The 221,294-nt window shown below is 42.8% G+C and overlaps 3 protein-coding genes and 1 long non-coding RNA gene across 10 annotated transcripts; 3 read left to right on the top strand and 1 right to left on the bottom strand.

The window, feature by feature from the left end:
• Positions 1-11,851: 11,851 nt before the first annotated feature.
• EXD2 (exonuclease 3'-5' domain containing 2) lies at positions 11,852-110,252 on the bottom strand. 4 transcript variants are annotated; one of them, XM_036311107.1, is made up of 10 exons: positions 74,380-74,738; positions 68,024-68,463; positions 46,591-46,847; positions 30,594-30,720; positions 26,373-26,704; positions 25,058-25,164; positions 24,673-24,808; positions 23,253-23,609; positions 19,255-19,489; positions 11,852-12,833 (listed from the first exon to the last, which is right to left on the bottom strand). In XM_036311107.1, exons 2-9 carry the CDS (start codon positions 68,414-68,416, stop codon positions 19,273-19,275), a joined length of 1,926 nt encoding a protein of 641 aa, XP_036167000.1. In that variant the 5' UTR covers positions 68,417-68,463; positions 74,380-74,738; the 3' UTR covers positions 11,852-12,833; positions 19,255-19,272. The 4 variants fall into 4 exon arrangements, with proteins under 4 accessions (XP_036167000.1, XP_036166998.1, XP_036166999.1 ...); XM_036311105.1 differs by lacking the exon at positions 11,852-12,833 and adding an exon at positions 109,946-110,251 and having other exon boundaries at positions 15,980-19,489; positions 74,380-74,598; XM_036311106.1 differs by lacking the exons at positions 11,852-12,833; positions 74,380-74,738 and adding an exon at positions 109,946-110,252 and having other exon boundaries at positions 15,980-19,489.
• LOC118657157 (E3 ubiquitin-protein ligase RNF4-like) lies at positions 38,470-41,098 on the top strand. Its single transcript, XM_036311109.1, has one exon. It carries the CDS (start codon positions 38,706-38,708, stop codon positions 39,276-39,278), a length of 573 nt encoding a protein of 190 aa, XP_036167002.1. The 5' UTR covers positions 38,470-38,705; the 3' UTR covers positions 39,279-41,098.
• On the top strand, positions 73,993-74,975 carry LOC118657173. The gene is made up of 2 exons (XR_004967905.1): positions 73,993-74,103; positions 74,340-74,975. It is a non-coding gene; the product is annotated as an uncharacterized LOC118657173 (long non-coding RNA).
• A 353-nt stretch (positions 110,253-110,605) lies between the features above and the next one.
• Positions 110,606-216,933, top strand: DCAF5 (DDB1 and CUL4 associated factor 5). Of its 4 annotated transcripts, none has more exons than XM_036311075.1 (9): positions 110,610-110,888; positions 139,258-139,401; positions 142,640-142,676; positions 144,077-144,216; positions 146,073-146,202; positions 164,129-164,342; positions 184,643-184,709; positions 206,758-206,885; positions 213,195-216,933. In XM_036311075.1, exons 1-9 carry the CDS (start codon positions 110,675-110,677, stop codon positions 214,956-214,958), a joined length of 2,838 nt encoding a protein of 945 aa, XP_036166968.1. In that variant the 5' UTR covers positions 110,610-110,674; the 3' UTR covers positions 214,959-216,933. The 4 variants fall into 4 exon arrangements, with proteins under 4 accessions (XP_036166972.1, XP_036166968.1, XP_036166977.1 ...); XM_036311084.1 differs by having other exon boundaries at positions 110,616-110,709; XM_036311095.1 differs by lacking the exon at positions 110,610-110,888 and adding an exon at positions 124,063-124,139.
• The last annotated feature ends 4,361 nt before the right edge of the window (positions 216,934-221,294 follow it).

Genomic DNA, 221,294 nt, shown 5'->3' with positions numbered 1-221,294 from the left:
TTTGGGCAAAGTACAAAACGCGGTGGTGAGAAACACAGACACAGAAATCCCTGAGATTCTGCCCCAGCCCTGGCGCCACAGAGAATCCCGCGTGAACTCCTTTCACTCCGGCAGAAGGCAGGGGGGCTAACTTGGTTCTAGGAGGCCGGCACAGCTGGAAGACACAGAGCAGACACTAAATGAATACATATTAACTAAACAAACCAAATGGCGATCACGGAGGAAGATGCAATGTATTGCCAGGTTAGGGAAGGCTTCTCACAGAAGGTGAATAAATCTTTGAATAAATTCTTAAGAGGCAGGGAAGGAGGAGGGCAGGGAAGGGTATGGGCTGCATGAGTAGCCAGAGAAAAGGTTCTGAGGAGGGAAGTATTTAATGGGCTCCAGGCAAAGAGCTGCCTGGCATCGCTGGGATCCAGGATGCTGGGAAGGTCTTGATGGAAGTTGAGACTGGCCAGGTTGGGCAAGTCTGGACTCAGGAGGTCCTTGAATGCCGGGGAGTTTGCTTCCTGCTGGTGCTGCTGGGCAGTAGTTGATCTGAAGGCCCACAAAGGGTCCTTCTAAATCAGGGGTGGGGAACGTCCAGCCTGTGGCCCTATAAGGCCCAAGAAATCATTTGGTCTGGCCCTGCCATGTGGGAAACAGTTTATTACCTTCACTATCTGATAAGCATAGATAGAGACCCCCCCCACCCCCCCAAGGCTGGGTGCCTTTGAAGCCCTAGCAAAGGTTGGAGCTAGGCACCACCTCTGTTTGTCTAGACAGTGGTGGCTGAAACTACTCCCCCATTTATTATTATGTAAATCTTTGCTGATGAGCTAGTCTGCCTGTTGCAGGGGGTCACCTGCCTAAGGGCTATGCTATGGGTGTATCCCAGATCAATAAAAGCATGGTGAGGCCTGAGCACGGGAGGAAGTCCTTCCCCTTGAGTTGGACTTGCCCGCCTGGTCCCCCAATATTCCCAAATTATCTCTTGTCTTTTCGTTTTCATTTGTGTGTGGCTCTGCTTCCAGTTCCTGAACCCCTGTGCCAAATGAAGCCACCTCAGGAATCAGACAAACGGTGGGGGTCACAGCTCATGCCTTACTCCAGCCGCCCCCATCATCACCACTCATTTCCCCATCTCTCCAGCACTCAGGACTGTTTGCAGGAATCATGGGGCAGACCCAGAGGTCATGCCCTCGGTGGGCAGCCAGGGAGTCCTTGCTCCTTAGGAATCAGGCCCCATAGGCATCTCCAGACAAGAAAGTGTAAGGGAACTGCCCTCCTGCCGTCTCCACTTCACACAGGCTTTCCATCAGCCAGGTTGTCACTGGCTGCTCCCCTCATCCCAGCCTGGTCTATGCATGTCCAGTCGCTTTTGGTCTTGAGAAAACTAGGTGAGAAGATGTGGGATCCCAACTCATCGGATTAACCCCCAGTGAAAGGCTCCAAACTCAGCCCTAGGCATGGGGGCGAAGCTGGACCATACCAAGCTGAAGTCAGCTAGTGGGGTGTCTGATGGCCCCAGAAGGGGGGCTCTATGAGGAGAGAGAAGGAAGGAGGAGCTGGAATTTGGCAAAATTTGGAATTTCTACAAGTCTCACCCCTTACTCCCCAGGGCTCCGTGGTGAGGATGCTACACATCTGCACCAAATTGTCACTCCCTGGCAGCTCTGTCCCAAAGAGAAGCCTTCCCCATTCTCCCCGCAACCCTCACCAGAAAACCCCACAGGAGCCGTGGCCTCTCTGGACGGTGTTAGACTTCACAGCCAACCCTTCCTTAGATGGACACAGTCAACTCTCCTGGGGCCCGGGGCAAGGGGGCAGGTAATTACCATGCTCATGTGACCACGGAAATTTGACACAGAGGTTGAGTGATGGGCCTCAAGCCACTGGAAGAGATGGGCACGAGCAGCTGCTACCTTGGCTGCAGCCCATGGTCTTTCTTCCAGAGTCTAATCCCAAACAGGCACAGAGCTGAGCCTCGGCGTCCCTGATACGGATTTCCGTGTTCAGAGATGATGGCGAGCACTGCTTCCTCTCCCGTCCTAGGAATGGATTCCAGCAGAACCATAGAATCAAAGCGACACCCAAGAGACAGTGTTGCCTAACATTCGTTGAACCTCGAAAAACAACAAGCGTGATAATAATAGCGGCATTTCACTGAGCACATAGCAGGTGCCAGCTGCTGTGCGGCATCTCACACACAGTATCTGTCACACACCCACACCCGCAGGCAGGACGCGGAGGCTCCGTGAGGCTCTCGACTGCCAAGTCCTACAGCAGGTAAGTGGTGGGGCTGGGTCTCAGTCCACTTTCCCTGCCAGTGTCTGGGCACTAGTGCAGGGCTTCTGAGGCCACTGGGCAGGCTGCAGGGAGATCAGAAGTGCTGTTTGCAGGGACCCCACTTCTCCTTCTGGGCCTCCACTTCCCTCTCTGTAAAAGGAGGATGGCTCTAAGACAGCGGTTCTCAACCTGTGGGTCGCGACCCCTTTGGGGTTCGAACGACCCTTTCACAGGGGTCGCCTAAGACCATCGCAAAACACATATATAATTACATGTTGTTTTTGTGATTAATCACTATGCTTTAATTATGTTCAATTTGTAACAATGAGAATACATCCTCCATATCAGATATGTACATTACGATTCATAACAGTAGCAAAATTACAGTTATGAAGTAGCAACGAAAATAATTTTATGGTTGGGGGTCACCGCAACATGAGGAGCTGTATTAAAGGGTCGCGGCATTAGGAAGGTTGAGAACCACTGGTCTAAGAGATGACCTCTAAGATCCCTCCGATTACACTATTTTGGGCTTCCAGTTCCTAAGGCATATTCTCCATTGTGGCTTTACTCTTGGGCATGGCCTCCTTCTAACACTGCTTACGCCAGCACTCAGGTAAGCTGGACAAAGTGCCATGTGTCCCTGGCACTCCCAGAGGCCCCAGGGAACTCTGCCCGTGTATTTGATGCGGGATTTGGGTGGTGGGTGGATAGCAGAAAGGAGAAAGCGTATACCTCAGTGTAAGGCCCTAGCTCTGGAGTTTGAGAAACTGAACTGAAATGCTGGCTCTGTCACATATTAGGAGAGTGACTTGAGCAAATTCTTAACTCCTCTTAGCCTCAGTTTCCTCAACTGTAAAATGGGGCATGACAGCTCTTAACTTGCAGCATTGCTGGGAAAAGTAGGATGAAATAAAGCATGCAAAACCCAGTGCCTGGTAACCGGCCCAGTCCCCTGGAGGCCCCCTCTCACAGGTGCTGCTGCTGGCTGCTGGGTGAGGGGGACTCCTGAAGGGCTGCCAGGGCACACACACAGGATTGCTGGCCTGTGCTGAGAAAGAGTACAGGCCCCAGGCAGGCCTCTCAGCCACACCCAAGGTCCATCAAGGACAATCGCCTGCCCTGCATTTGGATGGCTGCCTCTTCCAGTCTCTGCTGCATAGACTGGAGGGAGGGCTGAAGAGTTTGGGGGGCGGGGGGGGGGTTGGTGTGCAAGGCCCCACCCTTTGCTGGTGTCTGTTCTTGATGGCATACCCATTGCCTTGAGACCCTAGGCCAGCTCAGAAGCCTCTTGTCCCGTCTGCAGCTGCAGTGGAGGCCCGGGAGCTGGATGAGGGGAACAGCTTAGACCCCCATGCCTGCTCTAAGCAGGAAAGGAGGCAGGGAGGGTGGACAGGATGTATGTTACCATGCAACAGGCACTGTGCTGATACACGGTCTCTGAATACTCCCTAAGAGCCTGTGAGGCAGGTGTGAGCATTTCCTCATCACAGAGAGAGACTGGTGCCTGCAGAGGTCAGGCAGCCACCAAGTGGTGCCGCTGCTCCCCACGGACAGGTGTCCGCATTTAATGCGCAGTGTGTCTAAGGAACAGTTATTTATAAGTTAAGTTTACATAAACTGTGATAGATGGGGGAGGAGACCTGGCTCTGTGTAAGGAGCTCAAAGAGTCTACTTATTAGTCATCATACTATTTGTCTGATAACCATGGCTTTTCATATCAGTTTCTGCTACTGTACTGTCAGCTCCTTGCAGGGCAGGGGTTCTGATATGTTTTGATTACTGCTGTCTTCTCTACGCTTAGAACACTGCTTGGCATGTAGTGGTACATAGTACATGCACATTAAGTATTTGTTGATAGAAGTAAAGAGGGGAGACAGAGGTCGGGAAAAGGGTAGGGTAGCTCTGTGAAACATGCACCTCTCTTTTTTAAAAATATATTTTTACTAGAGGCCCAGTGCACAAAATTTGTGCACAGGTAGGGTCTCTAGGCCTAGCTGGCAATCAGGACCTCTGGCTGCCCCCTGGTGGTCAGCACATGCCTTAGCGAATGATTGAACTCCTGGTCTCCAGGTCGAACTCCCGAGGGGACAGCTTGCATATTAGCCTTATATATATACTAGAGGCCTGATGCATGAAAATTTGTGCAAGAGTAGGCCTTCCCTCTGGCACCCGGGGCCTGGGCTTCCCTCCTCCGGCTGCCAGCAGGCACCCAGGATCCGGGCTGCTTCCCTCCTCTGGCCACTGGCAAGCACCGAGGACCCGGACTGGCTTCCCTCAGGCCGCCCGCAGGCACCCGGGGCCTGGGCTGGCTTCCTTCTGGCCCTGGCTTCATCAGGAAGGACATCCAGAATGACATCCGGAAAATGTCCAGTCTAATTAGCATATTACCTTTTTATTATTATAGATATAGATAGATTGATTTCAGAAAGGAAGGGAGAGGGAGATAGATAGAAACATCAATGATGAGAGAGAATCATTGATTCAGCTGCCTCCTGCATACCCCCTACTGGGGATGGATCCCACAACCCGGGCATGTGCCCAGACTGGGAACTGAGCCATGACCTCCTGGTTCATAGATTGATGTTCAACCACTGAGCCACACCGGCCAGGTCATGAACTTCTCTCTTAAGTCAAGCACTTGAGAGTCCAGTGCAGGGATGGAGCCCAGAGAAAAGGAGGATGTACCTAGGCTCAGCGTGGGCCAGTGTAGTGAGTAACCCAGGTCCCCTAGCAGTGCTTCCTCGGAAGCAGCAGGCTCCCTCCCCCAACCATTGGCCTGAGGCCAAACCCTGCTGCCCCAGGATGAGGGGGTGGGAAAGTCCTCTCTAGTCCCATCAGAAGTCAGGGAAGGAATGACCGATTTGGTGGATAACTGCAGAAACCATGAACGTTATTACCGATCATGAAATAACCCAGCTGTTGCATTTAGGAATAATAGGATTGCAGAGTCTGAGGGTTAATTAGAAATGTGTCAAGTGTTTTTTTTCTTAACAGCAAGGAATTCCTACAAAGGGGAAATGCATAAATACTGAAGCCATCTGGTCAGCAGAATTGGTCTGGAGGCAGAGCACTGTCCAAGCTCCAAGTCCTTCCTGCCCGCCCCACGCGCCCCCCCCTCCCCCTTACCACCGCCTTCTTCTTGGTCCCTTCCCCTCCTCCACAACCTCTGCAGAGCGAATGGCAGAGGTCCTCAGGTCCCTGTGGCCCACAGTGTGAGGCCAGTGCCTGTCACATGCCTGAACTCCCTGGAATGGGAGTTCCTTTGAGCAGGACCCTGCAGCTTTTGTGTATCGCCAGTTCCTCTTTAGGCATCACGGCAGCACTCGCTAAATATTTGTGCAACAAGCAAATGAACGAATAAATACCTAAGGCAGTAGGCTGCTGCTTCTCCCCATTCTGTCCCATGGAAATGCTACGTCGACTGTACAGCCAATGCCTGTTTGCCCATCGGGGTGGTATTTACAAGTCCTTTCCTTTCCACTCCTTCTTGTACACCTACTATGTCAGGCACTTCTAGGTTCCAGGGCTATAAAAATGAACGAAGACTGGCATACCTCAATGTGGGGTTGGGGGGACCAGAAGAGATAAACCAAAGAATTTATATGCTTATATGCATGGCCCATGGCACAGGGTAGGGAAGACCTGGGGGGGGGGGGGAGGTAGCGGCTGGGATTAGGGGGGAAAGGGAGAGGGAATGGGAGATATCTGTAATACTATCAACAATAAAAAATAGCCCTGGCTGGTTTGGCTCAGTGGATAGAGCGTAGGCCTGCAGACTCAAGGGTCCCAGGTTCAATTCCAGTCAAGGGCATGTACCTTGATTGCGGGCACGTCCCCAGTGGGGAGTGTGCAGGAGACAGCTGATCGATGTTTCTCTCATCGATGTTTCTGGCTCTCTGTCCCTCTCCCTTCCTCTCTGTGGAAAATCAATAAAATATATTTTAAAAAACAATAAAAAATATATTTTACAAAGTGAACAAAACCTGATCCCAGCTTCTGAGGAGCCCAGTAACTGATAATGGGGAAATATAGATAAGTAGTCAAGATCATATAATAAGAGTTTCGTGGAAGCCCAAAGGGGGCTTCTTCACAGGGAAGAAGTCATCTGAGAGCTGAGTCGTAAAGGATAAAAAGGGGGGCAAGATGTGGAAGGGAATTCTGGGAAGAGGAAGAGGCAAACAAAGGAACTAAGATGTGGAAGTGTACGGGAGTCAGGAATGGTGAATGGTCTGGCGTGGATGGTGTCGGGTGGTGATGGTAATGAGGTTAGAGAGGCAGGTGTGGACCAGTTAACTGGCATCTGCTATGCCTCTGTAAGAAGTTTGGACTTATTCTGGTAAGCCATGGAGAACCATCCAAGATTTTGAAACAGGAAATGACATAATCAGTTATAAGTTTTCATGAGGAGGCTGAAAACTAGTGGCAGGGGATCACAGTGATATTGCAATTCTGTGGGCCCGGATTAGTGCGAGAACACCGGAGCTGAAGAGGAAGAAGGTGGACGCAAAGAATTTGATGATCAGTGGGAGGTGACGGTGAGAAAAAGGATTTGAGAAGAACATGTAAATGTCCTGTGTAGGAGTCAAGTGCTTTGGTGTAGGGTAATCATGAACTGACATGGGGAACACAGGAGGAGGTGCGATTCCGGAGGCATGTTCAACTGAACTTGAGCCCTCTGTGGTCCATTCAGGAAGGCAGCTGTAAGTCCAGGTCTGGTGCTCAGAAAGAGGAGTGGAAGAGGCCAGTCAGGTAGAGCTAAGGAAACCAGAATACAATTGGGGAAGGACATTGCTGGTGGCTGCCCGTGTACCCAGCACCTAGGCACGGGGGAAAGGCCATGTGCATCAGAGATCAGGACGTCTGGATCTCTCATGAGAAGATGCAGAGAACTGAGATTTTTTTTTTTTTTTTTGGTCCTGCCTCCATCAGATGCCCTGATTCAAGGCCCTGAACCAGGCTCTTAAGAATATTCATTTCTTTATCAAGGACCTCATCATCTTGTACAAAGAGAGGCTAGATGATAAGATCAGAGAGAATATGAACTGAAAGACCCATGGACCTGGTCCTGTGTTTTCTTCAGTCTAACAGTATTAGTATAAATGATACTTCCATTTTTCTTGAGAAACGGGGAAGCAGAAATGAAGAGACTGTTCCCAGTATTGGTATATATTTTGAAGCTCTCAGCAAGGCTGAAAATATCCATCGATACATTTTGAAGTGTAATTTCTACTCCCTTACCAGCTGAAATAATTGAACAGGAAGAAAAAGCTGTTAATGCAGGAGGCGTGTAACATTAGATCCACACTGCCTGGAAACTTACCATTGCAACGCAATTGAGGGCTTTCACAGCCAGTGTTTACAGTCATACATGCCCCCTCTCCCTGAGCCACCCTCTGAGGCCATCAAAAGGCCCATCAATCTGGCTTGGACACTGAAACCATTCACAGTGTCTGGAGCTGATGTCAAAGCAGAGAGAATATTTTAGAAAACCATCCTGCCGTTTGTCAGTGTGTAAATCTTGGGGTGTTTCCTCTGGTAGGTGGTATAAAAGGTTGGGGCTGTCAGTGCTCATGGAGCCAGTAGTGGCGATCTCTGCGGTGGCATGGCCACGCACATCCTCCCCTCTCCCTTCGCATCCCGCGGTGTCCATGCACAGGTTGTCCTCTTATTCTAGTCTAGGGTGGCACTTCTCCCTCCAGCCCAACAAAAACTTGCCTGCCTCTGCCTGCATAGTAGATCCGAAGGATGCAAGTTCTTTAGCATGGGGGCGGGGGGGCGGGGGGCATGTGCCGCCTCTAGACAGAAAATAGACTGTACGGACTTTCATCTTTTCTGTCAATGCCTCTGTGCGTGTGTGCGTGTGTGTGTGTGTGTAGGTGTGCTGTTTTCCAATTGAAATTTGACTTCAGGTTTTCCCTGGAATTTGACTTCAGGTTTTTCCAGGAATTACTGATTTCTTTCCCTATATTTATGTCCAGTGATAAAAATGTCTAAATCCATGTCCAATCGTTTATCTTTCCTTCCATTTCTGAATCACGTTTCTATAAAGGCCAGTATCTAAATATGGAGCATTTAGTGTGTTCTTGGGCAAGGGGGGGTGATCAGAAGGTGGGACTCCTGGGTGTGAGTCCCAGGCATGCCACTCGCTAGACGGTGACACTAGGAAGTCACCTGGACCTCTTTCTTGTGTTTAAAATGAAATCTTTGGTACAAAAGGGCTTGGAAAGTGCTTTCTAGTGCTAGCATTTTAGGATTCTATTTATTTATTTTAATATTTTAAACCATTCCCTGCCGCAGCAAGAATTATTGGCAATAAACTGAGCACAATTTTCTTTATTATCATTTGGCCCCCCTGCATATATTACATACCCTACATATACACCCCAAAATTTAAAAATATTCCATTGGATCCGTCTGAAAACATCTGGATTACAGAATACCTAAAAAGGAGAAATTAGAACAGTGTACAAGAAATTGGCACGTCCAGGGATCCTCCGAGAAGGAAAACTTGAGAACAGGAGTGGGAGACTTTTCACTGTACATTCTGTACCTTTTGAATTTTTTACCACATGCATTTATTACCCCTCCCATTAATTTATTTTAAGCAAGGGAAGAATTTTCCTGTTTCTTCTTCCATAGGCCTTTCTGAAGCTCAGTTCCTGGGGGAGAGGAGCCCACGGTGGGGCTGGCATCACAAGCTGGAAGCTGCCCCTCAGCCCAGGCCCTGCCTAAGACCAACTCCAGCCAGTGGCCAGCAGCCTGCTCCCCCGCTGCCCCAGGCACCGGAGGGGACCTGTGGCTGCACACAATTGCTGGCTGCCCTTGCCACTGACACTCCTCTGGGCTGTCAAGCTGGTACAGGGACTCCATTCAAGGTGTGCCAGTGAGGGGCTGGCTCCCCTGGCTCCAGCAGCCAGATGGGCAAAGGAGCCCAGGAGTTCAGCCCAGGAGTTCAGCAAAGGGAGACGTGCATGCAGCCTGATTCTCCAGATCTCGCCATTCCTTCTCAAAGACAGGCTGCCTTTTGTTTTGTTTTTTGCTAATATAACATGAGGACAGGAACATGAAAAAAAAAAACACCAAAAAACAACATACAGAAAAACAGCAAAAGGGCCAGAGGTGAGTGGGGAGAAAGGGTCATGAAGGCTCCCTTTCCTCCTGGCCCCACCCCATGCCACTTGCCTCCACCTGGCAGAGCCGGGCACAGCATTGCAGGGCCCCCTCCCCTAGTTTCATCCCTACTGCCCGCTCCTCCACAGCCTTCCCGCAGGGCACCAAGCTTCCACTGGGCCTTCCTTTCCCACCTCTGTTTCTGATGATCACCTTGGGTGGGTGCAGGCCCCTCACATCTGAGTGCCCCCCTTCCCTCCACCTTTCCTCTGACTTCTGACTCCTCCTCCTCTGGCTGACCTAGTGCACTGCTCTCTGCCAGGAAACAGATGCCCCCTCTAAGGCCCATTTCCCAGACAGGAGCTGTCTCCTGCCCACCACTGGGATGGTCAAGGCAATTCCTCTACCCTCCATTCGCGTGCCTTGCACCCACCTTCTTTTCAGATATGGGTGGGTGGTCCCCCAACAGCCATGGGAGGGTGGGGGCAAGAGGACAACTGAGAGCCTTGGCAGAGTCCAGTTCGGAGCAGCAGACAGACATGCACATGGTAGAGCAGACACAGACAGACTCCACGAGATGTAACAATACAGCCAGGAGGAAAGCAGCTGCAGGGAAAGATGAAGCAGAGAGTGCACACCAATGAAGTGTCCTAAGTACTAAGACCAGAAAGGCCTGAGGAGACACCATCCAGAGAGCGGTGAGAGGGCAACCAATGTCGGTGGATGAGGTCAAAGGAGAGCAGGGGGACTTTGAGGGGCTGGAAGCCAGAGGAATGGCGCAACAGCAATCTCTCAGGAAGGGTCCCTCAGCCCCCACGCTGTTGGGCTTATTGGCTACAGCAAGCAGCATCTATTTAAAACATACCAGGCCTGTTGCCTTGTTCTGTTCCTCTGCCCAGAAAGGGCTGGAGCCAAAGGCTTAGGGAACCATTCCAGCATTAGGGCCCTGCACGGACCACAGGGCTGAGAGCAAGAAGATCCCTGCCCCATCTGGGAATCACCTGCCCCTCCACCCCCACACAAGCTGCCAGCCACTAAGCTCACAGCATATTGATCACCGTCCCAGCGGTTGCGTGTGTTAGCCACTTCCACTGGGAAAGACTCAGGGAGCTCCTTCCATCTTCAAGCTTGTCAGGAAGCAGATGCTGCTCAAATGTGACATCTGCTCTAAGGGGGGCTGAAGGGGAGCTCTCCGACCAGTGGGGATATTCTTAATGACGACTGGAGAGGCCCTGGTGATTGGATTACAGCAAGACAAAGAGGAGAGCATGAGAGGACGGCAAGGATAAAACGGCCCTAGGGGAACCATATGGAACTCGAATTGGGAAACACCACGAGCCTCCCTCCTTTCCCGGGACCTACTATGTATCTTTGGGAAGCTCAAATCTGGCGAGGGCCTGACTCCGCACCCACCTGCCATAGAGGAGAACAAAGTAGGCTGGGAGCTGGGAGCAGTGGCCAAGGAAAGCCCTTCGGCGAGCTTTGCTTCCCTCTCTGCCTGAGAAGGTGGGAATGAGGGTCCTTCCTTCCCTGGCTGTTGAGCTCATAAGCTTTGTAAAATACTGCTCTGTGTGAGATTTATGAGTGATTTATTGGTTTATGATCAAATCAAATTTTGCCTGCCAGAGAAGTCGGCTTTTCAAAATAAATTTGAGGTCAGTTCAATCCAATGTTTGAAGAGGAGGCCTGTGGGAGGTGAAAAACCATCCCGGTTCACATTGTAACTTTGGAATTTTGATTGTCTGATTTGGGTCAACGTGGGTTGAGGGTGGGACTATTTATAGATCCAGTATAGTTTGCAATCAAGCATTACCTTAAAACAAACAAAAGACTTAGCTGGTAGGTGTATGCAGGAGTGACTGCTAAAGAAATAGGAAAACAAAAAACTTGTTATTGTGGAAACTTTCAAATATATATTTAAAAAGTAGTAAGCCTAATATAAAAACTCAGCTTCAACTCGTGGCCAATTCTGTGAGAAATACGGACGTTGAGCCAGATGACAGAGAGAATGAACTTTTCAGGTCAGGACATTTGGGTTATCCTACTGAGCCTACAGGATCCAAGTTTCTGCAAAAATGCCCCAGACTAGAGCCTAGAGCAAGAAGAGAAGGGCAGAGAAACATTAGTGCTGGTTAACAACCACAGAAGAAACCTGGGACTTAATAAACAAAATAATATCTCTATATATCTCACTCTCTCGTCTCTGTCTGTCTCTGAAGGAGATACCATGCACCAGTAATAGTAACAGTGGTTGCCTTTAAGGACTGAAAGGACTAGCAAGGAGATTCCCTTTTCCTGCTACATGCTTTTGTTTTTTAATATATTTTATTGATTTCAGAGAGGAAGGGAGAGGGAGAGAGAGAAAGAGAAACATCAATGATGAGAGAATCATTGATCGGCTGCCTCCTGCACGCCCCCTCCTGAGGATTGAGCCCACAACCTGGGCATGTGCCCCTGATCAGAATCAAACCTGGGACCTTTCAGCCCACAGGCCAATGCTCTATCCACTGAGCCAAACCAGCTAGCACCCTACTACATGTTTTTAAAAGTTTTGTGCTAGGTGAATATATTACCTATTTTTTAACGTAACTTGCTAAAGACAAACATCATTAAGTTTTGCAGTAACCAAGTCCACTAGGAATGGCAAAAGGGCAAACTGCCTGCACTTGGACCACCAGATCTTCACCATATTTTGACCTGTCTTAGAGCAATTTGCTTAGCTAGATGAATGTACAACTTTCTAATTCCAAACTGTACACCATCAAGAGAGATATTTCACATAAAAAAAAAACAAAACCCAAAACAAAAACCAGCCCTCAATGGCTACATGGGTATATACATTTGTCAAAATTTCACCACACTGTACTCTTAGGATTTGTACACTTTACTGTATGTTCACTATACTACAATCCAATAAAGTATTATTAACAATCTCAGCCTTTGTGTACAAACAAGGCAAAGAATTTGGGGGGTTATTGGGTTGGCGGTTCACAGAAAGCTGTTGTTTTGGGAAAACAACACAATGAGGACGTTTTGCAAAAAGTTGCTCTTTGGAAAGCGCCACTACAGCATGTGCTTTTGGTTAAGCATTCCACGGCTGGAACGCAACTCCATGCTGAAATGCCGAGAAGATGAGGCAAAATCTTGGCCAAGGTCAAGCTCTGCTGATGGCTGAGTGGGGATGGCAGCCAACTGCTCTGCACTTGAATAACATTTAAAAAAGAAAAACTAACCCGGAGTCATCTTCTCTTCCTTTTCTGAGCCAACTTTAGCCCTGCTCGTTGTATCCAAGAACTCCGAGGAAGCCATATGGGCTGCAGCGCAGGCCTGCCCATCCTCCCGGGCCAAAGAGACAGATCTTGATTAAAAAGAAACTAAGCCAACTGACTGAGGCTCCAGTTGGCCTATGGGATATAACGAAGATGTCTGAATTTTGGATAAAGTTAGGGTCCCTGTAGGAGAGGGCGGAGAAAAACACATTAGCGTCCCTTCAGGCTCTCTGGTCACTGTTTCTGGAATAACAATCAATCTGGTAGAAAATGGGGCTCACTGGTTGTGTAGGTGATTACTGTCACAAGAGCTTCAAGTTTAGCATACTTGTCAGACATCACAGCACACCAGGACACCGCACACTCTCTGGATAGAAAATAAGCCCAAGGATGGACTGGAAATGTCTTTTCTGTCAGGTCGGAGGGAATGGATACAGAGGGAAATGTCTTTCAGCAGCTTATAAAATGCGAACTTTATAATTTGCACATGACTGTCGAGCCTGGCAAAGGTCAGCAGGACAAGTCCAAGGCGAGTCAGGGTTATACAAAACGCAGGTCCCAGACACTGCCCAGCCTCCCTGTGAGTTCATGTCTTAGAATTCATGATGGATAACAATGTGTTAACAGTGTGGGCCCCTCAAATTTTCTTAAGTAATCATGACGACATAAAAAAAGAGAATATTTTTAACTTATTGGCTTACTACTTTCCCTTTAAAGTCCCCAATTCTACCCAATTCTCTGTATACAGTATATACTTAATTTCTCCTATCCTTAAAATGAGAAGCAGTCACTCTTTTTTCTCAGTATCCTCCCATCTATAATACTTGGAAAGCTTGCCTCATTTCCATTCTGCACTTATCTCTTATTAAACCTTATAGCACTAGTAAGGTGGCTGACAATAAAGATTTCTCTTCTTTCTTTACTGTTAAATAGTGAACTGAGTAGAAATGCGAGTTCCCTAAGGCCACACACACAGCACAGCTTGGTGAGAGGAGCATTTTGATCCTAGGGGGAGCACCAGATGGAGGCAGCAGGCACTCCCCAGTCAGTGAGGCCAGGAGGACATGGTGTGGCATCCTGCTTCCCTCCCTCCCTCCTTTCCATGCACAGTCTCCGTTCCCAGGGCTGGGGGCGGGAGGAGAGTATGCAAGGAGGCAGAAGACTCACATCACCCCTGGGAAAGCGCCACATAAAGAAGCAGTGGGATGAACTACTAAGCAGTGGGATGATGCTACAGCTAAGAAGGCCCTAATAGCACATTTAATTCCAACTCCTAATTTTACTGGTAAATAAAGGAGCCCAGAAAAGTTAAGTGATTGGTCCAAAGATACCCAGCAATGGCCAGACCCAGAGCCCAGGTCACCAGCTCACCCCTCAGATCCTCCACCTCATGACAGAACTGAGTATAGAAAAGAGCAAAATATAAAGCCCATGAACTGTACTCCCATCACCACCACCAAATAAACGTGCCTCTTTTAAAACAACCCACGTCTCAATCTCCCATTTCTTTGCATCCCATTAGCTCACTAAGCTCAAATTTCTGATTCCTCCCTGGGATTTCATCGAGACCCTGACAGCCTGAGTAGTCAGGAGCCCAACTGTGCCCAGCATGATGCAGCCTGAGAAGGGAGATCTTTGCGAAGCAGGAGTAGAATATAAGTAGCCTCTTCAACTCAGGAATATTGTAGACCACACGTCATGCTTATAATAATGCCGACTCTAAACTCAGCAGCTTTTGAAGTTTACGCTGGCAGAAAGGCAACGGGCGACCCATTTAGCAAGAGAGCAAAATCTAAGAATGAATAACCAATAAGGAAGGAGGACGATGCTTTGAGTTCAGTCTGGAGTGTGTGCAATTAACCACTCCATTCAAGAGAACGATCTTCAAGGCAGTGTGCCCCACATTAGAAGAGGGACAAACCAGGATGCATGAACCAGGTCCTTGACACTCCCTGTGTGCAAATGAAGTCAGTTCTTGATTCTCCCCCAGCGATACCCATTTGTTCCCGTCACCCAGTGTCTAGGGACCTCCAATGGGTTGTCTGCAGACAGCTGATGAGTAGGAAACAACGGGCTGATGTACTTCCAACCTTCCCAAAAAATGTACTGGGATTTAAGCAAGGGCCTTGGTGCCTCAAGCAAAACTGCTCCAGGACTAGGGACAGGCAGAAGGTATTAGGCTCCAGCATGAGGAGGCAACATTGGTGCATACCTGAAAATTATAACAGTTCTAAACTAAAAATATTTGGGGGATTATGTATTATTTTTATGTTATGATCAAGAGTTAATCATAACAAGAATCATTCTTTTTTAAAAAATGTATTCTATTGATTTTTTACAGAGAGGAAGGGAGAGGTATAGAGAGTTAGAAACATTGATGAGAGAGAAACATCGATCAGCTGCCTCCTGCACACTCCCCACTAGGGACGTGCCTGCAACCAGAACCAAACCCGGGACCCTCTAGTCCGCAGGCCGAGGCTCCATCCACTGAGCCAAACCAGTCAGGGCAAGAATCATTCTTATACCTTCTCATCCAAAAAAAAACACAACCAAACAAACTAAAAAAACAAAAACAAACTGGTTCTCACTGTTTTCCTAAGGGATTAGGTACTCTAAAAATGACCCTCTGCACAACAGAAGAGACAAAAGATCAGAAAGAGGAATTCTTTAAAAATATATAATAATTAGTAAGTAGCAAACTGAGAAACTATCTCCTTTAAAAATAAAAAGTAAGCCCTAACCAGTTTGGCTCAGTGGATAGAGCGTTGGCCTGTGGACTCAGGGGTCCTGGGTTCGATTCCCGTTAGGGGCATGTGCCTTGGTTGCAGGCACATACCCAGTGGGGAATGTGCAGGAGGCAGCTCACTGATGTTTCTCTCTCATCAATGTTTCGAACTCTTTGTCCCTCTCCCTTCCTCTCTGTGGAGGATCAATAAAATATCTTTTTAAAAAATAATTAAAAAAAATAAAAAGTGATACCTCTCATGAGGATGAGACATAATGAAAAAAAAGGGGGGGGGGTAAATGAATGAGTAAAAAACTCAGAGGGGCAAGGTAAACTAAGAATTTAAATTATAGTCAAATGTTAGAGCCCGAACTAACAGGCAGAACAGGAAGCTGAACAAAAAAGCTCCTTCTGCCTGCTGGGTTCCTAAGAGTCTAAAATGAGGGATTAAAATGGCTTTATTTCAACAGAACACATTTTGTCATCTGATCTCTGTCCGTGACAGGGGTGAGAATAAGTAACTTATGTCTGCACTCTTAAGAAGCAACAAATCCCTGAATATTACACTTTGTTCACTTTCAGATAGTAAATCACCAATTGCTTGTCTAGCAGAAAAAAAAAAATCTGTTTTATTTTAAAATAAAAACTTTCATTTTATTTTTACATTTTTATTTTCAAACAAGCAGTTTTTCCAAAAACCATTGACTGCAAAGGGCAAATGAGGTGATGGAGAGCAGGACACAGAGGGAAGCAGAGAAAGGACTCTGACCGGAACATGCAGAGAGGCCCTTGCTGGGAACTGTCCTCTGACCGCTACTCACAGAGAAGCTCCGCAAATGCACTGGAACATGAGCCACAGGGTCAAAGAGAAGCAGTCCCTTAATACACATCCCTAGAGATGCTTTCAACTTGTACTCACACCAGCAATGTGAGTCCCCTCCTCACGATCCAATCTCTAGGGTTCTATTCTAATGAAATTATTAAAGACATAGGCAAAGATTTATACATAAGAAAGTTCACCACAGCGTCACTGATATTAACTAACAAAGAACCTGAAATAACCAAAATTTTTAAGTATGGGAATGGATAGCTAAAGTCAGGTAGAACCACGAGAGATCTACTTTCCAATATTGAAAGATACAGGAAATTAGTTACTTGTGATACCATGTTAAGTGAGGGGGGGGGGGGAATAGGATACCCAGCTGTATATATGTATGACTCTCAACTTGGTTTAAATACATATATTACATGCATTTTTATATACCAAAAGGAAACTCATAAATATATCAGCAAAGGTTAGCTCTGTTCCAGATGGAGGTAAGATGGATTATTTTTATTCTTTTTTCAGACTCATCTATAATAAACAAACATTACTTTTGTATCAGAAAAAAACAGTAAGTATTTATGGTATGCCTATTCTAAAATATCTCATTTAAAACATCTCATTTAAAATAGCAATTGTCAGCCTTAGGGAAAGGCTGCTAAAGTCCAAGGCTGACTATCCCTGGCCAGTGTGGCTCAGCTGGTTGGGCATCTTCCCATGGACAGAAGGGTTGCAGGTTCAATTCCCAGGCAGGGCACATGCCTGGGCTGTAGGCTTGATCCCTGGTGGGGGGTGTGCAGGAGGCAGTCGATCAATGTTTCTTTCTCTCTCTTTCCATTCCTCTCTCTCTAAAAATCTTTAAAAGTAAAGTCCAAAGTTGACTCAGTGAACAAAAGACTCAAATGTACACAGTAACTTCTGAAAAGGATGAGACACCTCGTGTGCCACAGTCTAGCTTCCTCCTCTACCATGGCTGCTGGCTCTGTTACTGGGCTTTGCAGGAAGCTCTGCTGGGGACCTCATTTCTTCTTCTCACAGCAACCACTGCACCTTACGGTAATTGGCCTGTACCTTAATTGACCTGTACGAGTCTCTTACCTCTGAGCATGAGGATCACAAGGGAAGAAAACGCAAGAGTCCTAATCCCTGTTTCAGAGGAAGTTTTTCTTATAAAGCTATCAAAATGACCCCAAATAAGGTACATGCATTTTTTAAAATCTATTTTTATTGATTTCAGAGAGGAAGGGAGAGGGAGAGAGAGATAAACATCAATGATGAGAGGGAATCACTGATCTGCTGCCTCCTGCATGCCTCCCTACTGGGAATTGAGCCCACAACCTGGGCATGTGCCATTGACCGGGATCGAACCCAGGACCCTTCAGTCCGCAGGCCGACACTCTATCCACTGAGCCAAACCGACTAGGGCTAAGGTCCATACATTTTGAAACATAAATCTTGAGTTGTGTTCAGGAACCATGTATAAAAGTCTCTTCTCAAGAAGGAATATATAACAAAATCTTTGAGTGCCACCTTGTGGCAAGTCTGACTACTGCATGACCACTTGTCCGTCTCCATGAGCTTCATGCAATATGGTCTGAGACACAGGCCCCATAATGACCTAAGGCATTGAACATATGGTCCCCACAGTGCCTGGTACTATTCATTTTTAAGGATTTCTAGCTTAGATCCCAGAAATGCCTTTTTGAGGACAAGTTGGAATGAAGGGGCAGAGGAACAACATGTAAGATGTGCATGTGTGTCTGTGGGTTGCTGTTGACCTGCCAAAGCTGCACTGTGTGTGTGTGTGTATCCATCCATGCCCACATACGATGGTACTTCCACATGGACGACTATCTCTTCCCCCAAGAATGTTTACCAACTTTATAAAGTTATGAAGAAAAAAGTTTTACAGTTACAGTCCGTAAGTTTTGTGCTTAGAAGTTTTATTTATCAGAGCAACCATCACCAACTTGGGCACAATTCCCAAGTTGATTTCATGCTTAAAGTGGTGACCTCACATTTTGAAAGAAAAAAACACCACTATTTTAAAATCTAAACACATAAGTTAATCTCAGTGTTCCAGGCATGGGGGGAGGTGGAGAGATCCTCACTGCAACCAATTGTCTCCAGGAGACAATTAAGTGCTGGAAAGAGGTCAGTACTGCAAATTGATGGAAACAGAACTCTGGAGGGACCAGATACTGATTCTGAGAAAAGATCATCTTCCGCCCAGGAAGGGATTAAGCTAAAAGCCTTGCAGTTATGGGCAGGAGGATGGTAACCAGCAGACAATGAACAGCATGAGAGGAAAAGCACAGCAACTTATCAAAGTTCCCTGGGGAGATGGTGCTGAGGCTTCTCTCTGCCACACCTGGTGGGAGGCCTGTTTCTAGAAAACGACTCCCTCTAGTGTTAGTGTGGAAGCAAGGTAAGGACATTGTCGCTTTGGTCCTTGACATGTCGAGGGGAGCAAGCTCAAGTGTGTGAAATCAACTGAAGTGATTCAGTTGGCAATGGATCCCAAACAGATGCATTGTGGGAGAGCATAAGCCAAAGAATGTGTAATTATGAGGCTGAATTGGGAAAATTCATCTGAACCCTTGATCGCCTCTCCAACCCCCCGAAGAACTTTTTCTCCCCTCCTAGCCTGACGGGATTGAAATGCTTAGCCCGTTTGAGATAACTCAATATACTGAACAGGGAAGAAATGTATTAAAAAACCTGAGAGTCCTGACAAGTCACTTCAGGGAGAATCCTTCATTTCCCATCTGCACAGGGAAAGCAGAAGAGGAAGAGTAAAATAAATCCAAGACCCTCCTTGTCCACAAAAATAAAATAAAATGGAGGGGAAAAATAGAATTTTCATTCTGCCCAACTAAAATTTAAAACCATAAGCTCCCCTTAAAACAAGAGCCATGCTCCATCCACCAGAAGCATTCTGGGATCGGTATGGGTTAGTATTCAGAGTTGTGTCACAGGCTTTGACAATTAACAACGTATTAAAACGGGAAGAGGTGACGGTTCCACCTTGGCTCCAGCTCCCCAGCTGTCCTCACCTGGGAGGAAAGCCGCTATCACGACAGCTTGATGGGAAGGTCTTCCCCGTATTTCTGGAGCAGCTTCTGATGGTTGTGGTCCACTGACCACTGCTGGGGCAGGTGCTTGGGCTGCATGGAGTCCAGGAAGTGCTGACGCCAGCGGCTCTCCAGCTGCATGAGGGAGCGCAGCCCACCCCGGCTATGGCACTGCACCACCTTCAGCCCATGAGGAATGTAGTTTTCATTGGAAATCCTGCCAAGATACAAACGTACACAGGGTCTGAGGGAAATGGGCACAGGACGGTCTCACAGACGGCCCCAAATGCTGTGGGCCACGGGGCTTCCGAAGTGTGAGGGAGGCTGCTAGACGCCTAACGGGGGCTACTTTAATGTCTATGAAACAGCCTTTCTCATATATGCCTTTTTTTTTTTTTTAAGTTTGGGCATGTTGCCCACAATTCAACGGAGAGCATTTGGGGATTCAGAGCTGAACTGGAGGGAAAACCAATGCATCGTGCTCAGCCACTTTAGAGGGCCTCCTGTCTGGCTGATGAGGGTGGAGAATGCTGGCCCTGTACGTACTCCAGGGTGCTCAGTCACCAGCTCACGCCTCTTTCAAGTTATTCATCCTGAACCATGCCCAGTGTTTATATGAGGCTGTTAAACCAGGCTGTTAACCTGTGTTCCAGTTTCTCATACAGTGTCATACCTTCAGTCCACAGGCCGACGCTCTATCCATTGAGCCAAACCACCTACGGCTACAGTGTAATACCTGAATGTAAAATGCAAGCGGAGGCATTTCTTTAGGGCCCTCCTCCTCACAAAAGGAATGCCAAATCACATCCATGTAAGTATCACATCATGAGAAGCATCACATCATGGGAAGTATCACATCTATGACAAGTATCACATCCTGAGAAGTGCTTTAGTCACAGTGAAATGCTGCGGTGGCTTGCTGTGCAGCTGGTGTTATTTTTTTTAATATATTTTATTTTATTTTGTTTGTTTGTTTGTTTTGGTGGGTTTTCTTGCTGGTGATGTTTAATAGGAAAACAAATCCCTGCCTCCTTCCCAGCTAGGCTGAGGGGCCTAAAAACCTGCTCTGAAACCAGGTGAACAGTGTTTTCACCTCCTCTGAATAAAGATCTCCTTTCTCAGGGGTTCCCTGCCCCGCAGACGCAGCTCCTCTCCCTGCGCCCACGCCCCTCTCATCCTCCTCCCAAGACCCCACCAGTCTAGCAGCATCAGTGCCTTCTGAGTATTTCTAGACATTGTACTAGTTAGCTCCCGAGCAACCCACTAACTAGTCTGTCTTTTCCCAAAACAGCTGTTCTCCTTGGTCCTAGACATCCAAGTCAGCAAGATAAATACTAGAAAGGTCTGTGGCTGAAAGGGGAAGTTTGGTGGCTTTAGGAAATACATTTGGGAATTGGTTAAAAGAGCCAGTGTCACTAATTTCTAATATGACCTTGGCAAGTTACTTAATTTTAATCTCAGGGTATCTAATATGAAATTTGGAAAACAACATGTATTCTATAACCTTAACAAGGATAAAATTCAGTAATAAATTTTTTTAAACTCTGATTTTTTTAAAATTAAGATATAATGTTAGTTACCAGTAAGAAGCCTAAATCCTGCCTCATAGGGTCTGTTAGAAGAAATAAAGCAAGTTATATAAAGGTTAGTAGCCTGCTAGATAAATATATCTATAAATATTTGTTCAATAAATATTTGCTGCTATAGTTAAAGTATTTTGGGGGTTTTTATGACAAAAACTGGGTGGGGGATTCCCTCAGCCCAGCCTGCACCCTCTCTAATTGGGGACCCCTGGGATTGGGCCTAAACCGGCAGTCAGACATCCCTCCCGAAATCTGGGACCACTGGCTCCTAACGGCTCACCTGCCTGCCTGCCTGATCGCCCCTAACCACTCTGCCTGCCTGCCTGATTGCCCCTAACTCCTTTGCCTGCTTGCCTGATGGCCCCTAACCCCTTTGCCTGCTTGCCTGATGGCCCCTAACCTTTCTGCCTGCCTGCCTCATCACACCTAACTGCTCTCCTCTGCAGACCTGATCGCCCCCAACTGCCTCTGCCTCAGCCCCAACACCATGGCTTTGTCCAGAAGGAAGCCGGATGTCCGGAAGATGGCCGGTCGACCCGGTCTAATTAGCATATTACCCTTTTATTAGTATAGATTATATAGGATAGGATTGCTTAAATGGGGGGGGGCTTTTTTAGCAGGAGGAGATGCTCTTTGCAGACAAAAATACATAATCCCTATATCTGGACTGATAGCCAGCCATATGCACTATACTGCCAAACTGGTTATTAAAAAATTGAACCGCGCCCTAGCTGGTTTGGCTCGGTGGATAGAGTGTCAGTTTGTAGACTGAAGGGTCCCAGGTTCAATTCCAGTCAAGGGCATGTACCTTGGTTGCAGGCACATCCCCAGTAGGGGGTGTGCAGGAAGCAGCTGATCAATGTTTCTCTCTCATCGATGTTCCTAACTCTCTCTCTCCCTTCCTCTCTGTAAAAAAAACAATAAAATATTTTTAAAAATTGAACCTCTTTCTTACACCTTACACCAAACAGCTGTTGCCCTTAAAGCCCCTCCTCAGCCCTCACCTTAGGTTCTGCCTTCCCAGTTCACCCAGATTAGGTTCTGATTGGTCAGTTTCTATGCCAGTCAGCATCAAAAGCTCCACCTCCTAGGCAGCCATTGGCTCTTTGCAGTTCACCCAGATTTGGTTCTGATTGGTTGGTTTCTATGCCAGTCAGCGTCAAAAACTCCACCTCCTAGGCAGCCATTGGCTCTTCTGGGAAATCCAGAACGCTGACAGCTGTCTTTCTCTCTGAGTCTATCTCTGGACCTGATTCGCAGCAGCTGCTGATCAGGCCCCACATCTCTCTTTCTCCAGGCCTTGCCAGTAGCCCCCGCGGCTGCTGATCAGGACCTGGCTCTGCCTCCAGGCCTCTCTCTAGGCCTGATCCACAGCTGCTATGGCAGCGGTGAGGTCATTAGGCATCCTGCCCGGCCCTGGGAGGCTAATGACCTCGCCATGCCTGCCTCACCCCACCCACCACTCCGCTGCCCTGGCCGCCCACCTGCCACCAGCCTTGTGGGCTGCAGAGGAGGACCAAGAGGTGCTCCATGCACTTCCTGGTGACTGGTCGTCTGTCTGGTTGTTTAGGTCCTGACGGCCCTAGGCTATTATTAGTAAAGATATTACAGGCAACCAGCATCACTAACAGGGTCTTGTGAACTTCAGTTCAATTATTTCAACCCCTAGGACTTCTGAAGAAAGTGAGTTGGGAAGCAGAACTATAGCAGGTGGCCCAGAGTTTTTATCATCTGAACTACGGACCCATTCATTTCTTAAGACCACAAACTTCTCATTGAGGAACACTGAGTTAAGGCATATGAATTCAACTATGTACTAATGGAGAAGGAGGTCTGAGAAAGTAAGGAAGGAAGGAAAGAGGAGAAAATAGTAATAGAATTCTGGCCAGCATTCCATCAGTGGCTCAGTACCCTGGAGTGCAGGTGAAACAGGAAACATGAATCCATTGTCACAATTCCCACAGACCTGAATGAGGTGAGACACAAAACCACACATACTGTATTTCATGGGCACCTTCAGTGATTTGAGGGTATTTACTGACTACTATTTTCATTTTGTGTGCTGACTTGAGAATTTACTTCTGCACTGAACATATAAAGCACAACGCTACTGCATTTCAACTTTCCTACTAATCATGAAAATAGATGTAAGTATATGACTTAAAGGGTCAAGGATAAAAGGAAAGTCTCCTATAGAAAGGAAATTCTCAAATAGATTGTTCCGTGATATTTTAAGTCATTAGATACCTGGATAATTATGAGATTATGCACTGCACCTAAATGACTAATGGCCCCTCCCCCCTCCTCCCTCCTTGGCAAGTTTTCCCACTAAGTAGTCAAGGTTAATGACACTGGATTAATCCTCACTCCTTCTCTGACCAAAACTGCCCACTGTACCTGGTCTCCAGGCTGGCAGCCTCTTGAAGCATCTCATCTGTGACCGTGTCTGTGCTATAGAACTCTCTGAGAGCTTGCAGCAGCTCCTCCTTTCGATGAGCAGGCAGGCTCTCGGCGTTGAGCAGGGCCCTGGCCCCAGAGCGCATCTGCCGGCGCTCTGGGTCCTCCAGCAGGCGCAAGCCCTCCTCAGAGCCAATGGGGGCCTGGAACTCCTTGGCCAGCTGCTGCTTCAAGTGGTTGTCATAGTAGTTGGAGATGGCATGGCAGGAGGTGCAGAGCAGCAACACGTCGTGGGAGTTGTGGTCCTTCATCTCGATGGGGAAGTGCTTCCGGTACTCGTGTGGGACCACGTTCTTCCTGAACAAGCCCACCCGAAGGCAGTGCTCATTAGCATGAGAACAGAACACACCTGTAGCTAGCATGGGGGCTGCTGGATTCTGATCTTGGCCTGAACATAACTGTGAAGCCTTGGGTACCACAACCCGACAGGGAGGACATAAAAACATACTACCTATTCCACTCGGCCCACCTACCTACCTATGCCCTAAGTTCCTTTAGTGAGAAAAGACTACCTGCTCTCAGGCTTCAGGGGAGGGTCAGGGGTAGGGGGAGGCTACTAAAAACCTTTGAGAAGGTTGTGCTCCCAGAAGGAAAAGTATCAGAGAAATGAAAAGAAATTCTAATGGCCTTTAACAGCTGGAAAACAGCTCTCAAAGCATGCAGCAGGTAACCTCTACTCCTGAAATTCTGGAAGCCAGGTAACCTGAAAAAGCCAATTTCTTTCATCTGAAGAATCTCCTTACTCTAAGATTATTTCCCTGGTTCATCAAAGTCCATCATTATTTCTTAAAAACTAAGCTCTCAAGAAAAACTCTTGGCAGCAACAACTACTGTCTCACTTTTCAAGGGCGGAGGGAAGAACGTGAGTTACCCCCCAGAAGCCCAGGAGAAAGCCTGTGTCTGGGCACCCCAGGCTCAACAGGCAGCTTCACCTTCACTAGAGAACGGCCTTCCCAGACTATTCCAGAGGGAGCCTCCGGTCATCCGGGTACTGCACCAACAGTCCCACAGGGCAGAAAGCCTGCGAGCCCCTCGGGGAGGCTTATGATGACAGAGAGAAAGGCAGCTCCTGAAGGAACTGCTCTCCATTCCTTGGTGAGCAAAAGGGAACCACTCTCTTTCTGGCAAGCTGTTACTGAGAAGAATACTGCATTCCAGAAACTCAGAACTGGGCTCAGGAGGGGTAGGGGCACCAGAGCAAGGTCAGGCCGAGTGGCAAAACTCTCAGGGAAACTGGGATCCACCCTCAGGACAGGTCTCGCAGCCAAGTGGGCAGACGCCAGCAAGGCCCCTGAGGGCTCTGCATGTGGCTACAAAGGCAATTCCCATGGAGACAGACAAGCCGGCAACCCACACTCACCGAATGTAGGAGTCTTTCTTGCCACACACTACACACAGGTTCTCTTTAACCATCAAGTAGTAGTCTCCTGGGGATTCAGGTCTTCCCGCAGGTTCAAACTGTAGCTTGACCACAAAAGGCTCTTCACTCACCAGCTCTTAGAGAAAAGAAGTCTTAGTTAGTATCTGCCTGCTCAGCTGTGCCCCAGAGAAGAACAACAACCTTAATTGTTCTCGGCTGTCTTGGCAAACATCACTGTTTCTGGGTCTTGAATAGTCCCGTCCCATGTGACTCAAGGTCTCTCTGCTTTCTTCTATCCATCCCTCTCCCTCATCTCACTCTCCACTCCTGCCAGTGCCCACACGAACCTAATTTACAGATCAAATATGACAGCTGAATCTCAAACCTCCAATGCCTTTGTCCAGGTACCACTGAGCTTTTCTTCGATCACAAGTGCACAGGGGCTGTCCGTCAGGAGCATGGAGGAAGCAGTTATCATAGAGCGGTGATTTTCTGCAGGGAAGGGAGAAAGAGGGCTAAACCTGAAAGCTAACTATTGGTCAAGGCATCAGTCATCTTCCCATGTTCTCTTCTCAGGACTATTCTCAACACCAGGCTATTCTCAACACCAGGGACAACAACAAAACTAAACATGGGAAGAAAGCATATTAATGCCTCCATCTGCATTGGGCTAGGAAACAGAAATAAAAATGAAGAGTTCATACTTCTAGTTTTCATATGCATGGATTGGGACATTAGGGACTAAGTTCTATTGTGAAAATAAGCAGGAACAGAGCACCAAGAAAACTGCCCTATGGAGTAATCACTGGATTAAACAAAGTAATTTACAAAGTAAATTAAAATGAAAGAACTTCAAGTTAAAGTAATGAGGGCCACGTGGGTTTACTTCTGGCTCAAACGCAACACTTGCTTCAATTTAATTATCCAATTCCTGAAGGCACTTTGCTACAGGGACCAGAGATTATTAGTCATCTTTCTGTAACACGGGCATTGGCTTAGAGCTGATGCCATTCTAAATAGTCAAATACCAAATGAACAAGAAATCAGATGACACATTTCTCCTGAAAAGTATGAGGCATTTCATGTTATTCATTTTCACAGCTATTCTGAAGCAAGCAGGAATAATTAATTTTACCTTCATTTATAACTGGAGAAAGTACAGGTCTAAGGTCATCAGGGTCAGTGAGAAAGCTAAGTTAAGCTCTCCTCATTTCCACCCCAACTGCCCAACAATGAAGAAGTAAAAAGGGTCCTAGCCGGTTTGGCTCAGTGGATAGAGTATCAGCCGGCAGACCAAAGGGTCCCAGGTTTGATTCCGGTCAAGGGCACATACTTTGATTGCAGGCTCCTCCCCACCCCAGGCCCTGGTCGGGGCGCATGCAGGAGGCAACCAATCGATGTGTTTCTCTCACATCGATGTTTTTCTCTGTCTTTCCCTCTCTCTTCCACTCTTCCTAAAAATCAATGGGAAAATATCCTCAGGTGAGGATTAAAAAAAAAAAAGTAAAAGGAGGAAAGTACACAAATAAATCAAAGGATAGCTCCAAATGTCCTTGAAGGGAAGGAAGAATAATAACCCATGGAGAACCTTTGCTTCCTTACCACATGCCTCCTCCTATTCCCAAGGTGAGATATCACATGTGCCTTTTGCTGGAGGCTGGGCCTCTGACACTTTACTAGACATGAAACAAGTCAATTACCTGGCAGAATAGCCCACCCCCAGGGGCTTTCTTTTATGTTTTCTGGGGTCTCTCCCTTGATGGTTGCCTGGCACCGTTACATCGACCTTAGACTTCTTATTTCCTGGTTTTTGCTGAGATTCTGTTGCTTCCCCATTAACCTCTTCTCCCAATCTGCTAATTCCTTTGCTTCGGAATGGGATGTCTACCAAATCCTGGCATTTCTCCAAAACTTTTCTCCAGCCAATGAGGTCATCATTTTCTTCTAAAGTTGGATTCCTAGAGAAAGGGTATCCAAGAAGATGGAGAAAGAGAGCCACTGAAATCTGGGCATCCCTGGCAGCATAAATTACCTGAAGAGAAAAGTCAGAGATCAGTGGAATCTAGAAGGCAAACCAGAGAGAGCAACTTCAAAGTCATCACAAAGATATAAACAATTTTCAGGTCTAATTCACGATGTATGATAACCTAGACATCTTCTTAAATTTTTATTATGAAAAACGTAAAACTATACAAAAGCAAATCAAATACTGTAATGAATCCTCATGTTCCCTATGTTTAAACGAAAATAGTTAAAATAATGACTTACTTTAAATGCTTGAAAATTCCAATCTATGTAAATCAGTGAGGTTTCTTTCTGTTTGCATAATTTTATTGTATCTGCTACCAAACCCACTGGACAGATTTTTTTTCAAATCTGGAGTAGGGTAGTTACCACAGGTATGACAACTAGTACACGAACTTCACTTTGGGGATAGTCTCATCTAGAACAGCTGAGACCAACATTCGTTAAGAGGCCTGTGTGACTGCCCTAGCTAGTTTGGCTCAGTGGATAGAGCGTTGGCCTGTGGACTGAAGGGTCCTGGGTTTGATTCGGTCAAGGGCACATGCCAGGTTGCGGGCTCAATCCCCAGAAGGGGGTGTACAGGAGGCAGCCGATCAATGATTTTCTCTCATCGTTGATGTTTCTATCTCTCTCTCCCTCTCCTTTCCTCTCTGAAATCAATAAAAATATATATTTTTTAAAAATCACAAAGCCCATTTCTGGAATTTATTTATTTAATAATGAGAAGTCATTCTCCCAAGCAACTGGTTGCAAGCAAGCTGATCATAAATAAAAGTAGTCAAAGGTATAATTAATTGCTTTTCTCAAAAAGGCTATAAAGACTTTAAGATTACTTTATTATTTTTTAAAATATATTTTTATTGATTTCAGAGAGGAAAGGAGAGGGAGATAGAAACATCAATGATGAAAGGGAATCATTGATTGGCTGCCTCCTGCACACCCCCCTGGAAATCAAGCCCCCAACCTGGGCATGTACCCTGACTGGAATCAAACCGTGACCTCCTGGTTAATAGGTCGACGCTCAACCACTGATCCACACCGGCTGGGCTAAGATTACTTTAATTCACCGTAATAACCAAGCCAGTCATGGACACGAACAACAGTGTGGTAATTGCAGTGGAGAAGAGGGTGGGTGGAGGTGGAAGAGGGTTTGGGGGGATAAATGATGATGGGGGAGGTTTAAAAATTAAATTTAAAAAGCATACACACAAAAGTAAGCCTGGTAAATGGAACTATTAGTATGGATTTTTTAAATGCTTAATAAAATTTCCACCTAGACCCAACAATCTACGTATCTATCAGCAAGTTGTCTCCCACCGGAAAAGAGTGTACTTCAATGTGAAAAGTTCAGAGTGCTTTTTAACAAATTATTTTTCAAGTGATAAAAAAAACCAAGGCACTTGCAACAAATGGTGCTGGAACAACTGGACATCCACATGCAAAAGAATAAAGTTGGACCCCTACCTCATATCACACAAAAATTAACTCAAAATGGATCATAAACCTAAGTGTAAGAGCTAAAACATAAGACTCTTAGAAGAAAACAGAGGAGCAAATGATTATGACTATGAGTTAGGTAATGATTTCTTAGATATGAAACCAAAAGTATGAATAATTTTTTTAAAAAACTGACCCCATCAAAATTAAAATCTTTTGTGCACCCTGGCTGGTTTGGCTCAGTGGATAGAGCGTTGGCCTGCGGACCAAAGGGTCCCAGGTTCGATTCTGGTCAAGGGCACATGCCTGGGTCGTGGCCTCGATCCCCACTAGGGGGCGTGCAGGAGGTGGCCATCCATGATTCTTATCAATGATGTTTCTACCTCTCTCCCTTCCTCTCCCTTCCCCTCTGAAATCAATAAAAATCTATTATAAAAAAAACAACAACAATTTTTGTGCTTCAAACAACTCCACCAAACTTAGCTGTTGGGGGAGGAGAGAGGGGAGAGTGACTGCTAATGGGTATGGTGTTTCTTTTTGGGGAGCTGAAAATGTTCTAAAATTAGATTGTGATGATGGTTGCATAACTCTGTAAATATACTAAAATTCATTTACTTGTACATTTTAAATGGGTGAATTTTATTGTATGTGAACTATGTTTCAGTAAAACTATTATACTTGATCTTAGTCAAAAGGCCGAGAGACAATTCAGTAAAACTATTATACTTTATCTTAGTCAAAAGGCCGAGAGACAATTCAGTAAAACTCTTAAGAGGAAGGAAGCAAAGAAGGAATGAATGAACAAATGAAGGCACAAAGAAGTAACTTACTCAGGGTCACAGCAAATCAGAAATGGCTGTAGAAACCAATTTCACATAATTTGATTCCTAGAACTCTCACAGGATAATATTAACCTTAAGATACTAATTATTGCTAACTCCATTAACAACATTTTGGAAGGATGAACAAGTGGTAACTGACTTGGCCACCAAGAGAAGGCTGAAACCTAGACCTATAATAGGGGGTAGAAGCCAAAAATTAAAAATCAAATTAATTTGAGCCACAAAGAATGGCAAAGCATAAGGAATGGGAGGCAGCAGTTGTCTGTGAAAGCAAGGATACACGTAGGGGTGAAAACAGAAGGATAAGGTGAAAGTCTCCATAAAGCACACTTAAACCCTAGACCTCTTTATACCACAAGGCCAATTACTCCTTCTCTAACCCAAAAGAGTAAAAGTTTGTAAAACCAAAACTAAAATGGAGTCATTTATGTCAGGGACAAAATGGAACGGGCCAAAGCAGGCACATTAAAGAAAACAAAACTTCACCCAACATAAATTGCAGGAATATTTATAGCTCTCCTCAGAAATTAGCAGAGGACACCAACCAATACCCAAACACCAAGTCTGTTCATACCATCTTTGGACTTCCTTGTTCCTGTCTCAGCTCCTGGATCCAAATAAGGAAGAAGACCACTAGACAACCAATAAGCTGAAAAAGCCAAATAACTTCCGCATTTACCATCGTCTGTGAGCAACTCAGAACTCATTGCTCCTGTAGCCTTGAATTTCCCGGCTTGCAAGTTGAAACCCTTACAATAAACTCATCTTGCCCTAACTGGGTTGGCTCAGTGGATAGAGCGTAGGCCTGCGGACTGAAGAGTCCCAGGTTTGATTCCAGTCAAGGGCATGTACCTTGGTTGGGGGAACATCCCCAGTAGGGGGTGTGCAGGAGGCAGCTGGTCGATGTTTTTCTCTCATAGATGTTTCTAACTCTCTATCCCTTTCCCTTCCTCTATGTGAAAAATCAATAAAATATATTATAAATAAATAAACTCATCTTGTTTTATTCAATGTGTAGAATTTGGCTTTTGACAAGTTTAAGTCATATAATGGCTAAATCACAGAGGATCTGGACCTAGTAAAACCAGGCATGGTGGAGGTTGGAGGCAAAATGTCACCTGAAAAAGAGGGGATTCCGGGAAAGTCTAGGTACTGAATGGTAAGACTAGCAGCACCTTTCCCTCACTCAGCCATCAGAATATAGGCTGTGGGGCTTATACCTCTTGAGCAGAAGACTAGAAGATTCATCTATGGAGAAACTGAGTAGACTGAGAGGAAAGACTTACAGTTACTGACATTTGACTGTAACTGATAATGTTATCTAATGTTTTATTATCTATAGTTACTGATAATAAAACCCACTAGTTCAAAAGCCCTGGCCATATGTGCTATGGTCTCAATCCATTTTTTTAAATGTCAAAATTAAAAATTATTTTCTGCATTTCCTAAAATTTCATTAAGCGTTATTTTAGACCAATTATCTTGGTTTCATCAGACAAGGAATCTATTTTAAGGCACTTCTGCCCAATACTTATATTTGAGGATTAGAACTTTAACAACAATTATACTTCACAACCAGTGTCTCTTCCATTCTTCAAGCACTCTGATAAGAAGTACCTGGTCCTCCGTAAGATTCTCAGCATCCCAGTTGCTGCAACGAAGTACAAGGGACTTGTCAAGGGGAAAGTTCAAAACAGTCTCAGCAAGTGATTTCAGGCTAAGCCCATTACAGAGCAAATTGTTCCTACAAAAAAATAAATAAAATCATGTATCAAAAATGGAGAAAGAAAAAGAACAGGCAAATAAAAGAAACATAAATAGCTAATAAACAGATGACAGGTATTCAATTTCACTAGACATCAAGTAAGATAAAATCATACAATTTTTTTTATTTTTATTTTTATTTTTTTAAAATATATTTTATTGATTTTTTACAGAGAGGAAGGGAGAGAGATAGTCAGAAACATCGATGAGAGAGAAACATCGATCAGCTGCCTCCCGCACATCTCCCACTGGGGATGTGCCCGCAACCCAGGTACATGCCCTTGACCGGAATCGAACCTGGGACCTTTCAGTCCGCAGGCCGACGCTCTATCCACCGAGCCAAACCGGTTTCGGCAAATCATACAATTTTTAAACTAGATTGCAAAGATTTATTTAAAATAACTATATCTAGTATTGGTGGAGCATGAAGAATCAGACAGTTTAACCTAACATTTGTGAACTTCGCATTTTTTACAACCTTTATGAAAAACAGTTTAACAATAAATAGTGATCAAAATGTTGAACATGAAAATTCTGATTCAATAATTCCATTTCTAGAAATTCAGCCTGAGGACAAATGTACATGTAATAATCTTCATTACAGCACTATTTACTGTAGCAAAGAATCGGGAACAACCTAAATGCCCATCAATGGAAGGCTGGTTAAATATCCATGCAATTAAATTATATACAGCTATTACAAATAAGAATGTGGATCGCGCTGAAACCGGTTTGGCTCAGTGGATAGAGCGTCGGCCTGCGGACTGAAAGGTCCCAGGTTCGATTCCGGTCAAGGGCATGTACCTGGGTTGCGGGCATATCCCCAGTAGGAGATGTGCAGGAGGCAGCTGATCGATGTTTCTCTCTCATCGATGTTTCTAACTCTCTATCTCTCTCCCTTCCTGTCTGTAAAAAATCAATAAAATATATATTTAAAAAAAAAAAAAGAATGTGGATCTATATTGATGTGAAAAGATGTCCATGATACATTAGTTAAGTAAAAAGAGACTGTGAAGGAAAACATATGCTATGGTCCCTTTATGTTAACATATATACTACATAATAAATGTGTGTATGTGTTTCTAGGTATGTGATCACAGAGAGAGGAAACACAAAGAGATAACTAGAAACAAATCAATCAAATGTGAGTGATATCTCTTGTTGTGAGACTTGGAATGATTATATATCTTCTTCATATTTTTCTATGTTTGAGTTGGCTACTGTTCAGGTATAACTTTTACAAATTTGAAAAAATGATAAGGCTATTTTCATCGAGGGATAGAATCTATATATATATAAAAGCCTAAGTGACCGTTATGACCGAACGACTGGAACAACCAGAACCACTGGTTGACCAGTTGCTATGATGCACACTGACCACCAGGGGGCAGACCCTCATCACAGGAGCTGCCCCCTTGTGGTCAGTGCACTTCCATAGCCAACCTCTAGCTGCCCCTCCCCCCGGCCAGCCAACCTCCCGCTGCCCCTTCCCCTGGCCGACTAGCCCCCCCCGATAGGCCTCAGTCGCCTGCCAGGCTAAGGGACCCCATCTGTGCATGAATTCATGCACTGGGCCTCTAGTATACAATAAAATTAAGTATCCTTTCTGCTCTCCAAACACTTTCTGGTTAAAATAGCTACGGGGTGATGAAAAAATTAACGTGTGCAAGAATAAGAGATTCCAAATAAGAGTTAACTGTGAAATTAAGAACATATTGGTCTACAAAAGTGAAGCTGGAGATTCCAAATGGCTGCAGAGTAAGTGAAAGCTACACTGACATGCTCCCAGGACCAAACTGGAATTATAACTAAAATACAGAAAAACCTTCTTAAATAATCCACTGAAGACTAGCTGAAGTGAATGCTGATAACCAAGGATGGAAAGTGGAGACCACATAGAAACTGGTAGTAAATGTGGAGGCACAAAAGGGCTGGCCAGGCTCCCACAGACTGAAGCTGAAGTTCTGGAGGGATATCTCAGCTGTGGGGCATTTCCACTGAAAACTCTGGGGTCTAAACCCCAAGCTGGGTTCCCCAGCCCAGAGCACCAGAACTGAGAAAGGTGCCCACATGACATCTGGCTGTGAAAAGCAGTAGGGTTTCTGTCTGTCAGGGAGAGATGGCTGGAAATGCAAGCACACTCTTAAAGGGCCAACACACAAATTTTTGTGTGCAGCCACTCACCTTGGGCTCCAGCACAGGGAGGACAGAGTGGACTGGAGCTGTGTGAGCAGAAGCCAGGGTTGGGAGTTCTGGGGTTAGAGTTCAGAAGGCAGACACCCCAAATTCCTGTGCTGAATCATTCCCTCATATAGCAGAGGACATCTTTCTCTGGCAGATCTTTAACATTCAGGCTGCTTTTGCCTGGGGGGAGGAGTGTTTTGAAATTGCCCCACCCTATTAGAAAACCCCCTGCTCCACCCTGTGGAGTTTCTGAGCCCATTAAGAGACTGAGAATAACAATCTGCATACAGGCAGAAGCAATTGACCCACCCTGTTGGAAAACCTGTCACCCCACCTGTGGCTGATAGCCTGAGGTTAATCAAGACTAAATAACAATCAGACTGTAGGCAGAAGCTGGTCTCTGGAGGCTTTAAGTCTTTGCCTGATCTAATTCTTGGCCTGGGGCTAGAAAAAGCAGACCATGGTGCACATCTTATTTCTTTCCAAAGGCACCCAGCCCTAGCAGAGGGAGCCATAAGCTGTGGATTGCTGATAGCTCCAAACAGGATGCTCAGGGCCAGTCACAAACAGCATCTGACATTGTCCTGCATTAGAGATTGGAAGTTACAGCAGATCTATCTAATGCATAAACACAAACCCAAATAGGCAGGAAAAATGGGAAGACAAGAAAACAAGCCCAAATGAAAGAACAAGAGAATTCTCCAGAAGAGCTGAATGAAATGGAGATAATAAATTTATCAGATAAGAGTTCAGAATAATGATGGCAATGATGCTTAGCAGTATGAGAAAAGATATAGTAACTATGAAAAAAGAGCAGTCAGAAATAAGAATGACATAGTATTAATAAAGAACAGACTGGAAGGAATACACAGAAGATTATGGGAAGCTGAGGATCAGATCAGTGAATTATAAGGGTAGAAAAAAATATGAGAGAACCAAAATGAAAAACAGGAAAAAAAAACTTAAGGGAGCTATGGGACAATATGAAATGTAATAATATTCTCATCATAGGAGTACCGAGAGGAAGAAAGTGAGCAAGCGATAGACTAGAGAATGTATTTGAAGAAATAATGGCAGGAAGCTCCCTAACCTGGTGAGGGAAAAAGTCACACAAGTTCAAGAGGCACAGAGAGCCCCAAGCAAGAGGAACCCAAATAGGCCCACACCCAGATACATCATAATTAAAATGCTAAAATTAAAGACAAAGAGAGACTCTTACAAGAGAAAAGCAAGCTGTTACCTACAAAGGAGTTCCCATAAGACTGTCAGCTGATTTCTCATCAGACACTCTACAGGCCAGAAGGGAATGGTGTGAAGTATTCAAGGTAATGAAAAGCCAGATTACTGTATTTAGCAAGGCTATCATTCAAATTAGATGGTGAAATAAAGAGCTTCCCAGACCAAAAAAAAAAAAAAAAGGCTAACGGGGTTTATCAACACCAAACCAGCACTGCAAGAAATGCTAAAGGGACTGCAGTATTGAGAAGAAATAAAGAGAAACATAGGCATAAAGAATTAAAATGGCAATAAATAGGTACCTATCAATAATGGATTAAATTCTCCAATCAAAAGATATGGTAGCTGAATGAATATGAAAACATTGCCGGGGTCCAACCCCAGCGGGTCCAGGGGTCCCTAAAGGTGTGGACGGAGTCGGCGAAGAAGGAATGACATGAAGACAGCGTTCAGTTGATCAGCAGCCTATCCAGGATCTCTAGCCAGGATCTTCAGCCAAGTTCTGGTCTGGATCTCCAGCGAAGTTCTGCTTAGGATCTCCAGCCAGGTTCTGTGTCCATGTTCTCTTGCTAGGTTCTCCAGCCAGGTTCTGTCCAGGGTCTCCAGCCAGGTTCAGTCACCAGGTTCTAGTCAGGTTCTCTTGCCAATTTCTGTAGTCAGGTTCAGTCCAGGATCTTTTGCCATGTTCTCTCGCTAGGTTCTGTCTCTAGGTTCTGAGGCCAGTTTCTGTCCAGGATCTTTTGCCATGTTCTCTCCAGCGAAATTCTTCTGTCTCTAGAGAACATTCTGTGTAGGTTCTGTGCCTAGGTTCCGTCTCTCCTAGTTCTGTGTTCTAAGTTCTGTATTCTAAGTTCTGTGTGTAGGTTCTGTCTTCTCTGGTTCCGTATTCTAAGTTCTGTCTCTAGCTGTCTTATTACAACTGTATTTATACCAGTTGATTCAATCCTATCAATCTCTATTACAAAGGTTAGGGCGTTTCTTATCTCCATTCCAGGGAGTAAAGATTATGTAGCTTAAGCATGATTGTTCGTAGTTAAAGTGATTAATTACCCACCTGGCACTTAGTTAAGAGGTTTTATTCCCTCCCTCACTTCTGGGGAAAATCCCTACCTGGGGAAACAACCTTTCTCAGAGAGGAGACCTTGGTTAAAACACATAGTGCCAAGAAGGTTAGCAAACATTTTAAGAACAGTATGCCATATATGCCAGGTCCCTTGAAACAGCAAGCATGGACCGGCTCCCGGCAAAACATGACCCAAGTATATGCTGTCTACAAGAGACCTACCTCAGAACAAAAGACTCACACAGGATGAGAATGAAGGGATGGGAAAAATTTTTCCCTGCAAATGGAAATGAAAAAAAAAAACCTGGGGTAGCAAAACTAATATAAGGCAAAATAGACTTCAAATGAAGGCCATCACAAGAGACAATAAAGGTCACCACATAATAATAAAGGGATCAATCCAACAAGAGGATATAACCCTGGTAAGCATATAGAGTACGTACCCAATATAGGAGCACCTAAATATATAAAAAAGCTTTTAGAGGACTTTAAGGGAGAGATTGACAGCAATACAATTATAGTAGGGGACTTTAACACCCTGCTGACTTCACTGGATAGCTCTTCCAGACAAAAAATTAACAAGGAAACAGTGACTAGATGAGTGGATAAAAAAGCTGTGATACATTTACACAATGTAAAATACATACTACACAGCTGTAAAAAAGAAAGAACTCTTACATTTGCAACAGCATAGATGGGCCTGGAAAGTATTATGCTAAGTGAAATAAGCCAGTCAGAGAATAAGTATTGCATTATCTCACTCATATGTGGAATCTAATGAACAAAATAAATTGATGAACAAACTAGATCCACAGACACAGAAGCATTGAAACAGACTGTTGAATTTCAAAGGGAAGGCAAGCGTAGGTGGGTGTGTGGGAAGAGAATAACCAAAGAACTTGTATGCATAACCCATGAACACAGACAATAGGGTGGTGAAGGCCTGAGGTGGAGAGCAGGGACAGGCTAGAAGGGGTCAATGCAGGATAAAGGGGACGTGTGTAATACTTTCAACAATAAAGATTAAAATAACAACAGACCCCACAGAAATACAAATGATTGTTAAACAATACTATGGATAACTCTACTCCAACAAATTAGACAACCTGGGGGAAATGGACATATTCCTAGAAAAATACAACATTCCAAAACTTGATCAGGAAGAATCTAAAAATCTCAACAGGCCAATAACTGTGGAAGAAATTGAAGCAGTCATCAAAAGGCTTCCAGCTAACAAAAGCCCAGGACCAGACGGCTTCACAGGGAAGTTTTATCAAACATTCAAGGAAGAACTAAAACCTATCCTCCTCAGACTACTACAAAAAATCCAAGGGAAGGAACACTTCCAAGCTCATTCTATGAAGCCAGCATCACCCTAATACCAAAACCAGGTAAAGACAACACAATGAAAGAGAATTACAGGCCAATATCCCTCATGAACACAGATGCCAAAATCCTCAACAAAATCTTAGCAAATCGGATCCAGCAGTACATCAGAAAGATCATACACCATGACCAAGTAGGATTTATCCCAGGGATGCAAGGATGGTACAATATCCGCAAATCAATAAACGTGATACATCACATAAACAAATTGAAAGAAAAAAACCACATAGTCATATCAATTGATGCAGAAAAAGCATTTGACAAAATCCAACACCCATTTTTGATAAAAACTCTCAGCAAGGTGGGAATAGAAGGATCATATCTCAACATAATAAAAGCCATATATGACAAACCCACAGCCAACATCATACTCAATGGACAAAAACTAAAACCATTTCCCCTAAGAACAGGAACAAGACAGGGATGCCCACTCTCACCACTCCTGTTCGATACAGTACTGGAAGTATTAGCCATTGCAATTAGACAAGAAGAAAAAATAAAAGGCATCCAAATTGGAAAAGAAGAAGTAAAACTGTCCTTATTTGCAGATGACATGATATTATACATAAAAAACCCTAAAGACTCCATCAAAAAACTATTAGACTTAATAAATGAATTCGGCAATGTAGCAGGATACAAAATTAACGCCAAGAAATCTATGGCATTTCTATACACCAATAGTGAACTTACAGAAAGAGAGACTAAAAAAAATCCCATTTACCATTGCACAAAAAAACAAAACAAAAAAAAACAAGATTAAAATAAAAAGTGGAACTGGATTTCTGGTTACCAAGTGTGAGACTAGAAATTTTAGAGCAGGAAGCTTGGAGGTGGAGGTTCACGTCAGTGTTACAACATGCAGGATTGCTTCAGGTACTGTAGGAAATGAAATCATATTGATGAAGAAAAGAAAGTCTTTCCTTAAAAAGCAAGCAATAAATTAATGGATTTCATCACCCACAAAAGAAGTACTGACTAAAAAATATAAAAAGGTCCAGACACACTTAGGTAAAATGCATAAGGTCTTGGTTCATTAATGGAATTGAAGGATTTGGAGGAGACATAAAACTTTCTTCTGTTTTATTAGAAATTCTAAAGGTAATAAATGCTTATTTGTAGGGAGTGGCTATAGGGTCAAGCCTTGGACTGACCTGTGGCAGAGCCACATACAAGTCCCAGCTTGGAGGGCAGAGCTCTCCTAGCACAATTAAGCTTGATCTTATAGTCCTCCCTTGTTCCTAGGTAGCTAATGGGTTATGGGAGGTGCAGCAAGTACTGCCAAAAAAAGGTTTGAGTAACGAAATAGATTTGAAACTCGAAAGAACATTGTAAACATGTTGACCACTCCCCTTGTTTTGCTTTGTGTGATCTGACTATAAAATAAAGCTTCGGCTTACAGGCTGGGTCACTGTTTCCTCATCCAGGCACAGTAATCCTACATAGCCCCAACTGTATTCTCTTTGCTGAACTCCTGGGCTCCTTTGCCCATAATTCTTAAAATCATTTCCCTCATTGAAAGGACAGTACTTAATTTTTAGTTACTTAATTCCATTTAGGTCATTAGCTGTGGGAAACCACCTATTGTCTTCACTAGCAGAGAGGTGTAGACAGAGAACCCGGAAGGCTGGTGACCTTTGAAGCCCTAGCAAAGGTCAGAGCTGTGCACCACCTCTGTTAATCCAGATAATGGTAGCTGAAGCAACCTCCCCACCTTTAATCATGTAAATCCTTATTGATAAGAATAAGTCTGTGTGTCGCTGGAACCGCCCTGCCTAAGTAAGGGATATACTATGGGTGGATCCCGAACCAAATAAAAGCTTGGTGAGGGGAGCGGAAGTGGGTCGCTGTTGAGGTGTGGCGTCGGGCTGGAGTGCCTCTCCGCAGCCTCTTCCGAAGGTGCTTCCTAGCTCGAGGGCGTTGGCGGGGCGCCTACCAGCCCAGAGCAGCCCAGGACTTGGAGGACATCTGTGTGGCCCCGAATGCCGTGGCAGCCAGAGGATGAATGAGCAGCAGGCATGAGTGGCTGAGAACGCTGGACGTCCCTGCAGGCCTTGGCTCAGTCACTTCCGTCTCTGCGGGTGCAGCTGGGAAGCACCATGAGCACGAGGAAGCGTCGAGGAGGGACAGCAAATTCCAGACAAGCCCAGAAGCGAGCTCGGGAAGCAGCCCCCACCCCGGTGATGGCCTTGGAAACAGAACCCATAGAGCTCGTAGAAAGCGCTGGAGATGAAATAGTGGACCTCACCTGTGAGTCTTTGGAGCCCGTGGTCGTCGACCTGACGCACAACGACTCTGTAGTGATCATTGATGAAAGGAGGCGGCCCAGGAGGAACACTAGGAGGCAGCGCCAGGACCACGCTGACAGCTGTGTGGTGAGCAGCGATGACGAGGAGCTGAGCAGGGACAGGGACGTGTATGTGACCACGCACACTCCCAGAAACGCCAGGGAAGAGACATCGCCGGGGCTCAGGCCCTCTGGCACGGTCAGTTGTCCGATCTGCATGGATGGATACTCAGAGATTGTGCAGAATGGGCGTGTCATTGTCTCTACAGAGTGTGGCCACGTCTTCTGCAGCCAGTGCCTCCGAGATTCCCTCGAGAATGCGAACACTTGCCCGACCTGCAGGAAGAAGATGAGCCACAAACGCTATCACCCCATTTACATCTGATGCGCTGCGAGCTGCCTCGGAGAAGGACGGACAGTGCCATCCGCGCGGGCTCATGCGTCCTTCGTGGGTTCTCTGCCTCCAATTTCCTGAGCTCAAAAGACTTTTAAACCAAGGCCTGATATGTAGACTGCTCCTTATTTCCAGCCCTCTGAGGTCCTCTCGTTACCTCCAGCTTGATGCCTCAGCCGGAGCCACAGCCCTGCCGGCCGGGTGCGGCCTGCTCCCCTGGCAGCCTGGTTCCAGGGCAGGTGAGGAGCTGAGCGCCTTCAAGTTGAGAAGCAGGTTCCAGCCTCTCCGGGACTGCACGTTTGCCAAGAAGCTCCCCCGCACAGGAGGTGTGCGCAGCTTCCCCCACAGTGTTGTTGGGGAGCCAGCCCTGGTCAGGGTGTGAGCCAGTCCACCCAGCTCCTGCGGGCATGCTACCTCACCCGGCCTCTGCCTGCACAGTGACCGAGCTGACAGCCCCGGAGGACCAACCACTGGGCTCCTTCCTGACCTTAGCAGTGACAGGCAGGGATTTCTGCAGGGCCATGCCCAGGCCTCTGAGGATGAAACGTGCAATAAAGCCCGTCCACCGCCGCCTCCTCGCAGCCCAGGAGACGCAGCACCGTGAGTGTCCCTTAGGCCCCGCCCTGTTCTGTCACCCCGTTCTCAGGAACTGACCAGGCCCCAGAATTCCCCTCCTGGCACAGGCCAGGCACGGTACACAGGGCAGGCCTGTACTCGGTGTCCGCTCCTTTCTGATAAAATCTGTCCTCGTCACCATATGCCCGCTGGTCCTCAGTCCCCGCTGCCCACGGTCTCCTCAAGTATGGACACCGGAAGGCAGTGCAGTATTTGTGGCCTTATCAGCCCATGTCCAGCTGTTGCCCAAGCCGCAGCCACCCCGTGTCTCAGAGCGTGGCCCACCTGACGAGCTGGGTCCTACCTTGGCCTTCTCACCACCCCACCAACCCACCATTTCAGAAGCTGGTCCTCTGGTCATCTGGACTGTGGCCCTCTGGAGTTCTGGTTGGCAAAGTTTGGTGGCCTCTCCTCACCAAGGGGCAGATAACACCCCCTGCCCACTCTGCAGGTGTAGGAGCCTCTGGTTTCCAGGTGGCAGCACTGCTCCTAACGCACAGGGCTGAGGGGTGACAGGAGTGCCAGCCTACCCCACCTCCCCACCCTCCCCACAGGCCTCAAGCCAGACAGCAGCCTCTGCATGTGAAGCATCAGCCGGGGGAGAGGCCCTAGCTTTGCAGCAATAACTGGCCTTCAGTTCCCTGGAAGGAGCGGGGACTTGGCACAGTTCACTTTAACGGGGCTGAAGGAGTGTCCCTCTTCTGTGTAAGTTTTATTCTTCATTCTGCCTTTGTAGCTGTTTGGCTCACTTCCAATTAGTCAGTTTGAATGAAAGGAATAATGTTCTGCTTGGAGGTGAGGAGGCAGGACATGGTTCTCACGGGGGCTGTGCCGTGTCTGCCCTCCGACTGGACGTGGTTGCCATCGCGTTTCTTCCGGGCTGCATGGGAGCGTCTCCTGTGACCTGACATTACAGCCTCCAGGAGCCAGGATGACCACGCAGCCCAAGCCCTGCTTTACATTTTAGGACAAACGATTGATCATGAAAGCTGTGCTTCTACATTAAATTGTGGGGGTGTTAAGTTTCTACTGTCAGAAACTACAAAATAGGAAAAGGTCGATATGAAAACCCCTCCTTCTCAGTGTACATAATCCAAATCTTTCTTTGTTACGTTTAAACTTTACCCATAATGTCAGTCTTTTTCGGACCCCTGCTGGTGTTACAGATGGAAATAAAACCAGGACTTTGAACCAGGAAAAAAAAAAAAAAAAAAAAAAGCTTGGTGAGGCCTGAGCACCAGTGGAAGTCCTTCCTCTTGAGTTGGACTTATCCGCCTGGCCCCCAATATTCCCAAATTATATCTTGTCTCTTCTCTTTCATTTGTGTGCGGCTCCTCTTCCAGATCCTGAACCCTGAACCATGCGGGGCCGTGGGGGGAAACATTTACCACAATTAACCTTTTTAAAATGTCATATTTGGTGCCCGGGTTGGTGTGCTCAGTTCGTTGGAGTGTCATCCCATATATCAAAAGGTCCTTTGATCCCTGGTTGGGCTCATGCAGGAGGCAACTGATTGATTTTCCTCTCACATCAATATTTTTTTCTCTCTCCATCCCTTCCTCTCTCTAAAATCTATAAAAATAAAAATAAGAATTTCATATTTGGGAAGGTTTCACATTGAATTAAAAACAAGATGCCACCTTTGCCACTTCAAAATTTCACTAGGAAAGATTCCAAAATCATACACAACAATCTCCATAATAAATAATCTTCAGTTAACATAGAATAAAAATATAAAATATGAAGAGCATGAAGAAAAGAAGAATTTTTTTAAAAGACTCCTCCCTGAAGTCAATGAAAGTAACAACTACTTATGGCAAACATCAGAAGCAACCTATAGCCAACAGTGCTAAGTATAATTCTTGCATTAAAATGTCAGATTTCTTATACTACAGTGTCAGAAAGTTTTGTTTACCACTAAGGTGCTTAATAATACAATAATCTTTACATTTTAATAAAATTTCATGAAAATTTAAAGGTCTGATAAACGCTTCACTTTTATTTCTAGAAAAGTTCCTGGTCATATGCAGCTTTGGCCAAATTCTTATTCTGACACTTGGCCATTCTGCATTTAGCCAAACTAGTTTCTATATATTCATAATGAGGACTATAATTGCATAGAAAGAGATCTGGAAAAACAAATCAATCAGATGGTGATGACAGTGACAGTAATAGTTAAAATTTACACAGCACTCTCTATATTTCAAATACTATTTCTAAGTTCTTCCCATAGTTTAACTCATTCAATACATCAGTTCTTTAAGGTGGGAACATTATTATTTCTACTTCACAGATGAGGGGACAGAGGAATGAATAGTGAGGTTCACTAACTTGCCAAAGGCCAAACAGCTGGTAAATGGCAGAGCAGAGGCTCCCATCCACACACGCTGCTCTGCTTAGCCACTTGTACACATTGCCTCTAACTACAGAGCAACAGTGGGCACATCCTGAGAGGTGGTGCCAAAGGGAGGAGGGCCCGATGAAAGGAGGCTTCTGCAATTATATTCCAAATACTTTTACAGAGTTCAACATTTTTTATAGTAAATATTTTTTTTTTAATATTTTTATTGATTTTTTACAGAGAGGAAGGGAGAGAGATAGAGAGTTAGAAACATCAATGAGAGAGAAACATCGATCAGCTGCCTCCTGCACATCCCCCACTGAAGATGTGCCCACAACTCAGGTACATGCCCTTGACCGGAATCGAACCTGGGACCCTTCAGTCCGCAGGCCGACGCTCTATCCACTGAGCCAAACCGGTTTTGGCTATAGTAAATATTTTAATATAGTACTTGAAAAAATTGATACTTATTTATGAGTTTTATTTACATAAGCCAAACTACAGAGCTAAAATAACATTTCATCCTATATAATAAAGAGCTAATATGCTAATTAGACTGAACAGCTGAACGACTGTCCGGACGACCTTCTGAATGAAGCCCAGGCTGAGAGGGCCGGCTGGGGCTGCGAGGGCTGGCCGAAGCTGTGAGCAGCTGCAAGGGCCGGCCGAGGATGCGAGGGCCAGCCGAGGCAGCCAGGGCTGCGAGGGCCGAGCCCCTTGCACGAATTTTGTGCATCAGGCCTCTAGTTTTCTAATAAAATATTATGATTAGCATAGATTTTAATCAGGCCTTTTCTTAGTTGATTAAATCCTCCAAACTTTTTTTTTAAATCTATTTTTACTGATTTTATTTTTTTAAATATATTTTATTGATTTTTTACAGAGAGGAAGGGAGAGGAATAGAGAGTTAGAAACATTGATGAGAGAGAAACATCAATCAGCTGCCTCCTACACACTCCCACTGGGGATGTGCCCGCAACCAAGGTACATGCCCTTGACCGGAATTGAACCTGGGACCCTTCAGTCCGCAGGCCGACATTCCATCCGCTGAGCCAAACCAGTTAGGCTATTTTTATTGATTTTAGAGAGGAAGGAAGAGGGAGAGAAAAATAGAAATATCAATGATGAGAGAGAATCACAGATAGGCTGCCTCCTGCATGCCATCCACTGGGGATCAAGCCCGCAACCGGAATTGAATCCTTGTGTCCTTGACTGGAATTGAACCCAGGACCCTTCAGTCTGCAGGCCGATGCTCTATCCACTGAGCAAAACCAGCTAGGGCCTCCAAACTTTAATGTCAGTTTCATTTGAGGCAAGGAGAGAGGCTGTTTCAGTCCATATTATTAAAAGGAGGACTTGTATATACATACATGAAAAGGTTATTGCAACTCAATTTCCGTAGAAGTAGACTTCTCAGTGAAAGGGATATCTCTTTTCTTCCAAGTAAAGGATTAGAGCTACCATCATTTTGGCCTACAGCAGGTTTTCCAAACTCATGCTTCAGGATGACCCCCAGTTACAATGGGAGAGGTGGGGACTCCGGCAAATTGAATAGAGCTTGTTCATCAAAAGTGGACAGGGTCACCCAGCCAATTGTTGCCACCTAGAACTATTCACCTAGTATATTCAAATCACCTAATTTTTTCAAGAGAAATCAGAAATACACATCTTCTGCATTTAAACTAAAATTTCCTAAAAATACCAAATGGGGAAAAACAAAAAAGTAATCTGCGGCCCTCATTTATCCAGTGGGGCCATTAGTTTACGTCTTGTAGCTTAGACCAGGTGTACCGGTTAATAATGCAGATTTTGTAATCAAAGAAAACATGGTAATTTCAAAAGAAACATCAAAAGAGCTTTATTCAAAGTAATGTCCATCACGAGCTACACATTTCCCCCATCTTTCAGGTAATTTGTGGATACCGTCCCAATAGAACTTTTCTTGTTTTGAGGCAAACCATTCAGAGACCCAATTTTCCACTTCTTCATACGTTTTGAAGTGCTGTTCAGAAAGTGCGTGTGTAATCTGAAGGAGCAAGGTCTGGTGACTACAGCGGGTGGGTTAATACTTCCCAGGCAAGATCTTTTAACATGTCTTTAACTGGTTTTGAAGTGTGTGATGGTGCGTTATCATGAAGCAAAATTACTTTGCCGTGTCTTCTGGCACATTCTGGTCGTTTTATGATCAAAGCATGGTTCAAATTGATTATTTGTTGTCGGGATCGATCAGTATTAACAGTTTCATCTAGTTTTAGAAGCTCATAATACACCACACCTTCCTGATCCCACCAAATGCAGAGCATTGTCTTCTTTCCAAAGCGATTTGGCCTTGTAGTCGATGTTGATGGTTGACCTGGATCAACCCATGATTTTGTGCGTTTGGGACAAACGCTCAAAATAAATCCACTTTTCATCGCCAGTCACAATTCAATGCAAAAAAGACTTTCTTTCATGCCGATGAAGCAACATTTTACTGATGACTTTTTGGTTTTCCATTTGTCTTTCGTTCAGTTGATGTGGCACCCATTTTCCTTCCTTTAAAATCTTTCCCATTGTTTGTAAACGATCAAAAATTGTTTGCTTAGCAACATTTAATCTTTCTGCAAGTTGTTTTTGAGTTTGACATGCATCTTCATCCAATAATGCTTGTAATTGTTGGTCTTCAAACTTTTTCGGTTGACCAGGACATTATTTGTCTTTCACATCAAAATCATCACTTTTAAAGCGTTTAAACCAGTGTTCACAAGTATCCTGAGATGGAGCATATTCACCATAAGCTTCCTGAAGTATTCAGCAACACTTTTCTTCAAAACAAAGTAATGAATTAAAACTTCCTGCAAATGCTCTTTTTTTGGCACGAAATTCAACATTTTTTGTTGGGGTCCAGCCCCATCAGGTCCAGGGGTTCCCAAAGGTGTGGACAGAGTCGGTGAATAATGAAGGACACGGAGGCAGCGTTCAGTCGATCAGCATAGTTAGGTTCTCTCTTTATTGTCCTGTTACATCTGTATTTATACCATTTGATCCTATAAGCATGCCTCTATAATCACATCATGGTATGTTTTGGGTAACGTTCTATAGGTCCTTGTTTCTTATCTGACCTTTGCCAAAAATCCTGTCTCTATCTAGTTCTGTTGATTTTAATCTTGTCTAGGTTAATCTCTGTGTTCCATTACAAGGACTATTCCAAGGTCACTGCTCTACTGATAGGCTACAAGGAAGTGACTGAAGGAGATTATCCTACCCAGTAAAGGTTATGTCCTCCCAGCCCCGCTGCTTGCCTTCCCTGGGACTGCCCTGTATCGGTGGATCTCCAGGGGTATAGGCTTTGGTGCTTTCCCTCGTGGGCAGACCCCTGGGGATGTGGGCCCAACAAGTCCCAAATTTATTGCCAACAGTCTTAGTCCAAGTTCTTCATTAGTAGTACATGGTATTTCTGTAACACTAGGGGGATTTACTGATTTATTCTCTTCCTTAGTCCTGTTAATCCCTAACCTGGGGAAACAACCTTTCTCGGGGAGGTGGTCCTGTTTAAAACACATAGCGCTAAGAGGGGGAAGCAAACATATGCCATATACGCCAGGTCCCTTGAAACATAAGCTGTGCAGATGTTTCTTCCCTGCAGTGACTGTGTCAAGCAGCAAGGGTGGACCAGCTTCTGGCAATTTTTAAGCGTAAAAGTATCTATGATGTTAACACCCTCAGAAAATTTGACATATGAAGTTTTGAAGCTTGCTGTCAATACAACAAAATAGCATACATATCAAATTGCATACATATCAACATATGTGTAACGCCATCTATTGAAAAAAATTTGCATTATTAACCAGTACACCTGGTAAAGACATCTTATTAATGTTTCATTTAAAAAGACCAATTCTGCCCTAGCCAGTTTGGCTCAGTGGGTACAGCATCGGCCTGCGGACTAAAGGGTCCTGGGTTTGTTTCCAGTCAAGGGCACATCCCTGGGTTGCAGGCTCGATCCCCAGTAGTGGGCTTGCAGGAGGCAACCAATCAATGATTCTCTCTCATCATTGATGTCTCTGTCTCTCTCTCCCTCTCCCTTCCTCTCTGAAATCAATAAAAATATATTTTAAAAAGATAAAAATAAAAAGGCCAATTCTAAGAAAAATAAAAAATAAAGATAAATAAAAAGATCAATTCTGGGTAACTAAACTTTTCTCAGAAGTTGGAATATTTCCTTACAAATTTAATATGCATCTCAGAAGCCTGTAGGCTTGTGACGAATTTTAGATGCTTCATTATTGAGTCTTATTAATCTATAAACTTGCTAAAATATTTGCCCCACAGCTACAAGAATCCTAGCAGCATTCATACAAACCATACCTCTGCCTCATGACTAGGTATCGGAGGTCCAGGCACCCCTTAACAAAGAGGCCATAATCCTGCAGAAGCTTGCTGGCATCTTCCGAACATCCTACTCCAACTTTTAAAATAGTGCCATCTGCCAACATGTTCAATAATGTTTTTGGTAGTGTTTTTCCTCCACAGATCAGCTTGGGCAAGCGAACCAAGACACAGAAGCCACTTGGGGAGGCCATTTGAAGAAGCGACAGAGGATTGGCTTTCCCTTCCAAATTCACCTGCAACAGAGGAAAAAAACAGGGCCACAGTTCATACCCTAGCATACCATGTTCAAGTACAACATGAAACTGTGGCAAAAGTCTAAGAGGAACATCCTTAACTTCCCAAAGGGAGCAGTTGACTAGATTTTGGTTCAAATCTAAGAATCAGCTTATGCTAATAAATGCAATGAACTTTGTAAAGCAGCAACTTAAACAAAGGATACTGAAGGCCCAAACTCCAGAGCCTGAAATACGAGCAGTCCATAAATAGTGACCAGCTGACACAGAGGCGCCCTGGGACACACACTGGCAGAGTCATGTGAAACATACTGGTTTTAAAAGGCTAATGGGGGGGAAAAAAGGCTAAGGAGCAGAGTGCCAGATGATAAACATAACTCTTTTTATTATCCAGACTCTCTTACGTTACATGCTAGTGACTTTGACTCATTTACCTTATCATCACTGCTTCAAGATCTGATGTTTAAAAAGAGGTAGGAAATACAATGCTAGTACAAATAAGTGGTACCTGTCATAATAAATACTGGTAGCACAGAATGCTTTCTCAACATTTTATGGTCACAAATATTGGTCATAAAAGAAGAAAATATATACTGGCATAAGCTAGGATCCTTATACCTTAAGAGATGAAAATAACTACATATTAACTGATCTAGTTTTAATCTTTTTTTGTTTTGCTTTGTTTTTTAACTTTATTTTTCAATTACAGTTTACATTCAATATTATTCTGTATTGCTTGCAGGTGTGTAGTTGTTTTAAGATGTTTTATTTATTTTTAGAGAGAGAGGAAGGAAGAGGGAGAGAGGGAGCAGGAGAGGGAGAGAGAGAGAGAGAGAGAGAGAGAGAGAGAGAGAGAGAGAGAGAGAAACAATGATGTGAGAGTAAAACATCAATTGGCTGCCTCCTGCAAACCCCTTACCAGGGATCGAGCCCACAACCTGTGCATGTTCCCTGACCAGGAATTGAACCAGCAATCTTTTGGTGCACAGAACAACACACAAACAACTAACCCATACTAGCCAGGGCTCAGGTGTATAGTTTTAATCTTTTTGAGGTAATAGATAAGTTGGAGAAAATGCTTACAGCTAAAGAAGCTATTCTCAGAAATATTTACATACAAAATTCACATGAATTAAAGGTTCCTTAGTATCCAATAAATTCCAATCCTCATTTTCCAAGAGAGGAAATGTAAGCCCTATGGGTAAAGCAGTTTGCTTAATCATGGAAAGAGAATGGCAAAGTCAGGACTAGAACCTAAACTTCCCTATGTCTAGAACAGCAGTTCTCAACCAGCATTGATTTTGCACATACACACCCCACCCAGGACTTTTGGCAGTATCTGGAGAAATTGCTGGTTGTCACAACTAGGGAGAGAGTGCACTGGTATCCACTAGTTAGAGGCCAGAATGCTGCTAAACACTCTACAATGTACAGGATAGTCCCTCACAACAAAGAATCATCTCCCCAAAATGTTACCAGTGGAGAACCCTGCTCTAGGCAATGCTATCCTCTTACTACTATAGTATCAGTATGTAAGGCATTGCACCAGGCGCCATTGTGGATATAAACTATATGAGATGGAACCTGCCTTAAGGATGACAACCTTTCAGGTAGAGTACTATACAGCTCACACCCTTAGAAACCGCATGGTAAATAAACAAAGGGTTACAAGTAATCAAGGGAATGATACATCATTGTTGAGATGACCACTATCACAAAAAAGCAGCAATCAGGATCACAAAGAATTGTTGTTAAAAACAAAATTCAGAGGGAGAACCAAGATGGCGGCATAGGTTAACGCCGGAGTTTGCTGCCTTGAACAACTACTTCAAAAGTGAAACTAAAAGACAGAACAGACATCACCCCGAACCACAGGAACGCTGGCTGAGTGGAAGTCCTACAACTAGGAGGAAAGAGAAACGCATACGGACACTCAGAGGAGGCGCAGTGCTGAAGTCAAGTTCTGAGGTGCGGAGTGCGCGGAGCGGGCTGGCAGCGGAGGGCACGGTTGGCGTTTTCAATCGGGAGGGAGTCACAGACTCTGAGCTCCAGATCCGGGCGAGTCTTTAGGGACCCAGACTCAAACGGGAGAAGTGGGGCTGTCTGGCTTCGGTCGGAGCGAGTGCAGCTTTCTCTCCGAGCTTTGCAGCGGGTGCTGGGACTCAGAGAGGCAGAGCCCCTGGGGACAGGACTGAGAGCCGCCATAACTGCTCTCTCTGGCCCACCCTGTTGATCCTGTGCGACCCGCCTCACCCAAGCCCTGCACAGAGGCTTTTGCCAGATAGCCTCAGGCAAAAGCCAGATTAGCACCTCCCTAGAGAACAGAAGTTCTCTCACCGCAGACACAGCTGATTCTCATAGCCACTTGGCCTGGAGGTCAAACCCTCCCTGGTATTAGCTACAACAATCAAGGTTTATAGGACTGCGCACAAAGACCACTGGGGGGGCACCAAGGAAGCATAACAAAATGCGGAGACAAAGAAACAGGACAAAATTGTCAGTGGAAGATATAGAGTTCAGAACCACACTTTTAAGGTCTCTCAAGAACTGTTTAGAAGCCGCCAATAAACTTAATGAGATCTACAAGAAAACTAATGAGACCCTCGATCTTATATTGGGGAACCAACTAGAAATTAAGCATACACGGACTGAAATAACGAATATTATACAGACTCCCTGACAGCAGACCAGAGGAGCGCAAGAATCAAGTCAATGATTTGAAATGCGAGGAAGCAAAAAACACCCAACCGGAGGGGCGGAATGAAAAAAGAATCCAAAAATGCGAGGATAGTGTAAGGAGCCTCTGGGACAGCTTCAAGCGTACCAACATCAGAATTATAGGGGTGCCAGAAGATGAGAGAGAGCAAGATATTGAAAACCTATTTGAAGAAATAATGACAGAAAACTTCCCCCACCTGGTGAAAGAAATGGACTTACAGGTCCAAGAAGCGCGGAGAACCCCAAACAAAAGGAATCCAAAGAGGACCACACCAAGACACATCATAATTAAAATGCCAAGAGCAAAAGATAAAGAGAGAATCTTAAAAACAGCAACAGAAAGAAACTCAGTTACCTACAAGGGAATACCCATACGACTGTCAGCTGATTTCTCAACAGAAACTTTGCAGGCCAGAAGGGAGTGGCAAGAAATATTCAAAGTGATGAATACCAAGAACCTACAACCAAGATTACTTTATCCAGCAAAGCTATCATTCAGAATTGAAGGTCAGATAAAGAGCTTCACAGATAAGGAAAAGCTAAAGGAGTTCATCACCACCAAACCAGGATTATATGAAATGCTGAAAGGTATCCTTTAAGAAGAGGAAGAGGAAGAAAAAGGTAAAGATACAAATTATGAACAACAAATATGCATCTATCAACAAGTGAATCTAAGAATCAAGTGAATAAATAATCTGATGAACAGAATGAACTGGTGATTATAATAGAATCAGGGACATAGAAAGGGAATGGACTCACTATTCTTGGGGGGGAAAGGGGTGTGGGGGGTGCGGGAAGAGACTGGACAAAAATCGTGCACCTATGGATGAGGACAGTGGGTGGGGAGTGAGGGCGGAGGGTGGGGCGGGAACTGGGAGGAGGGGAGTTATGGGGGGGAAAAAAGAGGAACAAATGTAATAATCTGAACAATAAAGATTTAATTAAAAAAAAAAAAAATTCAGGAGGGCCTTAGCCCTTAACTTGAACTTCAATGCTAAGTAAAACCATGGCTTATCTCATAAAAGCCTGATGATTTCCCTGCTTAGGCACCGATTTATTGATGAGGGCTATTTCCATATCCTCAAAAGAAAGCATGCCAGTTTAATCTTTAATGTGCCTATTTCTTGGGGCTCGGACAAGGTAAAAAACTACAAGAAATTGACTATGAATCCTGTTCCATAATAATTCATCTGGATGTGGCCAAATTGCCTTTTTCATTGAGTAATTCCTTTCCTCTATAATACCAGATCCTTCTATTAAAAAGCTATAAATCTCCACTTCTAATATTTAGCCTGCTAATTTGACACAATACGCACTGCAAATTCCTAATGCTGCCTCTCTTAACATCTTTTTCATCAGTCCCCCTGTCTTAAATACATTAAGTAAATAACTAGCTAGGTGGACAGATATACAAGTTCTTGTCTTTTTAATACTGTTTCTGGATTGTGCTTAAGATCCAATATATTACAATTAAAGTTTTCCTACTAAGAATCCAAATGTTTATGATTCCAGTAGGTACGCAATTTTTTAAAAATATATTTTATTGGTTTTTTACAGAGGAAGGGAGAGGGATAGAGAGCCAGAAACCTCAACGAGAGAGAAACATCGATCAGCTGCCTCCTGCACACTCCCCTCTGGGGATGTGCCTGCAACCAAAGTAACTGCCCTTGACTGGAATCGAACCTGGGACCCTTGAGTCCACAGGCTGACGCTCTATCCACTGAGCCAAACCAGTTAGGGCTAGGTACACAATTTATACTAAGTGCATAATTGGAAAAATAATGCCTCTAGCAGAGTCAATATGGCTTAATTAATAGAAGATCTAGTGTTTTTTTTAATATATTTTATTGATTTTTCACAGAGAGGAAGGGAGAGAGATAGAAAGTTAGAAACATCGATGAGAGAGAAACATCGATCAGCTGCCTCCTGCACATCTCCCACTGGGGATGTGCCCGCAACCCAGGTACGTGCTCTTGACAGGAATCGAACCTGGGACCTTTCAGTCTGCAGGCCGACGCTCTATCCATTGAGCCAAACCGGTTTCGGCAGAAGATCTAGTTTTTATTTCTCATATGTTTACCCCTTTTGCTTTCTGACATCTTCGTGTCTCGGTATCACTTATTACTCATGGAAAACAATGAAACCCTTAATGGGAAAAGACATGACATGTTTTAATTTTATTAGCATTATTTAATTCAGTGGTCTCTGACTTTTTTTTTTTTTTTTTTTTTTTTTGGTCAACTCATAAAAAATATTTGAGCTTGGCCAGTTTGGCTAGGTGGTTGAGCATCAACCTCACGGTTCAATTCCTGGTCAGGGCACCTGCTAAGATTGCAGGTTCAGTCCGCAGTAGGGGGTGTGCAGGAGGCAACCAGCTGGTTTGGCTCAGTGGATAGAGTGTTGGCCTGCAGGCTGAAGGGTCCCGGATTCAAATCTGATCAAGGGCATATGCTGGGTTGTGGGCTTGATCCCCAGTAGGGGGTGTGAAAGAGGCAGCCAATGATTCTCTCTCATCATTGAGTTTCTATCTCTCTTTCCCTCTCCCTACCGCACTGAAATCAATAAAAATATATATTAAAAAAAATTTTAAATATTTGAGCCCAGGCCGGTGGTTAGAGTGTTGGCCTGAGCACCAAAGGATTCGATTCCCCATCAAGGATACCTGGGTTTCAGGTCCGATTCCCAGCCCAAGTCGGTCGGGTGTGTGCAGGAGGCAACCAATCTTCCTTCCTTCCTTCCTTCCTTCCTTCCTTCCTTCCTTCCTTCCTTCCTTCCTTCCTTCCTCCCTTCCTCCCTCCCTCCCTCCCTCCCTCCCTCCCTCCTTTCCTTCCCTTCCTTCCTTCCTCTCTCCCCTCCCCTCCCCTCCCCTCCCCTCTTCTCTTTCTCTCTTCCCTCCCTCTCTCTCTCTCTCTCTCTCTCTCTCTCTCTCTCTCTCTCTCTCTCTCTCTCTCTGTCTTTTTCTCCCTCTCCCCACCCTCCCCTCCCTCCCTTCCACTCTTTCTGAAAATCAATACAAAAAAATATCCTCAGGTAAGGCTTTAAAAAAATAAAAAGTTTGGGACATACACAACATGTATGCCTAGGTATTTATAATTATATGCATGTAGTAATATATATACTAATGTGTTACATCATTACATATACACAAAAATAACAATTTTAAATGAATAATGGCATCAATCATTACAGACAAAATTTCTAACACTTTTTTTCCATATTTCAGTAACTCACTTAGAGAATACTGGTTTAGAATCCTCTTTCCTGAGGGCCAGTGGATAATCCATTTTAGTTTCAGGATTCTTTTTCTTTTCTTTTTTAAAATAAAGCACTGCATATTTATTGCCAAAAACATACAATTATACAAAAATAAAAAAATATCCAAACTCCACAACTCAGAAATAAGCACTGTTAACATTCTAATATTTTTTCCAGACTTCTTTCTTTGCATCTAAAAATACTTGTAGTTTTATGGATTGGTAGAATCAACATCATCAAATGTCCATACTACCCAAAGCAATCTATAGATTCAATGCAATCCCCATTAAATTACCAACGGCATATTTCACAAATCTAGAATGAACATTCCAAAAATCTGGAATAAAAAAAGACCCCGAATAGCTGCAGCAATCCTGAGAAAGAAGAACAAAGTAGGTGGGATCTCAATACCAGATATCAAACTGTATTACAAAGCCACTGTTCTTAAAACAGCTTGGTACTGGCACAAGAACAGACATATAGATCAATGGAATAGAATAGAGACCCCAGAAATTGACCCAAACCACTATGCCCAATTAATATTCGACAAAGGAGGCAAGAGCATACAATGGAGTCAAGACAGTCTCTTCAATAAATGGTGTTGAGAAAATTGGACAGATACATGCAAAAAGATGAAACTAGACCACCAACTCACACCATACACAAAAATAAACTCAAAATGGATAACAGACTTAAACATAAGACGGAAAGCCATAAAAATACTAGAGGAATCCACAGGCAGCGAAATTGCAAACATATGCCGAAGGAATTTCTTCTCTGATAATGCTCCTACGGCAATGGAAACTAAAGAGAAAATAAACAAATGGGACTACATCAAAATAAAAAGCTTTTGCACAGCAAAAGAAACCATCAACAAAACAGCAAGAAGACCCACTACATGGGAGAACATATTTGCCAATGATACCACCGATAAGGGTTTAATTTCCAACATTTACAGGGATCTCATGAAACTTAACAAAAGGAAGATAAACAATCCAATAAAAAAAATGGGCAACGGACCTAGATAGACACTTTTTGAAAGAGGACATACAGAAGGCTGAAAGACATATGAAAACATGCTCAAAGTCACTAATTATACGAGAGATGCAAATCAAAACGACAATGCGTTATCATCTCACACCTGTCAGAATGGCTATCATCAACAAATCAACAAACAACAAGTGTTGGAGAGGATGTGGAGAAAAAGGAACCCTTCTGCACTGCTGGTGGGAATGCAGACTGGTGCAGCCACTGTGGAGAACAGTATGGAGCTACCTCAAAAAACTAAAAATGGAACTCCCATTTGACCCAGTGATCCCACTACTAGGAATATATCCCAAGAAACCAGAAATGCCAATCAGAAAGGATATATGCACCCCTATGTTCATAGCAGCACAATTCACCATAGCTAAGATTTGGAAACAGCCTAAGTGCCCATCAGCAGATGAGTGGATTAGAAAACTGTGCTTTGGTAAAAAAAAAAAAAAAAGGAACTCTTGCCTTTTGCAACAGCATGGATGGAACTGGAGAGCATTATGCTAAGTGAAATAAGCCAGTCAGAGAAAGATAAATACCACATGATCTCACTCATTTGTGGATTATAGAGAACAACATAGACTGATGAAAAGGGACAGATACAAAGACTGAGAAACAGCGATCAGGGTATCAATCCCCAGAAGGAAAGTAGGGCAAGGCGGGGGTAAGGGGAAGAGATCAACCGAAGGACTTGTATACATGTATATAAGCCAAACCAATGGACATGGACAACAGGGGGATGGGAGCATGAGTGTGCGGGGCGGGGGGGGGTGGGGGAGGTTGGGGGTTAATGGGGGGGATGAGGACACATTTGTAATACCTTAACTAATAAAAAAAAATGCATTTGTTGAAGAAGAAAAAAAATACTTGTAGTTTTAACATATTTGTGATTATATACTATGGACTATTGTTTTAATTTTTATATTTTATTGTCTCTATTATGTTTTCATATATGTGATACATCAAAATGACAGAGTTGTATGTAATTTATAAAGCATAAATAATATAATGAACACCTGCAGAATTATTCTAACTTTTATGCAAAATTCTTAAAAGTCCAGAGCTGATAAATTTATAGAAAAGCCAATGATTCTTTAAGTGACCCCACGATGGCAGCAAAGAGTAAAGAAGGATTTGATACCATGTTCTGGGCTTGAACAGTAACATAATGAGCACTCCTAGTCTGTGGCATTTATATCTCAGTTGAATTTAAACCATGACTTTGAGACAGGCATGAGATTGTTCTGTTCAAGCGATATAATGAAGGCCCAATGAGGCTGGAAAGTAATGAGTAGGATGGCAAGCAACTAGGAGAAAATTTCAGATGTTGAGAGAGGCCAGAGCATATACTAGTAAGTCCTTAAGGATGTGTAAGTAATTAAGACATCTTAGTTTTACTTGAAACTATAGAAAGGTTTCAAGCAGAAGAGTGACATGATCTGATCTGCATTTTTAAAATATCACTTTGGTTACTGTATGGGGAAGGGATTGTAAGAATACAAAAGTTCAAGCAGGGTGGGCCAGTCAGGAGGCTACTGAAAAGATCCAAAAGAGAGATTCCTGAGGCTTAGACTAGGGAGGACTTAGAGGAAAATACAGAGCAGATGGATGCAAAATCTATTTTAGAGATAGCACTGCTAATACCTCCTAAATGGGAAGGGAAGTGTAATAGTTAGAAAAACAGTGGACCTCGGGCAAGCCCAAAGCTTGGGCCTACAGAAGGATGCTGTTGGGAAAATGACCTTCACTTCATTCAATATTTATTGCATCAATTATTTGTACCTGTAAATAAACAAAGAAGTCTGTAGCTAGAAGTTCCAGAAAAAATCAGGTATGAGGGGGGTAGGTGTGGGCTAGAGCAGATCTATGGGGGAAAAGGGGGGACATCTGTAATACTTTCAATAATAATAGAGATACATTTTTTAAAAATCAGGCATGAGTGAGGGACAAGAAACATTGCTGGGGTCCAACCCCAGCAGGTCCAGGGGTCCCCAGAGGTGTGGACAGAGTCAGCAAAGAAGGAATGACATGGAGACAGCGTTCAGTTGATCAGCAGCCTAGCCAGGATCTCTAGCCAAGTTCTGGTCAGGATCTCCAGCGAAGTTCTTGTTAGCATCTCCAGCCAGGTTCTGTGTCTATATTCTCTTGCTAGGTTCTCCAGCCAGGTTCTCCAGCCAGGTTCTGTAGCCATGTTCCCTCGCTAGGTTCTCCAGCCAGGTTCTGTCACCAGGTTCTAGTCAGGTTCTCTTGCCATGTTCTATCCAGGTTCTGTACCAGGTTCTGTCTCTAGGTTCTTCAGCCAGGTTCTCTCGCTAGGTTCTGTCTCTAGGTTCTGTGGCCAGTCTCTGTCCAGGATCTTTTGCCATGTTCTGTCTCTAGGTTCTGTCCCTAGGTTGTGGCCAGTTTCTGTCCAGGATCTTTTGCCATGTTCTCTCCAGCAAAGTTCTTCTGTCTCTAGGTTCTGTGTAGGTTCTGTGTCTAGGTTCTGTGTCCTGTTGTCTTGTTACATCTGTATTTATACCAGCTGATTCCAATCCTATCAATCTCTATTCCAAAGGTTAGGGCGTTTCTTATCTCCATTCCAGGGAGTAAAGATTATGTAGCTTAAGCATGGTTGTTCATAGTTAAAGTGATTAATTACCCGCCTGGCACTTAGTTAAGGGGTTTTATTCCCTCCCTAACTTCAGGGGAAAATCCCTACCTGGGGAAACAACCTTTCTCAGAGAGGTGACCTTGGTTAAAACACATAGTGCCAAGAAGGTGAGCAAACATATTAAGAACAGTATGCCATATATGCCAGGTCCCTTGAAACAACAAGGATGGATAGGCTCCCGGCAAATTCCCCCTTTTTTATTTTTTAAAAGCAGGCATTAAAAAGAAAAACCCCAAATGCTCTCTTGTATCCATTTTAAGAGTAGGATTGGTGCTTTCCGCTATTACCTGAGTCCTGATCTATCACCCCAGGGAGAGCTTGCCAATCCTGCACTTTCCAGGGGTGGAAAGGCTGCAGTGGGGTTAAGGATAAGGCTCCTTGGGCCTACCTCCTCCCATGCCTTTACATTTACCTTTCCTTCCTCAGAAAAGCATGGACATACTTCTTGTATAAAACGTTCTGTCTGACTGGGAGTAACCTTAATTCCTCTGCTAGCAAGCATATGTGTTAAAAGATCAATACAGAGTCTTATTTCTTTAGACTCAGTATGGCACATCTTCTTAATCTAAAGATCAATACAGAGTCTTCTTTCTTTGGACTCAGTATGGCACATCTTCTCAATCTAAGTTCTGTACTATCCACCTTCTTACCCTACTTATCCTCTATAGGGGGGTTGGAGTCCTATCCATCCCGAGTGTGGGGTTCTCAATGGGGGGGGGGGGGGGGCTTACCTCGGGGAATCCTGTTCCAGGGGTTCCCAAAGGTGTGGACGGAGTCGGCGAAGACTATCCACCCTCTTCCTACGGTGGAGTCCTATCCATCCCGAGAGTGGGGCTTACCTAGGGGTCCCTGTTCGGGCGCCAGATGCCGGGGTCCAACCCCAGCAGGTCCAGGGATCCCCAAAGTTGTGGACGGAGTCGGCGAAGAAGGAATGACACGGAGACAGCATTCAGTTGATCAGCAGCCTAGCCAGGATCTCTAGCCAGGATCTCCAGCGAAGTTCTGGTTCGGTTTTCTCACTAGGTTCTCCTGCCAGGTTCTCCAGGTTCTCCAGCCAGGTTCTGTAGCCATGTTCCCTCGCTAGGTTCTCCAGCCAGGTTCTGTCCAGGTTCTCCAGCCAGGTTCAGTCACCAGGTTCTAGTCAGGTTCTCTTGCCATGTTCTATCCAGGTTCTGTAGCCAGGTTCTCTCGCTAGGTTCTGTCTCTAGGTTCTGTGGCCAGTTTCTGTCCAGGATCTTTTGCCATGTTCTCTCCAGCAAAGTTCTTCTGTCTCTAGGTTCTGTGTCTAGGTTCTGTGTCCTGTTGTCTTGTTACATCTGTATTTATACCAGTTGATTCCAATCCTATCAATCTCTATTCCAAAGGTTAGGGCGTTTCTTATCTCCATTCCAGGGAGTAAAGATTATGTAGCTTAAGCATGATTGTTTGTAGTTAAAGTGATTAATTACCCGCCTGGCACTTAGTTAAGGGGTTTTATACCCTCCCTAACTTGAAGGGAAAATCCCTACCTGGGGAAACACCCTTTCTCGGAGAGGTGACCTTGGTTAAAACACATAGTGCTAAGAAGGTGAGCAAACATATTAAGAACAGTATGCCATATATGCCAGGTCCCTTGAAACAGCAAGGATGGACCGGCTCCTGGCAAAACATATTTAACATCTCCATCCCCACATCCCCAGGAGAAAGGCAAAATAATGCTTCTAAAACATGGCAGCATCCACCTGTATGGCTACAGGTGATTTAGCCATAATTGTACATCATCATAGGTAACGCAGAGGGATCTGGAAACCCATACCTCTATCTGGTAGCATGCTATGTTATTTCCTGGTTTCTATAACCATTTATTTGAATATCAGTATATTTTGCCATTAAAGAAACATAACATACTATAACTGCCTGTTTGTGTCTTGACTTTCAATTATATCACTTCTGTTGAACAACCCTTAAGGGGAGGATGTATCCCTGATTTTAATCTTAAAGGTGGAGAAGACTAGGGATAATACAGGTTTTGGAAGAAAACTAAAAAATTCTGTTAGGAACATTCTGTTAAATTTGAGATGACTATTAGACATTAAAGGGATGATGTGAAGTAGACAGGTAGCTATAAAAGGTTGGAGTTCTATGTTTCAGCATGATCAGCCCATTAATTATATTTAAAACGATAAAATTAGATGAGCTCACACAAAAAATTAAAAATAGAACTACCAGATAACCCAGCAATTCCACTTCTGGGTATTTATCCAAAGAAAATAAAAACACTAATTCAGAAAGATATTTGTATCACTATGTTCACTGTAGCATTTATTTACAACAGCCAAGATATCGAAGCAAGTAGTCTTGCTTATGATGAGTGTCTTGGTAGATGAATGTTTAAAGATATGATAAATGGCCCTGGCTGGGTGGCTCAGTTGATTGGAGTGTTATCCCGTACACCAAAAAGATTGCAGGTTCAATTCCTGCACATCCATAGGTAGCAGGTTCCATCTCTGGTCGGGGCAAATATGGGAGACAACAAATCAGTGTGTTTTTTTGTTTGTTTGTTTCTCTCTCTCTCTCTCTCTCTCTCTCTCACACACACAGAATCAACAGAAACATATCCTTGGGTGAGGATTAAAAAAGAAATAAGCCTGGCTGGCGTGGCTCAAAAGTTGAGCATCAACCTATGAACCAGGAGTTCACAGTTCAATTCCCGGTCAGGGTTGTGGGCTTGACCTCCAATGTGGGGCGTGCAGAAGGCAGCTGATCAATGATTCTCTCTCATCATCGATGTTTCTATCACTCTCTCCCTCGCCCTTCCTCTCTGAAGTCAATAAAAAATATATTTTTAAAATAAAAATAAATAAAAAAAAAAATAAACCCAGCCCTAGCTGGTTTGGCTCAGTGGATAGAGTGTTGGCCTGTGGACTCAAGGGTCCTACGCTTGATTCTGGTCAAGGGTTCATGCCCGGTTGTGGGCTTGATTCCCAGTAGGGGACGGACAGGCAAGAGACAGCCAATTGATGTTGATGCATTGATGTTTCTATCTCCCTCTCCTGCCTCTCTAAAATAAATAAAAACATATTTAAATAAATAAATATGTGATATATGTGTCATACACACACACACACACACATATATATACAATGGAATGTACTCAGTAATAAAAAAGAATGAAATCTTGCCATTTGTGACAACATGGGATGGACCTAGAGCAGCGGTTCTCAACCTGTGGGTCGCGACCCCTTTGGGGGTCGAACAGCCCTTTCACAGTGGTCACCTAAGACCATCAGAAAACACATATATAATTACATATTGTTTTTGTGATTAATTACTATGCTTTAGTTATGTTCAATTTGTAACAATGAAATTGGGGGTCACCACAACATGAGGAACTGTATTAAAAGGTCGCGGCATTAGGAAGGTTGAGAACCACTGACCTAGAGAATATTATGCCAAGTAAAATAAAGTCAGTCAGAGAAAGACAAATATTGTATGATTTCACTTCATGTGGAATTTAAACAAAAAACAAACAAAACAAAAACAGCCTCACAGATTCAGTGAACAAACTGATAGTTGCCTGAGGCAAGAAGGGGTGGGAGGATGGATGAAAAAGGTGAAGGAAAATAAGGGCACAAAATTCCAGTTATACATTAAATAAGCTACAGAGATGTGGTGTACAGCACAGAGAATATAGCCAATAATACCATAACTTTGCATGATGACACTGTCAGGTATATAAGTACTGAAGCACTGTTGTACACATAAAACTAATATAACATTGTATGCCAACTATACTTTAATTAAAAAAAAATTAAATAATCAGTTCTCCTAAACATTAGATGACATCACTTAGAAAAAGAATGTAGATTAGAGGACATACTAGTAAATTAGTGGTCCATGGACCCAACTGCTGATACACAGACATGTTTCATTTTTTTGTCTCCACGTTTAAAAACTTGTGCCAGAAGTTAAAATTAGTAGAGTTCACATTTTAAAAAATCTATATTCCAAGTTTTTCTTTAAAGAACTGAATGATCTGGCAACACTTGGCTTGAACAGTATAGCAGCTTTCCCAAGTCTTCTCAACACTGAAGCCAACTGTCATCTTCCATTTATCATTATATTTGTATACCACTGTTTTTCTAGTACAAAGAAGTATTTCTCAGGGTCCATGTCTCTCTCAAAACTAGGAAAATGAAAGATAGACCATAGAGGCCTTCTGTTTAAAGAAGAAAAAGGGAGGAAACATATTTCTTTGAAATTTAAGAATGTTCCTATGCATTCGAAATACAATCACTCTACATCGCTCATTTGCATGTCCTATCTGGAGCTTGTAGGCATCTGAGTTTGCTATCCCTGGGGTGGAGAGAGAAGAGACCAAGCCTGAGCCATCTCAGTATTTCGATGCAAGGTAGAAGAGGGATAAGAAAAGAAAAGGAGGAAAGAACAGTAAGATAGGAAATAGGAGAGTGTGAAGGTATGAAAGCTAAGAAGAGACTGTCTTGCGTAGGAATTGTGCAGATGTTTTTGAGAACTAGAATAATATGAATCCAAATAAGTGTTCACTAGATCAGAAAACAAGAAAGCCACCAACTTGACCAGTTTCAGTGGAGTATGATAGAATGTCATTAAAGTAGGGTGAAGATTAAGGTATAGCAAGAGACTAGAAGAAAAGAAATAACAGAGAAAAAGTAGAAATCAATAAAATAGAACACACACAATAACGAAGATCAACAAAGCCAGAAGTTGGTTCTTTGAAAAGACTAATAAAATAGATAAACCCATGGAAAGAGTAATCAAGAAAAAAAGAGAGAAGCACAGCCCTGACCAGTATGGCTCAGTGGATAGAGCGTCGGCCTGCGGACTGAAGGGTCCCAGGTTTGATTCTGGTCAGGGGCATGTACCTTGGTTGCGGGCACATCCCCAGTGGGAGTTGTGCAGGAGACAGCTGATAGATGTTTCTCTCTCATCGATATTTCTAGCGCTCTGTCCCTCTCCCTTCCTCTCTGTAAAAAAAAATCAATAAAATATATTTTTTTTTAAAAAAAGAGAGAAGCACAAATAAGCAAGAATGTCAAAAATGAAAAAGATGCCATCCCTACATATCCATCAGACAGGGGAGGAAAAAAACTGTTGGAGGATATTATAAACAAGTTTATGCCTGTAATTTAAAATTTTGATAAGACAGATTTAAATCAAAAATATAATTTATCAAGACAGACATGAATAAATAAAAAATATGAATAGCCTGAAACTATTTTTTAAAAAGTGTATCCATAATCCAAAAACTTCCCTTAAAAGAAAACTCCAGCCGAAACCGGTTTGGCTCAGTGGATAGAGCGTCGGCCTGCGGACTGAGAGGTCCCGGGTTCGATTCCGGTCAAGGGCATGTACCTGGGTTGCGGGCATATCCCCAGTGGGAGATGTGCAGGAGGCAGCTGATCGGTGTTTCTCTCTCATCGATGTTTCTAACTCTCTATCTCTCTCCCTTCCTCTCTGTAAAAAATCAATAAAATATATTTAAAAAAAAAAAAAAAAAAGAAAGAAAACTCCAGCCGAAACCGGTTTGGCTCGCTGGATAGAGCGTCAGCCTGCGGACTGAAGGGTCCCGGGTTCGATTCCGGTCAAGGGCATATACCTGGGTTGCGGGCATATCCCCAGTGGGAGATGTGCAGGAGGCAGCTGATCGGTGTTTCTCTCTCATCGATGTTTCTAACTCTCTATCTCTCCCCTTCCTCTCTGTAAAAAATCAATAAAATATATTAAAAAAAAAAAAGAAAACTCCAGATGGCTTCACTAGTAGATTCTAATAAAAAAATCTAAGGAAAAGAAAATGATAAAAAAAAAAAAAAAAAAAAAAACAAAGCCGAAACCGGTTTGGCTCAGTGGATAGAGCATCGGCCTGCGGACTGAAGGGTCCCGGGTTCGATTCCGGTCAAGGGCATGTGCCTGGGTTGCAGGCACATCCCCAGTGGGAGATGTGCAGGAGGCAGCTGATCGATGTTTCTCTCTCATCGATGTTTCTAACTCTCTGTCTCTCTCCCTTCCTCTCTGTAAAAAATCAATAAAATATGTTTAAAAAAAAAGAAAATGATAATCTTACATAAACTCTTCCAAAGAACACAAAAATAAGGAGCAACCCTAACTCATATGAGGCCAGCATAACTTTTTAAAAATCCTCACCCAAGGCTGTTTTTATTGATTTTAGAGAGAGAAGCAGGGGGGGGGGGCACATATTTGGGAGAGAGAAACATCAATCAGTCAGTTGCCTCCTGTAAGCGCCCTGACTGGGGATCGAACCCACAACCTAGATATGTGCCCTGACCAGGAATGGAACCTGCAACCTTTTGGTGTATGGGAAGACACTCTAAGACATGCTTAGAGAGAGGAAGTGGGGGGGGGGGGGGGAGAGAGAGAGAGAGAGAGAGAGAGAGAGAGAGAGAGAGAGAGAGATTGATCTGAAGGAGAAATATCAATTGGTTGCCTTCCGTACATGCCTGGACCGGGCCCTGCTGGGTAGCTAAATTGGTTAGACTATTATCCCGATACACCAAGGTTGAGGGTTTCATCTCCCTGGAGAGAATGAAAGAATCAACCAATGAATGCATAAATAAGCGGAACAACAAATCAATGTTTCTCTCTAAAAAACAAAAAACATCAAAAACAGTTGCAAACAATGAGCACACTCATACACTACTGAGGGTGAATTAGTTCAAACTAACTTATAAACAATTTGGTATTATCTATAAAAATTGTATATATACAAACTCTATGACCCAGGACTCCACTCACAGATAAACATGCCCAATAGTACAGAATTCAGCATTCTTTGTAAGCGTCCCAAACGGTAAACAACCCGAATGTTCATTAATGTTAGGATGGATGAATAAACAATGATATATTTGTATAATGGACTATTGTATATACGGCAATGAGTCACAGTCACACACAACATAGGTAAATCTCACAAACTAAAAGTTGAACAAAAGATACCAGACACAAAAGAATATATATTTGATTATTTCAATTATGTTAAATTTAAAAAGGCAAAATTAAATTACAGTACATGCTTGAGTAGTAAAAGTATAAAAGAAAAACAAGAAAGTAAGTACTATAAATCAGGGTAACCTTAGAGGGGAGGGAGGGAATAATGATTATAAGAGGTACAAGGGGAGATTCTGGGGTACTAGCAATTTTGTTTCTTGACCTAGTTTCTAGATACACAACTACTCTCTTTAGATAAATCATTTCGCTGTTTATTTTTGTTTCAGGTACTTTTCTTGATACTTTTTTTCACAATAAAAAAGGTTTAAAGAAAAAAGATTCGGGGAGCAAGTTAAACAGCAGATTAAACAAAGCTAAAGAAATAAAAAGGGGGAACTGTGAAAAAGACTCAAAGAAATTGTATAGAATAAATCCAGAGAGATTAAGATATATTAAATGTAAAAGTGATTACCAGACATGTAGGTTAGCATAAAAAGTTGAAAATGTAGCCTGGCCGGAGTGGTTCAGTGGTTGAGCATCAGCCCTTGAACTAAGAGGTCACAGGTTCAATTCCCAGTCAAGGCACATGTCTAGGTTGTGGGCTCGATCCCCAGTAAGGGGTGTGCAGAAGGCAGCCTATCAATGGTGTTTCTAATCTCATGAATGTTCCTATTTTTCTATCCCTATCCCTTCCTCTCTCTCTAGAAATCAATAAAACCTATTTTTTAAAAAGGTTGAGAATGTAGCTGATCAAATTCCAGCAAGAAAAAGGAAGGGAGGGGGAGAGGAAGAAGAGAAGGAAGGGGAAGAGAAGGAAGGGGAGAAGAAAATGGAGAAGAAAACAGAGTAAAGACAATCTTTAAAGAGAATTTTAAAATTGCTAAAATATATCAATCCTTGTATCACTCTGAATCCCAAGCTGGAAATTCAGAAAGAAAACACCTAGTCTCATCACAATGAATTTTTAGAACCACAAACTCAAAGAGAAGACCTTAAAAGGAGCTACAAAAAATTAGATTACCTATAAAGAATCAACATGTAGACTAGCAGTGATTTTCAATAGCAACAATAGAAGCCAGAATATAATGAAAAACCATGTTAAAAATGATGATAAACTGCCAAACTAAACTTTTAGATCCAGTGAAAATATCTTCAAGATCAAGAGCAAAATAAAGACATTTTCAAAACAATGTTTATTATCAATGAGACCTCAAAAAATGAACTTCTAAAGTATGACCTTAAAGAAAACGACCCTAAAAAAAAAGGTCTGAGGTATAAAGACAAACTAGGCCCTGGCTGACTTAAAACATTGTCGTGATACACCAAGGTTGTGGGTGTGATTCCCGGTAAGGTCACATACAAGAATCAACCAGTGAGTGCCTAAAAGTGGAACAACAAATCAATGTTTCTCTCTCTCTCTCTCTCCCTCTCTCTCTCTCTCTCTCTCTCTCAAAATCAATAATTTTTTTAAAAAGACAAACTAAAACTAAAAAAAGGTAAATTCTTTGACTGTAAAACAAGAGCAAAAACAGTAACTAAACAAACGCACCAAAGTAAATGAAAGAGAAAGGGCAACAGAAATGGAAGAAAGGTTGAACAAGGATGGATGACTTTTTAATAAAGTTTTTCAGTGGCAGCAATCGGAGAAATGCAATCACTCCTCAAGGGAGACGTGGCATCAAGCATGAAATTAATACATATCAAGAGCCAAAATGAAGTGGGTTTTGTATTATTTGCCACTTTAACTTTTCCATGCCTCTGCTATAATTAAACCCTATTATTATTATAATTATTAAAATATATTTTATTGGTTTTTTTACAGAGAGGAAGGGAGAGGGATAGAGAGCCAGAAACCTCGACGAGAGAGAAAACATCGTGCAGCTGCCTCCTGCACACCTCCGACTGGGGATGTGCCCAAAACCAAGGTACATGCCCTTGACTGGAATCGAACCTGGGACCCTTCAGTCCGCAGGCCGACGCTCTCTCCACTGAGCCAAACCAGTTAGGGCAAACCCTATTATTATTAAGTCAATGGCTGTTAGTAACTATTCACTTCAGAATACCCGGTTGTTGTCATGTTTATACTTCATTTAGTTAGAATAATCAAGGTATTTGACAAATGTTAATTTTCCTAATCTACTAAAGCTCACTGTTTACTAATGTTTTCTTCTACTGTTGGTGTAAATATTTCTAAAAGGATATCATTTCTTATATAAAACTAGAGGCCCGGTGCACAAAAATTTGTGCACTTGGGCGGTCCCTCAGCCCAGCCTTTGCCCTCTCACAGTCTGGGACCCCTCGGGGGATGTCTACCTGCCAGCTGGCAGTCAGATATCCCTCTGACAGCCCCGGAGCCCTCGGGAGATGTCCACTTGCTAGCAGGGGGCAGGCCTAAGTTGCAGTTGGACATCCTTAGCACTGCTGAGGAGGTGGGAGAGGCTCCCGCCACCACCGCTGTGCTGGCAGCCATCAGCCTGGCTTGTGGCTGAGCAGAGCTCCCCCTGTGGGAGCACACTGACCACCAGGGGGCAGCTCCTGCATTGAGCATCCACCCCCTGGTGGTCAGTGTGTGTCATAGTGACCAGTCATTCCCAGTCATTCTGCTGTTAGAGTCAATTTGCATATTATCCTTTTATTATATAGGATAGAGGCCTGGTGCACGGGTGGGGGCCTCTGAAGGGTGTCCCGGATCAGGGCGGGGGTCCCGCTGGGGTGCCTGGACAGCCTGGGTGAGGGGCTGAGGGCCGTATTTAGGCTGGCCACACCCCCTTCAGGGTGGGGGTCCCCGCTGGTGTGCCTGGCCAGCCTGGGTCAGGGACTGATGGCTGTTTTCAGGCTGGCCACGACCCCTGGCAACCCAAGCTCCCAGCCTCTGCTTTTTTTTTTCTTTTTTCAGCGCCTCCTTGAGCGGAGGACAGGGCGGGCTGGAAGCAGGTATCTGGGGTTTATCTATCTTCTATAATTGAAACTTTGTAGCCTTTATCGGAGACCAGGGCCAGCCAGGGCAGGTGGGAAGCTTGGCTTCCTCCATCGCCAGGGGCAACCCAAGCCTCCTGCTCACTCCAGCTCTGTGGCTGTCGCCATCTTAGTTAGGTTAATTTGCATACTAGCTCCTGATTGGCTGGTGGGTGTAGCAGAGTGGCAGAGTGATGGTTAATTTGCATTTTTCTCTTTTATTAGTGTAGATAAAAGTGCCTAATTCTGTCTTTCTTTTATTTTTTGATGTTTTTAGAGAGAGAAAAACATCAATTTGTTGTTCCACTTATTTATGCATTCATTGGTTGATTCTCGTATGTGCCCTGACCAGGGAATCGAGCTCACAACCTTGGTGTATCGGGATAATGCTCTTACCAACCAAGCTATCCAGCCAGGGCCTCCAATTCTTTTTGATGGCCCAAGGTCATTTGTATAAATTACTACTATTGATGATAAAAGAAATACCCTCAGTAGCTAAGGTGTAGGACCTGTGTGACTACTAAAATATCCCCACACTGTCAGGTGTTCTCTTTTTGGTCATCATTGTATTGACATCTAGTAGGCACTCCTATCAACCTTGATCTGATTTTGTGGCAAATATTCTGCTTAAAGCTTCTTTTGATTACATTTTCTGGTTCCTGGCTATATTCTAGATATCCAGAAAACAAATAACAGAGATTCTTAGTAAGGTATAACACTAAATTAGTAAGATGATACTTCTGAGTAATTTATATTTTTGTAATATCTTCTGTTTCAAGATTAAAGTTCACTCTGTGAATCAGAATGACAGAAGCATAAGTGTGCCATATTATCATCATCACAACCATGCAACAACTCCCCCAAAGTTAACAGCCATTAGAAAAAGTAACCAGATGGTGAAGAAGGCCCTTGGCCTCCAATGCTAGTTACCAGTTTTGTGGCCTTTGGTTAGTAACTAATCCTTTTTATGCCCTGATTTCCTATCTGTAAAAGTGAGGATAGTTATAGCATTTCCCTACATAGAATTATTAAGAGAATAAAATTAAACTAAATGAAATGATCAAACAAAAAGGCATATTACCTGGCTTAGAGTAAACAATATTTCAAATTACCTTTTAAAATTCTGACTTGTATAATAATTCCCATTTAATAGACTTCCTTAATGAACTTCTCCATGGCATCCTTATAAAATGCTATTAAAAATATTAATAGTAGCTAGTATTTAATGATCACTTATTATATGTTAAAATTGTGCTAAAGGCTTTATAGAGGCTATCTGAACCCTTAGAAATTCCCTGTGAGGTAGATACCATTAAATTCCAATTACAAAAAAGTACACTGGGGCTTGAACTTATTTAAGTAGCATGTCCAAGTTCACAGAACGGTAAGTGGTGAACATGGAACTCATATGGATCTGCTTGACTTCAGAATCTATGATTATGAGCATTCCCTTATCCTGAGAAGCAACTTCTGTTAAAGTCTACTTACCAGCAAGTTGAGAACAAGCTAATCTTTAATCTTATCCTTTACCTGATGACTCAAGACCTCTAGTTGGAAAAGCAGACATGATTTGTCTTATTTTTGCTTTTTAACTTACCCACTCACAGTCGATTCCAAGTACTGGAATATCTTCTAACCCACTCCTAAGCAAGGGTTCAACTTGATCCCACTCTGCCTCCTGAGACACAGTGACCACCTTTGCTTCCAGGATCCTCTCCTCCCATGAGGCTCTGGGGGCACTGGAAGGCAACTGGTCCCCTTCTGGCGGGGGCAGCTCGCTCCTGCTTGGAGCTTGCTGCTGCTGCTGCTGCTGCTGGTGCTGGTGTTGCTGCAGCTGGTGCTGCTGCTGCTGCTGCTGCTGCTGCTGCTGCCACCAGGCTCCACGGCTGCTCCTACTCCTCCGGCGCTGGATGCCTTTCCACAGGACAAATGCCCCCACTGCCGCACCAAGAAGAGTGGTCACTGTCAAAGCCACCAAGTGTCTAGACATCTTCAACTTTGCTGCTGTTTAGGAAAGCATATAACTAATCCCACAATCTGCAAAACAAATGGTAACAATAATTTTACACACAGAATTTAAGCCTATATGGAAAGACATTTCCACTAAAACTTGGGGGTTGTACCACTTACAATCCATGTGCCCACAAACTAAAAAATTGTTACAAATTTTGACATGAAACAGTTGTATTTTAATTTTTTCACTTTTTTACATTCACTACTTCATCTCTGTCTCCATTCTCTCCTAAGAAAACCCTCCTGCCCTCTACCAGTTTCCCAGGGCTCTCTTAATCATATAAATCATATAAATTAAAACAGAATAAGCTAGCCCAGCCAGCATGGCTCAGTGGTTGATTCCTGGTCAGGGCACAAGCCTGGGTTGCAGGCTCAATCTCCAGTATGGGTCATGCAGGAGGCTTCTGATCAATGATTCTTTCCCATCATTGATGTTTCTATCTCTCTCTTCCTCTCTGAAATCAATAAAAATATATTTTAAAAAATAAGAAAAAATAAAACAGAATTAAGCTATACTCTAGCTTTCACTTACTGATATGTTAGTGAATAAATTTTTGCTAATGGACCTTCTTCAAGGTGTTTGCACTTTAAACCTTCAATCTCTAACAAGAATTGAGTGGAAATTTCTGCTTCAATAAAAATCTAATCATTAGCAAGTTGGTGGGGAGATTTTTTTACTTTTCTGCAAGGTGTAGGTAGTGGGAGAATGAAGCAAATGGCTTGAGAAAACATGGATCTTCTTGCACCAGAAATCTCAGTAGTTCTCCATAGAAACAGACTCGGATATTGAGGGTAAGCTAGGGCAGTACAAAGGAACGAGGGGCCTCCAAAAGGAATAGGACAGAACCTTGAGAGAGTTCCAAGATGCTCAGGAGGAGGTTGCAAATTGAAATGTCCACAGGGTCAAGACAGGAGAATATACATAAGTAAAGCAAGCCAAGTGAAAGAAAATGGACACAGACACCCTGTTAAATAGTCACCTACTGCATAACAACATTTTGGTCAATGATGAACTGTACATACAACGGTGGTCCCACCTATACTAATAAAAGCGTAATATGCTAATTAGAATGGACATCCTTCCAGACAAAGCCAAGGTGGCGGGGGCCGAGGTAGAGGCAGTTAGGGGCGATCAGGCTGGCAGGGGAACAGTTAGGGGGCTATCAGGCCGGCAGGGGGGGCAGTTAGGGGGCAACCAGGCCAGCAGGGGGGCAGTTAGGGGGTGATCGGGTCGGCAAGCAGAGGCAGTTAGGGGCGATGAGGCAGGCAGGCAGGCAAGCAGTTAGGAGCCAGTGGTCCCAGATTGGAGAGGGTACAGGCCGGGCTGAGGGACCTTCCCCCCCCATCCCCGCACGAATTTCGTGTACTGAGCCTCTAGTAAAATTATAATTTAAAATTCCTATTGTCTAGTGCAGTGGTCAGCAAACTGGTTCACGAGCCACATGCGGCTCTTTGGCCCCTTGAGTGTGGCTCTTCCACAAAATACCACGTGCGGGCGCGCACATACAGTGCGATTGAAACTTCGTGGCCCATGCACAGAAGTCAGTATTTTGTGGAAGAGCCACACTCAAGGGGCCAAAGAGCCGCATATGGCTCAGGAGCCGCAGTTTGCCGACCACTGGTCTAGTGACACTGTTGCTGTCATAATATAGCACAATGCATGGCTCACATGTTGTGGTGACACAGGTGTAAACAAACCTGCTACACTGCCAGTTATAAAAAAGTACAGCACATACAATCACGTACAGTACATAATACTTGATAACAAAGGACTATGCTACTGGATTTTGTATTTACTACATAATACGTTTTATTGCTATTTTAGACTGTACTCTTTCTACTTATTAAAAAAAGTTTGCTATAAAACAGTGTGTCGTTATGCCAGTAGCAGCCTTATACATCTCGTGTTTACTGTGTCTCTCAATGGCCATCATTTCGTCTTGTGCTTGATTTAATCTAGTGTTGTTTTGTACAGTAACATACTGTACAGGTTTGTAATCTATGAGTAATAGGCTCTACCATATAGCATAGGTATGTAATAGGCTATACCAGTGGTTGGCAAACTCATTAGTCAACAGAGCCAAATATCAACAGTACAACGATTGAAATTTCTTTTGAGAGCCAAATTTTTTAAACTTAAACTATATCGGTAGGTACATTGTTATTAACTTAACTAGAGTACTCCTAAGGCTTAGGAAGAGCCACACTCAAGGGGCCAAAGAGGTGCATGTGGCTCGCGAGCCGCAGTTTGCCGACCACGGCTACCATTCCCTATCCGATTGGGAATGATAGCCAGAAAATACAAAATACACATGAAAAAGATTGATATATTTAAACATAAAATTTAAAGCTTTGGTTCAACAAAGATGCCACATGGCTAAAGACAAGCAACAACTTTTCTTTTTTAAAATAAGTTTCTTTTTTAAATATGTTTTTATTTAGCCCTAGCTGGTTTGGTTCAGTGGATAGAGTGTCGGCCTGCGGATGGACTGGCTGCCTCTTGCACACCCACTATTGGGGATTGAGCCCAGAATCCCAGCATGTGCCCTGACCAGGAATCGAACCAGCAATGTCCTGGTGCATGGGATGACCTCAATCAATTGAGCCACATGGACTGGGCAAGACAAGCAACTTTAAGAAGCACTACATTGGAGATGAATATTTAAAACATATATAAATGACAAAAAGATTATTATCCAGAATATATAAAAACACTACTATCCTATCTAATAAAAGAGAAACATACAAATTAGCTATCCCTCCACTATGCCCAAGCCACGCCAACCAGCCAATGAGGAGTCAGTATGCAAATTAACCCAACAAATATGGCGGGTAATTTGCATACACAGAACAGAGTGGGAGAGCTGGCAACTTGGGGGGGATGGGGCTCCCTCAGTCAGGGAAAACCCAGAGCGTGGGGAACACCAGGAATTCTGGAAATAGTAGTTTTGGTGGCAGCTCCAGGACCGGAAGCGGAAGCCCAGAGCGCAGGGAGCACCAGGAATGCTGGGAATCGTAGTTCTGGTGGCAGACGGATCTCCTAGACCAGCGGTTCTCAACCTGTGGGTCGCGATCCCTTTGGCGGTCAAACGACCCTTTCATAGGGGTCGCCTAAGACCATCCTGCATATCAGATATTTACATTACGACTCATAACAGTAGCAACATTACAGTTACGAAGTAGCAACGAAAATAATGTTATGGTTGGGTCACAACATGAGGAACTGTATTTAAAGGGCCAGAAGGTTGAGAACCACTGTCCTAGACACTAGAGCAGTGATTCTCAACCTTCCTAATGCCACGACCCTTTAATACAGTTCCTCATGTTGTGGTGACCCCCAACCATAAAATTATTTTTTTAAAAAATATATTTTATTGATTCTTTACAGAGAGGAAGGGAGAGAGATAGAGAGCCAGAAACATCGATGAGAGAGAAACATCGATCAGCTGCCTCCGGCACATCTCCCACTGGGGATATGCCCGCAACCCACGCACATGCCCTTGACCGGAATCGAACCTGGGACCCTTCAGTCCGCAGGCCGATGCTCTATCCACTGAGCTAAACCGGCTTCGGCCATAAAATTATTTTTGTTGCTACTTCATAACTGTAATGTTGCTACTGTTATGAATCCTAATGTAAATATCTGATATGCAGGATATATTTTCATTGTTACAAATTGAACATAATTAAAGCATAGTGATTAATCAGGAAAACAATATGTAATTATATATGTGTTTTCCGATGGTCTTAGACAACCCCTGTGAAAGGGTCGTTCGACCCCCAAAAGGGTCGCGACCCACAGGTTGAGAACCGCTGCACTAGAGCAAAGTGAGCCCGGAGCAAGTTACTGTTGCGGTGGGGGATGTAGGGAAAGCAAAGGTGAGAGACATAAGTAAAACCAGAGTGTCTAGGAAAAATTAAAGGGAAGATATCCTAAAACTTCCAGGAAATCTCCACCAATTGAGCAAAGAAAAAAAAAAGCCTCTATTATTCTGTGAGCAACAAACCAAACTGGGTTGGGGGTCTCGGACAATTCGCTCATATGATTGCAAAGTCAGACAGAAACTCCCGGATTGGAGAGGGCTCCCCTGAGGGCTCCCAGATTGGAGAGGGTGCAGGTCGGGCTGAGGGACCCCCCCTCTACCCCCCCCCACTCCCCCCAGTGCACGAATCTTTGTGCACCAGGCCCCTAGTATGCATATAAAAAGACAACCCAATAGAAATGAGACATTTCTCAACGAGAAAATACACCTAACCAACAATCATGAAAACGTAATTTCACGCCCTGGCCAGTGTGGCTCGGTTAGGTGTTGTTCCAAAACTTTGGTGGTTCAGTTCCCAGTCAGGCACAAGCCCAGGGTGTGGCTCAATCCCTGGTAAGGGATGTGCAAGAAGCAGCCAAATCATGTTTCGATCTGACATCAATGTCTCTCTTTCTCCTTTCCTCTCTCTCTAAACATCAATTTAAAAATATTAAAAACAACAATATAATCTCACTAGTAACTACTTGAGACATGGTCATATGGGCACACAAACACATGGAGGATTTTCTATGCAACACTGTCTTAACAGTGAAAAACTGTAAGCAATGTACGGAATCTCACATACTACGGAATCTTCACATACTAGGGAATTTACAAAGTTGAAAGAATAAGGTAGATCTCTACATAATGACAAAGAAAAAGTTCTAAGACCAATTTTTAAGCACAAAAAGTCAAGTTGCTGAGTAGGTACAATACATCATATTTGTAAAATATACATTTGTGAAAGTTTAACACAAATATATTATTTTATATGTGCAAACACCTGTCCATATATATAAAGAAAAAGAAATAGAAAAGCACACCCCAAACAGTTCTTCCTTTTGGGCAAGCGACTAAAGAAGAAAAAAATGGAAATGGAAAGACACAGGTCAAAGAGCATCTATCCTGTTTTTAAAATTTCATCAGTGTTTTACAAGACTGTATGCACGCACTACAACTAAAATAAATATAGAAGAGTAAGTGCATTAGTGCCCTGGCTGGGTGGTTCAGTGGTTACAGCATCGCTCGCCCAGACTGCCTTTTCCATCCCTGGTCAGGGAACATACAAGAGTCAACCAGTGAACGCATAAATAAGTGGACCAACAAATCTGTGTTCCTCTCTCTCTTTCTCTAAAATAAATTTTTCACAAAAGGACACTATTAAAACAAGGTCAACTTGACCAAAATTAATCCTTCCTCCTCCATATTAAACCTCCTTTCTCCCGCAATTCTGATAATGAAGAAAACCTTTCGGTGCCGTTCCTTCCGTCCTTACAACTAAAACAGGCGATATAGTTAATAAGGTGTTTAGTAAGAGAGTTCGTCTGTGTCCCATGGTACGTCAAAAGCTTATAAAGGTTTGGGTTTGTTTACGTCTTAAAGACCGGGTATCGATTTTGTAACAAATGCTCATTAACGATCTATCCCAGGGATGAGAAAAAAACAAACAGGTGGCTCCCCAGCCAGGCCCGAAGCGGCGGGCGTGGCCTGGGCGGAAAGGGGTGGTGACCGCGGGGGGCGGGGGCAGGTCCCCACGAATCGCGCGAGGGAACTGCGACTGGACGCGCGGAACACGCAGCGCCCGAGGAGTTGCCAGGGGCTGCAGATGGCGCTTCCTTTTCACTGGTCAAGAGCCATGAAGGTGTGGTGGGTGCTTCTGAAGATTGAAGGGGTGCGAGGGGTTTCCCTGCGAGGGCGTGGGAGGCCCGTGCGCTTGGTGCGAGGAAGCCGCGCCGTGGGGCGGGGAGAGGGGCAGGGCCAAGTCGCTCCGGGACGGCAGGGTCCCCGCGATGAGTCGCCCCCACACACGGTGACATCATCAGCTCCACGACCCCTCTCCTCCATCCGCGCTGGAAACCCCCTCCGCCCCTCGCACAGGCCGGGTGAAGGGCCTCGCGGGCCGCGGACCCCCGCTTACCTGTGGCCCGGATCCCACCCGCACACCTGCGGCACCTCACGCTGAGGAGCTGGAACCTCCGCAGCCACCTGCGCGCACCCACCCGGATCCACTAGGGCCGAAACCACTTCCGGTCCTGCGACGGGCTCGGGGGACGTCATCCCCGCCGGGGTGATCAAGTGGGCGGCGCCATCTTGTACGGAAGCTGCTGGGGCAGCGGTTGCCTGGCCAGTTTCTTCACTGGGGAACAAAGGGTCGGTTACAATTCGAAAAGCTTATAACGTCTCTTGAGAAACATGGTGTTTTCTTTTTGTTTCCAGGGTGAAGTTTTTTTTCTGGAACCCTCACAAATGCCATAGGGAAACATCTAATTATCATTACTAATTAGCTCCAGGAGTGTTTTTCTGCTGTATTAATTTACTTAACTGTTAAATAATGAAGGTAAATAGGAGGGACACTTGTTTAAATAATGTATTGCTCACTAGCAGTGTATTTTGTACTATAGCCATTATAATAATTTATGCCTTCTTTTGTAACAACCACAATACCTTCCGTTTATATTGAAAATAGTTCACTCAGCCAGTCTTTATCAGCAATAAAGTATGTGCTGCAGCTGGTGTGTGCCGTGTCAGAGAATGTGTAAATCAGGAGAAATGAGGTGTGCATAAACAATATAAAGTATACTAATAGCTGCCATTGGTTGCGTATGTAATCACAGTGTGCTAGGAACTTTGCATATTTTATCTCACATAATCTTCATAATAACCTAGTAAAGCAGTACTATTTTTAGTGATATTTTGCATAAAATTAAGAAGGTTTAAGTAAATTTCTCAAGGCAACAAGTGAACATTGGAGCTGGGCATCAAACCTCAGTGCGTCTGGGTGCAAAGCTTGTTGCCCTCGGCCGCTGCAGTCCGTCCCCTCCAGCACAGGAAGAAGGCTCTAAGTTCCATTAGATACTAACCATAAAGGGGAAATTTCTGGCAGATGTAGGGGATTAACTCCCTCGTTTTAAAGAGTAAATGCAAATAATTAAAACCACAATGAGACACCATTACATACCCACCAGAAAGCCTAAAATGAAAAAAACAAAACAACAAAAATGACAGTATAGATCAAGTATTGGCAAGCTTGTGGGGCAACTGGAACTGTAATATGCTGCTGAAGGGAACATAAATTGGCACAATCCCTTTGTTGAAATGTTTGGCAGTGTCAGCTAAAGCTGAATAAATGTAAGCCCTTGTCCCCACAGTTTCACTCCTAGGTATGTACTCAACAGAAAAGTGTCCATATGTTCAGTAAAAGAACATGTATAAAAAAGGTCACACTCATACTTTGTACTAATCCTAAACTGGAAACACCCAAATAGCCCTGCTGTTAGAAGTCAAAGTGGTCATTAGTCTTGGTGGAGCAATGACTGGAGGAGAACATGGGAGGTTCATGAAGTGCTGGCAGTGTTCTATTACTTAGTCTGAATGCTGGTTTACATGTATTTCAGGAGGCATATTTGTGGTCACTTTTCTGAATGCATATATACTTCAATAAAAAAATGTTGCCCTAACCGGTTTGGCTCAGTGGATAGAGCGTCGGCCTGCGGACTCAAGGGTCCCAGGTTCGATTCCGGTCAAGGCCATGTACCTTGGTTGCGGGCACATCCCCAATAGGGAGTTGTTCAGGAGGCAGCTGATTGATGTTTCTCTCTCATCTATGTTTCTAACTCTCTATCCCTCTCCCTTTCTCTCTGTAAAAAATCAATAAAATATATATACTTTTTAAAATGTTAATGCCCTGGCCGGGTGACTCAGTTGGAGCGTTGTCCCATACACCAAAAAGTTGTAGGTTCTATCCCCATTCAGGGCACATACCTAGATTGCAGCCCCGATCCCTGATGTTTCTCACTCATGTTGATGATTCTGTTTCTCTCCCTCTCCCTCTCCTTCTCTCTTTCTCTCTCTCTCTAAATCAGGTGTGGGGAACCTTCTTTCTGCCAAGGGCCATTTGGATATTTATAACATCACTAGAGGCCCGGTGCATGAAATTCATGCATGGGTAGAGTACCTAGGCCTGGCTGGTGATCAGGGCTGATCAGGGCCATCCAGCTGCCGGCCAGGGCCTTCCTTCATTCCATGCTGCCCCCTGGTGGTCAGCACATATCATAGGAAGTGATCGGTCTTCCGGTCAAACTCCCACAGGGACAATTTGCACATTAGGCTTTTATACATATAGATTTGTGTGCCATACAAAAATATCTATTTAAAAATTAGCCTGCTGTATGTATTTGGTCAAACATTTAATTAACTCACCCTTATTGCCTTGGCAGGGCCAGACCAAATGATTTCATGGGCCTTATACAGCCTGCAGGCCAGACATTCCAAACCCCTGTTGTAAATCAGTAAAAACATATCCTTGTGTGAGGATTTTTTTTTAAATATTAAAACAAGTGTTTAATGAAATTAAAGGAGTGTCAAGTTTATAAAACCGATGGAAAAAAAGATCAGGAGAGAAGATAATAGCAGCAAACAAATGCCAATATAATTGTAGAGATAGATTAGAATGGCAGAATATTGACGTGTGAGGGATCCCATAATGGACTGTCTGTGTCCATAAGCAATCATCCTACATTGAAAACCCAGTCAACAAGACTCATCTGTGCATAAAGAATTTCCAATCAGCTTTTTAATACTTCACTCTTTGTCTTAGTCCATTTAGGCTTTTATAACAAAATACCATTGACTAAGTGGCTTATAAACAACAGAAGTTGGCTTATAAACAGAAGTTTATTTCTTACAGTTCTGGAGGCTAGGAAGTCCATGATCAAGGAGCCAACAGGTTTATTGCCTGGTAAGTAGCTGCCTCCTGGTTTATAGACATCTGTCTTTTTCATTGTGTCCTCACTTGGCCAAAAGAGTTGGGAACTCTGTTGGGCCTCTTTTGTAAGGTGCTAATCCCATTCATAAGGGCTCCACCCTCATGACTTAATCACCTCCTAAAGCCCCTGCCTTATGATACCATTATATTGGAGTTAGTTTACAACATATGAATTTTGAGAGGACATAAAATATTCAGTGTATAGCACCCTTAAATATGAAGATACCCAAGAATTATCAGTCATTGCAAGAATGCCTTCAATACTATTAACATTTTCTTTTTTAAAAATTATTTATTTTAATACATTTTATTGATTTTACAGAGAGGAAGGGAGAAGAATAGAGAGTTAAAAACTTCGATGAGAGAGAAACATCACGCCCCTTACTGGGAATCAAGTTGCAACCAAGGTACATGCTCTTGACCAGAATCAAACCCGGGACCCTTCAGTCCACAGGCCAACACTCTATCCACTGAGCCAAACCAGCTAGGGCTATTAACATTTTCGAAGGAACACATATAGATCTCCACCCAGCATTTTGAGATCACAGCTGTTTTTCAAACATACCAGGAAGATTTAAGAAAATTAATTTTTATTTAGGCCATTGTGCAACTTCCTAAAAATTGGGGGGGAAATGCTATCATACAGATCTCATTCTCTAACCATATTACAATTAAGTAAGAAATCAATAATAAAGTTACTATTTTTAGAACTCCATATATTTGGAGATTTAAAAAAACAACTGAAAGATCAAAGAAGAAATCTCAATGGAAATTTATAATATTAGATTTGAGAGGTAATAAAAATACTATATATGTGAGATTTATAGGTATAGGTAAATAATCTATGATTTTACACTAGAAAATAAGACTCAAAATTAATTATATAAGTGATTGGCTTAATACATTAGAAAAAAAAGCAAAAATCCAAAATTCTGTAGAAGAAAGAATATAAAGATCAGGGAATAAATTAAAATAGAAATAGATATAAGTAGCCAAAAAAACTAAGGTTAGATCTTTGCAAAGATAAAATAAAGCCCTGTGGGATGGAGCCAGATAAAAGATAATAAGAGCAAATAAATAATATTAGGACTAAATAATGTCCTGGCTCATGTGACTCAGTTGGGGATCATCCCATGCATGGAGAGGTCACTGGTTCGATTCCCAGTCAGGGAACATGCCCAGGTTTCTGGTTTGGTCTCCAGCAGGGGCTTGCAGGAGGAGGCTGCCATCTCTCTCATTGAGTTTTCTTTCTCTCCCTCTCCCTTCCTCCTTCTCTCTCTCAAATCAATAAAAAAAAACACACACCAAAAAACAAACAAAAAAAACACTTTTGTTTTAAAGGGTGGGACAGCCCGGCTCGTGTAGCTCAGCGATTGAGTGTTGACACACAGGAACCAAGAGCTCACTGGTTTGATTTCTGGTTAGGGCACATGCCCAGGTTTCCGGCTCGATCCCCAATAGGGGTGCATGCAGGAGGAAGGCAATCAATGATGTTCCTTTCTCATCGATGTTTCTATCTCTCTATTCCTCTTCCTTCCTCTCGCTCTCAAAATCAATAAAAACAGTAAAAAAGCCACTTTAAAAAGGGGGACATCACAAAATACAGCAGAGATTTAACAAACAAAAAAATATGAGCCACTTCATGCTAAAAATATTGATTATAGAAGGGAATGAAAAGACAAGCCACAGATTGAGAGCAAATATCTGAAAAACACACATTTAATAAAGATTTGTTATCCAGACTATACAAAGAACTTTTGGAAACTCAACAACCCAATTAAAAATGAATGAGAGACCTGAATAGACACTTCACCAAAAAAGATATGTGATATCCAAATAAGCACATGGAAAGATGTTCAACATTACATGTTATTAGGGAATTGCAAATTAAAACAACAATGAGATCAGAATTTCACTAAAGTAACTAAATCTTATTAGAATAGTGAAAATCTGCCCTAACCAGTTTGGCTCAGTGGATAGAGCGTTGGCCTGCAGACTGAAAGGTCCCAGGCTCAATTCCGGTCAAGGGCATGTGTCTTGGTTTCGGGCACATCCCCAGTAGGAGGTGTGCAGGAGGCAGCTGATTGATGTTTCTCTCTCATCAATGTTTCTGACTCTATCCCTCTTCCTTTCTCTCTGTAAAAAATCAATAAAATAGCCGAAACCGGTTTGGCTCAGTGGATAGAGCGTCGGCCTGCGGACTGAGGGGTCCTAGGTTCGATTCCGGTCAAGGGCATGTACCTGGGTTGCGGGCACATCCCCAGTGGGAGATGTGCAGGAGGCGGCTGATCGATGTTTCTCTCCCATCGATGTTTCTAACTCTCTCTCTCCCTCTCTGTAAAAAATCAATAAAATATATTTTTTAAAAAATCAATAAAATAAATATTTAAAAAAAATAGTGAAAATCTAAACACTGACAACACCAAATGCTAAGGATATGGAGCAACAGGAACACCCATTCATTGCTTGTGGGAATGCAAAATGGTAGTCACTTCTGAAGCTATTTTGTCTGTTTCATACAAAATTAAATATAGTTTTACCATACAACCCAGAAATCATGCTCCTAGATATTCACTCAAATGAGTTTAAAACAAAAACCTACACACAAATGTTTAAAGCAGCTTCAGTCATTAATTGAAAGTAACCAAGATGTCCTTCAATAGATGAATGGGTAATCAAACTTTGGTATAGCCATACAATGGAATATTATTCAGTGACTAGAGGCCCAATTCACAAAATTCGTGCAAGGGACTCGGCCCCCTGCGGCTGCTGCCTTAGCCCCTGCCACCGAGGCTTCATCCGGAAGACCATCCAGTCTAATTAGCATATTACACTTTTATTACTATACATAAGATAATGAGCTATTAAGCCACAGTAAGACATGGAGGAAACTTAAATGCATATTGCTGAGTCAGTGGTTCTCAACCTTCTGGCCCTTTATTTTTTTTTTTTTTTTTTTTTTTTTTTTTTTTATTATTTTTTTTTTTATTGCTTAAAGTATTACAAAGGGTATTACATATGTGTCCATTTTATCCCCCCGCCCTAGACAATCCCCTAGCCTCCCCTATCCCCCAATGTCTTATGTCCACTGGTTATGCTTCTATGCATGCATACAAGTCCTTTAGTTGATCTCTTACCCCCCTACCTCCTGCCCCGCAACCCTCCCCGGCCGTCCTGCTGCAGTTTGACAATCTGTTTGAGGCAGCTCTGCCTCTGTATCTATTATTGTTCAAAAGTTTATAATGGTCTCTATTATCCATGAATGAGTGAGATCATGTGGTATTTTTCCTTCATTGACTGGCTTATTTCACTTAGCATAATGCTCTCCAGTTCCATCCATGACGTTGCAAATGGTAAGAGTTCCTTCCTTTTTAGAGCAGCATAGTATTCCATCGTGTAGATGTACCACAGTTTTCTAATCCATTCATCTACTGATGGGCACTTAGGCTGTTTCCAGATCTTAGCTATGGTGAATTGTGCTGCTATGAACATAGGGGTGCATATATCCTTTCTGATTGGTGTTTCTGGTTTCTCGGGATATATTCCTAGAAGTGGGATCACAGGGTCAAATGGGAGTTCCATTTTCAGTTTTTTAAGGAAACTCCATACTGTCTTCCATAGTGGCTGCACCAGTCTGCATTCCCACCAGCAGTGCACAAGTGTTCCTTTTTCTCCACATCCTCTCCAGCACTTGTCGTTTGTTGATTTGTTGATGATAGCCAGTCTGACAGGTGTGAGATGGTACCTCATTGTTGTTTTGATTTGCATCTCTCGGATGATTAGTGACTTTGAGCATGTTTTCATATGTCTCTTGGCTTTCTGAATGTCCTCTTTTGAAAGGTGTCTATTTAGGTCCTTTGCCCATTTTTTGATTGGATTGTTTATCTTCCTTTTGTTAAGTTGTATGAGTTCCCTATAAATTTTGGAGATTAGGCCCTTATCGGATATGACATTGGCAAATATGTTTTCCCACACAGTGGGTTTTCTCGTTGTTTTGTTGATGGTTTCTTTTGCTGTGCAGAAGCTTTTTATTTTGATGTAGTCCCATTTGTTCATTTTCTCTTTAGTTTCAAGTGCCCTAGGAGCTGTATCAGTGAAGAAATTGCTTCGGCATATGTCTGAGATTTTGTTGCCTTTGGATTCTTCTAGAATTTTTATAGTTTCCTGTCGTACATTTAAGTCCTTTATCCATTTTGAGTTTATTTTTGTGTATGGTGTAAGTTGGTGGTCTAGTTTCATTTTCTTGCATATATCTGTCCAATTTTCCCAGCACCATTTATTGAAGAGACTATCTTGGCTCCATTGTATGTTCTTGCCTCCTTTGTCAAATATTAATTGAGCATATTGGTTCGGGCCGATTTCTGGGCTCTCTATTCTATTCCATTGATCTATATGCCTATTCTTGTGCCAGTACCAGGCAGTTTTGAGAACAGTGGCTTTGTAATACATCTTGATATCTGGTATTGAGATCCCACCTACTTTGGTCTTTTTCAGGATTGCTGCAGCTATTCGAGGTCTTTTTTTATTCCAGATGAATTTTTGGAGAGTTCGTTCTAGATCTCTGAAGTATGCCGTTGGTATTTTAATGGGAAGTGCGTTGAATTTATAGATTGCTTTGGGTAGTATGGACATTTTAATGATGTTGATTCTACCAATCCATGAACACGGTATGTTCTTCCATCTGTTTATGTCTTCCTCTATATCTTTTTTCAACGTCCTGTAGTTTTCTGAGTAGAGGTCTTTTACCTCTTTAGTTAAGTTTATTCCTAGGTAGCTTAATTTTTTTGGTGCGATGGTAAACGGGATTGTTTTTATAATCTCTCTTTCTGAAAGTTCACTATTGGTGTATAGAAATGCCTCGGATTTCTTGGGGTTAATTTTGTATCCTGCTACATTGCCAAATTCATGTATTAAGTCCAGTAGCTTTTTGATGGAGTCTCTAGGGTTTTGTATGTATAATATCATGTCGTCTGCAAATAAGGACAGTTTTGCTTCCTCTTTTCCAATTTGGATGCCTTTTATTTCTTCCTCTTGCCGAATTGCAATGGCTAACACTTCCAGTACTATGTTGAACAGGAGTGGTGAGAGGGGGCATCCCTGTCTTGTTCCTGTTCTTAGGGGAAATGGTGTTAGTTTTTGTCCATTGAGTATGATGTTGGCTGTGGGCCTGTCATATATGGCTTTTATTATGTTGAGGTATGATCCTTCTACTCCCACCTTGCTGAGAGCTTTTATCAAAAATGGGTGTTGAATTTTGTCAAATGCTTTTTCTGCATCAATTGATATGACCATGTGGTTTTTTTCTTTCAATTTGTTTATGTGATGTATCACGTTTATTGATTTGCGGATATTGTACCATCCTTGCATCCCTGGGATAAATCCTACTTGGTCATGGTGTATGATCTTTCTGATGTACTGCTGGATCCGATTTGCTAAGATTTTGTTGAGGATTTTGGCATCTATGTTCATGAGGGATATTGGCCTGTAATTCTCTTTCATTGTGTTGTCTTTACCTGGTTTTGGTATTAGGGTGATGCTGGCTTCATAGAATGAGCTTGGAAGTGTTCCTTCCTCTTGAATTTTTTGTAGTAGTCTGAGGAGGATAGGTTTTAGTTCTTCCTTGAATGTTTGGTAAAACTCCCCTGTGAAGCCGTCTGGTCCTGGGCTTTTGTTTGCTGGAAGCTTTTTGATGACCTTCTGGCCCTTTAAATACAGTTCCTCATGTTGTGACCCAACCATAAAATTATTTTCGTTGCTACTGCATAACTGTAATGTTGCTACTGTTATGAACCGTAATGTAAATATCTGATATGCAGGATGGTCTTAGGCGACCCCTGTGAAAGGATCGTTCAACCGCCAAAGGGGTCGTGACCCACGGGTTGAGAACTGCTGTGCTAAGTGAAAGAAACCAGTCTGAGAAGGGTATATTGTATGATTCCAACCATATGACATTCTGGAAAAGGGAAAAGTATGGTGACAGTAGAAAGATCATTGGGCCCTGATCAGTGTGGCTCAGTTGGTTGGGTGTCATCCCGTGCTCTGAAAGGTTGCCAGTTCAAATCCCTGTCAAGGCACATGCCCAGGTTTCAGTTAGATCCCTGTGTTGTGGGGTGTGCAGGAGGCAGCCACTCTCACACCAATGCTTGCTTCTCTCTCTCTCTCTCTCTCTCTCTCTCTCTCTCTCTCTCTCTCTCTCTCTCTCTCTCTTCTCTCCCTCCCTCCCTCCCTCCCCCTTTTCTTTCCTCTCTCTTTAAATAAAAAAAAATCAAAAAATATTTTACAAAAAAATTGTCTTTCTCTTTGAAAAAAAGATCAGGGATTCCTTCGGAGGATTTTTAGGGCAGTGAAACTATTCTGTATGATACTGTAGTAATGGATACATGATGCATGTGTCAAAACCCATAGAACTCTGCAAAGCGAGAAAACCTTAAAAATAAACTGTGGACTTCAGTGGGTAATAATGTATCAATATTAACAAAGATCACACTGTGTTAATAATAAGGGAAACTGTATAAGCGTGGTAGGGAGGTGTATGGGAACTCTCTGTACTTCCTGTTAAAATTTTCTGTAAACCTGAAATTGCTCTAGAAACAAAATCAATTAATTTTTTTAAAAAAGATCATACTGTGAACTGCTTGATTTATCTATAAATGCATTGTGCATTTATTCACCGATTCTAAGGACAACTTCATGACAAGCATTGGGAAATCATGTATAGAAAATTCAAAAGGAACTGTGGCAGGGAGTGGCCTACCTAATATCCATCCTCCCCTTATGCTCAATAACAGAAGGCAGGAGCATTTTAAAATTGCACTTAAAAAAATGTTTTGTCTCCATTGGGAATGAGTATGACCATGTCACTTAAGTTCTGGCCAATGAGGTGTAACTAAAACTTTTTGCATTGGACTTATGATAAAGTTCCAAAAAAAAGTGCAGACAACTACCACAGGGGTGTTGGTTTTTTGTTTGTTTGTTTGTTTGTTTTAATATATTTTATTGATTTTTTACAGAGAGCAATGGAGAGGGATAGGGAGTTAGAAACATCAATGAGAGAGAAACATCCATCAGCTACCTCCTGCACACTCCCCACTGAGGATGTGCCCGCAACCAAGATACGTGTCCTTGACCGGAATCGAACCCAGGACCCTGAGTCCACAGGCCAATGCTTTCTCCACTGAGCCAAACCGGTCAGGGATCCATAGGGTTTTTTGTGTGCTTTTGTTGTTGTTTTGCCATTTTGTCATTGCCTTTCCATTCATTTCATGCTAACACTAGGGTCTGACTGCAGTGGCACCTTGACAATGGAGCCAAAGGCTTAGAAAGATAGAATGGAGAAGTAAAAAAGCCTGGATCCTTTATTCCTCCTGTCGTTTTCATATTAACACTGAACCACCTAATTCTGGACTTTTTTTACATGAGAAAATAAACTAATTATCTTTTTGTTAATCCTCATCAGAGGATATTTTTCCATTAATTTTTAGAGAGAGTGGCAGGGAGGGTGAGACAGAGAGAAGCATGGATGAAAGAGAGAGACATCCATTGATTGCCTCCCACACACACCATGACTAGGGCCAGGGATCTAGCCTGCATCCTAGGTACCTGCCCTTGATTGGAATCAAACCCAGGATCCTTCAGTTAAAGGGGTCTATCCACTGAGCCAAACCAGCTAGGGCTAAACTAATTTTTTAAAGCCACTGCAACCAAATCTTTGTTACCAGGAAAACAATCCCTGATACAGGAAATGAAAGCTATTAATAATGAATGAGTGCCACACAGGTCATCTAAAACCTGTTGAATAGAGTACCCAGTGCTGAAGCTACACAAGAAAGGTTTCTAATACGGTACCCTTTATTGGATTTGTTTAATGTGTTGAAGATAAAGGTCAAAGCTTAGAAGAACCACTATTTAGGTTCTTTCTGAAAAACTATTTCCTTCCATTGAAATTCTATTCATACTTTCTGCCCACTGATCTCTTCTATAAACTTTTGTAATATTATTAGGCATTCTAAAGATTTGTAGCAAGGCACTCAAGAAGCTTGCAAGCTAGTTGGAGACATAAAAGACTTAGCAAGTGAGGAAAATGTATCCTTTTTTTGGTAGTTTAGAGATATAGGGAACTGTTTTTCTCCTAAGGAACTGGAATGAGACTACCTCTTGGGAACGATGCTTGTATTCATTTAGAAAAACTTTCATGAAGAATGAGGGTGCAACACACATGTCTCCAATGGGACAAGTTCACCTAATAATAGGGGTTGGAAGGCTGATGAATCAGCATTTCTTTGGTTCTGCAGTGAGTGGTGTGATTGGGCTGAGTGTTGATCTATGAACCAGGAGGTCACAGTTTGATTTCCGGTCAGGGTATAAGCCTGGGTGGTGGGCTCAGTCCTCAAGGAGAGGCGTGTAAGAGGCAGCCAGTCAATGGTTCTCTCTCATCATTGATGTTTCTTCTTTTTCTCCCTCTCCCTTCCTCTTTTAAATGAATAGTAAAAAATATATCTAATATATAAAAGGTTAAGTGACAGTCCAACCATCTGTCCGACCGACTGGCCGGTACATACCACGCGCACTGGCAATATAAAAATAAACGCTGACTCACGTATGCACGATACACATAAAGCTCTCACTGCCACCAATCGCACACGATGCCAGAATGTATCTGAGGACCAACGATTGGCACAACGTACCTCTGAAGCCAAAAGAAAACGACCTTATTGACAGAATATTGTTTATTAATCAATTTATATATTATTTTCATATACATTTTACTAATTTTCTTTCATCTCTGACACTTCTATTATAAAGGGCAAATAGTGATATTAAAATATTTTGTATTTTATTTCTATAATACTATATTATATATACTATTTTGACATGTAATTTTTTGTAGTAATGTAATTACTGCATAAATCTTTCTTCTAATTAATTTCTTTTTTTTTTAATATATTTTATTGATTTTTTTTTACAGAGAGGAAGGGAGAGAGATAGAGAGTCAGAAACATCGATGAGAGAGAAACATCGACCAGCTGCCTCCTGCACATCCCCCACCGGGGATGTGCCCGCAACCCAGGTACATGCCCTTGACCGGAATCGAACCCGGGACCTTTCAGTCCGCAGGCCGACGCTCTATCCACTGAGCCAAACCGGTTTCGGCCTAATTAATTTCTTTAAATGTGCACAAATCCATGCACCGGGACACTAGTATATATATATAATTTTTTTGTTGTTGTTGTTGTTAATCCTCACCCGAGCATATTTTTACATTGACTTTTAGTGAGAGTGAAAGAGAGAGGAAAAGACAGAGAGAAACATCGATATGAGAGAAACACATTGATTGGTGACTCCTATATGAGCCCTGACCAGGGCCCCGGGCTGAGGAGAAGCCTGCAACCAAATTATATGGCCTGGACAAGAATCAAACCCAGGACCCTTTGGTCTGCAGGCTGATGCTCTATCCAATGAGCCAAACCAGCTAGGGATATAGATACACACACACACACACACACACACACACACACATTTTTTAAGAAGCAGAGGTAGCCTTGGCCAGTATTCTAAGTGGTTAGAGCTTTGGCCCACAGATAGAATGGTTGCAGGTTAGATTCCCAGTTAAGGGCAAGTACCTGGGTTGCAGGCCCCCATGGTTGGGACGCATGTGGAGGCAACCAATTGATGTGTCTCTCTCACATCCATGTTTCTCTTTCTCCACCTCCCACCCTTCCACTCCCTCTAAAAATCAATGGATTAAAAGTCTATTTCATAAGTGGTTAAATCACCAGATTTCCCCCTGGCTCCCAAGTAACTGTCCCTCTAGGGCAGTGGTTCTCAACCTTCCTAATGCCGCAACCCTTTAATACAGTTCCTCATGTTGTGGTGACCCCCAACCATAAAATTATTTTTGTTGCTACTTCATAACTGTAATTTTGCTACTGTTATGAATCCTAATGTAAATATCTGATATGCAGGATGTATTTTCATTGTTACAAATTGAACATAGTTAAAGCACAGTGATTAATCAGGAAAACAATATGTAATTATATATGTGTTTTCCAATGGTCTTAGGCGACCCCTGTGAAAGGGTCGTTCGACCCCCAAAGGGTCTCGACCCACAGGTTGAGAACCGCTGCTCTAGGGCCTTTGAAGAACGCTTAGGATTGATTCCCTGGAAAAGGTAAAGTAGAGGGTACTTTGTCTGGTTAAGATTAGGGTGCCATACTAAAAACATGAGGATTCAGTGAAAATTATTTACTTTCAAGACTAATGCCTTACTCTCTCACATCAACAACCAATGCTAGAAGCCAAGTATTCAAGAAAAATTTCCAGATAATTTTGTTAAGAGCATATACCAAACTTTTGTTACTATCTTGAGACAAGAAAGAAGGCCTATTGTAGGGTACAGGATAAAGTATCAGATATTTCTAAATGGACCAAAAGATTATTGGGAAATAGAAAGCTATGCATTGTTTTAAACATAACCTTCCCTTGTTTCAAATTCATTGATACGCCTTTTATTGTTTTTGAACTAAATTTATCAACCCCAACAGATCTTTTCACACGCTCCACTCAAGTTCCTCTCTACTGCCCACTTCACATATATTCTACTTCTTTCTCCGTTTTTCATTTAGTTACTGATGCTAGAAACTTGTGAGATGCCCTGGACTCCTGCCTCTCCCTTATCCTTTTGGATGTACTCTGAACAATGTTCGTCCAACTCTGCTGGTTATAAAGAAGTTGTTCCTCAGCTTCCAACCTGCCCTTGGTACTGAGGCTGGGTCTCTGAAATTCCCAGTTTTTCTTCTGCCCGGCTGACTCTGTTAGGTTCTGCAAACACTGGGAGATCAGAAGCAGGAAGAAGGGAGAAGAAACTTGCTCCTTCCTGTTTGCTTCCTGTTTCTATCAGTGTCGCCCAGGCAACAGTTCTTCCTGCCAGCAGCAACAGTTGGTTCTAGCTTTGGATTTCTTTACATATTCCCAGAAGGAGCCTCATCACATTCCTCAGAGATACCAGTACCAGTTAGTCTGCCACCCTCCTTAGAGGTCAGGGTCCCGACGCCACACGGCCCTCCTCTGAGCCACTGAGGTACCAGTGGTAAATCGGCAGCATGTTCTCCTCTAGGTCTAGGTTCCGGCTCTCTGGGGCCCCTACAAGTGTTTGGTCCCAATAATCCCAACCTTGACCCTTTACTATCCCATCTACTTCTTGCAGTTTCTACTTCTTTGTTCCACCTTTCCTTTTCAATTCTCCAATACCTATGATGTCTCCAATAGCTCTTTACATTAATTTTCTTAGTTATGATAACTGCTATATTTGTCGCTTCTTTATAGAAACCTAATAGAGGAAATGATCCCAAGAGTGGTTTTAGGAAATAGACTTTGAGATAGAGGATTGTGGGTTGATTTGGTCATATCCTTAAACTCAAATTCAATGTTAAGCAACTTGTCAGTGGGAAGTGGGATGTAGTGGCATCATAAATAATCAACTTCACACCTTCAGCAAATGCTCTAGAGCAGTGGTCGGCAAACTGCGGCTCGGCAAACTGTGGCTCACAAGCCACATGCGGCTCTTTGGCCCCTAGAGTGTGGCTCTTCCACAAAATACCGACTTCTGCGCATGGGCCACGAAGTTTCAATAGCACTGTACATGCGCGCCCGCATGTGGTATTTTGTGGAAGAGCCACACTCAAGGGGCCAAAGAGCCCCATGTGGCTCGCGAGCTGCAGTTTGCCGACCACGGCTCTAGAGCCACATTTGACAATTTCACAGTAAGTGACTATAATAGCTGCGGGCTGGGAGTGGTAGCATTTGATTGCACTGAAGAACTTACATAAAGGAGAAATGGAAAAAAAGAAAACAAATGGAGCCCTAGCTGGTTTGGCTCAGTGGATAGAGCGTCAGCCTGTGGACCAAAGGGTCCCAGGTTCGATCCCCGTCCAGGGCACATACCTAGGTTGCATGCTCCTCCCCAGCACGGGCCCAGGTCAGGGGGCATGCAGGAGACAATCAATCAATGTGTCTCTCTCACATCGATATTTCTCTCTGTCTTTCCCTCTCTCTCTAAAATCAATGGAAAAATATCCTTGGGTGAGGATTTAAAAAAAATAAGAGAGAAATGGAGCTTGGGCAGCATGGCAGAGTATCAACCAATGAATCAGGAGGTTGTGGTTTGATTCCCCGTCAGGGCACATGCCTGGGTTGTGGGCTTGATCCCTAGTGTGGGGCATGCAGGAGGCAAACCATCAATGATTCTCTCTCATCATTGATGTTTCTATCTCTCTTTCCCTCTCCCTTCCTCTCTGAAATCAATAAAAATATATTTTTTAAAAAAGAAAAAGAAATGGAGCCCAGCTGTGGGACTCAGTGTTAGAGCATTGACCCATGAACTAGGAGGTTGTGGTTTGATTCCCAGTCAGGGCCATGCCTGGGTTTTTAACTAAATTTTTTTAAAAATATATTTTATTGATTTTTTACAGAGAGGAAGGGAAAGGGATAGAGAGTTAGAAACATCGACGAGAGAGAAACATCAATCAGCTGCCTCCTGCACACTCCCTACTGGGGATGTGCCCACAACCCAGGTACATGCCCTTGACCGGGATTGAACCTGGGACCCTTGAGTCCGCAGGCTGATGCTCTATCCACTGAGCCAAACCAGTCAGGGCCATGCCTGGGTTTTTCAGCTCAATCCCCAGTAGGGGGTGTGCAGGAGGCAGCCGGTCCATTATTCTCTCTCATCATTGATGTTTCTATCCCTCTCTCCCTATCTGAAATCAATAAAAACATATTTTAAAAAAAGAAATAGAAAGTTCAAGTCATTAAACATTCAGTTCAAGTCACAGTCAAAGAACAAAAGCTTCAATAGTAGCCTTAAAAGAAATCCTTATTTTTGTACCTGCAGACTAATCTTGCTGAAAATCAAACGCAAAATTGGGCAGTTTCAGAATTACAACATTAGCTGATTTCATAGCCTTGCTACAAGTCTTTAGTAAAATATAGAGCATTGATTGGGAAGGGTGTGATACTGAAACTTGAAATGGGGATCATACAACAAAATCAAGATTCTAGAATGCCTAAACCTCTCTAAACCTCCAGTATCAATGGAAAGTATAAGCATCAGCGTCACCCCTACATCGCTTGCTTAAAAGCCCTGTAATAACATCATCTGAAGGATTTCCATTTTCCTCAAGTTTTACCCCAACCCCTCATTGTTACCTATAGATCAGGGTTTCTCACCATGTTTGGCTCTGGATTATTATTTTTTTTAATATACTTTTATTGATTTCAGAGAGAAAGGGAGAGGGAGGGAGATACAGAAACATCAATGATGAGAGAGAATCATGGATTGGCTGCCTCCTGCATGCCCCCCACTGGCGAGAAGCCTGCAACCTAGGCACATGCCCTTGACTGGAATTGAACCCGGGGACTCTTCAGTCCCGAGGTGGACACTCTATCCACTGAGCCAAACCGGCCAGGGCTGGATTATTCTTTATGGTGAGGAGATGTCCTGTGCACTCTAAGATGTTTAGCAGCATTTACTACCTATGAAATACACACTTTAAATAAATAAAATATAAAGACACATAGTTTGAAAGTAAATAGAGAAAGATATGCAACAGTAAAGCATAAGAAAGTGGAATGGCTATATTAGTATCAGATAAAACAGATTTCAAGACACAGATACTATGGGAGATAAAGAGGGGTATTTTATAATAACAGAAGTATCAATATAATAACAAATATCCTATATAATAAAAAGCTATTATGCTAATTAGACTGAACAGAGAAACCTTCAGAACGAAGCCAGGGCTATGAGGGCCGAGCCCCCTGCACAAATTTCGTGCATCGGGCCTCTAGTACTATATAATAAAAGCCTAATATGCTAAGTGTCCAGTTATCCATTCAACCAATCAAAGCGTAATATGCTAATGCTATGCTAAGGCTGCTCAACCGCTCACTATGACATGCACTGACCACCAGGGGACAGATGCTCCAACCGGTAGGTTAGCTTGCTGTTGGGGTTTGGCCAATCAGGACTGAGCGAGACAGGCTGGACATGCCCTGGAGCCCTCTCGCGGTCCCTCCCTGGTTGGCCAACCTCCTGCATCCCTCCCTGCCCCCAATCGTGCACTGGTGGGGTCCTCAGCTTGGCCTGCACCCTCTCGCAATCTGGGACCCCTCAGAGAGCCGGTTTCAGCCCAATCCTGCAGGCCAGGCCAAGGGACCTCACTGGTGCACAAATTTGTGCAGCAGGCCTCTAGTAATATAATAATATAATAAAATATAATAATAAAAGACATAATAATCATAACTATGTATATACCTAATAAAAGAGCTTTCAAACATGTGAAGCAAAAATTACAAAATTAGCCCTGGCTGGATAGCTCAGTTGCTTAGAGCCAAAGTTGTGGGTTCAATCCCCATAGGACACATACAAGAATCAACTAATGAATGCATAAGTAAGTGGAATAACAAATTAATGTTTCTCTCTCTCAAAAATCTATGCATAAATTTTTTTTTAAATAAAATAATTAGGTTGGTCTATAAATACCAAACTGTTATTTCCTTTCAGAAATGAGAGAAGAGTGTAATTATGAATTTTAGCTTATTACCTAAGTTTAAAAAAAAATTCTTTTCAATGTTGGAGATACTTGAACATACTTTCCAACTAAGGGGAAAGGCCAGTAGTACTGGAGTGGATTATTTGGGGAAAGAGGGGGTAACTGATGGAACAGAGTCCAAAAGAAGGTAACATGAGATGGTTCCAGAGCACCGTGAAAGCACTGTACTTAGGTAAGAGGAGTTTGGCCACAGGGAGACCTGAAATCGAGGAAATTCTCGACGGATGGCCTCCATGACCCTTGTGAAGCAGATGGAGAGGTCAAGGGTTGGGGAATGTGCTCGATTTATGAGGGTTTAAGAAAGATATTATGGTAATCCTCACATCAGTCCCTAAAGGGTTATTATCTTCACTTCACAATATTATTCCATTTCACAAATGGAGAAACAGAAGCACAGAGATTATGTAATTTGCACAAGACTGATGAATGTTGGAGCCATTTTAGGAAGCTCTATCTAACCAAGGCCTCTCTGGTTTCAATTTACTGCACCTGTCTAGGCCTCACATTCCTCAGCAATGAAGTGGACATGGTCTCAAGCTGCCCCATCCTTTATAGCAGCGGTTCTCAACCTGTGGGTCAAGACCTCTTTGGCGGTCAAACGAACCTTTCAAAGGGGACGCCTAAGACCATCCTGCATATCAGATATTTACATTATGATTCATAACAGTAGCAACATTACAGTTATGAAGTAGCAACAAAAATAATGTTATGGTTGGGTCACAACATGAGGAACTGTATCGAAAGGGCCAGAAGGTTGAGAGCCACTGCTCTAAAGTAATGGCCCCCACAGTGGAGTAGGATGGGCAGGCACATCCAGGGTGTGCACGATGGATGGTCCATTGGGATGTTAAAAGAAAATGTTAGATTTCTATTTATATTTTTTAAAATCTAAAATTGAGCTTTGCCACTGCTTAATATACAGATGGACACAAGAGTCCTTATTTAGTCTGGATGCCAGCTGGTTATGAGTCATTTTGGTATCTTGAGGGAGACAGGAGTTCCACAGTGCAGATGGATTGATAGTGGTGCTTGCCCATATTATTTTTTGTGGGTAAGGTATGATGTCAATGTGTTCATTTCTGTAGGGGAAAAAAAGACTTTTACATAGCAGAATCTTTATTCAGTGGTGGTCTATGATGAAACAGGATTGATGAAGAAGATATTTGGCTCCACTCAGAGACTTGCTGGTGTTTCTTGTCTGAGTATTAAAATAGCTGTCAGAACCTATAAATAACCTGCACTTTTCTTTTACAAGAAGACAAGTGCATTCAAATTTTGCTGGCTTTTTCAATGATGATGAGGTGGCTGTCAGTAGTATGCTACTTTATAGATACTAAAAAACAATGCTCTAAAACTGTTCCTTCAAGATAAAGTGAATAGTGTAACAAGTGAGAAAACTGCTTTTTTGAAAGTTATTGCAAATGAATAGTTTTGAAAAATTATTTGGTGGTGTTCTTTTTGCCAAAATGTATAGAAGTATGTCACTTCTAAATATGAGAAGTATGCTCATATTTGCACACATAAAACCTCAGGAATAGTTTTCTACTATTTTTAAGTATATCCTAAATAAAAGGGAATCAGTAGATTCTAAATATATTTGTTAAAGGTACAACATCTTCTGATTAATTTGCAAATGGAACTGATTAATATCATGGAAAATAAAAATTAACTAGCTGAATTTCAATAAAATGGAATGGGATTGAAGATTAGTTTCATGTTTGAATAAGACCAGCCTCACTCTAACTTCTAAACTCTTCCACTGTGACCTATAAAACTAATGATTCATAAACTGCAAAAACCCTTGCATTCTCAAGCTTTTTCTCCAATTTCCGACTTTATTAAAATCTGACTCTCTCTCTTTTTTTTAATCCTCACCCCAGGATATGTTTATTTATTTGAGAGAGAGAGAAACATTGATGTGAGAGAAATATCCATCAGTTGCCTCCTGTATACACCCCCACTGGGGATCAAACCTAAAATCTAGGTATGGTCCCTGACCAGGAATCAAATCCACTACCTTTTGATGTACAGGACAGTGCTCCAACCAACTGAGCCACCAGGCCAGGGCTCTGACTCTCCTTTTAAAGACATCATTTTCCAATTCCCACTCAAATAGTACTTTTTATACTCTCAGGTTCCACATATGTTAGGCCTGAGAAGTGTAAGGAAATTTGAAATAAGAAAAACTATAACTGGTAGTTTTAATGGAAAACTATGCATTCTCTAGAGCAGACCTTTCCAGATTACGGGATTCTAGCTTTTTATTGCTTTTGAGGTATTTTACAACTCTGTAAACTGTAGATAACTGATAGTAATGCAAAGTAATTCTCGTTTATAGAAATGCAAGTAAGTTCTGTCCAGTGGAAGTTCAATGGACTTGCTTCCCCTGCTGAGGGAAGAAGCCAGTTTTGCCTACATTTTCAAGTTCATTTCAATTTTCCTGATGTATAAATATGTATACACCTTTGGACATCTTATTGGTTCTCTCATTAATAATGGTTAACTAGTCCTGGCCGGTGTGGTTCAGTTGATTGAGCATCGTCCCATATACCAAAAGATTGCTGGTTTGTTTCCAGGTCAGGGCACATACCCAGGTTACGGGTTCATTCCCTTGTATGGGGTGCATATGAGAGACAGCCAATTGATGTTTCTCTCTCACATGTCTCTCTCTCTCTCTCTCTTCCTCCTTCCCTCCCTTCTTCCTTCCTCTCTCTCTAAAATCAATAAAAGCATTTAAAAAATAATAATGGTTAACTAAAACCTTCAAAACATTTTATATTTGTATGAGAGCTTTTGGTGGTGTTGTTTTGCTAGCCCTGCGACTTTGCTGTCATAGCTGGAAGGGGTGTCTTTTCTACCCTGGCGAAGAATGCTGGGAGGAGCATCAGGTCTCTCTGAGAGTTATGATGTTACTTTTTCTGTTTTTAAAATGTTCCTTTAACAAAAGGGGTGGGGGGTTGTTTTACTTCTCACTGGTATTCCCTGTACATTCACTTGTACTTAAAAAGAAAACAAAGAGCCAGCTTCTTTGAGGTCCATGCCATGCACTACCCAACTCTTTTCCTTTCTAATTGCTTTTATTTACTGCCCTCACTCTAACTTCCCATTCAGTCAAGCAGACTTTGGCCCGTTATTCCCTTCCAGCACAAGCACTGCCATTATCCTGAGTGATTTCAACCATCAAAAAGATGGCCCCATACATTAGTGTCTGGGCTGCTCATATTTAAAAAAAATTTTTTTAAAGAATTATTGATTTGAGAGAAACCATAAATTTGTTGTTCCACTTATTTATGTATGCATTCATTGGTTGATTCTTTTTTTATAAAGAGCATTTTATTTATTTAAATATATTTTATTAATTTCAGAGAGGAAGGGATAGGGAGAGAGAGAGAGAAACATCAATGATGAGAATCACTGATCAGCTGCCTCCTGTATGCCCCCTAGTGGGAATAGAGCCCAAAACTGAAACCAGGGCATGGGCCCTGACCAGGAATCAAACTGTGATCTCCTGGTTCATAGGTCAACGCTCAACCACCAAGCCACACCAGCTGGGCCATTGGTTGATTCTTATATGCGCTCTGACCTGGGGATTGAACCCACAACCTTTGTGTACCAGGATTATGCTCTATTCAACTGAGCTACCTGGCCAGGGCTGGACTGCTCAATTTTTTTATCTCCTCCACATCCTTCTCCTTGACTCCACCTGAGCCGCCCACTCCTCCCATCACCCCTTGGGCCCTGTCTTCATCTATAATTGTGCCTGTTTCAGAATCTCTAATTAAAGCATCTTCGTCAACCACAACCTCCTCTCTCCCCAAATTGCCTGTTAGCTACTCCTACAACTTTCTTTGGACACTTACTCATTGATCCTGATCAGCTTTCTTTCTATTCCTTTCTTCTCTTCTCTTCTGATTTAGCTTAAAGTACAGTGGTCTATAATTTTGTTATTTTGCCAAAACCCTAAACTCCTTTGTTCCTTTGTTTAACTTCATCTACCTGGAAAGTCCCCAAATCTGAATGAACTAAGTTATCTGCTTTCTCTACGGCCCCGGTTATGAGCAGTTTGTGCACTGCTCTAGAAAGCCAAACAATAAGGGCAGTTTGGTTCCAGAGAATCTCCCAATCAACCCCAACATCATCCAAACTAGGTCATCTCACTTTCCTAGTTTTCACTGTTAATTCAAACAGTCTCTCTTTCATCAAACTTTGGTTGCCCTCTCCTCCCCCACACTCTCCGTAGATGACCTTGCCCGCCTCCTTCACAGAAAAAAATAGAAACCATCATCTGTGCACTTCACATCTTCTTACAAACATATAATCCTGCCTTCGCCTGCACCCATCCTGTCTTCCTTCACCAGGTTTTTTAATAGAGATTGTTTAAATTTTTATTTTTTGTCTACAAATGTTTTTATTGATTTTGAGAGAGAGAGGAAGTGAGAGGGATAGAAAGATAGAAACCTCTATGAGAGAGAAACATCGTCATTCAGCTGCCTCCTGTTGGGGAGCGAGCCTGCAATCCCTGACCAGACTCGAACCAGTGACCTCTTGGTTCATGGGTCCATGTTCAACTACTGAGTCACACTGGCCAGGCTAAAAACTTAATTTTCAATTACAGTTTACTTTCAATATTATTCTGTAGTAGTTTCAGGTGTACATAGGGGTTAGACAATCATATAAAGTGTTCCCCCTGGCATTTCCAGTATCCACCGGGCACCAGACAGAGTTATCGCAGTACTATTGATTATATTCCCTCCGCTGTGCTTTATTTACACCCCCAGGAGAAGCTGTCCTTCCTCCTAATTAGGACCAAATTCCTTTCCTGTGCTTTGAATCTCCTCTGCCCTGCTTTCTCAGAACTCCTCCCTGTATACTATACAGTCTAGTTTCATCTATACATCTTTTGCACTTCTCCATTTTTTTCTATTAAAACAAAAACAAACAAAACTCTTCCTGAATCCTAGGTTCCTCTTTAGCTACTTACCTAACAGCCTCTATTTCCTTTCCTTCTACTCACTATTCAGTCAGTTCTGTCACACCTCTGAAGGAGTTCGGACTGAGATCCCTGGTATCTGTCTCACTGGAAAATATCCCTTCCTCCAGCTTCTCCTAAAAATTAAGCTTTATTTTATATCACTGGTAAAATCTTGGTGTCAATAAACCCAATATATTTTAGTCATCTCATTGACTTTTCAGCAACAATTGATACAATTGGCCACTCTTGTCTTGAAATGCTTTCTGGTCCCAGCTTCCGTGACAATACTCTTCCAATTTATTTCTTACTAGAGGCCCAGTGCACAAAATTTGTGCACGAGGTGGGGGGTGGGTCCCTCAGCCTGGCCTGCACCCTCTCCAATCTGGGATCCCTCTCACAATCCAGAACCACTGGCTCCTAAGCGCTCACCTGCCTGCCTGCCTGCCTGATGCCCCTAACTGCTTCCCTGCTGGCCAGATCCCCCTAACTGCTCTCCCCTCATTTTCTGGGCCCCCTAACTGCCCATCTGCTCTCCCTTCCTCTTCACGCTTTCAGACCCCAGCGCAGGAGTGTTGAGAGCTCTACACTGAGGCCCCGCCCCCATCCTGAGGCCCCTCTCCAGGCCAGGTGGCGCAGCAGGCCTGTGCACGCCTCCTCTGGGGGGGCTGTCGCAGCCAGTCCTGACACCCCCCTCCAGGCCGGGTGGCATGGTGGGCCTGCGCGCACCTCCGCCAGGGTGGCTGCCCCCAGCAGCAGCCTCATGTCCTGGTGGCGCAAGTCCCCGCCCCCCTCCCCACCCACCAGCTCCTGTGCATGTGCAACCTGTTGAACTGTCGTGACTGGGACACCATTAGGACCAATTAGCATATTACCTCTTTATATAGAGAGATACTTCTGGCCACTCCTGCCTTCTTGCAAGTGTATCTTCCTCTGTTCAAGCATTAACCCTAAGCATCTCTCAAAGCTCAGTCCTAGGCCTTCTTTCTTCCCCCTTGATAATTCTAAATATTCTTGCCCATGCCTAGGACTTGACCACTTCACCACAACCTCTATCATTGACACCAGCCTCAACCATGCATCTGAGCTCAGGCTACTTGTCAACTCTTTTCAGAAGTCTCAGAAGCACCTCAAATTCAATGTGTATATAACTGAACTCATGGTTTTCCCCTCAAAACAGCCTTTTCTAAGGATTCTATTTCAGTGAATAGTTATGCAAATCAAAAACCCTGGCATTTCCTTGATGTCCTGTCCTTCATCCCACATTCTCTCTAATTCTATCTTTGTATATTAAACCCATTTACTTCTCTCCAAGTCCATGTTCACTAACCTTATCTAAACTACCATCTTTTCTTCTCTGTGCTTCTTAATCACCTATGCTAATCCACCCTAGCCCTCTCCTATCCTGTCTTCATAGTAGCCAAAAGACCTTATCAAATGCATATCTGATCACTTCAACCCTCTGTTTAAAACCCTGCAGTGATTCTTAGATGAAGACTGAAATCCTTAACATGGCTAGGGTCCTGCAGAATCCAGTAGCTATCTAATTGCATCCTCCACTGATATCTCATTTCCTGTTCCCTACGTGCTTCAGTCACAATGGCCTTCTTCTAGGTTTCTCCACCCATAGAGCCTTTGCATGTGCTGGTACCTTTGCTTGGAGCACGCTTTCTCAACCACCCACTTGGCCTCATTTATACCTACCTTTCCTTCAGATCATAGCTCTCCTTAATCAAATAGGATTCTCCTATTTTAATCTATCACCATCATCACAGCTAATACTCAGATGTGTTTGTAGTCAGGCACTGATCTAAGGGCTCTACCAAATGTCTTGAATGACTTGATAATTCATGTCCAACCACACAGGATTTTTATAAAGACAAAAACATATATAAAGGCCCTGGCCGGTTTGGCTCAGTGGATAGAGCGTCAGCCTGCGGATTCAGGGGTCCTGGGTTCAATTCCGGTCAAGGGCATGTACCTTGGTTGCGGGCACATCCCCAGTGAGGGGGGTGCAGGAGGCAGCTGATGGATGTTTCTCTCTCATCCATGTTTCTAACTCTCTATCTCTCTCCCTTCCTCTCTGTAAAAAATGAATAAAATATATTTTTTTAAAAAACATATATAAAGTACTTTTAAAAATCACACATGAGTAGATGAGTGGATAAAAAAGCTGTGTACATTTATACCATGGAATACTATGCAGCAGTAAAAAGGAATCTCTTACCCTTTGAGACAAAATGAAGGGACCTGAAGAGTATCATGCTAAGTGAAATAAGTCAGAGAAAGGCAAGTATCACATGATCACACTCATATGTGAAATCTAAGTAACAAATTAAACTGATGAATGGAGTGGATCCAGAGACACAGAAGCATGGAACTGAGTGAGGAATCTCAGAAGGAAGATGGGGGAGGGTGGGAGGTAATCAACCAAAGACTTTGTATGCATATATGTAGAACCCATGGACATAGACAATAGGGTGCTGAAGGCCTGGGGTGGGGTGGGAGGGCAGGGGTGGGCTGGAGGGGGCCAATGGGGAAAAAGGGGAACATACATAATACTTTCAGCAATAAAGAATTATTTAAAAAATTACACATGAATATAAAAATGTTAAATATTTAGAAGGTAAACTGTGATGCCAACTGTAAGCATGACAGGAATCTTAGGACAGGAAAACTAATGTAGCCTAGATTTGTTGAAGGGGTTCATGGAAGAAATAGACCTCAAAGTACATATAGGATTTGGGAGAGTAGTGTGAACATAGAGATATTTAGGGAAGAATGGGCTGCCAGCCTACTTGGTTGGTGTATGATAAGTAACAGGAAATCTAATTATAGATATGCTGGAAACAAGTCAAGGAGGGACTTGACAGGCAGATAAAGAAGTCTGGATTTGACATGACAGAGAAAAGGGAGAGTCTTGAGCAGAGGAATTTCAGGAAGATTGCTTCACTGGGGAACCAGGAACTCTTCTAGATTCAATGGTGATCAAAACATCCTATATAATAAATGGCTAATATGCAAATTGACCAAAAGGCAGAACAGCCAATCGCTATGACATGCACTGACCACCAGGGGGCAGACTCTCAACTCAGGAGCTGCCCCCTGGTAGTCAGTGCGCTCCCACAGGGGGAGCACCGCTCAGCCAGAAGCCCTGAGCCAGGTTCATGGCTGGTGAGCGCAGCAGTGGTGGCCGGAGCCTCTTCCCCTGAGGGCTCCTGGACTGTGAGAGCATGCAGGCCAGGCTGAGGAATACCCCGCCTCACCCGAGTGCACAAATTTTGTGCACTGGGCCTCTAGTGAGAATATAAAACAGAAATCAACAAACAAGTCCTGCACTGGTAGCTCCCCATATGCCAAGGTTTCGGGTTTGATCTCAGGTCAGGGCACATGCAAAGGATCAACCAATGAATGCATAAATAAGTGGAACAACAAATTGATCTTTCTCTCTCTCCCCCATTCCTCTATCTCTCTCTCAAATCAATCAATAAAAAATTGTTTAAACATCAACAAACTCATAGACACAAACAACAGTATGATGGTTAACAGAGAGGAAGGAGGGTAGGGGGAAGATGAAGAGGCTAAATGGGGTCAAATGTATGGTAATAGAAGGAGACTGGACTTTTGGTGGTGAGCACACAATGGAGCATACATTTGATGTATTACAAAATTGTACACCTGAAACTTATATAATATTATTAACCAATAAATTTAATTTAAAAAATAAACCCTTGCCCTAACCGGTTTGGCTCAGTGGATAGAGCGTCAGCCTGGGGACTGAAAGGTCCCAGGTTCGATTCTGGTCAAGGGCATTTAAAAGAAAAGAAAAAAAACAAAAACCCCTAAATACAAATTGATGCATTCCTACATAGTACATTATTTTGCTTTTTAGCTTTACAAAAATAATGCTATTCAATAAATAAACTTCTGAGCCTTGCAGTATTTAAAAAAAAACATGAATGGTAAAGGAATTTGACCAGGTGATTTCTGAAATCCCATGGGCTTTATCATTTTGTGATTTGAATAATGATTATCTTCCAGAAGGCTCATAGATAAGACAGATATATCACCACTCCAACTTAAACGGGATCCAACTTAGTCAATAATGCTGATTAAATGTACATCATGAGTTCATGTAGTTTGTTCAGAAGGATATGATAAGTTTATAAACATGTGTTGTGGTTAGTTCATTTTCTAGTAGCCTGTCCTGCATTACCACGGAACCCATAGAAACAATTTAAATATGATCTCTGTACCAAAAATCTTCTTGCTTCTCCTTGGACATATTTTTTTTGTAACTGCCCTTTATTTTTTTTAATTTGCTTATGTTTTTTAAAATAAATCTTTTTTAAATTAAATCTTTATTGTTCAGATTATTACAGTTGTTCCTCTTTTTTCCCCCCATAGCTCCCCTCCACCTGGTTCCCACCCCACCCTCTGCCCTTACCTTACCCCCCCACACACATTGTCCTTATCCATAGGTGTATGATCTTTTTCCAGTCTCTTCCTGCACCCCCCACACCCTTTTCCCCCCGAGAATTGTCAGTCCACTCCCTTTCTATACCCCTGATTCTATTATATTCACCAGTTTATTCTGTTCATCAGATTTTTTATTCACTTGATTTTTAGATTCACTTGTTGATATGTACTTGTTGTTCATAATTTGTATCTTTACCTTTTTCTTCTTCTTCCTCTTCTTAAAGGATACCTTTCAGCATTTCATATAATACTGGTTTGGTGGTGATGAACTCCTTTAGCTTTTTCTTATCTGTGAAGCTCTTTATCTGACCTTCAATTCTGAATGATAACTTTGCTGGGTAAAGTAATCTTGGTTGTAGGTTCTTGCTATTCATCACTTTGAATATTTCTTGCCACTCCCTTCTGGCCTGCATAGTTTCTGTTGAGAAATCAGCTGACAATATTATGGGTACTCCCTTATAGGTAACTGACTTTTTCTCTTGCTGCTTTTAAGATTCTCACTTTGTCTTTTGCTCTTTGCATTTTAATTATGATGTGTCTTGGTGTGGTCCTCTTTGGATTCCATTTGTTTGGGGTTCTCTGCTCTTCCTGGACTTGTAAGTCTATTTCTTTCACCAGATAGGGGAAGTTTTCTGTCATTATTTCTTCAAATAGGTTTTCAATATCTTGCTCTCTCTCTTCTTCTGGCACCCCTATAATTCGGATGTTGGTTTGCTTGAAGTTATCCCAGAGGTTCCTTACACTATCTTCATATTTTTGGATTCTTTTTTCTTTTTTCTTTTCCGGTTGGGTGTTTTTCACTTCTTCGTATTTCAAATCGTCGACTTGATTCTTGTGATCCTCTAGAAGCAATGGTGAACCTTTTGAGCTCGGCGTGTCAGCATTTTGAAAAACCTTAACTCTGGTGCCTTGTCACATATAGAAATTTTTTGATATTTGCAACCATAGTAAAACAAAGACTAATATTTTTGCCTTTTATTTTATATAGTTAAATGCCATTTAACAAAGAAAAATGAACCAAAAAAATGAGTTTGCGTGTCACCTCTGACATGAGTGTCATAGGTTCGCCATCACTGCTCTAGTCTGCTGTTGGATCTCTGTATAATATTCTTTATTTCAGTCAGTGTATGCTTAATTTCTATTTGGTCCTTTTTCATATCCTCGAGGGTCTCAGTAGATTTATTGAGGGTCTCACTAAATTTATCAGCGGTTTCTATAAAATTCTTGGAAAACCTTAAAAGTGTGGTTTTGAACTCTATATCCAGTCGTTTGCTTTCCTCCATTTCTGTCATTTGTGACGTTTCTTTGTCTCTGCATTTTGGCTGCTTCCCTGTGTTGACAGGGTGGCTTTCTGTGCTAGGTGTCCTATAGGGCCCAGTGGCTCAGCCTCCCCAATTACCTGAGGTGGATACCCTTGGTGCACCCCTTTGTGGGCTGTGTGCACAGTCTTGTTGTAGTTAAGCCTTGATTGCTGTTGGTATCACTGGGAGGAATTGACCTCCAGGCCAATTGGCTGTGAGAATCAGCTGTGTCTATGGTGGGAGAACTTCTGGGCTGGAGACACCCTTATGGGGCAAGACTTCCTTCAGTGGAACTTTGGTGCTCACTGAGTCTGCCCCCTGAGTGTGTCCCTATGGATCTGAAGAGTTGTAATCTGGATGGTCCCACTCTGACCACTGGGTACACTGGCACTTGGATCTCTAAGGAGGTGCTAATTTAGCCTCTACCTGAGGCTACCCAGCAGGAGCTACAGAGAGATCTGCAGATTCCTCTTTTTTGTTTGGGATTTGGAGGTGCCCAGATGAGGCCCAGCTGTGAAACAATGCAAGCTTCTGTGGGGCCTTGGGCCTTCTTTTGGAAGTTCTGGGTTTCTCTGACCCAGCTGCAGTTTGTTAGGTAATTTTCAGATTGCAAAGGGCCAGGCCTTTCATATGCAAAAGCCTCTGTGCACAGCTTGGGTGGGGCGGGGTCTCAGGGAATCAACAGGGCGGAGCAAACAGCTATGGCTGATCCTCAGTCCTGCCCTAAGAGGCCCCGGGTCTCAGTGTCCCGGTAATCGCTGCAAGCACCTCTGAGAGAAAGCTGCCCTCAAGTTCCGCCCACTGCCAGATAGTCCAGTTTCTCCCCGTATGAGTCTGGGTCCCCAGTGACTCGCCTGGAACTGGAGTTCAGAGCAGTCGAGAGCTTGAGACTCCCTCCTGATTGAAAAAGACAACCGAGTCCTCAGTTGCCAGCCCTTTCCGCACACGCACGCCTCTGTACCTCTGCACTTTACTTCCGCACCTCCTCTGAGTCTCTGTGGGCTTTTCTCTTTCCTTCTAGTTGTAGAATTTCCTCTCAGCCAGCACTCCTGTGGTTCTGGATGATGTTTGTTTTATCTTTTAGTTGTATTTTTGAAGTGGTTGTGCGAGGCAGCAATTTCAGGTGTTTACCTATGCCGCCATCTTGGTTTCTCTCTCCTTGGACATATTTTACTTTGGGGAAGGATTATTGCCCAATGTTATTTTCTAAAAGGTGGTTAGTACACTGAAGATGCTTAATAAACATTATATACCCATGAGCTCATCTCTGGAAAAGAAATCTTGGCTATATGACTACACACCCAGTACAGTAAACAATAACTATTTTTAACAGTTTCTTGTGCCATTCATCAGGGGTTACTCATGTAGAAGCCTAAAATTAAAAATAAGTAAAAACAGCTGGCTCATAATGATCTCTGTCAAGAAAACTTCAAATATATAAAACCCAATTGATTGGCATAGAATAGTACAAAAAATATCACTGATAAATATTAAATGAATAATCCTGGCTAGTGAGTATTTCTGTTTACTGTTACTCCATAAAGGTTATTTCAAACTAGATTTCTTCATTCACTGTGAAGAATTATGCATGGTAAACTTGAACCAAATGTCTGGAAAGTATGTTGGAATGTAATTTGAAAATTCTAGTAACAAATATTCTGAATTCAACTACTTCACAGACTGGGTATTCACTTCAAGACCTGTGAAAAATGCCCCCTTGAAAAAAATGAATTAGTCCTGGCCTGTGTAGTACAGTTGGTTGGGCATCATCCCATGTACCTAAAGGTTGCCAGTTTAATTTCTGGTTGGGGCACATTGCGGGCTTGACCTCCAACAGGGGGCATGCAGGAGGCAGCCTATGGATGTTCCCTCTTACATTGATGTCTCTCTCTCTCTCTCTCTCTCTCTCTCTCTCTCTCAAAATCAATAAAATATTTAAAAATGAATTAGAAATCAATAACAAAAGAAAATTTGGGAATTAAAAAATATGTGGACATTAATCAATGCACTTTTTTTTTAATCTTTACCCAAGGATATTTTTCTATTGATTTTTTAAATACTGCTGCATGACTCTCTTAAAAATATGAACAAAATCACAATGTTATGCACCTATAATCACACCTCACAAGATTAATAACACTTTTAATGCCATCTAATAGTATTCAGTTCATATTCAAATTTGTTCTTCTCAATAATAGCCATTTAATATTAATTTGTTAGGCCTTAAGTCTCTAATATAGAGCCACCCACTGTCTCTTCCTTTCTTTTTTGTTGTTGTTGTTGTTGCTAATCCTCACCTGAGGATATTTTTCCATTGATTTTTAGAAAGATTGGAAGGGACAGGGAGAAGGAGAGAGAGAGAGAGAGAGAGAGAGAGAGAGAGAGAGAGAGAGAGAGAGAGAGAGAGAGAGAGACACTGATCTGAGAGAGACACATCGATTGGTTGCCTTCTGCACATGTCCCGACTAGGGCTGGGGACTGAGCCTGCAACTGAGGTATGTGCCCTTGACCAGAATTGAATCCAGGACCCTTCAGTCTGAGGGCCGACACTCTATCCACTGAGCCAAACTGGCTAGGGCAATACACTCTTAAATAACCAATTGGTCATGGAAGAATTCACTAGGGAAATTAGAAAACACCTTGAGATGAATGGATCTGGATATTTCTCCAAAGAAGATATGCAAATGGCCAATAAGGACATGAAAAGATGCTTAACATCAATAGCCATCAGGGAATTGCAAATCAAAAGCATAATAAGAAACCATTCACACACTTATATGGTTATAAGAAAAAAGATGGACAATAGGCATTGGCAAAGAAATGGAAAAATTGGAACCCTCATACATTGTTGACGGAAATATAAAATCGTCAGCTACTTTGGAAAAACAGCTTGGAAGTTCCTCATGAAGTTAAACAGGGTTATCATAGTGATAGTAGGTATATACTCGAAATATGAAAACATGTCCAAACAAGAACTGAAACACAATTGTTAATAGCAGCAGTATTCACAATAGCCAAAAAGTGGAAACAGCTCAAATGTCCATACCTATATAATGGAATATAATTTGGTTTAGAAAAAAATGGAGTACTGATACATGGTACAAGGAAGAACCTTGAAAACATGCTAAATAAAGAAAGCCAGACACAAGGCCACATATTGCCATGATTCCACTTATATGAAATATCTAGAATAGCAAAATCTATTGAGACAATAAATACCTAAATTGTTGCCAGCGGCTAAAGGGAGGGAGGAATGGGGAGTGACTGCTAATGTGAATGGGGTTTCTCTTTGGGCTGATGAAAGTGTTCCAGAATTAGATAGTGGTAATGGTTGGACCACTTTGTGAATATACTAAGCCACTGAATTTTGTAAACGGTGTCCCAAAATTCACGCAAGAAGTAATTTTGATAGAAAACACAGGTTTATAATTAAAAATTGTAAATTTTTTTTTTTTTTTTAAATATATTTTATTGATTTTTTACAGAGAGGAAGGGAGAGAGATAGAGAGTCAGAAACATCGATAAGAGAGAATCATCGATCAGCCGCAACCCAGGTACATGCCCTTGACCGGAATCGAACCTGGGACCTCTCAGTCCGCAGGCCGACGCTCTATCCACTGAGCCAAACCGGTTTCGGCAAAAAATTGTAAATTTTTTATTGATTCATAAAGTATACAGTATAGGGTTATGTATGGAATAGCATATCGGGTAAATGGCCTCCACGGCTTTGCTGGCACATACGCACTCTTTTGTTATTGCCTGAGCAGCCATATTTTTGAAGAAGAATGGTCTGATGATGCCTCCAGCCCAAAATCCGCACCAAACAGTGACACGTTGTGGATGCATTTGTTTCTCAACAATTACTCGTGGATTTTCTGAATCCCAAATGCGACAATTTTGTCGATTAACCAAGCCATCAAGATGAAAATGAGCCTCAGCGACATTCAGCCACATTTATGCAAAACGGTCATGGAAAATTTCAACAAAAGAGTGCGTATGTGCCAGCAAAGCCGTGGAGGCCATCTACCCGATATGCTATTCCATACATAACCCTATACTGTATACTTTATGAATCAATAAAAAATTTACAATTTTTAATTATAAACCTGTGTTTTCTATCAAAATTACTTATTGCGTGAATTTTGGGACACCCTTTATTTTAAAAGGATGAATTTTATGGCATGTCAATTATACCTAGTAAAGTTCTTATTTAAAAAATGAAAGGATGTAGGTCCTATAGATCTTTTTGGAGAAATTTGTATTTAAATAGATCAGTTTTGCCCGGTTGGGGAGGCTCAGTGGTTGAGCATCAAACTATGAACCACGAGGTCACAGTTTGATTCAGGTCAGGGCACATTCCCAGGTTTTCGGCTCAATCCCCAGTAGGGGGCGTGCAGGAGGCAGCTGATTGATGTTTTTCTCTCATTGATGTTTCTATCTCTCTCCTTTCCCCTCTCTGTAAAATCAATAAAAACATATTTAAATAGATCAGTTTCTTCCCTCCCCCCAAATTTAGACTGCTATTTGAAATGACCAATGAATAATGTATCCTTTAAAATTTAAATGACATTACAATTAAACTATATATATAATATGTATTATTTGTCTGAATTAATGTCATCTATGAGTAGCAGTTTATTTTAAAGTTGAAAATATTTTTATTATTTTTTTTAAATCCTCACCTGAGGACATTTTTTCCACTGATGTACAGAAGAGTAGAAGGGATACGAGGAAGACTTGAGAGAAACATTCATTGGTTGCCTCCTGCATGCACCTCAAATATTAAACCTGTGACCCTTCGATCCGCAGGCTGACACTCTAACTACTGAGCAAAACCAGCCGGAGCAAAAGTTGAAAATATTTTTAAGTGAAAAATTTCTGAGCATGTTAGTATCCATATGTAGCTCTTAATATATTAACATCTAGTAAATGTTTGAGAGTATTTGAATGTTTGAATATTTTCTTAGTTTTTTTTTAAACAAACAATTTCTGATGTTTGAACTTTTCCTTAGCATTCAGTCAATTTTTAAAGATTCTTTATGCTTTTACCAGTGATATCAGGGCCAAGCAAAATAGAAGTCAAAGAGTAGATGAATTCTGGGAACTCTACATTTGATCAGTATTCAGTCCTTGGTGGAGTGATTAAGTAAGGGTTAAGTAATTTCAGTATCTTGATTTTTCCATGATGAATTTATAAAACAGTGTTTCAGGGCTTCCTGAGTATGAATGTTAATATACAGGAGTTTCTTGGCCTCAGTAAGAAAAATAGGAATTTTTCACTTTTCTCTCTCTTCCTCCACACATTCTACACACTGGAAAGATTACTCACGTGTCCAATTCCACTTGCTAAGTACACTGCCCTTTTCACTATAAATGCCTTTATCAGAAAGGCCATCCTCATGTGGTCACTGAAGTTGATGAAATGTTCGTGTTATATAGTTATGTACAATATTATTAGTTTGCAATAAATGACCCAAGGGAGTATGTTAAATTCTTAATAAAAGCAAATAGATACTATGGGACTTGATCTTCTTAAGTTGGGTTATGTTATAGGTAGGGTTGCCAGATTTAGCAAATAGTAATTATTGAAGTAATCATTCACTGTTCATTTGAGATTCAAATTGAATTGGGCAGCCTGTGTTTTATCTGGCAACCTAATTATGGGAATAAGGAGAGAGCGGTTTTATGTACTATCCTTACAGAGAGCGGTCCAGAGTAGCTGTAGGATATAGACAGACTGAGTTGTCTACATATCTGTCCTGGCTGGTCAGTGAAAGTTAAGGAAGTTTCCAGCAAAATCCTGGAATTGGGCTGGCATCCGACCAGGTCCTGGTCTATTTTTAGGCTGTGGTAAATGGGGCAGTTATTCCAGAGACTGGGGAAAATCAAGTCTCATTTAAAGCTGGGGAGAAGAGATAAGTGCTGAAAAAAGGGAGAGGACTGTGTGTCTTCAATATTGCCACAATGAAGGCCACTTCAACCACACCATTACCATGCCCATAACCCTCACCCCAGGCAAATAAGATAGGTATAAATGATGCTCTACTAATTGAAAGGAGCTGGAGGACTCCATTTTTTAAAGTGCAGAGTAAGTATGCCAAGCAAAGAAACAGTGAAATGGAAAATTGGCCTTGAAATTGTCTGCACTGGAATGAAGACACCTCAAACTCAACACACCCTACCTGAGTCATTACCTTCCTCTCCAAATTCCTCCCCACTCCCTAAGTGCTGGCATGTGTTGGCTCTGGACATATACCCATGAGCAGAACAGACATGGTCCATTCCTGCTCTCAGAAAGCTTATAGCTGATAGCGGAGTGGAGGACACTACGATGTAATCACAAAATAAATGATTAATTATACATTATGATATTGCTATTTAATCACACTGGTATACTGATTTTTATGAGGCTATTATATTAAACACTGACGAAGCATCCTGAGAATAAAATAAGCTTTTTTAAAGCACTATACATTTTCCTATTTAGGGAAATAATATCCCATTTAAACCATAATTTCTGGGATTTGGTGAATTGCTGTTAACTTCAGCATTTTTGGTGATAATGTTGACTTTTAAACATTTACTTGCATATTTGTCATTAGTTTATCAGTCATCTTGTCGTCATTGTACAAAAAAGTAGAAGTAGGTGATTTTTCTTGATGGGTGAATGTTTTCCATGTTCAGCCCATCTTTTATGGCAGCATACTAACTGACTACCATATGCCTTCTCTAGCACAGAGGATGTAATTTCTGTGAAATTCAAAGGGCAAAACTGACACCTGCCTATTCTAGCAGCGTACTGCCATTTACTGACAGAGGATAGCTCCTTGGAAAAGTACTACAACACACTGAAAAGGGGGCTTTTCACTGGATCTGGTAGAATTCCAAAGCACTTAACCTCCCTGGGGTCAAGGCCAAGGCTCCCAGCCTGCTGAAGTGCAGCTCCTTCAGGCCTGGAACCAGCTGCTGGCTGACAGCTGTGCAGCCCCAGACGCCCACACTTGAGACCTTGAGGAGGAGCTCACCGCACCCAATGAAACAACATACATATATCCCTATTTTCGAATAATGCTTCTTGTGTCTTGCAAACGCACTTGGAACTAATGGACACGAGTCCTCTCTGCATCTCAGAGCTTTCTCAAGTCGGTTTTGGCAATTGTCTTTTCACTTCTTTAAGCATCCTCCTCCCACCCTCTTTTCCCCCAGATACCGCTCCGTTATCTACCAGACGGTACAAGTTTAGCCTTTTACCGAATCGCCGGAGGGGAAATCATAGCACCGAACGGGGAGGGGGGCCGTGTTAAACATGTATCTGGAGGGGTAAGAACGGGTGCACCCACAAAACCCCTAAGCAACCTTACCCCGCGAGTCCTGGCTCCCTTCCCTTGGACAGGGCTCGGGCGACCCCGGGCTGAGACGAGAGGAGGGAAGACGCCTGGCCGCAGCCCCTGCCCGCGGCCCGCCCTCATCTCTCTGCGCCCTCGGGCTGCATGTTCCCGACCTGGAAAAGGAGAGCGGGGCGGGGGGCCGAACGGGTCCCGGCGCGGGGCCTCCGGGAGGCGATGGTCGGGGAGCCGCGCGGGTAGGAAGGCGAGCCCGCAGCCCCGCGGCCACGGGGATTGTTACGCGCCCCCAACTTAACAGAGTGCGGAGCGCAGGGCGGGCAGCGCGGCCCCCGCCCGGCGTCCCCCGGGGCCCCGCGCGCGCGAGGTGGAGCCGCGGCCGCGAGAGCCGAGCCGCCGCCCGCGTTCTTCCGGCCGCAGCCCGCGGCGGGGGAGGGGCGCCGCCGCCCGCGTTCTCCCGGCGCCCGCGGCCCGCCGCGGCGCGGCCCCAGCTGGGCATCAGCTGCTGGAGGAGGAGGAGGAGGAGGAGGCGGCGGCGGGGAGGGAGGGGGCGGGGCCTGGCGGGGAGGAGGGCGGGCGCCGCCAGGAAGCCGCGGACGCCGCCGGGAGCCTGCACACCGCGCTCGGGCTGCCATGGCGGGTTAAAGCGCCGCCCGGAGCGCAGCGCGGGGGGAGGGCCGGGCGGGAGCGGCGGCCGCGCGGGGGCCCGGGGAGGGGCGCGGCGCGAGCGGCGGCGGCGGTTCCAGGATGAAGAGGAGAACTGGCCTGGGGGGCAGCATGAGGTCAGTGGTGGGCTTCTTGTCCCAGCGGGGCTTGCATGGGGACCCCCTGCTCACTCAGGACTTTCAGAGGAGACGCCTGCGGGGCTGCCGGAACCTCTACAAGAAGGACCTCCTCGGCCACTTCGGCTGTGTCAATGCCATTGAATTCTCCAACAATGGAGGCCAGTGGCTGGTCTCAGGTAAATCAACCCCCTTCCCCGCCCCGCGGCCCCTTCCCGTCCCCCCCACCCCCGGCGCTCGCCCTCCTCCTGCCCTGCGTCCCCACCTCCTCCCTCCTCACCCCCTCCTGCGGTGGGAAGGCTCGGTGTCAGATGGAAACCGCGGCCGGGGGAGGGCGGGCGGGAGGGCGGGGGGAGAGGATGTCTTCTATAAAAAGGACCCAAAATGGTTGACAGGTCCTGAATTCTCTTTCTCCCGAGTGTAAAGTGATCGCTCCTGCTGGCCGCCCCGCGAGTGCGGGCCGGGAGGGGCGAGGGGCCCTCCTGGTAAAGTTGGGTGGGAAACTCTTCCTCGCGCCCTTCCAAGGGGGTGGGGGCATTTGGGGGGCCGGAGGAGGGGGAGGCCGGGGCGCCCGAGCCCCCGCGGCGACCGGGGCCAGGGACGGGGGGACGGGGCCGTCGCTGGAAGGGTCGGGCCGGGGCGCCGGGGGAGGTGGCGGGCGGTTCGCTGCGGGCCGCCCCCTCGCGCGCTCGGGGCCCGGCTCCATCTCCTTCCGAAAGGTGTGCGGGGCGGTTTCGGGGGTGTCGCGGGCTCTGCGGGCGGAGAGCCGGCCCGAACTTGGGTGCGCAACTTGGGAGGCGGCGGGCGGCGAGTGGGACCCCGGAGACGGGCTGGCGGGGAGCCCCGCGCCGCGTCCCCTCCCGCGGCTGCCGCTGCCGGTGGGCTCCCCGCCCCTGGCCTCCCTCCGGGCTGGGCTGGGCTGGCCGCCCCCCTCCCCGGGCTCTGCCGCTGGTGTGGGGAGAGTGGCGAAATCGAGGCCGGGGCTCCGGCCGGGCGGGTAGGCCTCGCTCCCGGGGCGCCTAGCGACAGGCCGCTGAATCGATAGCCTATCGCTCCCGGGAGGCGAGGGGCGACGGCTGCCCGGGGAAGGGGCGCCTGTGCTCCAGGGGGCGCTCGCCGCCGCCCGCCGCCCTCCTCCCAGGGGTCGCGACCGGAGGCTGGCGAGTGGGGATGGGGTGCCCAGGGGGCGGCTCCCCGAAACCCGGCTCAGGGGAGGAGGGGAGCGGTCTGGCATCCCCGCTCGCCTTCTGCCTCCGCGTCCCTGTTCCTACATTGAGAGGCACGGGGGCCGCAGGCCGGCTGGACGTGGCGCTTCGCCTCCCCCAGGCCGGTCCGGAGTGATTTTCTAATTTGCGTCAGTGGGCAACTGGCCAGCGGCGCCCGGGGTGAGGGCACAGCGTGGGCCTGTCTTCACGATGAGCAGGCGAAGTGACGTGGGGCGTGCAGTCCAGTGTGGGGGAGCAGAGATAAGCCCTGTGATCACTTCACGATGAACCTCCTGGGGTTTCTCTAGAGCTGACTTGACTTTTCCACCCCAGATCGTTGTCTCATTGACCAGGCAGATGTTGGCCCTAGATCACCCCCGGGAGAAACCGGATAGTCTACTTCAAGGCATACCCCGAAAAAAAGCCTCCCCCCCCCCCCAGGGCCCCAAATCCCAAAGGCAGAATGGGAGAGGCCTCTTTAAAACCTGCCCGTTTCCCCCTAAGGCTTCCTCTGTAGTTCTGTCACCTTTCCAGACTGATGTGTTCCAACACAGGTGTCTCAGACACAGGGAGACTCGCCGTAGGGCACATGCAAAATCAGCCAGTGAGTGCAACAACAATCAATGTCTCCTCCCTCTCTTCCCCTCCCTCCCTCTTTAAAATCAATAAATGTTAAAAAGACATATAACAGATTTATTAAGACATCATTCACATGCCATACAGTTCACCCATTTAAAGTTAACACTTTTTAAAAAGCACTAAAAAGTTGCCTCCATTCTCTACCAGTTATAGTTACCCTTGTTGAGGACCTTCCTCTACGTCTTAAATGAACTCCATTTTCTCTAGTCTTGGCCTGTTCATTTCCTTTATCTTGATTTTAGTCCTTTGGTTCTAGGCCAGTGGTTCTCAACCTGTGGGTCGAACGACCCTTTCACAGGGGTCGCCTAAGACCATCAGAAAAACACATATAATTACATATTGCTTTTGTGATTAATCACTATGCTTTAATTATGTTCAATTTGTAACAATGAAAATACATCCTGCATATCAGATATTTACGTTACGATTCATAACAGTAGCAAAATTACAGTTATGAAATAGCAACGAAAATAATTTTATGGTTGGGGGTCACCACAACACGAGGAACTGTGTTAAAGGGTCACGGCATTAGGAAGGTTGAGAACCACTGTTAGGCACTGGTTTCTTGCTTTTCAAGGTCTGAGCTGCCCCTAGCTGTCTTTGCCCCTAAGCCTCATACTTCCTTTAGCCCAGTTCTTCCTGTTTCCTTTTTATCTACTCCTGCCCTGTTTTTAGTCCTTCCGGCTGGCTTTTCCACCCACTCCTCCAGTTTAGCTCAGATAGACTTTAGCTTTTCTTATTTGTTCCCAGAACATAGAATTTTCCTTAAAAGCCTGTTAAGCTATTCAGCTTCATTATGAGTACAACTTATGCTAACAGAATGTTCCTCCTGTTTGCTGCAGATAAGGAAGCCGCCTTTGGGAATCATAAATACAGCTTAACTTGTTAAAGCTACTTAAATTTTGTTCTGGGGAGTCTGTCAGGAATCTTTCCATGTTTAAAACTACTTATAGTGTCATGTTTACATTTTATCTATCACTGTCCTTTAGCAGTGTAGCACCTGAGGGGAGGGGCACAGTATTTTGAGGTTAATGCTGTTGATCCCTAATGCTTCAGGATAAGGTGGGTGGGAGGCCAGACTCTAGGATGGTAATGAGATTCTTTTTAATGCATTTTGTACTTATATCTTGTCTGGATTGGTTAAAGCCCTCAGAAAGTGATGATTAAAATGATTGTTCAGAGTTTGTTCATTGTTCCCATTTCCTCAGTGTTTAGGCAGGCTCACAATTCTTGTAACTGATATACTAATTTATAGAATTAAATTAGACCTAGGACAAAGTAATATTTGCATGATTCCTGTGGCTTTATAAAATGCTATTTGTTAAGGATATGTCATTGCTTTTTGTTCTAACAGTTAGCTCTCCTTCCAGGGTACAATGAAACCAGTAGATATTAAGAGTAAACTGGAGAAATCAGGAAGGAGAAAAGGCACTCTGCTGGGAAGAGAGTGTGACAGCAACAATTGGCAGAGTACTTTTTTTTCTTTCTGACATTTTAAAACATTAAAATATTTTAACCTAAAATATTTTTTATTGTTGATCAGAAAAAGGTATTACTGTGATATTGTGTAAGGCAGTGTAGCTACTAGCATAGTGACATGGTTAAAATCACTGCTTCGTCACTTAATGTGTGACCTTAAGTTGTTGAGCCCCTGTGTCTATTTCCTGATCTATGCAATGGGAACACCAGCACCTACCTGAAGGGCTGTTGTAGGAACCACATTAGGCAAAGCTTAGGTTGGGAGCTAAACAAGTACCAGCCTCTCAGAGAAAATTCCGAGTTTGCTTTCTCTCCCCTTCGTTCTTGTGGTGTCATTATTAGCTGATACTTGTTTTTACAATATTGGTAATGAACTTGTGCAAATGGGGCAGGCAGGATAGTTTGTGACCTTTTGATGTGGAATGAGGAGGCACAATGTGGTGTGGAGGGAGCCTGGAATTTGGTGCTACATGACAGGAGTTGGAGGCTCTACCAGTCACAGATGGTAAGAAGGCAAGTCCCTCGTTCAACATCTGTACAAAGGGGTTCGTAAATTACCTAACAGGGCAGTAGTATTCAATGAAATGTTATATGTGAAGGTGCTTTGTAAACTGCGTGGGTTTGAGTGAACATTACTATTTATAAGGACCAGTTTATACTTGATGCTTGCAGTCTCAGAATATTTATGTGTTCATTTTTTGAGGGTCAAAGAAAAAGGTATGTTTAAGTCCTGCTTATGAAAGATCAAGGATATTGCACACATATTTAAGGATATCCTAAATTTACCTTTTAAGTCTTTGGTTTCATCTAGTACTTTCCATTGCCTTCATTGCCTCCCTTTATGCTTCTCCTTTTCTCTAGAGTGGAGTTCTTTATGTGTTTGCTCAAAGTTTTTTCTCTGGGAAGAAGATGAATACTTTGGGATCTGATTGGGAGACCAATCAGGATGTAGCTCTGTATATCTGAGTTGGATTGTAACTCTGCCTTCTATTTATAACTGGGTTAACTAGTTTATTTCTATTTCACATGGGCCTCTGACTTTAGTGATCATTTTAAGTGTCCACAGTTTTATAGAGAGATTAGGAGCATGAACCCTGGAGTCAGGCAAAGGGGAGGGTGGGCGGGATTGAGGGGAGGTAGTGGTGAATATGAGCGCAACTACTTGCTAACTGGGTCACCTTTGACTAGTCATTTATCCTGTTTCCTCATCCATATAATAAGTTGTGGTGAGGATTGAATGAAATAACATTTGTAAAGTTCTTCCTTAGCACAAGGAAGGGGTGGGCAAACTTTTTAACTCGAGGGACCGGAGGGCCGGAACAAAAGCATGGATGGAGTGTTTGTGTGAACTAATATAAATTCAAAGTAAACATCATTACATAAAAGGGTACGGTCTTTTTTTTCAATAGTTTTATTCATTTCAAACGGGCCGAATTCGGCCGTAGTTTGCCCACGGCTGGTAGCCCCTGCTGTTGCTCTAGTTGCTACTGCAACTGTTAAAATTTTTGTTTAACTTGAAGCTCACAAAAAGCTTTTAAGAGATTGACACCAGTAACACCTAACATTTATGGCAGAGTACAAAGTGAAAAAATTGAGAAAGATCTTTTTTAAAAAAATAATTCTTTATTGTTGAAAGTATTACATATGTCTCCTTTTTCCCCCAGAGAAAGATCTTGTTAAGTGAACTATTAAAAATGCTTTGTGAATAAGCTTAACCCAGTGTCATCAAAGCATATTTTAAGTATCAAATAATAGCTATGATAATAACTATATGCTTAATTTGAACCCATTAATTATCTTTTCCTGTAGCCCAGTCATATCACATTTTATAGAATCAATTAAAAATAAAATTTACCTAAGAGCATATTACCTATAGGTAAAGTGTTTGGCTTGAGCCAGTTACAGTTTGACTGATAAAACTCATGAGTTTAATTAAAATGAATTTCTTGATCCAGTGGTGAGTTTATCAGGAGAAATATGGCTATTGGTAAGGCAGATTTCTGACTTTGAAAAGCTTTCACAGTAGTTTGTTGACAAAGTGATTAGGGAATCAATTCTTGGATTTTCTTCTGGGCTTTTCTACTTACTGATAGTTCATTGTTTTGAAGGAGTTAAATTTTATTCTTTGTTCTGTTTATTAGTTCAACAAGCAGTATAAGTGCATACTATTTATAAGACAGGAGCTATGAGAGGATCAGAGATGGCGAATCGGGTAGAAATCATGCTCTCAAGAAGCTTGCATTTAGGAGCATTTACTTCTCATTTGTAACAGTGCATAACTCTTTAATTTTCCCCTCCACTTTATGATACTTTAATAGATATCTGTTTTTTTGGTTCTTAACATAGTAAAAATCCTCTTGCCTATGAGCTTCAATGGAAAAGAAAACAAGGCTCATAGAGATAGATGGCCTTGGAGGACAGTCCTATGATAAATTATATAGATCATGTGATAAGGATAAGGTAACATGGATATTTATAGAGACACATTATTTTTCCCACTTGTTTTTCAGTCAGCTAAGTGATATCTATCAAAGATTGTCAAATTTACAATTATGCCCTGGTTTGTCATCTCTGCTTTAAAATAACCTAGTGAGGCTTAATCGATGACCACCAGTCTCATTAGATATTATTAGCACATCAAAAAGTTGTCTTTGTGTTCCTGTTGTTCAAAGGACTTGGCTTACACAGATGTGTTTTTGTTGTTGTTTCTGTTAATCTTCGAGAGGATATTTTTCCCATTGACTTTTTAGAGAGAGTGATAGGGAGGGGGAGAAAACGAGAGAAACATCGATGTGAGAGAGACACATTGATTGGTTGCCTCCTGCATGTGTCCCAGATTGAGCCTGCACTAACATTTGTGCCCGTGACTGGACTTGAACCCAAGACCCTTCAGCTCACAGGCCCACGCTAAACACTGACCAAACCAGGTAGGGCCACCGATGTGGTTGTTTATTAAGAGTTCCTAAGAGTGGCACCTCTCATTTTCCATATTGAAAGAGGTGTCAGCCCAGTGCAAGTTTGTGCTTATTCACTGATAATTGATAGATTTGGTTGTCAGGTACAGCTGGAATGATTCAGATCAGGGAAACTTTATTGACCAGTAAAATTTGAGACACAAATGGATACTGCTTTCTGAATGCTGAGTTACAAAGTGGATGCATTTCTTTTTTAAAAATATTTTTATTTTATTTTTTCCCCATCACCATTTATCCCCCCCATACCCTCCTCCACCTCCCCTCAATGTCCCCCACACAGTCATCACACTATTGTCCATGTCCATGAGTTTTCTTTTTTTTGCATTTATTTTCTCATGCATTGCTAAAAAAATGTGACTTTAATCCTTTTTTCTTTTTTCATAGTTTAAAGAAAGAAGTAGCTTTTCTTATTTTAGTTTGAATTTATACCCTAGTATACTCAAGGGTAGAACTAAAAGCCTTTTGAGTTTAAAGGAACTAAAACCATAATTCAAATGGAGATTAAGAAGGAATCAATTCTGTTATTAATTTTTGGTGCCCTATATTATATTGTTTCTTATAATTAAAGAACTGAGTATTAATCTTTTAGGATTAACCCTTAGGTTATTGTGAGAATATGAAGTTATATTTCTTAATCTACTTAATTCTGTCCTATAAAAAAATTTTTATTTTAAATTATAAGGATTAGGCTATTATTTGCCAAAGTTTGGGTATGTAAGCAGATTTTTAGGTGATACTGAATTAATATTTAAATTTTAATGGTTAGTACATTTATTTTTATACCTATTAGAAAAGTTAGCATGTATAACATATTTTCAATGAATTTATTGCTTAAGGTATGATTAAATTTTTAAAAATCAATTTAAAGAAAAATAATGGTGTATTTGTTATTCAGATAAAGCAAAATTCAAAAGATGATCGAGATTGAAGCTTGGGAAATATTATATTAGGTAACCTTTTTTATATCTTCTTTCTTCCTCATTGAATCAGGGATGGAGTGATCTTCATTTTATAGAAGAAGAGTGGAGCAATAGAAAAATGACTTATCCAGAGCTGCCCAGTTAGTTCGTCTTTGGCAGTCAGGACCTTCTCAGTAGGGCTCATTGCTCCCAGGAAGGGGCTGTTTCTAAGTTGCCTTTTTATATGTTTCTTCCTCCCCCCTGCCTTTTTTTTTTTCTTATAGGGCAGGCCAGTTTTTCTGGATCTTTTTTAAAGAAGTAAAAGTTGAATGCGCCCTCGTCAGTTTGGCTCAGTGGATTGAGTGTTGAGGGCTGGAGGTGCCACTTGTCCCCTGGGCATCGAGTCTAAGAGGCCTCAGCCTTGTTTCTCACACCACATATGCCGTACCTACTAATACCATCCCAACGTACCCACCACATGCCATCATGCATGTAGAGAAACGCATCAGTGTGCCCCTGGAGGCATCTACACACGCCAGTACAGACTGCACGTGTGCATAGGGGCCTGTCAAACATGCAGAGATGTGCCATCACATGCAGAATGTGCGGACTGAAGGCTCCCGGGTTCAATTCCAGTCAAGGGCACATGCCCGGGTTGTGGTCTCCATCCCCAGTGTCGGGTGTGCAGGAGGCAACCGTTCAATGATTCTCTCTCATCATTGATGGTTCTATCTCTCTCTCCCTCTCTGAAATCAAGAAAAATATATTTTAAAAATAATAAAATTAAATTAAAAAAATAAAAGTTGAATGCTAGCAATTTCTGAGCACATGTATAATTCTAGTTACTCCTCTTAGATGATAAATTGTATTTCTGTGTTTTGCTGTACATTTAACTTGGTCCACACAAGTATCTTCTGTTTATTTATTCATTAAAACTATTTGATGTGAACTTATTATGTGTGCCTCTTTAATCGTAATAACTATAAGACTTATTTTTTTTAACATTTATTTAGCATGTAATGTGTATCAGGCCCTCTGTTAAACCACTTTATATGTCTTATTTGCCACTTTAAAAATAGCCAGTATTATCTGCAGTCTAGAAAGACAAAGGAATTTGAAGGGTTTGTATTAATTGTCATAACTAAGTGCTGAAGAATCAAGGAAGGACCTTAATAAAGGACTGCTGAGGGTTCTATAATACAGAGAACAGGTAGAGCATTAGTGGAAAAAATAGATACTACAATACATTGTTTCTGGTTAAAATGAAATGAAATATAATTCTAGGGATAAAAAAATATTTTTATTACCTTGGTCTTTGTAGAAAATTTCGTTCCAATAGGTGCTTCCCAAATTTTTGTTCTTTTCAGCTTTAATACTTACTAGGCACCACTGCCAACATAACAAAAGCTTCCTAAAACTTAACTCTCTTTCTCACATCCCCTGCTGACCCCTCAAAAATCTACAGTGCTCCCCAGTGTCTATCAGTTGAGACATTACTGTTTATAAAATAAATGTTTACCAATAAAAATAGCTAATATTTGCTCATGTTATTTATCAAATATTATTTGGGGGCGTTTCATATGTCAGGCATATTTACATACATGAGTACATCTAAATACTTAATAGAATCTTTCCTAAGGTAGGGATAGTACTATTTTTCTTTTCTTTTTTGAGATAAAATTTTTTTTTTTTTAATTGATTTCAAAGAGGAAGAGAGAGAGAGAGATAGAAACAACAGTGATGAGAAAGAATCATTGATTGGCTGCCTCCTGCCTGCTCCCTACTGGAGATTGAGCCCACAACCTGAGCGTGTGCCCTGACTGGGAATTGAACCATGATCTCCTGGTTCATAGGTTGATGCTTAACCACTGAGCCACACCAGCTGAGCAGTCCTATTTTTTTTATTTTACATCTGAGGAAACTGAGGCTTAGAGAAGTTAAGTAACTTTGAAAATGTCTATAATTCGTGGTGGAACTGGATTTCCAGCCTGGGTCTGCATGAGCTCCAAGACATGCTGCTATCTGCTCTGAAATTTGTAGAATGTTATGTACATTTTAAAAGGATTGATTCCCCCCCTGCATTCTCATCTCTTGGTGCTGTAACTCTGATACTTTACTAGCTGCTTTTTAAAAATCCCTTCATGAGGGAGTAGATCAGTGACCTTGGAGCCAGTAAGCACTGTTCTGGTCACAGCTACTATACTCACCCCTCAAGCAGGTTTCTCTTGGTGCTAGAAATCACTTCACCTGGGATTGGTCTTGGCAGTCATCTAAAGTCTCCTTTTTATATTTTGTGTATATCCACACTTGTGTACATAAACCATGTGACTAATTTCACACTGGGTTAACCTCACCTACTTTAGACTAATTAAGAGTAAGGAAGGCTCTGGTTACCAAGTTGGTGGTGGTTCTACATTAGCCCAACTAAAAGTACAAACAAATATATATGTATTTACTGAGCCGGTAGTTTGAGTTTGATATCTGCTGAAAGCATGCTGATTTGAGTACATTTGGCTGAATGTCAATCAACAGAAATATGTATCTTTCCTCATAATTATACATGGGGAGGAAATATCTGTGCCTGAGGCACAGATGAATAATGTGGTTCAGAATAGAGTGCTTCTCAGAAGAAGGTTTAAATAGTGTCACATGGGATTGTTTGCCCAGAGAGTGCACTCACTTGGCAAGTCATTTGGAAGCACTTTTCCACAGATACAGTATCATAAAGAGCGATATAGCTCCTAGACCAGATGATAAGCCTGTTTACTCCTTAATGAACTGGAAGTATAGTGTTCTTGCAAGTAAAATTTACTTCTGGCATCAGCACCTTCATTATGTTTCTGTGAAAAAGAAGACATTGCCCTGATCAGTTTGGCTCAGAGGATAGAGCGTCGGCCTGCGGACTGAAGGATCCCAGGTTCGATTCCGGTCAAGGGCATGTACTTTGGTTTCGGGCACACATCCCCAGTAGGAGGTGTGCAGGAGGCAGCTGATCGATGTTTCTCTCTCGTCAATGTTCTAACTCTCTATTGCTCTCTTTCTCCCTTCCTCTCTGTAAAAAATCAATAAAATATATTAAAAAAAATACATTTCCAAGGTTATTCACTGATGGGTGAACAAGGAGGGTTGCTCTTTAAGTTCAGCTCTTTTATTTTTTATTTTTATGAATTTATTTTTATTTTTTTATTGCTTAAAGTATTACAAAGGGTATTACATATGTGTCTTTTTTTTTTTCCCTGCCCTTGACTATCCCCTGGCCTCCCCCACTCCCCAGCGTCCCATGTCCATTGGTTATGCATATATGCATGCATACAAGTCCTTCGGTTGATCTCTTATACCCCTCCCTCCTGCCCCCCAACTTTCCCCGGCCTTCCCGCTGCATTTTGACAATCTGTTCGAGGCAGCTCTGCCTCTGTATCTATTACTGTTCAAAAGTTTATAATGGTCTCTATTACCCATGAATGAGTGAGATCATGTGGTATTTTTCCTTCATTGACTGGCTTATTTCACTTAGCATAATGCTCTCCAGTTCCATCCATGCCGTTGCAAATGGTAGGAGTTCCTTTTTTACAGCAGCATAGTATTCCATCGTGTAGATGTACCACAGTTTTCTAATCCATTCATCTACTGATGGGCACTTAGGCTGTTTCCAGATCTTAGCTATGGTGAATTGTGCTGCTATGAACATGTGGGTTCATATATCCTTTCTGATTGGTGTTTCTGGTTTAAGTTCAGCTCTTTTAAAAAAAAAAAATGTTTTAATTGATTTTGGAGAGAGGAAGGGAAAGGGGGAAAGAGGTAGAAACATTGATGAGACAGACATCAACATCGATTGTCTGCCTCCTGTATGCCCCATACTGGGGATTGAGCCCTCAACCTGGGCATGTGCCCTCACTGGGAATCAACTGGTGATCTGTTGGTGCATGGGTCGACACTCAACTACTAGGCCACACTGGCTGGGCTCACAATAATTTTTCTAAGTCAAGGGATTTAGGGAAAGACATGATAGTAGTATTTTGTCACTTTAGTTGTCTACTCTTCCCATGCCTTGATATTCATATTTTATTGCCACCGTCCTCATTCTTTGCACTTTGCAATGTTGAATACCGAGATTCTATCATGTACCTCTCAGAATTGATATACATTGGAGATCATGTCCATGTGCTTTGAGTGCCATTTTCCTATTGGGGCCAATTTTAATATGGAAGTAATATTCCAGGGCTGAGACATGTAGGAATCAACAAGAAAGTGGCATTCGAGGAGATTGACAGATTTAAAATAGATCCAAATTGCAGAGATGATGGTGGTGGAAAGGCAGTTTCCCATCCCACCACCCCTTTTATTTTAATCCTCATGGGAGGAGTAAGGATATCTTTTCCATTGATTTTTAGGGAGAGTGGAAGGGAGAGGGGAGAGAGAGAAACATCGACCTAAGAAAGACACATCGATTGGTTGCCTCCTGCTCACAGCTCGACCAGGCCCCAGATTTGAACCTATAACCCTTCTTCCCTTTTGCCTTTGCTGTGACCCCTGCTGGTTGATAAGGTGAGATAAGATTACTTTATATGTTCGATAAGGTAGCTTGCGCTATAGGTCCCCTGCCTGTCTTGCTGCCTGCTGGGATCCTTCATAATTAAGGTCCATATATCCTGGTTCACTTGGGACCATCGCAATTGTCCCACTACAATTACTGCGCTTTTCATTCTTAAATAATTTTTTAGAAAAGGTACTAGTTTGGATGATAAGGTGGTTTTGTTTTGATATTTGAGAGAGAGAGAGAGAGAGAGAGAGAGAGAGAGAGAGAGAGAGAGAGAGAGAGAAAGGAAGACAGACAGGAAAACATTGATTTGTTAATTCTGAGAGAGAGAGAGGTAGAGAGAGAAAGGGAGGAAGACAGACAGAAAAACATTGATTTGTTAATTCTGTGAGCCCTGACCAGGGATGGAACCTTGGTACTCAACCTTGGTATTATGAGTAAGTTATATGGCCACTTACTCATAATATCCCAGCTGTCTGGTGCTCTGATAAAACCAAAGCCCTAGTCTCTTAACTTTTCCCATTCACCATTGAATGCCTCTGGTGGAAAAGCCTCCAAGCCTCCATTCTCCCTATATTGCTGCCATTTTTTAGGTACTGGATTGAGCCTGAGAGGCATTATTTGTCCTCATCTTCTTATTAGAAAGCGAGTAAAACTATTAAGAAAATGTTAAATCCAGGCACACACTCCCTCTTGGGAGCATGCTGAGCCTTTTCCTCCCTCCTCTTTTCCCCCCAAGGCCCAATTCCTTTGCCTTTCTCCTAAACTCCAAGGGCCCTTATTTTGTTTATGTAACTTGTTTCCTAAGTCTATGAAGCCCAACTGGCCAACTTCTGCTACCTCTGTAACTTTCTAAATAAACTTTTTCTTAGAATTTGAAAAGAAAAAAGAGAGAAGAAAAGGAAATGTTAACTCCAAAGACTTAAGTTATCACTTTTTCCCTGTATACCTACCTCCTCTTACAATTCTTCTGTTCACCGTGCATTCTTTTTTTTTTTTTTTTTTTTTTTTTTAAAGTCTTCCTGTGGTTGGCTGTTTTTCAAAGAGTTGATTTTGATGAAAGGTGTTTTGAGGAATGATTCTCCACTAAGTGGAATTTCTTTTCTGAGGTGCTTTTAACTAGAAGTGGATATGCTATTTGTTTTTTTATATTTTATTGATTTTTTTTTTTTTTACAGAGAGGAAGGGAGAGAGATAGAGAGTTAGAAACACCGATGAGAGAGAAACATCGATCAGCTGCCTCCTGCACATCTCCTACTGGGGATATGCCCGCAACCCAGGTACATGCCCTTGACCGGAATCGAACCTGGGACCTTTCAGTCCGCAGGCCGACGCTCTATCCACTGAGCCAAGCCGGTTTCGGCAGTGGATATGCTATTGATATTAAAACCAAGGCATAGTTTTGTGGGTTATCTATCCAGCACATTTGGAGTATAGATTGGCCCTGAGAAGGGTTTTCAGGAATTGTAGTTTTTCTGATAGATGGCCAGTTGGCTCTGGAATGTCTTTCATGTTGTGGAATGTCATCAATAAAGAAGTTACAGAAATCTGGGCTGGAGTCCTGATTTCCCCCTTCTCACTTTGTGATCTTATGCTATTGATCTTCTGTCTCTATTGAATCATAGAATTTTATTGCTGGAACGGACTAATGATGAAGCCTTTAATTTTACATAAAAGGACACAAAGGAACAAAGAGGTAAAGTGATTTTTCCAGCATCTCATTACTAGTTAAGTAGTACAATCAGGATTAAAATGTGGGTCTTCTGACCTGGTCCCTCAGTAGGGAGAGTTATGAGGTCTAGTAAAGTGTGGCTTACTCTGCTAGTACATTTGATAATGAGGTTTCATTGTTCCTGAACATGGTTGCTTTGATTAAGTGGGTGGTGTTTCATTGTTTTACAGATGAGTAAGTAGAGATTTTCCAGGGTAGAGGCAGACTGTCACTCTGGCTGCGTCTCCAATTTTCTCAGCCTGTCTATACTTCCTTACTTTGGAAAGTCTGTTTCCTTCCAAGAACATTACTCAGGAGGAGGGATTTTTTGCAAATCCAGATGCCTGTCAGGATCTTGTTACATAACTTCCCTCATTCTGAATTTCCATTCAAATCTTGTATTTAAATTCCAGTTGAATCTTTTGTGTTACTTAAGGCCAAGTGACTAATTGGAGCCTTTGAGAGTGTAATATTTTTTGTTTTGTTTTACAGGTGCTGTAACAATGTTTGATGGTCTAGTACAGATATCTTAATCACTTTCTGCCGTAGATGTCTGATGTATGTGTTTTGCCTTAGACATACTAGCAAGAAACAACCAAAATTTGCATGCTTGGGAACCTACTTCAAGCAGCCTTGATTTAGTTTCAGAGTTGACATCTCTGTTTATACCTTCCTAGAAGGACCAAGAAAGCATTGGGGCCTGCATTGGTTCAATCTTTTTAGAATTGCCCAAGAAGAGAAAAGAAGGCCTTATTATATTGTTATGTTGTTTTTGTTTTGTTTTAATTTGGGAGAGAGAGAAATACCAATTTGTTGTTCCACTTATTTATGCACTCATTGGTTGTTTCTTGTATGAGTCCTGGAGATTGAACCTGCAATCTTGGGTATTAGAACGGTGCTTTAACCAATTGAGCTACCTGGCCAGGACTTGTTAATGTTTTTATTTATTTATTTTAAAATATGTTTTTACTGATTTGAGAGAAAGAGGAAGGAAGAAGGAGAAAGAGAGAAATATTGATGTGAGAAAGAAACATTGATCGGCTGCCTCCTACTGGGGATCAAGCCCACAACCAGGGCATGTATCCTGACTGGGAATCGAGCCAATGACCTTTTGATACATGGGATGACACTCAACCAACTGAGCTACACCAGCCAGGGCATTGTTAATGTCCTTTATGGAAGGAATTTTGTAAAAGTCAGACAAGCAGTGTTCATATTGAAAAAAACCTGACAAATCAGAACCTGCTTAGAATGAATGAAGAGCATATGTGATATAATTAGGGGTGAGCATATTGTCCAGGTTAGTTGTCTATGGCAAAAGAAGAGGGACTGGACATAGCGGCAATCTGTGGTGTGGAGTACCTTTCTTTCTTCTGTTTTTTGGAATACCTTTCAATGCATCATCTACTACCTTAATAACCTCTCTGCAAATTCTTACTATTGTTGAGGCCTGAGAATCTGTTGTGTTGTTGTGTATGTGTGTGCTCTTGCTCTATTTAAGGAGCTTTTGTTTTTGGACTTTTCACTAATTCCATACTTTACCATTGAGAATTTCCTGTTGAATCATACAAGTAATCAGAATATGGCACTTATAAGGTAGGCTTCCCACTTATAAGTTTTAAAAATATCATGTATTAATTATCATGTGTTGATTAATTTGGAAAATAAAGATATTTAAAGGAAGTAAGAAGTGTTCCACCTACTCAGGATGACCATTTTTAACACATGGGAAATATTCTAGCCTTTTTGTATGCATATGTGCATATTTTAAAAATAAAAAATTGGAATTAGGCCATCTGCTGTTCTATAACTTTCCTCTTACATAATATTAACATTTTCATGGGTCATTGAATATTCTTGAAAAGCAGTTTCTCAACCAACCTCAACAGTATTTACATGTTGGGCTGGATAATTCCTTGTTATGAGGGCTGTCCTGTGCATTGTAGGGTGTTTAGCAGCATCCCTGGCCTTTAATCAGTATATGCCAAGTAGCATCTCCCTAGTTGTGACAACCAGAAATTTCTTGGGACATTGCCAAATGCTCCCTGGTTAGCAAAATCACTCTGGTTGAGAACTGTTGTTCTAAAGCAAAACTTCTCAGACTCTTTGGTCTTAGGAACAGTTTACATTTTTAAAAATCATCGAAGACCTCAAAGAATTTCTGTTTATGTGGGTCATATTTACTGATTTTTATTGTATTAAAATTTAAAGCTGAGAAAGTTTAAAAGTTTATTTAAAAATAGCAGTAATAGTTCTGGCCAGTGTGGCTCAGTTGGTTGAATGTCCTCCCATGCACCAAGAGGTTGGATTCCTAGTGAGGGCACATGCCTGGATTATTGGCTTGATCCCCAGTAGGGGAGGGGACATACAGGAGGCAGCCAATCAATGATTTTCTCTCATCATTGATGTTTCTATCCCTCTCTCCCTCTCTCTGAAATAAAACCTTTTTTTAAAGAGATCTATTTATTTTTTTTAAAAGGTGGCTTTTACTAAAAGCATAGCAGTAATAAATTTTATATTAATAACATTTTAAATAACTTCTAAAATAAAATATAGTGAAAAGAGTAGCATTGTTATACTTTTTCAAATTTCCTTAATATAATAAATGTTATGAAGACATTTATGTTTACTCTGTTGTGAAATATTGGTTTATCTGATGTGTATATGAAGAAAATTTAGCCTTAAACAGATGTGTAGTTAGAAAAGGGGAAGAGTATTTGAATGCCTTATCAAATAATTGTGTATGTTCTTCTTTGATACTCAATCAAAACTCAACAAGTGGAAATTTCTTAAAGATTAGTTGCAATGTATAATCTAAAACCATATCAGAGGACTTTTCATAATCTGTTACATTAAAAATTATTAGTCTGTCTTTAAAGCCTTCCCCTCAGGTTTCTGGTTTCTCTTGAAAAATTGAAACATCAGGCAACTTGGAGCCTGCATTCCTCTATGGCAGGGGTGAGGAACCATTGGCCTGCGGGCCACGTAAGGCCCCAGAAATCATTCGGTCTGGCCCTGCCAAGCCATTAAGGGTGAGTTAATTAAGTGTTTGACCGAATATAGCAGGCTAACTTTTTTTTAGTATATATTTATTGATTTCAGAGAGGAAGGGAGAGGGAGAGAGAGATAGAAACATCAATGATGAGAGAGAATCATCGATTGGCTTTTTCCTAGCAGGCTAATTTTTAAATTGATAGTTTTGTATGGCCTGCAAATGATGTTATAACTATCCAAATGGCCCTTGGCAGAAAAATGGTTCCTCACCCCTGCTCTATGGCAATAACTGGCTGGAGACGAGTAGTGGTTTGTCCTTTAAAAAGGGTTGAGTAGCCCTGGCCAGCCTTGTTCAGTGGTTGGCTGGGGGTGTGGGGGGGGGGGGGGCAACCAATTGATGTGTCTCTCTCACATCAGTGTTTCTCTCTCTCCCACTCCCTCCTTTCCACTCTCTCTCTCTCTGAAAAGCAATTGGAAAATACCCTCAGATGAGGATTCACAAAAAGAAAAATAAAGAAAAAGGGTTGTGTATTCTCCAGTATGCCATTTTATCTGGTAGCTTTGCTGCCTTGCCCCTGTTATATTGGAGAGGCTGGGTTGTATCTTGGTAAGGAGCAATCTCTGGAGTCAGACGACCTAGTTCAGATCCCAGCTCACACTCTTGTTGTTTTGTATCTTCAGGCTATTTAGCTTTTCTGTAGTTGCACCTGGATAAAAAGGGTAACAATACCTGCTTCATAGGGTTGGTAAAGGATTAGAAGAGTCCTATGTATTGTTTTATAACCTCATGCATTAGTCATTTAGAAGATATTGGTTGGCTGAGTCATGCCCATTTTCCAAATCTTGACACGTTTCACTATATATTTTAAGAAATCATCCCTATCAGTGTGGCTCAATGGTTGAGTGTTGACCCGTGAACCAAGAAGTCATGGTTTCATTCCCGGTCAGGGTACATGCCTGGGTTTCGGGTTCGATCTCCAATAGGGGGTGTGTAGGAGGCAGCCAATGGATGTTTCTCTTTCATCATTGATGTTTCTCTCTCTCTCTTTCCCAACCCCTTCCTCTCTTTGAAATCAATAAAAACATTGCCTTCCTTCCTTCCTTCCTTCCTTCCGAAAGAAATTATATTTGTTTCTATCACCATCAATCTCATCAGAAACGTTTTTAAGTATTAGGAGATGCTTGCTCTTGCTGTTGTGAATACAGGTTTTCTGAATGTTATCATTGGCTAACAAATACTACCAGTTGTTTTCCTTAAAGTGACAGGTTCATCTTGTTTGTTTTTGAGAAAATATTTGCCAAATACTCAAGTCTGAATAACCATAGTTTGTCAGTTGTTTTAAGTAAAAATGGTATTTCATGAAAAAAGAAACCATGTGAGTCAGCTCACAATGCAAACTATCATACACATGTTTTTCCACAAAATAACCATTCTTCTTCACTGGAAGTGCTTTATGTGTACAATTCCCATTTCATCATACAGAGTATTAAGAGGTGAACTCTGGTTGAAATGTGATAAAATTATTTTTACTGCTTCATCAAGGACCTAAGTAAAATTGACATTTGTTTTTTACTGCCAGCATATGGCAGTTAAGGATACCCTGATGACTAGCACAGTTTGCTGTACTGCCTTCATTAGCGCTGAGACACCAGTAGTTTTACAAACCACCGTTGCTTTTGTACCATCAATGCGATGTCAACACAGTGAAAAAGGCAAATAACATTTTAGTGTTATTATGAAAATAGTTTCAACTTTGCAGTTCTTCTGGAGTTCATGGAACACTCTGAGAACAACTGTTCTAAAGCATGATATTATGGCAGCATTGTATCCTGACCAGGGCCTATATCAGAATTTGACCAGTTCTCTATTTATTTTTTGCTTTCATCACAATTTTTGTAGCTAAGTTTTTGTGAAAATTTGTTTTTTTCCCCCCTTAGAGTAAAATCTTAAAAATGGGATTCTGGGTCAAAGGATATGAATGTCTTTTTATATTTATAAAATACATAGGATATTTGCCCTCCAAGGTGGTTGAAAAAACTAATTTGTACTTGTGTCAGTTCATGGTTATTGCTGAGCATCATTTAATCTTTGCCAATTCAATCAGCATGTGAAAAATTGTATCATTTAAAAAATTGTTATTGCTTCAGTTCCCATATAACCTTGATTGTTAGTGAGTCTGAATACTTTTTATCTTAGTTTTGGCCATTTTTGTAGTCTTTCTTTAGGCTGATTACATCACAATGGATTAGATTGCAACTTTCTTCCTATAGTCACACTCTCCTATGTGCACAGTTACCCTATTTGCATTTGGGTGTGTTATCAAATCCCAGCCTTAAATTTAGAGGCCCTCTCTTAAGGAGCTGTAGTTATAATAAAGGCTCCTGATAGCTTCTAAATTTCAGAAGTTTGAGCCCTACCTTTTTTACTTTTGTCATATGTAAAGGAGGGGTATCATCTGTGGTGTTACTTAAAATTTTTTTTAGTTGACTTCTCTTAAAACAATGCTTGAAGGCCTGAGTGGTGTGGTTCAGTGGTTGAACATCAACCTATAAACCAGGAGGTCACAATTTGATTCCTGGTCAGGGCACATGCCTAAGTTGCAGGCTTGATCCTCAGTGGGGGGCATGCAGGAGGCAGCCAATCAATGGTTCTCTGTCATCATTGATATTTCTATCTCTTTCTTCCTCTCCTATCCTCTCCGAAATCAATAAAATCATGTTTTTAAAATTTTTTATTAAAGAATAGTTGGCAAATAATATGCAGGGATTCAACAGTAGACTAGAGGATCCCAAGAATCAAGTCAATGATTTGAAATATGAGGAAGCAAAAAACACCCAACCAAAAGAGCAAAAAGAAAAAAGAATCCAAAAATATGAAGATAGTGTAAGGAGTCTCTGGGACAACTTCAAGCATACCACCAAATTATGGGGGTGCCAGAAGAAGAGAGAGAGCAAGATATTGAAAACCTATTTAAAGAAATAATGACAGAAAACTTCCCCTACCTGGTGAAAGAAATAGACTTACAAGTCCAGGAAGCTCAGAGAACCCTAAACAAGAGGAATCCAAAGAGGACCACACCAAGATACATCATAATTAAAATGCCAAGAGCAAAAGACAAAGAGAGAATCTTAAAAGCAGCAAGAAAAAAACAGTTACCTACAAGGGAATGTCCATACGATTATCAGCTGATTTCTCAACAGAAACTATGCAGGCCAGAAGGGAGTAGCAAGAAATATTCAAAGTGATGAATAGCAAGAACCTACAACCAAGAATACTCTACCCAGCAAAGCTATAATTTAGAATTGAAGGTCAGATAAAGAGCTTTACAGACAAGAAAAAGCTAAAGGAGTCATCATCACCACCAAACCAGCATTATATGAAATGCTGAAGGATATTCTTTAAGAAGAGAAAGAAGAAGAAAAAGGTAAAGATAAAAAATTATGAACAATAAAGTGTCAACAAATACTTATCAACAAGTGAATCTAAAAATCAAATGAATAAAAAATCTGATGAACAGAATAAACTGGTGAATTGAATAGAATCGGGCATGGAAATAGAACAGACTGATGATTCTCAGAGGGTAGCGGGTGTGGGGGGTATGGGGAGAGATTAGACAAAGAGCTTACATGCATGTATGCATTACCTATGAACACAGACAATAAGGTTGTGAGGGCCTGGGGTGGGGTGGGAATCGGGTGGAGGGGAGCTATAGGGGGAAAAAAGAGGGACATCTGTAATAATCTCAACAATAAAGATTAATGTAAATAAAGGGTATTAAGGAAAATTGCTACTCATAAGAGATAACCTCTGTTAATAACTTTGGATCTGTCCTTCCATGTATAAATTTGGTATATTTTTGTTTTATTAAAATATATCATGCTAGCCCTAACTGGTTTGGCTCAGTGGATAGAGCGTCGGCCTGCGGACTCAAGGGTCCCGGGTTCGATTCCGGTCAAGGGCACGTACCTTGGTTGCAGGCACATCCCCAGTAGGGGGTGTGCAGGAGGCAGCTGACCAATGTTTCTCTCTCATTGATGTTTCTAACTCTCTATCCCTCTCCCTTCCTCTCTGTAAAAAATCAATAAAATATATTTTTTTAAAAAATAAAATAAAATACATCATACTATTCATATTCTTTTTTTTTTTAAATATATTTTATTGATTTTTTACAGAGAGGAAGGGAGAGAGATAGAGAGTTAGAAACATCGATGCAAGAGAGAAACATCGATCAGCCGCCTCCTGCACATCTCCTACTGGGGATGTGCCCGCAACCCAGGTACATGCCCTTGACCAGAATCGAACCTAGGACCTTTCAGTCCGCAGGCCAACGCTCTATCCACTGAGCCAAACTGGTTTCGGCACTATTCATATTCTTATGCTACCTAAAACAAGAGTATGAAAGATTAGGACAAAGTCATGGATGATACTTAAAGAGAAACTAGGATGTTTTTAGGAGTGTCTATTCCTCACATGTACATACTAGGCTAAGTGCTTTTATAAATATACTAGAGGCCCTCTCCTAATCCGGGACCCCTCCAGGGATGTCGGAGAATCAGTTTCAGCCTGATCCCTGCAGGCCAGGCCAGGCCGAGGGACCCTACCGGTGCACGAATTCGTCAGTCTGTTCCATGTTTCCATGCCTGTGCATATAAGATATTTGGTTAATCTCTTCCCGCCCTCTCCCCTCCCCTCTTCCCTCTGAGAATCATCAGTTTGTTCCATGTTTCCATGCCTGTGGTTTCTGCTCCTGTGTTGAGCATCTGCCCCCTGGTGGTCAGTGCGCATCATAGCTACCAGCCAGCCAGCCAGTTTTAATGGTCGCTTAGGCTTTTATATAGATACTAGAGGCCCGGTGCACAAAAATTTGTGCACTCGGGAGGGAGGGGGGTGCCTCAGCCCGGCCTGTGCCCTCTCGCAGTCTGGGACCCCTCGGGAGGAGATAATGACCTGCTGGCTTAGGCCTGCTCCCGGGTGGCAGAGGGCAGGCCCAATCCCTAGGTGCAGCCCCTGGTCGGGCTCAGAGCAGGGCTGATTGGGGAGTTGGGGCGCCTTCCCCTGTCATGCGCAGAGCAGGGCGGATCGGGAGGTTGCGATGCCACCCTCAGTCACGCTCAGGGTAGGGCCGATTGGGGGGTTGGGGCACCGCCCTGTCACACTCAAGGCAGGGTCGATGGGGAGGTTGCAGCGCCACCCCCTGTCACGCACAGAGCAGGGCCCATCAGGGGGGTTGGGGCTCCATACCCTGTCACGCACAGAGCAGGGTCAATCAAGGGGTTGGGGAGCTCCCCCCTGTCACTCACAGAGTAGGGCCAATAGGGGAGTTGGGGCACCGCCCCCATCACACTCAGGGCAGGGCGGATCAGGGGGTTGGGGCGCCGCCCTCTATCACCCACAGAGCAGGGCCGATCAGGGGGTTGGGGCGCCGCCACTGTCACACTCAGGGCAGGGCCGATGGGGAGGTTATGGCTCTACCCCGTCACACACAGAGCAGGGCCCGTGGGGGGTGGGGGGGTGGGGCGCCACACCCTGTCACACACAGAGCAGGACTGATCAGGGGGTTGAGGCGCCGCACCCTGTCACACACAGAGCCTTAGGGCGATCAGGGGGTTGGGGAGCTCCCCCCTATCAGGCACAGAGCAGGGCTGATCAGGGGGTTGGGGCTCCTTCCCCTGTCACGAACAGAGCAGGGCAGATAGGGAGGTTGTGGCCCCGCCCCCTGTCACACACAGAGCCGCAGGGCAGTCAGGGGGTTTGGGCGCTGCCCCCTGTCACGCTGATCCCGGTGCTGGGAGGCATATTACCCTTTTACTATATAGGATAGAGGCCTGGTGCATGGGTGGGGGCCTGCTGGTTTGCCCTGAAGGGTGTCCTGGATCAGTGTGGGGGTCCCCACTGGGGTGCCTGGCCAGCCTGGATGAGGGGATGATGGCTGTTTGCAGCTGGTCACACCCCCTTCAGGGTGGGGGTCCCCACTGGGGTGCCTGGCCAGTCTGGGTGAGGGGCTGAGGGCTGTTTTCAGGCTGGTGGGTGACTGAAGCTCCCAACCGCTCCTTTTTTTCTTTTTTTCTTTTTTCTTATTCTGGGCCAGCTTTAGCTCTGAGGCTTGGCTCCAGCTCTTAGGCCTCGGCTGCTGAAAGCAGGTATCTGGTTTGTTTGGGTTCTATAATCGAAACACTGTTTCAACTCCAGCTCTGAGATCCTGGCTGGCTGAAAGCAGGTTTCTGGGGTTTTGTTTAGCTTCTATATTTGTAACAATGTTTCAAACTGCAAGCTCAGAGGCTGGCAAAGCAGGCGGGGAACGTTGGAGTCCTCCGTCACTGAAGCAAGCAATCCTCATGTTCGCTTCAAGCTGCCTGGCTGCCGGCCGCCATCTTGGCTGGCAGTTAATTTGCATACCTCGCTGATTAGCCAATGGGAAGGGTAGCGGAGTTACGGCTAATTACCATGTTTCTCTTTTATTAGATAGGATACTAGTGGCCTGATCCACAAAATTTGTGCACATTAAAAGGGAATTAATTAGAGGAAATATTTTAATATTGCTATTTTGTTTCCATCTCTCCATCCCAGTCTCTGTCTCTCTTTGTTTTTCTCAGCAGCCCTCCAGGCCTCCCTGCCTCCCTCTCTCCCTCTTCCTCTTTCCCGGCTGGGAGGGGGCAAGGCCAGTGGGGGCAGCTCTGCCTTCTGCCCGCCCTGGGGCCTCATTCTTAGAGAGGCTCCAAGAGCGAGCTGGGAGGGAGGGAAAGAAAGGGAGAAAAGACTATGAGCTGGTGGGTGCTGTGTGTGTCTGTGCATGTGTGCAGTTGTGAGTGAGTGTGAGTGCCGGCCCTGCCTCCCCCGGCTCCGTCCCCACTGCCACAAGTCCCTACTCACCAGAGTTTGTTGCGCACACAGCCTAGGTGTTCAGTTGAGCCTTTGGTCATTGTGGATGTTACGGACCCTGGCTCTTTATGTAGATAGACTAGGGGCCCAGTGCATGAATTCGTGCACTTTGAAAGGAACTGTGGGCCGCGAGCCTGCAGTGGACACAAGGGCAGATCTTGGCTCATCCTCTGTGCCCCCACCTGGCCCCTCCCACTGCAGCCCCTGGCCCCTGTCTGCTGGCAGCCCTCTTCCCGCCACTGCTGGTCCCACATGCTGACAGCAACAGCCCCGCTCGCACCTGCTGATGGCGCAGAGGGATTTGGGCCAGCTCCAGCAGTGGTGCTGGAGGCAGCTGCTGGCCCTGATCGCCCCTCAGGAGCAGAGGGAGGTGGAGAAGCCCTGAGAGGCGATCAGGGCTGGCAGTCGATGCACCTGCTGACGGCGCCAGGTGATCGGGGCCGGTGCCAGGCGCTGGCAGCGTGTGCGAGCGGGGGCTCGGGGGCCAGCAGTGCATGCAAATGAGGGCTCCAGCGCTGGCAGTGAGTGCGAGCCCCCGACAGGACTGCAGTGTGCTGGAGCAAAGAATTTTCAGTAACTACCAGAGGCTCGCCCCAATGACCGTGACCAGTGCCCTGCTGTGGTCTGGCGCTCCTGCTCACCTGCTCCACCATCCCATTGCAGCTGATGCCCACCAGGTTCCACACATGCCCCCTGGTGGTCAGCACACATCATAGGGACCGGTTGATTGGTTGTTCCACTGTTTGGTCTTTTGCATATTAAGCTTTTATATATATAGGTAGATATATATTATCTCAATTTGCACAATAAGCCTGGGAGATAGTTGATATTTCTTTATTTAACAGTCATAACATTGAGGCTAGAGAAGTGGAATAGCTCACCCAAGAACATGTGCATGGTGAAATCAGGATATGAATTCAGATACTTTTATTTCAGAGCTTGTATTTATCCCATCGATCAGCTGCCTCCTACATGCCCCCCAACTGGAGATCAAGCCCTCAACGCAGGCATGTGCCCTGACCTGGAATTGAACTGGCAATCTTTGGTGCATGGGATGATGCCCAACCAACTGAGACACACCAGCTGAGGCCCTTTTAGCTATTTTTAAGTGTACTGTTCAACGGCATTAAGTAATTCACATTGTTGTGCAACCATTACCACCATCTGTCTCCAGAACTTTTTCATCTTATAAAACTGAAACTCTATACCCATTAAACAACTCCACATTGCCCCTCACCCCAGACCCTGGAATCCACCATTATTCTTAAAATATAATAAAAAATAAATAAATATATATGTATGTGTGTATATATACTTCAGAGAGGGAGAAAGAGATAGAAACATGAATGATGAGAGAGAATCATTGATCAGCTGCCTCCTGCATGTCCCCCACTGGGGATCAAGTGGAGGTTGAGCAGGAGACAACCTGGGCATGTGCCCTGACTGGGAATTGAGCCGTGACCTCCTGGTTCATAGGTTGGTGCTCAACCAACGAGCCACACCAGCCGGGCCCCCATTCTACTTTGTCACTATGAATTTGACTACTCTAGGTACCTCATATAAATGGAATCACACAGTGCTTGTCCTTTTGTGTTTGGCTTATTTCACTGAACAATAATTGTAACCAGGCTTCTGTTGGTGGACATTTAAATGTTTGGGGTTTTTTGCTCTTCAAACGGTGTTGTGCTGCTGGAGCATGTGATTCAGAGTGCTTTCTCAGTTCTGTCCTGTGCTTGGCTGACTCTGAGGAGAAAATCCAAAGCAAATTCTTTCCTTTTGTTCCTCAGCTTTTCTGGCTGTAAAATAAGAACGTTAAATAATTTCTTTTGTTACAGTATGGTGTGAGGGCCTGCATAGTTTCTGCTTATAACTCATAAACTTTTTGGAAACGAGTACTCTTTAAATATAAAGGTTATCTACCCCTGGACCCTCTGATTACTCCAGTTAAATTGGCTTCTGTTTCTATTGCTGTGGTCCCTTGTTTTATTCTCACCTACACATTTTTGAGTTTGCTACCAAGGCACTTGTCTGTCAGATGAATATGCTTTGTCACTTATGGGGTGGTTTTTGTTGTTGTTGTTCTATAAGGCAGACCCTCCAGTGTACTGGTTAAGAGGGGGAAGTATGGAGTCTTAACTGCCCGCTTTTAAATTTTAGCTTAAGCACTTCACTTACTGTGTGACCTTGGCAACTTAACTCTCAGGTGTTTGGCTTTATAAGCTATAAACCTATGAGGGTAGAGCTATTATGATCCTCATTTTATATTTGGTGAAACTCGGGCTCAGAGAGATTAGTTTAGAAGCATGAGTAAAAAGAAGAAATATACAAGTCTCTATCTGTTAATTTTGTACTTTTGACGGAGACTTGGGCACAAATAAATAGTTCTCTAATTAGTATAAGATACATAGTAGCAAAAGCAATAATAGGTCTCTGACCTGTGGCCTCAGTGTTGGGGAAAACAACAAGAAACTATGTAGAACTAAAGTCCCCACAGGGTAAAACAAACAACAAACAAACAACTTTGTGTCATTTTTCATTAAAATAAAACACCAAAAACGGAAACCTTTGTTTTAATTATCTTAACTTGTAAGAGATACAGAATTTAGATAACCTTACCCCAGGCCAGAGAACTCATACTTGAAATGGGTAAATTATAAACAAAGAATACTGTGGACTATACTTAGGGAGCATCTGGTAGACCAGTGATTCCCAAAGTGGGCGCTACCGCCCCCTGGTGGGCGCTGCAGCGATCCAGGGGGGTGGTGATGGCCACAGGTGCATTTGGGGGCATATATCTTTCTGTTTAATTGCTATTAAAATTTAAAAAAAATTAATTTCCAAGGGGCGCTGAGTAATATTTTTTCTGGAAAGGGGGCGGTAGGCTAAATAAGTTTGGGAACCACTGTGGTAGACAATGAAATACTTTCAAGGAGGAGACAGAACTTGATTTTGACCAACAATGGAAGAAAGAAGGAACTCAAGAAACAAAGGAACTAAGGAACTAAAGTTTTTTTTAGGGGAGGAAAAATGAATATGATTTGACCAATGTATCTTCTAGTGTGTATTTTAATTAGTATTAAAGGAAATATGTTCATGGCAAAAAGTCAAGTAGTACAGGAAAGTATAAATTAAAACATAAAAGTTTCTCAATATTATATACCCAAAAGAACCAAAAGTAGGGAGTTGAACAGATATTTGTCTTAGCAAAGTCACTTTATCCTCTGTAGGTTTCCGTTTTTGGTCAAAAGGGAAAAAAGATGTGACCAACTTCTCAATTCACTAACAAAAATTGTTCAGGAAATTAAATAAAATAGTAAATGGGAAGGCGCTGCACATTATTTTAAAATGCAGTAGAATAGAACAGAAGACAGTGAATTAGGAAGGAATTTTCATCTGGAATGAATTCCCACATCTTAACCAAGGTCAGCGGCTTCTAAGTGCAGCCTTCCCCTGCCATTCACCCTGATCTCTCTGTTCTCTGAAGTAAGAAATAAATTTTAAAAAATTTAAATTCACTTTTAGCCCTGGCCAGTGTGGCTCTGGTTGGGCATTATCCCGTGGACCAAGAGGTTGTGGGTTCAAGTCCCTTTCAGGGCATATGCCTGGGTTGCAGCTCGATCCCCAATATGAGAGCATAGGGCAAGCAAGCTTATTGCATGGGAGGCAACTGGTCAGTGTTACTCTCTCTCTCCCTCTCCTTCTCCCGCTCCCTCTTCTCCCTCCATCTCTCCCTCCCTTCCTCTCTAAAATCAATGAAAACATTCCCTCAGGTGAGGGTTAAAAAAAAATTCACCTTACAAAAGGAAAAGATCTAGTGATTTACTGGCTGTGTGGTACGCCTCAGCGTGGAGTGGATGTGCTATAATTTGTGTCTGTTGTATTGAATGGAGGAGGGGAGGCAGAGGTATAGAACTTCCTATGGTTTGCTGCCTGTGTTTGCTCCTATTGTAACCTAAAATTTTATTAGGAATATAATATAGGCTTGTAATAAAAAGTCAGTGCCAAATATATAAAGTACAAGTAAAAACCCTCTAATCTGTCTGCTACCTCTTTTTTAATCTTATTCTCTGAAGTGGTAACCTCTGTTAACACCATTGTTAACAATCTGTAGTTCATCCTTCCAGACATTTTTAATGTGTCTGCAAATATAAAGAATATATAGACTATACTACACATATATATATCCCACGTTCAAAGGCTGTTAAATTGCGTTGTTTACCCATATCTTCAGAAAAAAACCCCTTCTATTGTCTTGGTAAACAACCTGCTTTCCTGTTTGTAATGGTCTAGCCCTCTAGCAACCTCAGTGCGAAATTATAACGAATTTGCCTACAAACGCCAGGTGGTCTTAATAATCTGGCCACTCAGTGTATATATTCTTATTCTCTAGGAGCTGGCTCGCACAGTGTAATATTGCTCATCTAATTCAGACTATTGAGAATTAGTTATGCAGAGGAAAGAGCTGGACTGAGCTTCATGAGACCTGGGTTCTGTCTAGGTCAGGGGTGGGCAAACTTTTTGACTCGAGGGCCACAATGGGTTCTTAAACTGGACCGGAGGGCCGGAACAAAAGCATGGATGGAGTGTTTGTGTGAACTAATATAAATTCAAAGTAAACATCATTACATGAAAGGGTACGGTCTTTTTTTTTTTAGTTTTATTCATTTCAAACGGGCTGGATCCGGCCCGCAGGCCGTAGTTTGCCCACGGCTGGTCTAGGTTCTGCTACTGTGACAGGCAGTTCCTTAGTTGTCATTTGTATGGTGTCCACAGTCAATGAGATCACATCAAAGAGAGTGCTTTGAAAACTAGGGTGCTACAAATATTTTGTTGCAAGCACTAGAAACCAACTAAGGTTCTGTTAGACTCCCTCCACCTCCCCCTCAAAAAAGATATTAGTGGAAGGATTTTAGGTAGTAAATGAAGAAATATTTATGTTCTCTGGAAAGTCAGGAACAGGGTGAATTTGAGGGTTTCAGTATCTGTACTTATATCTTTCCATTTCCGTATGTCTGTTCAAGATTTGATTCCCGGGGAAAAGTGAGTGGCTTAGGGGCGATGTCTATTGATGATTAAGGGGGTGGAGTCCTGGGTTTATGTGCCCCATCAGAATCTCTCGGGGTTGAGGAGATGCAGTTTTGGAAAGAATGGGATTCAAGGCTGGCAAAACCAAGTGTCAGCCTTGAAATAGCGGCTGTTTTAACCCTGAATTCTTACTCCCCTGGTAAGGAGGAGATGATCGCCGGGTTCTGCTATGGCACATGGAACAAGCTATCCACTCCAGAGTCAAGCCCATACAGCTTAAAGGAGAGCATCATTCTAACATTTTCTGCCTGGCTTTCAACAGTGGGAACACCAAAGTATTCTCTGGAGGTGAGAAGAAAGGAGCTTTCCACATTGGGAAGTTTCACTGGGGCCGATAATTTACATAAAGGAATGCTAAAATTACTCCTATTTTCCTTTATTGTTCTGTGGAATTCCTAGTTTTCCATAGCTTGTCTTCTCTGCATTACAGTAATTTAGACATGTGTACTAGAGTAATCCATTCATCCCTCCCTACCTTCCTTCTTTTCTCTCCTCCCTCCCTCCCTCCCTCCCTCCCTCCTTCCCTCCCTCCCTTCCTCCCTCCCTTCCGCCTTCTCTCCTTTCCTTCTGTTCTTTTGCTCTCACTATTTCTCTCTTTTTTGGTAGAAAACTTTTTACATTGCAATCTGCTACACAGAAACACACACACATATTTGAAACAGTACTTAATCTTACTATGTGTGGTGCACTCTAGTTTTTTGTGTTGTTTTTTTTTTAAATTCTATTCTATTTCACTTTTAAAGATTTTAAAGTTTGTAGCTCAAGTCAATCATCTGACCCATGAGAAACATTGTGCTAGGGTACCATTGGAGCACAAGCCAGTCTCTGGGTGAAGGTTTCCATCAATCATACTCCTTTTTGACCAGCACATTTCTAGCCCTGACCTCTCTCCTGCACTGCAGACTTGCCTATGTGTTTCAGAAGCAATTTAAACGCAAATCTAAAACCAAGATTATTATCCTCTCCTGCACAAGTATTCCTCTGATTCCCTGGATTTCTTTTCTCAGTTATTATCCCCATTCACCCAATTATTTATGCTGTTAGGTTTAACTTGAAGCAACTGCTGCCTGGCCTGTTTGGTTCAGTGGTTGAGTGTTGACCTATGAATCAGGAGGTCATGGTTCAATTCCCGGTCAGGGCACATGCCCAGGTTGCTCAATCCCCAATAAGGGGTATCCAGGAGGCAGCCCATTGATGATTCTCTCTCATCATTGATGTTTCTCTCCCTTCCTCTCCCTTCTTTTCTGAAATCAATAAAAATATATTTTTAAAAAGGAAAAAAATAACTTGACATTGAAGCGTTTTCAACTTACAGAAATGACAATTTCACATAGTTCAGCTTAATAGAAACCTTGAAGTCATTCTCAAACATGCCTTTCTTTCATTTACACATTCAGTTAGTCAATGGTTAGACTTGAAAGCCTCTCATTTCTTTAGTTTCTGTTCTCTTCCTATACCCACTGCCCTGATTCAGGTCCTCATCTTTGGCCTGGACTATTGCAATGTCCTGTCATTTCTGCTTTCCATCTTTAACCCTTCTTCTATTTCATTGCTGATACAAATTTTCTTTCAAAAATAAAGGGTTTTTTTAATTGAATTTATTGGGGTGGCATTGGTTAATAAAATTATATAGGTTTCAGGTGTACAATATACATCACCTGTATATTGTATTGTGTGTTCACTACCCCAAGTCAAGTCTTCTTCATCACCATTTATCCCCTCCTATACCTTCTACGTCCCCCACCCTTCTTTCCCTTTGGTAGTCACCATACTGCTACCTATGTCTATGAGTTTAACAATAAAGGTTTAACTATGTGAATCTCTTTGACTCTATAGTGTTCATAGCATAATGTCTAAACCCTAGTTTCCCTCTCTGGCCTAATCTCCCCCTTGCATCTTGTACTCTAGTCCACTAAACCAGTGGTTGGCAAACCGCAGCTTGCGAGCCACATGCGGCTCTTTGGCCCCTTGAGTGTGGCTCTTCCACAAAATACCACGTGAGGGCGCGCACGTACAGTGCGATTGAAACTTCGTGGCCATGCGCAGAAGTTGGTTTTCGGAAAGGAGATAGACGAAACAAGTATACAAGACGAGTGTGGATGGGATAGTTGGAAAGGGTCGACCTCAGCGAACATACCTCAATCAGATTGAGGACGTTTTTAGCAAAGGCCAGCTTAGGAGTACCCTAATTAAGTTAATAACAATGTACTTACCTATATAGTTTAAGTTTAAAAAATTTGTCTCTCGAAAGAAATTTCAGTCGTTGTACTGTTGATATTTGGCTCTGTTGACTAATGAGTTTGCCAACCACTGCACTAAACCATTTGCTGTTTTAGGTGCCCTTGTGTCTTTTGCTCATGCTATTCCTCCATGGGTCATGATTATTTGTCCAGTTCCCACTAGTTTCCCTAAGTCTCCCATTAGGAAGAGTTTTGAATAATTTGAGTTTCTGTTCAAATGTCTCCTTCCCCATAAAAACATTCCCTTCTGCCATGTACTTTCACCCTGCTCATGAAGGAAATAATTGCTTCTTTATCGGTGTCGCCATTTGAAGCATATTGATACAAGATATCCTGTCTTGTACACTGTTAATTATTTGTGCAGTTGGACTGTGAGTTCCTCAAGGGCTGGGCAGAATTCTTATATCCCCAGCACCTTGGCTGTGCCTGTTACCTAAAAGGCATTAATTAGTATGGGTTTGATTCACTTGATATGCACCCACAAGAGAGTTTATATAGCCAGGGATTTAAGATGGTCAGGGTCACTGCTAATTTTACTTTTGGTTGTGCTTTCAGCACAAAATGGGAAGTTTTTTACTTTGTCTTTTCATATTTAGGTTATTAATTTTTTGCTATATAATCTTTTTGAAGGTAGCATTACACATAATCATGAATGTAGTGTTTTTAGATTTCTTGATGGTATAAAAAATGCGAGACAAAAGTTGTGGATAAAAACTTTTTCATTATTTAGAATCATATAGTCATCAAATTTTAATACTATAGATGAGGATGTGAATAGTAGCAAACATCTGTTGGATATTCTGAATACTTTTACAAATGTGCTCTTATCCTCACAATAAACCTATGAAGTAGGTACAATTATTATACATTTTGCAGATAAAAAACAGAGGCATCGAAAAGTCACAAATATTATTCTAGGTCTCACAGTTAGTGAGTGTTTGCTTAAAAAAATAAACTTTAAAACGCTAGCTTGAATTGATTTGCCCTTGATCATTTACTTTTTTCCTTAATAGCCACAGCTTTTTTTTTTTTTTTACATTGTCCACTGGATAAAACATTTTGGAAACTTACAGTTAGTTGCTATTATGAGTTTTGAAAGTCTCTAAAGAATGTCCTATTCTTAAATTATTTTTATAAGTATTTTTCTAATTAACACTTCTAATTTGTACTAACATTAACTTTGTTCACATTTAATTTTCACTGAAAATCTTAAAATACTAAATTGTAATATGGATAGGGATCACTTTGTGGGAATGATCAAAATGTCTGCTTTTTTCCCCTTACAGGTAATGATGAGCAAGTTATCCTCCATGATGTTGAAAGGTAAATAAATTGTTGATATGAGAAGGTGATTGATTCTGTTTTTCATATGAAGAGAGGCAAATATTTCTTTATACCACAGTAGTTTTTGTTTTTTGAGAAAAAACAAACAAACATAAAATCAGCTGTCCTTTTTTTGAAGAAGATTCTTGTAATAGTTTTGAAATAAATGATTGATTAAAAAGAGAAAAAGATTTGCAAAGTTGGTATGAAATACAGCTTTCAGAAGAAAACTTAAAAGGATTGTTGGAAGGGAAGGAAACAATAATTTATAGTAATAATAATAATAGCTAATATTTATGAGTGTTTTGTACGTATTAATAAATTTAATCCTGCCCTAGCTGGTTTGACTCAGTGGATAGAGCGTCAGTCTGTGGACTGAAGGGTCCCAGGTTTGATTCCGGTCAAGGGCAAATGCCTGGGTTGTGGGCTTGATCCCCAGTAGGGGGCAAGCAGGAGGAGCTGATCAATGATTCTCTCTCATCATTGATGTTTCTCTCTCTCTTTCTCTCTCCTTTCCTCCCTGAAATCAATAAAAAAAATATTTTTTTAAAAAACTAATAAATTTAATCCTTACAATAACTCTATGAGGCTATACTATTACGGTCTTCAATTACAAATGAGGAAATATAAGATCATGTAGTGCCTAGGATCTGAACTTAGGCAACCTGGCCAAGAGCTCTTCTCTGCTGTGCCAGACTGCCAGTATATCCCTCTTTTACCCAGCTGGCATCAGACCTGGCTGCTTTAAAGCTTTCCTTTGCTTTTTGGAAATCAAGCAGCACCCCCAAATCTGTACACAAGCAGATGCATTCTGTAGTAAGTGAAAACACAAAACTCATCTGTTGAGTCACTTTTAAATATGCTCATTTAGCACCAACAGCAACTTACTTTGAAATCTATAAAAAGTCTCTTTAATGTACTTTTATTTTTTTCAGCTGAAAGTTGAATACCTACTTTTATTATTATTATTATTATTGTTAATCCTCACCTGAGGACATTTTTCCATTGATTTCTAGAGAGAATGGGAGGGAGGGGGAGAGACAGAGAGAGAGAGAAACATTGGTGTGAAAGAGACACATCGATTGGTGGCCTCCCACAGGTGCCCCAACCAAGGTTAGGGATTGAGTTTGCACCTAAGTATGGGAACCCTTGACTGGAATTGATCCTGAGACCCTTCTTTCCACAGGCCGATGCTCTATCCACGGAGCCAAACCTGCTAGGGCTTGAATACCTACTTTTAAAGGAAATATAATACTCTTTGGCTTTATTTAAATTGACTTTCTCCTGGAAATGAAAGGGAATCCTACCCTAGGAACTACAGTAGAGGGCTGGGAGTCTGGCTGTTTGTGTATATGTGTATATGTATGCCTATGTGCCTCTCTCTGTTCTCTGTCTCTCAGCAGCGAGACCTTGGACGTGTTTGCTCATGAAGATGCAGTATATGGCTTGTCAGTAAGCCCAGTGAATGACAACATTTTTGCCAGCTCCTCAGATGATGGCCGGGTTCTCATCTGGGACATCCGGGAGTCTCCCCATGGAGGTAGGTTACTTGCAAAATGCTGTTGGATTGTGTTGAAGGGTTTGATTTCAAGTTCATTGCAGATCCAGTTTATGACCTGAGTAACCTGGGTGGGAGTGATTTAAAGGGGGAGGAAACTCTCACATAGGGGAATAGATATGTGTTTCTGAGGTCCCACCTTACCCCTAAGTAGTCAGAAGTGAAGCCCCTTGCCAGTCCTTTCCAACCACAAACCCTTGTACCCATAGTAAACAATGCAGTATCTTGGTGTTTAGTCACCCCAAGGAACAGAAGATGTGGTGCTTCATCGTGGAGCTTAGCAAGCACAGGCCCGCTCTATGTGTGGCTCTGGCGTGCACACATTCTTTGTTATTTACGGAGAAGGAGGTGTTAGGCACTTTCTTGAATCCTAATTTCAGGGGCTTGTTATTTTGCTGAAAGAACTAGAGAACCTCGCCTTCACTGTGTATAAGAGCTTAAAATGATGTCACATCCACTGTTTACAGAGGATTATCTGGGTGAGTTCCTCCTCCTGTTTTCTTTGAGTCTCTGGAGTATAAAGTGAAGACATGAATGTTGAAGTTCTCTAAAGTTTTTCGGGGATGCATCTTTTCAGCTCATTTCCTGCAGAGAGATTTCTCTCTGTACTGTGCCGGTCTTCAAAGGCTCTTTCCTCCAGTGCCATCCCTACCCCACTCTTGGTGCCGCTTTGTCATGATTACACCTGTGTACATAGAGTTATTTTCCTGCATGTCTGGCAGGATCTGGGTATTTTTATTATTCTATATTCTGAGCATTTAACAAGCTGGGAATGTTAAATGCCCATGATTGAAGCTTGTTCTTAGGGTCAGGCAGGTAAGGTAGCTGCAAGCAGCAGCTTGGGAGGTGAAATTTTCCTTTGTCTGAACCACCTGCTGGCTGAGATGCCTGATTCCCCTCCACCCACCCCCCTCATGAAGTGTCACATACGGAAATTACAGACAGAATGCTTTCTGTTGCCTCTAAACAACTTCCACAGGAGTGTGTCTTCCCAGGTAGCAAGTAATTCCTTCTCACCTGGAGCCAGCAGAGAAGTATGCAGAGGTCTGCATGATTTCTAGGTGAAGTTGATCAGGAGGGAAAACTGTACTATTGTCTTTATTTGTCTTCATTTTTCTCGTTGTTTTACATGGTCTTCAATAAATTTTTTTATAGCTTTAAAACTTTTTAAGAAATATGTTCTTATTGATTTTTAGAGAGAGGGGAAGGGGGGGAGAGAGAGAGAGAGAGAGAGAGAGAGAGAGAGAGAGAGAGAGAGAGAGAGAAAGAGAGAAACACTGATCAGTTGCTTCCCACATGTACCCTAGGGACTGGGGACTGAACCTGCAACCTGGGCCTGTGCCCTGACTGGGAATCGTACCAATGATCTTGCAATGCATGGGACGATGCTCAACCAACAGCCACTCCAGCCAGGGCAAAACTTTTAATTTTTAAAACTCATAAATTTGGATTAAGGTATAATAATCTTAGCAGTTAATTGGTCGTGAATTTTTTCAGCTCATGTGGAATTCAGTTTTACTTATTGTAAAACAGCTTACTTACTATTTACAGTGACTACTTCTGTTGTATCACAGAATCTGCATAGGGACTATATGTATTTTTGAATATTATAGCTTAAAGTTTGTTTATATGTATTTAAGTTGCTTTTTTCTATGTGCAGAAAGTGTGTGCTAGGACTTGTGGGAACCTTGTGAGTAAGGGTGACCAAGTTGGGGTTCTAGCCCATTGATGTGGTTATTAAAGGGTGTGCTCTTACTTGCATTAACGTTCCCGCTTGTCTTCTTGCCCCTGGCCCAAAGGTGCCTGAAATGGACTGATAGTAGTTTCTTTCTTCACAGAGCCTTTTTGCCTGGCAAACTATCCATCTGCCTTTCACAGCGTCATGTTTAACCCTGTGGAGCCCAGGTTGTTGGCCACAGCCAATTCAAAGGAAGGAGTGGGACTCTGGGATATTCGAAAACCTCAGAGGTGAGCCTCTTTCTCCACTTCAACTCTCAGGTAATGTGATCAGCCAACAAAGGTTGTGAGAACCTATTTGGCAGTTGATCTCAGTTGGACATCTCCTAACGTGAACTAATATCTCTGCAGTCAGGGGAGCCATGTTCCCAAGGGACCGGCAGTGTGAGAAATCACACCCCTTGCTGAGGAGGAGTCTGGACTCTGGAAAGGTCAATTCCAGGCAAATAAACGATGTAGTAGCGAGAACCTCCCTTTAGTCCTGCCTTCTGTCTTCAGCCCAGTTTTCCCCAGATGGCTGAGAGCTTTTGCTTTTTTATCTCTTTTACTTTATATGTTTCCAATGTTTGAAGTCACTCTCTCTGAAAGTAACCCCAGTGAATCATTTCTTCATGTATCTTTCTAGAACATAATTTACTTCATATACTGGCATGTATGTGTGTCCTTTAAAAAATGTAGACTAAAGGAATCATGTAATCCCATTGTTCTCAACTCCCCCCCCCCCCAATTAATAATATATATTGAAGCTTTACTTATATTAGCACTTACAGACTTAGTACATTCTTTTAATGGCTACATGATATTCCATTTATATGATAGACCCAACAATCAGGGCTTTTGTTATAGACAATGCTGCATTGCACCTGCTTGCACATCTACTTGGCCTACTTGTGCAGAAATATCTGTAGGGAATAGCTTTATCAAAGGGTGTGTGTTTCCACATTGTTCATGAAATTGTCAAGTTGTCCCACCACCACCAAAGACTGTACTGGTTTATAAGGCCACCAATTGTGCATAAGACCACATGTTTCTCTAGACCAGGGGTGGGCAAACTTTTTGACTCGAGGGCCACAATGGGTTCTTAAACTGGACCAGAGGGCCGGAACAAAAGCATGGATGGAGTGTTTGTGTGAACTAATATAAATTCAAAGTAAACATCATTACATAAAAGGGTACGGTCTTTTTTTTTTTTTTAGTTTTATTCATTTCAAACGGGCTGGATCCGGCCCACGGGCCGTAGTTTGCCCACGGCTGCTCTAGACTCTCACCAATACTTAACCTGTTGCTAATCTATGGGGCGGGGGGGGGGGGGGGGGGGATATTATCTTGTTTTGATTGTTTCTTCAGTAGTGGGTGAGGTTATATGGTTTCTTTGGTATCTATAGTTTTCAAAACCCATATGGGAGAAAAGTCATCTAATAAGGCTAATTGGCAATCTTGATAGAGTCCTTTCTTAAGAACAGAGGAGCACAGTGCTGTGAGGACTGGGATGTTTTTACCTGTTTCTTTAAACTCTTCTGAGATTCTGTGTGAATTTATGGGTATGAAGCAGAGAAGGGGCATGACATACTCTTGCGGCCCTGTTCTTCATCCACTGGTATTTTGGGATTAAATTACAGATCTTTTCCGTTTGAATTCTCTCAGTACATGTTGGTGTAGGGGGAAGAAGAAAGGGCCTTGTGTCTTTTCCATGCAGGATTCATTATGTTGAGTTGCAATACATGTTTTGTCTCCTAAACACAGCTACCTCGATTCGAAAGTCCAACCTAGATCTTGGGGCAATTCGGAATCCCCTGGGAGGTTAAGCTGGAACCGGGTAGTTCTGTTTCAGGGATTCTTAAAGTCTGGGGAAAGATTTTTGCCCTGGCCTGGTGGCTCGGTTGGTTGGAGCGTCATCCTGTACACCAAAGGGTTGCAGGTTTGGTTCCTCGTCAGGGCACATGCCTAGGTTGCAGGTTTGATCCTCGGTCCTGGCATATATAGGAGGAAACCAGTTTTTTTTCTCTATCTCTCTATCCCTCCCTCCCTCCCTCCATCCTTCCCTTTCTCTATCCCTCCCTCCCTCCCTCTCTCCCTCTCTCCCTCTCTCCCTCTCTCCCTCTCTCCCTCTCTCCCTCTCTCCCTCTCTCCCTCTCTCCCTCTCTCCAAGCATATCCTCAGGTGAAGAGTGTAAAGAGAAAAAAATGTCTAGGGAAAGATTTTAGGGAATTTGTGAACCCCTTATAATTGCAGGTAAAATGTGTGTGCTTTTGTATCTGAATGGGCACACATGACATTTTCCCCCCTAAGGATGGGGAAAGAGAATTTACTAGGTTCTCATAGAGACCCTTGACCCCCCCAAGAGGATAAGAGTCACTGGTGTTTTAAATATTCTAGATTTAGAGCTTATTGTGGTTCCTTAGCAGGCTAATAAGTGATTTCTAGCTTGTAAAAGATTGGGCATGTGAATAAATTCTGGGCCTATTTGGAAGGCTTCCTGGAAACAAATGTAATCACCAAGGATCAATAAGGAGGCCTCACACCGAACACTATTTCCCCCCTCTGGCTTAACCTACGGATTATTCCATACTGGAATGGTTTCTCTGCCCTACCCCAAGCCTAAGCTATACTTCCCTACTTTAGCTTGGTAAACCAAAGGAGTGTGAGCAGGGTAATGTTTTTGTTACTACTGCCCTGAAATAAGCTGATTAGAGGGTTTCCTGGTAGAATAAAAATGTCAGTTCTAGAAGGGAGTTTAGTTATCATTTGATCTGACTTCCTCATTGTACACATCTAGCTTAGCAAGGCTGAAGAGCTTCATAGTTTAGGGCAGTGGTTTCCAATCTTTTTTTTGGCCATGCCCCACCTAAGCATCTCTAAAATCCTGGTGCCCGCCCCTGTGACACATAATTCTTATTCAAAAAGTGAACTGTTCACATGGAGGAAGCCTAAAAGGCCATTAACTTAGTCTAAACAAGCTTCCAAAGAACATGGCATCCATGAAAGAGAAAAATAAAAGAACGGAAGAACAATTGAAGTATTGAGGAAAAAAATCACTAAAAATTGTTTAAAAAATATGAAGTGATATGAAAAAATAGCAAAGTTTCAAACCATATAATAGAGAACTGAAATGCATAAATATGTCACAATATATATTTATTCCTATTTTAATGTTAAGAAAATCAATACACAGAGAGGTAAAATAATGTGTGTGTGTATGTGTGTGTATTATATTCCCACCCTTTTTAAATCAGTTAGAGTCCCTGTACATTCTAGTTTTTCTTCATCTGGACCTCCTTGCAATAGAACTTCGTAAGAATTCCTCTTAGGTTTTTTAATACAGACCTGTTCAACTTTGAAGTTGGTCCAACTCTAAGTCCTTTAGACTTTCTACCTCTAAAAGTTAAATTTCTTTTTACTGTCTCCTGGCCCAGTCCCTGTGTGCATGCTGGCTTTCCCAGTTTCTTGCTCTTCTAAGCCTGGAAACCTGCACATGCTATTTATCTTGCTGCAAAGCTTTAGAACAGAGATTGTAAACTAATTGCCCTGTAGGCCAGAGTCAACCCACAGAGATATTTTGTTTGTCCAACACGATGTAATAATGTTTAGAAAGTTACACAGAAAAATCACAATTTCTAACATCTCTTTAAAAAGTTAAAAGATCTGTTACCATTGGATCTTTATTCTCACATGACAGCAGTCTACTGAAGCTAAGTCATGAATTCCTCTTTAAACCTTTAGGATGTGTTACAGATCTCACCACTTCTTGAAGTCTGAATCCAAGTGTGCTTTTCTCATTTACATTACTTGCCTGGCAAAAGTCTGCTTTAGCAGTTTTAGTGGTAATGAGTAGGCCAAGGAGGGGGGTGGGGGGAGACTTTGAGTGTAAGTGACTGGATAAGAGAAAACTTCACATGTACATGCATACATTGCATGTTTGGAAAGGTTTCACTTGTTTCGTTTGGATTCTTTCTGCTGTCACTGCCCACATCCCAGTTATATCTTGCTTGGACTGTTGCAGTGGTCTCTGAAAAGTTTTCAGAACTGGGATCTTCTAATATCTAGAGCAGTGGTTCTCTACCTTCCTAATGCTGCGACCCTTTAATACAGTTCCTCATGTTGTGGTGACCCCCAACCATAAAATTATTTTCTTTGCTACTTCATAACTGTAATTTTGCTACTGTTATGAATCGTAATGTAAATATCTGATATGTAGGATGTATTTTCATTGTTACAAATTGAACATAATTAAAGCATAGTGATTAATCACAAAAACAATATGTAATTATATGTGTGTTTTCCTGATGGTCTTAGGTGACCCCTGTGAAAGGGTCGTTCGACCCTCAAAGGGGTCACGACCTACAGCTTGAGAACCGCTGCACTAGAGTGTTCAGGAAAAGTGATGTTTCCCCCTGTTACTCTACTTGTCTCACCCTTTTCATTGCCTGTTTTAGCTGTCTGCTCACTTACTACCTCTCTCCCTTCTCATATCTTTAGTTCCTGTCAGTTTTTGTTAGGAACTATTAGTTCTGTGACAGGTAACAGTGTCTTGCTTTGACAAGAATAATAAAGAGAATGGTTCTTTCCCACTCAATAATAAAACTAGGGCAAGCCAAGAATTCCTGTAAAGACAACTCATGAGATGTTGCTTTTACATGTATGAATGACACATCTGAAAATGGGCAATGAGCGTCAGTTCCTACTATCAGAAAGAAGTTGCTCTTAGGACCTGGCCTGGCTTTGGAGGCCTCAGGTTAATTAAATGTCTGTCCTGCAGGACCTGTGTCAATCCTACTTCTGTAGAGACCAAATTAAGTGTAACTCCTTGCCTTCTGAACAAGCCAGACACTCTCTGCCACATTGCATTCGAGGTTGCTCATACTATTCCATGTAAAATAGAGCCCAGGGTGTAACTTGAAAGGCTGGAAAAGGCACTCATGCTCTGGTGTTCGTTGAAACTTCAAGAATGACCTGGCCTCCTTCCTCTCAGAATGCAAGGCCATCAGGTTAGACAAAGATTTCTTAAATTTTTGTAAACAGGATCCCAAAAGAAAAATAATGGGGAGAAAAATTAATAAATTGGATTTCATTCAAATTAAGAACTTCTATTCATCAAAGATACCATTAAGTGAAAAGATGAGCTAAAGAATAAGCCATAATCTAGGGGGAAATATTCAAAATACATGTATTGAGCAAAAATTCATATCCATAATATATAAAGAAATACAAATCAGTAAGTAAAATACACAAAACTAAATTTTTTAAATGAGTAGAAATGTTGAATAGGCCCCTCACAAAAGAAGATATCCAAATAACAAACAAGCACTTGAAAGGAACTCAGCTTCATTACTCACTAGAGGCCTGGTGCATGAATTCATGCACCAGTGGGGTCCCTTGGCCTGGCCTGCGGGATTGGGCTGAAACTGGCTCTCTGATATCCCCCAAGGGTCCCGGATTGTGAGAGGTGCAGGCCAGGCTGAGGGATCCCACCAGTGCACGATCGGGGCCAAGGAGGGATGGGGGAGGTTGGCCAGCTGGGGAGGAACCAAGGGAGGGCTCTAGGGCATGTCTGGCCCCATCTCACTCAATCCCAATCGGCCGGACCCCAGCTGCAAGCTGACCTACCAGTTGGAGCGTCTGCCCCCTGGTGGTCAGTGCACATCATAGCAAGCGGTTGAGTGGCCTTAGCATAGCATTAGCATATTACGCTTTGATTGGTTGAACAGACGACTGGACACTTCCCATAGTAGGCTTTTATTATATAGGATGAGGGAAGTGCAAATTAAAACCACAATGAACTACTACTATACACCCTAAATGGTTAAAACTAGAGACTGAACATACCAAGTGTTGCCAAGGGAATGGAGCAACTGAAACTCTCATGCATTTTAGGTGAATGTAAATTGGTACAACCACTTGGGGAAACTATTTGTTAATATTGACTAAAGCTACACATGACTCCATGCAATCATACTCTACTCCTAGGTATAGAACCTAAATGTTCATCAAAGAAGAAATGGATAGGTAAACTGCAGAAGAACCATACAACAGACTATGACACAGACATGAAAAAGAATGAATAGAAACACACATTAACATGGATGACTCTCATAACCTAATGTTGAACGAATGAAGCCATATACAAAAGAGAATGTGATTTCATGTGTGTGCTGTTAAGGATAGACAGGTTATGGAACTCAGAATAGTGGTTACCTCTGGGTAGGGTATTAGGAAGGCATAAGGGAAACTTCTGTGTTTCTATATCTGTGGTAGTTTCATGAGTGTATATGTAAAAATTTATTAAGCTATATGCTTAGAATTAATGCACTTTTATCATGTTATATCTTAGCGTACATTTTTAAAAGCATCCAAGGTCACTAGTATATTCAAGTGGGTATTTATCTTCTTCCATACATTTCCAGTTATAGCAACACCACCTGCTCTTTAGGGAGCAACTTGAAGGGGCAGAAGTGGGAAAGAAGAGTGAAATCAGGAGGACCCAGGAATTTAGACAGAATCTTAGAAACCTGCAAGAAAAACGCTGGGGTTTGTTGGTGTGTAGTTGTCAGCATGGTTAGCTCTAATCAGGGATATGTCTTTGGTTAGCCATTCCTTTCTATATCTCTTTTTCCACTCACTCCTTTTTACTGTCTTATGTGTACATACACAATACTCAGGCAAGTGTTTCACCCACTGAAACCTGTAATAAATTTTTTTTTCTTCTAAAAGTGTATTCCTTTCTTAACTTTTTTTTTTTTTTTAATGTTGCCATCACTCTTATAATCAACCTGGCTGAAATCCCAGAGTCCCATTTGATTCTTCTGTCCCTTCATCTTTCTGCCATAACCAGCCTTGCTTTGTGTTAGTGCCTGGCCACTATTTTCAGTTCTTAAGTCCCTGCCCCATTTTAGGCCCATATCACTCTTTCCATAAGGTAATTACTCCTGGCTTCTTAACTTGCCTCTTTCTTCTGGAATATAGCACAGATCTTTAAACATCACTTTTGCCATTACCCTACTCAGGAGCTTTCGTGGCTTCTCGTTATCATTGTTCATGGCCATGTCTCCAGAACCTATTATGTGGGATGATGCTCCAAGAGAATGTTCCTTTGGAATGACTGCATCATGTCCTACTTTACAGGATAAAATACAACTCCTTAAACAAGCAATCTGCCTCTTTCTGGTGCCAGTGTCCCTTCCCCCTTATTTCTCCTCCACATACAAACACAAATAAGAATTTCTCCATTTTTCTTTGCCTATTCATGCCCTAGTTACCCGTCAAGGCACCAGGGAAAACATCTTTGCTAAGACCTCCCTGCTCATAAAGCTTCCTTTGCCCACTGGATCCTTAGCACAGTGGTTCTCAACCTTGGCTGCACATTAGAATCACCTGGGAATCTTTTTAAAATCCTGATTTCTGGGCCTTGTGTGGCCCAGAAATTAAAAAGATTCCCAGGTGATTCTAATGTACAGCCAAGGTTGAGAACCACTGCCTTAGCACCTAGCACAATTTTGGCACAGAGTATGTGTTGAATGAATGAAGCTTTCCCTTCTAGAGCAGGGGTGGGGAACCTTTTTTCTGCCAAGGGCCATTTGGATATTTATAACATCATTTTCGGACCATGCAAAATTATCAACTTAAAAGTTAGTCTACTATATTTGGTCAAAATTTAATTAACTCACCCCTAATGCCTTGGTAGGGCCAGACCGAATGATTTTGTGGGCCAATGTTCCCCACCCTGTTCTACAGGAAGGGATTGCTCTATTTACAGCCTCTGTAAAGCACTTATGATCTGTGGCATTCATGTTGCATGTCTCAATCACTGCTTTTGCCATCATTGGTTATCTTGAATATGATTATCCTATATAATAAAGGGGTAATATGTAAATTGACTGTAACAGCAGTATGACTGGGAATGAATGACTGGTCACTATGACACACACTGATCACCAGGGGGCAGACACTTACTGCAGGAGCTGACCCCTGGTGGTCAGTGCGCTCCCACAGGGGGAGCTCTGCTCAGCCACTAGCCAGGCTGCCGGCTGCCAGCACAGCGGTGGTGGCGGGAGCCTCTCCCGCCTTCTCATCAGCGCTAGGGATGTCTGACTGCAGCTTAGGCCTGCTCCCTGCTGGCACATGGACATCCCCTGAGGGCTCTCAGGCTGCCAGAGGGATGCCTGACTGCCAGCTTAGGCCCGATCCTCCCAGGGAGTGGGCCTAAGCCAGCAGGTGGACATCCCCCAAGGAGTCCCAGACTGCGAGAGGGCACAGGCCGGGCTGAGGGACCCCCCTCCTCCCCTGAGTGCACAAATTTTTGCGCACCAGGCCTCTAGCGTCTTATATCAGCTATACCAGTATTATGTTCTTGATTTCCTTCCCAGTGCCCAATAATTGCTTCTTAGAAAGGAGGCACTTGTCCTCATCTGTACTATTACTTGTCATGTTTTTCTGTGGATTTTTAAGGACAGGGTCATGTTTTATTCAATCTCTAGTGCCTAGCATAGTGCTTAGAATGTTATGGGTACTCAGTAAATATTGAAATGAAGACACAGTGTTTTACTAATCCCAAAATAGTCTACATTTTCAAAACTATCTTTCTGTAATGTTTCTGGGCCTAAATTCTTAGTGTAATTGCATGGATCAAAATGCCTCTAAGGAATAAACCATTAGAGGAGGTTGTAAGAGTTCTTGCTGGGCTTTGAAAGCCTGTCAATTAGAACTATGTTGGGGAACCAGAGATTCTGGTAAAGTTGCTTTCTAACCTTTAGGCCACAAGGTGGAGCTCTACAATTAACTTTGTCCACTGGAATGCGCAGGGCTTCTGGTATCCTAACCCAGTGATTCTCACATTTCTTTTTCTTTTTTAATTGATTGTGTTTTTTTAATAAATTATATCTTTTTATTGATTTCAGAGAGGAATGGAGAGGGAGAGAGAAGTGGAAACATTAATAATAAGAGAGAATCATTCATCTGCTGCCTCCTGCACGCCCCCATGTGCCCTGACCAGAAATCGAACGGTAATCTTCTGGTTCATAGGTTGATGCTCAACCACTGAACCACACCAGCCTTATGATTCTTACACCTTAGAGGGCATCAGAATCACCTGGGGAACTTGTTTAAGAGCTCTTTCCTGGAACACAGACCCAGAGGTGGAATTGTTGATCTGGGATGGTGGGACCTGTGAATCTGCCACTTTTTAACAGATACCTAGGTGATTAAGCAACTTTGCTTATGCTACAAGATGGACACTTGTTATTCAGAAACCCTTGTTGAATTTGCTACTATGTCCATTCAGACCCAGGGTCTTTGACTTTTTTTGTTAATCTTCACCTAAGGATATTTTTCCATTGATTTTTAGAGAGTAAGAGGGAGAGGGAGAAACAAAGAGAAAGAAATCTCAATGTGAGAGAGAGACAAGGATTACTTGCCTGCCCGCACGTGTCCTGACTAGGGCTGGAAATCGAGCCTACATGCCCTTACCGGAATCAAACCCGTGACCCTTCAGGGCCCCTGAGCCACACCAGCCATGGTACTTCCTAAAATTTGATTACTAATTTTCCTTTTGAACTTTTATTTTGAAAATTGTATACATGATATAATTAAGAATCCTGTTTACCATATTCTTCCTTTTTATTGGCTGCTAATTAGCAGGCAGATGAATTTAATTCACTTGAAGCATGTATAGCAGTGTTACATGAAGAGGTGGAGATCTGGGTGGTCGTTGGCAAATCGTTTTACTTTCTGGGCCATAGTTTTTTGTCTGTGAAAGAGGACATTGATTCAGTGATCTTCCTGCTATTTTTCTAATTTTATGCTGCTCTGCTGCTTGCCTTTCAAGATTAGGTTTTGTGGGCAGACATATCAGGAGCCGGATGAACCTTGGTGAAACTTGGGTCTTTTTGTTTTGTTTTTATTTTCTTAATGTTCTAAGTCAGTGTTTTTCAAACTACTGCCTTTGATCCATTAGATCATGCATTTAACAGCTATTTACTGAATGCCTGTTGTGTGTCTGGCACTGTTTAAGCAGTTGGGATACACAGGGAAAAGTTATAAGAGCTAATAGTTCAGTGGGAAAAGACAAAGAAGAAACAAAATAAAGTACATACAATATGTGATTGTAATATGGTGATTCATGTAGCAGAGAAAAATAAAGCCGGCCAGGGAGACCAGGCTTATTGGGGAAGTTGCATTTTTGCATAGGGTACCAGAAATTAAGAGGTAAGTAAATGATCCATGCTCATATCTGGGGAAGAACATCCGGGGCTGCAGGATCTGCAAGTGCAAAGGCCCTGAAGCGGAAGCATGCCTGATGTGTTCTAGGAACAGTAGGGAGGCATTATGTGGTTGAAGTAGAAAAAGGTAACTCTGGGAGGTGGCGTCAGAGACATAATGGATGAGAATAGGGAGGGATTGTCTAAGGCAGTGGTTCTCAACCTGTGGGTCGCGACCCCTTTGGGGGTCGAACGACCCTTTCACAGGGGTCACCGACCATGGGAAAACACATATATAATTACATATTGTTTTTGTGAGTAATCACTATGCTTTAATTATGTTCAATTTGTAACAATGAAATTGGGGGTCACCACAACATGAGGAACTGTATTAAAGGGTCACGGCATTAGGAAGGTTGAGAACCACTGGTCTAAGGCCTTGTGGGCATTGTAAAGAATTTGTTTTTTTGTGTTTTTTTAAAAATATATTTTATTGATTTTTTACAGAGAGGAAGGGATAGAGATAGAGAGTTAGATGAGAGAGAAACATCTATCAGCCGCCTCCTGCACATCTCCTACTAGGGATGTGCCCGCAACCCAGGTACATGCCCTTGACCGGAATCGAACCTGGGACCTTTCAGTCCGCAGGCCGACGCTCTATCCACTGAGCCAAACCAGTTTCGGCAGGAATTTGATTTTTACTGTAGTTGAAATGGAGGAGCCACTGGAGGATATTCAGCAAAGTAATGATGTGATCTGACTATATGGTTCAGTATCCCTCTGGCTGTTTTGTTCAGGATAAACCAGTGATAGCGAACCTTTTGAGCTCTGCGTGTCAGCATTTTGAAAAACCCTAACTTGACTCTGGTGCCGTGTCACATACAGAAATTTTTTGATATTTGCAACCATAGTAAAACAAAGACTTATATTTTTGATATTTACTTTATATATTTAAAAGCCATTTAACAAAGAAAAATCAACCAAAAAAATGAGTTCGCTTGTCACCTCTGACACGCGTGTCATAGGTTCTCCATCACTGCGATAAACTGAAGCATGGGTCCAAGAATGGAAGCAAGGAGACAAAAAGTAGGAAGCTCTTTCAGTGATCTAGTGGGTCATGAAATCAATTTAGGTGTCACAAGTGTTTGTTAAATAGCAAATATAGAATAAAAAGTCAATGCATTGCATATAGCAGGTGGTAAGTATTGTTCAATGAGTTTGTGCTAAATAAGTGTGGGTATACTGGGGAGCAGTATAAAATGTACAAAGGATTACTATTTAAAAAGTTTGAAAGCTGTTATTTTAAGACATTTCTATTTCTGTCAACTAGAGGTGACTTAGGGTTTTGGACACATTCTCAGTGAGTGACTCCTATTTGAAACAAGCTGTCTTCCTGTAATCATGTCTTACCTGTCAGCAGTCTGGCCTTCTCTCCCTTTTCCTTTATGTTCCCCTCCTCTCTTGTTTTTGTAAGAGATCATAGTAGAGGTACCAAATTGCGGTTTTTGTTTTCAGACCCTCAATTGCTTAGGATTTTTTCCAGAGTTTGCCTCTTTCCTCTTTAACATTTCTCTAGCTTCGTGGCCTTGTACCCTACCTAATAGTCAGCACACTCACCCCAGTTTCTTTTCCTGCCATCAGGGACTGCCTGCGTATATACCCACTCACTTCTGCACTGTTAACTGTTGCTGTAGCAACTGGTATCATCTGTCTTTCTCCTTCCTCTTGCTTTTCTCTTCCTCCTGCCAAGCACTGTTCATTAAACCCTCCCTCCCTAGTTTTATACACTGTGAGATCAGGGCTGATAATATCTTTCAGAAGGTAGAACCAGGAATAGTTTTAAGATGAAGATTTTACTGGCTGCTTACGAAACCTCTCTATTTTCTGTAGCTTGGAAAGGGGTTGTTTTGAATAAGCCAGGCCATCTGATTAACTATTGTTGAGTCTCTAATTCTATGGAAAATTCATGAGTATTCTAGAACAATCTGTTATGGCACTGCCTTTTCATTCATTTTGAGATTTTGGTTAGTTCTGCGTGGCTTTTGGTATCTTTGGAACAAATGCAAAAACTTGGAATATAGTTCTTCAACTCCGGGCATGTCCCTGTTCTGGAAGATGGTGATTAGAAGCATGGCAATGCCTGTTGTCCATGTTTGCTTTGTGGAGGGACTGGATATGCCATTTGGTTATCTAAGATCTCTTCCTCAGCAATTTAGTCAAGACCTCTGCTGACCTCAGACAAACTTAAATTTCTGGATGTTCAAAAAGGGAAAGAAATTTTACCATGTCCATGGAACTTACATATTTCAAGCCAGAGAGGCTTGGCAGTGAATCTTGTTCTGAGGAAAAGAAGTTTGTTCAGTCACAGATCACAATGTGTGTTTTTCAGGGTGGTTGTCCTACAGTTCTGCTTTCCTAGGGAGTGTCTCAGCCTTGGAATTGAGGATTATCTTAGAAAAAAATCACATAAAAGAAATGGTTAAGGGATTATTGGGACCCTGAACACACTTGAATGGAACTGGTATGGGCTGAGACTCCCTGAACTTGTTCTTTTTATCTAAGCCTAATGCCTCTAGGATTTCTCTTTCTATGTGTTGTGTTATAGGGAAGTACAAAGTGACCCATATTCCTTATAGGTCATCTTGCCCTAAAGCAGAAGCTGGAGGAGATTTTTCTCCTCCTGCAGAGCTTGGTTTTGCCTCTCTGATTGTACGATACCAGCTCTGATGTCCGTGATGTGGAATAACGGTGCCTTGTCTCCAAGCATTTCACAGGTCTTATGAAACTTTCAGATAGAAGTGAGGAGGAAATTCATGCCAGTGGGCTTTGGAAAATCTTATTGGCACCATCAGATGAGTTGCTCAGTCATGGACTTAGGGGAATCTAGGTTTGTGGAGCCTGATCTGGGAACCTTTATGATTGCTTTATCTTGTGCTGCTGGACAGAATACTCCCATATTTCACCTGAACACAACCTCAACTTGTTTCTCTTCTGTTTCAAGGCCATAGCCTTGGCCAAGTACTCCTTTTAATGTCCTTTAACATTAAAAAACTTTAATATTAAAGAATGTTCCACTCAAGCAATAAAGAAGTCAAGTTGAGTATTTGAGCGGGGTGTGCAAAGACTAGGAAACCACGCTAGTGAAGAATATCTTCCTGATGTTTGGGTTCTTTTGCTTTGCATCCTGGGTCTTTTGTATGCTGACCTCGGATCACCTCCGACCCCATTCCTATTGCATTTTATGACAGACCCTTGGTTGAAGATAGATTGGGAATAGGATATTGCTTTTATTTTGTATAGGTATATTTTGATTTAAACCCATTTTAACTTGTTGCTAGTCCTTTCAAAATACTTCTCACCTTATTTGGGTGTGTAATGGTGGCCATTTCTCTGGAGGAGTGGAGTTAGTGGCATCTCTGTTATTAAGATCAGAACCCAGAAAGCAAGTCGGGATTGAGGCATTCTTATTATATACAAGTATCCTCAGTTCTTCAAGAGGATATGAGAAACTTCTTCCCCTTCAGAGAATGTGTTGAGGACAGGAAAACATCATTTCAGGCATTGTTGGTGAAGTGGAACTCTAATCTTAAAAGGAATTGGAGATCTTTCTGTTAATAGACACGGGGCTGTAAAAAGTGCTATATAGTGTGGTTGGCTTTTCATTAAAAGTGCCATATAGTTTGGTCGGCTTTTCATCTTCTTTCTCTCCACCTGGTTCCCCGCCCCCCTCGAGCCCCCTTCCTGATTCCCACTCCCCAAAATTCCAAATGGAACCATGTTTCTCAAAGTGTGATTTGAAGGTTGCATTCATCACAATTAATTTGGATTGCTTGTTAAAATCAGATTCCTGAGCTCACTTCCCAGATTGAATTAGAATAATGTTTTTCAACCAGTGTGCCACAAGAATTTTTAAAACATTCAATACCTGACTCTTATTCAGGGGTACTAACCTCTTTTCCCTTAGCTTGTCAAAACTAGCACAATATTAGCTGTCCGATGTGAATGCCCTGTCTTGAACCATAAATATATAGGTCATATAATAGAGTTGCATATTCTTGGTTAATTCTTGGTACCAGAAACCATTATACAAGTATAGGCACCTGATTTTTTAAAATTCACTTTGGAGCAAAAAGGGTAGATCATTACTATTATTAATTATTTTGTAAATCAATCAAAATTATACCTTTTAAAAAATATATATATATCTTATTGATTTTTTACAGAGAGGAAGGGAGAGGGATAGAGAGTTAGAAACATCGAAGAGAGAGAAAACACCGATCAGCTGCCTCCTGCACACCTCCCACTGGGGATGTGCCCACAACCAAGGTACATGCCCTTGACCGGAATAAAACCTGGGACCTTTCAGGCCGCAGGCTGATGCTCCATCCACTGAGCCAAACCTGTTAGGGCGAAAATTATACCTTTTTTTGGTCAGATCAACAAAAAATATATTTTTTCGTTTGCCACAGAATTTTAGTAATTAGCTTATGTGTGCCAAAGATGAACAAGGTTGAAAAACACTGAATTAGACTATCTGGGGGTGGATCCTGAAAATCTACATTTTAAAAAATTAATTAACTAATTAATTTAAAAAATCTTTATTATTGAAAGTATTATATGTGTCCCCTTCCCCTCACCCTACCCCCCAACATTGACCTCTTTTAGCCTGCCCCCCACTCCCATCCCAGTCCTTCACCACCCTATTATCTATGTCTATGGGTTATGCATATAAGTATCCAAGTTCTTTGGTTGATCTCTTCCCACTCACCCATTCTCCCCCACCTTCCTTTTGAGGTTCGACAGTCTGTTCCATGCTTCTATGTCTCTGGATCTATTTTGTTCATCAGTTTATTTTGTTCATTAGATTCCACATATGAGTGAGATCATGTGATACTTATCTTTCTCTGACTGGCTTATTTTGCTTAGTATAATACTCTCCAGGTCCATTTATGCTGTTGCAAATGGTAAGAGTTCTTTCTTTTTTACAGCTGCATAGTATTCCATTGTGTAAATGTACCACAGCTTTTTTCCCCACTCATCTGCTGATGGGCACATGGGCTGTTTCCAAATCTTAGCTAGAATTTACATTATTAAAACGTCCAGTTGATTTCTCATGCACATTACACTTAGAACTGAAAACAATAGGGTCTTTGACATTATATTGTGACTATGAGGGCAAATTGCTTCTAAGTCTTTTCTTTCTGATGAACTAGATCGTGCTTACCATTTTCAAGGAGGACCCAGCTGCAGAACCCCTACTAGAAATTCCCATTAACGTAGCTCCCTTTCTGGTGTCATTTCATCCCTTTGGAAGGAATTAAATTTTGCACCCAGATGTGAAGTATTCATTGTTAGTAGCTGCTGCTCTTTTTAAAAAAAATATATGTATATATATTTTTATTTATTTCAGCGAGGAAGGGAAAGGGAGAGAGAGATAGAAACATCAAAGATGAGAGAGAATCACTGATCAGCCGCCACCTTCATGCCCCCCACTGGGGATCGAGCCCGCAACCCGGACATGTGCCCTGTCCTGAAATCGAACCCTGACCTCCTGGTTCATAGGGTGATGCTCAGCTGCTGAGCCACACTGGCCAGCCTTTAGTAGATGCTGCTCTTTAGATAGCACCATAAACACTCTGGGAGCAAGATTCCTATGTACCTACCCTATCAGTGTGAGAAATAGGAGTTCCCTGCTCAGTAGCATAGGCAAGAAAATAGTGACTCTCCTTAAGACCCCTGTGGAGTGGCCAGATTGCCAATGTTTGTCTGGGAGCCTGGCTGGGATGGGATGGGCCCAGATTCCTGTCCTGGGCAGACTCCTCCAGACCTGACTGGAAGCTGCAGAGGAAGTTCCTGTTAACAGATGGAAAGGGCGTTTGCCAAAGGCCCCAGCTTTCCTGTCAGGGGTGCCTGAGCTGATACAAACCCCTTGCTGCTTGTGCTGGTGGGGCTAGCCAAGTTTCTTTCTGTTGAGTCTTGTTTCCACCCCCAGCTCCTCTTCAGTCCTACACATGCTGGTTTATTTGCACACTCCATGCTGATCTTGGGTTGAAAGCCTCTCATTGTTTTTGAGCTCAGTGTTTAGATAACACCACATGCCTGTAGGAGCTAGGGCACCCTGGAAAGGAAACGCCTGGGCTCTAACAGCCCCGCCATTATTCTCTGTATGTGAGTGACTGTGGCCTGTGTTAGGACCATTATAAGAACATTTTTCTGCAGAGGTTATTAGTTGGGGCCTGCAGGGATACCAGACTTCTTCTTGATGTTTGGAGTTCTAGGGACTGTTCTAAGTCTCTTTTTCCTGCCGTTCCAATCATAAGAATTAGAGTCTGTTTGCCCGAGACTTGTTTCTACACATAGCTGGAGTACCAGAGTATTCTTGCCTCTGGTGAGAAGTCTGTTTTGGGGACATAGGACTGACTGGCTAGTTTTGGTGTAGCCTGTGTTTTTATGACCAGGTGAGGTTGGCAGTTGCCTTTGCACTGATTTCAGGGGCTCTTTTCCCCATGGAATATCTCTTTCTTGTTCCCTTAATTTCCCCCACCAACTCTCTTACCAAAAAGAAAGGAAAAGAAAATGTGTTCTCTTCTTTCAATATTAAATCTCTTCTGGTAGTATTTTTTTAGACTCTTCATAGGAAATATCTTTAAGCCCCAATTAATTGCTTTTTAAATGACTGACAAATAGTGTCTCCCGTTTTTAGTATGAAGTCCCAAAAGCAGAATCCAATTACAGATGTAGTAAAGGGAAACACATCATCTTGCTCTTCTAGTTGTAACTGCTTGCTCTGCATTTAATTAAAATTTTTTCTTTAATGTTTACTCTTGAGTCATGCCATATGGAATATAAAAGTTTTCTGTGAACAGATTAAAAATTGAAAAATAAAGACAAATAATAAAGTGATTGTTATTGAAAAATACTCAGAATTAACTATAGCCCTGGCCAGTTGCTCAGTGGTTACAGCATTGGCCCACAGACTAAAGGGTCTTGGGTTTGATGCCCAGTCAAGGGCACATACCTCGGTTGCATGTTCAATCCCTAGCCTGGTTGGCAGGAGGCAACCAATTGATGTTTCTCTCTCTCTCTCTCTCTCTCTCTCTCTCTCTCTCTCTCCCTCTCTCTCTCTCTCTCTCTCCCTCTCCCTCCCTCCCTCCCTCCCTCCTCATCCTCCCTCCCTTCCAAAAAATCAATGGGAAAAATATCCTCAAGTGAGGATTAAAAAAAAATTTTTTTTAAAGAATTAACTATAAAGTGGTCCGGCTGGTGTGGGTTAGTGGTTGAGCATCGAGCTATGAACCACGAGGTCATGGTTCGATTCCCATTCAGGGCACATGCTGGGGTTGTGGGCTCAATCCCCAGTGGGGGTGTGCAGGAGGCAGCCAATCAGTGATTTCCTCTCATCATTGATGTTTCTATCCCTCTCTCCTTCTCCGTTCCTCTCTGAAGTCAATAAAAATTTTTAAAAATAATAACATAGAATTAACTAAATATCTGTTATTCTTTCTAATGGTTCTTACATCTCTAATACATATGGTAAATATATCCCTTAAATACCATCTATGATTAGCCAATTAGCATGGACACGACTCATCTCCCAGCATCTTGACAGAGTATGTGTTTGATTCTATAGTTAGCTCAGGTAAATGAAATGGCAAATCATTTTTAATTTGTCTCTTTTTTCAAGATGCTTGTGTTATCCTTGTAAGTAAATTTAGTAGTAATTCACCTTTTGGAGATTGAAAAGGGGAACTGGTAGATTAAATAACTTGCTTTAATGTAATCAAGGAGCTCTCCTATCCTTGTTATTGCCTTCAAGCTTACTGCAGAGAAATACCTTTCTGCCGAAATCCAGATGTACAGGCTTGACAGGAACCTGGGCACATTTTGGGAAGAAATAAGTGCAGTGTGTTTTGCAGGCTCTTGCCCAGCCTGTCTTACGCCTTATCCCTGTGCTTTGTGCCTTCTAGTTCTCTCCTACGCTATGGTGGCAACCTGTCCCTTCAAAGTGCCATGAGTGTGCGATTCAACAGCAACGGGACTCAGCTCCTGGCCCTGAGGCGTCGCCTGCCCCCTGTGCTTTATGACATCCACTCCCGCCTGCCTGTGTTCCAGTTTGACAATCAGGGTTACTTCAACTCTTGTACCATGAAAAGCTGCTGTTTTGCAGGAGATCGTGACCAGGTAAGTGCCTTCTGCATCCCACACACTTATTTTTTTATTTAATCCTTACCAGAGGATATTTTTCCACTGTTTTTTTAGAGAGAGTGGAAGGGAGAGAGACAGAGAGAGAAAAGCATCTATGTGAGACACATCGATCGTCTGTCTCCCGCACGCATCCCAGCAGTATCGAGCCTGCAACTGGGCACATGCCTCCCAACCGCAATCGAACCCAGAACTCTTTAATCTGAGCCAAATTGGCTCGGTCCCCACACTCTTACTTTCCTTTCGATTGCTGTTCCTGTACTGGTCTTTATTTCTCTTTAGCATAATGTCAGATAGAAACAATTGAGGGAAACAGTAATTGTGTGGGGATGTTCTGGCTTACTAGTGAGTTTCTTTATCAGGGCTGCCATTGAGTAATGTGAGGCACACACCATAAACCAAGGCTGGCTACAATATGGTTCTGAGCAATCTAGCCCTGCCAAGTTTGTGAACAGATTTTAAGATTCTAAGAATGTATCATTTCAAAAGAAAGGAGGAAGTCCATGGAAAATTAGCTTGCCAAAAGAAGAGATTTTTTGTGAGTATCAATAAGCTACAATGATGAATGAAACACTCTAAGTACCATCCAAGAGACATATATCCTGAAAGGCCCCTTGGGATGGCATCTTTTTTCTTGGATGAAATGGGCTGAGCAACTTTGTTTGAGAGGAAGCCAGATGCTGACTCTTTTTCTTTTTATTGCCAGCATCACAACTGAGAAGGAGAACCCAAGCTGTGAGTCTCCAGCCTTTTCACAGTCAGTGTCAAGATATTGATACTGACTTAGAGCTGGCAGTTCAAAAACATACTTGCATTCTTGACTGTCTGTCTTGGCCATAGAAGTTCTGAAGTGGGTGTCAGTGAATGGACCTATTGGACTGGTCTGAGTAATCAAGCTGAGAAAAGACAAATATAAAGAAAGATTGATCAGATAAACAAATGGACTTTTTTTCTTCTCTAACAACAAATCTTATTGCTACTTCACATTTAGATTGGAAAAGAGAAACCTCATTCTCCTGCTAATGTTTAGTTTTCTCTTTGGGTCAAATTTTGACATGTAATTTGCATGCCGTACTCCATCTCTTTAAAGTTATTTGTGGGCCTAGGGCATAAGAGAAACAGTTCTTTGAAAACCTTTGAAGTTCCTGCTTTCTGAAGGAAGGTAGCTAAGGCTTTTCTTCTTAGATTGACGTTGCTAGAGAATCCCAATGTCATAGTTTAAAGATTAGTATATGTAGTAGGAGCATAATATATGCTTGTTGAATTGGGTCGAATATGAAAGAAATTGAGAATACCTCTTAAGTTGCCCAGGCTAGGGATTTCCTCTTTTGTAAATAGGGAATATATATCCAAATTCAGAATTTATATTCAAGTTGGAGTGCTGGGGCCTATTAGCTGTGATCCACACTTGAAACCACTAGGTGGCCTCAGTTGTATAAGCATTGTTTCCTTGGAGAGGCCACAATGCTAATGACTTTGTTTTTATTGGCAGTTTGTTTCTTGCGTGGGAAGAAACTAACTGCCAATAAACAGTCTAGAAATGAACAGTCTCAGAATAGAACAGACCATTGTAATTGTCTGCTTGCAGAATGATTGATCTAGTTTCATTTAACTGTGGAAGCAATAACCAAGCACCTCCTTCTCTATTCCTGTCTTCCTTCTTTCCTTTCTTTCTTGCTTTTATGGATTATCCATCTTCTGTCAATCTCTTATGTATGTGTGAGATCCTGTTTCATTTAACAACAAAGAGTAGGCACTAAATGTGATGGTTTATAGGCTTTTTGCTAGAAACAGGCTGAGGGAAAGGTGAAAGAAAATGGATATTGTGTTTTCTTTCAATTTCTATATTAGTAGTGAAGCATGGCGTCCCTAAAAGACTCAGAATAAATGCTTCTAATCAATATGTAGAACACCGTGGTTTCTTAACCTCGGCATTATCAACATTTTGGTCAGTTAATTCTTTGTTGTGCAGAGTTATTCTGTGCATCATATGATAGTAGCATCCTCTCCTCTTCAAACAAAAAATGTTTCCCGACATTGCCAAATGTCTGTTGGGAAAGGTAAAAGGTAGCATCCTGTCCTCTTCAAACAAAAAATGTTTCCCGACATTGCCAAATGTCTGTTGGGAAAGGTAAAAGGTAGCATCCTGTCCTCTTCAAACAAAAAATGTTTCCCGACATTGACAAATGTCTGTTGGGAAAGGTAAAAGGAGGGGCAGATTGCCCCTGTTTGATAACCTGTGGCCTAGATTATAATTACCCAGTTTCCCCAGATACACTGGGACAGGTATTGTCACATGCAAAGCCATATAAGGTATTTTGTGATGGTCCTGGTTATGTACCTTGACAAGATATAGTTGTTTTGCCTTTCAGATTATATACGATGATTAAAAACGTTGAATGACTTTTGATTTTCCCTATTCAAATTTGACTGACTTGTTATTTGTGACTTTTGTCCTATGGAAAGATTTTATGGGTACTATATAGCCTCTCTGACAAATTAGATAGCTTTTTGATTAGGGTAAGTGGTTTTCTATGGATAAAGGAGGATGAGAAGTCATTGAATCTAACTTTGGATCAGTTTTAAAGTCTTTAAAGTCTGTTCATAGTCCCTATATAGATTATCAAAAGTATATAACCTGCCCTAGCCAGTTTGGCTCAGTGGCTAGCAGGGGAGGGCAAACTTTTTGACTCGAGGGCCACAATGGGTTCTTAAACTGGACCGGAGGGCCGGAACAAAAGCATGGATGGAGTGTTTGTGTGAACTAATATAAATTCAAAGTAAACATCATTACATAAAAGGGTACGGTCTTTTTTTTTTTTTTAGTTTTATTCATTTCAAACGGGCCGTAGTTTGTCCACGGCTGGGCTAGAGCGTCGGCTGCAGACTAAAGGGTCCCAGGTTCAATTCTGATCAAGAACCCGTACTTCAGTTGCGGGCTCAACCCCCAGCCAGGGTCTGGGTATGTGTGGGAGACAACTAATTGATGTATCTCTGATGCATCCATGTTTCTATCTCTCTGTCTCTCCCTCTCCCTTCCACTCTCTCTAAAAATCAATGGGAAAACATCCTCAGGTGAGGATTAATAAAGTATATAACCTAGGGAATAGGAAATATAGAGATTTATGTTTACCTATGTTGTCCACTCCTTGGGGACTAAGAAACGTAGCTATTCATCATTATCTTGTCTCCATTGCCTGTCACACAGCAAGGGCACAATAAATATATTTGTTGAGGTGAATCTTGAGTACAATGTGTATGGGGTTTTAGCTTTCTGGGCCCATGGCTTTGCTAACTGTAAATCAGGATTGATAAGTACCATTTTCCTGCTCAACTTCTTAGGGCTTTAGGAAGATGAATTAAATAATGGATTTTTAGTGAAACTAATCTACTGAGTTTATATTTTTTAAGTGTGGCACAGAAGGCCCAACTTCCTGTCTTATTCCTGGAACAAGTCTCTCAAAAGTGATTTATAGGCTCTGGCTTTGCACACTCGGGGCTGAAGCAGCAGCTGCCACAGTTATAGTGTGATCTGTAGGACTGACATGTACAGTCCTTCACTAGTCTAGACAGGATCTTTTTTGCTGCTTTCACATTCCAAAGACTACCCTTTGCATATAGTGGTCTTTACATTTGATCTGTTCTTGTATACTTTAAGAATGTGCACAGCCTGAGGCTCTGTGCTCTGGAACTCTTCATGTAGTCATAGGCTGGGTAACTGTCCCAGAGAGAAATGTGAGAATTTCCATAATAGGAATGAACATGGTCAAGAAAGGCACTAAGTGACCTATCTATCCGAAACAGTCTTCTGGCTTTCAATTGCAGTGAGACTAGTCAGTTCACACAAATAGACCCAGATATATTGCCAGAGAACATGTACTTCATTTTAGATTGTCCTAGGTTCACGAAATATTCGTTAGCATTAAAATGAAAGGAACATTTCAGCGAATTGGACTCAGGGAATAAAGTATAAAATAAGCTGAGCCAACTCTTTGTCTCCCCCATGCTCATTACACTATTGTATATGAATTCTAGTTATAGAACTGTTAGAGATCGTTTTGTATAAATCTTCCTTTTCCAAATGAGAAAACTGTGGCTCAGAGAGTTGTACGGCTTACACAAGTTAAGACATAAGTTTGTAGCCGAGCCAGGACTGGAACCCAGACTTTTGAGCTCTCAATAGATACCCCTTTGCACTATACCAGTGATGGCGAACCTTTTGAGCTCGGCGTGTCAGCATTTTGAAAAACCCTAACTTAATTCTGGTGCCATGTCACATAGAAATTTTTTGATATTTGCAACCATAGTAAAACAAGGACTTATATTTTTTATATTTATTTTATATATTTAAATGCCATTTAACAAAGAAAAATCAACCAAAAAAATGAGTTCGCATGTCACCTCTGACACACGTATCATAGGTTCGCCAGCACTGCACGATATAGTCACACTTAATGCCAGCAATATCAAGGCAAGTGGCAAAAATGAGTGAATTGGTCTAGAAGTACAATAGGGAGCGGTGGGGACTGTGGCCAACAGGAGAGCCCACCCCATCTAAATCTAAAAGACTGCCATTTGAATCTTTGACTCAAGCTTTAGCCCATTGTTGCCATGAGGGCCTCTGGGTGTTTTATTTTATTTTTCAAGGGATGCCAGAAATAAAGATTTATATGTAAAATCTCCTGATTTTTAAGAATTGCAACAAATTCATATTTTATTGTATGATAAAACAAATCTGTGCACCATACCTATTTTGCTCAAGAGCCACCAGTTTGAAACTTCCATGCTTGAGCAGAATGTTTTACTCTCATGTTTAGTTTCATGGTTTGTCATTAATTCATAGGTTTGTGGAGACATGTTCCTTTTTTCTGTCTCTTACTAAACCCTTTCTAACTACATGTCTCTCCCTACCCCAACTTTTAAAATAAGAAAGCAGATATTTACTGAGCATCTGCTCTGTTCCAGATGCTATGGTAGACATATTCACATAACTGCCAGACAGTAACCTGTTTGAGATTTTCATTTAAAGCCCTATATACAGGGTTGGGCAAAAGTATGTTTATAGTTGTATGTGAAACACAGTTTATTCTTGTATTATTTATTATTGTATTATTTTCCATATGAACAACTGTAAACCTACTTTTGCCCTACTGTATATTGTCTTTCCACTTTTGCCTAAAAATACGTGGTTTATTTCTAGTATAATCTTTCAATTATTCAAGTTTAATAACTTCTATAATCAGATAAGTGACATGAGATTGGCTGGGCATCCACAGAAACAATTAGTACACACTCCTGCCCCTCCAAAGCCTGAATTTATCTTTTATCTTTCTTAGCCAGCCCACCTTCTAGTCTTGCAGCATAGTGAGGAATCTTGCAGTAAAACAGCATTCCTTTCTCTCCAGCCTGTCTGAACCCAAAGGTTCTCCTTGCTTTGTGTCATACTTGGATTTTGTGTGTGTTTATCTTTCGTTTTCTCCCTGAAGCCTGACTTCATTCTGTCTCCTAAGCTTCACACTCCCTCCTGTATTACTCAGAGAGCCAATCTCTTAACAGGGTTAAAAAAAGAAGGCCAGCACTAGCCGGTTTGGCTCAGTGGAAGAGCGTCGGCCTGCGGACTGAAGGGTCCCGGATTCAATTCCAGTCAGGGGCACATGCCCAGGTTGCAGGGGTGTGCAGGAAGCAGCCGATAAATGATTTTCTCTCATCATTGATGTTTCTATATATCTCTCCCTCTCCCTTCTCTCTGAAATCAATAAAAATATATTAAAGAGAAGGCCAGTTTTCCACCTGCTAGCTCTTCTGGCACACATTCGTAGGACAGCACTCGGCTTTTGTTCCTTTTCTTTCTTTCTTTCTTTCTTTCTTTTTTTTTTTTTTTTTAATAAATCTTTATTGTTCAGATTATTACATTTGTTCCTCTTTTTCCCCCCCATAACTCCCCTCCTTCCAGTTCCTACCCCACCCCCCGCCCTCACTCCCCACCCACTGTCCTCATCCATAGGTGTACGATTTTTGTCCAGTCTCTTCCTGCATCTCCCACACCCCTTTCCCCCCCAGGAATAGTCAGTCCATTCCCTTTCTATGTCCCTGATTCTATTATAATCAACAGTTCATTCTGTTCATCAGATTATTTATTCACTTGATTCTTAGATTCACTTGTTGATAGATGCATATTTGTTGTTCATAATTTGTATCTTTACCTTTTTCTTCTTCTTCCTCTTCTTAAAGGATACCTTTCAGCATTTCATATAACACTGGTTTGGTGGTGATGAACTCCTTTAGCTTTTCCTTATCTGTGAAGCTCTTTATCTGACCTTCAATTCTGAATGATAGCTTTGCTGGATAAAGTAATCTTGGTTGTAGGTTCTTGGTATTCATCACTTTGAATATTTCTTGCCACTCCCTTCTGGCCTGCAAAGTTTCTGTTGAGAAATCCGCTGACAGTCGTATGGGTATTCCCTTGTAGGTAACTGAGTTTCTTTCTCTTGCTGCTTTTAAGATTCTCTCTTTGTCTTTTGCTCTTGGCATTTTAATTATGATGTGTCTTGGTGTGGTCCTCTTTGGGTTCCTTTTGTTTGGGGTTCTCTGCGCTTCCTGGACTTGTAAGTCTATTTCTTTCACCAGGTGGGGGAAGTTTTCTGTCATTATTTCTTCAAATAGGTTTTCAATATCTTGCTCTCTCTCATCTTCTGGCACCCCTATAATTCTGATGTTGGTACGCTTGAAGTTGTCCCAGAGGCTCCTTACTCTATCTTCGTATTTTCGGATTCTTTTTTCATTTTGCTTTTCCGGTTGGGTGTTTTTTGCTTCTTTGCATTTCAAATCTTTGACTTGATTCTTGCGCTCCTCTGGTCTGCTGTTGGGAGTCTGTATAGTATTCTTTATTTCAGTCAGTGTATGCTTAATTTCTAGTTGGTTCTTTATCATAACATCGAGGGTCTCATTAGATTTCTTGTAGATCTCATTAAGTTTATTGGCGGCTTCTAGACAGTTCTTGAGAGACCTTAAAAGTGTGGTTCTGAACTCTATATCTTCCATTGACAATTTTGTCCTGTTTCTTTGTCTCCGCAATTTTTTTTTTAAATATATTTTATTGATTTTTTACAGAGAGGAAGGGAGAGAGATAGAGAGTTAGAAACATCGATGAGAGAGAATCATCGATCAGCTGCCTCCTGCACATCTCCTACAGGGGATGTGCCCGCAACCCAGGTACATGCCCTTGACCGGAATCGAACCTGGGACCTCTCAGTCTGCAGGCCGATGCTCTATCCACTGAGCCAAACCGGCTTCGGCATTTTTTTATGCTTTCTTGGTGCACCCCCTAGTGGTCTTTGTGTACAGTCTTGTTGTAGTTAAGCCTTGATTGTTGTAGTTAATACTAAGGGGATTTCACCTCCAGGCCAACTGGCTGTGAGAATCAGCTGTGTCTGCAGTGGGAAAACTTCTGTCCTCTGGGGAGGTGCTAATCTAGCCTTTGCCTGAGGCTATCCGGCAAATGGCTCTGCGCAGGGCTTGGGCGGGGCGGGTCGCACGGGATCAAACAGGGCGGGCAGAGGGAGCAGTTATGGCTGCTCTCAGTCCCGTTCCCAGAGGCTCTGCCTCTCAGAGTCCCAGCAACCGCTGCAAACCTCGGAGAGAAAGCTGCCCTCGCGTTCCGACCGATGCCAGATAGTCCAGCTTCTCCCGTCTGAGTCCGGGTCCCTAGAGACTTGCCCAGAACTGGAGCTCAGGGCCTGAGCCTCCCTCCCTATTGAAAACGACAACCGCGCCCTCAGCCACCAGCCCGCTCCATTCGACCTCCGCACCTTTGTATTTTCCGCACTGCGCCTCCTCTGAGTCTCGGTATGCTGTTCTCTTTCCTTCTAGTTGAAGAATTTCCCCTCAGCCAGCTTTCCTGTGGTTCTGGGGTGATGTCCGTTCCGTCTTTTAGTTGTATTTTTGAAGTGGTTGTTCGAGGCAGCAAACTCCGGTGTTTACCTATGCCGCCATCTTGGTTTCTCCTGTTCCTTTTCTTTAACAATTTCTTAAATGGCTCTTGTCCTACATTGTAAGAATCCAGCAGAGCAGCTCAGGCTTCTGGGAAGTAAGTCTTTCAGGCTAACAGGTATATGTTGCCTGCAAATGGACAGTGTGGTAATTTTAAAATCTTGCTTTAGTTTCAGCTAATGCCTGGCTTTGGTCTCATCTAATGTCTGCCCCTACATCTCGTTGAAAGAGGAATGGAAAAGTATAATACAATTTTCTTGAAATAGTTGAGCACAGAAGGGTCTGAGCACTTGAATTGCTTTTACACAGGTCTTTCTTTTGAACTTGATGTCAAGGCCTCTGAAATCTTGATAATTAAATCATTTTACCTCATTCCCTGGAGAAAAGAGCTGACTTGTACCCTGTGAAAAAATGGCCTTGAATACATGGCCTGGCCTCAGACATTACATCACCACTCAACATTTCTGTGTTGACATTATATGGGTATAGCAGAGGTGCAGGAATTCACCAGTTAGTACGCTCCAGGCCAGTGAAGCACCTTATAAAGTTACAACTTTACTTTTTGTATAATTCCATGCAGTCCTGATTACTCTCACTTGGGGGCCTGGCAACCCACAGGTTCTTCCTCTGAAATAAAGGCACACTTTTTATAGGGAGGGATTCAACTCTTGGGTTCCGTCCTATGACTTGCTTTATGGCTTTAGGCTAATTTCTTCTCTTTGCCTTTCTTTTATATGTTTTTAGCCCTTTAGCTTCTAAAGCAGTTTCTTTTATATAATCTTTCCAGTGACCTTTGGGTTTGGTTGGATAGGTTTTATCTTCATATGAAACTGAGGCCTAGAGTAGTTTGAAATGGCAGATCTAATCAATAGTAGAAACAGGACTAGACTCAGTCTCTTGCCTGTGATTATATCCTCTTCTCTATAGGCATGCTACCACCTGTGTTGTACAGATTAAATGGTGATAGCCTTTTCCGTGGCTGATGAAGAAAAGCTGAATACAGAATGTTGTGGCAGAGGAATACCTTGTATATGTTATTTAGGTGAATATTTAAGAATATTTTATAGAGGTAAAATAGCATGAAAATAACCTCTTTATTAAGTCAACCATTTATAACTCTTTTTGAATCCTGAGCCCCTCTGAAATTCTGAAAGCTATGAACATTCATTTCAGAAAAATGTACATGTACACATAGTTTTGCATATAATGTTAAGGAGTTTATGGAATTTCTTGAAATAGGGGTTTCGGGTATTAGCAATCCTGGATTAAGATTTTACCCATGGATTATATAATCTTTTAGTTCATTTGCTGATGCAGTTTTAGAATTTAGAAAGCTTAAAACGTTTTGGAGTGTATGCAGGCCTGCTTGATGTGGTCTGGTTTATAATTATTCAGCTGAAAAGGAACACTAGGCACCTGATTTCTTCTTAGGAACAAACGGAATTGATAAGATCTGGTGATACAACATGACAGTTCTCTAATTTATGGTTCCTGGCCAGAAGCCTGGGCTTTACTAAAAACTCCCTGGTAGATATTAATGGCGGGAACAGAATATAACCTTTCCTGCTCTACTTTCCCCATCCTCCTTAGAGAGTTTACTTTCAGTCGCTCTTCCCTTTTTTGGGGTGTCTTAAAAAAAGGAAAATAATATTCCTTCCTCTGAATGGTGAAACCTGTGCTTGAATGAAAAGTATAAATACTCATACGAAGACTGAAAGGGGTGATGCCATCTCCCCACTTCCCAGGCCCCACATATAAAAACTGAGGCCCACAGAGCAGATATTGCTGAAGGCCTTTTGGTTGACAGCCCCTCATCTTGCCCAGGTTTCCAAAAGAGTTTTGCCAAATAAAGATTCATTTTTAAGTAATGCAGGCTACCTTGTTACAAGCAGCTGTTGGAGATTTAGAACATTTTCAAAATTTTTTCCCTTACTGATTATTTGACTATTATTGTCTGTCTTTATGGAGCATTTCGTTATTAATAGAATTTTTCCTACTCAGAACCCATACAGCTCAGTTATTTTAATAAATCAAATAATTCCAGGAGCCTAATGGAACTGAAATGGCAAATGATCCAAAGAAGCAAGAATCATGTAACTTCATATGCAAAAATAGTGTTAATCTTATGGGTATGCATATTTGTGTGCTTTTATTGGGAGCCAGTCAATTCTATTTTTTCCAACCGCAAATACAATAAATCTATGGCTTTGGCCATTTTCAAAGAAAAATTTCCCTGATTATTTTGGATGGTGTTTGTGGCAGGCACTGGGTATAAATGATATGATTAAAGGCATATTGGCAAACTTTTTCTGGAAATAGTCTTCTAGAGAGCACATCACGAAATTGTTCAATCATACTCCCCCCCCCCCCCCCCCGACAAAAGGTCAGGGAGAAATAAGAGCTATGCTTGATTTAAATGTTAAATTGCAATTTCTCTGCTGTTACTGATCTGGGCTAGAGAGCCATCTGGTTTCTCTATCCTAGTCATTACTATTAATTAGAAAAGCATGTCATATACTGGAAAATAATTAATCAGTTACTGTGGAAGGAGCCTTGGGGAGAACTGGGTAAGTTGATCAGTACTCAGTGAATAGTAACTGATTGATATGTTTCCTTTTCCATCAACAGATGTTGGAGAATATCAAATCTATGCAAACACATACACACATACTTATGCATACACATATACAGAGAGAGAGAGAGAGAGAGAGAGAGAGAGAGAAACATTGAAGGGCCTGTTAAAACATATTCTGTATTATTATTAGATAGATGGCCTGTCCCTCCTGCCTTCTAAAACTTTCCCCTCTTTTTTTAAAATCCTCATGCAAAGATATGTTTAGAGAGTGGGAGGGAGAGAGAGAAACATTGATGTGAGAAAGAAACATCTATAAACACTCCGACCTGAGATGGAACCTGCAACCTAGGTATGTGCCCCGACGGTGAATTGAACCTGCAACCTTTTGGCATACTGTACGACAGTCCAACCAACTCAGCCACCAGGCCAGGACACTTTTTCCTCTTTTTAATGTGGATTTTGGGTGGGGGTGGGAAGGATTATATATCCATATTTCTAAACTCAATTAGAATAAAATTGGCTACTAATACATACTTTTTCCCAGTAAGCTTCTATTTAGTAAGCAGTTTTGCTATGGCTACGTTTAGATCCTTTTTTGAACCTTCAAGTTGTTAAAAATTTCTGTGACTTCAGTGACTCTACAAAAGTGATCTATATATTTAGAGGCATGGGCTTCTCTGGGTATTCATCTATTAAAGGTCTTTCTTAAGAGCATATGTAGTTCAAGACTGTTAAGAGCTGAAGAAAGGGCCAGAGTTCCTGGAGAGTGCTAGACATTACAGCAGTCTACGGGAGAGTAGGGAGCATTACATGAGTGATTGTTTTCTATAATGATTAGTGGATTGACAGAGGACATGTGGGCAAATGAGACAGACAGAGCGCTAATACGGCAAACTTTTCTTTTTATGGTGGTGGTTCCTTCTTAAAATTGAGAGGAGCAGTTGTTTCTCTGCCTCTATGCTTGAACAAGTTAACAGAGTAAAACTGTGATATAATGGACTAATTCGGGTGAGAGGGTGTTAAAGCTAAAAGTCCATTGTAGATTTTCCAAATGCATATGTTAAAAATTTGACAAATGAGTTAGTTTAGCCATAGCTGGTTTGGCTCAGTGGATAGAGCGTTGGCCTGTGGACTGAGGGGTCCCAGGTTCAATTCTGGTCAAGGGCACGTGCCAGGTTTGCAGGCTCGGTCCCCAGCGGGGGGTGTGCAGGTGGCAGCCGATCAATGATTCTCTCTCATCATTGATGTTTCTATCTCTATCTCTCTCTCCCTTCCTCTCTGAAATCAATCCTATATAATAAAAGCCTAATATGCTAGGTGTCCGGTTGGCTGTTCAACCAATCAAAGCGTAATATGGTAATGATATGCTAAGGCCGCTCAACTGCTCGTTATGATGTGCACTGACTACCAGGGGGCAGACGCTCCGACCAGTAGGTTAGCTTGCTGCTGGGGTCCTGCTGATCGAGTCTGAGCAAGACGGGCTTGACCACACCCTGGAGCCCTCCCATGGTCTTTCCCCGGCTGGCCAACCTCTTGCGTCCCTCTCCAGCCTTGATCATGCACTGGTGGGGTCCCTTGGCCTGGCCTGTGCCCTCTCGCAATCCGGGACCCTTCAGGGGATGTTGGAGAGCCAGTTTCGGCCCTATCCTGCAGGCCAGGCTGAGGGACCCCACTGGTGCATGAATTCATGCACCAGGCCTCTAGTAAAAATAGTTTTTAAAAAGTTTACCTGTTTTTACTTATGTAGACATGTTTGTGTAATTAAAATTAAGTATGTAATTTCACAGAAAAGTTTTCTATATGTATTACTGTAATTTTAAATTTATACTGAATAGGTCTAGTAAATGCATGCATTCACCAGTCACCGCAAGTAAACAAATGCACACAGCTGGGATGTGGCTTAGCACATATAGTTTGAATTTCTTTTGATAGTGATCGGTGTTGGCACTATTTGGTCTTTGTTTTCTTGCTCCTGACAGCAAATGTTTAAATATTTGTGAGATGGCTGATCAAGACTTGCAATGCGGCCCTCGTTGGTTTTGCTCAGTAGTTAGAGCATCAGCCCAGGGACTGAAGGGTCTCGGATTTGATTCTAATCAAGGGCATGTACCTGGGTTGTAGGCTTGATCCCTGGCCCAGGGTTGGGTGTGTGCAGAAGACAACCAATCGATGTGTTTCTCTCACATCGATGTTTCTCTCTCTCTGCTCTGCCTCCCTTCCACTCTCTCTAATCTAAAAAATCAATGGAAAAAATATCCTCAGGTGAGGATTAACAACAACAAAAAAAGATTTGCAATGCTGTTTGTCCTCTTGAGCACTAACCATTTGCAGGACCGCAGTTGGAGGCTTTAGAAGAGAGGAATCATTCCAACTGGTCTGATGATGTTAAATGTATCTCTGCACTCAGCCCACTTGACACATTGTTTGCGGGTAGTTTTTATCGCGCGCTAACAGGTGGCGCGGGCCATTTTTGCTAAATTTTTGAGCAAATGGCAATGTTCAGTAAAATTACGATAACTTTAGTTTTACATATTTTTTTTCAATGAAACTTTTTGTGATTTACTATAAAATGTATACTGAATTATTTTTCTTAGAATTGCACTGAATGCGTGGCGAGGCAGAGAATTGTGTGAAGGGATGACTCTACGCAGTTGAATAGATTACCGTTATACCTGGAAGTACATACATAATTCACCATTGTATGTGTTAGAGACCCAAATTTTGTCCTTTGGAATTTGTATATCTGCATGTTAGCATCCCTTTACAGCAATAAAAAGTATAAAAATAAACGTATTTATATGTTACCCACATTCTACCGCTAGTCTATAAAAAACGTATTAATACGTGTCCCGCGCTCTACTACCAGTCAACGTAAAACGTATAAATACGTTTCCCACATACGATGTGTTGAAATAATCTTTATTTCCACAAAGCTTTAAAAAGAAGGAAGGGAAGGAGGGAGGACAAGAGTTCTTTTGGTTACCTTATGTTTTAAAATAGCCCAGAACTCTGTCCCCTCTCCTGGAATACTCATCTCCCACATATCCAATAACTTGCTCCCTCATTTCCTTCAGGGTTCTGCTCAAAATGCCATTTTATCAGAGCGACAGTCTGTGACCACCCTATAGAAAATGGAAACTAACCACCCCAGCACTCCCTATATGCCCTAACCTGCTATTTAATTTTTCTCTATACTACTTACCACCACTGGATACATTATATATCCATGTTCTTTTTTATTTATTTTTCTTTTACCCACTCCACTCACATTATCCTATATAATGAAAGGCTAATATGCAAATTGACTGAACAATGGAATGACCGGTCACTATGACGCACACTGACCACCAGGGGGCAGACGCTCAACGCAGGAGCTGCCCCCTGGTGGTCAGTGCGCTCCCACAGGGGGAGCGCCACTCAGCCAGAAGCTGGGCTCATGGCTGGCAAGTTTAGCGGTGATGGTGGGAGCCTCTCCCGCCTCTGTGGCAGTGCTAAGAATGTCCACCTGCTGGCTTAGGCTTGCTCCCCAGGCCTAAGCCAGCAGTTGGACATTCCCCAAGGGCTCCCAGACTGCAAGAGGGCACAGGCCTGGCTGAGGGAACCCCCCACCCAAGTGCACGAATTTTGTACACCAGGCCTCTAGTATACGTATATGATTCTTTCCCTCTTCCCAACCAATAAAATGTAGGTTAAGCTTCATGAGGGTAGGGGCAGGGTCTTTTTTTTTTTTTTTTTTTTTTTTTAAGCCTGTATTTCTTTTCCTGGAACAATGTCCAACCTATAGTTGACATTTAATAAATATGTGTGCAGCGGTTCTCAACCTGTGGGTCTCGACCCCTGAAAATACATCCTGCATATCAGATATTTACATTACGATTCATAACAGTAGCAAAATTACAGTTATGAAGTAGCAACGAAAATAATTTTATGGTTGGGGGGTCACCGCAACATGAGGAACTGTATTAAAGGGTCGCGGCATTAGGAAGGTTGAGAACCACTGAATGAATAGAGGGCTGGACTCATTTTTATTTCAGTCTCAGAGTCAGCAGTGTCCTAGGCAGCCAACTTTGAATGCTGGAAAGGGCCCGGCAGATAACCGTGAAATGCCATAAATGAATTCCTTGGGAGAGGTTTGTGATTCCAGTGTGTATGAACACTTAAATCGTCTGACTAGACAGCAGTAGGTCAAGACACCCTCCTTGGAAATCATCCCGAGCTGTTCCCTTGTGGTGGTTCCAAGAGGAAGAGAGGGTCAGGAGTTGCCCTTATTTATCCCTGAGAGGAAGCCTGGACATTGTATGCATTTTCTACGTATTTTAGGAGCTGTCATATTAACTCCAACAGGCCTTAACTCTGTGGGAGTTTTCTTCCTTATTAGGCAGTCTTCTGAGTCAGCGTTCCCTCTGGGAGTCAGTCCCCTTTTACCTTTTCATGGCTTTCCCTGGTGAACAGCTGAATAGGAAAGCGCTGGCTCTTCACAATGAAATAGTAAAACCTCTGAAAAGCCCACCCTTGGCTCACTCTTGTTTAATATTTTTTGTTTGTTTAGTTTGGGGAGACAGGGTAGTAGGAATTCTATATGAAGTTTTATAGCCTCTTTGAAATATAGAGCATGAAATGATGAGATGTTGAATAATAAATGTTATATATATATATACACAGGATAGGCAAAAGTAGGTTTACAGTTGTGAGTATGTGAAACAGTTTATTCTTTTTTTAAATATGTTTTTATTAATTTCGGAGAGGGTGAGAGATAGAAACATCAGTAATAAGAGAATTATTGATTGGCTGCCTCCTGCATGCCCCATAGTGGGGATTGAGCCTGAAACCCAGGCATATGCCCTGACCAGGAATCGAGCTATGACTTTCTGGTTCATAGGTCTATGTTCAACCACTGAGCCACACTGGCCAAGCCACAGAGTTTATTCTTGTATTTATTAATTATTGTATTACTTGCCATATGAACTGTAAACCTACTTTTGCCCCAGCCTGTATATAAATTATTAGTGGACAGTTCTTTTATATATATATATATATATATATATATATATATATATATATATATATATATATGTATATGTATATGTATGTGTATATATATATATATATATTTTATTGATTTTTTACAGAGAGGAAGGGAGAGGGATAGAGAGTTAGAAACATCGATGAGAGAGAAACATCTGATCAGCTGCCTCCTGCACACCCCCTACTGGAGATGTGCCCGCAACCAAGGTACATGCCCTTGACCGGAATCGAACCTGAGACCTTTCAGTCCGCAGGCCGATGCTCTATCCACTGAAGCCAAATCGGTTATGGCAGTGGACAGTTCTTTTGTGTTCTGTTTTCCCCGCGCCCTGCCTGTGTGTCTTAATTTGGGTTAAAGTTTCAGGTGCAAGTAGTTTATTTGAAAATGCAGGAAATAGTAGAAGAAAGGAGAAGTGAGATAGGGAAAGAAAGGGTGATTTAGTGAACCAACTACAACTGCGGGCAATTGGAGTTGATCTTGAGGGGAAAGGGTATAGAAAATGCACTTCAGAGTTATTCCACCTGAGGATAAGGCAGTTGGGATATTGGTTGGATATTCAGTCATTGGTTGAGCATGCTCCCAAGGAATGTTCATTCCCTAGAGCAGTCTGGCTGCAGCCTCCTAGGCTTTGGAGAAACCTTGGTAAAGGGATGTGGATACTGCCAGTTGGAGATCCAGTGGAGTATACAGAGCAGTAAGGCCTGAGAGAGATAAGCATCAAGGAGTGACCTATGCCATACTTTCTGTTCCTGTTAAAACAGTAATCTACCTGGGCACCATTCCTTTATCTTTGTTCCTTCTGTTCTCTCTTTTACCCACATCTTTACCTGAACTGGCTCAGTGCTCATCTATCTTGCCTTGCCTCTTTTGTGAATCACCAGGCACATGTTTTCTCTAGTGATTTCTACTTCATGGCATGGTACTTATGTGCCTACATGTAAATTTTCTACTTGATTTAAGCTCCTTGGGAACCCAGGTATTACCTTTTATATCTTTGTAAGCACCAAAGATATATAAGTGCTTGGTTAGTTAGAACGAATCTTTCCTCCCAACTAGTAGGTGGTTTTGCTATGAGAGGAACGCCCTTGAGCTTCTGAATTCCAACTTTCTAACTTCAACTAGTATAGTGTCATAAACTGCAGGGAGCTACTGGATGGACCCTGAAGTCAGAGCAATGAGGAAATATTTCTTAAGTATTCAGTTTTGTAGTATTAAGTACATTTACATTGTTGGGATGACGATCACTGCCATCCATCTCCAGATGTTTTTCATCTTGCAAAACTGAAACTCTGTACTCATAAACACCAACTCCCCTCCCCCCACCCCTAGCCCTTGGCAACCACCATTCTACTATCTGCCTCTATGGATTTGACTGACTACTCTAGGAACCTCATAAGTGGACTCATACAGTATTTGTCTTTTTATGACTTTTATTTCACTTAGCATAATGTTTAAGGTTCATCCATGTTGTAGCATGTGGCAGAATTTCCTTCCCTTTTAAGGCTGAAAAATATTCCATTTTATGTGTAGACCACATTTTGTTTATCCATTCATCTGTTGGGCACTTGCGTTGCTTCCACCTTTGGCTATTGTGCATAATGCTACTATGAACATAGGTGTAAAACTATCTCTTAGAGATCCTTCATTCAATTCTTTCAGATATATACCCAGAAGTGAAATTAATGGATCGATGGTAATTTCATTTTTAATTATTTGAGGAACTGTTTTGTTTTGTTTGTTTATTTGGTGTTTTTTTTTTATAATATATTTTTATTGATCTTTTACAGAGAGGAAGGGAGAGAGATAGAGAGTCAGAAACATCGATGAGAGAGAAACATCGATCAGCTGCCTCCTGCACATCTCCCACTGGGGATGTGCCCGCAACCCAGGTACATGCCCTTGACCGGAATCGAACCTGGGACCCTTCAGTCCACAGGCCGACACTATATCCACTGAGCCAAACCGGTTTTGGCTGTTTATTTGTTTTTGATAGTAGTCATCCTAATGAGTGTGAGTTGGTACCTCATTGTGGTTTTAATATGCATTTCCCTAATGATTGGTGATGTTGAGCATCTTTTCATGTGCTTATTGCCCATTTGTAAATGGCCATTATATATTTCTTTTTAAATGTCTATTCAAGTCCTTTGCCCATTTTTAAAATCAAATCGTTTGTTTTTTTGTTGTTAAGGAAACTTTTTTTTTTTTTTTCTTTATTGGTTAAGGTATTACAAATGTGTCCCCATCCCCCCATGGAAACTTTTTAATTGAAGTATAACAGGGTTGGTCTTTGAGTTTTCTTGCCTTGAGCATATTTATGTAGTGATTTGTCAAGTAACCATGGACTGGCAGCTTAGGGACTTTCAGCTCTGATCTGTCTTCTATCATTCTTTCACAGAGTAATCATAGAATCTTAAAATTAAATTGAGCCTCAGAGATCTTAGTTTGTTCTGGCTACTATAACAAAATACCACAGACTGGGTGGATTATAAACAATAGTAATTTCTTTATCACGGTTCTGGAGGCTGAAAGTCCAGGATCAGAATGCCAGCTTTGTTGGGTTCTGGTGAAGGTCCTCTCCCAGGTTGCAGACTGCTGACTTCTCCCAGAATCCTCACATGGTAGAAGGGGCTAGGAAGCTATGTTGGGTCTCCTTTATAAGAGCGCTAATCATGACCTAATCACATCTAAAAGGTCTCACCTGATACCATTATATTGTGTATTAAGATTTCATCATGTGAATTTGGAGGGGGATACATTCAGACCATAGAACAAAGTGACCATACAAGGAAACTGAACCCATTTCTTTTCCCACTGTGCTCTGTGCTCTGTGGATAGCATTTTCGTCATCTTTAAACATGCCTTTCTTTGTCTCCTTTCTCATGTTCCTACAAATATTTTGAAAACTGGTAAATTGATTTTTCAAGTGTTGAGTAAAGTATTTGCATTAGGCATGAAGTGTATATATATTGGACTTAGACTTTTTTTAATTGTTCAGTGTTATTTTTAAGAAATTTTCTTTATAAAACTATAGGCCTTTTTCTCCCTAGGGAAATAAGGAGATGAGGCCAAGAGGCAGTTAGTAATGCTGACCTCAACTTAAAGTAGAACTCTTTTGTTAATCTTTGAAAATAAATAAGCTCCCAGAATTGCTCATTGGTTGCTGTTAGTGCTTTTCTGAGTCCTAATTAGAATACATCTAGCAAGTGTATATTATTCTGCAGTGGACCCACCATTTTTGAGATTAAACTGTTTGAAGCTGCCACATAAAAGGGGATTGTGTATGCCCCTGGCACTAACTTGTGGCTGGGTTGGCAATGACTTCCTGCTGAAAGATGTCAGCTGACAACAGGGAAGTTCAGGATGGTTGGCCTTGCATAAAAGCTTCTAAATTTTTTTCTGCATTTAAACATTTTTAAAATTGTGGTAAAATATACATAACATAAGACTTACCATTATAACCATTTAAGACTTACCATTATAACCAGTTTAAATATACATAACATAAGACTTACCATTATAACCATTTACATAACATGTAAATGCACTTAATGCCACAGAACTGTACACTATCCATCTCAGTATTTTTTCTTCTTTCCAAACTTGAAGTCCATACCCATTAAACATAGCTTCCCATTCCTCCCTTGGCAACTACCATTCTTTCTGTCTCTGAATTTAACTAGGTACCTCGTATAAGTTGAATCATACAATATTTGCTTTTCTGTGTGGCTTCTTTAGCATGTCTTCAAGATTCATCCATGTTGTAGTATGTGTCAGAATTTCTCTCCTTTTTTGAGGTTGAATAATATACCATTGTATGTATATATCACATTTTTATCTATCCATTCATCCGTTGATGGACATTTGGGTTGTTTCCGCTTTTTGGCTATTGTAAGCATTCTTCTGTGAACATTGGTGTACAGATATCTCAAGTCTCTGCTTTCATTTACACACACACACACACACACACACACACACACACACACACACACACACACACCTAGGAGTGAAATTGCTGAGTCATATGATAGTTACATGTTTAACGTTTTGAGGAACTGCCATACTATGTTCCACAGTAGGTGCACCATTATATGTTTCCACCAGCAGTGCACAAGGGTTCCAATTTCTCTACATCCTCGCCAACATTTGTTTTCTGTTGTTTATTTTTTGGTAATAGCCATCCTAATGTGTGTGAAGCGGTATCTCCTTGTGGTATTGATATTTATTTCCCTAATGATTAGTGATCATGTGTTTATTGTCCATTTGTATATTTTTCATTGTAGAAATGTCTGGTCAAGACCGTTGCCCATTTTGAATCAGGTTGGTTGGTTGTTGCTGAGTTTTAGCCAAAGAGCCTTTTGATTTGCAAATACTTTTAAGAGGGTGTTTGCTGTGTGACATCTTTTGAATATATCTTCATTTGTTTTGTGTGTTTTTTCAAAGAATCTTTCTGTATTTAGGAAGATAAATATAGATATATACTAGAGGCCTGATGCATGAAATTCGTGCAAGGGGTTTGGCTCCCACCACCACGGCCCCTGCCCGCTGCAGCCGCTGTGGGCTTCTGCCTCGGCCCCCACCCATCACCACTTCATCCAGAAGGACGTCTGGTCTAATTATCATATTACACTTTTATTATTATAGATTATCAGTCAATTGATATATATATAAATACTTTTTTTGTTTCAACAGTATATCCTTTCAGGCTCTGATGACTTCAACCTATACATGTGGAGAATTCCTGCAGATCCAGAAGCAGGTGAGTATGTCCCTAGTATAAACCTGCTGCTGATGTTGGTTCTACTGACTTTTGGCATGCTGTGCCCTGAAAGGACAGATCTGTAGCTATAGAGGAGGTATTTCTCTCTCTCTCTCTCTCTCTCTCTTTTTTTTTTTTTTTTTTGGTATTTCTCTTTTAACATAATAAAAGTTTATCAGAAAAGTGACCAAAGGAAATTATAAAATAAAAATTAGAAGCCAGATTTAACTATAACCTTCATACATATCTGATATAATGATGCTCAAATCTTTTTCCTCCTAAGAACTTTTCTTTAGACCTCATAGACCTCCTTTATGTCCTTGTCTCTCTCCTATTTCACAAAGCATGATAGAATATTTTTACCTTGTTTTTACATGCTTTTCCTTTATTATCCATCTGCATGTTTGTGCTTATTACTCTACAAATAGTTGTTAAGGCCTCTTTTTTTTCCTTTGGCTTCCCTGGTGATGTTAACTAAAGTGAAATTTTCTTTGTTGACTGACAAGTACATTCCCTGGGGTTTGGCTGATGCCAGACATCAAAGAAATTAGGAGGAATATTTCTGCATTTGTTCTAGATGTATTCTGAAAAAAAACAACAAACTGCAGCTTTCCATAAATTGGGATCTAGGCCAGATGAGGTTTCAAATAGCATGAATCATTCTTCATTCTTGATAATAGTGACCTTACATGCGCAGTTACCTGTTACACTGGTTTTTCCTACTGGTAGAAAGTTTATATATTTTTTTATTCTCAGGACAGCTTAATGTAGCCATCCGTTCTGGGTTATACATGGCATCAAACTGGAAAATGGCCATTAGGAAAATTATAGAGGACTATGCCCAGTGTATATTGCACAGTGTATCTAGTGCTTAATTTAAGGAAGTTATTGGCTTGCCTGTTGCTGAATTAACAAACATTTGCCTTTCAAAACTTGTTGAGGACCACCTTTGGTATAACTCTTGTTGCTGTGGTCTAGTTACTAAACATATTGCAAAAGGCCTATTTCCCCTTCTGGAATTTGGAAAGCATGAGTAAAGCAGCTTACCTTTGAAACAGAACCAGAAGGGACAGCAGCATCTATCTGAACCAAAAACAGTGTTCCTGGCCCCATATGTTCTAAATTGATTAGCTGATGAATACGCTTTGGGCTTAATTGTATCTTTTATTAGATCTTGAAAACTTTTAATTATTAAATCAATATGTCAGAATAGAAAGTGGATAATCCTCTTTCCCCAGGATGTTCTCTGGAATCTTTTCATGTTTGTATAAACAGAGAAAGGGGAAAGAATTAGCAATAGTCTATATTATAAAAGGCCTGTGGCCCTAACGCCGTAATGACCAAAGACCAGCGCAGGTGGGTGGGTTGCGCGATTTCACATGCTGGGCTTCTAGTATTGCAATATTTTCCTCTCCCTGTTGATTTCTCTTCTGACTTAGGATATGGCCCACTGTTGAGCTAACTTTGTGAGTAGATGATTATGTAATCTCTGGGTTGGTGGAAACCTGATAGCGGATTTAGGATTCCAATATTAAAACTGGAAAAATGGGTACCTGGACTTTCCAAGGATTGTATAGGCACAGCTGGTTTAAAGGAATCCTTTAAAAGCATATTTGTTTTGATCACTTGTGTTCCAGTAATAATTGTAATGGTAACTTGAATCCAAGACAAAAATTTTAACACTTAGAACGTTATAGTCACAGTAAATAAAGAAATATTTTAATTTGTATTTTTGTTGGTAAAACTATGATAGAGTTTTCATAAAAATAAATTAGGTTGAAACTTTAGGGGATAAAGTGTAAATATTATTTAAAGGAAGAAAAAGGAATGATGTAATATTTTTATTTAAAAAAGAACATGTTAGACTTCAGATTCCACGTACCGGCAACCTTCTGATGCACAGGTAGGATGATACTCCAACCAACTGAGCCACACTGGCCAGGGCACCATAACAGTCTTATGGTTCTTTTATACTCAATGTTCAGTAAACAGTAAAATATTATGAGGCAAGAAAATGTGGCTACTAATCAAGAGAGGAAAAAAAATATAAGCCAACCCACAATTTTATGCAGATATTTAAATTAACTGACAGTGACTTTATATTATAGGCATGATAAAGAAAATAGGAGAAAAGATGGACAAAATGGATGAGAAAATGGAGAACTTCAACAAAATTGGAATCTATTTAGGAAAATAATCGTATAGATATTCTAAAACTGAAATGTCTAAAATTAAGAATTTATTGGATGGGTTTAACCTCCAGAGGACAGGTTTGGTGAATAGAAGACAGATCAATAAAAGATAACTGCTCCTACCCCCCCCCCCCCAAAAAAAGATAACCAAACCATAGGACAATGAGAAAAGAGAATGGAAAGAGCAGAACAGAGAGCATTAGAAACAAGTGGAACACAGATGATCTGATATATATGAAGTTGATGTTCCAGAAGGATAAAGAAAACGAGCAGAAACAATGTATGAAGATATAATAGCTAAAAGAATTTTTCAAAACAAATGAAATATACCAATTCTTAGATTCAAGAAACTCAGTAATAAAGTGCTTAAAGAATGAAAGCCAGCTGACCTGAATTCTATATATAGGGAAAATAATCATTCAAAAATGTCGGTAAAACAGACATTTTAAAAAATTATAGAATTTTAATATAATGACTTAGCAGCCCTTAATGAATTAATACATCTAAATACTGAACATCAACAACAACTTAACATTACAAAAGGAAAGGCAATTAGACATGAGCCTCTGGATGAAAGAACAATACTACCATGGTCTTTCAAAATTAAACCACCCAAATCTGAACAGACCTCAGGATCCACCTTTCGATTTGCAGGAAGTATAATAGAGGTCAGAGGAGTATATTGTACTGTATTGTGAGGATACAACCCACAAAATCCAAACTGTCAGAAATTCTCAGACCCATGTTCTTCAACAAATACATTCGAATGGGAGAAGAAGGATGGATAGGAAGAAACCTATTGTTAAGAAACATAAGAGACAAAAAAACCACAGGCAAAATTAAAGTATTTAGGAATGCACACCTGGGTAAATAAAATTATTTTTAAATGCAGAGAAGTGATTAATATAGAAGTCAGGATAATGGTTACATTATAATCCATTATTACTTAACTAGAGGCCTGGAGCACGAAATTTGTGCATGAGGGGCAGGGCGGAGGGGGGCGTGTCCCTCAGCCCAGCCTGCACCCTCTCCAATCTGGGATCCTCTCACAATCCAGGACTGCTGGCTCCCAACTGCTCGCCTGTCTGCCTGCCTGATTGCCCTTAACCGCTTCTGCCTGCCAGCCTGATCACCCCCTAACCACTCCCCTGCCAGCCTGATGGATGCCTAACTGCTCCCCTGCCGGCCCGATGGCCCCTAACTGCCCTCCCCTGCTGGCCTGGTTGCCCATAACTGTCCTACCCTGCAGGCCCGGTCACCCCCAACTGCCCTCCCCTGCTAGCCTGGTCACCCTTAACTGCCCTCCCTTGCCAGTCTGGTCACCCCCAACTGCCCTCCCCTGCCAGCCCGATTGCCCCTAACTGCCCTCCCCTGCTGGCCTGGTTGCCCCTAACTGTCCTCCCCTGGAGGCCTGGTCACCCCCAACTGTCCCCCCCCCTTGGCAGGCCCGGTCACCCCTAACTTCCCTCCCTTGCCAGCCTGGTCGCCCCTAACTGCCCTTCCCTGCAGGCCTAGTCCCCCCAACTGCCCTGCCCTGCAGGCCTGGTCCCCCTGAACTGCCCTCCCCTGCTGGCCTGATTGCGCACAACTGCCCTCCCCTGCCAACCCAATTGCCCCTAACTGCCCTCCCCTGCCGGCCTGGTCACCCCCAACTGCCCCCCCTTGCAGGCCCGGTCACCCCTAACTGCCCTCCCTTGCCAGCCTGGTTGCCCCTAAATGCCCTCCCCTGCCGGCCTGGTCACCCCCAACTGCCCCCCCCTTGCAGGCCTGGTCACCCCTAACTTCCCTCCCTTGCCAGCCTGGTCCCCCCAACTGCCCTCCCCTGCCGGCCATCTTGTGGCGGCCATCTTGTGTCCACATGGGGGCGGTCATCTTGTGTGTTGGGGTGATGGTCAATTTGCATATTACCTCTTTATTGTATAGGACTAGAGGCCTGGTGCACAAAAATTTGTGCACGTGGGGGTGTCCATCAGCTCGGCCTGTGCCCTCTCGCAGTCTGGGACCCCTCAGGGGATGTCCACCTGCTGGCTTAGGCCCACTTCCCGGGGGATGGGCCTAAGCTGGCAGTCAGACATCCCTCTGGCAGACCAGGAGCCCTCGGGGGATGTCCACTTGCCAGTGGGGAGCAGGCCTAAGCTGCAGTCGGACATCCTTAGCACTGATGAGGAGGCGGGAGAGGCTCCCGCCACCACCGCTGTGCTGGCAGCCGTCAGCCTGGCTTGTGGCTGAGCAGAGCTCCCCCTGTGGGAGTGCACTGACCACCAGGGGGCAGCTCCTGCAGTGAGCGTCTGCCCCCTGGTGGTCATTGTGTGTCATAGTGACCAGTCATTCCAAGTCATTCTGCTGTTAGGGTCAATTTGCATATTACCCTTTTATTATATGCCTGGTGCATGGGTGGGGGCTGGCTGGTTTGCCCTGAAGGGTGTCCCAGATCAGGGTGGGGGTCCCGCTGGGGTACCTGGCCAGCCTGGGTGAGGGGCTGAGGGCCGTTTTCAGACTGGCCACACCCCCATCAGGGTGGGGGTCCCCGCTAGAGTGCCTGGCCAGCCTGGGTGAGAGGGGCTGAGGGCCGTTTTCAGGTTAGCCACACCCCCTTCAGGGAGGGGGGGTCCTGCTGGTGTGCCTGGCCAGCCTGGGTGAGTGGCTGAGGGCTGTTTGCAGGCTGGTCAGGCCCCTCAGCAGGGACCCTCACCCCTTAAGGGTGTGGCCAGCCTGGGTGAGGGGCTGATTGCTGTTTGCAGGCTGGCCACAGCCCCTTCAGGTTGGGGGTCCCCACTGGGGTGCCTGGCCAGCCTGGGTGAGTGGCTGAGGGCTGTTTTCAGGCTGGCCACACCCCCTTCAGGGTGGGGAGTCCTGTTGGGGTGCCTGGCCAATCTGGGTGAGGGGCTGATGGCTGTTTGCAGGCTCTCCATGGCCCCCAGCCACCCAAGCTCCCAGTGGAGGCTGGCTGGAAGCAGGTATCTGGGATTTATTTATCTTCTATAATTGAAACTTCGTTGCCTTTAGCGGAGGCCACAGCCAGCCAGGGCAGGCGGGAAGCTTGGCTTCCTCCATCGCCGGGGCAATCAAGCCTCCTGCTTGCTCCAGCTCCGTGGCTGCTGGCCACCATCTTGGTTGGGTTAATTTGCATGTAGTTGCTCTGATTGGCTGGTGGGCATGGTTTGGGGAGTAGCAAAGCTACGGTCAATTTGCATGTTTCTCTTTTATTAGATTAGCTTAGATAGGCTGGGGGAATGAAGGGGTTGTAATTGCAATGAGGCATGTAGGGGCCTCGGAATGAATAGCCAGAAAAATTCCATTTCTTGACCTGGGTGTTGGTTATAAGGGTATTCAACTTATGAACTTCACTAAGCTATACTTTTTATATTTGTTTCCATATCTTCTTAAAAATTCCTCATTGAAAAAAAATAAGTAAATAGCCGTGGTCAAAGAATAAATCACAATAGGAATAAAATTTTCTTAATAAAAATAAAAACATGAAAGGTGTTCAAGTATTGCATGGATACTTGGCCCAGATCAGGGATCTACAAAATTTTCTGTTCATATACCCACCCCCACAATCATTTTTTTGAGCTATAAGTTACATATACAGAGTATATATTAAAGTACACTTTTATTTAGGCATAATATAAACCCTCTGCTAAGATGCCCACCATGGAAGAGTGCTTGTTGCCCCAAGGTAACTTCATTGATGAGAAAGTTTTCTGGAATCCTTACTCTGCATCCCTCTGTAATCTTTTGAATGTGGCTTACTGAGAACAGCCTTATTATCATCCTTCCTTTTCAGAGCCTTTTACTCATTTGAAGGTGGCTCTCATGTCCCCTTCTCTATTTCCTCCAGAGATAGCACCCCCACGTTTATTTAGCAGCACCTCAAGGAAATGATACCGATTTCTTGAATGTACTGATTTCTTTCCTCTAGATTTGTTTTACCTCTGTTTAAGGATTAACTGAACAATGAATAAGTGCAACAGATGTAGTCTGACTAGAACAAAGAAAAGCTTTGGCTCCTTGCTACATGGTGTTTCAGAAAGTATACAGGATCACAAAAAGCTGTTTTTGGAGTTCACAGACCCATGATCCACTTATACTTAGAGTTGGCTAGAAACCCCATAGTTTCCACATGGGGCTGTGTGGTTGGTCCTGGATCACATCCTTTATTTGGTGCTTGGGTTTCATTGTACAAAAGGACAGGACCTTATAATTATTTCTCTTGTTAGATTCACTAACTGGTAGTTGAGGTGTTTGTTTTTTCTGTATTACCCTTCAACATTGCATCGTCAGTCTGTCACAGTGAGGCTGTCTCTTTGATCATCATCTTGCTTTGCAAGTAACTAAAGTACTTTTTTGGATTATTTTTAGCAAACCTGGGCTCATTTGGGGATTCAGTCTTCCTGCTACTATTCTAACCCACACTTTAAAAAAAGTTTTTTTTTCTATTCTTCCTTGTTCTTTTTTCATTTTTATTTTACTTTTTACTATTTTTAGAGTTAAGTACTTTTATTATCAAAGTAATACAGGTACATACATTTTAAATCAAATAATATTACAAAGCTTTTTTCTTAAATGCAAGTTTCTTTTTCTTCCTATAATAAACATAATATTTTAAGTTTTAAATTTTGGCCATTGTCCATTGGCTTTCTACTACTGAAATTAGCCAGTTTCCCCAAGTAGGAATCTTTGATTTTCTATCAGGATATTTACCTAGCAGTTGAGCTATGGTACCAAGAGCCAAATAGGGGAATAGAACTATGGTTCTCAGATCTATACACAGATTTTTGTTTAATCCCCATTCCCCCATTTGTGTCTATTCCAAGTCCAAAATCTCTTTCAGTTGACAACCCCCAGGCCTCTGCTTTTGTGTGGGGAAGGGGTAGTTTCCTGACCATGCATACTAGGGAAGAGTATGATGGTGAAATTGCTCTTTATATAGGTTTTCACTTCATCCTGTTTACAGCCCTACCCTTCAACCTGGCTTCAGGGATACTTAGCACCTCTTATTTTTCTATGTAATCTCTCTATTTTTTAAACATTGGTAATTCATAGTTCAAAAAATATTTGGCAAAGTTCAGCAAACTAAACATAACATATAAGGGCTAGATGTGGTTCTTGGATTCTAGCTTAGAATGCTTAAAGGATGAAAAGTCTGTCAGGAGATTTCTCATCTAATCTACTGCCTCTTTGATTTAAACAAATATGGAATGAGGCTGGACACGCTCTCTATGCATGCCAGGTGAACATAAGATACTAAAGCAGTCTGTTACAGGGAAGTTGGTTTGCTGTTATATGCCGTGTGGCATAATCAGATGACAAGCAATCAGCATTTATTGAATGCCTGCTGTGTGCTTCACAGTGTATGCCAAATGCTGGGAGAGCTAAATGGAGAGAAGTCCTGAGTGTGAGCCAAAAGCAAGGGCATCTTTTTCTTTTTCGCTCTTCTGTTCAGAAAGACTGACAATCACTGGGGAAATTTTTTTGCTACACAGACTCCAGAGAGATGAAATTTATTCATTATATAAACAACACTGACAACGAATTGGCTAAGTAATTCTCATCAGGCTTCCTAGTGGGCTGAGAAAATCATTTTGAAATGTAAGATATAACCCCATTGTAAAACTTGTTACTGGCAAGATTAGGCTTGATATTTTAGTTAATGTCACATAACTCATTTCTAAAAACCTCTTTAAAAATTAGAGGAGGACTAGAACTGGGAATTTTACTGTGGCAAAAAAGCCCATCAGAATATGTTTTACACCTCTGCAGCACATAGGAAGAGCATCTGTTTTCCTGTGGTAATTCTGAAAAGAAAATAAATAGACCTGTGGTTAAGTATAGTCACTGTGGTGTATTGGAAGGAGCATTGAGCTTAAAACCATACCTGGTTTCGAGTCCAGTGCTGCCTCTACGTAGCTGGTCCAGTGATCCATTCGAGGCAAATTATGTAACAACTAGAGGCCTGGTGCACAAAAATTTGTGCACTGGGCGGGGGGGGGGGTGTCCCTCAGCCAGGCCTGTGCCCTCTCGCAGTCTGGGACCCCTCAGGGGATGACCACATGCTGGCTTGGGCCTGCTCCCCAGGGAATTGGGCCTAAGATGGCAATCAGACATCCCTCTGGCAGCCCGGCAGCCCTCGGGGGATGTCCACTTGCCAGCGGGGAGCAGACCTAAGCTGCAGTCAGACATCCTTAGAGCTGCTGAGGAGGCAGGAGAAGCTCCCACCACCACCGCTGTACTGGCAGCCATCAGCCTGGCTTGTGGCTGAGCAGAGCTCCTCCATGTGGGAGCTCACTGACGACCAGAGGGCAGCTCCTCCATTGAGCGTCTGCCCCCTGGTGGTCAGTGTGTGTCATAGTGACCAGTCATTCCCAGTCTTTCTGCTGTTAGGGTCAGTTTGCATATTACCCTTTTACTATATAGGATAGAGGCCTGGTGCATGGGTGGGGGCCGGCTGGTTTGCCTTGAAGGGTGTCCCAGATCACGGTGGGGGTCCTGCTTGGGTGCCTGGCCAGCCTGAGTGAGGGGCTGATGGCTGTTGGCAGCTGGTCACACCCCCTTCAGGGTGGGGGTCCCCACTGGGGTGCCTGGCCAGCCTGGATGAGGGGATGATGGCTTTTTTCAGGCTGGCCACACCCCCTTTAGGGTGGGGGTCCCCACTGGGGTGCCTGGCCAGTCTGGGTGAGGGGCTGAGGGCCGTTTTCAGGCTGGCGGGCAACTGAAGCTCCCAGCCTCTCCTTTTTTTTTTTTTTATTCTGGGATTTATTTGCCTTCTATAATTGAAACATTATTGCCGTTACTGGCACTCCCAGCTCTGAGGCCGCAGCCAGCTGAAAGCAGGTATCTGGGGTTTGTTTAGCTTCTATAATTGAAACATTGTTGCTTCCGGAGCTCAGAACCGGCCGCGGCAGGCGGGGAACCTTGGCTTCCTCCATCACTGGAGCAAGCAAGCCTCATGTTCGCTTCAGCTGTGTGGCTACCGGCCACCATCTTTGTTGGCACTTAATTTGCATATTGCCCTCATTAGCCAATGGGAAGCGTAGTGGAGGTACGGTTAATTACCCTTTTTGTCTTTTATTTGATAGGATTGTCTGAACCTCAGTTTCTTCTATAAAATTGCCTCTGCACCTACTACCCCAAATCATGAGATGATTTTTAAAAATATTTATTTATTTATTTATTCATTTTAATATATTTTTATTGACTTCAGAGAGGAAGGGAGAGGGAGAGAGAGATAGAAAGATCAATGATGCCCTGACCGGTTTGGCTCAGTGAAAGATCAATGATGAGAGAGAATCCTTGATCAGCTGCCTCCTGCACGCCCCACACTGGGGATCAAGCCCACAACCTGGGCATGTGCCCCAACCAGGAATCAAGCCATGACCTCCTGGTTCATAGGTCAATGCTCAACCACTGATCCATGCTGGCCGGGCTCATGAGATGATTTAATAGTCTTAGAAGCTTTCTGAAAATTGTGTGCTTTCAAATATAAGACATTATTATTCTATGTAAAATAAGACCAGTGCCCATCTAAATCTACACTAATAAAAGAGAAACATGGTAATTAGTGTCACTCCGCTACCCTTCCCATTGGCTAATCCCCCTGTCACTCACAGAGTAGGGCCGAGATATGCAAATTAACTGGCAGCCAAGATGGCGGCCGGCAGCCAGGCAGCTGATGCGAACAGGGAGGCTTGCTTGCTTCAGTGACAGAGAACTCCAACATTCCCCACCTGACTTGCCGGCCTCTCAGCTGCAACTCTCAGCAACTATGTTGCGAATAAAGAAGCTAAAAAAAACCCCAGAAACCTGCTTTACTCAGCGGAGCTTCAGCCAGCCGGACCGCAACATTGTATCAAATACAGACGGTAAACAAAGGCCAGAAACCTGTTTTCAGCAGCCGAGGCCTCAGAGCTAAAGCTGGCCCAGAATAAAAAAGAAAAAAAAAGAAAAAAAGGAGCGGTTGGGAGCTTCAGTCACCCCCAGCCTGAAAACAGCCCTCAGTCCCTCACCCAGACTGGCCAGGCACCCCAGTGGGGACCCCCACGCTGATCCAGGACACCCTTCAGGGCAAACCAGCCAGCCCCACCCATGCACCAGGCCTCTATTCTATATAGTAAAAGGGTAATATGCCTCCCGGCACCGGGATCAGCGTGACAGGGGGCAGCGCCCAAACCCCCTGATCGCCCTGCAGCTCTGTGTGTGACAGGGTGCGGCGCCCCAACCCCCCCGCCCCCCACGGGCCCTGCTCTGTGTGTGATGGGGTAGAGTCATAACCTCCCCATCTGCCCTGCCCTGAGTGTGACAGTGGCGGCGCCCCAACCCCCTGATTGGCCCTGCTCTGTGGGTGATAGAGGGTGGCGCCCCAACCCCCTGATCCACCCTGCCCTGAGTGTGACAGGCAGCGGTGCCCCAACCCCCCAATCGGCCCTGAGCGTGACTGAGGGTGGCATCGCAACCTCCCAATCTGCCCTGCTCTGTGCATGATAGGGGAAGGCGCCCCAACTCCCCAATCAGCCCTGCTCTGAGCCCGACCAGGGGCTGCACCTAGGGATTGGGCCTGCCCTCTGCCACCCGGGAGCAGGCCTAAGCCAGCAGGTCATTATCTCCCGAGGGGTCCCAGACTGCAAGAGGGCACAGGCCGGTCTGAGGGACCCCCCCTCCTTCCCCTGAGTGGACAAATTTTTGTGCACCGTGCCGCTAGTATATATATATATAACCCTAATATGCAAATAGACCGAATGGTAGAACAATGGAACAACCTATCACTATGACGTGCACTGACCACTGGGGTGGGTGGGAGGGGGGCGTGCAGAACATATCAGGAGTTGGCAGCAGGTGGCAGAGCGCAGAACATTGTGGGTGTCAGCCGTGGTGGGATGGTAGAGCAGGTGAGTTGGGGCACCAGACCAAGGCGGGACGCCGGTCACTGTCATTGGGGAGAGCCTCTGGTGGTTACTCAAAATAACCTGCACACCACGGTCTCACCCAGTGCTTGCACCTGCTGCCGGCACTGGCCCCGCTCACAACCGCTGCCATCACCGGAGCCGCTGCTGCACCCGCTGCCAGCGCCTGGCGCCGGCCCTGATCACTCAGCACCATCAGCAGGTGTGAGCAGCGGCTGCCAGCCCCGATCACCCCTGAGGGCTTCTCCACCTCCCCCTGGTCCTGAGAGGCAATCTGGGCGGCAGCTGCCACTCACCCACTGATAGCGCCAGCCCAATCACTCTGTGCTGTCAGCGTGTGAGAGCAGCAGCGGCAGGAGCGGGGCTGCTGGCAGACGGGACTGGGGCTGTGGTGGAGGGGCCCGGCGGGGGCATGGAGGATGGGCTAAGACCCGCCCCTGTGCCCACCGCAGCCTCACGCCCACAGTTCCTTTTAAGGTGCACAAATTCGTGCACTGGGCCCCTAGTAGATCCATAATTTCCAAAGCATTTTCTCCCTGGTAACTTAAGTATGGACCTAATGGATTTGGTAACATGTGGTGGAGTTGGGTGTCTCTAGAAAATACTCATATTGTCCACTCCTTCCCATTCCTCTAATTCTTGTTGGAAAGGGCTTAGAGTTTTCACAGATAGTGTTGCTTCCCCTGAGACATGCCTCTACACTAAGACCTTACTGTTTATGGGAAGAAGCAGAATGTAATTGAGTTGGTAGGCCTGGGTTTAAATTCCTAATCCATTCATCTTCTAGTTGGAAGTTTTGGGAAAATTATTTAATCTTGCCAAGCTTCTGTTTGTTTGTTTTTTAAATATGTTTTTGGTTTTTCTGTTGTGTGTGTGTTTTTTTGTTGTTGTTGTTTTAGAGAGAGAGAGAGAAAGGGGAAGAGAGTGAGGAACATTGATGTGAGAGAAACATCGATTGGCTGCCTCCCGACCAGGGATGGAGCCAGCAACCTGGGCATGTGCCCTGACCAGGAATGGAATCGGCAATCTTTCAGTGCATTGAATGATATTCAGCCAACTGAGCCCCACTGGCCATGGCCAAAATTCTGTTTCTTCATCTGTAAAATAAAAATGTTAACAATAACAATAGTAATATCTACCTTCTTAGGGATAAAGAGAGAGAGCCCAATCTGGTATCCAACCCGCCACTTTTTGGTGTATGGAATGACATTCCACTAAGCCACACTGGCCAGGGCTCTTTTTTTTTTTTTTAATAATTTTTTCCATCATCATTTATCCCACCATACTCTCCTCCACCTCCTCCCCCCCTTAATAATTAATAAGAAATAATTGTTATTTCTCATTTAAAAAACTTTCTCCCTTTTAACTTTCTTCTGAAAAACTACTTAGAGGCCAAGACATTGTCCTCTGGTGCCCTCCTGAGTGGTCAGTTATATTGTTTTTGCATGAAGGTTGCTTTTGACTATGTAGTTTAAGAGGGGAAAAGTTGTATGACAAGTTTTTCCCTGAATGGAGGGGGTAAACATGCAGTTTCATTGCCAAGTCACTGCAGCTACCCCCCCTGCCAGTAGGCTGTTGAAGTAGGCTGTAAATAGCTGTAAATGCATTTTCAGAGGCCTGCCTATGTGTACATGCTCTGTCTCCTCCTTTTTCTGCACATGCATTGACTCAGTGAGTTAGGCCTGGGCACCTGCTTTTTCCCCATATAATTAGAAGAACAACTGGTTTTAATTGGTACAAGTAGTTGGTTGCAAACACATATGAAATACAGATGATGAAAGAAGAACTTAGCCTAATTGACTTTATGCAATTAAGCATTGCTGTCTATGGGCGCCTTGAGCTTTACTGACAGCACTGCCTGTCCCCATCTGGCTTTTCTTAACTCTTAAGTGGCTCATGATCCCCAGGAGATAGCCACTACTCTTTCTGTCTTGTCAGTACCCTGATTGTACTTCTCTTTATGGTTTGAAACTTGGAGACCTTAGGATTGTTCACTCAGGCCTTTTGGAATTGCTAAAAGGATGTTTAGAAAATTCTTTGAGAGATAGCAAAGAAAAGAAGTAGTCCCTTTACTCTTATAGCTGTATATTCTTTCCTTAAAAATAAAGTTTTAATTAATTTGAGAGAGAGAGAAACCTCAGTGTGAGAGAGAAACATCGTTTGGATGCCTCCTCGTATGCACCCCAACCGGGGATTGAACCTGAAATCTGGGTACATGCTCTGATCAGGAATAAAACCAGAGACCTTTCAGTGCATGGGACGAAACTCAGCTAACTGAGCCACACTGGCCAGAGCTATAACTATAAATTCTTAATTCTACCAGTGGAGTCAGGAATGAAATAGATTGCCTCAACAGGTACTTACCAAACCAAACCTTGGTTCTTGAATATCTCCCATCTCCAACAATTCAGTTCTCAACCAAGTTGTTCATGAAAGAATGTCTCGGTTGTTGAACAACACTTTGGTTCTCTGCCCAACAACACTTCCATGCTGATATGTGCCAGGAGCCGATCCATCCTTGCTGTTTCAAGGGACCTGGTATATATGGCATACTGTTCTTAATATGTTTGCTCACCTTCTTGGCACTATGTGTTTTAACCAAGGTCTCTGAGAAAGGTTGTTTCCCCAGGTAGGGATTTTCCCCTGAAGTTAGGGAGGGAATAAAACCTCTTAACTAGTGCCAGGTGGGTAATTAATCACTTTAACTATGAACAATCATGCTTAAGCTACATAATCTTTACTCCCTGGAATGGAGATAAGAAACGCCCTAACCTTTGTAATAGAGATTGATAGGATTGAATCAACTGGTATAAATACAGATGTAACAAGACAGCAACACACAGAACTGAGAACACAGAACTTAGAATACAGAACCAAGAGAGACAGAACCTAGGCACAGAACCTACACAGAACGTTCTCTAGAGACAGAAGAACTTCGCTGGAGAGAACATGGCAAAAGATCCTGGACTGAACCTGACTACAGAAATTGGCAAGAGAACCTGACTAGAACCTGGTGACTGAACCTGGCTGGAGAACCTAGCGAGGGAACATGGCTACAGAACCTGGCTGGAGAACCTGGAGAACCTAGCAAGAGAACATGGACACAGAACCTGGCTGGAGATCCAGACCAGAACTTGGCTGGAGATCCTGGCTGGAGATCCTGGCTAGGCTGCTGATCAACTGAACACTGTCTCCGTGTCCTTCCTTCTTCGCCGACTCCGTCCACACCTTTGGGGACCCCTGGACCCGCTGGGGTTGGACCCCAGCATCTATTCCCTCCCTAACTTCAGGGGAAAATCCCTACCTGGGGAAACAACCTTTCTCAGAGACCTTGGTTAAAACACATAATGCCAAGAAGGTGAGCAAACATATTAAGAACAGTATGCCATATATGCCAGGTCCCTTGAAACAGCAAGGATGGATCGGCTCCTGGCAGATATGATCAGTTACTTGTCAAACAAAGGAGAGAATGTATAAGTATAACTAGTTTACCACTAAACCTTGCATTGTTAACATCTCATGAAATTGTGCTGTGGCTATTTTTTGTGCTTTTGTTGCTGCTTATTATTATTAAACTAGGGGCCCAGTGCATGAATTCATGCACCTTGAAAGGAACTGTGGGCCATGAGGCTGCAGTAGGCACAGGGGCAGGTCTTAGCCCATACTCGGTGTGCCCGCCCAGCCTCTCCAGCCATGGCCCCCAGTCCCCTGTCTGCTGGCAGCCCTGCTCCTGCTGCCGCCACTCCCATGTGCTGACGGCGCCGGCCCTGCTCACACCTGCTGACAGTGTGGAGTGATTGGGGCCGGCACCAGCAGTGTATGCGAGTGGTGGTTGCTGCCCCAATTGCCCCTCAGGAGCAGGGGGAAGTGGAGAAGCCCCTCGGGGTGATCAGGGCTGGCAGCCACCGCTTGTACCCGCTGATGGCGCTGAGCAATCAAGACCGGTGCCAGGCACCGGCACCTGGTGCAAGCAGGGCTGGCGCTGGCAGTGGGTACGAGCAGTGGCTCTGGCACCAGCAACGGGTACAAGCAGGGTGAACACCAGCAGCAGGTGCGAGCACCAGGAGAGGGACCACAGTGCGCGGGAGCAAAGAATTTTCAGTAACAGAGGCTCATCCCAATGATGGCGACTGGTGCCCCACCTTGGTCTGGTGCCCCCACTCACCTGCTCCACCATCCCGCCACGGCCTTTGCCCGCCATGTTCCGCGCACACCCCCTGATGGTCAACGCACATCATAGAGACCAGTTGTTCGGTTGTTCAGTTGTTCCGATTGTTCCACTGTTTGGTCTGTTTGCATATTAGCCTTTTATTATATAGGATTGTACAGTAAGTCATTCTAGGTCCTAAGAAGGTTAGTGATAACAGCAAAGTGAAAAGGAAAGATGTGAGAACAACAGTAGAGCTTAAAAAAGAAAAATTTAAAACATAAAGAGGCCAACAAGAGTGCTAATGTTGCCCTAGCCACTTTGCTCAGTGGTTATAGTGTCAGCCCACAAGCTGAAGGTCCCAGATTTGATTTCAGTCAAGGGCACGCACCTCAGTTGCAGGCTCGATCCCTGGCCCTGGTCAGGTGCATGTGGGAGGCAACCAATCAATCTGTCTCTCTCACATTGATGTCTATATATATATATATCCCCCTCCCACTCTTTAAAAATCAATGGAAAAAATATCCTTGGGTAAGGATTAACAACAATAAAAAAAGAGTGCTGGTGTTATGTTGCTAAGGGTGTGAAAGTGCTGATGAAACAACGATCATGAGTAATTGAGAAAGGTTAAAACAGAAACATTTGGGGATCGAGAATGGATTAATCCCATTTACACTATTTCTAATGGGAAAAAAAATGATTCAGTTTTTTAGCAAATCACTTCTTGAACAGCCTTCTGGAACAAATTAAGTTCAAGAACTGAGGTTCCACTATGATAGCTTTAGCCTTCTCCTTCAAGCCTTGTTCCAGAGAAAATGATGAGGGCATGTATTTCAATTTGTTTATTTATTGAGTATCCTTATATAAGACATTATATTATGCAAAGCCCTATGAGCAATTGAAAGATAAACACTTTCTTGCCCTCAAAGAACTTCCAATCTAAGGGGGATGAAAAAGGGTACGTATGTATGGTACTTTAAATTTAAAAATGAGTTCCAAGGCCCATAAAAAGGATGATTAAGGAGGGCTTGAAGAGATTGTGGATATCAGTAAAATTTTCATGGGATTAGCATTTCAGAGGACCATGAAGGATAGGTAGGATTTTAGTCCCTTTATTTCTCTGCTCTTACCATAGTTAAAATACTGTAAAGAAAGAAAGGAAGGCCCTAGCTGGTTTGGTTCACTGGATAGAGCGTCGGCCTGGGGACTGAAGGGTCCCAGGTTCGATTCCAGTCAAGGGCATGTACCTTGGTTGCGGGCACATCCCCAGTGGGGGGTGTGCAGGAGGCAGCTGATCGATGCTTCTCTCTCATCGATGTTTCTAACTCTCTATCCCTCTCCCTTCCTCTCTGTAAAAAATCAATAAAATATATTTTTTTAAAAAAAAAGAAAGAAAGGAAGAAAACGAAACATTCAAAACTGACAGCAGCAAGGAGAAAGAGGAACCCTTGGACAATCCACATGTTGGATGATGGAGCCCACTAATAGAGACTGCATTTTTCCCTGCATGCTTATATCCCATGGTCTAATACATTCACATCTTTTCATTCACTTATCAAATATTTACTGAAAACCTATTATATGGTCAGCACCATTCTATAGGCTTGGAGTACAACAGAGGAACAAAAGAGCCCTGCCAACATGTAGCTTACATTCTAGAGGGGAAAGCAGACAATGAACAACAGACACAATAAATTATATACTATGTTTAAAAAGTTAGAAGTACCATGGAAAAGGAAAAGTAGAATAAGGGGGACAGGAAGTGGTATTGGGGGAGGGGGATCCGGGAAATGCAGTTTTTGATAGGATATTTAGTATAGGCCTCATGGAGAAAATCACATTTGAGCAAATCCTCAAAGTGGTGAGGGAGTTAGCCATGCAGAAATTTGGGGGAAGAACATTTCAGGTAAAATCAGTGCAAAGGTTCTAAAGTGAAAATGTGCCTGGTGTGTATGAGAAACAGCAAGGAAATCAATCTGTTGAAGCAGAGTGAGGGAGGGGGGAGCGTATGTAGGGGTTGAAGTCATAGAGGTAAGTGGGACACAGGGTGTCTCATGGGTTCTTATTGTGAGTGAAATAGAGAGCCATTAGAGAATTCTGAGCAGAGGAATGACGTGATCCGACTTATTTTAACAGGTTCACTCCAGTTACTGAGTTGAACGAGGCTGCCAACCATAGAACTGAGAACTAGCAAGAGTGTCACATTATATAGTTGTGTGGTGATAGTGGCATGAACCGAGGCAATAGGGTTGTAATCTAGATATACTATGAAGGTAAAACCATCAGAATTTCCTGATGGACTAGATTGGGGAAGATGGGGAGCAGTGTCCTGTTCTGTAGCCCCAAGTGTCATTGAGGACCACTTTGTAGCATGATTGATAAGTTTCTGTTAGACTAAGGCATCAAAAATACATGACCAGGTTGCTTTTTAGCTTTTGAGTTGAAAGCATAGTCATTCTTGGAGGACTTTGGTGAAGCAAATTAAATTGACAAAAAGAGAAGTAACAAGTTAGTGAGAAATGAGAGTGGTGTCCCTGACCCTTGAGGAGCCTGAGGGACAAGTCTCTGGCTGAATGTTGTGAAAAGAGGAGCATAGGTAAAGAAGGGGAGGGAAGTGAGGACCTATACACTTGGAGCCTTCTCTTCTCTAGGGGAACATTTGGCCTTGGCATTTTAGAAAGGTCTTTTTCAGAGTTCTAAGCAAGGGGTCCTCTCTGAGTCCCTTGTGTTTCCTAAATCCCCTAAGGTAGTGAGTGAGTCACTGATGTTGGAATCTTATGAGATGGCCCAATTATTTTATTTTCTGAGGTTTTAGAGTCAAGTGATTTATAGCCTTCCCCATGTCCCTATTATCCCTACTGAACCAAAGGAAAGATGGAAATAAGGGAACTTTGGCCTTGACTTATTAAAGAGACCTACAAAGTGGTGCTAACATGTTTGGTTGAGCTGGCCAAACTGATGCACCAGAGAAATGACCATCGGTTTGTACAGAACTGTACAAATAAATGACAGCTCAAGGATGAGTGCCATTTTTCCTGGGTGTGTCCTAATTTATTCATTGGTACCCATTATTAATGATTAGGTCATGGCTTCATTTGCTAACCATGGGTGAGGTTGATCCTCACCAGGCCCCTGACCTATAGTCTAGAGATGACCCTCAGGGGAGTATATAGGTCATGTAGTTCTTGGAAGAAATAATCTCTGCCTAGCTCCTTTCAACTTGATTCATCTAATGATGGGCAGGGTCTGGCTCCTCCTAGTAATGGAGGAGAGGAGATCCCAGCATTCTTACTGATGCTGGTATTTTTACTTTAGCCATTTCAGAATAAAGAAATCTGACCTATCTGAATTACTCAGTCTCCGGAACTGATAAAAATTTATTCTCTAAAAAATCATTGTATTTAACTATATAGTAGCAGCTGTAGCCAATCACTTGAAACCTGGGAACCAGAAAAGAAACTATAGAGAACCTTCCTGAAGTCCTTTCATTGCTATGATTCTGTGTACATAGCTTTGGTTACCTTAAACAAATGGAAGCAATAATTCTTTCTATAGCTGTTTACACTATCAGTCTCTTGGTCTATTGGCTTCCTCCTCTTTTTCAGACTTCCTAGGTATCAGTTTGGGTGGAAAGAAGAGAGAAGACTTCATATTAAAATTGCTACCAAGAAGAGAAACCAGATGAGGTTACAGTGCACGAAAGAGTAATAGAAATGGTTTTTCCGTGGTCTGGAATTTTCAAGCATTGATACCCCATTTAAATTCAGGACTTAAAATGAAAACCAGCCCTGGCTAGTATGGCTCAGTTGGTTGGGTGTTGCCCCGTGCACCAAAAGGTTGCTCGTTCAATCCCTGGTCAGGAGGCAGTCAATTGATGTTTCTGTTTTGTTTTGTTTTGTTTTGTTTTGTTTTGTTTTGATTTGTTTTGATTTATTGCTTAAAGTATTACAAAGAGTATTATATATGTCTCCTTTTTTTTTCTCCCCTTCACCTTCCCCTAGCCTCCCATACCCCGCAGTGTCTTGTGTCCATTGGTTATGCTTATATGCATGCCTACAAGTCCTTCGGTTGATCTCTTACCCACGCCCCCCAACCCTCCCTGGCCTTCCTGCTGTAGTTTGACAGTCTGTTCAATGTTGCTCTGCCTCTGTATCTATTTTTGTTCATCAGTTTATAATGGTCTTAATTATCCATAAATGAGTGAGATCATATGGTATTTTTATTTCATTGACTGGCTTATTTCACTTAGCATAATGCTCTCCAGTTCCATCAATGCTGTTGCAAATGATAAGAATTCCTTCTTTTTTACAGCAGCATAGTATTCCATCGTGTAGATGTACCACAGTTTTCTAATCCATTCATCTGCTGATGGGCACTTAGGCTGTTTCCAGATCTTAGCTATGGTAAATTGTGCTGCTATGAACATAGGGGTGCATATATCCTTTCTGATTGGTGTTTCTGGTTTCTTGGTATATATTCCTAGAAGTGGGATCACTGGGTCAAATGGGAGTTCCATTTTTAACTTTTTGAGGAAACTCCGCCAATTGATGTTTTGCTTTCACATCAATGTTTCTCTCTCTCTCCCTCTCCCTTCTCCTCTCTCTCAAAGAAGAAAAAAAGAAAAAGAAAACCAATCTATAAGATAAAGATTTAGAAAGATTTGGAAATCAGTTATGAGCTTCTTACTTCATTCCTTTTCAACTCCTTTCATTTTTCAAAGGCTACCAATATGGTGGAAAGGTAGTAGATTAGGCATTATAGCCAATTTGACTCTGATTCAAATCCTGGCTCTGCCATTAACTAGCTGTATGACTTGGAAGAAGTCACTTAAATTCTCTGAGTTACTTCAGTTCCTTTTCTTGGAGGCACTTTAATCCCTTGTAGGATTAAACAAGAGATTGGTACTAGGTTTAACCTGAAGTTTCTTTGCTAGTGACCACCCCCATGGGGGTATAGATAGGAGTAGGATGTTGTTAAACATAGAATTCAGAAGAGACCGTAAGCAGGAATGCTATTTGTTGAATTAACCTCATATAGAACAAAACTAGACTTGAAGGAACTCCTTGGTGGTGGTGAGATTGCTGTATTGAGACAACTGTTTTAGATTCCCACAGATCCCTTTTATTTTGAGTAGATTCAGGTTACTTTTCCCTCCCATCACTCCAGCCTAGGAATACAGGGCACTGAGGCTGTCTAGGGGATTCCGTCGTGGCATCCTACTTTGGCGCTTTACCTTTTCTGATCCTGCTTTTCTTCATAAAATCATAACAGTTCTATGTCTAGTCACTCTTTTCCTTTATGGTTTATTAGCAAATTTGATGTTAGGCTGAGATATGAATAGCTTTAAATGTATTATACATCCTGACAATTCAAATATTAGTAATGTCAAGTATGTGGCAGGGGGATTAGGCAAAGGATATTTTTGTCACCCACCAAGTAGAGGAAGCACCTAGTACTGTATAAGTTGGCACTGTGAAGGGACAGATCAGTACAGTCTGAGACATTGATGTTATAAAAATATATATATTTACATGGCAATAAAAAGGAATATCTTCCATGAGGCAAAAGAGGAGTTGTATCGGGATGCCAAAAGCAGAGGACCCCCTTCCCCAGAGCCAGAATGTTTCTAGAGAAGTGATGTTTTAGTTATATTCCTTCCAAACACCGAAACAGTACATGTTTGGAATGATATCTGAGCAAGATGGAATTGGGAGCGCGATGGTGTGGAATGTGGAGCCAAAACTAGACCACTAGGGTATAGTTTCTAGGGTATGCCATGCTCCTGGTAGAGACTAAGAAGGTATTTATTGCTTTGATAAGTGAACACTCATTTGCCTGTGTCTGAATGCATCATATTTGCCATTTTGCTAGGGTCACAGGTTGGCCTGTGTGTACTGAGCTGTTGTTGACGGTTACTCAGAAGCAACCTTGCTCAGGACTTGGGTGCATGTGTTCTGTGTGACTGTGATGTCCTGACCAGTGAGGTTGAACCTTTGAGATTATCCCAAGTTCATAAATGATGACATATTCATTTATGGTGCAAGTTCCAGGCCTCTGGTACTTTTCTCGGCCATTGAAGAAAAAAGTTTATGGGATGGTCTTTAAAGTACAGCTTTCTATCGTGGCCTCTTGATTCTAATCCATAAATGGTGTCTTTAAGGCCCACGCACTTTAATTCAGATTCTCAAAACTTGGGCTCTGCTTCTTATGAAAGTGACCCAAATCTCCTCTCTTTATCCTTAGTTCTTCCCTTCTACCAGGGTAAAAAAAAAAAAAAAAAAGTATATCTTCCATTATTTCCCAGTGGTTTTATATATTTGTTTGTTTTGTTTACTATCTGCATCATAGAAATTGAGGGCAAATGGACCAGAAATGTTTTTGTGCATTTGAATAATTACATGCTTCTGGTTCTGCTTGTCCCTGGCTCAGCTACCTAACTGTTCCCAAGCAGTTCAGTCTCATTTTGCTCATGACTGGCTTTTTCTAAGGTAACACTTGGATGCTATCTTGGTATGAAAAAACTTATGAAATGTTTTAAGTGGATGTAGCTTCATTGACAATGGAATTACAGTGGGTGGGCGTGGGCAATGCTTAAAGGCTAAATAAAGGCTCTTGGTAAGAGCACATATGCCGAGAGATATTTCATTTCATCTTCCCTCTTCCCATAGCAACTTTATCTGTAAGATTAAGCTATCTGCTGGTGGAATAGTTAATAAAGAAACTCGATTCCAATTCAGAGCTGTTTGCCTGCCATTACTGGAACATATATACTTTCCTCATTGGATTTTTGTTTCCTTCTGTCTTCCCAGGTGGCATTGGTAGAGTGGTCAACGGAGCCTTCATGGTGCTGAAAGGGCATCGGTCTATTGTTAACCAGGTCCGATTTAACCCCCACACCTACATGATCTGCTCTTCTGGTGTAGAAAAGATTATCAAGGTGAGGCACCTTCCTATTCTGTCGTTTTAGAGAAATTATTACAATTCACAGTTGGAAGAAATGTATGTAGGACCTCATATCTAAACATACTAACAGTCTATTAAAATTCTCAATTATTTTGGCATACTATAAAATATTGAAAAATTGATTTTAACAAGAGTGATTTAAAACTTAACTCCTTTCAGGGACCTTATTTTATTTTATTTTTTTAAGATAAGGAACAATGTATTGTCATTTATTCAAATACTAGGGGCCCAGTGCACAAATTCATGCACTGGTGGGATCCCTTGGCCTGGCCAGCAATTGGGCAATCGGGGTGTCTTGCCCAGTTTGTAGGGAGGGACTGTGGGAGGTTGTTTGGCTGACCCCATTGGGGCCATTGGGGCCGGCTGTGGGGAGGGACCACGGGAGGTTGTCTGGCTGTGGGAGGTTGGCTGTGGGAGCGCACTGATCACCAGGGGGCAGCTCTTGCATTGAGCGTCTACCCTCTGGTGGTCAGTGCACATCACAGCGACCAGTCAACGGGTCTTAATGGTCGCTTAGGCTTTTATATACATAGATATTGACGTATTAACTCACAAGATATTCACTTAGAGGCTTTTGTAAAGAACTGGGTTTTGAAAAGCATCAATAGAAAACAGAAGAATTGTTTCTTCCTCATGGTCAGAAGAGGTAAATTTACGAAATGTGCACTGTCTCTCTTTTGGACACATGATAAATCCTGGCAGATACTTTATGCAACTTCAAGAAACAGAAATTGCTTCCCTTCCTGTCCTTGAAGCTCTAGAGATAGCCAGGCCTAGGGAGCACCCTCTTGCAGCCTCTGGGGGTTACCAACATTCCTTCACTTGTGGCCACATCACACTAGGATCAATATCTTTAGATCTCTCTCTGCTCTGTCGTTATATCACCTTCTCTTCTGTGTCTCAAGACCATTTTTAAAATAGTCACTAGGCTTTGAAACATCTGTATGTTCCAACATTTCCAGTGGCCTTTGATCTTGAGTCTGATGAATTCTGATTTCTAAACCCCATCTGGAGATTAAGAAGCCACCATCCCACCCTGACCAGTTTGGCTCAGTGGATAGAGCATCAGCCTGTGGACTGAAAGGTCACAGGTTCAATTCCGGTCAAGGACATGTACCTTGGTTGCAGGCACATCCCCAGGAGGGGGTGTGCAGGAAGCAGCTGATCGATGTTTCTCTCTCATCGATCTTTCTAACTCTCTATCCCTCTTCCTTCCTCTCTTTAAAAAAAAAGTCAATAAAATATATTAAAAAACAAAAAAGAAGCCACCATCCCCTTAGTTCAGTGGTTCTAAACCTTCCTAATGCCGCGACCCTTTAATAAAGTTCCTCATGTTGTAGTGACCCCCAATTTCATTGTTACAAATTGAACATAATTAAAGCATAGTGATTAATCACAAAAACTATATGTAATTATATATGTGTTTTCCGATGGTCTTAGGTGACCCCTATGAAAGGGTCGTTTGACTCCCACAGGTTGAGAACCGCTGTTTTAGGGGGAAAGTAAAACTTGGTTTGTGATGATTTGGTAGTTTTCGTTTTGTTTTGCTCTTTAAAAAAGGCATCTAAAATTAAACCAAGTTATATCTGAGGCAAGGAAAGCTATCAGAGATATAATGTTGGAGTTTCAATCAGTCTGCTTATTTGTCCTTATTCCAGCTTCTTGTATTGAGATTTTGTTGGTCCTGTGACTTTCATGATTGCATGCATTTCCCCATAGGGCTAGAACAGGATTTATAGATCATTTTTATTGACTTTTTCTTTTTACAGATGATGATGTTTATGATATAAATTAACTGGTTGAGGTTAATTACACACCTACTTAATGGTAAAGCTAGGATAGAGCCCTGTTCTTTGTTCTTCCCAGAGCACTGCCACACTTACCATGCTAGTGGGAATGGGGCAAGCTGATGTCCTGCTGCACTTGATCATCTCAGTAGTCCTTGACTTGGGCAGTCATTGAATTGGCCTTGTCCCTTGCATTGCTTTCCTTTCTCCTTTGGCCTATGACTAATGGGTTGGCATGTCCTTTCCAGGTCTGTTGACATCATTCTTTTTCTCAGAGAGCTCTGCTTGGGCATCTCCTTTAGAAGAAAATTTCCTGCGTGACTATACAATCTGGGATGCTTCTGTGCTGAGTCTCCCCAATTACTATTTAGTCAACTGGAATCCTTACCCTAAAGGTCATAGGTTGGAAACTAGCCAAGGGGAGAAAGAGAAAAAAATGTTTTCTCTGTGAGGTTATCCAGACTAAACTATAGCGCTTACTGCTTCTAGGTTCCAGTAGGGTCTGAATCCTGTCCCACCAGGAGGCACATTAAGCCATTTGAAACCTTAAGTCAGTTGGTACCCTCAAGCAGCTTTTTGAGTCTGTCTCCCATCTGTCAAGTGAAAACACTAACCATGAAATGTCACCCAGGAGAGCCTATGAATGACCTGTGCCTATCAATTTCTGACTGTTTCAATAAATTTCACTTTCCTATTTGCTGTTTCTGAGAGGGTCAGTGGAGAGGATCATCCCATCATCCCACTCCAGCCTGACTCCTGCTCTTCTCTCTCTCCACTTTATCCCACCTTCTTCCTGTTTGTCCTTCACTGCTGCCTTTCTAGCCCAGAGGAGAAGAATCCCTGTTGTCAGGGCCAGCCTTTTCTCACCCATAACAGGTTTTCTGTCCCCCTGAATGTTCACATTTAGCAAAAGAGGGGTCTATTTTGTAGTTAAACACAAGATGGGGCAAATAATATATATATATTTTTTTTTTTTTCAGAGAGGAAGGGAGAGCGAGAGAGATAAACATCAATGATGAGAGAGAATCATTGATCAGCTGCCTCCTGCATGCTCCCTGTTGGGGATCGAGCACCCAACCTGGGCATGTGCCCTGACCGGGAATCAAACTGTGACCTCCTGGTTCATAGGTCGACGCTCAGTCACTGAGCCACACCAGCAGGGCAAATACTGACTTTTTTTTTTTCTCAAAGACCAATATTTTTTCACCCCATATGTGTGATATAACTATTGTGTGCCATTTGTGCTAGGCCCTATAGGGAACACAAAGGTAAAGAAAGGTAATGCAAGTCCCCTAGGAATTGATGACCTGGTAGGAGAGATAAGAAATAAAGATAATGGGAAATGCAATAGGTATACAAGAGACATTAAAAAGTGCTGTGGGAGGAGAGAGATATTTTTTCCCATGTGGGGGAAATCTCAGTTTATGTAATATTTGAACTAGATTTTGAAGAATAAACACTGCAAAAAAAAAGAATAGGCGTAATATTGGAAGAACATTCTAAATGGAGGGAATGGATATTTAATTACTTCATTGAATCGACAAATATTTATTGATCACCTACTGTGTTCCAAGCATTGTGCTTATGAATAAATGCTCAGAAGCAGCAAAGTGTAGGACTGGTTTAGGCCAAAGTGATAATATTTGGCCAAAGTGAAGAGCACAAGAAGGGAGGACTAAGATATAAGGCTAGGAAGGTAGGCTGGAGGTGGGCCAGATTAAAGAATGTGGAGAACATTTGAAAAAGAATTGAATGTATCCTTTTCATCGGCAGCCTCTTGAGCTAAACTTTTCACTGGACTTGGAAAGAGAGAGCTGCTCATCCCTCTTCCTTTTCTCATGAGCCTTGCCCTATGAGGAGGCATGTCTAGCTACCTTTCATATGTCACAGGAAGTTGTATTTTCATTTTTCACTTTCACTGTAAATAAATAAACAATTTCACAAATGCTTGAAATTTATATTATGGATGATGGAGGACTAAGATAATAGGGACCATCAGTATTTATTGTGATCAAAAGTCTCTTTGAGGATGAGTCTGAAACTTTCTGATTGAGGCATTCAGCTGTTAAATGAAAGAAAGCACCACATTTATTGGTGTTTTGGTATGGACTATAGAAAAAATTCTTATTTCTACAGCTGAGAAAAAGGACTTTCTACAGAACAGGGTGAAGTCATTTGCACAGGGATATGCAATGAGGCTGGGGTTCCTTCTATCTGTTCTACCTGCTCCAGCAGCTCTGTGGTTCAAGTCTCCTGAGGCTAGAAAACTGGCTGTCTATGAATCTTAGGATTGGATAATACATCTATTCACTGCTTAGATGAGGGAGCTGAGCTTCACCCAAGGTCACCAGCTAAGTAGAAGCTGAGTGAAAACCCACACTCAAGTCTCCTGCCTCCTGTTCCATTACTCCAAGCTTCAGGAATGAAACTCTGCCTCAGCTTAATGTATTCCAGAGTCCAAATAAAAGCTGACTTTCAGTGTTTTGGTTTTCATTCTTTACATGAAGACGTAGGGCTCTGGGTAGTAGATTAGAACCTCAAAAGTAGCTTGTTGGCTAGTTAGACCAGCATCTTACTATTAATATTTTGTGCTTCTGTTAACAAATTCTGAGTTTCTGTGAAGTACATAAAGATTTGGCTTCATGTTTGACCACATGGTTGGTAACATTTCACCATTTTTTAAACTGGGGAAGTGTGAGATTTGGTCCAGAATATAGTGTAGAACCACAAAACATCCTAAGGGTTTTGCCTTTAGGACCCCTCATTTTCCTTTCTAAGCCACAAACTTCTATTCCTTTGGACATCTGTTCTCAGAGATAATCATTTATTGTTTGAGCCTGTTGCTGAAGGCCCTGTTTAAATGTTCTCAAACGTCGAATCTCAAAAAGGATTTGAGACTCTTTAGATATATCTGTTGTTTTCTGCTACTTATTTTCTACTGACTATATTCTAGTGTTTCTTAAAACTTGGTTCCCCTCCACTTGCTCACTCCTTGAGTGCTTGTTAAACATTCAGAACCCTGACACCTCCCCATGACTTATTGAATCAGAATCTTTAAAGGTGGGTGGGGCTCAGGAATCAATGTTATAATTATTCTTCAGGTGATTCTTGTGCACTCCAGAGTTTGAGAACCACTGTATTCAAACTCCCCTGGGTGAGATTATGTAGCTGGAGGGGGGAGAACACCTGAGGAGTTGTAGGCAGGGCCCAAGTTGGAGGAGGAATGAATCTGAATTGGGAATTGGTAGAGAGCTAACCTAGAAGGTTTCTTCAGCCCCTCTTGAAGTGGGGATCCTCCAAAGAAGCACTAATCAGGAGTTCAAGTAAAGCATGGAGGGAACAGGCTTCAGTAAATTTATGGAGGCAAATTTGGCTTTGGATAGCTTTGGGGAAATGAAGCCATTGTCTTGACAGAGCATAGGGAATGAGAAGCCACTGTTTTCTGGGTTGGGTGCCATCTAAAGATAGACACCAGCCTGACAGGCAAGAAAATCGCCTGGAATTTTATCTGAGTTGCCATGGCTACTAGCTGATCTAACCAAGCTTCTTTGTGCTGCTCCGTGGACCAGTCTGGCAGTCAGGTGAAGCTAATTGTCCTCATTTGCAGTGACAGCTTAATTTACCTCAAACTTGATTTTTGCATAATTTACTCAACTTGTAAAGTTGGGCCTTTGCATTCAGACAGACCTGAGTTTGAATCCTAGTTTAGCCACATTTTAGCTATGAATCCATGTTTCTGACCATGGAGTGGAGGGATGTTAAAGGATGGGGCTGCAGTCTTGGGGTGAGGGGTGCCCTATCTATTCCTGCAGTAACAGAAGAGTTGAGGAGCAAGCCAGCAACTCCCTGGTTAAGAGAACCCAGTTTCCTGGGTAACTAATGCCTGCATGTCCAAGAGGGAAGTGCAATGTAGGCAGTTGGCTATTCTCATCAAGCTCCAGAAGCAATTCCCATTAGTTAAAAATAGAAATGTTGCAGTTGGAGGGAAGTGGAGTTAGAGGCTAAAATATTAACTGTCACAGAGGACTAACTGCTGGGTCTGTTTCACTTTGGCAAAGTGGTGCCTCTCTGTGCACAGCTTCAGTCTTCTGAGAGTTTTGAACACATTGGCCAATCTTTAAATCCTCTATCCTCTGAGATTATGAAGGGTAGTATTATAATTTTCATTCTAATAGAGGGAGGAGGTGAAAGGGGCAGGTGGGTTTTGGGGGAGATGGTGGGTGATTATCCTGGGCCTAGAGACAGGACTTAGGTCTCGTGACTAATGCTGCGGACTAGACCAGGCTTTTTCCCACATCTGATGTTAGAAGCCTCGGTTTTCATATGTGCCCAATATAATCCAGTCTGATAAAGACTATTTTTAAAGTTGGTTGACAAGTTCTGGCTAAATGACAGGAAGGGTCTGGGAAAGCTCTGCCTTGGTGTTCTCTGTTGCCACCAGGTTTAGAATACTTTCCAATCAGCCCTCCTTGGTCTTGTTTTCACCTTCTGTGCAGATCTGGAGCCCGTACAAGCAGCCAGGATGTACCGGAGACCTTGACGGTCGGATTGAGGATGATTCCCGCTGCCTCTACACCCACGAAGAGTACATCAGCCTCGTGCTGAACAGTGGGAGTGGTCTGTCGCACGACTATGCCAACCAGTCTGTGCAGGAGGACCCCCGGATGATGGCCTTCTTTGACTCGCTGGTGCGCCGCGAGATCGAGGGCTGGAGCTCTGACTCCGACAGTGACCTGAGCGAGAGCACCATTCTCCAGCTGCACGCGGGGGTCAGCGAGCGCTCAGGCTATACCGACTCCGAGTCCTCGGCCTCGCTGCCCCGCTCCCCGCCACCTACAGTGGACGAGTCTGCAGACAGCGCCTTCCACCTGGGGCCCCTGCGGGTCACCACCTCGAACGCAGTGGCCGCAACTCCTCCGCCACCCGCTTGTGAGGATGCAACTTCCCGCCAGCAGCGCCTGTCGTCTCTGCGGCGCTACCAGGACAAACGCCTCCTGGCGCTCTCCAATGAGTCGGACTCTGAAGAAAATGCCTGTGAGGTTGAACTGGACACGGATCTCTTCCCCCGGCCTCGGTCTCCCAGCCCCGAAGATGAGTCCAGCAGCTCCAGCAGCTCTAGTAGCTCTGAGGACGAGGAGGAACTCAATGAACGCCGAACGTCCACCCGGCAGCGGAATGCCATGCGGCGCCGGCAAAAGGCGCCCCGAGAAGAGAAGCCCAGCGCCCCACCCAAGCCCGCCAACACCTACATTGGAGAAGACAACTATGATTATCCCCAGATCAAAGTGGATGACCTCTCCTCCTCCCCCACCTCCTCTCCTGAGCGGAGCACTTCCGCTCTGGAGATGCAGCCCGGCCGGGCATCACCAACTTCAGACATTGAGTCAGTGGAGCGCAAGATTTATAAAGCTTACAAGTGGCTCCGCTACTCCTATATCTCCTACTCAAATAAGGATGGAGAGAGCTCCCTGGTGTCTGGGGAAGCAGACGAAGGGAGAGCGGGAACCAGCCATAAGGACAGCCCAGGCCCTTCCTCCAGTAAGGAAACCTGTCTAAACACCTTGGGGGCCCAAAGGAACCAGGACCTACCCCCTGAAGGCCGCAGCAAGGATGCTTTAAAAGAAGGGACTTCTGCTAAAAATCCCAGCATTGCCCCAGGCCATGAGCACAGTGGCCACTCTTGGGCAGAGGCACCAGAGGACACCACTCAGGACACTAACAACAGTGGCTCCGTAGAACACTCTTTTGAAACCAAGAAGCTCAATGGAAAGGCTCTGAGCAAGGCCCTGAGCAGCCGGGCCGAGGAACCACCTTCTCCTCCTGTCCCCAAGGCATCTGGCTCTACTCTCAACAGTGAGTCTGGCAACTGTCCCAGGACCCAATCTGACGACAGTGAAGAGAGAAGCCTCGAAACCATCTGTGCCAACCACAATAATGGACGCTTACACCCTCGCCCCCCTCACCCTCACAACAATGGACAGAACTTTGGGGAGCTGGAAGCAGTGGCCTGCTCTTCTCCAGGACATTCAGACAATGACCATAACTTGTCCTTCACAGGGGGACTCCTACACAAAGATTGTTGTGGGTCTGAAATGGCCTGTGAGACCCCCAGTGCTGGAATGAGAGAGGACCCCACTGACTCCCCAGGCATAGACAGCAGCAGGGCTGTTCATGGCCATGGTGGCCTCAAAAGGCACCGAGTCGAATTGGAAGATACAGATTCAGAGAATTCCTCCTCAGAGAAGAAACTAAAAACATGATAAATACAAAGGGAAAACAAAAAGCTACAAAAAGGAGCTTTACAAAAAAATTTTTAATCCTGTTTAGTGAATACAGAGGAAAGGAAAAAAAGTATTAAAGGCACATAAAACCAGGGCCTGAATTTTGTGTCTGATGCTGCTCCCTTCTGTTCAACAATGGGTCTGATGTTTAGTTGTCCATTGGCTTGTGCTGTGCTAAGAAAGGGAAAAAATCCAAGTGACTCCTTTCTAGTAAAACTTGAGCATAGTGTACCTGTGCAGATTAGATTCCGTCAAAGTAAACCCTTGTTGAGACATTTGATTTGTTCTTGTGTGTGTGTGCACTGGTATGCGTGAACTCATTGTTTCAGACTTGTCCTTAGTTCTCCATCAGAAAAGGATCTATGGATCTGTGTTTTTTTTGCCATCTCACCTTGTTTACATGCAATAGGTGTCCTGGTCTTAACGATGAGTACCTGCTAAGTCAGGTTGTGCCGCCAGTGAGTAGTGGATTTGTGCTGAAAGACTAGGGAGGAGAATAGAGACAGGCCTTCAGCCCATTGGCTGTTCTGGAAAGGAAAGCATGGTTCCTTTTTAAAGAAATCTTCCATGTTTTCTCTCAGTAGCACTTCTACATTGAGCATTTAACATAGACATACTAAAAGTGAAGCATTTTTAATGCTAATAAGAGGTTAGCACTTAAGATCGGATTCAAGAAGAACATAGATCTCTGATAAATTTCACTGATTACAAATTGAATGATGCTGCAACACATACTATATGGAGGCCATAAAATATAACTAGTTGTGGGTAACGCTTTAACCAGTTAGATACTTAGTTCTAAGAGATACTCAGAAGGCCGGCAGGCGCTTCCTTGGCCCTATGGGATGGTGTCTAGGCATATTGAAAGGGGGAAAGATAGCTGTCAAGAACTTTGTGCTCAAACTACTAAAGTGGATGTTATATGTGTGTTAAAAAGTGTAGTAAAGAGCAGAGTGTGGTACTATATTAATTTAATTCAACCCAAAATGATTGGTGAGAATTGGTGGGCCTAGCATCTTCCCCCAGGCTTGCAATTGACAGAGGCTGTGGTGTTCTGACTAGATCTTGCAGAGCAGTGGACATCTTGAAGTAACAGATTCTTATTACGTAGGTCTGTTAGGAGGCAGTGTGTGTGGAGAGAGGAGTCACTGGTTTAAGACTCCTGGCGCCTAGAGAGACTCTGTTTCATTGAGGTACATACAGATTGAGAGGGGAAAAGACCAAGAGATTTTCAGCATTGCAATGGTAGTTACAGTCACTTGGTTATCAATGAAGGGTGGTGCAAGACAGGAAGGACTAAGGATGACCAGATATCTTATTGTCATAGATGTCATGAAAAGGCAGGAGAATAGTGGCAAGAAATGAAGAAGAGAGAGAGGAGAACACAGTCACTTTCTTGGGCACAAAGGTGCTAGACAACTAGGAGCCCAGTCAGCATTGGTGTAGGCGAGAACCAATGTGTGACTGATGTGGCCTCACTGATCCTTTTAGAGGAGGACCTGCCCTACTGGAACTGGGACCAACGGGAGAAAACCTATGCAGGATGAAGACTCGGATGGATTTAGGCACTGGGGGAAGAGGGGTTATTTATAAATAGAAGGTTGTTGGTTAAGCCAAAAGGAGATAGCTTGCTAAGCTTTGTGAAAGGAAAGATGTGCCTGGTCTGTGTGATGTGACTTGGGAGTGAAAACTGTCTTAGGAGAAGGAGCTGAAGGAGTGTGAGTAGCAGTGGGGATGCTTACAATTTAACAATTGTAATCTCACTGGGGGAATAAAAATGGTTCTGTAACCATTAGAATTGCTTTGGATTTGTAATCAAAATGGTTTTATGATTTGTCTTTGACTATTCACAGATAATTGTAAATTCTGGTTTTATAAGCCCAAGTCATTTTACATTTGCTTTTCCAAAATTTATTAAATTGGAATTTTTTAATCCTTTATATACTAAAAAAGATATAATCATTCAGTGTGTGTTTCTCTTCCCCTTCCTAGTCAGCATACCTAATCTTTTTGTTTTATTTAATCAGTAGGTATCCTTTTCTGACTTCTCTGATAATCCACATATCTTCCTGGGGAATAAAGAAGTGGTTCAAGTTCCCTTGTGAACTAGCCACTTGGTAGTTACTGTTCCCAAATGCAGAATTTGGTCTTTTCATGTTAAAAAGCCTTCATCTCATTTGGGTACTCAAAAGAGAAGTCAAAGTTTATTCTGGTTCAACTTTAGTATCCAAGAAAGATCCTTTTTTAGTAAGGATGCCTTTCATCCTTGGGAGAGACTCTTCCCAGCACCCCAGGGTCAGCGTGCCAGGAGATAGGCCCTCCGGGTATCCACAGGAGCAGGAGAAATGCTTGTCTCCGTGGCCACTCCACTCTCATTTCTAGAAATCTGTCTGTGATTGTGGTCCTGGAAACCTGGCTGGAACCACTTCCAGGAACCCTTTGCCCAAACCCCTAACTTAGGGCCTATAGTATAGAGCAGTGGTTCTCAACCTTGGCTGCACATTAGAATCACCTGGGAACCTTTTTAAAATCCTGGTTTCTGGGCCTCATCCTCCGGAAATTCTGTTTCTTTGTTACTAATGTTGTGGCCCCACCCCATAACAAAGAAACAGAATTTCCGGAGGATGAGGCCCAGAAACCAGAATTTTAAAAAGGTTCCCAGGTGATTCTAATGTGCAGCCAAGGTTGAGAATCACTGGTATAGAGGCTCCAACTTGGGAGGCATGTTTAGTCTCCAGATTCTTCCAGGAAAGGTCTTTTTACCAGCAGGACTGTGGCACTGATCAGATCAAGAGCTATTCAAAAGTGCCTCATGTCTTTTTCTGCATCCTATACATAAAATTTTAAGTGGCTGGTCCAGATATATAAAACCATTTCTCTCCACTTTATTTTTCACCTGGTTTTGTGATTCCTGTGTCGTAGGACAGCAAGTAAACGAGTAGTTGGCTTGGGGCAAACGAAGGTTGCTACTGTGCTTGGTTTTCTAAGCCGGAGTCCCCTGTTTGTCACGGTGCCTTCCTCTGCTGAAGCCTTACCTCTTCACAAGCCCACCTCTCCCAGCAGCGCTAACTCTTCTGTGTATATGCAAATAAACCTATTATTCACTTCTCATGGCTTCCTCTTCTCTTCCAAGGGAGACTAGGTTTCTTAGACATCCCTCTTCTTACATTTCTTTCCTGGTTTAATTCTTGCCTCGTTGGAAACTTGATTCAAAGCTACACTGAAGACCAGAAGAAAAATTGGCCAGTGGTCACTGTCACTTCTAGGTATTGGGACAAATGTCACACCTGAACAACAAAATGTAGGATACACAGAGGTATCTACTTGGTCTGGAATTGACCCTTTTGTCAGTTGGAACTGAGTAAGTGAGGCAGTAAAGCAACATTACAAACAGCCCCCAAAGAAATGTTTTCTGATGTTTCCAAATAGCAGATTGCTTTTCCTGCCCTGTCTCAGGCATGCACTGCAAACTTGTTTTCTTAAAAGAAAAACAAACAAAAGGCCTTATACATCCTGCCTCTAAAACTGCCTCCAGTTAACTGAAAAATCTTGCCAGCCAAGACTCTTGTGAGGAAAATAAACCTTCCAATGAAAGACTGTCTTCCCTTATGACCTGAGCAAGACACTGTGCCAGAGTTGAAACACTAAGGTAAAGCAGGGCTTGTGAGTCCAGACCTGCCCACAACAGCAGGAAAATGGACAAGGTGTGTGGTTCTCTCAGAAGAGAGATTTCGGCCTTAGTGCTCGTTTGTCCTTGAGTAATCATCCTGGAATGAAATAATGTGAATTCAAGTGCTTGGAAGTGGTTTTGAATTTCTTTAAGGACAGGGCTTTCCACATGAACCGAAGAAAAGTGTGTGAAAGACAGTCTGAGCCATCTGTACCCTCATTACATTTTACTGTTAGTACAAAGGTGATAAGGTGCTTCTGAAAATGGAGGTTAAGCGGTAAAGATAAACGTCACTGGGCCTAGCACTAACATGGCCAGGAACAAGCAGGAGGAGTTGCTCAATTTTCTTCACACAACAGGTTTTACTGGAGCCATGCAGAAGGGCCCTGCAGTGCTTATCTGTAAGACAGTCACAGTAAGGAAATGGGATGTCTAGCATTTCAAATGACTGAAGTTGGGAAATGACTTCTTTCTGGAGCCCAGTGCCATGAGCTAATGGGATATTCCAGCTGAAGTACAGAATGCTAGCTTACAAGTCTCCCTCTATCTGGCTTTGTTAGTAACCCCACCAATGCCGGAGAAAGTCAATAAAACACTAAGGAATCTGGGTGCTGATCCAGGATCCTGAGGCATGAGGGACGTTCTTGTGGTCTAGGGAAAACCCTTGTAGGGAAGGGGATTAGGAAGACTGCAGTGGAAGGAATGAAATGTCAGGTGGCTTCAACAGCTTTCCAGATCCACAGAACTAGCATTGAACAGGACATGAGCCAGTGTCTGAAACACTTGGTCATTAAGACTGTTCAAAATCCCCAAGTAAAAGTCTTCATTTACAATAATGGGCATCAGTGAAAATGCAGGATTGGTTTGGGAGAAACTCCCTTTTCTAGAATGCATACATTCCATACAATGACGATCATATAGTCACCTGAACACCAGCACACTTAAATATACTGCATACCCAAAACAGGTGAGTGTGTGGTGATTGGTGATTGGCATAGGCTTTCATAGGGAAACAAACATCCCCCAACTTGACTTCCCAGACAGATTAGTGATGCTATGCAGGGCCTACCCCTACCACCTTTTTCACTCATTTTCTCTATGCCTCAGAATCAATCTTTTTTTTTACATTTCTAGTCTGTCCAAGACCCTTTCTTAAATTGTTAAGACTAACTCAAATTCTTGAAAACAAATACAGAGGTCCCTCTCAACTCTGAAATCTGATTCTCCCCCCCCCCCCCCCCCCCCATCCCATAAATTCTCAAGTTGGGGGTGGTGAGAACGGCACCAGGTGTTAGGTGCTAGATGGTGGGGTCAGACCGGACCTGGGTTCAGCAACCTGGGTACTTGAGTTTTGGCTAGGAAAGAATTCAGAGCCAAGACTCAAACTATAAGAGAACATTTATTTGGAAAATCACTGAAGTAAAAGTAATTTGTAGAAGAAATGGGCTTTGGAAACAAGTTATAGTAAAGGAAGGGCCCTTGGAGCTTGGGAATGAGGAAGGCAATGGTAACGCCTGAGGAGATGGCGATGGGGAAGGGACAGGCACGGCATGCTATCAAGAGGGAGAGTGCCCTGGGTCCTCTGTCCTAAGGGTTTTAAGGGTGAAGATTTTAGGGGAGGTCCCAGGGGAAGATCTCGGTAGACTATTCAGCAGCTTTCCAGCTGGGTCCTTTCAGAGTTGGAGTTTCTACTCATTGATTGGTCAGCACCAGGGCAGAGGTCATTCAGTGCAGCTGATCCTGCCGTCAGCCTTGGCGTCAAGGCGTCACTCGTCTGGTTTTCTTCTTTTCTGGGCATGGAGCTGAAATACAACTGAGGCCTAGATGTTATCTCTAGGGAGGAAAGGTTAGGGGATCCAAACCATGTGACCAGCGATATGCTAGGAGAGGAAAGGTCTCCCTGGAGGCAAGGTCCTACCCTACAATTGTCCTTTGCTAGGCACCTATGGCTTTCTGCCCTGGTGACCTTCTGTATCTGGCCCATCGTCCTTGCTCTGCCCAGGTCTAAGTGCCTACCAAAACCAGTGGGTGAGCCAGGATCTCTGACAAGTGTATAACTGCTTAGAGCCTCAAGTTCATCTGTAGAATGGGGAAAGAATGCCTGTCTTGGCATATTATTATAGGACTGACTGAGCATATATTTAGTTAGCTTGGACCAGCGCCTTGTATACAGAAAGCACTAGTATTTGCTTCATTAGCATATCTTCTCTTGTCTGGTCTCATTGCTTGTTGATAGCAACATGCACACCACATAGTAGGAAGGCTTTTGGATGGGGTCTGCCAAGACATATAGAAAGTAAGTCCTTCAGAGAAAGAATTTACTGTTAATTAGCCTGAAACCGTAGGAAAAAAGTAATGTATCCGCATTATGGTGGACTTGACTAAAGCTGAGTTTGGAACCTTGGACACCACGTCCAACTAGGAGAGCCAACTGTCTATAAAGACTCTGAGAGCTGGGAGCTTTAAAAAAAAAAACAACAAAAAAAAACAGGTCTGGCTGACAGAGGCCTCCAGATCCTTGCTTAGGCAGCAAGTCTGCAGCGGGTAGGGGAGGAGTGGCAGAGTAAACTGAAGTCTTAATATGGTGGTGCTGGAGATGACCCAGACCTCAGGAGCTGGGACAGCAAACTTCTCTCTGGCCTGAG

The sequence above is a fragment of the Myotis myotis genome, unplaced genomic scaffold, assembly GCF_014108235.1.
Source record: "Myotis myotis isolate mMyoMyo1 unplaced genomic scaffold, mMyoMyo1.p scaffold_m19_p_1, whole genome shotgun sequence".
Classification (NCBI taxonomy): domain Eukaryota; kingdom Metazoa; phylum Chordata; class Mammalia; order Chiroptera; family Vespertilionidae; genus Myotis; species Myotis myotis.
The sequence above is the reverse complement of the archived record's forward strand: the minus strand, read 5'-3'. Positions and strand labels throughout refer to the sequence as shown.

Excerpts from the sequence above, each read along its gene's own strand:
- DCAF5 (XM_036311075.1), top strand. The coding sequence starts at position 110,675 with ATGAAGAGGAGAACTGGCCTGGGGGGCAGCATGAGGTCAGTGGTGGGC. Across the intron at positions 110,889-139,257 it reads AGGCCAGTGGCTGGTCTCAG|GAGGAGATGATCGCCGGGTT; the intron begins GTAAATCAACCC and ends TCCCCTGGTAAG. Across the intron at positions 139,402-142,639 it reads CACCAAAGTATTCTCTGGAG|GTAATGATGAGCAAGTTATC; the intron begins GTGAGAAGAAAG and ends TTCCCCTTACAG.
- EXD2 (XM_036311106.1), bottom strand. The coding sequence starts at position 68,416 with ATGTCTAGACACTTGGTGGCTTTGACAGTGACCACTCTTCTTGGTGCG. Across the intron at positions 30,721-46,590 it reads TACCTAGTCATGAGGCAGAG|GAACAATTTGCTCTGTAATG; the intron begins GTATGGTTTGTA and ends ATTTTTTTGTAG. Across the intron at positions 23,610-24,672 it reads AAGAAAGACTCCTACATTCG|GAAGAACGTGGTCCCACACG; the intron begins GTGAGTGTGGGT and ends GGGCTTGTTCAG.
- LOC118657157 (XM_036311109.1), top strand. The coding sequence starts at position 38,706 with ATGAGCACGAGGAAGCGTCGAGGAGGGACAGCAAATTCCAGACAAGCC.